The 288,358-nt window shown below is 40.3% G+C and overlaps 1 non-coding gene across 1 annotated transcript; it reads left to right on the forward strand.

Moving 5' to 3' along the window:
- The first annotated feature begins 146,135 nt into the window (after window positions 1-146,135).
- Window positions 146,136-146,259, forward strand: LOC121134630. The gene has a single exon (XR_005871722.1). It is a non-coding gene; the product is annotated as a small nucleolar RNA SNORA40 (small nucleolar RNA).
- Window positions 146,260-288,358: the final 142,099 nt, after the last annotated feature.

A 288,358-nucleotide genomic window follows, 5' to 3' on the forward strand; every position in this document is an offset into this window, starting at 1 on the left:
CGGCATGTGTTCACTGATGATCTGCAGCCCACTGGCAGGTTAGTGAACACGCAACATGGTCCTTGCCCTTCTGGACCCATATTGTGTTGGGGATACAGAGGAAAAGATGAAGCAGTGGAGTGAACAGTGCAGACATCCGGATGAGAGAAACAGCATGCCATGCCAGGCAGCTGTCGGCAATGGGGTCTCTGAAAGCCTCCGCACACTGTTTCTGTGTCCAACAGGAAGGGTCGTTTTCCCATTCCACACACAGTTATGGAGAACTCTCAGTGCCTCAGGCTTGGGGTGATCTTTTAGGTTAAGGGAGTTCTCGATCAAAACCACCAACAAAAGCTTCCTTCTTGGCTGTTTTCCCAGACCTGCTGGGTGCTTTGTTAAAACAGTGCTGCCACACTGCCTGGTATAATCCTTGAGGCCTGGAGTTTTCCATGTCTGTGTCCTTTGTCTTTTCTCCCCACGGAAGAAGCAGCGGAAGCGATGAAATGAGCAGCATTTGGCAGAGTCGGGGCTGCTGCTTTTACCTTCAGTCAGGTGCTGGCTGTGCAAGGTGGGGCAAAAGACATTTTCCTGGGCCAGATTCTCAGTTTTCCTGTCTGTGGATGACGTTGGAACAATGGCCATAATATGTCCAGATCCCGAAAACACTGCTTCAGAAATATTGCCTTTTGGTGGAATTTAAACAAAACTCCATATCTAGTTACTCATAAACTTCTATGTAAAATAACGTTTCCTTTAAAACAAAACAATTATATTGAGCCCCAGTCCAATCTTCATTAGGTCATGTGTGTGTGTGTGTGTGTGTGTGTGTGTGTGTGTGTGTGTGTGTATACATGTTGGGTGCGAGTGTAGCTGTGCAGCTACATAGCCAAGGTATGTATATGGCGATCAGAACGCAACTTCAAGAGTTGTCCCTTGCCTTCCCCAGTGTTTAAGATGAGGTCCTTGCTTCTGCTGTTCACGGCTGTGTGTGCCAGGCTAGCTGGCCTGTGGGCTTCTCCAGATTCCTGTGTCTCTACCTCTCAACCCACTGGAGGAATCACATACTATCATGGCTAGAATTTAGATGGGTTCTGTGGATTTGAACTCAGATCCTCATGCTTGCATGGCAAATGATTTATCCGTTGAGTCATCTTTCTAGCCTAGGGCATAATTTTGAAGGCAAAACTTGTATTCGATTTCCAACTCTACCACTTTCTGGCTGTGTGAGCTTCGCCATTCCTTCCTCACCCACTGTTACCTGCAGCTGCTGAGCATCTCCCGTTTGCTAGGCTGGAGCTCTCCTCCTGAGCTGCACCACCAGCCTCTGACTTTACAGGAGGAGACTCATTCCCTCCTAGGAAGTGTTATAGATCATTTGGGGGAACCCAAGAAAAATCTCTGGCTAGAACAGTCAGGTCCTGCATGTCTGGATTCTGATTGAATGGGGTCACTTCTTTCGGCATCTCTCTTTTGTTTTTGTACTTCGAGACCCTGAGGTGGCAGGGGAATAAGGTGACTTTCGTTAAACAGATGCTCCTCTGTGCTTGTGTTGTGTTGGAGGTCAGGGTGTTCCGTCAGAAGCAGAGGTAATGTATTTATTTGTCACTGCCTACATTTGGCGTCCCTGTGTCCCTGTTCCTTCAGTTTGTTCTGTCCAAGGCCGTTGAGGTCCGACAGAGATCAACAGTGTTTCTACAGAGATGAGGCAGCTCGTCAAAACCTGAATTAGATGTTAAATCTTTTTGAAGTGGGGAGGAGGTGAAGGGAGGGGCAGAATTATATTGTGTGAGGAATTTATCCTGTGTTGTTTCCTGTGAGATAATGTCCCCGGGAAGATTTGTTGCCAAGCAAGTTGCAAACTGCTGTTGCAGGCTGATAGGTGTTGCCAATTCATTTTGATGAATTTTGCCAGTTGAGAAAGTATTTTTTCTCTCCTTCCATGCACTGGGGCTGGTTAGAGGCGGACAATGGCTTCAAGGGACAAGACGGCATACCCTTGAATGCCTAGGGTATGTGTTATCAGGGATGCTCCAGGAAGCACTTGGTGCAACAGAGAAAGATTAGACAAACTAGCAGGCAAACAAATGGTTTACCATCAGCATATGTTCTCAGATGCCACTTTTCCTAATTATTTACTGTTCCCCCTGAGTTTATTCCTAGACCCTATCCCTGTCCCTGGCTTGGCTTTCTAACAGTCCTATTAGCTTGTCCCTTCAAGACAGGGGAAGGACACAATAAAGTAGATTAGTTAGGCAGGCACAGGACTCACTCCATACCATCTCTAAGTGACATGTCACAGTATCTCTGTGAGGACTCTTCCTGTGCAGTGTGAGGATGAACACAGCACAGGTACCGGAGCTCCACGGCTCACACACTCACAATCCAAACATAGAGAGTGAGCACTTCTGGATGCCTGAACAGTCCATATGCACACTCTGAAACTCAGGAACAAAAGGGGTGGGGAAGGGGTGAACTCAACATCTCCTGCTCTGCACACATGTGCACATTGGCTTGCATTTCCAAGCAATGTTCAGTGGTTTCTTAGGGGTGGAGTGAAATGAGTTAGTACCTGGCAAGCATTCACAGGGATGATGAAGACACTGAGGTGATCTTGAAGTGGAGAAAGTGTCATTTTGGCTCTTGGAAGTCTAACCTCTAGGCACCCACCTTGGCCAACCACGTTGCTCAACCACCTTGGCCACTGGTTTTACCAGCTCAGCTCCAACCTAGGGCTCTGGTCATTCTCAAGGCCTCTCTTGGAGCCATGGGCTTCCCTCCCCAGGCATGTTCAGATCATGCCTCACCTGACAGAGCACTATCTTCTGGCCCTCACTACATATTCTAAGGTCAGCAACACATCCTATCTTTGTTTTCACTCTCTCCCTTCTAGAGAAGCCTGCCTTTTCTGAGGCAGGTTGGACATCTTTTGCTGTCCCTTGACCAGACCATGTCCACCTGCATTCTTCCTACTGAGGACAAAAGTCCCATTTTTCCCAGACCTCTGGGGTAGTTACTCTGTCCCTTGTGCTGCTCACTCTCAGACAAGTCACTCATCTCCCTTCCCCTGGTTTTTACCATGAACATTGTTGTAACTCTGTTATTGGCATCTTTGATATTTCATGCTTATCCAAACCTCAGCCACAGTTACCTTGTAGAGATCCAGAAAAATAGTGCAGTCCTCAGTGGGGTTCTCATCTGGTTATGCTTATACTTGTATTCTTCCTCCTCTCTGAACAATTTCATGTCCTTCTTACTTGGGCCCAGCTACCGTTCAGCTTCAAATCAAGATATTCTAGTATTTTCCTTATTATACTCCAAGAAGCACTTCTCTGATTGTCCTTCTTGTTCCAAACATAAAGATGCCAGCCTTGGGACCATTCTATCTCATGTCCATTGCCAGTATATTATCATGATCACCTGTGCTGGTTAGTTTTAGCTCTCAGTTTGACACTCAACATTACCTGAGAAGAGATTCTTTTTTAAAAAACTTATTCTGTGTGCCTTTCACATCATGTATCTTGATCCCATTCATTCCCTGTCCCTTCACATCTGTCCTCTGCCCTTCTACTGCCCCAAAATAAAACAAAATTCAAGAGAAAAAAAGGAAGAAAATGAGAGCAATAAAAAAGGGAAGGAATTAAAAACCTCGTCATAGAAGCTGCAGTGTGACTCAACAAATCATGTCATATAACCCTTTGTCGACACATCTCTACTTGCAAGTGTTCATTGCAAAGAGTCACTCATCTGGTTCAAGGTCCTTGGTATCCACTACATGTTTGCTGCTGGGCCCCCACTAGGACTCTTCCTGGACATCCACCTGTTGCCCTGTGTTGTGGAGATCAGACAGCTTTGGGTCTGAGGGTCAGGTCCCTTCACATGCTCCAGCAGATCATAGATGGGGTGGATACTGAGGCAGGCCAAGTCATAATTCAGGTCTGCATCTGGGCAGCTGTAAGATGGGAAATAGGAACAGATCTCCCATAGTCACCATTTCAGGGCTGGATCATCTATGCTTGTGCTAACAGTGTTGGCTCTATTGTGGTGAATGTTGACTCTATTGTGCTGTCCTATTGGGGTATAGGGCCTGTTCTCCTGAGAGTAGTAGCTGGTGGGGATCAGGGATGGTTCCCCCACTCTTATGACCATAGAACCTGCTCTTCCAGCTGCCCCAGGTGTTGACAGGCAGCAGAGAGGAAGAGATTCTTTTTTTTTCCTAGACAGGGTTTCTCTGTATATCTTTGGAGTCTGTTCTGGAACTAGCTCTTCTAGACCAGGCTGGTCTCAAACTCACAGAGATCTGCCTGTATCTGCCTCCCCAGTGCTGGGATTAAAGGCATGCACCACCACTGCCCAGCAAGGAAGAAATTCTTAATGTAGAATTAATCTAGATCACTGTGGCATACATGTCTATGGCAGGAATTGTCTTACCTGTCAGTTGATATAGAAAGACCCATGACATTGTGGGAAGCAGCATTTCCTAGGCTTGGATCCCTGAATTATATAAGAATAAATAAAGCTAGCTATGAGGAAGCAAACTAACAAGCAAGAAAGGGATATATTTATTCTCTCTCAGATTTGACTATGAATGCAATATGATTAACTGGGTGAGTTCCTTCCTTGACATCTACAATATGCTGTGCTATAAATTGGAATTGCAATTCTGTTCAATCATTTCTTCTCCAACATTGCCTTTTGTTAGAATATTTTACTGCAATAAGAAAAGTGCAACTCAGGAGCCACCTACTGTGTCATATGTCAGAGGCAGTTCAGCATCTTGTTCCCAGGCATGTGACACTCATGTAGAAATATTCTGTAGGATAGATATACCCTTGGCATGCTGCTCCCACCACATCTAGTGGGAGGAGCATCCATGTGTGAAGGTCTGAAAGCACAGGTGGAAAGGGCCATGATCTCTGTGACATAGGATGCAGAACTCAGTGAACTTTCTCTTCTCTCTGGGCCTCATTTTACATCCCAGAAAAGGATGGTGAAAACCTTTCAACAGAACTTTACATTTTTCTTGGAGTGTCCCTCATTCTCTGAAATTCACTTTGCAGATCTTTTGGGGTAGGGTGGGAGGAAGGGTGCAGGAAGAGCCTCATGTTTAGTTGAGTATGGAGTGGATGAGGTTTGAAGAGAGACTTTCTTCTTTGAGTGATGACACTGCTAACCCACTTGGCAAAGGTTATGCAGGATGTGCATGCATACAGACTTTCTCATCAGACTTTCTTTGGGGCTGCCAGCCTCCAATTAATGACATGGAGACTTATTATTAATTATGAAAACTTGGCCTTAGATTAGGCTTTTTCCCAATTAGCTTTTATAACTCTAATTAACCTGATTCTATTAATCTACATTTTACCATATTTTTACCTCTCATCCATTCTGTATGTCTGACTTCCTCGGTTTCTTAGGTGTCCACTGCAAACATCAGATTCTTCTCCAGTCCCATCTTCTCTCTCCTGCTTAGCTATTGACCATTCAGCTCTTTATTAAATTGATCACAATGACACATCTTCACACAGTGTAAATAAATATCCTGCAACATGTATACACAGTCTCTAGGGTTACTTTTATACCTACATTACTCCAAATCTTGGAAGCCCTTTCCAAGGAGATGTTTCTGCTCAGCTAGGGAAGGTTCAGAATGGCCTTGACTTGGAATAAACATTTCTAGAAACCACAGTACAGCTCCCTGAGGGAAGAAAAGAGATGTTTGCCTATCTACACTTAGGAGCTGTGTTCACATATGAACCAGATTTCAGGGATGTGTGACTGTGACACTACTTGAGTAGGAGAGAGAGGTGTGTGTTCTCATGGGACCAAATTGAACATACCTCACAGAGTCAGAAAATCTCAAGGAATCCTGTTCCCCAAATTAGAATATCCAGCAATGTCAGATGTGGGACATTCACTGAGTAAAAGGATCAAAAGGAGTGATCTCTACATCAGGTTATCTTGGACAAGTCACTTTAAGGCATTATTTCCTGCTTACCCTTGATCTCCTTTATGAAAAGTGTGAATGACAATAATACCTAACTCATATGGTTAGTAGGGGTTATTTTCTGTGGATGAAGCACTTAGGAGAATGCTGCATAATAAGCATTTCTTAAATAAACTATATACGTCTCAGAACAGCAATATATATTTGAATAATAGCTATTTTAGAGTGCTAGGAAACACTATCTATGGTAGGCAGGGCTGAGGGCTCTGTTTGGGCAGAGCAATGAATGGAATCAATGGTTTACCTTAATGAGTCTTAGGCAGACTCCACCCCTGACTATATGTACTCCACCCATGCTTCTGAGTATATAGACCATGACTTCATGTCTCTGAGAAGACTACCCACTGTATTCTCATATACTTTTACCTCCTGGACCATTCAGAACTTCTAGACTCCTACTACATAGAGAAGAATAAGGTTATCTGAACACCAGGGTGAATGCTACATCCATCTAGAGTTTTCTGTCATAATAAATATGGATGGCCACATTCATGGTGTTGTAAGGGCAGTGTGCAAGGTCTTTTACAAATGACCCCAAAGTGAAGAATCATAATTAAAGGTCCTAGTGTACCCGTTATTGATTTGGATCCTGGTTTAGAGAAGAAAGGCTAGAGTCTATCTCTGATTGACCAGTGCTACACTCCTCCAAGGTCAAGGGAATGACTATATTCTTTTTCATCTATAACCTTCCAAAGAAGAATGGAGTAATTTCTCTATTATAAAGAAAACTATCTTCCCTCTTCTCAAGGGAGCATTCCTTACCTGTGGTGAAAAGAGCATGGAACTACACTTCAGACTGGTCTGTTTCCCATCTTGATTTTGTCACTCGCTAACTGTGTGGAATTAGGACTGTTATCATGGCTGTAGACAGAAATGACAGTAGTTTATGCCACATCATTGAAGTGATTGGAAGAGCTTTTTCCACTGTACTTTATTCAGGCTTGAACTTAAGACTTTGTTTTACAAGCTGGTGATTATGTTGGATGTTCATAGAACTTAAATCCTGACATCTAGGAACTCACTTAAATACTCATTCATAGAATATTTAGGTCAGAAATTGTCGACTCTTATTTCTTGAAATGTTAAAATTCAATAGGAAAGTGACCTATTCAAAGATGAACTCTATTTTATAAAGATGTTTTCAGTGGGCCTTGGGTAAAAAATATTTCATAAATCAGGGAAACCATTAAATCAGGGAGTAGAGGAAAAAATAGCCTTGTTACAGAAATACCATTTTGGTGTAGGAAGGTGATATATTCAACATTTTTTACTATATTTGGCTGCAAACTCAAGACAGTTGTTGCTTTGATCTATGGTAGAGATTCAGTGGCAGGGAACCATTTGAACTAACCCTCCTTGGGGCTTCTTGCTGCAACAAGGAGACCATAAATGATGATGATTGGGTGACTATTTTGAAAATGAGAAAGGAAGGCCCTTTCAACTGAAAACTTCTAATAGATTCATAGAGCTTTTGATTATGCTGATTGGGCCCCTGGGAAGATCATGATTGGAACATGGATCATGACTGGTTGAAAGCAAGGCTGTGACTAAAATATCTGCAGATAGGTTTCTTCAGGTTGTCTGTTGTCCTTCCTTGGGGCACAGACTTAGCCAGAGGTTTTGTAACCAGAATAAATGTTAGGAATGTCTGTAGGATCCACATCTCTGGGCAAGAGAGGAGTTAGGAGAGGACAGAGGGAAAAGTGCATCTACAGTAGAGCCCCAGAGACAACTTCTATTGACAGCTTGGGAAAATATGGAGCTGGGATCATCTTCAGACTTGTCTTCACTAGGCTGATATGGCTTGGCTCTTACACTATGGCATCAATGAATCATTCCATCCACGGTGCTCAATGGAAGGGTGTGATGGGTCAACAGTTCACTTAAGCAATTGTTGAAAAGGCTCATAGGAAGGGATGTTAGTTTGTGGCATTGCCAGTAGCTGCAGCAACAAGGCATTCATTAAAATGCTATTTAGTTGAATCACAGCGTCCCTAGAAATCTTTCTGGAAGACTGTTGATTTGGTGGAGTTTTGACCAGTGTTTATATGGAATATTTTTCATATAAGACCTGATTACTGATTGATTCTGTCATGTTAGAGATTTGGTGAGACTGTCAATTCCTTTCAACTACTCAAGACATCTATACAATCTTTTCCCTTCCTGAAAACAAGGGATTTTTTTGAATGGATATCATTGTGTTGAGCACAGATCTGGACTCAGTACCCTCCACATTTGGTTCAGCCACTTTCCAGCTGCTTGACCTAGAAGATATAATTTGACTTTTGTAATCCTCCATCTCTGTCCCTGTAAAATTGGAACAATAGATGTATTTACCTCAAAACGCTTTGCTAGTGCAGACTCCACATAATTAGCAGTCAGTAAAAGCTATCAATTTCTATGGAGGCACAAGAGGTCACTCTCTCATTTCTTTCCCCAAGTTATAATGTTAGTATGATAGCAATAGAAGTTCCAACTTGTACTCATGAACAGAACACTTTATTATGGTCACAAATATATTTCCAAAGGTTTTCTGTGGTCAGCTTCTCCTTAAAACATACCCAGTAAGCCTCCACATTTCCTTAGTGATTATGTTCTACTTGATATAACTGAGAAGCATCCTGGAATGCCAGGTCTATGTTGAGTCACAATTTATTCTCTTAAAGTGGATTCTTACCTCTACAAAATGATATGTGTTTATTCATTTATTAAATCACTAAATAATTTCATTTTTGGTTTTCACTGTAATGAAGGACTTTGCTAGTCAATCATCTAATTAGAATAAGAGACACAACAGAACACAGAAGACATGATCCCTTCATCATAGAACTCATTGGGAAATATAACAAATAAATTAAAAGCTGAATATTGTTGCAAATTTATGACAATCAAAATCAAATTTGAAGACTGACAGAGTGACCCAATCTAGAACAGGGAAGCTGGGACGGTATCTGAGAAGAAGGGATATCTCCTTAGATTACCCTTAAGACATGAGGAATTGATGTAAATTAACTTTTTGGTGCTCTCAGGTAAGCTTTATGCACATAGCTCATTTCACCATGAAAACAATCCTCTAACACCGGTGCATTATTCTTAATGGTTCGCAGGCAGAGAGGTTGAAGGCTCAGAAGTATAAATATCTTCTTTCTGACATCAGCCAGGTAACTTGAGACTAAAGGTTATGTCCTTGACCACAAGTCCTTGCCAACTAGCTAAAAGGAAGGAGAAGAACACTGTAGGCCTAGAAAGCAGCTCGCAGCCTAGTAAGTCATATTAGTCTGAGTGGCTGTGACAATCCAGGCATCATGTCAGATATGAAGGATGCAGAAGGAAAGAAGTGACTGAATGACAAATAACAGAGTAATAAATCCTGTTCTGTCTTCCTTTTCTAGATAATCTTCATGACCAGAGGTTCAGTCCCTCAAGGCATCACAATGCAGAGACCATGCACAGAGAACCATAGGGAGAATTTCCTGAAGGCCTTATCTGTTCCAGTTCTAGCTGGAGTCTTCCCAGAGTAGGAAGCAGGTATGTGTACCAAGAGGGCTTTGACTGAAAAAATCACATTGGCAAACTACCAGTAGGAGCCACCGAGCTGACACTCAGGACCCTCCTTGCCATATAAGTTGGTGATATGAATATACCACTATTTAAAGCCACTATATTTTTACTGATGCAACTGTAACCATAACAATACAAGTCATATGCATACACAATGATGTCTTCAAAGCTCAGTTTGAAATTCATGTTTATATTATGAAGTGCAATCACCAAAAGTGAGTGGCATAGTAGCAAAATGAGTCAGAATTTTATGGAGAAGAGATTTCCTGAGTACAGAGTATTACTTACATACACGTATGTATTTATAACACACATATACCACACACACACACACACACACGTATGTAAGTGCAAATGTATGTACAGAGGTACTATTTCATTATATGGGGAAGAAAAACAGGAAACTTGTTAATATGAGGGGATTTGTTATTAAATAACTTTGTCAAATTTTAATTAAAACAAAGTAATAAAACAAAGTGCATTCTTGCTTAACCCTCTGTCAAAATAATTATTCCATACCAACTAAATAACTTTATTTGAGAACAAGATGACTTCCTAGACTATATGATATCATCATTTAATTCACAAAATAAAAATATTCCAAAAATGTTATTCTATCAGAATATAGATCCAAAGGAGAAGCAGATTTAAAATGGCACAGCACTTTGGAGACGTAGTGGCAGAAAGAGAATTGCTACCCATGCTATAAAAGCAATTCATGCAAACAGAAAAGGGAAAGCATCCATAATTTAACAAATTAAATGTAGAAGTAATTTCAAAGGCATAGAGAGAACATAGAACTCAAAATGTAGAAAACAAAAATAGCTAATAAATGCTGACAGTATTTAATCTCAGATGTAATCAAATAAAAAACTTGGATAGAAAAAGCGATGTAATATAGTTCATCAAATAAACTAGCTAAGTTTGTCAAAGCAACAGTATTCGGGGAGTTTGTGATGATGTAAGTACTTTCATTCACAGTTGGTGGAGTTAGAAATCATCATAAATTAGGAGAGGCGACCTGGTAAAATATATCGAGACTCTAAAAATACATGTCCTCTGACCAAGGACTTGCTTTCCTGGAAGAAGTTTATAAGGGTGCTAAATTAGTTTCCTAGGTCCATTCCAACTCCCACAAAATAGTGATGTAGGGAACTTGAACAATAGGCTTCAATTGTCTCATAGTTATAGAGGATGCCAAGACACAGGTAGAGTTTTCCCCTGAGGTTAGTGAGAGGTGGTTTCTCTGGCAACCCTGAGTATCCCCTGGCTTATACTCATTCATTCCACATTCAACTTCATATGGCATTCTTATGTGTGTCAGTCTGTGTGGCATTCTCAAGTAGTTCCACTTATAAGGACAGCACCCGTCATATTGCATCAGCATAGCACCCACCCTAACTCCATCTTATATAGATCATGTTCACAGGTCCCTGGGATTAGGCAGTACTACAATCTAGTCTATAGTAGATAGAATTCAGAACTGAAAACATCACATTTAGCATAAAGGGATTCATAATAATTTTATTTATTGACCATATTAAAATGAAATAAATATGAAACAGAGTGACAGTTAAATTAATTATATCCCACAAAGTATCATAAAGTGATATATGTTTGTGTTATGAGAGCAATGTTATGAAATTTGTTTAAATTGATATTTTCAGGGATATTAATCAATGGTAGGGCATTTGCCTACATGTGAGAGGTTCTGAGTTTATCACTAGCACCACAAAATAATAATGACATGGGCAGAGTTTATTCTGCAATTTAAGATGTATAGACTCACATAAGTTTTATGCATGAGAAAATATAGTATTGATAAAGGAATAGATTAAATCACTTACATTGATCATGAACAGTGATAGAGGTCTGGAAGACTATTAATGTTAATTTTATTTTTATATTTTCCAAGTTACCACATGAAATCTGCATTTCTTTAATTAAAATTGGTTCCAAAATTTCCCAAAGTGGGCTGCAAATGGAAGCTGCTTAAAACTAAACGTGATGTGATCAGGAATTCCAGAAGTAGAGGAAGTTGCTGAATCATAGCATGTCCTAGAATTAGAAGTGGTCCTGTGTTGTGAAATACTACTTATACTATAAAAAGAGGTGGTTATGTTTGTTTATGTTGTGAAATATTACTTTATGTAAAGGTGTGCTGCATTTGTTTATGCTGCATTTGTTAAACTATGTAAAGATGTCTTCAACCCTGCCTGCCTAAGGCACCTGATTGGTCTTCAGTAGTCAGGCATTTATTCTCCAGCAACATTGAGGACAGGAAGGTACTCATTTTCCAGCCAAGCTGAGGATAGGAGCTACATTTCAGTCTCAGGTACAGGTAGGAGCTGGTGGCTTGGCTGCTTTGCTTCTCTGATCTTTAGCTTGTAGCTTGAACTCCAATATCTGACTCTGGGTTTTTATTTTTCCTGTTACACTTCTGCAACTTGCTTTGTGATCATAGCATTTTATCACAGCAACAGAAACCCTAACTAAGACAGAGAGTGAAACAATCCCAGGCAAAATAAGAGTTCAATTGTGAAAATAAGTGACTTCTTGATGGCAAAACAGGGTACTAAGGGCTAGGCTGAGCACCACAAAATATAATCTCCCATGAGCACAGAAGGGGCTTTGAACTTGGGAGCCGAGTAGAAGGCTTTTCTCCAAGACTCAAAGGACAGGTGGAAAGGTGTTAGACAGAGAAAGCAGTTCAGTCAGCAGAGCTGCACTGTCTTCATTTCAAAGGTGGCCATGGAAGACATGACGTGTCAGTGTTCATAACTGGGTATTGAATCAGTATGGGGGACTCTGATAAACAAAGCAGAGTTCCATTGTATGCTTGTATGCAGAATGTGCATCTGTGTGTGTGTCTCCCCCATACACACAGATAAAGAGAGATGGAGAGAGAAGAGAGAGGAGGAAACAAGGAAGAATACTTTCACCATTGACTGCAGTTGAGTTTCTTGCAGACCTTGGGCTCCAGACTGTATGTGTGTACTTCCAGTGGGAGGTGGAATATCATTGGTACTTCAAAAGGAAACCTGCTCTTCATTCCCCTCATCTGTGAGGGTCCTATTTTAAATGGCTGTCAACTTTGACTGCACACCCACTTCATGGGATTATGAGATGAATGGATAAGTGCTGGGAAGCAGCTTTCTCTTCAATGTATGTTGTAAATAATCATCTAGCTGAATCATAATCACACACGCTAGTCTGAGCTGAACAGAAAGGGCCCTACATCCCAGAAACCTCTGTGTTTTCCTGGCAACAATTGCATGAGAAATGTTTCCATCAGCTAGCACTTCAGAGTCCTTTTCTGAGACAAGCAGCATATGATGGCTGATGTTATTCGTATACAGGGTGTTTATTCAGATGTCCCTCAGGGGAGGAGTCTCTGCTCAAGCCTTGCATACTTTGTACTCACATTGGAAATTTGCAATATGTTTTCCATGAGCTGTGACAGGTCTTATGTGAAAGGGTGCTCTGAATTCTGTTTAAGCCAGAATTTCTCCAACTGGTTTAGAAATTCTTTTCTCTTTCCCATTCCTCCCTTTTTCCTTCCTTATCTCTTCCTCCCTTTTTCCTCCCCTTCCTCTCCCTCTCCTCCCCTCCCCTTCTCTTTTCTTCCCTCCCTTCCCTGCCTTCCCCTTCCGCTCCTCTTTCCCTCCCCACTCCTCCCCTACCTTCCCTTTCCTTTTTCATTTCATGAGTTCCTACATAAAACTGGTAGGTGCTCATTAGAACATATTTTGATGAACCCTAGAATGAAGTGTTTATGTGTGTCCATGCATATGTATGCATGTTTGTATTGCTTATTCATGCATATATGTACAGCACATGCATATGTGCATTTGTATGCATGCACATGTATGTATGTATGCACATGTATATGTGTATACATATATGCAAGTGTACACATGTACATGCATATCTATGTGCATGTGCATGTGGGCTATGTTGATTGTGTCATGGAACATGAAACAGGATTTTTTAGGGGGAGGTTGTGGTTTCCTTAACCTGTCCTGAAAGGCTATGTATAGCCCTCATAACTTTGTAATCACTCATTTAAGTCACTGCTTGTTTTATTTGTTGAGTATGAATCCTATATAATGTGTTTATTAGTTCTGTTCAATCATTACAAAGTCTATGATCACTTCAGACAAAATCAACTTCTTTCTCATGTAATCTTAAGAGATATTTTATTTAACACATTTATTTAAATTACATTATCTGATTGAAGCAACATTACTTGACATTGCATTGATTTACTATACTCGGTGTGGAATACAACATGGCTGTGCTTTCTCACAATATTATCAATCACAGAATCCTATTTGGCCCTGATGAAGATTGTCAGAACAAAATACTCCACAACTTGAATTCCTCACTGTCAGCAAGGTCATGTCTCAGGCAATTTCCTGAAGTCTTTTGAGTGTATGAACTCTGTCTAGTTTACACACTTGTTTTATTTTCTCACTTGCCCTTTGTTTCTCTCACTTTCCAAATATCTATTCACCTTTCATGATCCAACATCATGATGCTTGTAGATTATTTTTTGATGTTTGTAGAAAAAATCATTCATTGTATCCTCTGTGATATTATTATATTTAGCATTTATCCATACATTTTGCTTTTGATTCTAAGAAGAAAAGTGGATATTATTGCAAAGAAGTTGCCAAGAGAATCTTTGTGAATAAAAACTGTGTAGAACTCAATCTTCTATTTTTCCTAGTCTCATTTGATGAGCCTACACCACTATCATTGTCTATAATTGCCTTGTGCAGCACATTCCAAGAATGAGGTTACTTAAATTGTGTATATTTTCCCTTCAGCTCCTAGTGCAAAAGAAGACCTCATACTTACTTGGAAGGTGGTTCATCCAAAGTTGTCAAGATCTCAAACCTGTGTTGTTTCCTCCATATCACCATTGTTGGATAAATGTCCAACCATGTCCTACATCATTAAGCATCCTACATGCTTGACATTACTTTAATTTTGAATCAAGACTTTTAAAATTGTATTGGGTAGCATATTTATAATCAAGGGAGCCTATTCTAAGTTCTTCAAAGTCACATAGCAGGTGAGCATTAGGTTAAAACCCTCTGTTACTTCCAGTGAATGATACAGCCATGGGATCTGACTCCCTGGGTGACAGTAGTCTCTGGATTACAACGAACATCAGCGGTGTCTAATATATCTACAGTGATGACAGTAGATTCAGCAGTCATGCCCCTATGAAATGTTAAGCATTTTAGGGCAAGTGCAGGGAAGAATGGAGATGTGGCTTTAGTGGTGGAAAGCATGCTTTGCAAACATGAACTCCAGTATTCTCATTCTATATTCTGCCTCTGCATTTGCCTCTCTGTATATGCGTATTTCACAAAAATTTGGACAACAAAATCTAGACCATTTACCTCATTTCTCAATTAATAAATTGCACAGAAAATAGAGGGAGAAAAGGGGAGAATTGGAAGTAGAAAAATGGCTGTAGATAAAAATAAAATTAGCTGATTCATTAACAGTATTGTGTATGAGTTTTCTTATATATGGAATCTAAATTAGCTAAACTCAGAGAAGCAGATGATTGAATGGTGATTGTTGAGGACTAAAGGGGAGGCAAGATAAGATGATCGTCAAAGAGTTCAATGTCTCATTGATTCATGATTACCGCTAGCGATCTGCCCTCCAGCACAATGTCTTTAACTAATAATAATACTCTGCTATATAGTTAACATTTCTAAGTGACAGTTTGTTAGACAGTCTTAACACAAGTACAAACTGATAATATTAGTAATAAATGGTTCAGAAGAAAGTTTAGGAAGTAGTGAATGCAGTCTTGATCACAGCAATGTGTTCCTGATTGTATATTTGCAAACACATCAAGCTGTATACGTTAAATATTCATAACTGCTTGTACCTGTGTCACAAAAGGAGTTTTCCAAAAGGTTAAAATGTAGAAATAAATGAATGTATAAATAAATAGATTGTAATATATTATATTATTTTAGTTTTGACTGATTTAAAATGTGGATATCAGAGAATCTGGTGATTGTAGATTTGCTAAAGTTATGAATGATATGCCACGATTGTCATGTCTGAAAAGGGAAATCCTACATCTTATAGATATATAAACTAAACCACAAGCAGGCACAATGGCAGACACCTTGGATACATTCAAGAAATAATATGGGAAAGGTCACAACCTGAACAAAACTGGATTTCCCATCAATCTATAGCTACAGGACATAGTTGATTGGTATTTATTTTGTAGATTCATTTTATTATTCTAAGTTTAAAATGTCTCATGGTAAACTACTAAGAACCCATGCTTAGCAGAATATAGCCATTATACAGGCAAAAGCTTGATAAATCTTTTGGATATTTTCTTGTGAATAAATTGTCAAAACAGAAAATAGATCTAGTCAAAATCTTGTTTCCATACCCAGATTTCTTCCTTTACCGTTCCAGGAGTATTTTACAAGAAATACATTGGCAAAAGGAAAGAATGGCCAAAATATTTTTCTGTACTTTGTCACTTATCATAGCAACCTGTATTTTGGAAGCAGATTTGAATTTACCACTGATTTATTAAGATACATGAATTTTTGGCACAGGAAGACTTTTTCCAGATTTAAAAAAATCATGTGATCAGTGTGAAAGATTTCAAGAGAGAGCTGATGTTTGCCAGAGTTCCATCGGAGTTAGTAAAATTAAAAATCTGCAGGGCTGGGGTTGTAGCTTGGCATATAGTGCTTATCCAGCAAATATGAAGCCCTGGGTTTGAGACCCCTCCCTACAACTTCTTCACTCCCACACAAAATTCACAATTCGTTGCCAGGTGCGGTGGCACACACTTGCAACATCAGCACTTGGAAAGCTGAGACAGGAGGATTGAAAGTTGGAGGATTGTCCTGGGATTCTGTCCATAACACAACAAAACAAGAAATGAAAACAAAGCAAAACAGATTTCAAAACAAAACAGTTTTCACAGAAAACATTCTCTGATGATGATTACTGGATATGAAGCAAGGCTTGGTTTGCCCAGGAGGAAGATGGGACTGGATGGGACATGCATAGGGTCAGTACCAGAAAGGCCCAACTAGGCCTACTCCAGGAAGTGTGGTATCACTATCGTCGTTTCCCTAAGGAGTTAAGCCAAGTCAGGTCTTGCTCATGACTGAGCTTTATGGAATCTTGTTTGATGGTGGGAACCATGACAATAGGTTTTCATTTTGACAGACTTTCCTTTGTTTTGTCAATATCAGAATCATTTAACAAACAGCCTATTTGTGCTATTCTCAGGATGCTTAGCATTACAAGGCTTGTGGAGGGAGGGGCTGAACTACACAGAGGTGATTGATGACTTTCCTAGGATATCAAGGAGTCATACCAATAACTGGTCCAGGAAAACAATTGGGCAATTAGGTTTTAGGAAGTAAATGGGAATTTGGGGTGAAGGGGTCCGTATGGACACCTGGGTAGGACTTTTCTGCCACAGCCGTGTATGTAAACAACTCTATGTAAACTGATAACCTCCCTGTAAGTGGGAATGTATTGACATCTTTCATAACTGGGTGCTTATTGTCCTAGGACTTCATATGTCTGAGGATGCTGACGGCTGGCACCAACAATTTCCATTAGTACTAGGAAGAACTGGGCAAGCAGAGTTTTATATATATGTTCCTGAGGTAACACAGCCTACAACTGGAGATATGGCCTCTTTGCCAGGCTGGTTTAGAACTCACACCAACCACCACTGACCTTTATAACCAAGGCTTTCTTGATTTAGGGAGCCTAGATTCTGCCATCTCTACTCGACCCTCTTCACTGTTTACTTGTCTGATGGAGCTGTTCTCTTGGAAAGCTGTGTTATTCTTGTAATGCAAAGTGACAGAGAAAATAAAAACACCCAGCTGAGAAAAAGCCACAATGTTAATGTGAAACACAAACTTTCTGTTCATCTGAGTCTTAGTTTATTTTAAAACAGAACCATAACGGCTCAGATCCTGGAGATTGGGAGGGGCTGTTGCCACAGCTGCCCTGTTCTCAGATCCCTCCCCAGTGTGCCTTCTGGTCTTAATCCTTAGCACTTCTCCCAGGAGCCAAGGTGGTATGATGTGGGTTTGCCCTCCCTGAATATGGCTTAAAGACCAAGGGAAGAGCAAATTCTTCAATTTACAGTAGATCAGTGCGAAACGAATGTCACAGTGTCCTCCCCACCAGCCCCAAAGTCTCTCTGACTGCATAAAAGCTTGGCCAGCGTTCTCCAGGAGCTTTGTTCTAGATGAATATGGCTTTGTGTTTCATCTGTACCATGTTTGGGGTCTGATCCCAAACTCTCACAGCTGGCATGGAGCAACATCTGGTTGGCATCTTCTATATCCTGTGTTTCCTGGTGTTTGCCTGCATTTTTGGGAATTAGCTGGGCCTTCTTTTTTCTGAATGTTTTCTGAACAGTATTAGCCATATAAGAATCTTTGCCATATAAAGCCCCAGGGAGAGCCCTGCTATGTAGGCTGTTTCCTGTCCTCATTCCACCCCAAAACTGGGAAAACAAGAGCCCGTGGAGGAAAATGAAAAGCAACAGTCCAAATAATAGAAGCAAAGCAGGAACTCTCCCAGATGAGAGGGTTTAATGAATCATGGGAGGTAAACAACATCAAATTATACCTCTCTAAGAAGACAGTTTAAGAAAGTGTCTACCATGTTAAAAAAAATCAGTGACCTTAATTCAGTGGGGTGATGATGGTCAACTTGAAAGGTATGTGGGAGGGAATCAAAATTACTGACTTCTGAAAGTCTTTACTGTTGGTCAGCATTTTGCAACCAGGGTCCACAAATGAATCTCTCAGAGAACATTCACAAAGTAGCAGTTGGGATCCAAAGTCGGGGAGTTGACTGTGTCACCCCTGGGCATGTGAACCAAGAGAAAATCTTTTGCCAAGTGATAGTCTCATTTGAGGTTTCTTGTCCCAGAAGGCAAAGGCTGAGCCATCTGCTGAGAACCTTTTTTTGTTGTTGTTGAAAAGCTGACTTCTTGATACAGTCTTTGGATTGGTACAGAATGTAAGAAATATTAGGGGACGACTCCTTTCATCAGCTAAAGCATGAGCACAAATGCCTTGGTTGGTGATGGACAATAACAATGTATTCCAGCAGAAGAGTTCAGATGGATTAGAGAAAGTAGAGAAGGCTTATAGTAGGATGAACTGTACCCAACTAGTCACACAATTGAACTTTTCTAGGTGAACATGTGTCTCATTAGAACTACATGCTGCAGTTTTCTGTGGGTGTCTTGACCAGAGGAAGGTGAACGTCAAGATATTGATGAATTATCCTGCATCAATCTGAAGCTGTTATTCTAAGAAAGATGGATAAACACAGACTAGAACAAACCTGAAAACTGACACCCAGGCACACAGTGAGGACCCCAGTGAAAAGTCACAAGATGTTGCAGAAAGTCAAGCAGAAGTGGTCTAGGAGAAGGAAGAAAGCAGGCAGTGAGGAGAGATGGGTCAGACAGTGAGTGGGCCAGGTAACTCATGTGAATGCCAAGTCTCTTCTCTGAGTTTGTCACTTTGTTTTGGAGGAGATGCCCTGAGCCTTAGCTCAGATTAGAATATCTAGCATCAGATTTTATTATTGGTTCCACACTATCAAGTTCAGCAGACTGTTTAAATTTGTTTGTGTATAAAAACCATATGTCCAAGATTTAAAAAAAACAATGTAATGAGGAAGGATATCCTTTCATATCTATCTGTGAATCTTAATTCTCAAAAGTAAATGGTATTGGTGTTCTACTCTGTGTGTATATGTGCACGGGCATGAGCATAAAAGCGATATCAGTACACAATGAGGTGATAAATAAGAGAAGGAAAAGGTTCTATAATGGCCAACATAGCTACAACAGGAACTCTTTGGCAATCTTTGGGTTTTTGAATGATGAATGTAAGTGGTGGGGAAAATAGGCTGGATTGATGTGAGTGGTTTTGAGGAGTTGGGAATGATGATGAAGGACTGACAGTGAAGATAGCTACATCCTATAAAGATGAATTATCAAATTTTGTGATGATGTTTTTACTAGCTCTGAGGCATTTTTTGGTACTAGCTTGCAGAAGTAGCCGCTGTGAGCTCTTAGAATATCAAGCTTGACAAGAATCAGGGTACATTTACTAAAATAATTCAGAAATTAGGTTAGATCATTTTTTTCTCAAAAGGAGGTTTTAGGCTGGTGGTGTGAGAAGGAATAGACAAATGGTCCCTTAAACTAATCAATGACTTGAAACATGATAGTTTATATTTTGTGATCAACATGTTCTGGATAATGCTGAAGTTGGAAGAGTTTTAGCTAACAATAGTCAAAGAAAATTGTAATGTAATCATTGTCATTTGAAACTGAGAGCAGTGTATCTCAGTACCAGTCTTATTTTATATTTTATTTTCATTTCCTCCTGTGAAACACACACACACACACACACAGAGAGAGAGAGAGAGAGAGAGAGAGAGAGAGAGAGAGAGAGACAGAGAGAGAGATGAGTGACTGATCAAATAAAATGCATTAGTGAATGAACAAATGGATGATGATTTGAACCTGAGTGGGACCAATAGTACCTAGTAATACAAATAATACAGTGAAGGAACTATAACAGAGTCTTCTCTAGCAAGGGATGCAAGGGTTTCTGCTATTTCCAACAGGTCTCAGCTTCTAAAGCACAGAGCACTCTAAAGTGACTATTTCCTGAGATTCTCTGCTCACTGACCTTCTGCTGCTCTGCTATTTTAACGGTTTTCAGAGAAACTTCTAATTCCCCCGTATATGACCAGTTTGTTATTAAGACTTCATCAACTTCTTACCTAATCGTCTCTAATAAGAACACTCAGGCTGCTGTGACACCACATTTGAGGTTTGTAAGGCCCTTGACCTCTGGCTGCATTCTAATAAGCCATTGGATCTCTTAGTTCTCTTCTCAAATTCTTGTCAAACCATGTATGAGGTTCTCTCAATTCTTGTTGGAGGTTTTAAATAGAAGAATTAAGTGGTTGCATTTTCACAGTTTATTAAACTTTTTAGTAGAAGGTACCACAGATATTGTGATGATGTTTTTCTGGACTGAGTTCACCACCTATCCATCTGACCTTCACTTCTAAGAGGTAGAAAAGAATGTATCTCTCCACTTGCTACTTTCATACCAATTATTGAGTGTTTTAAGTTTATATTAAGAATAGATACTTTGCTTATGATGAGACAGCCCTGGTTGGCAGAAAGGAGCACTTCTGTCAGGGAGGCAAAATAGGAGATGACCCTGTATTGTCATCACTTCCTTGAGAACATAGTCCTTCCTTGGCTTACCCTCTATGCTTTATTTGTTAAATATGTCTGTGAACTTTTGGGTCAATACTTTAGAAAACTTACTAGGAGGGGGATGAAATAATATGTTACTTCCTAGTTTGAAGACTCTGGTTAAAATCAAATTGGGAATAGGTCTATTTGTGGAGTATGCCATTTTTGAATAATATATAGATGTTCTCAAGGGAGCTTATGATTTAATGTGGAACAAAAAACCCACAATTTTCAGTCACTCATATCTATAGAAATAGAACCAATAGAATTAGTAGATATTAAAAAAGAGTTATTATATTGGCTTACACCACACAGTTGTAGTGGCCCAACAATGGCAATCTCATACCAGAAAGGCCAAAAATCCAATAGCTGTTCAATCCAGAAAGCTAGGTGTTCAGAAGGCCTAGTCCTAGAAACAAGGGCATGTCTGAACCTAAAGAAGCTGGTTGCAGTTCCAGCTTCAGCACCAGCAGAAACAGGGAAGAGGAACTCACCAGAGAGAGCAAAGGCCAGGGAAATAAAAAGGCAAAACTCTCCTTCTTAGATGTTTGTTGTTATCTAGGCCACTGCCAGAATATTAGAGGGGGCCTTATCACATAAATTAAGGCAATCAAGATAATTACCCATAGAGGTGTCCATTGAGCCACACTGATTCAGACAATCCTTCATTAAGACACTCTTTCTAGGTTTTGTCAAGTTGATAATGTAACATGTACTGCTAATCCAAACAGCATGTCATCTACACTTCACATACACTATAAGAGGTTAGTACTCAGGGCACCATGGGATCTCACAGAAGGAAGTGTATTTTCTAGAGAATCAAATAGAACCAAAGAAGCCCCCTCAGAAGATGGCATGACCCAGGTGGTTCCTGAGGGATAGACTGCTAACTGCAGAGGTGATTCAGTATAAGACACTACTAGTACATGTCGCAGCCATAAAGAGGAAGGCACACTGGGACACTCAGGATACAAAGGGGTTAGAAGGGGGTAAGGGACATGAATCAGTGATATAGACATTTGTTACATCAGAAGATCCCTGAATGGCAGTCTAGATAGACTTAAAAGAATAACACATCCATTTAAGAAAAGGTTTTATGTTCATTTATTTTATGTGTATTAGTGTTTTTGCCTTCATGCATGTCTGTGCACTACATGTGTGCCTAGTGTCCATGAAAGCCAGAAGAGTGTGTTGAACCCCCAAGGGTTCAGATAATAGATAGTTATGAGTCATTGTGTAAGTGCTGGGAAGGAACCTAGGTGCTTTGGAAGACTAGGAAGTGTTCTTTACCTTAAAGTCATCTTTCCAGCCTGCCTCCTCAACTCCTCCTTAAAGGAAGTTTAGATAAAATTTTCTTCATAAAGGATGAAGGTAATTTTGAAAGTAATGTGGGTGATGCTTAGATAAGGATGGGAAAGTAAAGAATAGATGACAGTATCTAGTGAAGGCAGTTGGCAAAACTGGAGTGAGCAAACCCAGTGAATGATGGGCTTTCATCATCAAAACAAGACTCAGCTCTGAGATTGCTGGCACATGCCTTTACTCCTAACACTCCAGAGGCAGAGGCAGATGGATCACTGTGAGTTTGGGATTAGTATGGTCTACATAGTAGGGGAGGCACCAGCAGAACAAGCTTATGGTCAGTTCTTGGATTCTGAAGCTGGGTATCTTTTGCAAGGTTCATCTTGGCAGATGGGGCAAATGAAACAAAGGAGGCGGGTGGGGGTTAAGAAAGGAGATTTGTCATGTATTTTAAAGAGTTAACAAAATCCCCAAAGTATGTCATGGTAAATTCAACTATTTAAACTCCAACGAAATGTCCCTTTGACTCCCTTGGAGGGTGGGGATTTATATATGCTTCCATTTGGGTTTTCTACAAGCTCGTGTAACCAGGATCGAAAGTGTATTTCATTGTCCTCTGTTCCAGCACTCCAGAGCATCTTAGCAGGGATTCTGTGGTACTCAGTCTTCAGGACCCAAAATTGAAAGCAGATGATTCTGTGTGGATGCATCTGGCTTTGAGACATTTTTTTGACAGCATCTGAAACCTTAAATGAGGTTTGCAAAGACATTAATGAATGACTTCAGGAAAAAGAATCTTCACTCCATATATTGTCCCTGCTCCACATCCTTGAGCAAGCACATCACCTTTCTCTCCACAGTCTTAAGTTTCAAAACTCCTTCTCTATCTAACACTGCTATCTTGACCTTATATCGAGGGTCCATTTCTTTTTTGGTCATTGCAGAGTTGCATGGAAAGACAAAACTGAGTCAATTATCTTCTTTCCCACATTTCTGCTCCAACGTTATATGTGATAAAAGTTTCTTACTCCATTTTTAACCAATGCAACCAATTTGTTATTAGCCTTGATAATGTTGCCTCCGATTAGGAAACTTTTCCTTGTTTCTTCATTTTTCTTGGAGAACAATTTCAAGCTACATAGTGTAGGAGTCTGTTAAGAAGTGGTCCCATATGTATCTCCTGGCTTCATGACAAATAATTCTTCAATTAACATTGTGTGCTGTGCCCAGTCACATCCTTCTGCCTTTGAGAAAGTTTGTCCCTTGATCTGGGATGTGTTTTCTCCCACTGAATGCATGAAAATCATATACCTAAGAATGAATTGGATGAAATCTTTTACATATCTTCTTGTCTACCCAAGCTATTCCTTTCATCCATGTATATATAATGCACTTAGTGTAAGCATTAATCTACTGGGTTTCCTTAGTTTTTACTTGTGTGCTAACCTCTGAAACTTGGGCCTGCATTTCCCAAAGGAAGAGATTATGTTAAGATGTATCCATTATTGAATGTGAAGTGGTTTACACAAGAAGGTTGGGCGATCTATTGGTGTCAAAGTAAGTGTATGCTTAACATCTATTTAATCTCCATGTAGATCTCTATAGTTATCCTTTGAACTTGAAAAGGTAAATCTCTTGAACTGCACACCAATGGAAAGTGCCATGCATCTGAGTCAAACATTGGATAGAATATTTCATAAAAGGTTTCCTTTGATGTCTACCCTGATAATAAGGGCTATCCTTGATTCGCTGGCTAATTACTCTCCATCAGAACCTAGCAGCTCCTTGTCACACAGAGTAATTACTGAACTTACACAGGGTGCCAATACCCATGATATGCGTTTTAGGGACAGTGACAAACGTGTCAGTCATGGGCTCTGCCTGGTGAGCACACATCCTAGTTCTTATTTCTTTGAATCAGGTTACAGTTTCTTCCCAAAACAGACAGCCAGATTTGTATTGTGTTATGTTTGTATGTTGGTATAAGGCGAGGAAAGGAGAACCTCCTTTTAGTTATATCAATTAAAATTTGATGGGTCCTAAAGTATAATATCATGAAAAAGATGAGTGTCAAGACTCACTGCTGGTCACACTGACAGTGTACATGTTTCAATGTGTCAGAAACTGATCTGCATGTTCTGTACTTTCATCTTGGCAGATGACTGAAACAGGTACAGTTGTTAAGATTATGATGTATATTTTACAGACGAGAAATATGAAGAAGGAGGAGGAGAGGGAGAAAGAGAAGGAGAGTAAGAACTTAACTTGGTTAAAAACTAAGGCCAATGTAATTATGAGGCCAACATCCTTAGTATTTTTTCTATCTGAGAAGCTCAAAATAGAAAGAACACTTAGAATAAACATCATACCAACCATAACTGGCATTTAGATCCACTCTCAATAAAATACCAAGAAGAACATTTCACAGGTTTAGTTATTTCATATTTTTCCAGGGAGGCCTCAGAGGAGACAAGTCATGCTTCAGTACCTGCAGTGTTCTTACATAACACCTAAAAGTCTGTAGCAAGTGCTCATGAGAATTAATAAATTTCAAGGAATTTTCTAAAGCACACTGAGAAAGAAAAGATGGGTGACTCAGTGGACAAGTCCATTTCTTTTCTTTTTGGAAATACAGAGTTGAAGGGCTGCTGGATTCAACACAGTCCTCTGAAATGGGGATCTACCTCAAAACGTAGTTGCTTTTTATTCAACTCCTAGTTCTTGGGGAATTAAGTGCTCATTGATTTTATCCTCAACTGGAGAATTGGAATATAATTTATAAAAATAATTATATCAACATCTGAATGTTTATTGAATATTTGTAGTCTCAATGTGCTAAGCGCTTTGCATGTTTTCTCATCACAGTTTTCCAAGATCTTCATGAAATAAACATGACTATACACCTCTTTAAAAGGAATGTGAAACTCAGAGTACGTTATTTGCTTGAGGTAAGAAAGACAAAAAAATGCCATACTGGGATTTGACCTTGGTAGTCTGTGTATACCTATGCATGTAATCCTGATATTCACCTATTTCCTAATCCAGGTGCAGGATGGAGCATCACTAAAGATGGGGTTCATTTTTAGGAGGAAATACAGTCCATTGTAGAAGAAAGAATAACTCCCAAAATCAGCCTGTCTGGTGGGCATGAGGTAAGGGTAGGACATTCTCAATCATCTATAAGGCTTAATTTTATTCCAAAAAAGTTGGAAGGTTTAAAGGAAGTAATTTACAAAGAGCCTTCATGGGACATGATAAGTAAGCACTTAAATGATATCATCATCATCATCATCATCATCATCATTATCAGTATTATCTATTTGAATGTAGTTCCTTTTACTGTGAATCTGGATGTACCGAGGAATAATAATAGGAACAAAAAATAATAATTCATAGTCTTAGAATCATGAATAGCATTGCCCAGGCCAAAAAACAGTTTATGAAAATGGCCCTAACTTCAGAGTTCTCCTGTGCCTTCTATTCTTCTGCTATGTTAATGAGATGTAATAATGTTTTAAAAGAAAACCTTTTAACATATTTTCTGTTTATCTCAAATATTTCCTTCCTTTGTCCTCAAGGTTGGGCAGTAATTGGAAAAAAATTCTATTTTCCTTTCCTTCTCCGATCCCACTCAAGTTGAGCAGGCCCTGGCTCCTTGCCCACCCACCTTTATTCCAGATGTTACCCTGGCGAACCTCTCAGGCTGTAACCAGGCAACCACTGGGAAGAGGGCCTTCCTGGCTCTGGGCCTAGAAACAAAAGAAAAACAAATAGGAGGATGTCTTGAGTCTTCTACCTACTTTGGTTTTCCAATCTCACTTCCCTTGGACTCTTATTATTTTTGTAATGGAAACTAGAGCTTGGTATCTGGGGTTGTCTGTACACACACCAAATGTCCGGTCTTTCTGGAGCAGACCTCTGGCTGGATTGGATCCTATTGATCCTGATTTGGGAGTCTAACAGCCAAGATAAACATTCCTATGCCTCCTCTCTCCATGCCGAAAAGGAGAGTGCTAGCCATGTGGCCATGCAACCATTGGAGTCTCAGGCAACCAAGCAGTTTTGGTTGTGCAGGTCATACTCAGCATCTCACTGAAATTGCTCTGGCCAGTTATACATCCCGAAGCATCCCTTTGATCCACAACTCTATTGCCCTCTTCTCTTGCTTGGATTACCATGCTCTTTTCTGGGTTGCCCTTTATTAGCATGAGTTCAGATGCTAGTCTCTTTAATGAAACCAGAAAAGACATTTTAGACTTAGGAGTGACGCCATCATGGCTTCATCTCAAACGCTGCTGTCACTCTGCATGGTATCTCCAACCTTATATTTGAGAGGCATCACTCACTCATTCAACAGTTATTTCCCAAGTACTTATCACACACCAGCTTCTGCTATCATTCTGACAGTATTGTGACCATATCTTGTAGACAAAACTGAGAACAGTTAACATCTGTTGTCAGGTGAATACATTAATTAGTAAATAAAAATGTGATATGTAAGATGGCCATGAATGTTTAAAAACAAAAACAAAAACAATAAAGCAGGAATTCAAGACAGGAGATACAAGAGTAGGGTGGAGGAGGATTTGTGAATGTTCCCTGAGGTGATAGTTGGAAGAGATCAGTAATTGGTTAAGTCAGACCAACAGAGGATACTGAGAGTTTCATACTGGATTAAGGAAAGAAAATGTGTAACAGTCCCATGGTGTGAGAAATCTGATTTATTTAAACAAAACCCAATACCCACTATGACTTGAATGGAGAGACAGGCAGAGGATAACATGAGTGTATTCAGAGACCCAGCAAGCACATAGTCTGCACAGCCATGAAACAGTGTCTTCTTATTTCCAGTGAGGTTGGGATTCATGGAAAGGTTTCAGCAGCATAGTGCAATGTGATCACCTTCAGACAGTGTCTTAATTAGGGTTTCTCTTTCTTTGAAGAGACACCATAACCATAGAAGCTCTTACAATGGAAAACAATTAATCGAGGTGACTCACTTACAGTTCAGAGGTTCCGCCCATTATCATCATGCTGGGATACAGAGGCATGAAGACAAATGTGGTGCTGGAAAAGTAGCTGAGAGTCTTATATATTACAGGGAACAGGAAGTGGTCTCAGACACTGGGTGTGGCTTGGGCACATATGAGACTTTAAAGCCCACCCCTCACAGTGACATAATTCCCCCAACATGACCACACCTATTCCAACAAGACTGCACTTCCTATTAGTGCCACTTCCTTTGGGGGCCATTTTCTTTCAGGAGATTGTCCATGCTCCTGTAGAAAGACAAGGGTCAAACCAGGAAGTTACTCCATAGTCTGGCATAAAATAATGAGGACTTGGACTCAAATGAACAGGTTTTATTATTTTGTACAATTAACATACACTAATGGAGACTATCTTGGAAGCTATTGAGTTTTGCCAATGCCTCTTATTTGATGATTCTTTCCAAAATAGACATCTGTTTCCTCTAGTCACAGGGAACTGTCTCCCTACTGAGATGATTTGGGCACCTCTAAGGATAATCACCATTCCAGTTATTCCTTCTAAAGGAATGGACTCTGTAGGTTATCCTGCCTCATTTTAGTCTGACTCTTTGCTTCAATAAGTTCAATCTTATGTCCTTTGAGACCATGTCACTGTAGGCCTCCCCTTCTCACAGTATCTTCAGGCAAGGGCTCTCCATTTTGCATATCTTGGGAGGGCTTCTGAGTCAGAGTTATAGCATCTTCACCATGAGGGTGGAGGCTGCATGGAGGTCTTCATCTTTGCTTTCCTAACATCACCTGCCTCTGCTTATTTCCTTTTTCTTTCTTCCTATCAGAGGCATGAGAATGGTTAACTTCCAAACAGACTCACACTACTTTGCAGACAGCAGCAAACACCCAGTGTTATATTGTCCTGATAAAACATATCTTTCCATAATGTGGCCCAAAGCATAGAGGATATTTTTGCTCTAACAGTTCCTGCCATTAATGTTTTCCTTTTGCAATCTTCAGATAGTGTTACGAGTGGGATTTGTGTTATAAAAAGCTACATAAACACTCTCACCTTGCAATCTTCCATAATGGCTTTAGACAGATGTGGGCTGTTCTGTCTTCTCTTTCTTCCCTCCTAAGTGTAGCAACACTAAAGTGTTATACCTTTTAGGGCTGGATGAGATAATGTCTCTTAAGAGTGAGCAGTGAAAAGTAGAGACCATCCTCTGCATGAGGTGGCTTTGAGACTCTGACAGCAAATTGGGTGTACAAAGCTTGGCAAAATTCCCAACCCATTCAGTAGCTACCTAGTCATCATTCCTGCATTTCTGGAGGAATTATTTTATCAAAGTAAAAGTGCAGTCTAAATAATGGTAGAACTGATGGCTTTGAGGGGATTAAACTTGGAAAGCATCTCCTCCCGGTAAGTCATCACAGGGGAGTGAAGGTGTGACCTCGGCAAGGAGATATATTTCCTTCTGGCTTTTCTTTTTCTTTACTGGACACCCACGAAAATCATGGTGTAAGCTGAAAGGGGTAATGGCCTCTGTGGATTATAACTGGGGAGGAAGTAATGCACCCAGATGTTTACAGTGCTAGGAGATGCCCAGATAAGAGAGGGTACAAAGACAGAATGACTACTGCCCTGAAGATTATTTAGTAATTCAAGATTGTAAGTAGGAAACATGCCAGAGAAGCCTAGAAACACAGCGGTCTAATGTCTAGCACTAAAATGGCCCAACCCTGGAGCTCCAAACCTTTCTCATTGACTGAGACTTCTATGCTGTACTCAGAATTAGCCTGTCCCCCTACATTGATGGGGAGGAGGCTATGAGAGTGGAGCCAATTTTGTTTGGGTTCAAGAAGTTCACATTTTCCAAAATCCTTTGTATCTTGGATGGTCTTGCAACTGCTGTCTACTCATCACTAATCCAACAGGCCTTGTGAGGTTAGTTAATGAGTTGTCATGGTTGGGGTTGGAAGGAGGTTCTCAGCTGCTAAGGGCACTTGCTTCTTTTCCAGATCCAAGTTCAATCTCCAGTACTCACATGAAAGCTTACAACCATCTGTAACTCTAGTTCCAAGGGATACAGACTCTCCTCTGGCCTCCTGGATATCAGGCATATGCACAGTACTGTTAGATACATGAAGGTTAAACACTCATGCACATTAAATAAAAATAAATAAACCTTTAAAGAAAAAAATAGAGCTATCATGTGACAGAGAAGATGACTCAGTAGACAAAAAGCCAGTCATGCAAACATGAGGATCTGAGCTCAAATCCCGAGAACCAACATAAAAGCCAGGCATGTGTACATCCACAGTTCTAGCAATGTTGGAGAGATTTGTGTGGGTTTGGGGGCAAAGAAGAATAGATGCTGGCCAGCCAGTCCAGTCTAGCCAAATTAGAGAGGTAAAATTATTAAGTAAAAGATTCTTTCTAGACTATGGACACCCCCAGGAAGGGCCTCACCCTCCCTGGGGAAATGAGGGGATATTGGGGGGTTGGTGGGAGGGCACAGGAGGAGGTGAGGGAAATGGAGAGGGACTTGGAATTGACATGTGAAGCAACCTTGTTTCTAATTTAAATTAAAAATTATATATATACATATATATATATATATATATGATTCTGTCTAAAAATCTGAACAAGGGGGAGCTCTTAGACCCCAGACTGACACCTGGGAGGCCAGCATGGGACTGATCCTGACCCTGAGTGTGAGAGTCAGTGAGGAGGCCTGGGCAACCTATGGGACCCTGGGCAGTAGATCACTGTTTATCCCTGGCATACAAAGGGACTTTTTGTGTCCATAACACAAAGGGGGATGCTCTCTCAGCCTGGACTCTTAGGGGAGTGCCTGGACCCTGCCCTGAGCGAAATGACAGACTCTAGATATCCCCTATGGGGAAGGAAGTGGGGATAGGGTGGGAGGCTGGGGTCGCCATTTGGGGGGTTGCGGGAGGGGAGCCGGGAGAGGGAACTGGGATTGACATGTGAAGCAAGCTATTTAAAATTAAAGTAATAAAAACAGACAGAAAACAAAACCTAGAGATGCTTAGTTTCAACTTCTGATCTATGTATACACACGCATGGAGAGAGAGGGAGAGAGGGAGAGAGAGAGAGAGAGAGAGAGAGAGAGAGAGAGAGAGAGAGAGAGAGAGAGAGAGAGAGAGAAGCTGTCAGAACTGAGTAGAATCTTCCAGTTTCTTCCCTATTCTCTGGAATGAACATGGTGATAGCTAGGACCACAGCAGATATTTTTGAGACTAGTAGTTAGATGCCAAGAATAGTAGGACCTAGAGTCCATTATGAGTTCGTGGAGTCACTATACTATCATTGGGCTACTTACCTGATTGGAAAGAAATCTTCAGTGTTATATTAATTCTTTTTTCTGTCTTTGTTCCTGGAAGCATCCAAACTCCTAAATGATACTATAACCTGCTTCAGTATGCCTGGGGACAAGAGCCAGACATCTGATAAACACACTTTCTCTCTCATCTACCTCTGCCAACTAAAGAGAATTGTTGTGATATATTGTTTATGGTCTAATAAAGCTTGCCTGGAGATCAGAATGCAAAGCTAGCCAATACCATAGAAACTGGCCAGTGGTGGTATACATCTTTAATCCAAGGACTCAGGAGACAAAGGCAGATGGATCTCTGTGAGTTTAAGGCCACCCCGGGCTACATAAGAGTGAATCAGTCTAAAAGAGAAGCAGAGCTCACACTTTTAATCCCAGCACTAGAGAGAATATAAGGAGCTCAGTACAGTCTCATGAGCGGTCTGAGATTTGGTGAGGAGCAGTGCAGTCTAGAGATGCAATCTGCCGTTCAGGGGGTCCCACTCATTCAGTCTGAGCATTGGTAGAAGTCAGAACTCTCTGGTGGCTTAACTGCCTTCTCTGATCTTCAGCTTCAGCTCAAACATTGGTCTCTTGATTTTTATTATTTGTGTTACAGATAATTATTGATTTTAAAAGCAAATAAAACATTGGACAGTAATGTTTTTTATTTCTTTGCCTTTTTTTCTAAATTTTTTTGTTTCAAGTGAAAATTTTATAGAAATCCTAGATGAGTTTAAAGATGTGGCACATTTTGTTTGGGTCCTAATATCTGAAGTCATTTCAGTTCCCACTAAAGTCATATGGTAAAGCTTATAAGGGTCTAAATTAGTCCATTTTAAACTAACAAGTCACTGGACTGAAGAGATACTGTAGAGTACAGAAGAACAGAGGGACTTCCATGCTGGTAGTACCTGGTTTTGCAACAACAGAAAATAGATAAGGGTAGCAATGTTTTCCACAGATGATGGCCAGATTGTAGGGTATGGGGCCAAAGTATTGGGGATCAACAGAGTGAAGATGAGCATTTGGTATTGCTAGGAATTCAAGGCAGAGGCTACTTTTATTTGGTACTGTTTATATGAATGGGTTTTCTGAAAATTCTAGCAAGTCACATGAGAATGTAAATGCCAATAGATCACTGACCCTCAAAGACACAGTGAAAATCCATCTGATAAACATCCATTAGACATAATAATAGCTTGCAAGAGGTCTTCTCTCACTTTGAACTGTATAACTTTCTTGAGGCTAGCAAGTTTGAGCTAGCCTGAATACAAAATAAAACCAGCACTACCATAGCACAATAGCACTTTATGTCTCTGCCTTCAACACTTCACACTGATCTTCTTATTCACATCTCAAACTTTTGTAATAGTGTACCAGAAATTAAATCAAGTCAAGATGTATTTGAGGACAGTTTGCCATTCACAATGATAGAGGATTATGAACATTTTAAAATAACCAGCTATTTGTTTCTTCCTGCTTCCTTCATTCCTGCCCATAGCCAGATACTGCTCTAACACCAAATAAAAACAAGCAGCAACCAAAAAACAATGGCTTCTAGATTTTTCTCTTTGTATTCTGAGTCTTATATTTCTGTTTGCTCTATTGTTTTGTGCTTACAATTGGTGCAGACAAACAAACCACACTTATTTGTGCCAACTGGCCTCAGAAGAAACATGTGGTGATGAAACCAGATTAGTCTCTGAACATTGGAACAGGTAAGACCAAACATTTTGGCATATTTTCTTGCCTAGGCTGAACTCAATGTTACCTATATTATTTCATTTCAGTAACATATAACAGGTATCATTAACATGAATATAGTAAATATTGTAATAAAGTTTGCCTGTGTTGGGAAGTTTCAGAGATAAATAGAAATAACATAAAATTACTTAATCATTTTAATAACTAGACCAGAAGTTGTATGTTATGACAAATGTGCCAACAGATTGAGTAGACAGTTCTCAAGAAATACCAGTGGCCTATAGATACATTTTGACTTTTAGAAATATTTTATTATAAAGTACTTAAGAGAGACCAATAAAAATTTAAATCTCAAAAATCACTAGCTATCAGGAAATGTTAGCTAGAACTACTTTGGGATTCCATCTCACTCTACTCAAAATGACTATCTCCAGAAAACCCATGGTGACTAATACAGACAAGGATGCTGGGAGAGAGGAAGCTTTATTTCCTGTGGGTGAAAGTGTAAACTGGTGTGGTCACTATGGAAACCAGTGTAGAAGTTCCTCATAGAACTAAAGACAACCTTTGTAGGGCTCAGCTATAGCACCTTGAATGAGAATGACCCCCATAGACTCATATGCTTGAATATTTGGTTCCCAGTTAGTGAAACTCTTTGGAAAGGGTTAGAATGTGTGGCCTTGTTGGCAGAGGTGTGTCATTAGGGATAGGCTTTATGATTTCAAAAGCCCATGCTAGGATGTGTGTGTGTGTGTGTGTGTGTGTGTGTGTGTGTGCATTTGTGAGCCTGCAGCTTGTGAAATACACGACCAGCTACTGTTCCAGTGCCATGCCTGTCTGCCTCTGTGCTTCCTGCCACGGAATAATTCTCTGTGCTCATGGAATAACCTTCTGAAACACTAAGTAAGCCTCTAATTAAATGCTGTCTTTCATAAGCATCTTTGGTTTTGGTGTCTCTTCACATGAACAGAAGAGTAACTTAGACACACCACTAGGTGTGAACCCAAAGAACCTCCCATAGAGATACTTGTACATTCATGCTCATTGCTAAACAATTCACTAAAGCAAGGGAATGGAACTATTCTACATGTGCCTCAGTGAATGACTGGGTAAGGACACTGGCATATATACACACAATGCAATTTTATTCAGCCATAAGGAAAAATGCACTTTGAAACTTGAAGTGAAATTCATCAAAACAGAAATGTTATACTAAATGAGGTAGTGGGCTCAGAAAGACAAACACTGCGTTTTCTCTCATCTTAGCTTCTGATTTTTATGTGTGTATTTGCGGGGCAATGAGTACAGGCAGGAGCAGGGTACTACAAAGAGGCTCATATGAAGGAGACAAAAGGACTTAAAGGAAGGTGATGGGAGGGGGACACCAGTGACACAAAAATGGAAGGGACATCAGGGTAGAAGGCCCAAGAGGGGATGGAGAGCATAGAGACAGAAGAGAGAAGCAGATGTAGGGACATTCATCCAAATTAAGTATGTGTAAAAACGCCATAAGGAAACTGGTTGCATTGTATACTGATTAAAAAAAATAAGACATAAAGTGTATATTTATGAAACCTCTTCAAAAACTATCTCCTTGAGAGATGAATTATTTGGGGCTGCCATTGTTCAATAGCAAATGCTGGGGACTCCATTCTGGTAACCCTCTTCAGAGGCAGTGATGTGATAAGAAACTGAGACCAGCAGATGGAAGGGACACAGAATGTATTTATTTTCCAACTCCATGCTCATACATGCATGCTATCACTATCAGGGCCTCTTTCCTGGCATTATTTGCCTCAGTCTCCCCAGGGGAAGCCTGGACACTGACGTGGCTTTTGCTGAGCCTTCCGCAGCAAGAGGCCAGTGTAATAGAGTCAACTTTATAGGCTTCTCCCTCTGCCCCCAAATTGAGTAGCAGTCTGCCTGTTTTTGGACATGGGCCTTCATTCCTTCTACGTTCAGAGATGTTGCATGTCACACCTCTGAAAAGTAGGAGTGGTACAGACCCTTAAGAGACTGAGGAGCCAAGAGGGAACAGCTTATAAATTCCAATACTCTTTCTCTGATGGGCCTTTCCAAGGTGTGGTGGTTCTTTGTGGCATGTTCAGGGAAACACTGCATTTAACAGCAAACAGATGTATTTCCTTATTAAGTGGGGGCTAGTATGTTAAAATACCACCATGCATTTGCTTTCCTTCCTGCTTCATGTCCTGTTCCCTTCACACTCATTGTCCTGTGATCAAACTCTCCCACAAGGGAGAAGTACATGACCTTCCCATCATGCTGTTTTCTAGGAAACTGGAAGAGTACTCAGTTGTGTCATTTGTAAGACTCATTACACTCAGGGAGCAGCTTCTCACTGGCATTTGGGGGAGTCAAAACATCAACCACACACGGAGAAAAGAAACCATCTGTGTAGTTCTGCATGGGAAACAAACAGAAGTGAGTGAGATCCAACCATGGCAAAGACTGGGAATAAGTTTCCTTTTCCAAGTTACATGCTCAGATTCATTTGTTTAAAACAAAATATGCAGTCTTGCAACTTTTACACAAGAAGCCTTGCGCCCATTTCTTCCATTTACTCTGTTTTCCTTCAAGGCTTTTGTGGTTATTTAAGATTATATTATCCCCCCCCTCTTTATTTCTCAGTAGCTTTTATGAAAATCCACACAGGTGAGATTCATACCTGTTATGTTTACAGTGGAAATTCTAGTATTTGAATAGAAGGGATATAATCTTTGTAGTGCAGTGTCAGAGGAAATTTAAAATATTGAGCTTAAGCACTTACTTTCTCCTTGTTATTGATTTATGGGCTTAACAAACATTAATTGAATATTTATACATGTAGAACTATTTCTCCAAATTCTTTCCATAGCAACATTTCTAGAGTGTCTAGACATTTTAGGGTGTGTTATTTTTGATGGCTAAGAGCTCATTAACCCTAGTAGAACTGCATACTGGGTTCAAGCAGAGTTGATAGTCAGGTAATATGCCCTTACATAAAACTGGTTGGTAAGATTGCAAAATGCTTATAATTCAGTCAACATAATACTAACTGTAAAAAGCAACTATATGATTAATTTGTAATATAATTTCAAACATGCACTCATTAGTTCAGGTTGATTATCATGCAATGTGTCACAGTATCATAGTTGAGTAGGCTTTCTGTCACCAAGTGATATAATTGGTTGTAAAGATGATTCAATGAAGAGTAGCTCAGAGAACTTTCAAAGCTGTCACTAGTTCAACAGAGGTTGGAAATGCATCTGCATGTGAAACATTGTAATTCTGGAAAAGAAATATTTTCTATTTAGTGATCTTAAAGGGATCTAGACAGTGGTGACCCTAATCTTAGCACATCCCAAAGGCACTGTGTGCATGTCCTCTGGTACGCCCCTACAGCTGTGGAGTAGGCCATACCAGAGCAGCAGTGTAAGGGTGTATGACTCCTCCATTGCTCAAGTTTGACCCAGAGTTGACAGTGGAATTGTAAGGAGGGGTCAAAGGGTAAGCCTTGACAACCTGGGTTACATAGAAAGTGCTGACATCTTGTAGGGAATCTGCATGTGCTTTGGGGTCAGCACCCAACTGCCCTCTGGATTCAATGGGGGCTGCATGTCAATAACCCAGTGACTCCCAACTGTATGGGGGAATTAGTAAGCATACTGTGTACCATCTCTCTTGTCCAATCATGGCCCTGAGAAGGATGTCATTAATTTAAAGAACCATGTTCAGCAAGAGTCCCATCTAGATACTTTAACATCATCATATAATTTAAAAGCCGCCATATTTTTAGGAATGTTCCACAATGTCACTTCTGTGATAGACCATGATGCTTAATTATTAGGACATTTTAGAGTCTACCTGTGCTCCAGATGGTATGCAAGGTGAAACACAATCACTGTACTCCATGACTAATAAGTTGCAAATAGAGTAAAGAGTCCTATATATCCTTCATTTAGCTTCCCTCAATCATAATGCCACAGACTATCAGAGCAAAGTGTTTAAGTAGGAACTTACCAAGACTTCATTTGCTGAGTTAACTGCAGAATTTACCTAGATTACAAGATGGTGTGTGTGTGTGTGTGTGTGTGTGTATGTGTGTACATGAATGTACATATGCATATATGCATGTGTGCAAGCACATGCTGTGCTCATGTGTATATGTGCGGTTTATCTGTTTGTAAAGGGTGTCTTTCCTTGGATCTCTGTGCCAAGACCATGGAGTTTTAAGCCTCCACAGAGGTGGAGCTAGATGTGAAGCACACATTCCTTTCATTTAAGAATATTCATCCCATATGGAGGAGTGGACCACGTTTATTAATCACTCCAGAAAGCATGTAATTTCATTAGATCAAGCCTTGTCTCTAGGCATTGACTCACAGGAGGGAACAGCTTCCCAGCGACCCAGAGCCCCTGCGACATGCTCTGTGGAGACACACTCTGGAGCCAGCTGCTCCAGTGCACAGCTGGAATCCCAAGCAGCAATGGGTAACGGTATGCCAAGGGCCATAGAGCTGTCACAGCCCAAGCAGGGTTATTTGTGGCTTCCAAAAAGGGGCTGTAACCTTTTATGATATCCACAAATCTCAACCTTCAAGAGACAAGGAGAAAATGCAATCATGCTGTTTGACCTGGCCAGTTTTACCCTCCCACCACCATTCTATTCCCCAGTATCTGTACAGCTGTCCCAGAAAAGAAAAGAAAAGAAAAATAAATAAATACAAGATACCAGCTTAGAGCCAGCTGAAATGGCTGGGCATCTCTTCTGATCCAGTTAGAGGAAGTTTAAGAAAGCTGTTGACACATAAGGGCTTACAAGTGAGACTCTATACTCTTTAATGGAGACAAGGAAGTTTGACTTTTTTGCTGGAGTGTTCCAAATGGCTGCAGCAGCAAAGACACTGTCATGGAAGCAGCTGTCACCGTTGTCCTCCACCAGTGCTTAGCAGGACACTGGAAGAGGTGTTTCCTTTTGTCACACCGACGTCCTGACAGAGGGGACTTCTTTGATGGACTTGTTTGTTTACTCCCTTATTTCTTTTTTCATGGGAGCCACATGAGCAAAATGGTTACAAGAGTGGGCTCTGGAATTGGAGAGTTCCCAGAATACCTCTAGTACTTACTGGTTATGTAACCTTGATGTTAGGCTACTGTGATAAATTGATGGTGTCACTCAAATTCACACAGTGGAGTTCTAAGTCCCCGGTGCTTCATAATGTGACCTTATTTGGGTGGAGGGATTTTTACATGGGTAGTCAAGTTAAAATGAGGTCAGAGGGGCTGATCACTGATCCAAAATGGCTGAGTCCTTAGAAAAGGGGAAATTTTAGTGATGGACACACATAGGATATCATGTTTCAAGAGGGCAGGGGTGCCATGTTGCTTCTGCAAGTTGAAGAAGACTACAGCGGGCAAACCATTGGATGCAAATGAGGAACAGCCTTCAGGTGGGATTGAATCTCCTGATATCTGCATCTCATCTCTGTCATGGCCAGCATCATGTCTATCCTCCAGTCTCAGCTTAGTCAGCACATCCTGTGCTCTGCCACACAACACAGTGACTCCACCCTCTTAATCCTAGCCTGCTTGCCCTTATCCCAATCCTCAGTGAGTTCAGTTCCCACATTCAATGTCTGGCCAATCTAAGGAACACCACCTGGGTCTTCCTAACCTACAGGCTTCGGCCAGGACACAAATTCTCTATGTGAACCCAGTCTTTCATTTCCATATCAGACATATAACAAACCAAAAAGTCCACATTGCCAGCTCTCATTCCCCAAATATAGTATGACCCTTCCACAAATCCACATGTCCTTTGGAAATGGTTACAGTGAGAATTACCTAGATTAAACCCTAGGGCACAGACTTAAAATATTAATCATGAATGTCATCAAAGAATTCAAGATGTTTACAGAAGTAATAGACATCACAATGAGCTTAAAGAGAATGAAATCCCTGGTGATACCTAACAAAACACAAAGTTGAGGCTGTCTGAAATAACCTGGAAACTGTGAGAAAGTAAGTTACTGTTGTTTAATACTTTGGCTTGTTTGTACCCTGTTACATAAAATCTTAATAAATTAATACACTTAGCTTTTCAACTCCATGAATTTTTATTTTTTTATTTTTTGGTTTTATGAGACAGGGTTTCTCTGTATTGTTTTGGAGGCTGTCGGTCCAGCTGGGCCTCGAACTCACAGAGATCTGCCTGCCTCTGCCTCCCGAGTGCAGGGATTAAAGGCGTGTGCCACCACCGCCCGGCTTGATTTTTATATTCTAATTGTAGATGATGATTATTTTAACCATGGTTCTTGACTAGCAACAGCAGCAGCCATGCTTAGGACCTTGTCACAAATGTGAATTAGCCACAGACTGGATCAGAAACCCTGGATTTAGGGTTCAGAAACATGTGTGCTAATAAGCCCTCTGCACAATTCCATGCTAGCTCAATGTGATAATGCAGAGTACTACAGAATAAATTTCTACCAGATAGTATATATCAAGCTGTCAGCATGGAGCTTGATGTACAGTAGATACTTAACATATGTTAAACTATTGTGGTGGATTTTCAGATGTTTATAGAACACTTAAGATGTTCTAGTCCATGTCTGCCTTCTAAGCAAACATGAAGTTAATTTTTGCTATTGTGTACATAGGCAGAGTGGCAATGTGTATGGTATTGGAGCTTGTGTCACAATAGAAAACGGTCAGAGGTTCAAGAGACTGTTTCCTGGTTTGGTGTTGATCATCAGGTCAGATGGTAGTGCAGGTTCTAGCTTCAATCTTAATGCCTGAGGTCTGTGAAGGACAGACAGGGAGCTACCTGACCGTAATATCTGGTGTAGATGAACCCTGGAATGCAACAGCATGAACCCGAAGAGAAGTATTCATGTCTTCCATGTGCTGTTCATTTAAATTCATCAGACTTTATATAGGAGGGCTTCTGAGCTCTGACCTGCCTCCCACTCCTAGGGTAAGCAATGCTGTTTTCTATGGATTCAGTAAACAAGGTGTCAGATGTGGTAATGGGAGCTGCACTTGACAGGCCATCACCCTCCTCAAGCTGTGGCCATCACTATTCTGTGTCACTCTGTACCTTGTACTGTGTGTACAGGCGGGACTTGTTGAGGAGTGTGTACATATTGAGGCCTGTAGTTTTATCTTTTCTCCCCTGCTTCTCATTTTAACTATGAATAATTTTCCTAATGTTCTATATTGAGAACCTTTCATGTTCCCCATTTCAATGTATTTGATTTGCTAAGGGCACAACGGTCACTTACAGATGGCTTACTCTTCTTGTAGCATCTCCAGGACTGAGGTGAGGTACAAACCAATATTTCTTTGTGCTTTAAGAATGGACACACTTCTAGCCACAGAAGACCCAGAAGTGCCAAATGGGACCAGTTTTCCATTCAAGTCCCTTCCTACCCAACATGCATCTACTCACATGTGCACAGACATTGCACACCCTAACGGGACTATTGCCCGGGGACTCCTACAGTTGTTGCACTGACATGAGTCCCTAAGGCACAATGATGACTAACTTCTATCTCACAAATGTTGATGTTAAGGATTCCAAATCCCTTAAGGATCCCAAAAGACATTCTTTTTGATAAATTAGAACCACCTCCCTCAGCCCCTATGTCCATCTCTTCTGAGTTTCTGTTCTTGTTTTCCACTAACACATGGGGAGGTAGGAAGAAGATGAGAAAGAGTGAAAAAGTCAGATGAGAGAAAAGAATGCTAATTCCTCCTACATTTTCCATGTAACCCTAGGCAAAGGTAACATTGTATCTATTGGATAAATGCCTAGAGCAAGAATTGAGCTATGTAGGAACTTAGGTGTGATTGTATGGCATCCTAAGCTCTGAAGAAACAAGACCTACATTTGAGCACATAATTCTGATGTTTGCTGGTCACTGTAACAGACAGTCAATATACACAAGGTTTGTGATGTTGGGAATGTGGATTCTATGAGAACCGTAAATGTGGTCAACCTCCCACCATATGAGAGACATGAGAAAACAGAGGACCAGATAGAACTTTCATTGGCTATGCTAAAGAGGTATATATTATTGGTCCAAGTTTTACTGATAAGAGCTCAATCTCATGGAAGAATTTAACTGCTAGCAAGGTTAGGTGAATAGTTTTCTGTATGCCTAAGAAGAAAACAAACTATACTTGAAATATGCTTAAGAGCATGTAGCATAGACTTTGAAAAAATGAAAACTTAAAAAAATTATCAGGTACTTGATCATACATGTACAAATATCAAGACATAGAAATCCCACCCAGTTTTCACAACTTTTAACATAGTATCTGAAGCCAGAGTCCACAGACTAATAACCACTGACAACCTAATCCTCTAAGGGAATGAATAGGTAAGTTGTGGGTAAGAACCAAGAACATTTGGAAGTCTCCTTACTAACATGCAATACTTGAGTGAAAACATTGTGATCTTGTCTCCTGGAAGATGAGGCAGGCAATTGCTGTTGACATCAACTGTAAAAGGCTGTTACCTACTCAACTTCTCTTGGTTTGGCCTAGGGATTGCATTTTCCAGGAACACTTAGACTATTTCCTTTACAACCAATCACCAGAAAACCCAATGATGTACAGTAAGGAAACATCATAAAAAACGCACGATAGAATGAATTATATTTTCCCTATAGCATTTTTTTGGTCTTCTTGTTCCATTGCTCAGCTAGAGAGAGGAGTTGTTACTAAGGTGTCTAAGATTTCAACATGGAATCTCAGGCTAGCTGTTCTCTAGGATCCAACTCAAAAGCCCATCAAAGCTCTGCGTCTCATTTCTTCCCAGTGCTAGGTTAAGAGAAGCTGAGGAAATGGGACTTCAGGAAGATGGGCTGTTCCTATAATGACAGTATATGTTGAACTCCTGAAAGCAGAGCTGAAGTCTTATTAGCAAAGGAGAACATGGTTCTGTACACAGAGCATGAACTTTGGGGTGAGGGAAATTGAATTTGAATCCTTCCTCTGCCACTTCAACCTTCAGAATCTCTATTCAGTGTCTGTTAAAATGGGAGAAATGACATTTGCTCTTTGGAGTTGCTGTGAAAACAAAATCAAATTACTTTTCTAAGCTAAACAATGCAGCTGTCTTTGGAGAAAGGGGAAAGATGCCCAAAGCTATTCTGGTAGTAAGAACATACGAAAAATCACAGAAAAAAGACTTTATTAATAATCTATAGGAATCTTTGGGCAGAACTGGTCATGTAAAAATGAGGATGATTCAGATGTTTGACTTGGGTGTGTAACAACCCACAATTCCACGTAGCTTAAAAAGATCCAAAAAACAAGGCCAAACTGGCATTTGGGTTCACCATTCATCCTCTTAATCTGGTAGATAAAAGGCAGAGTCTGGAGACTGTGAATCTGTAACTCTCATCACTACCCATTGCTCTGGAACCTGTAAGCCTTTGGAGAGCAAGATGTGTGTGTGTGTGTGTGTGTGTGTGTGTGTGTGTGTGTGTGTGCATGCGTGCACATGCATGCACATGCATGTGTAATTCTTCAGATCCACGTTTCTTGCACGTTATAGACAAGTGCTCTATCACTGAACTACACACACCCGACTGTTCTTCTTCACTGGCATTGTATGACTACACATACCTAGACCTGCTTGCTCTCATCCAGGCTCAGTGCATTAGCAGGTGTTTGGGAGAGGATCACTCTCCACACAGAGTTGTCATCTGGAGTCCCATGAAAAATATGACCAGAATGGAGAGGAGATATTTCTTCTCAGTAGCCACGTGGAAGAGGTCTTAAGTAAGGAGTAAGAGGCAGGGACATACCCTGGAGGGTTTCAAGCTCCAGAGCAAAAGCTTAGAAGCAAATGATTTGTTTAGAAAGTGTTTCTTGCCATCACAGCATGGACAGGGAGAAAACAAGTCAGAGAGGGGAAAAGCCAGAAAATTTCCTGCCGAACACTCCCTAAAAATTATGTAGGATATATGCCAGAGTTATTCCACCAGATGACTGTCTCCCATCCTCCTCCAGGCTGAGGATATCCTTGTTCTTTAGCTTATCCCATTTATCCTCTAGTTCCTTAGTTTGATTATGGTATAGGAGACCCATGACCCAGAGAAATGGGTGAACAAGGAGACAAAAGCCATAGACAACTGATTTGTGAGCGTGGAAACACTGGTAGGCTGAGGACATGTAAGGACTGGACTTTGACAACAAAGTTGGATTGCAAAAGAGTCACATTCTTTGAATGTTCTCAGCAGAACTGACATCAGAACACGGGTCCCTGAAAACGCAAAGGGTTCAGAACTCAGAAGAAACAGGGCTTACAAATTTACTGTAAGTTAATTACGCCACTGTCTGAGTTACAAATGTGTGTTTCTACTCTTTCCTAAGAGAAAACTGAAGACATTATTTATGGTAAGCAAGAAGCAATTGAGAGAATGGGGAGTGGGGTAGAATGAAAATTGTGTGGAACAATTAAAATAAACACAGGGAACATTAACAAGTAGAACTGACAGTGTGGAAAATTAAGTTAGCTAAGCAGACGCTAAATTGAGAACACAGAGATTAATAACAGAGAAATAAAAGGAACACTAGAAAATTTGACATCGAGATTGGAGTGTCACTCAATGGAATCTCTTACTCATGCTATGGAAAAGCAGAGGATCAGGTAGGCAATAAACTATTGATAGGAAGGAATTTCCAGGTCTCCAAATGTGATGGCCATTTTCATAATGCATCTATTCCCTTATTGGTACTCAGATGATTGGAGATATTTTGTGGGATTTATGAAGCATAAAAGAGTTGTAAGGAAGACAGAAAGTCAAATATTACAGGAATAAATAAAAACACTATGGGACTGGAGGTGTGACAAGCACTTGCCACTCTTCCAGAAGACTGAGGTTTGATTCCTAGCACCCACATGGTAGCTCACAACTGTCTGCAACTCTGGCGCATAGACTTACATGCAGGCAAAACACCCACCAACACAAACAAAACAGAGCACTAATTGTGGACTACCAACAAGATGTTTCTTTTGTATAGCATGATATCACGCAGATAAGATGCATTACTTGTGTTTTGAATGCCATCTATTGCTAACTTTATAGTTTTATTCTCACAAGTCAGAAAGGTACAGAATTTCCAGGTATTTATCCATTTGAAGCTATCCCTACGTGCATATTATTTACCTCTTTCAGAATTTTGCAAGCTGAGTACCTGTGCTTTGGATGAGAAGATGGTTTACGGAACTCTATTACTGGTGAACACACTTTCAAAGTTGAGTGTCTATGCAACTTCTATCCTCTAACTCCCATTGTTAGTATAGCCTTGTAACCATACCACACTCAAAGTATAGAAAAAGTACAACACCCTGAAGCATTCCTTTTCACTTTGTAGAAAAGTCCTTAGCCCATTTCAGGCCCATGGCAGCTAAACATCTATTTTTCAGTCCCTTTAGTTTAGAAACTGTCAGATCATTTCTAGTAATTCTCTTTATATTCAATTTGTTTTTTCAATTTCATGCACATATACAATGCATATTGATTGCTTACACACCCTACACATCCTTCCCTCTCACCTCTGTCTTTTCTCTACAAATTCATGTCGAAGTTTTGTCTGTTTGGTGAGTGTGTAGCCAGGACTATCTGAGTGACCATGGGTTTAAAGCTAACCATTGGAGTTCGTTGTGCTCAAGAGTAGAACATAGTTGAAGACAATGATTTCCCCCCTCCTATAAACTATCAGCAGTCAATAGTTCAGCATTCAGGCTAAGGATCCATGAGCCCCTCCTACATCTATGATTGATTCCAAACATGCTTGTATAAACCCAGTGCAAGTATTCACAGTGAGTTTGCTCTGAGTTTGTGTTTGTAGTGGCTAAGTCATGCCTAGATGACGACAGTTTTGATTCTGGTTTCCTTTCTTTAATATGAGGCATTCAATGTTCATCTTGGTGACCTCATACATTGGTAGTTCATTCATATTACTAGTGAAAATTATCCTACTTTATATTGTATGTACTAAAGCTTGCTTATACCTTTGCCCATTGAAGGACCCGTGTGCTGTAGACAGTTTCAAGCACTTGTGAATAAAGTCCCTAAGCATTTTAAGTGTAGGGTTTTCACATTTTTCACAAACTTAGTTTTTAGTTCACTTTTGTAGTTACAATGGAGGTTGGTTGACTACAAGTTAAATATATTTTTGATTTTATAAAAAACTGTCCAATTTTTTTAAAAGCAGTTGCACCATTTTACAACTCTGTGATCAAAATTGAAGATTTAATAAATAAATGTTTCACTGGATAATAGTGTTCCCCACCATTGAGTCTCATTCTAATAGGTATAAAGTAGTATCTTACTATGGTTTTTCAAATTATCTATCATCTATTATGTGTCTATCATGTATCTTCATCTATCATGTATCTAGCTAATATCTATCATCTCTCTAACATCTATCAATCTGTCTATCTACCTATCTATTTATGTGTGTGTGTGTACACACATATTCAAGTGTATTCATTGTATCTTCATACACATATAGGCTAGAAGTTGAAGTTGGATTCTTTTAAACTGGGTTTAAAGGCATATGGGAGTTGCCCACAGGTGCTGAGGGTCCTCATTCCATCAACTCCCAAAGTTCTAAACCATTCTAAAGTTAACTTACAGTCCAAAATCTCATATGAAAATCACATGTTCAAAATTCCTCGGCCCTCACCATCTGAATCTTCTATATGAAATTAAGAATAAAATGCTTGTCATGGCTCATATGAAGCCAAAATTTCTCTCTGTCTTTGAAGTAGTGATCATAGAACAAATCATTGCATTCCAAATGTGATAGTAAGAGAGCAATAAAATAGATATTCTCACTTTAAAAAAGGGAAATTGAAAGGAATAGCAGGAACCAGGTTCCAAGTTAAGTTCAAAATTCGGCAGGAAGAATTCAATTTTATTATAAAGTCTCTTCTTTGGTTGTCCTGTCCCACAGACTTAGGGCTGATAATGCTTCCCTGTTAGCCAACTAGATAGTGACCCTATACTCTCAACTTTGAGTTCTGTGTACATCATTCCTTCACCTTGTGTAGCTCCTGGTGTCCCTGGTATACTTTCTTGACCCTCCCCTAAATGAAGGCAGCAACTTAAGTATTCTCATATAGTGTTATGGTAAAGACAGGACATTTTGTGAATTGAGGACAATGGTTTAGTGGCTGATTTGGTATGAAGGTTGCAATTTACTTGCCCTCCCCATTTTAGACTATTCATATTTTGATTACCTAATAATGTGTTATTTACATGGTCAGATGTATTTGTATCTCAGGAATTCTCTCGTTTCATGATTTAGACTCTCCAGCAGGCATTGTTCCTGGTGTCTTGATGCTTGTCAGCCTTGACTGGGAGATGGGCTATGTGTCCTCTGTTGTTCTTGTTCAGCCACCCGCATAGACAAACACAGGCTAGGTTTTCCCAGAAACTCTGTTGTCCCAAACAATTAGGTCGCCTCAACTTCAGGAATTCAGAACAACTTTTCTTTTGTTCCTGGTTTACTGGGATGGTTGATATTTCAGTCTCTTCTATACCCTGTGAAAGTCACTGTTTTTGTTGGTTTTCCCTGAGTGGCTTAAGTGTTTTGAAGCATTTTTGCCCTAAAGATCCCTTGCCCCATTCATATGTTGAATCCTAGGCCCTGGTATCTCAGATTGTCACTTTGTTTGGAGATAAGGTCTTTCTAGAATTAATTAATTTAAAATGAGGTTATTATGTTAGTCTCACAGATGAGTTCTCACAGATGGAGAGATGTTTGATACCGAGAAAAGATTCCATGAAAGTGAGATGTCCATCAACAAGCAAAAGAGATAAGAAGAAAAGCATGGAGCAGATGCCCCTCCCCACCCAAGAACAGATTCCCCTCCCACCCCAGGAGCAGATCCCCCTCCCAACCCCGGGAGCAGATTCCCCTCCCAACTCCAGTAGTAGATCCCACTCCCAACCCTAGGAGTAGATCCTTCCTTCCCCAACCTCAGGAGCAGATGCCCCTCCCTACCCCAGGAGCAGATCTCCCATTTAGGTACTCAGAAAGAACCAACTCCACCTTTACCTGGATCCAAGATTTGTGGTACCCAGAACTGTCAGGAACTGTTTTTGTGTGGTTGTCACCCAGTCTGTGGCCTTTGTTAGAGCAGCAAATGAATAGGAGGTAGAAGACCTGGGTGAGATTTCTTCTCTTCCTGGCTGCTTCTTCCTTCCCCAGGTTGATGGGGGCTGTAGGTTTGTTCTCTCATTTCCTCCCAATCCCCTTCTTTCTTGCTGACATCTAGGGAGTCCCATTTAAGTGTTCCTGTGAATGGATACCACCACCTTCAGTAAGCCACTTCCAGAGACACTGTTCCTAGAACCAGGTTTCCCCACTCTTATACTAGTGGTCCTCAGCCTTGAGCCATGGATTAGAGAGTTTAATTCTTAATTAAGCTGTCTCCCTTGACAGCTCTCTCTCTCTCTCTCTCTCTCTCTCTCTCTCTCTCTCTCTCTCTCTCTCTCTCTCTCTTACTTGGAGATACCAGAAATTTCAAACTTCTCTGGGGAACTAGATCCTTGATGGATTCAAGAAAAATCATGACTTTACAGTGTAGTCGGCCTTTGTGAATTATAAACAGAGAGTAGTACTGCTTTGTTTGTGTTTGGTTGGTTGGTTGTCATTCTCAGTAGAAGCCAGGAGCATCTTGAATTTCAAAACCCTAAATATGCTTTGCAATATTTCTTTTCTTGTAATCTGTGTCTTGGGAAAATCTCACGTATGTCGAAGTATCACACATCTCAGCACCCCTTTCATGAAACGTCCTCTTATCCCAGACTCAGTAGATAAAGCCGGTATATTCCTAGGGTATTCCATAGTAATGTCTGTTACTATGCATTTTGATACCAAAGTGTCTTATGCCTTCTGCCTCTACCAGACTGTGAGACTCTGTCTGTGTCTTTCTAGAGGTTACCTTGCCATCACCAAGTACAATGTCACTACAAACTGAGTGCCCATTAACTGCCTGGTTCAGTAAAAAGTCCCTTGAAAATGTGTTTAGAGACTGGCCTTCATTCCACTCGGCCAGCATACTATAGAATTGAAGATGGAAGAGGAGATACTTCCTGATTTCTTGCTTTGGACAAATATCCAGTTGATTCTTTGTTATAATGAATTCATACAGTATATAATTTCCAGGCATATTCAACATCCAAAAGAAAAAGACATTGATCCACAATAGACACAGGAACGTGTACCCCAAATGTGGGTTCTAAAATCACCTGGCCTTCTGCATTTACCAGCTGAGTGGTTTTTGATGACCAAACATCACAAAGCTGTTTCCCAGTCTGTGTCACAATATCTACCTGTGAAGAATCATTGTAAGAATTCAGTGTGACTCATAACATACAGTATCCAGATTACAGTAGTTGGTTGTATCTTATGGATGCTCATTTTTGTGGTATATGGCATTATCATTTTAATGTTTATTACTTATCATCCCTCTTGCAAAACTAGTGCCAAGTCATGAATCTTTGCATCTAGGCCAATGACACACTTTCTGTATGACATATGTTTAACCAAAAAGTCAGTGTTATAATCTTCAAATGTTACAGCCACGCAGTTCACTCACACAGGTCATGGAAAGCCACAGTCACTGTTGACATTTTGAGAGTACAAGCCCACTGAGTATTGCTGTGGCATCATGAGTAATGCTGTGTACTGGTTTGTGGCACAAACTATAATGTTAGATAGAGTTGGCAAGTTTGTACAACTGTTTCTTCCACTTGCAAATTATAAGTAGTATGCAGTCAAAAAACCCTTGGCTATTTATTTCACCTGCTTATTCTAAAAGGCAAGCACTCTGTTGCCCTGTAGTTATTTCTTCCAGGTCTCCGGTCCAGCCCTTTCTCCTTTTCCTATGCCAGATGGATCGTGTGTTCCTCTCTGGCTCGCATTTCACAGAGGAACTTTGGGAAGGAAGGGAGACTGAAGAATGAGCCAATTGCTGTTTTCATATTTTAGCAGCAGCCTGAGTCGGGCAGGACTTTGCAGCCACTGGATGTAGTGGGGTGTTCCTTCCTGCCTTTCCTGCCTTGTCCATTCATCTTATCATCCATCACAGCTCTTTGGTCTTATGGTCCTCAGATGTTGCCCCTTCTCTACTATGTTCTATGTGAGTGACTCAGCATTTACACGGAGCTCCCACAGCTCTAGGAAACAGAAGTGAGGCTGGGATCAGGGAAGCCAGCAGCTAACTTGGCACACCCAGGGATGCTGCTGCAAGTGCAGCTGTTGAGTGAGGTCCAGGGTCTGACAGGACAGATGAAGCCCTTTGTCCCTGCAAATGGGTCTTTCCTGGCAGTGATGGAGCTCGCCTGCAGTCCAGCCCCACTCCTTCTCCTCAGCTGCAGTCATTATCCTAAAGTGGTTTTATTGATCTGCTGACTCCCTGCCTCCTGCCTGCACTCCCTTTCCTCCTCCCTCCCCCTTTGCACCCCATCCTCCAGGGCTCCTAACTGCTCAGTGGCACATGGGAAGCTTTCTCTTTAGGGGTGAATGATGATTTTGAAGTTAGATTAGACGATTGCACATGTCTCTTGGAAAGGCAGGTATCCCCAGAGTGCAAACATTTTTAGGGAGGCAAAGTCTCCATTAGCTAACCATACCTTTCTTAGATGTTACAGGTTTTGTTACTTCAAATTTTTGTGTGATTTAGGTGAGATGGATGACTTGAAGCTTTGATTTCAAAGTTTGCAACTCAACTAGCTACAGTAAAAAGTGTGATATCCTGATAATATCCCACATTGAACTATTTTTAAAATATATTAATGCTAATATGGCTTCCATTTAATCACAATAATTTGACATCTTTTATCATTTTGTATAGGTTTCATTACAAGGCTCCTAAAAATATGTATCCTTATTTCATTCTTAGTAACTCAGTGAGGTAATTGTTTTAAACTCCAAGTGCAGGTGAAAAAAGAAATTGAGTAAGATCATACATCTAACAGACACCATAGACAGAACTCAATGCTCACCCAGTCTGCAACTAAATTTATTTTCCTCATTTGAGAAACTGTTTATAATGCTGCTTGAGATTTGAGGTGCATATCTGATGAAGGTGTGCTGTTATAGGTTGGTTCAGTTTGACATTCCATCTGAAACTCAAGCTGCCTTCATCTTTAAGAGTGTAGAGGAATACCTGGGTATTAATTCCCTTTGCCGTGGGCCACCTTACTCATGTAAGTACTTGGGAAGACTTTCGACTCAAACCTCCTGCTCAGTGCTATTCTGACTCTTACAGCTATTTCAAATTGTCTGAGTTAACTTCAACCTGTGTTCTTAGTGAAAACATGAAGCCTGAATGGTGATTTAATTGTCTGCTCAAAGTTCATAAAAAAGCTTGTTTACAATCCTTTTTAATAATTTTTTATTGGTATAACACAGGGCCAGAACACAGCCATGGAAACTCATGTGTTCTTATCCCTGGATGTTCCAGGCGCCTGGTGTCAGAGAAGGTCAGGAGGAACAATACAGAGTTATGAGGCACCAGAGACCAGGATGCTGCCATGACCTTTAATTAAACTTATGATCACCTTATGTGCCTGTGAGGAAGGCACATTTAGAGAAGATCTATGTACCTTCCAAGAGCCTAGAATGAATTACTGCCTTGTTAGAATAAAAGTAAGGGAGGTCTCTGGAAGAACCAGATTCTGATTATTAGTGAAGGGAGGAGAATGGAGCATCCGGGAGACAATCCCTGTACATAATTATTATTTATTACTATTGAACAATACTATTTGCTGTGCACCAATCCGGTCCACTGCTATATATAACATTGACATGCTCTTGGCCCTGCCAAATCAATACCTTCTATTGCAGACTATAGAGATGACTTTTGTCCTTTATCTGCCCCCAGCACACATTTTAAAAGTGGGAGACATTCAGAGTGAGATATTATGTTCACTTTCTCCATTTTAAAGATGAGTACCTACAGATGTTCTTTACAGCAAAGTCTAATTGCAGGTTTTTTTTGGACTTATAAAGTCTGCAATGTGTCTTCATTAGGAAAATAACAGTGTAGATTTAGTAGGAAATGATGAGGAGACATGAGTGAGGAGCAAATGGAAAGGCTTTAAAATGGACTGCAGGTGAACATGCTTTTGGTTTAGCCCTAAACCTCTCATTGCAAACGTAGGAGAATGGGCTCTGATCTTCCACTATTGGAACTACAGTCAGCCATTCAGCAAATTCTGGGCCTCAGTTTCCTCTTACATGCAATGCTGACTTTGGATAAATCTAGCATGCCAAGTATGTAAGTATATCACCGTGATTTCTATGCCCATAGCAGACATTAATAATCAAAAGCAGCTCTTTTCTAATCAAGTCAAAGTACAGTCTTAGCACACTCATAAATGACAGCTGTGCTCTGATTTGAATTTAAAAGCTTGCATCGTGTGCTTATATCCAGCATAGGCATCCTAAGGGCCTCAAATAGTGACTGTTCCCAAGTTAATGCCACCAATCTTTCTACATGTTGAATTGATCCTTCACAGATCTTCAATTCATTTCAAAGAGGAAAGACATAAATATATTTCCATAAGAAGGTTATTGCAATGCAACAGATATTCTTGTTAAAAGATACTATTCTTTACAGCAAATTTCAGCCAAATTACGCTCAGATGTGTTTAATTTTGGCTTTCTTTCTTGATCCATGCTTTGAGTGTTTTTTCCATTCACAGTCTCCATGTGACTTTTCTGAATTGAGTCTTTTTGTTTTGTTTCATTGTGGTAGTTCTACATTTTATTAGTAGATATTGAATATAGATATAATGGTTTTCAGTGTGATACTTTCATACATAGGTATAATGTGTGTTAGTCCTATTCATCCTTAGAATCAAATCTTAAAAATAATAATAATAATAATTATGGGGCCAGCATGGAGTTATCTCTGTGGGCTGGTTTCCTGTAAGTTTTGTATGGATAATCTCCATCATTTAGTCCTCATTCCTGATTAGTTTACTTGTGTATAGAACATTGTGGTTGTGTACATGTGGTATATGCATATGTGTGTGTTCAGGTGAGTTTGCCTTGTGAACGTGTCCAGAAATCAAAAAAGAATATCCAGTTCTCTGCTCTATAAAGAGAGTTGGTTTCTCACTGAACTAGGCTGAAAGCCAGCAAGCCCCACTGGTCCCTTTGTCTCCACCTTCCACCTGCCACGCACTGGAGTTCTAGGTATGTGCATTCATGCGGAACTTTGGTTTTGTTTTTCCAGACAGGGTTCCTCTGTGTATCATCCCTGGCTGTCCTGGAACTCTCTCTATAGGTCAGGCTGGCCTCAAACTCACAGAGATCCACTTGCCTCTGCCTCCTGAGTGCTAGAATTAAAGGCGTGCCCCACCATCACCCCCAGCTCATGCTGGACTTTTGACATGAATGCTAGGACTTGAATTTATCTCCTCATGCTCACTTAGAAAGCACAGTAAACACTCTTTTCTGCTAAGCCATCTCTCCAGCCCCTCATGGTAGACCTGTATCTTCTCGGTTATTGTTTCAAAAAGGTTCTTACTTAAGAACAGATGAATAAATAATTCTTTTACAATGCTGTCTTGGAAAGTCATGCTATAAAACCAGATAGTTATTTGGGATGGGGTCACATGAGTACCCAGCTGAAAGTTCTGTCAGTTAGCCTGCACTTTAAGGAGTGTCTGTATTTCACATTATAGCTCTTCAGTTACTACTGGTGTTTTCATCCTAGGCTGAGGTTCAACTGAAGGTTAGGTAAAGTGTCCAGTGCAAGTGTGAATTTGTTTTGTAGTATGGATGCACTACTCCATTCTTATAAGCTTCAAGTCTGATCTTATAAATTAAGGTAATTTCATGTCAGGTTACCCTTGCTACACATATCCCTTGAAAGACCTGTAGACCTAAGGGGAGAAGAGAGCCTTTGAGAGAAAGCAGACTTTTCCAATGGAAAAAATGAACTAATGAATGGACCCCTTGATTGTGACTGACAAGGAACAGTTCCCCATTACACAGAGCTCAAGACTTGTGTTGATGAAGGCTTGCATCACAACCCCAACCTAGTCATTTACCAGTGGCCTCAAAGGACTTCTCAGGCTCCTTAAAAGTCTTTAAAAATGATACAGGAAGTCAAATTGGTGGCTAGGATATACATGCAAGTAGAAACCCTATCGTTATCACCAGTGCTCTGACAGAGAAATCCGTGGCATCACAATTAGGTTTCATGCTCAAAATAGGAAGATGAGAAGGTGTGGAAACTGCCCAATATCCTTCAGCATTAGTTTTATTAATTGCCCATAATAAGAAATCTCCAAGGACACGTCTTAGAATTAAGAGTAGTTTTTCCCATGAGAGAAAACAAAACAAATCAATGGAAGGTGATTGGCATTTTAAGGCTCTACCCCTGAAGGATCATTGGGAATCTTAGGATCTGAGATAAATAGAGGCCCCAGCTTAAGCTTGCTTCTGTCTCTCCTCCAGGCTGGTGAGACTTGCAAGAGCCTGCACATGCTAGCTGATTCACTCACAAGTGTGGTCCCTGTCACCCTGATATCTTGCTCCAGCTGTCACCAAGAAGTAGAGCTAACAGACAGTGTGGGCTCCAACTGCTTCCTAACATGTCTGCATTCACTGCCCTTCATTGATTGAAACATATTAGAAGGGCACCCTAGAAAAAAAAGCAAGAAGTCTCTAATTTTGTCTCATGCTAGCTATGATGCTTTAAAAAATAATTTAGAAATCATAGAATCCAGAAGGTTTTCCATTCAATAACTAATTGTTGATGTTCATCTGCCCCATCCTTGGAGTTCGTCTTGAATCCCGTGGTAAAAGAGGATGCTTGGGGTACCATCGTTTGGGTGTCATCTTTTCCATTCTCAGCTGGAGGGTCTCAGTCTGAAGACTTTTTAACAACAGGGATTTGAATTACCTCTATGGCAGGAAGTCCTCTCTGATATATTTGTCTCTTCCTGTTGGACTCAGTAGATTTTGTTTTGATATTATTATTTAATTTACAGACAGGAAAATCATTGGGGTCTGGAGTCTTGATAACACTGCTGGTACCACTGCCAGGACTTCCCTGTGTGTATGCTCAAGCCCTGGGACACGAAAGGGCAATCATTTCAAAGCTCCAGATGTCTGTTTCAAGGGTGATCACATGACATCCCATAAGCACATTTATGAAAGAGCTAATTAAGAATACAGATGCTTCAGCTCACAATACCAGACAGCTGAAGTATGTATTAGGTCTCTTTTTAATGTTAAAACTTCATATCCTCACTTCTTTCCAACAGAAAAGCTAATAATAGAGTAACAAAGCACAGGCAGGCAGGGCCTTTGCTCTTTCTTCTCACACTAATTGACACACTTTGTTTATAGAGGAAACACCTAGCACAACTACAAATTGGTGTTTTACAACAATGCCTTTTAAAGGATTATTCTGTTTTCCCTTTTTAAAAATGGCTCAGACATAGCATTGTTTGTCTAGGACAGGGGAATTTTCAAAGGAGTTTTAAGTCTAATTCTTCTAAGGCAGAGCTGATGGCTGTACCAAAGATCATCCGAGTCCAAGACAGAGAGAGCCATTAAGATCACTCAGCCTTCAGAAGAGGCCTCCTCTTCTTGTCAGATTGTCTCTAACTCCTTGGAGGCAGGAAAAAAAGGAGCAATTATCATATTAAAAACCATCTTAGAGACATGTTGACCATGATGTATGTGGAACTCTTTGCAGACACTTTGGATTTTCTTATATGAACCCCGAATGAGTGTATCCCCCCCAACCCCAATTTAAAAAAAAACAAAAAAACCAAACAAACAAAAATGAATACTGCAGATTTTAAAGTATAGGCCAAAATGATGTCAAAATACCAAAATTATGATTGATCAAAATAATGCCTCGTTAAGGCAAAAAGACATCTTGACAATGCTGATGTGGTATTTTGTTAATTTCTTTTCTTTGTTTTCTATTCATTCACCTGCAGGAATACAACTGTTATTTTTGGAAGGTTTGCTAGTCACTGTATCAGGGACTGGGTTTGAGTGCCCAGGTATGAACACAATTGCAATAGACTAGTGACTAAAGGAAGGTACACACTCAAAAAATCACACTCTATGTCACTTTGGAGACTGTACTAGAAAAGAGTGTAGTTAGAGAAAAAAGGTTTGGAAGGTAATGCAGGTTTGGTATAGTCTTTTAATTCAGCTCAGGGAAAGAGGACTTAGCATCACTGAGCAAGGTAGCTGTCAGTCTATTAATGGCTCACTTTCTTGGAATGAAAGTGAGGAAAAGATGTCACTAATGTCTTGTATCACCTGCTATTTCCCTTTCTGGCTTTGCATGTCTGTGTTCTTCTCTCGGGAAAACTGTATTGCTTTCTGTCCATTATCCCCTTTCTCATTTTATTCATTAAAAAATAACTGAGCATACACTGAGAACCAAGTGCTTGTCTAAACACTGAGGATTCACCATTGGATGGGAGGACCTGATACCCATGTTCATGCTGTTCATATATCCTGAGAACCAAAATGTGCTTTCCAGACTCTTCACACCAATATCAATAGAGGGTTTCCCAAAAGGACTTTCTAATTCCCCTACTTCTTTGCTCCTACTTTCTCTTTAAAACTATTTTAGTTCCCTGCTTTTCTGGTATTAGATTGCCTTTAGCCTTTCTCATAGAACCCACTGGCTTCTGTGTGAACATCACATAAATCAGGTGTCCCCAAAAACATTCAATAACTACAAAGACATCAAGATTTCTGTCTGAGTGCCATTTATAGATTAGAGTATTGTTCTTCCTTCCCCAAAATACTGTTCTGCACTTTAGAAGTTGCTAGACTCTTGCTATCCAACATGGAAGTCACTTACCACATGCGGTCACTGGGCCCTTGAAATCTGGCTACTCTAAATTGAGAGGTGGTATAAGCACATAGTAGGTACTGGATTGCAAGGAATGCATGTTGAAATAATGAGAAATACTTCACTAAAATCTTTAAATTTTATTACTTTTTTGTCTTTTTTTTCTTTTTAGAGACAGGGTTTCTCTTCATTGTTTTGGAGACTGTCCTAGAATTCACTCTGTAGACCAGGCTGGCCTCGAACTCACAGAGATCCTCCTGCCTCTGCCTCCTGAGTGCTGGAATTAAAGGCATGAGCCACCAATGCCGGGCTAAATTTTATTACATTTTTATTAAGTGTATATGCATACAGGTTTATATGTGATTATGTGTATGTAGTCAAAGAAAAACCTGAGGAACTCAGTTCTTGCCTTCTACCATCTGGACTCCAGGGATAGAACTGAGGTCCTCAGGCTTGGCAGCAGATTTCTTTAGCTACTGAACCATCTTGTTGGCCCTCCTTAACATCTTTATTGACTACATATTGAACTTATATGTCAGCTGTATTGTGTTGTGTAGGTTATATTATTACTTCTATCTGTTTATTTTGAGGAAGAGTTATAAGAAAGACCCGAGCCTATACAGTAGATCTCATTGTCTTTCTAAGCCAAAAGAATACTTATTCCTTATTACTCCCAAGTTCATGAATGCTCAAGGAGTTTTTCCCCAGGGTTATGGATAATAATCATTCTGTTTTATCCCCATGGACAAATCTGGTACACACTCATTAACATTTACCAGATCCTGTGTATTGTGATAGGTGCTGAGACCACAATAGTGAAGGAAGATGAAAACAAAACAATGTAATCACATTCTTTCTCATCTCTGACTTGTTCTGTGGGCAACTCCAAGGATATTTTGGCGTCCACTGCTGAATGAGCACTTATCTTTGACAGTTCCTGGACAGTAGCATCTTAGAAAAAGTGTGGTCTGTTCAATGATGAGCCACGATTTCTGTAGCCTAACTGTAATATATAACCTGTGACATGTGGCCAAAATATCTTCAACAGAGTGTTTCACATAGTACAGTTTTCCAGAAAACTTGTTGCTTTGGAAATTAACAGCTGTCCTGAAAATAGCAATAACAGTGGCAAAAGCTCTTTATCTAGGGCCAAGGACACTCAGGAAACTGGGTCAAATGAAACACAACATGTCTCAAATGTGAAGAGACTGTCAAACTTTCCTTCTTCTAACACATGCTTACATGCTTCCAAAAGCCTCTTAAACATGGAGGTTTCCTAATCATGTTTGACCATGTATTCTGCATCGGGTGGGCTTTATTACTTGGGAATGAATTGTTCATACCTTGCTTTTGAGATCAAGTTCCATCTACTTACTCATTCTTTAGAACTTAGATGTGACCCTTGTGCCTCATCTTTCAAGAGTTCACACCTGCATTCTGTTGAAGGTTCTCCAGCTGTTCTATGGCTAGGCTTCATCTCTATCTTACCAGGAGGGGGCGCTAGAGGAAGACTGGAAGTTTTGAAGAGAAAGTGGTGCATGCTCCTTCTAGTTGCTTTCTTCCTGCTCTCCCAGCTTTGTCCCAAGAGATGCTTCTTCAACCCAATAACAACTGTTCTTTCTTAACTCTGCATTCACAGTATAGATAGTCAGATGGATAGATAGATAAATAGATAGATAGATAGGTAGATAGATAAGTATATGTGTTTGTGCGTGTGCGTGTGCGTGTGTGTGTGTGTGTGTGTGTGTGTGTGTCACTGGCCACCAGAACCTTTCATCAGTTTGCCTGAGGTGTCAGCCCCAGGCTGTTTCTCCATTAAGTGATCAAATTTCTCACTTGGGATCTCTTTCCTTTGTTCTTGCAGCCTTGGGGATGCTGGTGTTTCTTTGTAGATAGGACTTTTGGACCCATAAGATGCTCTCTTTGTGCCTCCATTTCTTTTACATTAAATTGTTCTACAGAAAAAGCTTAACTGGTTTCTGACTGCAGTCTGGACCTGTTCTGTAGACACTATTTATCTTTCCCATTCTGTGTAAGTGACTTTGGCCATCTCTTTCCAAATATTCTATTCAAAATCAAGAAAAAGCAAAGAAAAAATGAAAATGGAATCATACATCAACAAATACCAAGAAAGCAAATCTTGTCTCCTGCTTTCCCATGCACCACATCTCCAGTCTGTCTTTGTCTTATCTGTCCTCTTCCTTGAGCTCACCATGTATTTACCTACTCCTATCAACACAGTGTTTTATGGTGGTAGCATTGACGGAAATCCACATGGACTTGCTGGAAAGTCCACATACCTTACTCATCTTATGAACTATTACAGAATATATAATTTCAAGGATGTCTCCTCCTATTACACAGTCAGTGCCTTTTGAAATTCTCTAAACTGAAGTAATTCTTAACAAACAGAATGTGCGGCGGGGAGGTTACATATTTTTCATTAATGCATACTGTTAACTGAGTAGATTATGGATAGTTTAATTTAATTTAGACTTAATGGCAACATTTTTCCCTACTAATGGAATAGTTATTTGTTATTAGGAAAATATTTATTGAAGTGGAATTGTGTGATCTCTCACATCACGATTAGACATTTTTGAATCATTTTTAATTTCAATTTGGGCTTAATTAAGATTCATTAAGTATTTATTAAATCTAAATTGCATTCTAATAGAGATGAGGGTTTCTAAGGAAAGATGATTGTACCCTTTATTCACTTTCAATTCCCTCAAAGTGACATGGTTGGAAAAGGATCTGGGAGCAAGCGGGACTCCATATCACACACTGGTATGGCAAGGCTGGCTGTGCTTCTGACTCTAGAGATGACACTGTCTTATCATGAAACCTTGGGCATGTCATAATTTTTTTCATAATCAACTTACTGTTCTAGAGATCAGAATCACAAAATAATAATTGCACGAGTAGAAGGACAAGGATTCAATATCAAATTCATAATCCATATTCTTATCTTGGGTGTCTATAACTTATTACAAAACAGAATTAAAGAAATTCCTCAAAGAAGAACAAAGAAATTGGATTTGGCTTTTCACAGTTAAGCTATAACTTAAAAAAATGGCAGCACATATAAAGCTGTCAATTAGAAGCATGGGTTCCAGAGAAAATAGTAGTGGAGGGAAAATGGAGAAGAAAGTTTGAAGTTAATGAGTCTGGCCTAACAGAAGCAGGAATGAGGAAGCATGACTGGAGGAGAATCCAGGTCAAGGTGATGAGTCTTTGTCCTGTGGAAACTCATGAACCAGGCCTTGTGGAGTAGTTGGTTAGAGTGGGGCTGTGCTGCATGGATGATTTGCTTATGCTCCATGTCGGGAGAACTCAGAGTGAAGCTTTGCCCTGTGGAACACCACAAGCACAAACATCACATTCTGTCTTCTAATAGATTACCTCTGTTGATTAGCAAGCACAGATACTCACTCTTGGGGCCTCCATGCGGTAACAGTAGAGAGACATGTTGAGGACACATTGTAGCATACCCAGAGCTGTAATCAGAATATAGATACTATGTAATGTGACAATTGCTAGTCACTCATTTCACTTGACTGCTAACTTTTCATCATTTTAAGAGTCTTCTCTGAATTTTACTTTAGGTTCCTACTAGGCTTTTGATCTAACTCAACCTCCCCAGAAACAATGTTCAAAAATACTTTGTCTCTTGCCTCGGTGCCCTATTGGATGGTTATGACTCCATTTCCCCTGCTCAAAAAGAGAGGATGAAGTGTCCTTTTTCAGAGAGAAATACTCATCCTTGACTGGCTTCTACTTTTTCTGGAATATCTTTAGAATGAGAATGGATCTTTATTTTTTGATCTATCAATCTAGATCTATTACTATCTAGAAACCTGAAGAAAGTTCCCTAAGACCAAGCAGCCTGCTATGCCCTGGTAGTTTTTCATACTCTTCTAGCATTCATTCAGTAATGAGAACCAGAAGGAAATATACAAAATCTACACAGGCCAAACAGAAAGGGGTATCCTTGAATGTTTCCTCTGTCAAAAGGAATTAAAACCTCATCAGCTCACTGCCAGCCCAGGACAGTGTTTGGGGAGCCCAGATGAATATTTTTACATGCTAAATTATTTGAAAACTGCACATATGGCTGCTAGATAATTCTCATGAAGCCTTCAGGATCAGTCTGTATCCATCCCTCTCCTGTTCTTCAACTCAGGAGTTCATTCAGTGCCAACAAGAAGTCTCTTGACTTCTGGCTTCTGCATAAGGGATTCCAATGGGAAGTTCCATTAAGAAAGTTGAAAGCAAAACAAAGACGGGGTGTGTGTGTGTGTTTGCTCTTTCTTCTTGTACAGAATCATGGGTGACTATACTTCACCACTAAAAACACAGTTTCTGTAAACGGGCCTTTTGTCCAGGGGAATCTCCTTGGTCCCATCTCTTCAGGCCCTACATTGGTCACTGATCTTTACTGTTGCTATCTCCAGAACATTATACTGGTTCCATGGATATTCGATAGCCTGCCTATAACTTTGCAAATAATTGCCTTATTAAGCCGTATTAAAATACCCCCTTGAAATGCATTATCTATCTTTTTACTATGGTCCTGGCTAACAGACACACACAGAAACCCCAGGATTAAAAGCCCTGCTCTGTGCCTTCACAGAGACTAGGAATGCTGACTATCCCAGACAGCCAAGAGGTTTCTAGCTGTGTTTCTAATCAATCTGAGACATGATAAGATCACTGGACTGAATAAGATTGACTTCCCTGACATGTTTTTTTTCTGCTATTGGGAATAGGCCAGGCACTGCTAAGTTGTCATTTAGGGTTTTCTTTGTTTTCATCCCTGAAAGAGAAGACCAAATGCTCTAGATGAGAGAAACAGGAAAATAGGAGGACTATGAAAGGCACTCAAAGTCACGACTTAAAGAAAACAAGTGAAGGTTTAAAAACTAGGATAAGGAGAACAATTCTGAGAGAGAGAGAGAGAGAGAGAGAGAGAGAGAGAAAAGAAGACACTAACACAAGACACATAATGATTACTACAAGGAAAAGAAATGGGGGCGACAGAGGAGTAGCAAAATGAGGGAGGAGAAGAGAGGAGGGAAGGAGGGAAGAAAGGCTAAGTCTTGTAGAAAATGTATCATGAAAACAGAAATCCAGACAGAGTATCAGAGTCTTTGCCACCATGGAATGGGTTCATCTAAAGTTGAGAAAGGATGTGGGCAAGACCATGACCCTTTTTTACTGGTGTGAGTTGATAGCAACACACTCAAAGAATGTGACTGATGCTGACTTTGTGGAGTTCCCTCCCCCAGTTCAGCTTTGTGTTGTGTCTTAAGCTCACTGCCAGACCAGGATGGTGTTCTAGGAGCCCAGATTAATAACTCCAGTTATGACAATGAAAATTGTTCCACATCAAGCCAGTCTTGTTGGCACATGCATGTAAGCCCAGCACTCTGGAAGCAGAGAGAAAAGTATCAGAAATCCAAAGCTGCCTTTGAGTTCAATTTCAGCCTGGCACACCAAAGCCTGTTTCTCAAAGAAACAAAAACAAGCCAACAAAACCTGTCTAACATGGTTGTCTTATATTCCTTCATGAAGATGGTATACAACTCATGAGGTGGTTGTGAGGGTTTAAAAAAAAGGACAATATATAAAATATCGTATTGTTTGGTATAAAATTAGAATTAAAAGAATGCTTTCACTTTTCCATCTTTTCTCTTTTATTTTCTTCCCAGAGGCAGTGTTAAAGGTCCATGCAGACATACAATATTATTACCATTGTCAATGTATGGGAGGATGGTGATACAGTTTTTAAATTGGCCAGAATACTATTATCCATATTGTTGTTACACAATTTCCTACCTTCTGTTGTTTATAAAAACTGCTCTCTTGTTCTCAAAAGCAAAATACCCAATCCTCTTTCAAGGCTTACAGCCCTGCTTTAGGTTCTTTATATATGGGAGGGAAGACTGGGTGCTGTTACCCCTAAAGTGCCAGTCCTTACCAGGAGGATCCCAGGTATGAAGGATCCACTACAATGCCAGCCCTTACCAGAGGGATGCCAGAGATGAAGTGTGGTGACATAGTATTTATGATTTAATAAAGACTGTCTGAAGATCAGAGAAGCAAAGCAGCCAAGCCTGTAGATCTAACCTCTACCCAGCTGAAATAGCAATCTTGTCTCCAGGAATCCTCAGAGGCAAAAGTTCTTAATTCCTGTCTTCTCCTTATATTCCTTTCTCTGCTCAGCCACATCACTCCTGTCTCCACCTCCCAAGTGCTGGGATCAAAGGTGTGAGCTATGTTACTCTTCACTCTTGTTTAGGCCGTGGGGAGGGGGGGCTTGAACTCAGAGAGATCAATCTGCCTGTCTCCTGAGTCCTGGGATTAAAGGTTTATGCCACCACTGCCTAGCTTCTACAGCTAACTAGTGTGGCTGGCTTTGCTTTCTGATACTTCAGGCAATCTTTATTAAATCATAAGTAATATGTAACCACAATGAAAGATCCTCTCTTCTCTTCAGCCCTTCCCTTTGGTGTTCCACAGCACATGGTAAGGTTTTAATACAGTATTTGAAAACATAATTATTAGACGAAGAAGGAAAAAATAAAGTGAGTGTTTCCAAAAGTTGATAATGAATTAATTTTGTTTCTTGCTTATCAATACCCTGCAAGTCTTGAGCTGAGATTGGGTTTTATTGAAAATTTGCCTATTGAACATAAAACATCTTTTAGAACAACTGTGGTTGGGATAACACATTTCCCTGAAGCCATCATCTCAGACTCTTGCTCTGCCTCTGAAGAGGATTTCTTTTGCTTGCTTGGACACACTTTTTTCTTTTTCCAGATCAGCAAAGACTGCTCATGTCTCCACTCTGATGATAAGCCCCATTAACACCCGAACTTTCATCTGCCTGGGTGGCATCAGGGTCTGGGGGACATGTGGCCTCAGTCCTGGAGCTTGGGTGGCATGCTGCTGTGAGACTCTGAGGAAATACATCAGTTTATAAAATGGACACTGATGATGATAAAGATAACATTATGAAAACAAGGACAGTGCATCTACTCAGCAATGCTGTGGACTCTGGAGAGATGGCGCCTAATTCTCATAATTATGGTTGTCAGGGACCATTATCCCATTTATCAGATAAGGAAAGAGCCCCAGGAAAGTGGATACCTTACCTAGTGATTCATACATAGCACAGCTAGGAAGAAAAGAAGGGGCAGAAAAAGTGTCTCTCTCTGTCTCTTTTTCTCTCCCTTTCCCTCCTTTCCTTCCCTCCCCTCACCCCCGTCTCTCTCTGTTCTCTTTACTACAGATTAAACACTCATCAAGTCCTAATGATAAGGGGAAGAAACAACAAAAAAGCTAAGGGAGCAGAGTCCTTCTAGTCCTTGTTGGGACTGTCCACTGTTGAAGGAACAGAGGGAATGGGATGGTGATTATATTCTCCTCAGCCATCTAAGATTTTCAGCCACCCAGATGGCAGGTAAAGTTTTGAAATCAAGTCTGTGTTCCCTGTCCATATCCAGAATTTGCCCCAGAGGATACCTTTGTGTGGCATGCTTTTAAGTCCTTTTCAAATCACATCCTGTGTAAATCACATGCCTGGAATAAAGAGCAGTGACACAGGAGCTCTTAGCCTGTCTTACTGTTCCCATGGTTTCTGCTCCAAGAATTCGGATGTGTACATTTGTTAACCATCGTCACTGCTTTGTCCACTCTTTTAGCAATTTAAGTGGTAATGACCAGTTCTCCCCTGTGCTTTCTCCTTCCTCGGTTTACTCTAAAATCTTGGCCAGTGGCAAACAGTTTGACATCTTTCATTTCATTCTGAGTGTCTTTAGGATTGAATGTGTTTCATGTACTCATACAATTGACACAGTTGCTCAGGTCATATTCAGTGAAATAAAATGTTCCTTGATTCCTGAAAGAAGAGAGAGAGACAGACAGAGAGTAAAACAGAGACAGACAAGAGAAAGACACATAGAGACACAGACAGAGAGAGTGAGAGTAAGAGAAACAGAGACAGAGAGCTCATGCATGTAAATGCACACAAATCCAGTTCCAAGAAACTTAGGAAGAACAGATACAACCATAGATTTCAGATACTTGCAGAGACAAATCAATTCATTTATTTATTCATTTATTCATCATAGAACAAGTATTTATTGAGTATTTTTGATGGGCCAGAACCTGCATAACCTGTTTTTTTTGTTTTGACATGCAAAGCTTCAGATTAGGTCATCTATAAATGCAGCTACAGGGAAGACTCAACGAGACAACAAATTTTCTTTAGGGTGATTTTTTTTCATTTCTATCAAAGAAATGGAGAGGCTACCTTTTAAAAGATTCAAATGACCAGAGAATCCAGTGGAGGACACACTTCACAAAGGCGATCTTATTTCTAATAGCAAGAAGAAGACAGAGCTCTTGTGTGTGCTGGGGACCTTGACTTTTCTGGAATAGAGCAAATGAAAATGAATTCTAGAAGCCAAGGAACTTTCTGCTATCAGACCCACTGTGTCGCTTCTTTCATGTGTGTATCAGTTGCCAGGTAGAAAATGAGAAATGTTCATCTTGGCATCAGGATAAGCCAAGAGTGTATGGATTGGTCCTTGGTGAACACTGTCAAGAAGGGATACACAGGTGTGTGATACCCGTGTGGGTTAATATTTCTAAGATGGTCAGTATGTGTTCCAAGGCGAACAGGAGTTTTTACTGCAGCTGCTAACATGGAAACAGAATTTTTGGAGGAAGCTGACATGGTGAGGAGGTGCAGGAAATACTGAACCTTGGTCCTTTATGTGTTCTGGGAAAGTAGATATCCAAGAAGTGCCACTGGCAAATCAATTTTATTCAGAGATGTGTATGTCTACTTGCTTCATGGAAATCATGGAAAGGCTGAATGTGAGGACTACAAAAGGGAGAAATTTTCATCACAGTTATGAATGAAAAGGCAGAAGGAAGAAGAGAGAGATGCCATATAGTGGAGGAGGAAATGGTTTTGATGTACCAGCAATTGATCTGTGGAATGCTGTAACCGGGCTCCCATGTGGAAAGCTTGAATGCATTGATACTCTCTGCTGGCCTTTGTTGAGGGGAAACTGGCCAGCAACTGGTCAACAGTAAATTTACTGAGTGATATCGGTAGAGTTCTTAGAGAAAAGTCCATGAAAAAAAATGGAAACTGTCAGAAGGCTTCCCTGCTTAAAAAATTCTCACTTTATTTGGGGAATGTTCAGTGACATTGTGAAAATATGAGAGGAGAGAGAGACTGGGTTATGCACTATATATTTGGGTCATTTATTGAGTAGCAATCTCAGAGATATCAACCCTGGCAGTGATAGCTTGCTTTTGGAAAACACTCAAGGGCTCAGGAGCCATAGAAATCTCTAAGTAAAGGCACACAGGACTGGCAGGTTGCTATGGGGTTAAATATTACCTGAAGTAAAAGCAAAGAGAGACAGGCAACAGAGCAAAGAAGGAGTCTACCTGGAATTCCTAGAGTTGAGTTTCATAACATTTGACAAAGATGGATGGATTTAGTGTTCTTCACCTGGTCTCCAGCCTTGTCCTTTTCCTTGTCCAAACTGGAGCTCTGTAGAGCACTGACAATGCCTTCTCTTAATCAGGTAGCACATGTAGAAGTCTGAGATCTGGATGCTAAGATGAGAATGAGAGAGATATATAGAGAGAAAAAGACAGACAGAGAGAGACATCATACAGACAGAAAGACAGAGATAAAGGAAGAGGAGAAAGAAGAAAGAGGGGAAGGAAGGGGAGAGGAGAGGAATGTTCATGAGGTCATTTCAGGAAGCCTCCATACTGCTTACCCATTGAGTCTTTCTTTGTCTTGAGAGTTCCCTTTAAAGGTTACACCCTGCCGTATGTGATTTGTCCATCTATCTTGAGAACCAGCATTGGCTTCTAGGCTGTGTGACCTTAGCTGTGACTTCATCTATCAAGATCATGCACTGAGGAGCACCTATTGCTGGTGATACAGTTGGAGTCCTCGAAGCACAACTGAGAGGTTTTGATTTCCACATGGATGCTGACCTTGTTTAAGAGGAAAGAGGGAAAACAGCATAAGGTAAAGACAGTGAAGGACATGGCATGGTTTTGACTTATCTACATAATTCCCCCATGCCCCTCATTCTATACCCCCTCAAAACTATAATATTAGAATACGGAAAAGGGAGGGAGGAGAGGAGAAAGGATGAAGCTTGGCAAGAGTGAGTGTAGTGAACAAAAGTGAGGACAGTGTATAGTGGTTATGGGCAGGGGCCATCTCTTTTGCGTCTAAGGTCACCCACGGGCAGGGGCTGTCTCTTATAAGATCATCCAAGGAATGAACAGCCACTGTAGAGCATCCATGCCTCACACCTGTAAACATCATCATCTCACTTTCTATGGGAAATCTTCTCAAGAGCTCCAAGCATCAGTTGTGGAAATGTAAGTGTAAACCACAATCCCCCCTTACCTGCCTTGAACTCTACCAATTCCACAAGCTCAATCTGTATGTGACATGGTTTTGAAATATCTGCTATGATCTGGGGACTGATTCCAATGCCTACAGTAAAATGGGCAAATACTGCAAGTTCTCTGTGAGCTAGTATTCTGATTATAGAGACAGAAGATAACTCACAAAGTCATTAATTCAGTGGTTATACAACATCGGTCTGTAGTTTGCTCTATTATCTGTGAAATGCAGTCTTCCTACCTCATAAGACGTGGATGTCCTAGGATCAGACTGATAGGATAGCCCTTGGTGCATGTGTCATTGTTTCCCATATGTCTTCACCATGGAGAAGGCTGGATTCTCAATGAAGCCCTGGATTTCAATCGCTTGAGCCAAGTAGAGTTCTACCAGAGACTAGCACAGAATAGAATATCCTTCTCGTTCTCTGTACAGAAACCCAATCCTGGTGCATCAGGCTATCACTTCCTAACATGCATAGGAAACAATCATTCATTAATGATTTTCATTTGGGATAAGGCAAGAGAAACTTTGAACCTTAGCTTTGCCATTCATTTCCACCTTCTGGCTCGTCTCCTCCAAGAGTAATATCTTAAAGGTCTGGTGACACTGAGGTGCCCAGTAGTGACTGGATATGTCTCTAGAGGCAGATATTACTCTCCTTTCATTTTCTGGTTTTCATTTCCTTTTCTTGTCTGCTTGGCTTTTAAAACACATATTGTAGCCACTTGTTGCACTGTTTTCTAAGCTGCCTTGAACTACTGCCAGAGGCTGTTGCCAGAGGAGCTAATGACTAAGTCACTCTCCTTTTAGCCTCTGGCAGCAGAAGAAATTCACTTGGGGATGGGGTAGCAAAGGCTCAACCATCCTGAACCAATCAGGAAACCACAATAAAGTACATGGCAGGGACTCACACTCAAAGCCCAGCACTGAGCTCAGCTTGGAGGTGACAGCCAGGCCAGGGATGCTCTAGTTTGCGCCAGAGGAACCACATCAGAAGTGGAGACTCAGGCCAAAAGGCTGACCCTAAAAGAGGCTGGAGGGGTGTCCATGGTAAACATAGAACACAGACTCACTGTGTTTCTGAGCCAGGACCAGAGAAGGGCAAAGAAACACGAGGGAATGAAACAAAGCAAGCAAACCCATGATGATAATACATCAAAGCTAATACCCACTACTAAACATATATAAGGTACCTCATTTAGTCTTTCCAATGGCTCTGTTAGGGAGGCCCTATTCTTCTTTTTAAATGGTTTACATGTGTGTACACATGTGACTCTCTCTCTCTCTCTCTCTCTCTCTCTCTCTCTCTGAGTGTGTGTGTGTGTGTGTGTGTGTGTGTGTACAGGTGCACAAGTACCAACATGTGTGAATGTCATTGTGGAGGTCAGAAGACATCTTGAATGTCATCTTCAGGAGAGTTCACCAAGTAGGCTAGACTGCCTGGTCATGCATCAAGAATCTTCCTGTCCCTGCCTTCCCAGTATTGGGACCACAAATGTGTTCAACCACAACCTGCTTCTTACATAGGTGCTAGGGGGTTGAACTCAAGCCCTTATGATCAGGTCTAAATCAAGTGCTTTATCAACTAATGCATGTTTCAGTGTCTCTACTACTATTCCTGATTTTCAAAAGAGGAAAAGGAGGCTAGAGAGACCTACAGGGCAGAATTCTCATGTTTCCTGACTTATTTTCTTTTACCTGGGAAGCTGCAATTCCTTCATGAACCATCCTACTTGATAAATGTTTTGTGCTGATGGTTGGATCCATCATCCACAATGGGAGCTCAGGATAGAGCCAAATACAAAATAAGGTGGTATTGTGTGGTTCCCATGACCACAATATTTCTATCCACTTTGTAGATAAACTCTTTTTTTTCAACTCTGCTTTTCAATATTTATGGGGGTTGATAGTGAAGTAATCTAGTTCCTGTACTCTCTTCATCTTGCATACTGTATCTCCCTTGGATTTGCTGTCTCCCTAAATGTGTACCCACCCCCATATCTATCAAGGTTTTGCTTTTGATTATTGTCTGTCTTGAAGTACCCTGGATTGATTCAAAAGTCCTCTCTTTTTCTTAAGCTTCCCATTAGTACCTCAAACACAGCTCTCATCTTCTTCATTTGAACCAAGGGTTGAAGACCTAGTTTAGAAGCTACCTCAGACATTGTTGCATTGTTTACAACTGGAATGAACTGGCCATACATTAGACTTGCTTTGATCACCCCTACAGATTCTGCAGTGGTGGCTGACATAACTTTAGAGTAGTATTGGTTAGGATTACTGTTGCTGTGATGAAACATCATGACTAAACAGCAATTTGGGGAGGAAAGGGCTTAATTTGCTTAGGATTCCACAACAAAGTCTATCATTGAAGGAGGTCAAGACAGGAACTTAATCAGGGCAGAAACCTGAATTCAGTGACTGATTAAGAGGCCATAGATGATTGTTGCTTACTGGCTTGGTCCTTATTACTTACTTAACCTGCTTTATGGACAGAGAGAACATGGAGGAAAGTTCTCAACATAGCTCAGAGATTTCCACCCACTAGAATCTGTGTCTTTGCAATACTGTCCCTTTGAGTGTAATCAGAAGCCCTGACTTTGACCAATACAAGATAGTAACATCAGTGAGGGAATCACTTCCATATTAGGTTGTGTAAGATAGTGACTTTCATCTTAGGGGTTAATTTTCTGCTGACTAATGGTGGAGTCTGACATGGCAATGAAGTGAGCATAGCCTGCAATCAGTGAGGAACTCAGGTCTCAGCCCCACAGCCCTTGAGAACAGAATTTCCCCATCAATGATACAAGATTGGAAGCAGAGCCTTCTGTAGTCTAGTCTTCAGGTAGACCCAAACATTGGCTGAAACTTTTTATTGAATTTGCAACACATTGAACCTGAAGACCCACTCAATCTGTGTCCCAGTTCCTCAAATTTCCATCATTCTGAGGGAATAAGGATGTACTGTCCTAAACCATTGAGCTTGTGGTAATTCATAATGTAGTAATACAAAGTGGTAAGGCTCCAGAGACAAAATCTTACCGGAATAATTAGAATTGACTGAAAAGTAGAATTAAAGGAAGTAAAGGAGGAAGAGATGGCTTTCCAAGGCAGGGAAATGGGTGAACGGTGGCTTATGTATGGCTTCTAGAAGAGTTTCAGATAGCTGTGGAAAGGTAAACAAGGATTGACCAAGACAAAAATAACAGGAACAAAACAGCAGTCACATCAATAGAGAAGTCCACTCTTCGCACACTCCATCCTCCTCTCCATATATTCTATCATTCACTCCTACTTGCAGGGGAAACCAACCTCAATTTAAAAGAGATCACCCTTGTAAAGAAGCAAGGGAAGTAGTGGGATGGACAGGAATTACAAGAAACAGAAAGTGACTGTTCATATTCAGAAGGAACTGGAAGACACAGCATTCTTAAGAGAGGAGCCTTGGATCTGGTCACAAAAGTGGGTGATCTGCTGAAAATGAGATAGGAAGACGGCCTTTTGTTTGTTTTTATTTTTTCATAACTTACACTTAATGGTTATACACATTCACAGGTACAATGTGACATGTCAATAGGTGTTTATAGTACATCACGTTCCAATTATGACAACACACTGGATTCACCCCTTGTAAATGTTAAACCAAAACATAGTCAAAAATAGAAAAGGAGAAAGTCCAGTGACATGTATCAGAGGGCAAAAGCTCTTTCCACTAAACTTGATAACCCTGAGTATGAACCTTGAGACTCACATGATAGAAGGAGAAAACCAACTTCTGTAAGCTGACCTCTAGTTTCCATGAACATGCCATGGCATGTCTATATATATATATATATATATATATATATATATATATATATACACACACACACACACACACACACACACACACAAAAACTGATGATAAAGGTGGTACAGAAAGATATATTACTTGCAGCAGATTGGAAAAGCATAGGAGTTATTTCCAAAATAATGCTTTTGTAAAATTAAGGGAGCCTGAGGATTTTATTTGGTGACTCTAATATACTCAAATAGCAAAGTACTTTAAGGGTAGACACATCCCCAAACATGCTCAGTTAAGGAATGTATTCTCAAGCATGACCAATTTAAAGTTATAATTTAGGAAGAATGTATAGTAGGGATACACTTGGATATTCTAAATTCAGGATTACAGGGTGGACAAGCTTAGATTGTGTCGATGAGCATACCTCTGATGTGGGATGTCTTTCTGCATGCTGTGAATATGCTTTATTACAATTGGTTAATAAAGGAACTGATTCGGCCAGAATAGAACCAGGTGGGGGAATCTAAGCAGAGATACAGGGAGAAAGAAAGTGGAGTCAGGGGGATTCCAGTAGCCACCAGGGAAGCAAGATGTGAGGTAATAAGCCACAAGCCTTTGGTAAAATATAGACTAATAGAAATGGGTTAATTTGGTTGTAAGAGCTAGTCAATAATAAGCTAGAGCTAATAGATCAAATGATTTGTAATTAATACTAAGCCTATGAGTTGTTACTTGGGAACTGGTGGGTGGCAGGGGAAATGTCCCCAGTTACATATCTCTGGATGTGGTTAGCTTTCACCCTGAAGGTTTGGCTGAAAGAAATACAAAAAAAGATAACTTGAAGGAGTTTTAATAAAGCAACTTGACCTTAAAGATGCATTTCTCTCTTAGCTGCTGACAAGGCAGGGCCATTAGCTTATCTGTTACCTCAGATATATATAATTTATTTAAATTGGTACATTCAAACTCTGCTCTATTAGTTGTTTTTAAGTGTGTAATTGTTGCCAAGAATTCAAAAACACAGAGTTGTACACCATTCCAGTTAGAGGAAGGGGGCTTCTAAGCTAACACTACTGGTGAGAATAAGTTACCATGTCACATTTTACAGGATCCTTTCCAGTCACCAGCAGTTCATGAGCCCTTTCGATTCCACCCACACTGTCCTGTAAGAGACCAGCTCTTCAGGGGCATGTGCTTGCCTGTTGGCTGTCTTCCAGTTCAAAAGGAGCAGCATTTTTGAGAGAAAAAAGGTCTCTGTGTAATGGTTCTCTGAAAATGACCTGGAAAAGTTTTCAGCACACCTAGAGAAAAGGTGGGCTCTACCAGTATTGTTTCTCTGATTTGTACTGGGACGAATTTGGTAACTAATTTGTACAGGACATGGTAGGCCCAGCTGAGGAGACAGAAGAAGGCAGGAGAAACAAGTCTCTCCTCTTGAGAGGACAGGGAATGACCCAATGGGATAGAGGACACTCCCAGGGTGTGGAACACACCCTATGTAACAAGGTTGTAATTTCTGGAGAATAGGCACAAAGGAAATTGTGGGCTACCGGGAGAACCCAACAGGCGTGTGGAGGTGTGTGAAGAAAGAATGGCGATGAAGGGCTGTCTCCAATTACAAGTTCACTTCACTCCCACAAACATTCAAGTTACTGTTCATAGTTTGGCAGAGTGTTTTTCTCAGTGATTTATGAAAAATGTGTCTGCCAGCTTTGGAATAAGAGCTCCCATTTTGTGGCTTTTGTCTTTCTAAGGTAGGCAGCAGACAATGACTTTAGAGATAGAAATTAGGCTTTGTGTTTGTATGGTACTTACTTAGATCACTTCAACCAAAGAGCCATCCCAGGTCCAAGGATAGGGTAGCATAAGGGTTCAGGGACTGCAATGCAGGGATGTGAGAATTGTCAGGAGGGGTGCAAGAATTTTCCAGGTCTCCACCAAAAGAGATGGTGTGTCCACCTTGTTCATGGCAGCTGGGTAGGTGTGGCCAAATCCCTTGGTCTTCGGAACCAGGCCTCATGTAACAGTGTGAGAGCTACTAAGAGAGCAACAACCTCTCAGTGTTTAACTGATTCATAAAAGCATGCTGGATAAATGACCAAGTGTGGAGATGATTGCTCATGATCCTTGTCTGGATCTCTTTGCAGTCCATCTTAGATGAATGGCTATTTCCAAAGCCACCAGGGACAAGATAGTGTATCAGTGTCTCATAGACAGTCAGAGAAGTCCACTTTCCATACGCACTCCATCGTCTCACCCCATTCACTCATCACTTGCAGAAGAAACCGCCCCCCCTTTCATTCCCCTTCACAGAAGGGGAAGGCAGCTCTAACAGCCTTGGCTCCAGTTTTCTTGTATAATTAATGTGGGATTTTTCCTCCTCTAGTAAAAAATGGCCTTGTCAAACCAGAGACGACAAAATCTTGGTTACTGAGTGATTGTGGGCTCCCTGATGGCATGGCATCCCTGGCCCTGCAAAGAGAAATCCAATAAAATCGGTGTCAGGGGCTCCCTGGGTGCCAGGTCCCTTGCCGCCTGACCCCACGATCTCAATTTATTAGCAGAACCCAAGAAAGCAGACAACTCTTGCTGGCTCCAGACAGGAGACTTCCAAGAGGGATCTACTATGGGGGCTGGGGCCAGGTTTCAACAGAAATGACAAGGGAAATGACAGGAGGTGCCAGGCTGACCAGGGAGCCAGGGAATGTCCCATTCAGAACATCTTGCTGTTTGACAGGGCCTGTTTAAGTTGGTGAAGGAATGTGTAAGAATAGTTCATGGGGAAAGGAAGTGTGTTTTCTCTTTTCATTGCTATTAGCAGGACCGTGCACCGTGTGCCTTGTATTAGAGTTATTCCTAGGAGTCAGCAGGCATCAGTAGAAAATAGCCAAAGAATAATATTTGCTTGGGGAGTTTTCCTCCTGCAGACTGGGTGTTTCTTCCCTTGTGAGGAGTTTTGAAAGGACAGTCACCATGTACTCTTCTCTTCCACCAAATCTGCCCACAGTACCATAAGAGGAAGTACTGTTACACAGTGCTTTACCCATTGTTAGGTATCATAGTAGGGGAAAAGTAAGATCCACTCAGGGAGTTTACAGCATCTCTCTATGCTAGTGAAAGTCAATTAGGAAAATAAAAGGGGAGTGACTGCTTCAAGGAGCAGGAACCAGTTTAACAACTAAGTAACACCGTGGAAAAGATGTCCACATCTAGTAACAGATATAAATGGCCAATCTTCTGCCTTGAGGGTCAGAGCAAGTGTAGGGAGGTGATGTCATAATATATAAAGCTATCAGTTATCTTCAAGGTACACTTGGAATTCATATCAGGGATGATAAAAATTCCAGCCAGATAGTTTTAAGCATCTATGAAATACAAATATTTGTATACAAGAAAATTATATACTGAGGTCTGAAAGGTGGTTCAGTGGGTAAGGCATTTGCCACACAAGCCTCATGGCCTGAGTTGTACCCTTGGAAACCACAGGAAAGTGAAAGGAGAGAACAGAGATCACAGAGTCTTCAGCATCAACATGTGTAGTATGGCACATGCACACACACACACACACACACACACACACAATATATATATATATATATATATATATCACAGCTACTGAATCAAATTTTAAAAATGAAAAACTGTGTACTGGAATATAAGAGTTCACAATTAAATGAAGTTTGGAAATGAAGAGCTAAGAGGCAAGAGACATTGTACATGCCCAGCTGTATTTCAGAGGCAACAAAGTGGAGACAAAATAGCATATATTTTCTCAGTATTCGTGAACACAAGTACACTTGAGAAAAAAACACTCAGTAAAAGTGTACCAAAAGGACAATAAAAAGAGGTAAGTAAAATAATATTCATAATTTTTAACTGGTAGTGCTGAGAAACCTGGCATATATATTACAATGAAAGTCCTTTGACTATAAATAAAAAGATGGGCAGGTGTCATCATGACAAAAGCAGACAAGGTGGGTCTAAGGTTAATAAAAGAATGTATTTGGATTTTGAGCCAGTGATGTGGAGGGATTTTTCAAATGAAAATCAACATAAATCATGTCATCAAAATTAGGGTGCACAAACACCACAGACTGACAGGTGGAAAGAAATTATTTGTATGTAATTTGCAAGTGTAGCATGTCAGATGGCAACGTTTGGGGCATATAGGATGCTTGTAAAAGACAGTGAGAAAGAAAACAAGAGCAAAGGGCAGAAGTAAGCAGCATATAGAAGAACAATCTGGTGCTTAGGAAGTATCTGAGGTGGTTCTGACTCATCCGTAATGAGAGGAATGGGAGTGAAATCAGAGCTAGGCTGTCATGCTATCCCATGGAATGAGGACATTTTAGGTTGCATTGGAAGTGACGTGAGTTTTTATGATCTGTTAGGACTATTAGGGCTGCTTACTGTGCTTAAAATCTGGGTGTCCCTCTGAGACTGCCATCTCATGTTCTTTATACACATATCTGAGAGAATATCCAGCAAGAGCTCATAAGTACACAGATGGAAGATGCCTGTCAGTACAGATATAGGAACCATCACTTTGAGGCTCATTTGTTAAACTTGGCCACACCTATGCATTTGTTTGCAATCAGTAGCTGGTTTAATTTGGCAACTGAGGCAAATATTTGCAACAAAAACATGAAGACTCACAAATCCCAAGACATTCACTACACTACTCTTTATAGAAAAAGTTTGTGGTTTCTTGGCTTAGATATCCAGGACCTGCAGGCAACCTAAGGATCTGATGGTTTACTGAAAAGGTAAGGGAAATTCAATGGACACAATTATATAATGCTACTCTGGTGTTGTAACTCACAAACCATGTAAGTCATATAGTAACAGATGGGAAGACCTTACAAAAACAATACTGAATACAAGAAAGGAAGAGATAGAACCAAGTTAACAGTACTAAGACTTTTGAAATTGAAAGGCACACATTTATGATATTGAATCAAAGGCATGATTTCTAAAACAAGGAGAGTAGGCACATGATAAAACACACTGCCTGAGTCTAATAATGGGACTATATTATGAAGTGAGAATAACTCTTGGGTGAGGGAGAGATGCCTTCCCCTTTCCCCCTTCCCCTGCCCCTTGCCTCCTTGGCAAGTGAGATAGCTGGACCTAAGGTTATGAGAGTGAACAGGCTGGTACTTCCCATCACCAGCTGCAGCACTCAGGAGAGAAAGCCCTGCATTTTCCTCAGGCTACAAGGTAGAGCTGACCCTGTTGTTGTGGATACAGGAGAGCTGGCCCCGAGGGCATGAGAACAGGAGAACTGGCTCCTCTCCTTCTGCCTGCTGCAGTGGCTGAGCTAGCCAGGGCAGTGCTGGAGAGCTTGCCTGGGTGGTATCAATGAGGGAAAGCTGGCAGGCTGACAAACCTAGCTACCAGCCACGCCCAGAATCAGCGCTATGGGTTGGCCCACCCCAGATCCTCCTCATCTGTGGACTGCCTGAGCATGTGAAGGGGCTGGACCTGCAGATCCAAACCTGCATGATCTCCATGAAACAAGGCAACAACAGGATATCCAAGAGGAGTCCCAGTGAGGGCCCAGTATCAATAGTGTAGCAGAAGCCAGAGGCCCCAAACCAGACCAATGACTCATTGCATTGAACACTTGCAAGTAAAGACTAAATATATGGACTAAAGGGTATATGGTGTGACTCACTGTGCTACATTATTTCCACGCCAAGCCTTTTTCTTCAGTATGTTTGTTTTTGTTTTCCCTTTAAGTTTAACTTTTGGGGGGTTGTAAAGGCAGAGAGAAGATATTAAAGGGCATGGAAATTAATGGGATTGGGATGCATGATGGGAAATTCATAAATAATCAGTACAAATGTATATAAAAAGAATAAAAATAAGACAATTTTTAAAAAAGGATAATTCACTCATGCCTCTTAGCCTGAGATTCAAGAAAAGAAATATTGGGAGAAGTAAGTACAATGAATTCATTACTATTCTTATCATCCCTTTCCAATCAGCCATTTAGCAGCAAAACTCTAACCATGGGGCTAAAACCAACAAGTAAGAGCACACTAGACAAGCTTATTACATCAGTAAGTCCAGAGTAACTGACAAACAGTAACTGTCCCAAGAAGACCTCTAGAAGTTAAAGAGAATTTAACTTGTGGTTAAAAACCATTGATTGACAAGGGTGGGGAATTTACTGTAGTAATTTTGCTTGCCAAATATGCCTTGCTTTTTGCATCTCCTGGTTCCCATGATGGGTAGGCACCATTTGGCTATGGTTGAGGCGTATAAGTATAGTATAAGTCATTCATGCCACTAGTGGTCTATGTTTTCCATTGCTCTTTCCTTATGCTCCAGAATTTCTCTCCACTAACACAAGGATTAGCTTTATGCAAGGTCGAGTTTTTTCTAACATTCCCTGGTACTACAAAGACTAGAACCCTCTGTAGTCTCATAATGGTTGTATTGACAGCAATTAAAAATTTTAATGAATTTTATTATTCCTGTAAAGCAAGGCCTATATCCTGACTGATTTATCTTATAAAATTTTGAAGACCTGGGCACTTAGAATAAGAATGGCCTTTAGATGCCAATTAAAAGAATGCACAGATATCTACAAGTGGGAGGCCAAAGTGATGAAAACTCCAAGTCTCCCACAAAAACTCCTATCATCTTTATTCTTATTTTACCATTATTGAAATTTCTTTTTGGAACCACACTGTGTGCCCTTGATGTCCTCACCCATTATATTAGCTCTTCCCCATCCATCTTTCATACAAGAAACTCTTCTGAGATAATTTGCTGTTCTGTTAATTTGCTACCTTTCAAGGCCAGGCAGGGCTGCAGATGTCTTTGTGAGCAGATCTTGGATGGAATATTGGCCTACATTATTTAAATAGGCTTAATGTCGTATCAGGAGTCCTGGTAAGAGAGTCAGATTCAGAGAAGAGGACAGAATCACACAAGTGAGACTTGGATGACATTGCTATTGAGAGGAGCATCCTCCAGGAAATCCAGGCATCCTTGAAGACATAAAAGACAAGGAAAGGATTATCCTATGCAGCACTTCTAACATCACTCTTATTTTAGTTCCGGAAGACCCATTTCTGATTTCTAACTTCCTGAACTCTAAATATGTGTTATTTAATACACTGAGTTTTAACTTGAATGGAAAAATATGTGAGACTGGTTAGTAGATTGCTTAACATTTCTTGTTTCCAAATTAATTTCCATTTTCTATACTTGGGTTCAAGAAGTCTATATTAGCGTAACTCCTTGATATTTTCAAAACTATTTTCACTATCCAGTTTCTAAACACAGTAGGGGGATTTCTATAATTGTATCCTGTTGAGCTTGGCACCTACATAGACTTTCAATAAGTTTTTTTTTTCTGTGTGATAGTGTTGTCATTTAGTCCGATGTCTCAATTCTATAGTTGCTCACTTGGTTTTGGAGGAAAGGGGTTATTAAGTGTAGGTTTTACTAATTATGTTCAGAATGCCAAGTATGAATTAATTAGTCATTGAGCCAAGCTACTTCCTTTGTTATTTGATGCTTCAGCCCTTAGAGAAGGTCAAAATTTTAACAACATATCAAAGTGGAGAATCAGAGACTCCAAACATCCTTTTAGGGACCAGATCATATTATTATCCTTTATTTCTTTATTTACTGGTCAGTGCCAAAGAATCTAGTGGATATTACCTTGTCCAATGCTCACGCAGTCATGGTGAGTAGAATCACTTTGCTATTGTTTTAAAGGTGACAAAGTGGCATGGAGAGAAAATTAGGCATCTTGCCTGATTTCAGTCTTCATAGCTCATAAGGGAAAGGGCTACAATGAACCTGGCAGTTGGACTCTGAAACTGTACTTTAAAACTGTGCTTTGGTGTGACCCATAGAGTCATCTCTATGGTCTTCACAGGTCTTTGGCTTAGATTCATCTGGGTCCAGGTTCAGAGACAGCCTAGAGCACACGGACACTGTCCTTGGAAGTGAAAGGACTTGTCAGCTCATTTTTGATGGATCACATTTCCTAGAATAAGCACAGCATATTTTCCACTTGCTGAGTGATTTTTATCATGCCTCCCTGGACTGTGCTTTAGAGCGGGTGGGGAGGAAACAGGTTTCATGGTAAAGACTAAGAAATACCTCTCAAGCAGTCATGGGTAAGGGGTTAGTAATGGGTGACTTCGGCCCCTATTCATGCTCACCTGGCACAGGAAGCTGCAGTGGTTTGGCCCCAACCCTTCACAAACTCCTCCTGCCTCCCCCACCCCTACCCACCCCACAATTGATGGTCTGATTTTCTGAAGGAATTGACTCCAGGAAAAGCTCAGCTGTGTCTGACAGGAAAGGGAGAGGAGGGAGAAGGAGGGAAGAAGAGGGGGGAGGGAAGGAGGGGGATGAAGAGAGAACAGAGAGAGGAATAGAGAGAGAGAAAGAGAGAGGGGTGGCATAAATATCTGGTTTTATGCCACTTGCTGGAGAATATGGTCCCTCCAGCATGGAAGTATGGAAATGAGTCAATGGTGAGTCTCAAAGCTTTGGCTGAATGTAATAATAGCCCAGGGCAGACATGTGGGCCCCCTGAGGACAGAAGAGTCCCTTTGTGTAAAAACCCCTTGTAACCAATATTTTAAAACTTAGGTCAGCCGTTAAGCACATGGAAAAGAATATGCATCATTAGCCATTAGAAAAACTGAAGCCAAAGCCACAAAGAGAAACTAGTTCACACCCACTCAGATGGGGAGAATAAAAGAGTCAGATGATAACAAGTGCTGGTGAGAACACAGAGAAATCAGAGTTCTCAGATGCTACTGGTGGGAGTATAAAATGATACAGCTGTTTCAGAAAGAAATCTAGCAAGTCCACAAAACTTTAGACACCAACTAACTTGAACATCTCGGCATTTATACTTCTAGGTGCATATAACCATGGGAATTGAAAGAGACTGATTAAGAGCCTAGGATGACTCAGCCATTTTGAAGTCTCTATTTCTCCCTTCTCTTTATTGTATTTAAGACTTAGCTTACCTTCTGTTACTATGTGCTTGATGATGTGTAATTTAAGAAATGTTAGAAATTTATTTGATTTGTGGTTCAAAAGCCTGAGAAGTCCAAAGTCATGGTGGGGGCATTAGCATGGCATTGGATATGAGCCTTCTTACTGAATTATGGGATGACAGGGCACCAATGGTGAGATAGAATCAGCTCACATAATTCCTCCTCTCAATCTGACTGTCTCTTTGTGACATACTTCCAAATGGCATCTATATCTGGATTGAATTCCCAACACGTGAACCTTATAGAATACGACCAAACCACAGTGTTCCTCAGGGTGAAAGCTGGCCTGAGATACACTTCCAACTGCCCACCTCGATCTGCTTGCTACTCAGACTGCTGCACTCAATTGTTTTGTATTCCTTTACCTCCCGAAGGTGCTTCGGTTTGAGACCGACTCTTCCAGTGAGAAAGAAGCCTTTTGTGAATCATCTGTGACTAAAACAAATGCACTTGACTTTGGCAATTCTCCTTGACATGGTATTGACCTCAAGAGAGAAACATGAACAGCAGGTGAGGGGCAGACATCCAGTTTCCAAGGAGAAGAAAATTGGGAAAACATCAAAGAAAATACATGTTGGATGAATGTAAAGTGAAAGTCTATTCAAGACTGTCAGAAATTCTACATATTCATATTTCATATACAAATAAGCATTCACTGCACACAATCTCACAAAGCCAATCTCACAGTGGCCTAGATTGATCTTTTATCAATCATTTGCTTTACCAGAAATAATAAAAGTCATCTGACTCCTCACACTGAGTTATTCAGTTGATATGATCATTTTGGATCATTTTATCCTTTATTCCTTTAACTATTGGGATATCACAGGAAATTTATGTGTTTTGATTCTGTTTTTTTTTCTTTGTTTGGAAGTTGTATATTATCTATGTTTTAGAATTTACAATTGATACATTGACATGCATAATTTCATTGAGTTTAAAATTAGGCAAACCATCTATCTTCTGTTTTTATTTCTTTATTGTTTAAGAATCCTATGCTTTGCCAGGTGGTGGTGGCGCACGCCTTTAATCCCAGCACTCGGGAGGCAGAGGCAGGCGCATCTCTGTGAGTTCAAGGCCAGGCTGGACCGACAGCCTCCAAAACAATACAGAGAAACCTTGTCTCGTAAAACCCAAAAATAAAAATAAAAAAAAGAATCCCATGCTTTAATATAATGTGTAATAAATTTAATTTTTTTCATGCAACATATTGTGACCATAGTCTGTCCCATTCCCTAATTTCTTTCAAATCCTCCCCACATCCCTTCCCTTCCAAATTCATGTTTTCCTTTCTTTCCCTATCTTTCTCTCAAATAAAGAAAATGAAAACAAATTAAAAATAATAAGACAAAACAAAAATACACAAACACACACAATTATTAAGTCTATTCTGTGTTGGCCAAATTTGCTCTTGGGCATGGAGTCTGCCCTGGAGTGTAGTTGATGTATTCAATGATGTTTTATTGGAGAAAACTGATTTTTCCCTTTCTCAGTAAGCATTAATTGTAAATAGATTCCTGATTAGGGGTGGGACTTTGTGTCCACTCCCTCTTCTCAATGCTGGGATTTTGTCTGGTTTGAACCTGTGCAGGTCTTATAGTTCCTGTGAGTTCATATGGGCATTAGCTCTATTGTGTCTGGAAGACAGAGTTTCCTTAAAGTGCTTTATCACTGTGGTTCTCATAACCTTCCCACTTCCTCTTCTACATAGATTCCTAAGCCTTGAGAGGAGTGGTTTCATAAAGACAACTTTTTAGGCTTAGAGCTCCAAAATTTCTTTCTATGTAAACTATTCACTTGTGGGTCTCTGTTAATTAATATATGTTGGAAGAAAGAGCTTCTCTGATGAGAGTCAATTAATGCTTTTATCTATGAGTATAGAAATATGTTTTTAGTAGCTTGACAGTGGTGGAGCATGCCTTTAATTCCAGTACTCAGGAAGCAGAGGCAGGTAGATCTCTGTGGGTTCAAGGCCAGCCTGGACTGTAGAGTGAATCCCAAGACAGTCAAGGCTACACAGAGAAAGCCTACCTTGAAAAACAAAAGAGAGATATGCCATTAGGAGTCACTTTGTTGCTATTTTATTTTTAGCAGAATAATTATAGTAAGACCTATGACCTAGCTTATCCTAGGTTCTTGTCCAATTTAGCATTGTCAGGAATGGGTTCAGTATTATGTAGTGGGTTATAAATCCAAATTAAAAAGTGGTTGGTTACTTCCATAGTATTTCTGACACTATTGCTCTCACATATCTTGGAGGCAAGTCTCTGTTGTAGATCACAGGGTTTGTAACTAGATGATAGTCATGATTACCTTTCTCCTCTGGTAGCATTTGCAGTAGCTTCCAGTAACGTGACTGCTCGTCAATAGAGATAAAGTTTCTTGTTGAGCACTGGCTTGATTTCTCCATGTTTGATAACATAAGCAAGTTGTGTTTTCAGCAACAGGCCCTTACCATCAGGTTACAGAGTAACCAATAGCTTTTGCAATAGACTGATATTTTGTGTGATCCATGGGACCCCTTTGTTCAATTACACAAGATGTAGATCATTCTTGGCATTGGAGGTTTTGCTTAGTGGCATAAGATGTGTAATTGGAAGCATTGTCTCCACCATTATATGTTGACTCCATTTAAAACACACACACACACACACATACCACAGAGCCTTCTATGATACTAGTTTTCCACATGACTTTTTAAAAGGTCTTTAATGTTAGCTATTACTCCCTATACTCCCACCTTATCCTGTCATTACATATGATTATTTTGATCAAATCCATTCCATCACTCTTTAATTATTCCTCTGTTACCCTAGCTGTTTGCCCTCTCAACTTTATGTATACTTTTTAAAGCTCCACCGACGTCTACTTAGTGCTGTCTATGTATGCACAGGTGTAGAAAATTCTACTAGAGCAAGTGTAGTCTTCCAGAGGATGCATCTCTGAAAAAAATCGACTCCTCTTCCCCTGCATCTATCAATTTTCAATAGCTCCTCATCTAGGTTTCAGATTTCATGAGAAGCTCCCCATTCCATTCTAAGACTTGACAGCCTTAATCTTGTGCAAGTCTAGTGCCAGAAGTCACAACTGTTGTGGTTTATGTATGCAACTTCAAGTACTATCTTGTAGAAGATGTCCACCCCCTCTGGCTCTTACAATCTTCCCTCCACTGCTTTCTAAATGATTCCTAATCCTTAGGGGGAGGGGTATCCCATTTATAGCTGAGGAATACACAGTCTCTTACTTTTTGTATGTTGACAAGTTGTGGGGTTCTGTATTAATTGCCAACTACTGTAAAAAGAAGCTCCTTTGATGAGGGTTGAGAGATACACTATCTGAGGGTACACAGATAAAACCTTAGGGGCAGTTTATTACTATATCAGTTCAACAGAATAGTAGTATTGAGTTTTCCCATAGGGCCTGAGAGTTTTGTGTTCAGTCAATGGTGCAAGGCCTGAGTTCTGTCCTATAGGGCAGGCTTTGAATCCCATCAGAAGTGGCTGGTTATTCACATACCTTTCTTACCACTATTTCAACTATTTTTGTCAGGTCAATAGTTACTGTAGCAAGGTTTACACCAGCATAAGACATTGATTGCTTTTCTCCCCTGGTAGATATAATAGCACCTCTAAACACCATTAAAACTATCCATTAGGCACGTAGCTTCCTGGTCAGTTCAGTTCCAGCTTGATTATATACCAGAAAACATGGTAGGGAAGACATCAGAGAAACAATCCCATTGATAATATTCGCAATAAGCTTGGGTTATATCAAACCAAGGAAGTATAAAACTTTGTACAACGAAAAGTTTAAATCACCAAAGAAAGATTTTGAAGATGAAAGTACCTCCCACACTTATAGATTGGTAGGATTAATGTTGATAAACTGGTCATCCTACCAAAAGCAAAATATAGATACATAAAAATTCTCATGCAATTCTTCACCTAAATGGAAAAAAAGTCAAGATTCATATGGAAACACAAAAAAACCCACAGTAGTAAAACGATTCTGAACAATAAAAATATTGCTGTAGGTATCATCACCCTAATTTTAAGTTTCGCTACAGAGATACAATAATAAAAAACAGCATGATACTGGCAAAAAATACCACATTGATGAAGGAAATAGACTTGAGAATCCAGACATGAGTTCGTGCTCCTACACAACCACTTGCTTTTTGAAAAAGATGCAAAAAGTACACAGTGAAGAAAAGACAACATCTTCAACAAATGATGCTGGTCAAATTGGGTAGCTAGAAGCAGAAGGAACTCACAACTAGAATAAAATTCATAACTAGAAGGAAACTAGGACCTTATAAATCACCCTACACAAAACTTGACTTCAAATGAATCAAGGACCTTGATGTAAGAACTAATACCCTGAATCCAATAAAGGAAAAAGTGTGGAATATACGTAGGAAAGACTTCATCTATCTATCTATCTATCTATCTATCTATCTATCTATCTATCTATCTATCTTTAACAAGTCGCTGAGCATTAAAACAAATTAACAAAAAAGACCACACGAAAAACTTCTCTACACTGAGTGAGGAGGAACCTGGGGGTGGGGGAATCATTACCATCTGTATATCTTATAGAGCATTAGCGTCTAGATAAAAACAAAATCCTGAATGCCAAGTAAACAAGCAACCTAGTGAAAATGTCATAATTCAACAGAGAATTCTCAAAAGAAGAAATGGATGATATATATATATATATATTTTATTTTATTTTAAATTTTTTTTTTGGTTTTTACTAGACAGGGTTTCTCTGTATTGTTTTGGAGGCTATCATGATATATATTTTTAAACAGTCTCAACATACATATCCACCAGGGAAATAGAAATTAAAACTATTTTTATATTTCATTTTACCATTGATTAAGATTACAAAACAAATGACAACTTGGTGGGAAGATAGACCCACATTCACTAGTGGTAAGTGCAAACCAGTGCAGCCACTATGAAAATACGTGTGGAAGTTGCTCAAAAGGCTAAAGATCATTCTGTTACATGATCCAGTCACATCACTATTGGACAGTGACCAAAACCCCTACTTCTTTTTTAAATATATTTTTAATTTAAATTAGAAACATGCTTGTTTCACATGTTGATTCTAGCTCCCTCTCCATCCCCTCCTCCCTTGCCCTTCTACCAGTCCCCCCCAACCCCCACCCAAACCCCACACCATTCCCCAGGGAGGGTGAGGCCCTCCGTGGGGGATCTCCAGAGTCTGTCACTTCATCTGGGGCAGGGCCTAGGCCTTCCCCCATGTGTCCAGGCTGAGAGAGGATCCCTCCATAAGGAATGGGCTCCCAAAGTTCATCTGTACGCCATGGTAAACACTGCTCTACTACTCAAGGCCTCAGAGATTGCCAAGGCCTCCTCACTGACACCACATTCGGGGGGGTCTGGATAAGTCCTATGCTGGCCTCTCAGCCATCAGTCTGGAGTTCAAGAGCTCCCCCTTGTCAGGTCTGCTGTCTCTGTGTGTTTCACCAGCACAGTCTTAACCCCTTGGGTCATCACTCCTGGTTCTCTGTCACTGCAAAACCCCTATTTCTTGTGACATTGATACTTTTTCATCCATATTCATCACTCCTATATTCATAATAGCTAGATAATAGAAACAGCCTATACGTTCATCAGCTAAAGAATGGACAATGAATAACATTCAGGTATAACAAGTCAAATGATAAATACGCAGTTAAACTGATAGATCCTGAAATAATCAGTCTAGCAAAGATAACCCAAACAGAGAAAGACAAATACCCTTGCTCTCTCTCAAATGTGAGTGATAGCTTTGAATGTCTTTTAAATTGAAAATAGATTAATTTTATACAACATATTCTGATCACAGTTTTCCCTCCCCCAACTCCTCCAAGATCCTTTCAACTTCCTCATTCACACACGAGCATGGGTCCTACCCCATGTGTGTATTGTATACCCAGTAAGACCTATTGGAGAACACTAACTTTTTTCTTTTGAGTGGCTTGCATAAATCATCTTGTGTCTTGGTGCCTTTTTCATTAGTATCTTCCATCCCCTCTGACTCTTACCATCTTTCCACCTCCTCTTCTGCAGGGTTCCCTGAACCTTGACAGGGAGGGATCTGATGGAGACATCCTATTTAGGACTAAATATTTCAAGGTCTCTCATTTTCTGCATATTCTTCAGCTGGGGATCTCTGTATTTATTCATATCTAGTGCATGATGATGGCAGACCAAAACATGATCTATGAGTATAATAGAATGCCTCTAGGAATCAGTTTATTGCTATTCTCCTTCACAAGAACAGTAGTACTTTGTTTTCCCCTAGGTTTTGGCCTATCTGGTCTTAGGTTCTTGGCTACCCAGGAAGTTCTAGGCATGGGTTCTATCTCACGGAGTGGTTCTTGATTCCATTAAGATAGTGGTTGGTTACTCCCAAAGCTTTTGTGTCACTATTTCACCAGCATATCTTCCAGGTAAATATGTGTGATTGAATTTGAGTACCTGTAATTCAGAAAACTCGTAGGGAACTATGTGGGTGATTTGAAGGGAGGGGAAATGGAATGATGATTGTGTGAAAGGGAAAAGGGAATACTGGAGCAGGAAGCATGGTGTGACATAGGAGTAGGAAATGAGAGTGCAGGGTGTGGAGAGAGTATCAGGAGTGAAAAACAGTGAAGACTTTAAAAAAGCCATATGTAAACCCATTGTTGTAGACCCTTCCTCGAAATATACATATACAGTATCATATACATATACATAACATATAAGCACACACATACATATACATACAAAGGAGCTATCATTCTCACAGATGCCATAGACTATTACATAAAAAACTCAGTCCCAGGTAGTGGTTACCTCTTTTTGAGTTAGTGGTTTATGCAGTCCTCAGTATCACCCCACCCCAAACTTTGCAGAGAGCTGCCATTGTTTTGGGACATCCTCTTAAATTTGATGGCATAAACATACTGTTGAACACAACGCAATATTTAAGTCATAGTCTGGATCCTTTCTTGGTGACAAAAAAGTCTTTCAATCCTTTAACTTGACTTACTAATTTGCCATCATTAATCATTACTTTTGGGGGTATTTTGACAATTTCTGACTTAAGGCCTTAGCAATAAATATAATTTTTAAATTTCAGCCAAACTCAATGCTAAACAAGCAAAGCTCAAACAAATTCATAGTAATCTTTCAGCACAGAACCTTCAAGATAATTCTTTGACTGTGGCCAGTTTCAGTTCTCACAAGCACAGAACTCTCTTGCATAATTAAAGCTTGGTTGTTAAAACTGGGCCCTTTTTCTGGTAGCACATTGTTTTCAGATCAGTTCTTCTTAAAACAAAACTTGTATTCATTAGAATTGTGACAAAGTGCTGAAGATACCCACAGTAGCTCTCTGTAGGCCCATTATTCTTTTTGATTATATTGAAACTTTTGAAGCAAGTTGACACCCTCATTTTTGTGGGAAATCATAGGAGATTGTCAACTCCAGTCATTGCCAATCCTCAAGTGAGATCAAGCAGATATTTGATCTTCCTAAAACAGTGGTTCTCAACCTGTGGGTCGAAATCCATTTGGGGGTCTAAGGACATTATCTCAGGGATCACATATCAGATATCCTACATATCAGGTATTTACATTATGATTCATAACAGTAACAAAATTACATTCATGAAGTTGCAATGAAAATTATTTTATGCTTGAGAGGCTCACCATAACATAAGAGCTATATTAAAGGGTTACAGCATTAGAGAGGTTAAGGATCACTGCCCTAAACAAAAGGTCTTATAAGACTCAAGGGACTGACAGACTACCCACAGTTACTTAGATGGTATGAGAATACTGCAATCAGGATCTGCCATCATTGAGTTGCCAAGCCACATACTGATCTAATAGCACCCAGCTGAGCAATATGAGTTTCATGACTCCATCTTTCTATTTCTTTGTTTATTCAGCTCTATAAGGAAACTGTCAATCTACCAATGAATACTGTTGGGAGGCTCAATGCATATGAATGAAGATGTGACTGGGTGACTAATGTGATAATCAATATTGATTGTTACTTGATAAGATATACAGTCACCTAGGAGACAAATCGCTGGGCATTTTGTTGAGCAAGTTTCTGGACTGAGTTAACTGAGGAGAGAAAAGCCACCTATGTGGTACCTACCATCCCTTGGGAGAAAGCAAGCATAGAACCAGCATTCATCCATGGCTGCATTCTGAATGGAGATGCAATGCCACCAGTAGCCTTGAGGATCTGCTGCCATGATTTCTCTACCGTGTGAACTATATTCTCAAACTACGAGTGAAAATAAATTCTCACTCCTTTGAGTTACTTTTTTTTAAAAGATCTTTTTTGTTGAAATTATAAAACTAGCCCAACCAGTGAACCTTGGCTATCACCAGTTTAAAGACAGAATCTGTAACAAATGTTCTTGGGGAAAGTAGATATCAACTGGATCCTTCTATCTCATCTAGCACACAGATCAACTACCAGTGAATCAGAGATCTCAATAGCAGGCATGAAACTCTGAAACTTTCAGAATTGTAGGGAGCATACTTCAAGATTTAGACTAGGCTAAGGACTTTCTGAGTAGGACTTGTTGCCTAGGAAATAGTACCAACAATCAACAAGTGAGTGACACCTTATGAAATTAGAGAACTCTGTACTGAGAAGGAAATGGTTAATTGAATGAAGAAGCCACCTACAGAATGGAAAACAAAATCTTTTCCAGCTGTACATCTGACAGAGGATTGCTGTCTGGGATTTATAAATAACCAAGAAAACTGAACATTAAGAAAACAAACAACTCAATTAAAAGGTGAGCTATGGAACCAAGCAGAGTTCTCAGAAAATGACTAAGAAATATTTTTAAATGTATTCATCATCCTTAGCCATCAGGGAATGCAAATTAAAACTACTTTTAGATTTCATGTTACCTCAGTCAGAATGGTAAGGTAAAGAGAACAAAGGCTGACCTAGGTATGGAGAAAGGTCAGTCCTTGTGCACTGTTGGTGTGGCTGCAAAATGCTACCACCACTTTGGAATCTGTTTAGCTGTCCCTTAAAAAGACTGAAGTAGATGTAAATATGACTCAGCTATACCACTTGTAGGATACGTCCAAAGGAATTTATTTCCTACTACAGAGATACATGTTCAACCATGCTTATTGATGCTCTATTCATCATGGGTATGGACACAACCTAGGCATTTATAAACTGATGAACGTATACTGAAAATTTGGTACCTATATGCAAGGGAATTTTATCCAGCTGTAAATATAATGGTATTTGTGGAATTTGCATGTAAATAGGTCAAAGCAGAAAAAATTAATTTAAAGAATTAATAAAAATATTCTATTAATATAATAAAAGAAATTTTGAGTGGATGCAAGTTCACAGAATTGTGTTCTTGAATGAAAAATAGTTAATAGTTCATTGAAAGAAGACAAGTAATCTACTTCCAAGGCTCTCTTTCTTGTTTCTTTACTAAAAGTTTAATGCTCTAATCTGATGGTCCAGTGTGGATCATTATATTGGGCTGAGGAATGGCTTCTGTGACTATAGTTCCTGAAATTCAAATCCAAGTAGTCTACAATTTCAAACTGTATACAGTCAAAGTTCGTGAGAACTCTATGTGGCTGACAAACTTCTACTCTGTAAACCACAGAGGCCCTATAAAAATTGGCTCCATGTTCTGAAGTTTACAGTCTGGGCTTCTTTTTGTTTTCAGATGAACTTGACACATCTTGCCTTGAATTTAAGAGTTGGAAAATATGAACCTCAGACTCATAATAGCCAAGTCTTTGTGGAGATTCTAGAGAGAGCAAAGAATGCTTGTGCTAAGTGAACACATGTTCTCTTTGTAAACAGATGAACACTGGCAATAAAAACATCTCTAACACCAATGACTCACAAGCACAATGAGAACAGACAGAAGGGAAAAGAGACAGTCTCCCAGCGTCATGCCATCCAATATGGCAGCCACTAGACACATGTGTTTAGTGTTCGAAATATCACCAGTATGTGCTCAAATGTGCTGTTAGGGCAGAATTGGATTCCAAAGTCTTAGTATGAGAAAAGAAACAAATTTGTCATTAATAATTTCATATTATTTGTCTGTTGATACTACACTTTGCACATCTGTGGTCCTATCAACTTTTTAAAAAATATTACTTTAATCTACTCCTTTTCACTTAAATTGTGACTACATACAAGACTGGTATTTTAATTTTGTTTTTGTTTTATTGGGGGGAGGTTGAGACAGGATATCTCTATGTAGCTCTGGCTGTCCTAGGACTCCATATGAAGAAGATTAGGCAGCCCTTAAACTCAGAATTTCACCTTTCTCTACTTCCCAAGTGCTGGAATTAAAGGCAGCATGAATGTCCATTGCTTTCTTATAAGAATAATTTCTTACTCTGTTGACCTATGTGTTTAGCATCCAGGAAAAAGACACATGCCACCCACAAGTTCTTAGATACTGTGGGAATAGAACAGTAAGGGGGGCTCCTACCACTGACTGAGTTGCTAAGCCACATGTTGCTCTAATTGGTACCCTGTTAAACAATCCTGGCTTTGTGTCTCAGTCTTTCTAATTCTTGGTTTATGCATCACTAAGAAAACCATCACCTTACTGATGCATATGGTTGAGGAGGCTAAATACATACAAGTGAAGATATCAGTGAATAACTAATATGATGGTTAATAATGATTTTAACCTTAACAAAGATTAACAATAATAAAGGAGGTAAATCTCTGAGCATTGGAGTAAGCTCCTAGACTAAGTTAATTGAGGTGTGACAACTTACTATTACAAGTGACACCATTTTTTATTACCATCCATAGAGCAACAGGTAACAACTTCAATAGAATAAGAGCAACAAGAGTTTGTGTATTATTTATTCTAATAAGCATGCTAGATCATCAACTTCCTAAGACAATTTTCTTCCATCATTCCAAGATCCTATACTCACAGAACAGGAAATAGGGCCATCATATTGATAGCATGAGATGAAAAGAAATGGATGTGTCTCATAACATAAGTAAGATGAAGTTTAAGTTATGAAACCAATGAGTAATGTGGTGGTTCTCCTTGTTCAAGAAACAACATAGGAAATCAGATTGAAACAACTTAAGTGGATTTAGCCTAACCCTGGGATTTTGATTGAGGGCTATGTGTGGCTATTGGTAACATCTTGGCAATTGTAAACTATACACAATTGTTATGGTTTTTGCATTATAGATTAGGGTACTTTCCCATGAGCTGTTCACTAGGGAGAGACAAGATGAGCTCTCCATTCAAATATACAAAAGCAGAGACTGTAGGAGACATGTGCATCAGGTCAATCTTGATGTAGTTGCATCCCTTTGCACCTCTCTTCCTACATCATTGAGGATCTCTGCCAAATTCATACCAATGCATGGCTTCATGATCCTGCTCTGTAAAATATATTTATTCTCTAATGTCCTTCTTGGTTTTCATTGTCAACTTGATTAAACCTAAAGTCATATTAGAAAAGTGTCTCTATCAAGTCATTACCAGATCAGATTAACCTATGGGCATGTCTATGGGGTATTGTCTTCATTGTTAATTGGCTTAGGAGGACACAGTCCATTGTGTATAGTACCTTTCCTTGATTAGGTAGTTTTGGCTCTATAAAAAAGCTAACTAAACTCAGCCCTAAAAGGGCTATTTATCAGAACCTATCCCTGAAGGCTCTAGCATCTATGTAAAAGAGGAGTAAGAAAAGCTTTAAAGAGTCAGAGGTGGATAATGATTCCAAGGAAACTACATCTTCTAGACACAACAGGGCTAAACTTACCTAGATCACATATGCATATATGAACTTACAGAGACTGTGACAACATGCACGAGACATGCCCAGGTTCAAATTAGACAAAATTCTGGCATGGAGGATGGAAAGTAGATACAAATTCCCACCACTAACCAAAAAGCTATTTATGACTAATACCTGCAAAGAAAGGGAAGATCAGTTTTCTCTGTTGGAGTGATACGGAGTGTGCCAACCACACTACAGCACAGATCCTATATCTAGAAAAAAATTGGCCAACACAAAATGGACTCTGGGGTATTTTTTGAAGTTGGATGGGGGGTGAGATGGGGAGAGCCTGAGATGAGTTGCGGGAGGGGAATAAATATGATAGAAACATATTGTATGTAAAAGCATTTTAAATTTAAAATAAGGCTCTTAAGGATATAGAGGAAAAAACAAATCTTGGGTTTAAAATAAATAAGAATAAAAATGTAAAAAGAAAGCTGACTAATCATGACACAGTGAGTGTGCCAGGAAGCAATATTCCTTCATTGTTCCTGCCCAGCTTCTTTCAAGTTGGACTATGATCTAGACATGGAAGCCAAATAATCTCTTTCCTCCCCTAAATTGCTTTTGATCATGGTGTTTATCACAGAATAAAACCAAAATGTATATCTTATTGCAAAATGCAGTGACCAAGGAACCTGGCTCTGCAGTAATTGGGGAGGAAAGCACTTGGCTCAGGGACACCTACTGCCTACTGCCAAAGATTAAACTGTAGTACTGAGGGCCAAGCCTGAGGATACCTGTTACAGTAAAGCCTCTTAACAAGAGAAGACACGCCAAAGGCCCAGCTTGTCAGAAACAATTATCAGGGTTAAGACAATGGTGACAGTGAAGAGAAGTATTTCAGAATGCCAAAGGTGAGGTGTTACTGTATAGCCTTATTGCTAAATGCTTAGGATACCATACAATGTATATCAGGAAGTATAAATGTCTTATTCCTGGGAATCTGAGGCAGGGATTGAGAAAACAGTGCTTAAGTATGCAAAGAAGGGTGGTGGTGACAGACAAAAATGACACGAAAAACATGGCAAATGCTGGTTTACTGAGCTCACATTGTATTGGGTTAGATAATGTACTCTTTAAAACCATCTTGCTTTGTTCTTCTTATTTTGCGTGAGTGAGTACATTGCCTAGCATCACTCAGGCAGGATGGAAGTATGACTTGGAATATGAACAGAAACCTGTATGGCTCCAAATCCTCAAAAGTTTCCATGAGGCCAGAAGCCATGGCATGATCACATTAGATCTAACTCTATAAAATGAGACTCTTCTGAGTCCATGTCAGCCTAAGTCATGGGTTGTGGAAAGTGGGCTAGACTTTGTAATCCCACATTAGTTATTCTTAATTGTATCCCAGGGATGTTTGGTAATGCTGACGGAGAGTTTGATTGTCACCGTGGGTCATAGGGAATAACTGCCATTGTGGAAGTGGATCAGGAAAAATGAGAAACTTCAATGAATAGGACAGCCCAAACTCCAGTAGCTATTGTGTTAAAGCTGAGCTGTTCTGCAGGAAGCATGGTATTTCTCTGTCATTCTGCCCTACCATGTCCCATTTAGGCCACCCCCTCAACTTGGCAAGGCATCCTTTCATTCAATATAGATGTATTAGACACCAGTGAAGTGGTCAGTGTCAGATTAGGTTCGGTGGACACACAATATTAAAGTGGTTTGATGTGATTTAATCTATCAAAAGTGAGCCGGGTGGTGGTGGCGCACACCTTTAATCCCAGCACTCGGGAGGCAGAGGCAGGCGGATCTCTGTGCGTTCGAGGCCAGGCTGGACCGATAGCCTCCAAAACAATACAGAGAAACCCTGTCTTGTAAAAAACAAAACAAAACAAAACAAAAAACAAAAGTGAAGTTGAGTGATAAGTGTAAGAGGTGTGTATAGTAGAGAAAATTTCAGTGAAAGACACAGCAAATGTTTTGAGATTCATCATAATTTTAGGGACAGTACTCCTTAAGAAAAATAAGAAAGATGATAAAATAATACCAGCAAATAAATTTTTGTTTGAAGTTAAATCCTTAGTCTACATCTTGTCAGTGTAATCTTCTGTTATGTTAAGCAATATTTTATGAATCATGAAAGAATTTTGTGGTAACATTTATAAATTTGTTTTATATGTATCTGTAGAGAATATTGGCTAGCAAACTTCAAATTCTTTGTCAATTATTGAAAATTATATTTATTGGGGCGTGTGCTGTAGAGAATTAGATGTATTTGTGTATGTTGTAAACGATATTTGTCCTAAGGTGACATGTGCTCATCTACCTGTATTTATCAGCCCATGGGCTAAGGATTCCCTAAGCTTGCTGTCATTAACTAAATATGTCTGTGAGAGTAGAGGTTGGATGATCACCACACTTTTCAAATGTCATCCTGTTTGCATTGACTTATGCAAGCAAACCTCAAAGCACTTAAAGTTATAACTCAGAGATTCATCTTGTGAGATGTCTCAGGATCTTCCAGAACAGTAGGAACTCAGTAATTAGATAAAAGTCATACACAATACTTAACCATGGTAGCTAATTGTCTAACAGGGAAGAGAAAAACCAGAGGAATAATCACACAAAGAATGAAAACTACAGCTGCCACAGTTACAAGGAAAAAGAGGCAGAGCAGAAGGAACAAATAGAACAGGGAACATGACCTAGTTGGTGGAGTCAGGGAACACTTCTGTGGATGTGCCAGTGAAGCTGAGAGGTCACCCAGGTAGAAAAGCTATTCTAGATAGAGGGAAGAGCATAGGCTAAGTCTTGGTGGAGGAGACAGTGGAGGGGATGCTGTGCCTGTAGCTAACTGGGTGCACAGAGCACAGCATGTGATAGACTTGGAAGGACAAGCAGGGGCTGTGTATTATGGGGCATAGCAGGATATATCAGTGTGGAATAACTAAGATCTCAGAAGTCAAGAAGGGAAATGGAGATGTGACTGCTGTGAAGCTCTCTCCAGGTTCTGGATGGTAAATGAATCCTGAAAGAACAAATGAAAGGCAGCGAGACCAATAGCCAAGCCCCAACAAGCAACATAAGGTAATAATGAAGACAAAGGTAATGGATCACAACTTTTGTAAAAGATTTATTTACTTGCTTACTTCATGTGTCTGTGTGTTTGCCTGCTTTAATTTATAAATAATATCTTCATGAAAGAGACTGTGTATACCTGAAGAGGGTACTAGATGCCCGTTTTTGGAGTTACAGGTGCTTATCATACCACATGTGGGCACTGGTAACCAAACTTGAATTCTCTAAAATGGTAGTAAGTGCTCTTAACTTCTAAGCTATCACTTCAGCATTTAAACTTTATGATATTTATTTATGTGTATCTGTGTGAATGCCATGTGTACAGATGCTTGCAGAAGTCAGAAGACTACATTGGATTCCAGATGGCTTTGAGCTGCCTGACATAGTGCTGGCATATGAGCTGGGTCCATTGCAGAACCAGTATGTGAGCTTACTTGCTTAGCCATCTCTTTAACCCTTCAAGAATAATTTCAGAAGTAAATCCACCGGGCTCTCCAATCAGTGCTGACTGGCTGTAATGGGTACAGGTAAGGTAGATGCTAAGTGCATGACCCAGAATTTGGGGTTATGTGTTTGTGATAGCTATTAATGGCTGTCAACTTCAGTATATCTGGAATGAACTAAAACAAGAAATGGAGGGGTATACCAGTGAGACAGTTTTGCACAATTTGAAGTATGAAGACACAGCTTTAATCCAGATCTTTTGAGGTGGGAAGACCCACATCTTATCTGGACCATACCTTCTTCTAGAAGCCCATATAAGGACAAGGAAGACAGAAGCTCACTCTTTCTGCCTTCCTTCACTTTCTCAACAGCATTAGACCCTATTTTTCATAATTCTGGTGTATACTGAAGACCAGCTGAGGTATACAAACTCATGGACTGAACAACTGTTAGATTCTTGGAACTTCTGTTCATAAGCAGCCATTGTTGGACTACAGCCTGTAAGTCATTATGATAAATCTCTACATATTGTATGTGTGTATATGTATACACACATGTAGATATAGATAGATATGGTTAGACAGATATACATTCTGCAAGTTCTGTTACCGTAAAGAACCCCAACTCATAGAGTCTTATATATTAGAAATTGTAACCAATGAGTTTGACATTATAGAAAAGTTTTTATGAAGTCCCTATACTATCTGTTATGAGAAGCAAAAGGAGGAAATATTTTTGTCTCCCTGTGGCAGCAAACATCATTACCATCTGTCTAATACAGCCTTTTGTCCATGCTAAGCAACCACTAGCTCTGGAAAAGGATAAAAAAGGTTTAGACACCCACATATTTAATTCAGGGAATTCAAACTCTGCCAAAGCCCATTCACACTTCAAACCTTTCCACACCATTTCCTTCTGTGTCAATAATGACATCTGAAACAGGAAGGAGAAATTTACTAAAAAGAAGCTACAGTCTTCCCTCCCTAAGAGCACACTGTTCAATCCCACTGAGCTGTCTGTGTCAGTGTTAATTTACACATTAACGGCCTTTTGACTGATTCTGTGGTAGACGTACTGCCTAGACCTGCCACGTAAACTTTCTTGAATTTGTGCTTTCTGGCCATCATGAGTTCCAGGGCCAAGAAAGAAAGAATAGAAGGGTGCAGCAGAAATCGCATCTGGAAGGAGAGGACAAGATGTCCAAATGCCAAGAACACACGTGAGAATGGTTCAGAAGGAGGTGAGAAATGCGAGTCAAGTCTGAAGGAAGTGAATTCCCAGCTTGAGCTCAAGTGATAGACAGCCATGCTTCAGAGTGAAGAAGCCCAGTTCTCCAAGACGTTTCAGAGTCTGAGCCAGCTGCACAGTCACATTCACAGCCATCTCAGCAAGAAGCTTCAGGCAGGTTGCTATTTCTCAGACCTCTGTGTCTTTGTAGACATAGCAATGTTGCCACAAGTGTTGGGGAAATTTTGGCTTTGCCCCTGGTCTGTTCCACAAACTCCTGGTTTAGAGGAATGAAAAGCTCAAGAAGAGAGTTTTCTTCTAAGCTTCTCCTCATTTCCCTCTCCTTCCATTCTCCTGAACAAGACTATGGGCCTCACCATCCCACAAGACTGACTGGATTCAGGCTTGAGCCTATTTCATCAGTGTCTCCATTGATCAAAGACAGAGTGGCTGAGCTAGACATTTCGAAGAACTGTGTGTGTAGCATACTGCTTTTTCCACATCAGCTGGTGAGGTCATGGGGTGAGTCACATGCACACTGAGCTGATGGGGTGGATTTGAAATGACATCACTCCACATGTTATTTCATCTGTTAAAACTACATTTATTTTTGCCAGAAACTGCAGAGTGACAATACTCCTGGACTTGTTTCCAAAAGCTATAAAGATGGCTTCTCAAATTTAGAAAAATGCTGAAATGGTTGGAAAGTTTTATTAAGCTGTTTAGAATTTAAAACAGCAGCTCACAGCAAAGCAGTTAAGAAGCAAACAGTGTGTCGGGATGTTTCCAGGCCCTTCATGAAGCAATAGCTCAAAACCTTGTCACAGAAAAGGAGACAGATCGAGTGTCTAAACTTACCAAGGTCTTTAAAGAAAAGACTTCTGCCTTTGGAACAGTGAGTCCAAAGTTAAAGATCATGCTGCTGGGTGAGTTGTACTTAGCATCTTGGATCTGGAAAGCACCCCATAAGTCACCCCTCAGCTTTTCCTCCGAGTCAGTTAAACATGTTCTTCATGAGGGGATTGTTTTCCAAAGCTTCCTTTGAAATATTCTTGAGGCTAATTGCACTCATTGCAAACAACCGTAGTCTGTTATTTTCAACTTTTATTTCTGTCAGTAGATATCCAGACCCAGAATCACATAATTTGAAACCTTCTGTCCGGCTCCCTCTCAATGTCTGAGATTGCATATGAAGTCTGTATCTAGTCTTCCTCCCACTTCCTCAGAGATGGAGATGAGTTGACAACTCTAGGCTCAGAATCGTGGATTGTTCTTCAAGTGGCTCCCGCCATCAGGGGACCCTGAGGAGTCATTTCATCAAAACAGAAAGTGCTTCCAGACACCCAGGAAGCGCAAAGGATTTAGGATATGTGTATTTGTATTTCCTAGTTTGCGTTCTCTTGCTGTGAAAAACAAAACAGAAGAAAGGGGTTTATTTCAATTCCATAATAAAGGGAAGTCAAGGCAATAGCTGAAGGCAGAAGCCTGAAGTCCAGGGCTGAAGCAGGTCATGAATTGGGATTTCAATCCAGTTAGCCAATGATTTTGGGGGAAGTAAGCTTTAGGGTGTGGACTTTGTCTGCCTATGTGACAACATATAAGCTGATGGAGAGGGTCTATCTGTCTCTTGCCCGAGCACTCTCTTTGGTGGTTGGAGCAGAGCAGGCGGCTTCACCTGCTGTTGCTGCTCTTCACCCCTGGGCAAAACAACTGGACAAAGGCATCTGGATCACCTGGGGTGTGTGACCTCTTCTGTGTCAGTGAGTGCTTATCCCTGTTTTATACCTAAATCAACTCTTGAGAACCTTTACCGGACTTGAATGTATTCACACTACAGGGGTTCCCTTCTTTCCCCAGGGTCCACTGACCACTGAGCAATGTATGCCTGGTGGAAATAGCCTCCTGAGAGACTGCTTCAGTGTTGCAGCTCAGCTTTATTCCAGAGTGAGGGCAATTATAAAGACTGGGGACAGTGGCTGAGGCATCACTTAATTGGCATTAGGCAGCATGCTCCTATCATAAGGCTCCCAATGCAAGGCCCGATTATCATATGGTAGCAAGCTCCTAACATAACAGCCAAAGCACAAAGCCTAATTTCCCTGTGTGGTAGCAGGGGGGAAAGCTTCTACAGGGAACTGTGTCAAGGGTCACAGTAGAGATAAGCCTGGCCTAGAGACATTCTCCAAATAAGGTCAGGTAAAGAGAAGGGAGTGTTTGCTCTGGAAGAGGAAGTCCTCCATGTTGTGCCAAGCTTGGAGAGAGTTGCCAGGCCATGGTAGACTGCAACATCTGACCAGCAGAGCCTCCAAACACTCTATGACTTGCTCAATCTGCTTTATTTTACCACCAAGGACCACTTGTCCAGAGCTAGCATTGTCCACAGTGGGTTGGGGTCTCCCAGGTCAATCATTAGTCAAGAAAATTGCCCCACAGACTTGCCTATAAGCCAATCTGTTGGAGGCATTTTCTCAATTGAAACCCGTATGTTTCAAGATGACAAAAATTAATTAGTACACTATAAGTGAGGTTAAAGTTCACATTAAGTGCCACATGATATCTTCTAGGAACATGGGGCAAACACATATGCTGTAGATTGGTACTCTCCAGGCAAAACAGTCATCATTTTTTCATCCAATCAGCTGTATCTCCTTGCAAGAGACTATCCAGACTGGTTCTACCAACTGTTGACATCTACAAGAGAAGGAAGCTGTGGTAGAGTCGTTAAATCCTTGCTTGAGATTCCATCTTGTTATCTCAGTAACTTGTATGCAATCCTGTCTTAATAGCACATGACTTTAGGCTGTCTGGGGATGGCAGAGTATATGAGTTGGGGAAGGTTAATGGAAGGGGAACTTCATCTATACTGGTATGGATGAAAACCTTCCAGTGTGGATGCTTCAGGGACACTCATGCCCCAGTAAACAAATCCTACCCCTGCTCAGTAAGCAAGCTTAATAAACTCATTGGTTCTCCCAGGATGAACTTTGGTGGAATCATACTTTAGTTTGTTTGGGGGACCTTCTTAGTGGAGGATAAATGTTGTATATGCTTATGGAAAGAAATCTCATAGCAACCCTGTGTGTGTGTGTGTGTGTGTGTATTTCTTGTAATAATATCACAGTATGTTAATGGAAGAGAGTATATATGAATGTTCAGATGGAGTGACCTATGAGTAAAGACGTTCTTACATCAACATAGAACAGCTAATTTTACTTTGGAATCACAATCTCAAATGTTAACAATTCAATGACTTTTCTTACTTCGAATTCCACACCTTTTAAAATAGAAAACATCTAAATAGCAATTTTCTTTCATTTGAGAAACTTGTCTAATCCCCTGCGCTCTTAAATACTTTGCAGTTTACAGAACTGAATCTATGTATTATCTATCATCTATCTATCTATCATCTATTTATCTATAACACACACTCTATGTCAATACATTTCAAAAAAGATTGAACATGCCACATCTATCCTCATATTATTATTGTGGGAGTATATATATGTATGAGCATGTATGTGTGGGTGCTCATGAATATGTATGTCTGGGAGGAAGAAGGCAACAACCTTCAATACCATTCTTCAGGTGCTCTATTGGAACTTCCCAATTGGCCATCTTCCTGATCCAAGTATCTTGGTTAGACTATCATAGTCCAGTGATGAAGATGGCAGAACCCTCATCTGCTCTTCAGGCTTTATTCATAGCCCACTAGTTCTGACACTAACTCTAATGGCTAGGTCTGATATCTACCCAGGATCATGCATCTTAGCATGCTCCTCTAATCCACATCCCTTTGTTCTCCTCAGATATGGAGCAGTCCTCTTTCCTTCTTTGTTTTTTGTAATCTTGACACATTTGAGGAGTTAGAGACGAGCTATTTAGCAGAATGTTCCTTAATTTGGGTTTGTCTGGTTTTTTCTCATAATTAGGTTCAGACTAGGCACTCTTGGCAGGAAAACCACAAAAGGATGCTGTGTCCTGCTCAGTGGGTCGCATCATGAGGCACATGGTGCTGATTTGTCCCATCTCTCTCCTGTGATGTTAGCTTTAATTGCTGCATCCAATTGGTGTCTGCCAGGCTTCTGCACTATGAAGTAACTATTTTTCCTTTAGCAATTAATGTTAGGGAGATACTTTGAGACCATGCAAATGTCTTTTTTCTCTTTGTACTTTCACACCCCCTCCAGCATTTATTGATGATCCTTGCTTGAAACAATCTTCTTGTGGTTGCCAGTGGGTGATTTTTTTCATTCCATCTTTCACTCTATATTTATTAGCTGCAATTCTGATGTATATTTTCCACCAATGTCCTCATTGTCTAGGTCAGTTTAGTACAAAGAAAACATAATTTGGGGGTTAGTGTTTCACTTAGTTACTTACTTAGTGTGATCACTAAGACATTAGATGTGAGGACATTGTTCTAAAGAAGAAAACATACAGACATCCTAGAATGTGCTGTTCAATAAATAGCAAGTGGATGGCAATTTAAATAGGTCTTTAAAAATTAGCACAAGGAAAGGCGCTGTGCATAAGTCATCAGAATTCAGAAAGTGTTGCCCAAATCCCTTTCATAAATAGGGTAAAAGCTTTTGCATTAAGCCTTCCATACACCATACATACACATACCCATCTCAAGTGAAGAGGGTGTCAGCTCTTAGCAATAGAGGACTGACTTACAGCTGGCTCCACCCTTTGCTTCTGGGTCAGCAAATACCCCAGATAAAAGTTCACATCCTAATGGCATAGGTAAAGAAGGGTGGAAGATTTTCATGGACCCTTTTCACTCCCTCTGTTCCTTGACATCTTGTTGCTTTTACTTCTCTATAGCCTGTGTTCAGAGGAGGCAATCTTCGTGCTGATTTTCTTCCCTTTGCCTCTCATGATGTGATGTGCTATCAAATGTAGACATAAATGTTAGGATCACAAGAAGAGTTAGACAAAACCACTGTGTTGATGTACTCAGAATGTAGCAGGGGCCTTCAGACACCTCCTTCATCTTTCCACTCTGTTTCCCTGATCCTTGGGTAGCATTTCCTTGTCCTCAGCTTGACCCTAGCTGCTGATAACTTTTCCCTGTGACTCAGCCAAACACTGCCCAGGCTGTCTTTCACCTTCACTCTCTGGGGTTTTGCATCTGGGCAAGTGGCTCTCTTTTGGGCCAGTCTCTGACCCTTCTTCTTGGAACCCTCCACTGCCACATCTGTCAGCTTGAGGTCTCTGACCCCATCTGGCTTCTCTCCTAGGCCTCTGGCCCTCACCCAAGGACAGCCAGAACTCCCAAGTTAACGATCTAGGGTCACACTGCTTTCCTGTATATGCTGAATTAAGAGAGAAAAAAGAAAACTGTCTTTTCTGGGGTTCTCCAGTAGAAATTAGAGCCTCTATAAAGCAGTTCCCACTAAGAAGGGAAGAGCAAACAGACACCAAAAGGTTACAAAAAATGTTTTATGTTAAAGTTAATTTTGTGCATGCTTTGTTAGGTGATCCAAATAAGACTGCTAGGTTTCACAGGGCTGACTTTTGTATCACCCATCAACTCTATTAGGGAAATATTTGGCAGGGTGGTATCTATTTGGGAGTTTTTAATCCTTCCTGCTCCTATTTCATAGGTAAAAGACTATTGTATTATGACATAAGAATATTGTAGAAATACTAACTGAATGAGAACTGAGCCTATGCCTAGGGTGCTCACAGACAGCCTACTTAGAACCACATAATGTTTGGGATAAAGTAGGTAGTATAATAAGAATGTATTTGACTTTTGTAAGCAGACAATTCTACTTCATAACTTTGGTAACTCCCTGATTTTCTAGTAGTGAGGCACAAGAATGATAGCTTCCAAACTGACAAGTTAGATGGTAAAGCACATCCCAAAGGATGCCTCTCCACCAGCATTAGAGATTTATGTTTATTAAAGTAATTTGATAGGTTTGTGTCTATAGTCTGGTTGGTAGAACAGTTGCCTAGCATGTGCAAAGGCCCTGAGTTCAATTCCTAATGCTTCAGTGTAATGACAAATAAGCTGTACAGCCAAGGGTTCAGCAGATAGGAGATAGTCTCTATTTTGCTGGATTATAGGTTAGTGGGAGAACATTTATTTAGTATGCACTAGGCCCAAGATTCAACACCCAATAACACAAACAAACAAACAAACAAAACAAAACAAAGTCCCCACAGCTCTACACTTGTTAGGGCAAAGTTGGTAGTGTCTATCCAGCATGTTTCTTCTTACTTTGTTGGAAGGACTCAGGGTGCCTTATATATCATTGTACACAAAATAGTAAGGCTTAACATACTGAAAGGTTGAAGAAATACAAGATAGGAATAAGAGTAGTGGGAAGAGGACAGGCAAATCGTTGTGTGGGGTAAGTTTGCCAACAAGGTATCAATTTCCACAAAAGAATAAAACCTTTCATTACTGTCTAATTTCCATTTTGATGCATATTTTCTCTTACTTCCAAACAAATAGGATTTATGGATCAGAATTACTAACATTAAGATGGTGGGAATATGCTTCAATGGTTGTAGTTCTTGTCTAAGAGAGAAGGATGTTGTAATGTGAACTAATGGAACAGAAAAGATCACAGATGATACTTTGATGGGTTTGTTATTTCCTCCCTTTGTCTTCTTATCATAAAATGGACAGATTTTTAACAGTGGCACTAAGTTTCCATAGTAAAATGTCTATATGCCAAGAAATATTACTTCACAACCATGTTACCTATGTGGCATGTCATTATATAGTTATTTCCTCTAATCTGAAACATTCTCTACTGGAGTAAGACTCATTAAGACCAGGAATAAATGAAACTTACAAAGACAAGGAAGTAAATAAAACTCACAAGTTTCAGGAAAGCTCCAGAAAGTTACAAGATTCACTATACCTCACCCCTAACCTTGTAGTAACAATCGCACCAGAGAACTTTCTGACTAACTGAGTTGCTGCAGGTCATGTAAGGAAGCTTGAGGGATACAACTTTCTCTCATCATTGCCCATGGTGATGTGGGCCTTTTTGATTTGTTAGAGCCTTTGCAAAAGGGAATCGTAACTGTTGGACCAAATGGGAAGTGTTGCAACTTCCTTTGAATCATCTGTACTCCTGTAAATAACCTAAGCTAGACTTTGGTACATATTTCTTTGGCCAGTCATCAAGGTTCAGTCTTGGGTGAATAGATGTTTGTCCATGACTCCCCAGAGAAAATAACACAGCATATGTTTGGCTTTAAAATAGAAAGATTATCTGGGTCTGCTTAATCTAATTAAGTGAGATCCTTTAAAAAACAGACAATTATTTCCAGCTGGTATCAAAACAGTAATGAAGAAGGAAGAGAGAATTCATTTCTATACTCAGATATGTTAGTTTCTTGTTTTGTTTTGAGGAAGACTTTTACTAAAATTCCCAGGATAGCCTTGAACTCACTACATAGCTCAGTCAGGCCTTGAACTTGTCATTTTCCTACCTTAGCTTCTTGAGTAGCTGGGATTAGAGGCCTTTCCCCCAGGTTTGGCCTCATCATCAGGGTTTGATGGCAGCTCTGTAGCCATGATAAAAAAATGAGAAACTCTGTTGTCCTTGTCAGGCATTTGATGAGAACAGGAAATCTCTATTTTGTTGCCACAAAGAACTGATTCTCCCAGAGTCATGAATGAGCACTTGGAAGAAGATTCTTTCTCATATCTTCAAAATCTTATGCCAGCTTTGAGAGATGGGAAGTAGAGAAACCAGTGCAGCCCATATGGGCTTCCAAAGCTCTCAGGACTATGCAATAAGTAGGTCTTGTTGGAGGCCATTAAAGCCTGTTGTAATTTGTTCTGCAGGAATAGAAAACAAATAAACATTCTTGTCTTCCTTCTTTTCCATTAATAAATGTTTATTTTTGGCATAGTGTGTGCTGAGAATTGCCTCTGCCACTCTGTAAAAAGCAGACCACTTACTTAATTCCCAAAACATCACTAAGAAGTATGTTTTAATATGTCCTTTTCACAAGGCCAAACCTAAGGTTATAAAGTTTGGAAAGTCTCTGGAACCTAAAGTAAACCCTTCTCCAATACCAGTACCTCTCCATCCAACTCTTTTTCCTACAGGATTTGGATTTTCTTTCCACATAGCAATGAGAGGGCCATTTCTCCTGAAGCTACTGTGAAGTTTCATTGAGCGAAACCCTACAACACCGGCTAGGAATGCTCCTAAGAGACTTCTGAAGTTTGTGTCCTTTCTCAGTTTGCTCTGTACTCTTATCAGTTCCTCAGAACTGTGCTTGCCAGACTCAGCGAGAAGAGCACCAAAGAAGCGCTGATAACAGTAAAAGCAGTTAATATTTATTGTTGGTTGAGTTCTGGGCATGACTTATTCCTCTGGTCTCCATCTGCTTTGTTCAGGGTGCTGCCAGGCAAATCTTCTTGAAGTCTGAGGCAGAAGGGATAGCATGTGTTTTAACATTGATAGAAACAAATACATCAACAATACTTTCAAAATATAATTAATTTCTTAAATCAATTGCAATCATCAAGTTGACAACTTAAAATGTTAGCTAACTTCAATTGAAATGAATGGTCATCATTCTATTTTGATATAGAAGATATAAATCTTGAAATTATATCAACTTTGATTTACTTGTAGTTCAATTTAATATGGGCTCAACTACTTTAATATTCTATAAAAAAACCACTACCAAAAGCAAACATCAACAATAAAAGAAGCAACCATATTTTAGGGACTCATCTTTATCCATTTACCCAAGATTAAATATCTAGTAATTCACATCTCCTTAAAATTTTGTTATTTTCCTCCCTGTGGATTTTTACATTAATTTTGATTTCTGAAATGATATTGTCTGGCATTTTTACATCGATTATCTTTCTCTTGATATTTTCATATGTTTTATAGCTAAGCATCTCATTTCCCTTATCCTTTATTTGTGATGTTTGCCTTCAATGTAACCACACTAATGTCTAGGTTCAGCTGGAAGATCACTGGGGCCAATTTACCCACAGAAAACAAGATACTTTCTCTTGGGAAAAAGAGGAGTTTGGCAGGTCATTTTCCATAAAGTTGTTAATTACTTGGCCAAAAGTGTATCTATTGTTTTGACAATAGAGACAGCAGTGATACAAATAATATCCACAATGCAAATCACTATGCTTATTATCCCTTTTATTTCTCCAGATTTTCAGGGTTTTATGAGAAAAATATAAGATCCATTTTAGATTTCTTTTTGAATTTTATTTTTATTTGTGGGTATGTATTTGTATGTCTACATATCTTTGTGTGGATGCTGTGGATGTGTCTATGTGTGGATGCCTGTGGATACCAGAAGAGGATATAAAATCACATGGAGATGGGATTACAGATGTTTGTGAACATGGCTACTGGGAAATGAATACTGATCCTCTACAAAAGCAGCAAGTGCTCTTAACTCCTGAGTCATTTTCAGCCCCCAAAGTAATGAGAAATCATATTGAGTATGTGAATTGTCTATTCCAAATGAAGATCAAATAATGTCCTTGGTCCACTTGCCTGAAGAAAGCTTTCTCCACAGTTCAAAGGCCTCACAATGCAATGGAGGTGAGGATGAGAACTAAGTGGACTGAAGTGTCAGCTAGAAGAGACACTGTCACAGTGTAGACCACCAGTGTCATATTTAGACTTCAAATGACAGTCTAATTTCAGGAAGGCTAAACACAAGAAGCACTGAATTGATACTTAGAATAAGATGTTATAGCCATTGTTGCTTTATTCCGATTAACATTATAATGAGTTTTGTGCTGCTTTCATATACATGGTAGCACTCTTTTCTACATCAAAGTTATGAAAAAAATGTATAGCAGCAGTGGTTGTAGGTGTAATTGTTTTCTTTTTCTTACAGTTGTATATTTGTGAGTGTTTGTGTGTACATGTAAGCATGTGTGCACTTAGGGGAATTTGTTCTTCTACCATGTAGGTGCTGGAAACTTAGCTCATCAGGCTTGGTGGCAAGCACTTTTACCCACCAAGCTATCTCGCTGGTCCCACATGTAATTATTTGCCATCACAAAAACCACTATTTTATCCTATTTTCTAAATGACCTGTCCAAACCTTGTAGAGAATATTTGCACAACTGAAGGAATACAGTGCCTGATAGCCCTCATTTAGCATCTCATATCCACTCTAGAGATATTTGCAAGCCTTCAGCCTTATTGACACCCCTTACTGGTCCTGTACCCTCAGGCTTTACCTAATTTCAATCCAGTCTGCACAACTCTGGCGTCTGTTTATGAAGAGCTACAGCAAAATTCTAACCAATCTCGCTTCCTCCTTACACAAACAGCCTAATGAGATTGTTAGCAACTGTGAGAATCTGTGAGAGCTGTTACATCTTAGCAAGAAGGTGTGTATGTGGGGGTGGGCAAGCCCACGTGTGGACAAGGTGCCGAATTGTCACTGCTGTTATACTTCCAAATTGTGGGAGTTGTGAATTTTGGTGGGTAGGGTCTGGGCTTCCAGCCAGTCGCTAAGCTGTCCAGGTAGATGATACACTAATTAGGGGAATTGCAAACCAATTATCACTTGGGTTCTACAGGCTGAAGTGTCTTAGAGATTTTCTCCTTGAGTGTTTTGTTATAAGAACCATGCCAGTATAATCTCTGATACCGCTCAATGTTTAGATGAGGGAGTCTGATTTATTCTGGAAGGAGGGGCGCCAGTGCTAGGCACATTATCAACACCCCACGGGAGCTTTCCCTTCTTAATCTTGACCTTCCTTTATGAGGTGACAGTTGCCTCCTGTTCGGGGGCAGATGAACTTGACTGGTCTCTTCACAGTGAAGACATCCAAACCAAAGTAAAAATGCCTAGAACATGCCCATGTCTGTAGTTTCCCTTTGAGTATATCAATTCATGTGGGCCACTGTCACCTCAGCTATGGATTCTAGAACTAGGTTTGTGCTCCAGAACTCTCTGGAAATTCCCTTTCGTTCTGCCTTCTGCAGCTTCCTGATGTTTCTGACACTTCTCCACTTGTCATGGCAGGAGCTGCCTCCCACCAAGCCTGTCCCTTCAGCTTCCTTTGGTCCTATGGCTGAATGAAAGAAGCATAAATGGGGTCCAGAGAAGAAGAAAGAAACTCCATAGGTCTATATTTTATTATTCTGACTTATTTTAAGATGCTTTTTAAACTTCTGAAGACGTTTGCTTACACTGGAATGGGAACAAGTTGGAGAAGTGTTTCTCTCTTGTTTTTGGTCATACAGTAAAAAATATGCTATTTTCTCAGTATACTATACTCCCTGAACATCTATAAAATTTTGAGAAATGGGATACAGGAATTGTATTCTTGTGTTTTTAGAATTATCAGCATTTACACAAATGTATAACTATTATAATGTTAATTTCCTCTGGGTGCCTGATTCTAGCTGTTTCCCTACATATATGTATGAATGTATGTATAGAACATAGTACCACCACCTAATTTCCATCCTAACCCAAGCCTGGCCTCCCTAATACATAAGGAAAGGTGATATTTATTTATTTATTTATTTATTTATTTATTTATTTATTTATTTATAGTTTGTGTGAGTGTGAGGGTCAAAGATCAAACTTTGGTACTGTTAGTTAAGGGCTATCCAGATACCTTGCTCTCTCTCTTTCCCTTCACCCATTCTCTCTCTCTCTCTCTCTCTCTCTCTCTCTCTCTCTCTCTCTCTCTCTCTCTCTCTCTCTCTCTTTGTTATCACTATTAACTTAGAATGTGTCTCAGGTCCCTGGTACCTTAGAACTTTTTGCCCATTGAATTAGGCTGGTTCTGCAGAAAGCTGCAGAAACTTGTTTTTGCTTGCCCAGTGCTGGGATTACAGCACAAACCATCATATCAGACTTTGTACAATGATGCTGGGGTTTGGACCCAGGTTCTCATGTTGGGGCATGCTTGAAAAAGCTAACACCACAGCCTAGTGAAGGTGATTATAAGAGAGTTCTTTACAAATTTACTTATGGGAAGCTTAGGTGGGTATTTCCTTAGTTTTTGGTTTGTGTAGGAAGACTATACCAGTGAAGTCCCTCTTTTTCCAAAATAAGCAAATAAATCTATATTAACTCCCACATTCAAAGCATTGCACCCTCCTTGTAGTCGGAAAAGGTTATGGGTGGGGTTACTCCTATCTGCTGAGAACACAGGAACCTCTCAGCAGGGAATTGGCTCTAATCATCTTCTGTTGATTCGCTGTATCTGTGGAACATCACCCATAAGGAGGGATATAAGAACCTGTTTGATAAAACAATCATGCAGGCTAGAATTAGGGATCTTGTCATAAGGGCAAGAGAAAATCAACATGTAAAGACTGACTCTTACTTTTCATATTAAAAAATGGCTCTTATTCATCATTCTCTCCTGCATCTTCTACAGATGCTCAATGAGGCGGGACATATCCTTAAACTTTGACTCTAGAGTTGATGTCTTGATCTTATTCAGCCAGTTTATGTGGGTTGAAGTGATCGAGAGTTAATTCAGAGATGGGGCTTCAGAACACTCCCATTTCTACCCATATATCATGTCTCTGCCGTTTTCATGAGCTCCTCATTCCCTGGCTAATCCAGGGTCCCAGGATGAAGCTGGTCAGTTTGCCGAGGTCAGCTGGTCTCTAACCAGATAGGCAATGTGGGGTTGGAAGGTGGCTCTAGTTACACAACAGTGGTCAACCGTACAGTTCACAGATGGCAGCAGGATTCTGACTGCTGAAGAATGTTATTTCCCCAATTTATCACCAGGGGACACATGTCTCAGTTTGGGGATAAATGGACTGCAAGAAAACCCTGCCAATAAAATGGGAAAAGGCGTTTCATTAATAAATCACAATAAAGACTCAGAAACTGCTAATACATGGCAAAGCATGTTTTTAGCGTGTGTCAAAAATGTAATACTTATAGATTTGGGTGTGAAGGTGTGGTGGTTTTCAAATCTACCTGTAAATTCTTGATACTTTCACCATGAGAGGGAGTCTAATCCCCTTATCCTTGATAATATGGCTTCCTCTAAAATTAGAAGTGACACATTTGTAACAGACATCATGTATTTCAATGAGGGTAGGTTGTAAGAGGGAATGAAGCATTCTCTGTCTGTCATGCATAGACAGCCACCCTCTTGCCAGATAAGGGTGTTTTGTCTCAGTCTTAGCTAGGGCTCAGGCTACCAGACATCAACTGCTAGAGATACAAGTCAATGAGCTGCCTTGTGATTGTGGTCACCTGTTTTTGTGTACCTGAGATGTTCTTCCTATTGAATTTGAGTCATATTTTATCTATAGATTTACAGCAAGATCACTAAGGCAACACAGATGTAGGATGCTCTCTTATGAAGTGACAACCAGAGCAAAAGTATTCTTTTTGAGATATACTGTTTGTTTAGATGAAAGACACAGCCAAATACACTGGAAAGTTCTATAGCCCGGCAAGGTCACACCACTTAACAAGGGTTTGACTAGATGACGGCCTTGGCATCACCAGCATGAATGGAAGGTTCTAGCAATAACAGTGGAAAGAGAAGCAAAGGGCACTGAGGATGCTTTGGAGTGGCATGGACAACCGCAAAGACACCTTGGGACAGAAGTGTAAAATGCCTGCAGAGATGTGCATACAGGGTTGGACTTTCCATCATTCAGTTGGGCAAGCTGGTGATGTTTACATTTGACCTGCCTTACCTCGAGGGCTACTGTGGCCTGGAGAGCTGAGCTTGCACATTTGTTACTGCACTCTGGCTTCCACGGGCCTTCACATGCATCATCTGTTTCAGTGCTAACATTAACACCTTTGAGGGAGGTATTATTCCTCGCAGATCTCACAGCCCATAAATGGTAAGTCTGCCAGGAAATTCAGTCCTGCTTTTCCCCCTGTACTGCAGCTGCTCTAGCAAATTAAATCTTATTCTAAGTAGAGGTACAAAGGAAGGTCTGAAATGAATCCCTGAGTGATTTCTGAACCTCACGCTAAACCTCTACTGATTTATCTATTCTGTGAGTTCAGAGTTCTGCATAGTAAAACCTCATTAATTCAATCTCCACAAATGTAGAGTTTAAGGTAAGAACTAAATAGAACATCCTCTGCTTAATCGCACAGTCACATTTAGTTTGGCCTGTTGACCCACACATTTTATGTCAAGAATTTTCTTTACCATGGTCTCTCAGGCACCCACTTTATATTTAAAAAAGGCTATGCCCAGTGAGCCCAAGGCTTGCAGGTTTATCTACATTGATTGCATCCTTACCTGCAACTCTGCCCACAGATTCCTGGTCCTGAGGCTCATTTGTCAGTTTTGGATTTCAAGACTCTGATTTTCACTCAAGGGCTATTGTGACCTTAGACACTTGCTGCAAAGAAAGGCTGAAATCACATTGGATTCACAGTTTTCCTTCTAAAAGTTCAATCTTCACAGACACCATTCTATTAACTATATGTGCCTCATATATCTGTCAGCGACACAAAAATCATCTGGACCAACTCCTGTGTCCTTAGAGAGACTAGAGAGAAACAATGGATGTATATAACTAAGATTATTTACCAGATAACTGCTGTTCTGCAGATGAAGGTGGAGATTATGAACATAGACTTTTGGCCAGCTGTGAAGTACTCCCTGTGGTGGTTTGAATAAAAATGACCCCCATAGACTCACAGGGAATGGCACTATTCAGAGGTGTGGCCTTCTTAGAGGACACATGTTACTGGGAATGGGTTTTGAGGTATCAGATGCTCAAGGCAAGCAAGCTCAGTGTCACTCTATCTTCTTGCTGCCTGCTAACCCAGATATAGAACTCTCAGCTCCTTCTCCAGCACCATGTCTTCCTGCATGCTACCATGATACCTACCATGAAGATAATGGGCCAAACCTCTGAACTCTAAGCCAGTCCCAGATAAATGTTTCCCTTTTTAAGAGTTGCCATGGTCTTGGTGTCCCTTCATAGCAATAGAACCCTAACTAAGACAACCCCCCCTCAATCCTCCACATCCTCCTTTATTAAGCTGGAGTAGGGACATTGGAAATTGATCGTACAAAGTGCTGGGATGTGGAAACCCTCCCCTCTTAAGTTCTTTGTAGCAAGCAGTGCAGGGCACTTTAGCAAAGCTATCCCTTTGAAATGCACACTTTGTTCCATCAATTAAATGTTTAGAGAATTATGCTGAATCTGAGTGCAGCCACACATCCATGAAGAGGTATGTCACAGCTCACTTATGATGACAAAATAGCAGAAACTAATATTCTATTAATACAAGCCCAGGGAGTAGGTCCTGTGATGGTTTGCATGAGGAATGTCTTCCAGATAATCAGGTATTTGAATACTTGGTCTCCAGTTGGTGGCTCTGCCTGGAGAAGTTGTGGGGAGGTGCAGCTTTGGTGGAGGAAGCACATCATTGGAGATGGGCTTTCAGTATGGTCTGCTTCTTGCTTGTGGAAAAAGATGTACACTCTCAGCTTCCTGTTCCCCTACTGCCATGCCTGTTGCTTACTGCTGTGCTTTCTAGCCATGATGGACTCTCTTCCCTCTGCAACCATAAGCAAAACTAAACTCTTTTGTAAGTTGCCTTGATCATGTGTTTTACTACAGTGACAGAAAAAGTAATTAATGTAACTTATTTCATCAATATGTAAAAAAACCCCAAACTCTGTATAGATAAGAAAGCAAAGCTTCACAATTATCCAATTATTTTTATTCATGTGTATGTATCCATATGCCATATGTGCAGGTACATGCACAAGCCAAAGGAGGATGCTGGATCCCGTTCTCCTCTGTGCTCATGCAGAGGTCAGGGGGCTGTCACACCCCTCTATTGCATTCTGCGTTATTCCCTTAAACCAGGATCTTTCCCTGAAACTTGAACTCATTCTCAGCTAGGCTGATGGCTAGTAAATCCCAGTGATCCCATCTCCACCTTTTCCACAGTGTTGAGGCTAAAGGTGTGCATGGCCATGCCTGGATTTTTACATGAGTGTTGGGGACCTGAAATCAGGTCCTCATGTTTTCATAGCAGCTGTTTTTAGCCAGAGAGCCATTTCTCTGGGCCCTAATCATTCCATGTCTAACCATTTGATTTTCATATTGAGTACACTCAAGGGAATATTAGCATCTTTACTTTCCAGGTTGTCAGTGGATATTCACTCACACTTTTTACAATGTCAGTGAAGTCCATACAGACCGCTGTATAGACTGATATAAATGCCCACATAACCACTATTTCTGAGAGACTATAGAAGTTTCTAGCAACCCAGAGAGCTCCCATCTTTTGCTTTACAGTCAATATATTTCATATGAGGGACTCTGAGCTTTAACCTATAATTGCATTTCCTGTCTTGAAGCTCCCTGTTCAAGAACTCATTCAGTATCTTGTCTTTGCTTTGGACTCCTTTTGCTATTTTTGCCAGCTGGTTTTATGTCAACTTGACACAGCTATAGTCATCTGAGAGAAGGAGCCCTCAGACTGCAGGCAAACCGGTAGAGCATTTTTTAAATTAGTGACTGTTGGGGGAGGGCCCAGCCATTGGATGTGGTGCCAACCCTGGACATATGGTGCTGGGTTCTAAAAGAAAACAGGTCAAGCAAGCAATGAGGGAAAAGACAATAAGCTGCACTCCCGAATAGTTCCTGCCCCTGCTTCCTTCAATGATTGACTATGATATGCAAGTATAAGTCAAACAAACCCTCTCCTCCCCAACTTGCTGTTGGGCTGGTGCTCCATCTCAGCTATATCAACCCTAATTGTGACACTATTACATAATGCAACACTTAACCCATCCCACTGACAGACTTTCAAGTGTTTCTATTGCTTTGCCATTCATTTGACTCAAATAGTTAAGATGTAATAGGCATAGTTGAGTCACAATGCTGTTTTTGTTTAGTTGAGCATATACAACCCACTTGTAGCACATTAGACCATTCCTAGCCCAGAAGAACTGCTGTCCTTAAGCACTGTGGCTCGATTGTCAGGGTCACAGAGCAAAGCATTCTGAGTTGTCCAGGGGGTCACTGCATTCCCAGAAAAGGGATGTGAAAGAAATGTCTGTGCTGGAGTTGCACAGCCACTTAAAGATTCTCTTCTGGAGGGAAGAGAGAGGTTCAGAAGAGAGAGGCTCAAGTAACTCAGGAAGGCCCAGGCAGTTCCTGAAACTAACAAGATTTGCCAGGCCACTGTCCAAGGAGATGGGAGTAATAGCGGCAAGGGGGAAAAGACTCTCTTGCCTGTTGAGATGCTGGCACCTTGCAGAGAGATCCAGGTTGAAGAGTACTTTACTCATCACCCAGACTGGGTGGGCTCTTTAGTCATTTGCCTGCCTTGTGAATCATCCTGGCTCATGTAAGCAATGCTAACCAGCACATTGATATGCTAGGTTAGATTCTAGTAGAATTGCTAGTTTGGTCCATCCTTGGTTCCTTATCTAGATTGAGGTCACATCTCAGGAAAAGTTGAACAGACAGTGCACACATGCAGATTCAGGCTCCTAAGATTTCAGTCTCTAGGGAGGAAGGTTTTCTCCTGAAATCCAAGTCACTACCTTCAGGGATGCCTCTGGACATGGGTATACCTCTCCCTCCTGGCAAGGTCAAGTCCCACTTTACTGAGTTAGGCAGACAGAATCATTTGTGAACTTGTGACACAGAAAATATTCCTTAGACAGAATGGTCCTTGAGTACTGTAGCAAATGTGGAAGCTGGAAACTGCTTCTTCTTCTGAGCTTCCAGGCATCAGATATGTGACTCTCACGTTGTGCTTTAACCCTTGGTTGGCCTGTCCTTTAACTCAGGAGGTGCCTCACAAATGCTTGATGCATTAAAAGAAACTAATGATGTTCTCTTTTAAATGTCACCTCACTTTTGGTTGTAATCCACATGGGGCAGCTTGTTTTCTGTTTTATTTTGTCTTCTTTCCTCCTATGTAATTCCCAAACTTTCTTCCCCAATCTCCTAGTCTCTTTGCATTTTGTATTAGATGTGAGATATGGAATCAGAGTGTTGAAAATACAAATTCAGAAACCAGTAGCCAAAATTTGCCTATTCAATATTCATTCTGACATTTAATGGCTGTGTAGTGTTTATCCCATAAGTGCACAGTGCCTGTGCTTTCTTGTTCATGTGAACAGCAATGAAAATAAACTCCACATAGCTTGGAGCAATCTTATTTAAAAGCCTGCAGGGGACAAAATAAGTGGGGCTCTCTGTTTTTCCTGAATCCCTCCTCTACTGAGGAGGTCTACTCTGTGAAAACTACCTTTAACCACTTCTGAGACTGGCTTCAATCCTGAGGGCAGTTAGATGCTTCGCACTCAGACCATATATTGTTCTTTAAAAAAGGGAAAGAGTTACTTCAAACTTTGGCAGAACATGAATCTCTATCTGTCAAAGGGTTTCCATCCAATTCAATCCTCACCAATCCATACTTTCAGTGTTTCCTAGGATTGTATTAACACATGGCTAACCCTGAGTGTGTTCCATGCTCCTACAAAGCTTGACAGAACTGGCCTCATCCTCCAGTTCCTGACTTCTCCATCTTTGCTTTCTCATCTCTGCTTTTTGTCTCTTCCTTCCACATCTAACCATCACATTTAGTGTATTTCAGTTACTGGCTGAATAGCTTCAAAATTTAAGTGAAAATATTGTAGTTTCATTATGTACAATGTTCAACATTTAATTAAAAGAGAGCAAAAGATAAACAAGCATAGCAAGAAATGAGAAGAAAGCCTACAGTTTTACTAGTCTATTCTAACTACCATGGACTGGCATTTGCATACCCCAGCTTCAACTCTGTCGTCTTGAAAATATGTAGGATACACATGTGTATAAATTTCTACAGGTTAGGCATGGCAGCACACATAACATATTAAGGGAGTTTGATGTTTGGGAAGTTTTTTCCTCTCTTCCCACATCAATACATATCTATCTACGGATAAATTTTAATTGATGAAGTAATGCTGTCTGTAGTCTGTACAGCGATCCTTTACTTAATTTTGTCCGTTACTAAGAATTGTGCTATTTCTTCTTACATCAGTGCCTTCCTGTCACAAATGATGCCTATTAATATGGTTGTATGTACACTGAAGTTTATGTCTTTTGCTTTGTATTTTAGATCAAATCTACTTGCTTACATTGCAGGCCCATTTTGAAAACTTTTGATAGCTTCTGATGATACTGTCCTTTAAAAAGACTATCATGTTAGGATGGCATATCATATAATACACACTAAAATAACAAATATTGATTACTTTTCTCAATTAGACAGGAAAGGTACAGTGTAGTCTGTTTTCATCTTATTACAAACAAGATTAAGGACTTGCTTATGTTCATATTATTTATTATTTCTGTGCCTTCTGTCTGTTTACATTCCCTTATCTGGGTCACTTATAGGATCCTTTTAGTCTTGAAAATATTAAACATTTTCTTTTTATATATGTAGCTAATATCTTCTTCACTTAAAATTATGAGTCCTTTTTTAATTTTAAGAGTTTAAATGCTTTTACCACTGTTTTAACTATTATAAATTTTGGCTTTTATGTAACACTTTATAGCATTTTCCCTAAGCCAAGAGGTTCTTAAAAATATTTTCACATTTTTTAAATGTAAGCTGTGTTAATGTATATCTTTTTATGGTGAAAGATAAGTAGCTAAATTATTTTTTCCATGTCGCTATTTCTCTCTGAAGTGCAGTTAATAATCAACTTATAAAACATCAGGACTTCTTTGAACAGTGATGCATCTGGTTGTCATATGTGTTCCCCTCATCCCTCTTCCTTCTCCCACTTTCAACCTTCCGTCCTGAGCTCAGCCTTCTTGTGGACCTACCCTGCTGTTGGAGGGTTTTACTCCCTCTGCTGTTGTGATGTCCCTCTATTTACATCACCCATCCTTATGCCAGGAAAAGAAACAGCTTTTAAGATCCAAGAAAGTCCCAGGTCTACTGTGTATTCTTTACATCTCCATAGTAACCTCCTCTTTGAGGTCCTCCCATCAGACTTTACAGATACTAGAGTCTCATGCTGGTCTACAGTCAGTAGGTGTAGCTGTTCCCTCTGGATTAGACATGACCACTGCCATAATCGGAGCAGCTGCGATCACCAAGAAACCCTCATGAAATCAGGCCTGTTAACATCACCTCAAGGATAGGGAATCCCAGGAGGCTAGGCTCATGAATTCCCCACAAGACTCCTTCTTTCCCTAAGCCTATTTAAGACATAACTAATTGATTTGGGGTGGGATGCTACAGTGCTGTCACTTTTCCTGCGTCCTCCATGCTGGGGGTGGGACTTCCTGTGGTACAGATGCCAGAGCCATCCTTGCTTCTGTGAATAACTCAGGATTAGCATTGAACCCAGCCTGCACAGGGGTTGCAAGAAGAAGAAGTCAGATTCTTCACAGAATAAACGTAGTCTCCTGTACCTCAGGGCCCTCAACTGAATGTGAAGGAGAAGTTGCTATTAGTAAGCTTCATCAGACAGAGAGGAGAACTTAAAACAGTTATCTTCTGTGAATAAGAGGGAAGAACCAGTAGGTAAACCAGAGTCCTTGTAGTCACATTTAAACACTTGTCATACTTTCTGAGGTGGATAAACATCAGCTCTGGACTCTGGTGAAGTATTAAACTCCCCTTAATATATAGGCATACTTGAGTTTTCTTTTTATCTCCTTCCCTCCTTCCTATCTACCTCTCTCTCTCCCTTCTTCTTTCCCTTCCTTCCTTCTGTCCTGTCCTTCCTTTCTTTTTTCCTTTCTCCCAACCTCCCTTCATTCCAGGATAATGTTTTATTATGTACCAGGCTAGCCTTGAACTTCTGAAATCAAGTGCTCTTACTGCCTTGGCCTCCACAACAATTGGAAATACAATTTTGTGCCATTAAACCTGATTAGATTTAAAGGCTTTCGTCACTGTAATCCCAAGGGCACCACTGTCTACACTTAGATATGTTTATGTCATATGTACATGGAGGTCTCCATATTGATATCTGTCTATATGAGGACACTGGGTATATACAATTGCAGTGAGATGTGTAGGAAACACAGGAATGTCATAAAATACAGAGCAGAGAAAGAAGGACACAATAAACTGATGCTCTAAAGATGGCCATCACCAAATGTTCCCTGAAAAGGAACATTTCTAAATGGTTTTACAGGCACCAGAACATTGTTTAAGAAGTGACTCCTCATATATTTATTAGATGCTTTGGTATCTAAAGTTCCTCACTCAATTCACAAACAGCATACCCTTCAAATTAATAATCTCTATAATTCTTATCTCAGTCAACCTTCTTTGGTCATAGTAATCAACAACTAACCATAGGGCAATAAAATAACCACTTAAAAGCAAGAACTATTATCATAGATGAGAGAGAATTTACATATCTTAAGACGTCATTCTCCAGCAAAGGTCAAAAGTGAAACATACTATATTCTGTCTTCTTTTGGACGAGTATGAAGAGTCACACCTTGACAGATAAAGCATATCACAGAGGAAATGCACTCATGTGTCCCTCAACATTAGGCCCATCTAGTCGCAGACACTGGGGAGACAGTAGCAGCAAGTCACATACTGTACCTGGCCTTTTGGGCATACATACCAGAGAAACTTAAATCTAATATTTTACCTTGTAATATACTCTGTGTTTGGACTAGCGGGCCTCTCAGCACTGATAGCTTGTCTGTTGAGATATAAAGTATGTGCTAGCCAGACAGAGGTTTATGGACAAAGAACCCATGTACCTTAGCTAGCAATATACGGTGTCTTTCTTTCAGTGAAACAGGGAAAGGAAAAAATAAAGTGTCATGGGCATCCAAAGAAGGCAGATGCAGCAGTTTACAAGTTACAAGCTCGTCGGATGTGGTTATGGTCAGAGGCCTGCAAAGGATCAAAGGTGTAGGCCTGCACGGATGGGGGTATGGCTGATGCTGACGAATATCTTTCAACCTGGGCCAACAGCAACCACAGAAAGTAACCAGGCCACTGACCCTGGCATGACCCAGGCCTGGCAGATGCTGACATTCCTTTGCCATGGATTCCCACAGAGCTGGGCTTTTCATCAGGAGTGAGCATTATTAGTCACTAGGCTCTGAGAAAGGAGGAGACACATTTGAGGGGAGCAAGGAGAAAAACACAGGGTTGGGTGGACACAGCACGGTGCCAGGCACCAGGACAAAGCAAGGAGGCTCTCAGGCTGGGTGACAACAGGTCAACACGTGGACAAAGCACAGAAAACACTGTTGTGCTCCTGAAATGGAATTGTCCGATATATCGGGGCAGGCAGTTAGACCTGAGGTACTGTTCTTTGTAGGGACCCCACTTACTTTTTCTGAGAGGTACAGACTGTGTTCAAGAATTACCATCTTGGCCTGGGCAAGGTGATGTTCTTTAGTTCGTCATATGCCTTTTAATATGACTAATATTCCTCAAGAAAGTACTGTGTTCCAAACAGCTGGCAAGCCCCCTATACAGGGTGATCATAGGATGTAATTGATGCTGCGGTGTTTAAAAGTAACAAAGAGTGAGATTAATTCTAAACTCAGTGGGACTCTGAGACAACCTGCATGACCTGGGCATATGGGGATGAGCAGTAGATCTGTTTATACTCCCCTCCATTTAGGGAAGTACTCATTACCCACTTACTAATTACTGGTGAACACTAAGAATCATGGATACCCACCTTCTCCTTCCAGGGGTGAGTGAATGGGAGGAACAATCAGTACTTGAGGTGCCCAGGCCTGAAGAGATACAGAATTCTGCTTAGAGTGTGGGCTCAGGCTTGAACAGGCCTTGATGAAAGTTACACAATTGTTTGCCCTTAGCAGGATGTTTCATTTCTTATCCTCAGTTTGTTTACACGTATATCTACTTTGCTAAGTGTAAGTTTGAAATGAGATAATGTGTGAATGGGCTACTCTACAGCCTACTTAGGACAAGAAAATCTACAGAAAGACTATTAAGTATGTTCCCAAGAGAGCCACATTGTCCATTCCCTGGTAAACCTCCCATGGTTTGGCAGGTTTACAACACTCTTTTATATAGACAATTTACACACACACACACACACACACACACACACACACACACACACACACACACACACACACACACCCTCTCCTTAAATCAGATAGATCATGTTCTTCCCCCTCTTCCAGAGAAGGTTGTTTCTTTCCATTTTCTTCGTTAGCAGCCTGAGAGGAGAAAGCAAGCAGAGACCTCTCTGGTCACTGGCTCCAAAACACAAAGCCCCAATTCAGTCTTTCCAAGGAATCCCTCGGAATTTATTCGCCACAATGACAGATGGGAGCAGCTTGGCAATTTGGAAGCCTAGGGAAAGAACACATATTGCAAGATATTCCTAGGGCGGGTTTGGAATTTCTGAACATTGCTCTTTTCAGGGTTGAGAGGGTTGTGCCACGCTAAGCAGTTCTAGGCAGTTCGCGGGAAGTTGGAGATGAACTCCACACTGGAGACTGGATCTCACAAATTCTTGTCTCTCTTCAGACCTTGCTAAGGGTCAAGATGGGGCTTTTTGGCATTTCAGCCTTGTGCAACAGAGCTCATCCTGGGGAGATGTTCCACAAGTCTACTCACCCCGGATAGGGGCCTCATAAACAGCAGTACAGAAGTCACCAAAGTCCAACTTGGTGAGCCATGAGTTTTATTGGGGTTACTTTCGGGAGAATGGGTGAGGGGTTACTTATAGAAGCAGAATTGACCAAAAGACAGCTGCAACACCAAGGCCAACCTCAGCACAGGTGACAGCTCACATCATCTGGGAAACCTGGGAGCACACAGCCCAGCCTGCAGGCAGCTCAACAGGTTGGCACTTGTCCTTTGGAATGATCTAGTCCTCTGCCAAACAGCAAGACTGTTTTCTGCTTCTCCCAGGCAGCTGGTCTAGTCTCAGTCTTCCTTGAAGCTTGATTTATTGCTGACTCTAGCATGGAGGGGTTTAGTGAGTCTGGTAAGCTTCAGGGTCTTCCTGAAGCTATTTTGAGTTGTTTACCTGCCTGCTTAAGGAGCTTCCTGCAGGATGGAATATTACAGTCTCAGAGGAAAGTGTTATATAACAGTGCCTTCCAGACCTGTGTATCCCATCTCTGCCTTGCTTTCTGTCTTCCATACCTTAGCACAGCTAATATTTCAAGATACAGTCATAGACGGGAGGAAATGAGACCAGAGAAGCATGCAAGGAGCCCTATAGAGGGCAGAGTTCAATCTATCTATGCCCACATTGGAGGGGGGATGTTAAAGAGAGCTGAACAGAAGGCTGTGTCATGCACATCAAGTTTGGAACACGAATTTGAGGAATTTAAGGGAGGTTGTAAAGGATGGACTTGGAAACTAAGGCACAGAAAAGATGCAGGCAGAGACACACGTGGGAAACATCTGAGAACAGGCTTTACAAATCAGCTTAGTGACGTCTTGGTGACAGCCTGTGTTATCTTGGCTCTAAAATGCTCCTGGTAATCTGTTCCTTTAAGGTTTTCGTTGTTATTTGAGAATTCATAAGCATAGAGTAGGTTTTGATCTAATTCGTACCCATTTCCTTCCCTCTAATTACTCCCCTATATCCCCCCCCATGCTTTACCCTCCAAATTTTAGTTGCTCTTTTTCATAAACCCATTGAGGAGTTGATGGGGAGGAGGGTAGATGGAAGTCACAGGGAGGAAATGGGAGAAAAGTAGAGAGGGGAAACTGTGGTCAGTATGTAACATTAAAGAAAAATGCTAATTTACTAAAATAAAAATTGTTCTGATAAAAAATAAACCCATAACATTCACTCTGTACTGTCAATATATGTATGGACACAGGACTATCTACTGGAGTGTGGAAGCCTTTCAGAGACCCATGGAAAGGACATTATTATAGATTAAGTTATGTGTTGATACCCAAATCCCAGTACTTCTGAATATGAAATCATTTGGGAACACTGTCATTGCTGATGCCATTGGTTAAATGAGGCCATTAGATATGAAGATAAGAGCTATCTTCCAGTGTGACTGGGGTTACTGGGTGTGTGTGTGGTGTGGTGGTGGTGGTGGTGGTGGTGGTGGTGGTGTGTGCCTGTGTATGTGTTGTGTACAGTGTGTAAGTATGTGTATGGTATGGTGTATGTGGTGTATTTACATGTTGTGATGTGTGTTTGGTGTGTGTGGTTTGTATGTTTGTTGTGATGCATGTGAGGTATAGGGTATGTGTTGTGTGTAATATATATATTTATGTATATATATATGTGTGTGTGTCTGACAACTTTTAGGATCTAGCCTATAGTCAGTTGTGTGAGTCCTCAACTTGTGTCCCAGATCCCTTGGGAAGAAAATCCTTAAGGCAGGACATGGCACTACCTGGAGTGAAAAGGTTTCCTTCAGCAAAGGAGTTTGAATAACGCTTGGGCTCTTCTTTCCATGATGTTTGAGCTGTTGGACTCCTCATATATACTTTAGAAATTATGGATGGCCATATATTACTTTAAATGAAATTACACAGCATGCATCTGATGAGAAGCCAGTAAGGATGGCCAGAAGATGTAGAAAAACCAGCCACCAACCAGGACCCTGAACTTGCCTTGTCCTCAAACTCCATTTGGCTTTTCTATAAGAGTCTTTTCTTCAGGAATCACTATCTGTGAGTTGTGGTGGAAGCCAGACGGGGGCAGCCTTGCAGCAAAATGCCCAGAGGCTACATTAATGTCTTCCCCTGACAACCTGGATGGCAGCTTATTTATAGACCGCCTCCCATTAGTTTAGGGGAAAATATAGCCACCAATAAGGAAGAGAAGGCATCTATTTCTTTAGTTTAAACATGCCTGCTTCACTGGTGAGCAGTTGATCTCTAAGTCTGCTGTTTTCAGGCTATAAAAGCTGTTTATTTCACTCTATAAAAGAGCATTTGAACTTATATAGCTATTTAAGTTTAAATGTTTAGGGAGAAAGCAAAAAGCTAGGAAATTAGCAAAGAAAACATGAAACCAGATCTCTCCCTGCAGCAAGGGCTTGCATGGAAACTTCCCTTCCTGGAAATCCCCTGCCTGCCACCAACTCACCCACAACAGCTTAGGCACACAGGAAATATACTGAACTGTGCATGGTTCCAACATCAGCAGTCTTTTGGGTAAAAGACTTTGAGTAGTCAACCATTTCTCTTCAGGGTATGATCTTCATTCACTAGAGACTTCTTGCCTCTTAAGAAAGCTACAGCTGCCTAAAAGAGAAGACAAGCATGAGGAAATCTGTAAGGGCTCTGGGTAGATGCACCCCTCCCTCTTGATGCACCATAGGTCTGCTTTTCTGTTGGCTGTGAGACAGAAGAGCTATTTGCTCCTGAAGCCTCTTCAGCCCCCACCCCCCACCCCGACTCAGTACCCACCAGGACCCTGCCCCTGACATCTGCCTGGAAGCATTAACCATTCTCTGTGAAGACTGTCTGTGAATACACAGTTTGCACCTGCTTTGCTTAGGGTGTACTTTTAATGTGTTTCCTTTCAGAATGCCCTGGTTTAGACTCCATGTTATGTGATCCATCAATTCCTAGAAGTCTGTTCTTGTATTTTAGGCCACATGTGTGCTCAATATAGGTGAGAGATGAGAGTCTGGGGTAGAGACGGTTCAAGAGAGGAATTCTCCAAGTTTTTGTACCTTCTATTTCAATCAGTGTTTAATGATGCATGTGAGAGTTGCAGGGAACATGTGTAAGGAACATGTAGATGTGAGAAAAGGGGAAAACTAGCAGAGCAGGTGTGCAATCAAGTCCCAAGTTATCAGAGTTCATACTGGAGACCCTTGGCAGACCAAGTCTTGCCACAGAATTACTTCACATGGTGGGCAAAGCATGTTATGCCCATCACCTCTCTCTACTTGAAAGAGCACAGAGCACACGTCCATGGCTTTTCACAAATGCTGCAAAGCAAAGAATTACAGGCACTGGTGTGTACTCCGAGCAAACAGAAGGGAGACAATCTAAGAAATATGAGGAGGTGCTGATATGCGCTCCAGAAGGAAAGATGGAACAGAGAGCAAAACACAGTGTTACTTGGTCCCTAAATGCTTTTTGATTGTCTAGATTAGCTTCATTGACACAAACATTCCTACAGGAAGCTCATCCACATGATGGTGAAATTAAAGTCCAATTATTTAATGTGCTGTTCTCCTTCTGGCTCTGATGGCCCTGAGGGCAGGATTGCTCTGCTTTTTGTGAACTTGTCTGGACACAGTAAGAGAATAAAGAAATAAAGTCCATAAATGACTTGATAGTGTCAGCTGCTTTCCAATGCTTTCTCATGCTGGCATTTGCCCTCTCTTTATGAGAAAGATTAAGAACTTTAGCAGGCCCAGGTTTGGAAAGTGTGGTTCTGCTGGGCTTTGCTCTTCCCCTTCCCTCTACCTGTAAACCATAGATTACATCCCTAAAGCTAGCCAACTAGGCCTGTTCCCTTATTTGGGCACTTTGTTATAGCAGACTCACTCCTGAGACTCATCACCAATGCCCAGCAATCAAAAGGCCCCTTTGGTTTAGCTAATTAACACCCCCAATCAAAATATCTATCCCAGTGTACCCAGCCCAATCTAACACAGACCTCCCCTTTTCTCTTCTTAAAAGTTACACCTGCAAGGTCATTGGCTGCTGTTTTTCTGTCTCAGTCAGAAAGCAGCCACATTAACTTTTCTTCCCTATTTAATAAAGGACCTCTCTGTGAAAGCAGATGTTTGGGTGTGCTTTCTGCCTAACCTGGGGCCTGGGAGGGAGCCCCCCACTGTACATGGTCCCTTTCAATACACACAATTTTCCCAGGATCACATTGCTAAAATTCCCAATCTAGACTTAACTTTTGGGCTTTCCTCCTTCTGCTTATAGTTTTCTTTTAGAAGTGCAGTGTTTGTGAATGAAGCCCTCCTACTCACAGTGCCCTCTATGTCCCACCCTCAGATACCATCTACCTCTGCTTTTAACCCACACCCCCTGGCCCCTCCTCAATTTGCCTTCCTATTTCAAGGTAGCAGATTCACTCTACCTTAATGATTTAAAGGTTTCTCATAGAAAAGGATATTTTTGTTTAAGCAGAAAAGAAAATAACACAGTTGTTGAAGCCACATTCACCTTTCTCTTGAGTGACTCTACCTACCAAAGAAATAAAGGCACAGGAGGATATATAAAATCTTTACTTTCTCTTCATTGTTCAAAATTTGGTCAGAATTTAATGAGAGGGTAGTATACTCTAGTGTTATTCTGGTAAATATGCAATAAACCAGCACTCTAGAGAGAAACAAATAATTGTTGATTTTTAATTTATACCCATTTCCATGATATAAAAATTCCTGCCATAGCCAACTTCAATCTATTTGCATTAAGACACTAAATGTGGTTATGTGGACATTATGCCACACAATGTCTTACAGTGTTTTCATATTGTAGATATAGTAAGTATGTACAATCTCATAGGTATCAATAATATATAGAATAATAAGAAATAGAAGTTTTTAAGTATTTATGAACATTTACTGTGTTTTAAATGCGATTTCTCTAACTTAGAGTTTATTAATTTAATTTTTATTGACAATTTGTCTGACAAGGAATAAACAAAATTCCTGCGAACATACTGCTCAGCTGTCATGAGCTGGCAGTGCATGATCACAGCTCTCTGCTTTCTGGTCTACCTCTGGAACAGGTCCTTCATTTGGAGTCTGCTCAGGTTGTTTCCTTAGCTCTGAAAGGGCAGGGCCTTCGGGTACCACTACCAATAAGGTGTGGTTCAGCACTAGCCAATGAAGTGTGGTTTAGGATTCTGGCTGGATACCAAGAGAACAATTACTGTCTTGTTTTTTTTACATTTTCAATATTTTACTTTTGTTTGTAGTGTATCTTAATTGTACATAATAGTGGCTTTCATTATTTTAGTGTGTGTGTATAATCTATTCTGGTCATATTCACAACTTTACTCTGTCTTGTCCTCTCCTGATCCCCTTCACCTTCCCAACTCATTCCCCATCTAATTACCTGTCTTTCTTTTGTAAACCATTTTGCTTATTTAGAGTTCCTTATAGGCGAATCTGTGGAAGGTTACTTATAGGAGCATAGGCAACTCAGTAGTGGTTACACCACTGAAGAAAGTATTTAACCCCAGCAACCATTAGCTGCCTATAAATCTTCAGAGTGATGGAGCCTTGAGAGCCCCTTCTTCATCCATGAAAGACTCTTGACAGGTCCAATCTTGTACAATCTTGAATAATGGTCATACTGTTAAGAAATCAGGAGTACAACCGCCATGGAATGCCCTAAAGACTACAACAATTCAGCCCTGTCTCTTCCTCTAATAACACTGCCCACAACTGCCTTTTTGATTCCATCAAAAGTTGAGACCTTTCCTGTGCCTAATATGATCTGTCATTACCACCTCTACTCCTGATTATCTGTGCGGACTTCTTGTTGATTCTTTTCTTTTCTTTTTCTAGAGTGTGCCACTTAAAGCTGAGTCTAAGAAATTCATGGCTCAGGATCTCTTATTTCTGGCTAAGCTCAGACAAAGGGATATACTGGCACAAGGTATTAAGGCAGAGAAAGAGATGGCCATCTCCCATGATTATCATTGGACAGTCCCATCTCATTTCTCCAGCTCCCTATACGATTCCCCCTGGATGCCGTGACAGCTATCAGTCTGTAACTCCACAGATAGCAAGCTCATTAAATTCTTCCCAGATGAATGTTTTTTGAATATCTTCTATGACACAGGCAACCTCTATTATATATCAGGATCATATACCAGTGATAGATCCAACTACACAGTTCTAAGAAACCTAATAGCCTAATTGTTTATATAAGGGATCACATGTTTTCACCTTTATTAACAGCAGTGGGTGACAAAGAGATGTGCATATCTTTGGTTGATGTCATACCTGGGTTTACATGGCTGCTAGGAATCAACTTAGGTCCTTATGCTTCAATAACAAGTACTTTACAGACTGAGGCATCTCCACAGCCCTAAACACTAGGTTTATTTGTGCCTCTGGTTAAGAATATAATAATCCCTTTGCAAAGGTAAAATATTATATAGTAGATGCTATCTCTATCCCTCTTCTACAATCTACCACCAACCACTTGAACCAGTCATTTGTCCTTGTACTCAGATACATTTCTTTCTACCATCTACCGTGTTCCAGATTCCATCAACCAGCAAGTTCTGGCTATAAATGGGAAATGGAAAGAGTTGACGGAGAGATGAATGGAAAGGAAAAGCCAGAGGGTCATTTTCTTCATGTTCAGCTTGCACAGCAATGGTGCTAGCAAGGTTCTTGGAGCTCCTGGACCTTCTGGGGCTTCTGCAAAGTTGTGCACTTCTGTTCCTCTGACCCTAGATGTGGCAATCGTTTTCTACAATTGCTAAACTCCAGTTTCCTCATTTTTCCATCACTTTCGGTTCTTCTTAGACATTGAAGCTATGCTTGTACATTAAATTCCTTCTTGACCCTACCTACTGTTTCTTCTTCATGGAGATATCTTAACTGCCATCTTCTCTGCTTCTTGCCCTAGGAAAGGTACGGGAGACTGTGGTCAGCAGCCACACGGCTTTACCTTCAGACTCTCCAAACCTTTATCCTTATTTCAGAAGTGCTCCCGTGTACCTGCTTCCACTGGAGGCTGCTGCGGTGTCACTCCTCTACTTGGCAGGCTGTTGATCCTTCCCTCCATGGCACTGCGAGCCCTATTTCTCAATATTTATGATTCCTGGGTGGGCTAGTTTTCATTCCAGCCTTGATTATGGTCCCGTGAAATCAAATCTTACCATGTGTTGCATAGTAGCTGGTGCTGCTGAATTATGCTGGTGCAGACCTAAAAAAATGCTTCTCCCAAATTGTTAATGATTATAATTTCCCAAAGAGGATTTAAAAGTTCAAGCTTAGAGCCACTTGTTACATGGGACTTGAGATCTTCTTATTTTTATTAATGTGTTGTTATTATTATTATTACTAGTATATGTCCATGTGTGTGCTAGCATATGATATGTGTATGAACACCCATGTCATCAAGCATTCATGGAGGTCAGAGGACAACTTTAGGAAGTGGGTTCTTGCCTTCCACCTTCATGTGGGTTCTGGGGATTGAATTTATGTCATCCTTCAGGCCCAGTAAGCAATTTGTTCACTGAGTCATTTCCCCAGCCTAGGATCTTCATTTTAAATAGTGTCCCCATTGATAAAGCTCTTGTCTTGCAAGCATGAGGAGCACATATAAAATTCCCTGAACACATATAAAACTGCCAAGCATGATGGTTCACGCTTTTAATCCCAGTGCTGGGAAGGTGGTAATAGGCAGGTCCCCAGGCTCACCAGTCTGGTTTAGTCAACAAGCCTGGGCCAGTCAGAGACCTGGCCTCAAAAAAAAAAAAAAAAAAAAAAAAAAAAAGACGGACAGCTCCTGAACACGCAAAGTTGACCTGCGCCCCCCCCCAAAGGTATGCCCTCTTGAATACAACACACACACACATACACACACAGAGGGGGAGGGGAGAAAAAGAGAGAGAGGGGGAGAGAAACAGACATACAGCAAGAGAGAGAGAGAGAGAGAGAGAGAGAGAGAGAGAGAGACAGACAGAGGCAGAGACAGAGACAGAGCAGAGACAGAGAGAGATGAGTCATTCAGGCTTGAGGACAGCTGCTGCTACAACAGAAGTGACAAGGGAGAAATCACTGGGTACATGAGGAAAAAGAGAAAACAAATGCTAAACTAGCCAGAGTCTTACATGGATGCCAGGAATGGGGCTGTCTGGTTTTCAAACACTGTTCCTCTGGAGCGGAAGGGAGGACTGCCCGTGCCCTGCCTTGTTGACTGACCGTGTCCTAGAGACTGCTTCCTGCCCATCTTCCATCCTTGCCTTCTCAGCACTCTAATGGCAGTGTTCCTGAGGGTAACCAGGCAACTCTGGTCTCTGGCCCCAGCTCCTGCCTAAGGGTTGCCAGATAAAACAAGGAATGCCCAGAAAAAAACATTATAATTTCAGTTCAACCATGCATATGCATATGTTTATATTGAAAAAGTATTTGTAATTCAGCTTTCACTGGGAAGATGTATTTTGGATCACTATATTTGGAAACCTTACTCTGTACACTTGTCTAACACCAGGTGTGATGAAGAAATAGCCTATGCCATATTCCTTTTTAAGAGAACAGATTGAACTTCTGCTTCTGTGAGCCCCTCCTGGAGCCAGAGAGGATGAAGATGTCCTTAGTAAATCAGGTACTCTGCTTGGCTTGGCACTGACATACTCAATTGTATATGCATTTTCTTAGTACCCAAGGCTGGGGATCTGGGTCCCAAGCACATTCCCAAAATGACAATTGAAGATGTTCACAGATCTATGATGACTTTGAGAAGAAGAAGCTTCATCTGTTTCAAAAATCCCACTTCAACTTTGCTAACCTAATTTGATTGTCTTAGCTACAGGATATGTCTTTTTCTGTTTTGGTCAATAGAAAAATGTTCAACAAGTTTTTCTACCCCATTTTACATTTCTTATAAATATGTATCCAGTGTAGATCCTCCTGTGAGTGATGGGATTGTTTCCTGTCCTTGAGGAAGCATTTTTCATTTGTTTATTCATTCAACACATCTTTTTCTGAGATTATATTTTATGCCTCATGCTGTTCTAGGTGCTGGGATGTTGAAGGGAAACCAAGCCAAACAAAATACAACCTTGAGGTGTCTGTGCTAGGAAGAAAACAGGGGAAGGAGGGCACATGGGGGTGTACCCCAAGGAGGCAGTGGGCTAAAAGATGGAAATTACAGCTTAAGAGAACCTGTCCTGTAACAGTGACTTGTAAGGAGCCAGCCAGGTGAAGGACAGCTGCTTTTATTTGTAACTTTCTAAATTGTGAAACATAAAAGTGTTTCCTTTTTTTGTTTGTTTTGTTTCACAATTCTAGTTTCTCTGGCTGATTCTCATTTAGGATTTTAAGAAAGCTATAGCAAGTTTGCCTATCCTTATTTATTTTTAGATGTATACATTTTTGAAAAAGAAACCCCTTCATTTGTTTTATACTGAATTTATTATTTTTTTAATATGCAAAGTGGTAAGATGATGCTAAACATGATGCAATTAATGTACAGACCTAGTCTTCAAAATCAAACCAGTCAGGACTACACTCTGGTTGTTTCTCATAAATATTTTCTATGAACTACCTGCTTACATGATACTCTGGGGTATCGATACAGTGTTGAATCCCTGCCCCTACCACTTATAAGTGCCACTTTCACTATTTTGTGCCTTGGCTTACTAATATTCATGGAGAGCAAGTGTCGACTGAACTCAAATTTCCAATATTAGGATAAAATGTGATTTACCTCAGAGTATGGTTGTAAACATTAAACAAGGGAATATGCTATCATCTTCACAAAGTTCTTAATGGTATACATGATTAACTTACTCTCCAGAATTAAAAATAATCCTAGATAGATAATATTTGTCACTATCCATGTTATAAATAGTATTGTACCAGCCATTCACCAAGTGTGGAATTTAGGTGAGATATATAGTCAGTGCTAATGAGTTGGTTTAATATCTATAACAAACTATACAATATTTTTATATCAGACTGTCAATGATATTTATTTTTAGTAACATGAACTTCTGATGGAAGTATCCTCATATATTTACTGATGACTTTATAGACCTTTATTCAGCACCATTGTCACTCTAAGTACAAAGGTTTTCATTGTGATAAGGTGTCTAATACATTATAGAGTATCTACCGTAACTCTTGACCTCTACAGTCTGGGCACCAGGAACTTCTCTCATGTTCCAGCGTTGTGACAACTAACCCTGCCATAGGTGTATGAAATGTCAGGCTAAGAAAGGTCACTCTAGAGAAATACAGTCATAAGCTACCAAAATGGAGTTCTAGAGAAAGAAATCTAGAATAGTGTTTTTTAAAGAAACTAAAAGGAAACAGATTGCCTACATCAAATTGACTGAGCAAAGAATTAAGTTTTAGCAATCAATGGATAGCAGACTGATCATTGAATTCACACATGAACACTTAAACCCTATGGGATGTCACAGGTGAGACCAGCGAGGAAGAATGGCTGGAAGATGTGGGGTGGGCACTCACTTGTTGCACAAGTTTCAACAACCTGTTGCTATGAGACCACCCTGGGTTTCTACTTAAATCTGTCCCTTATTTGTCATGTGATTCTGGTCACATATTTTAAGCACCTTGAGCCTCAAAGGTTGCATTTAATAATACTTAATAAAAAATGAAGACTGACATATTTTTGTGAAAATAATGGTCAAATCTTATAAATATTCATTAGAGACAAAGAGTGCTTGTTAGGTTTGGGTTTAGAGAAACTGGTGGGCCTCAGGCAGTGACTCTGGAAGCCAAAAGGGTGGGCTGGGCTGGGGAAAGCAAAATGATAAAGTGCCTGCCTGGTCACACATGGCTGTGGGTCACTGCTTGGAAACGTGAGAACAGAATGGGACCCCAAGCTAATGACTTTCAGGTGTGCTGGCCCAGCTGCCTGGCCACTGGGGACTAATGCCGAGGCCAAGGCCAACGCTCTAGGGCTGCCAAGGCAAACATCCAAGACCACGGTAAACCAACCAGGGCCAGGGACCCAGGCCTCCCACCAGATTGCATAGCACCCTGTGGCTGTTTGTGCCTGCACCTACCCATTGTGAAATCAACAGGGTCTGATTCCCTGCCTCTCTCACCACTACCCAGATCCCCTCTACTCAGAAGTATCTGATCCATCCACTCACTCCTTACTTGGGACCTACTGTAAACCTGGTGGGTGGGGACTTTGGTTAAGTCTGACCTTCAGGCTTTTAGCAGAGAATCCCACCACCCTCCTTCCTGTGGGCATGTTGCCTGGCTCTATTTTTTGTGTGGTGTACCTTTTTCCCCTAAAGTTTCATCAGGTTTCTTCATTATCTCCCAACTGTTTTCATCTTCCATTTATAGAAGGGAATCTGACCAAGACACAATCCAGTTAAGCTCTGCTCCTACAGTCTGTAGGATATTTGAATATCACAGATGCAATGTTTGACTCCCAAGGTGTGATGGAAATGTGTACAGGTGAGCCTATTCAATGGCATGACTGCTGAGGCCCACACAAACCACCCTTTGAAGATACTTTATTCCCACCTTCCAGAAGGAGCCTTTGTTGTTTTGTAAGCAGGCCTGTGATGGTGGTATTCTTGTCTATGGCTTTACAATCATGTCAGAGTATAGACAACACTCCTTCTTTATTAGATGTCCAAACCCTGTTTAAACTTTCTCTGTGCCTCAGGTTACTCATCTGTCAAGCTGTAATGCCATCCCTTACATTTGGTTACATGGGAGATCTACAGAGATGCCATATTCTTTTATTTACAAGGCATCTGTAAAGCATCGATTAATTCCTAGGATAAGTAGTACCAGGGAGCTGGTATGGATATAGGATGGTCCCTCATCCTCAGGGACCTATAGTCTAGGGGGAAAGACAGATGAAAAGCTACAGAAAGATGGTCCATTATACCAAAGACGGGAATGAGAGATGAGAGTGATGTCTTCCTGGAATATGCCACCCATTCATAATCCCACTTCAGGGCTTTTCTGCTTGCTGTTGTACTCTCCTAAACCCATTCTCCAATCTCTGGAAACCTTCTCATTCTTTAACTTGCTCTGTATTCAATGTCATTTGTCACTGACACCTCTATGACTTCATGGTTATAAAATAATGGGGTCTAATTCCCCATGTCTTTCATTTTCTTATACACATATTGACATTCAACATGTTACTTCTTTCTTCCCCTCTCTCAAAATATGAGCTCCGTGGAGATTTCTCTGTTGTACACAGCATCTAAGACTATATCTGAAATGGAGATAAATGCTTCAGCAAATATTTGTTGATTACATGGGCAAACCAGTACATAAAAGAAAGAAAACCAGATACATTAGCCATCAATTGGCACGGGGGCCTGTGATTGTATGCAGGTAGGGATTGTGGGTGGCTGGAGACTAGGTCTTACCATGTTGACAGCTCCACAGGAAAGCTTCTCTAGCATGCCTAAGAGCTGAGTGACTGAGCATTCCAGACTTTAGAGGCCAGAGACTTATGGAGGCTTATCGCTGTGCATTTTAATCACAAGTGACACTGGCGCTTGGTGACTCCTGTATTTCTCATGTTCCAGCAGCAATGGGCTGTGGCAGCAGATAGCAGAGAACAGCCAGCAGCAGCAGGCAATGTTGCTGGTGTCACAGCTGCCATAATAGACACAGGCTCTCTTGATCCTCAGCTTTAACAACAGCCAGGGTCACTGCTCTCAGGGTCCTTGAAACTTGGCAACTCTCTGGACCCAGTGGCCAAGTCCGTCCATTCTTATCTCTGTCTCCTGTGCCCCCATACGTCGTTCTGTGACCCCTCCAGGTGCACTTTCTTCACAGCTTCATCTTCCACCATCACCGCTGTAGCTCTTGCCCCATTCCTAAACCCTGTGTTTACACTTTTACCACCCGCCATGTTTCCTATCGAAAGACCCCTGGAGGAAAGACTTTAAACAGGCAGACTACTGCAACACTGTGGGACGGTACAGGAAGTGTCTCTCATTGGGTTAGCAAAGTGAGCTGAGTGCCCTGCTTACCTAGCCACAAAAAGGTATGGGGGCAGGGATGGTCTTTTATTCTAGTTGTGGGAGATCTACATGCAAATGAACGGCTGTGTTTACTGTGTTTACACCAAATACAGGCTTTCTGTGATCTGATCCCCCCCCCCCCCGAAATAGCTGATGTTTTTGACTAGCTAGGGAGTGGCAGCTAGGTTTGGATGCACTGGCAAGAATGTATGCAGACAGTGGACTGACAAGAAAACTCATCTAATCCTTTTAAGAAGACTGGACTTGGCATGTGGCCTAGAACTTATTTTTTAAATAGCACAGTTTTGGTCCTGTAAAAGATGCTTGGTAATTTTGCTGCAGTGGCTGCCCCATATTGCTCTATAAAGAATGCATGCACATCTCAGAAGAAGAGGCAAGGGAATTCAGTAACTCCATCTGAGGACACAGGTAGGAATATATAGTGTCTGCTTCCCACTGGCCTAGAGTCTAGGGAGAAGGGTATGTGGGAAACAGTAGCAAGGTGGTATTTGATATAAGAGATGACAGTAGTTAATTCATTGTGCAAGGGGAAAATTGGGATGACTGGCACTCAGATTGAGTCCCTCCCCTGGCTGTAGTGGTCAGCCCTTCTGTAATTTTTATCTATTTATTTGTTTGTTGGTGTGTGTATGTATATATTTATGTATGTACGTATATATTTTAACTATGAGAGTCCAACTACAAACTTCTAGGCCCAATCAGGTCTTGTAGCCCATATTAAGTTCCCCATCTCCAGCGTGCTATTTTCTAAGGTGTTGATAAATTAGGGCTCAATTAGTTCAGCTTCAGTTCCACTCTGTGTTTGTTACAGTAATTAAAGCAGAGACTGTGTAAATGGATTTTGTACCACATGAGCCCTTGTGAAGCTCTGCACTACAAAGGGCAGACAATACCTCCTGGACCTTCCAACATACCTGGAGAAAAGAGTCGATCGAACTTCATCATGAACTTGTGTATGACCAGTCCGTTGTAGCTGTAGAGTCAGAAAACCTGCCCGTGTATGTTGGTGTGTATGTGTATGTGTGTGTGTGTAGAAAATTTAATCTTATAAACTTTTGGGGGTGGCATAATGAGTCATGTCACTTATAAATGTCACTGAGATTTACTATAATTTCATGTCTTATCATCTCTTGTATACAGCAGTTGTCCCTCAGCCCATGTCTATAACTTCAAGCTCACATAAAGACAATTCACTCTTCATAGCAATAATATAAACACACCATTTATTAAATAATACATATATTTAATATAAAATATCAAATGATGATAGTAGTTTACTCAACCTCTTTTAATATACAACACTATCATACAGAATAATGACCAAACTTCTTAATTTCACAATTGTAAGTCCCTTTCAAATAATATCTATCTACATGGCCTCCAGCATCCAGCATTTGAGCTGAAAGACATCAACATGAACCATTATAGCTTATTTCCCTTTGGAATACATCTGCTATTTTAAATACCAACTTTTTGAAAGGATGTTCAGTAGATATCTATCTTTCCATTGGAAAAAATACACGTAATACGAAAGATATACAGAGATAGAAACATCACTTTATATTCTTTCATTTTTCTTTTCCCATATCTGTAATGTTTTCAGGGAGAGCAACTTCTCTGATGGGATCCATGTGTTTAAACGTCAAGGTCAGAATAAGGACAAGCCAAGCATTATAATTCAGAACTGGCACCAATAGAGACATTGCTTCATGTCTTATAAAGCAAAATCTGTGTCCTCTGGGGTTGGGGGTTCCTGAAATGGCTACTCATGGGACTCAGGCAATGTGCATAGATAAAGACTGTGTTTGACATGGCTGAGGACACAGGGAGGAAGGTTAATCTTTACATGCAACAGAACCATATCTGGAGCTACCCTACTGAGCCCTAGTTGCTTCAGCTTCTGCGCATGAGACCCTCTTTGAGACAAAGCTTTAAATGGTACCCTGCTCTTGACAATGATGATGATTTTGTCCTGGTTCCCTAGAAATAGCCACCACAAGTAATCAACATTACAATATCCACTGCAGAGGAAACAGGTGCTGTTTCAGAGGGCCAGGAGATCAGAAGTAACTGTGATTTGTCTGCTGATATCAGAGGTCAGTTTCCTACCAGGAGGTGAGATGGACTTTCAATGTGGAGCCAGTATTTTGCAGAACAGGTTCTAATTAACTTGGTTTCTGGTATCCTGAGGTGCACTAATAACAAGGGTTCACTAGAAGATTCAAATAATAGATGATGATTCTGAGGAATCAACAAAGGAAGAGAGATCTTCAAATCTCAAGTCTAGATGAGCACACACTCTCTCTAACCCAAGAATTGGACCTGTCTCAAAATTCAGCTAAGCTTGGGAAGGCTGACTAAAATGAAGTGAGCATGGAAGAAAACTAGAACTTTAACTAATCACCAGCCAGAGCTACTCACTTGAAAATCAGGAGCAAGAAGACCCAGCCATGACCTGAATTCATGTCTTCTCAATGCAAATCAGTGTGTGTGTGTGTATGTGTGTGTGTGTGTGTGTGTGTGTGTGTGTGTGTGTGTGTGTGTGTGTGTGTGTACTGAACCCTAGCCCTTCTCTTAATTCCGCATTTCAGTGTTTAGTACCTGAAGCCATAGTAAAAGGAATCCTTCATTGCTCTAAATCTGGTTCTCTGAATCAAATCGTGAATCTGGAGCTTGTGTCTATGCCTTTGGTTGATTTTAATATGACAGGAGGGTCTAAAAGTCTCTCTTATTCATTTTATTTATTTATTTTAATGGCCCAAATTCAAGTCCACTAAGCAAATCAATTCAGCACTGAGGCTGAAATTTACAATATGCTCACCAATACTATGGCTCAACAGGGTGCATTAAGGGGCAAGTTAAACACCAAATGCTGTATAAATCTCAGCCTTATAGGTGTGCTGAAAACATAAATAGCTTCCAAAGAGCTGCAATCAATACCAAGATATATGTGAAGGCCCAGAGTGTACAAATAATTTAAATTTTAAATTAGCCCCTTCTTAGTAATCCCCCACCCTTTTAGCATCCTTGGTTCTACAGTTCCTGTTAATGGCACTAAGTTTCCAGTATCAATGCTTGAATTCCTGTTCAGATATCAAAACTAGAACTGAGGTAGCATCAAGGTCCATGTGTTGATTGAGATTGAGAGACTGAAATAAGAAGGAAAACCCTGAAGAAAAATGACAGGAGAAGTGATAAGGGGGGGATGTGGGGCATTTGATAATATATGAGGTGGGATAAAGGGTGGGTGTCAAGCTGGCATTGAGGAAATATGGAAGTAGAAGATGACAGATCATTTGGAGAATGTAGTATAATGAACAGTGCTATTGCCTTTTCATGGGCCAAGTATTGCTGCATCATTGGAGAGTTAGTCCATGAACCCCATCAGCTGATGCTTATGTCTGAAGGTATTCCATGAAACAGACTACCTGGATGTCTTGAGCCCAAATCCAAAGCCATCTAATCTGTGGAGCACAATCCACCAAGTCTCCTTGTTGTTCTTGGATCCACTCATGGCTAAGCAGACCTATAGAGAGTCAGAAATCTAGAAAGAATTTAATGGGGAAAAAGAACATCATTTTCAATTGGGCAATTTTCTGTAACTATTGTTTCTTGAGGTGACATGGATGATGTAACAGGAAAATAAAATTAATGGCCACAGCATGAGTTAGAAAACAGGGTACTCTAGAGACAGTATTTCTGAGAAGATACATTGACAGACTCTGGACTATTTCTGTCCATTACTGGCACACTTCAGCTCAAGCAGGTCTCACTGAAGGCTTGTTGTAATTGGAGAGAGCTTACCAGTATCTCTGTCCTCTGGAGATGGATGACTGCCCATCAGGATCATGATGGATCCCACTAAGTCTGGTTGTTTCTCCAAGAGGCTCCCACAGGAGTGACCCTTCCACGTATCTCATCTTCAGAACATTCTCTGGCATTTTTCCCTCTTTCTCCAGCACTCAGATGGAGACAAGGCCTAAGCTGCTGTAGAACAGGTTAGTGCACCAGCCCACAAACACCTCTCAGGCCAGGCAAGCACTTAGTCCCATTCCAATCTGATCCTGAAAAAGTGTTCTCCACTTCCTCTGCCCTGACATCTTTGAAGTTCTGGGGATCTCAGAAGAATGTACAACCAAACCCATGTGACTTATCTTTATTTTTGGTTGTGAGCCTAGCCTTAAACGGCTGAACCATCTCTCCAGCCTGTGACTTATCTTTAATGTCACCATTCCATTACCTGTCTAGCTGAACCCTCTGTGGCATGGGAGGATGTTATGCCAAGCACATACCTATATTTTTGAATATGTGCATTCAGTGTCATTTCCATAAAAACCTTTCAGTTCAACAGAAATTCTTGCCCTAAAACTTTTTGTGTGATTAGCAAGAAAGGAGGAGTGTTTGCCCTTCTGAGTACTTCAGATACTTTGTTAGTTCTCCCTCAGATTTTTCAAACTCTCCTCAAATGATCTGTGTTTATAGCACTTCTTATGCCACTGTATCTAATTTCAGGACATTGGCTATTTTTTGCCATGCACTATGCATTTGGTGCTGTTAATGGCAGCGTGTTCTGAGTAAACTCAGGCAAATGAGCGGAGGATACCAGAACACAGTGAGTTATTACTGCAGCCCCAAGTGCTCAAACATGTAAATAAGCCCCTTCTTAATCTTTTCTGTGAATAAAGTGTGTAACAGACATTAACTCACATACATTAATCCCACAATGGAGGGATTTTATTCCTGTTTTGCAGATGCCAAAGTAAGACTTTCATAAAAGTGGTTCAGCAAATTACTAAAGGTCTTGAAATTATTTATGAATTGTGAACAAGAATTGAAAGCCTACTCCACACAGCTTTAACACAGGCACCAATAGCCACTGTAGAAGTGCACTACGCCTCACAGAGTGAGAGCCTTTACCCCGTTAAGCTTCTAAATTATTAGGTCTGAGAATAGCATTTCAATGAGATAAGGAATTATGAAGAATTGATAGTATCAGTGGGTAGTATCTTCTTTGGGATGTTGCAGTCTAAATCACGGAATGAGGAGGCTTTCTGACTCACATAGAACCTTGGTTATAATTCTAAGTTATTTCCAACATCATCGTCTAAGTCGGTTCCTTTCTTTATTCATGTGCTAGGAAGCATTCTACCACTGTGACAGAACACCTGAGAACATGACATAAAGGGGAAGCATTTATTCATTGGTTTCTGCTCATGACTTGTCAACTCCGAAGCTTTGGCCCTGGAGTGAGGGTAAACACCATGGTGGTGGGAGGCTACTCACCTTATGTCAGCTAAGAACTAGAGTGAGAGAATGGAACCAGTAACAAAATATATCATTTAAAGTCAAATCCTTTGTGACATTCTTCCTTGAATTAGACCCACTACCCAATGGTCTGTCCAGTTATGAACTCATCAATGTATTTACCAGATCCCATCACAACTTGCTCACCTGTCAATAGCATATTCATCTCAGGACCACACCTTCACTATATGAGTCTTTATTATGTCAACTGTAAATAACCATATACAATCAAGACAGGGAGCAGGGTTAATTCTCAGTAATCATCATAGAACTCTACTGCTTTCCTAGCTTTTATTTGAAACAGTTATTTATGGTTAAAAGCAGTGAGTGGGAACAAAAGAGCAAATCAAGTGATATTATCAAAAATCTGAAGGCAGTTCACTTATTTCTGGGAAACACAAATAAAAGTCTTGTCATTTTCAACAAAACATCCCTGTCCCTTATGTGCATTCATTCAGTAGAGTGATAGCTATATATCAGATCCTGTTGTACATACTTAATGACAAAGAAAAAAAGCCTTTAATGTTGTCAGAGAGATGCAACTATAACCAAGTCTTACCTACTAAACTAAAATAACTCTGCATTCCAAGATTATTTACTAGGAGAGAAGGAGAAAACATGATGGGAATTTCCTAACTTTGGACAGTGGTACTGAGCATCTTCTTGGAAAGGCACTATTGAAGTGGAAACCTAAAGAAAAGGAAGCCAGGGTGATGGGAGCATAGAGTATACCTGACACCTGAGTTTGAGGATGCAGTTACAAAAGTGAGAAGCTGGATAAAATTGTCTTTGAGTTCATCCCATAGTCATCTTTATCAACTCCCTCTTTCTTGGGTTGATTGGAGCTATTCCTCCACTCTCCCCATGGTTTTTTGTTGGCTCTTCTCCCTCAATAGCTTAGGACAGCTGATATAATTATCTTCATGTATTATCTAAGGAGATCAAGTGAGACTCAGAGATGCACACTAAGGAACCATGGAAACAGAGTAATTAGTTTGTCTCCATTGCTCTAATCCATCTCCATCCTTCCCACACTTGTGTCACTGGACACATGTGTGGGTCCACAATCACTTTTGCTTCTGTCTCATGAATTCTAAACATGGGTAGGTACCACAGTCATTCAATGTTACAGATGAGCAAACCAAGGCTCCTCCATCTTTGCATGGCTAGAGTAACCAAACTCAAACCCAGGGGCACCAGAGCAACAGCACTACATTTTCTCCAGTGTCTATTATCTCTGCTTGTTAGATGATGATGAAGAGAAAGATGATTAATTAAATCATTGCTTTGGGTTAGCACAGAAGTGCAGGAGTTAATAGGTAAGTAAAACCCTTGGATAGTACACTCAGTCATGGCTGTCTTGAGTGTCTGTGCGCTATGCACCAGGAACCTTCTGAAGCCTTCAAGCTGTCAGCAAGGATTCCATCAGGGAATGAGCAACACCCTGAGCTTCCTCAGGCCCCTCTGAAACTAAGCCAAGGAGAAGTCATGGAGCAACATTCAGACAGCTCCTGGAGCCTCTGGCTCTGGGCATGGTGCCCTCATGTGTGAAGATGGAAACAGTGAGTCCTGTGTAACTGGAAGATGCCTCATTTTTCTTGACACTTTGTGCTTAAAACCCACCACCACTGTCACTTCACATTGGCCTGCTAGGCAGGACAATGTGAGGAGAGAGGAGAGAGAAAAAAGAGGAGGACCTTTCTCAGGACAGGAGGCTGGGAAGGAGGCTAAAGAGAATGATGCCTTGTGATATAGGTTACAATATGGGGACCCGTGTACCTCTTCTATAAGAGAACCCTAAATGGTAATGTCACTTTTCTCAGTTACCGCCCAAGTCATGAGATACTATGACATTAAAGTTTTCCTTCTATTTTTAATTCTTTCAACCCTTCAGATTATATCAAGTGAAATAATTTCAAGTAGTTTTATCATCTCTAACGCAGATGATTATGCTGCCTTCCCAACCAGGAGATAAATCTACTAGGCCAGGGTGCCCAGGTCAAGCCCAGTAAAGATGTCTAGTTTTCACTGTGCTTTTCCTTTTTAGAGTTACCTGTTTGTAGAGGGAAGTGTACTTCAATATTCCAAGGTTTTTACTTAAATTGATTCACAAAGTTTCTATAAACATTAAGGAAACACAAGACATGCTCTTGCAGACACTCCAAAACCCAGAGGAAAGACAGAGAGGGCTGTAAACAGGGAACCAGAGCCTTGGAAGATAAGCCTTGGCAGCCTTGCTCTGAGGACCTCAGGGGAATTCTGGAAGGTTCTAGAAGCCAATCCTGAGGTAGCTGCACAGAGACTTGGCTCCACAGCCTGCAAGGGGCCCCTTGAGCCCCTACATTCTCAGAGCAAACATCAGTCTCTCTGCTCTTTGTCCTTAATGACCACAGCCATGGGGGAGCAGCTTTTACTCCCAAGGAGGCTGTCTGTATCCAGTCCATGAGGAGAGACCTAAATTGGCATTCCACATAGTAATAAAAAAATTCCCAGCAATTATTAAAAGATTCTTATCTCTTGCTCCCTAGGTGGATAATGAGTTCCTTCTCTGCTGGACTGAGACAGGCTGTCTCTGCTCACACTTAATGAAACCGGACCAAGTTTGCAAATGAGCCTGCCCTGCCTCTCCCCTTAACCTCTGCTTGTCGAGCTGTACATCAAAACTCTGGCTTCTGTCTTTTCTTATTAACAGCCTGTAATCTTACCAGGGACCTTGCCTTGGCACTTCCTCTTTATGTGTGCAGATCTGGCTTTTGCTGGACATAACAACTAGGGTTTTAGCTTCTCGATCTATAGTGAGGACAGCTAGGTGACCCCGATTAGAGAACAGTGTGTGTGGGGGGGGCAGGCAAGTTTTACCATATTTTTCTGTTAAGTCATTAGTTCACTATCAGTTTTTTTCATAGGACCCAATGATCCCAGACATTGTTTAGCAATGGTCTTAACAGCTGTCCTCTCTATCTGGGATGTCATCATGGATTCACTCTTTTTGGACATTCAGGGACTTTCCCTTATTTTGATATTATCTCAATAAAAAATTGAAATAGGAATAGCTCTTTTCAAGTGCAGTGTTTAACAGCTTTTCCTGAAATACTCACCCATGCTCCCTGCCCTGGAAGACAAAGAAAGAGATGTAAGTGTGTGCTTGGCAGGAAGTTCAAGGGTATAGGTTGACATGCCTGGCATCTTGAGTGTATAGTCTATTACTTTTGCATCAAATGAGTACTGCTCTCAGAATATTCTGGATCTCTGAAATATTACTGCCATTGTAGGTTTCAGGTAGATTTTTGTTGGAAAATAACCGTCCACCTCAGAGGTGCTTGCTTCATTCAGACACTTCCACTGTTATAATGTTGTACAACAAAGCTTCCCCAGAACATGGCAGCTTAACAAACTATAGCGTGTGTGTGTGTGTGTGTGTGTGTGTATGTGCACACACACACATACACACTAACTTCCTGATTGTTATGGCTGGGAAATCAAACAGGATTCTTTTGTCCCAATATTTTGCCCCTCATGACACAGCTGGCATATGGGGGAAGGGCATTTATCTGGTGACAAGCTTAATCTGCATGTCCTAAGTGACTTTGCTGGCATGCCTAGAATTTTGGAGAGGATATGATATCTCGGAAGTCTCTCCTTGCCTGGGATCCTTCCTGTGTGTGTGTGTGTGTGTGTGTGTGTGTGTGTGTGTGTGTGTGTGTGTGTGTGTGTTCTCACTTGGGGTCTCCAGCAGGCCTGAACCTTGTCTGTGATTGCTCAGGTTCCCAGGGATATTTCTAGAAGCAGGAAGCAGAAGTTGCAGCCTCTTACAGATTTTGTGTCTGATGTGCATGGTGTCTCCTTCAATGCACTACCCCCAGTGACTTTCCAGTCCCACCTGGCTGACACACAGAAGAAGGCTCTTTCAGTCATTTTTAAACCTAAATGTGTGAAAAGTAACTGAGAAACTGGAAACAAAAGAAAATATCCTGGAATTTCCTATATCCTGATTTTAAAAGCACAGGCTTGGAAGACAGGAATCTGCGTGTCCTGACTCGTTCTTAGTGATTGCAGTGTGAGCTGAGTTTGATAACTACCAGCCTGTATCCTCCTACAGCCATTTTATTAACTTCCTGAAGTACTAGGTCCCTCTTTCAAAGGAATAGGCAATTAGCCCTCGCAGCTGGTAAAACCAGCTTGGTTATTGAGGAAGGAGAGCCCCAGGGTGTGTTTTCTATAGTTAGGGCCTGACCAGTGTGACCTTACTTAGCTGCCCTATGGATGCCATTGGTCACCAGGGCAACCCAGCCAGCGAAGGTTAGCTGAGAGGAAACATGCCTTAACTGTTGGGAGTCCGGGTTGAAGCAAAGCTAAGAGCAGGCTTTACTGAATGTGTCACCTCTGGATAATCTCATCATTCCTATTCTAAAAGTATATGGCTTTTGATGTCTCCTTGCATCTTCAAATAAAGTTGGAGGTCATTTGCTATCCCCAAAGTTTAAGCCACCACTGCTTTCATTCATCTAACACTAGTTAAGAGAGAAATTCTAGGTTTAAATACGTAAAATAGAGTCTTGGCCCTAGTAGTAGTACATGAGTTTATTGTGGTACAATGACTCTTTTACCACCTCAATTTCCTCACTATACAAAATTCTGATATACAGTCAGTATATATCTTATTTGGGGAATAAATATAAAGAGTACTTATAAAGTCTTCAGTACAGTTTCTGCTGCATGGAGAACTCAGGAATTAGTTCCGACTTTATTACCTTTTATTTGTTTTATTTTGGTAACGCCTAACTTGCAATCTATCCTCAACATATTTTGAGTGTGCCATACAATATTGTTGTCTATGGATAATGTATAACAGGTGCCCAGTATTTATTTATCTGCCACAATTGAAGCTCCATACCATCCACTTTCCTGGGCCATTGGTGATCACTATTCTATGCCCTGCTGCTCTGGGTACATTTGTTTTAGATATCTCACACTAAGTGGAAGCTTGAAATATCTGTTGTTCCCTGCCTGGCTTATTTCACTTTGCCTAATGTCCTCAAGGCATAATGTCCCAATGGCTCCTGGTGCAGGATTTCCCTTTTGAAAATGTTGGCTCAAATATCAAGCTGTAAACAGTTATGTGTCCTTACTGAGAAATGCACACTAACCTGATGCTTTCCTTGCATGAATGTCACAATATTAAGCACTATGCATAACCACATGTGTTGCACTGCTATCACACAGGAACACAGTGGGTTTATTTACATCAAAGCCTCCACCAATAATTGAGCAATGTGTTAGGCCATCAGAGCTACCATGGGTTAGCAATGCCAATGATAAAGCAGCATCTATTCTTATCTGAGTTTTCTTAGGTGTAGATTGGTCCTCTGCAGAGTGTGTAATGTCAGAGCTCTTATATTTTATGTCACAATCCCCAAAAGACACAAGCCTAACATTTTTAAATACCCAAATATTAAAATCCCTCTAAAAATCTTAAAATCTATTAAAAATCACAATCTTGATAGACTAAAATCCCAAATGTTGAAATTCTAATAGCCCAAATCACCCAAAGGGTAGATAGCCATCCCTTTACAAAGATTGTAAAGGAGGAAGCAAAAGCTAAATTCTGGGGAGCAGATCGGCCATGTGATATGAGCATAACAAAACTGCCAATAAAAACTTGTGATGTGACTTCACTGGCATTCTTTCCAGCTGATGGAATCCCCAGAACTTTAAATAAATTAAAGATGTATTTGCCACGGAAGATCCTGGTTAGTTTGGAAATAGCTGTATACATGGCCGGGTGGGAAGAGCCTTCTGCAGCACTGTTGCTTTGGATTCACAAGTATCTTTTCTCACAAACCTCTGATCTGCTCACGAACACATGTGGAATGCATCTCTGCACATCCAGGGCAACACAGAAACATGGCACATGTGTTGGGAAAACAACAGGGAATGGTCATTCCACATATATCAAATCATAGCAAATTTTCAGAAAGAACGATGTCACATAGGAAATAAACATGAGTGTATTCTCTAAGGAGAATCAATGGCCTGAAAGACAGAAAAATAAAATACAAAAAAGCAACTCTACATCAAAATAAAAACCTTCACAATATAGCACATGCTTGTGAGAGTTAGCTGGCTCCTACAGACTGCCTTGGCATTTTCCCATCATCTATCCCTGTAATGCACTTTTTATACACCAATTTTTCTTTTTTAGTTGTTTCTATTTGTTTTTCTATATTAGTTTTTGCTTGTATTATTTTAATCCAATGTGATGCATTTTTTCAATTCATTATGCTACATATTTCATCTTTGTAGAATTTCCAAAGAAATGTAGGTTGTGAAGAGACTTTCAGAGAGTTCTAATTCATTTTATGCATCCTTTTTCAAATCTGATTCCATGGAAGCCCATCATCACATAGGTGACTGTGTGTAAACATTAGGCTTATGCATACAGGACGTATGACATGGGGAGGGGTGAGAAGCCTGACTCTTGTTGGCCTTAGTTTTCCCTTCTTCTTAAGCCCTCCTCCTTGTTTCTAACATGTGGGCAAGAGGAAGACAGTATTAACATCTTCTGTGTCTGTTTCCTGATGAAGGCCATGGTGACGAGGATAGGACAATATCCAAGAACTACTCTGAAAAGTAAGTCAAATAGTTATAAAGTCATATTTACAGCACTCTCAGTGGTTAGCTTGCTCCATGAGATCAGCTGTAATCCCTTCCAATGACCTAATTCCCTCTGCTTCAATCTATTTCTTGAAGATTCTACTACCATTCATTTCTCTACTGAGGACCAACCTTCCAACTCATGAATCTTCTTGGAACTGACAATACTGATCTATGAAATGTTTTGCCATGATTTATATATCTCAAATAAGTTATTCTTTAAAAGTGTAGGTTCATAAATTGTAAGGAACTTTAGAGCTGGTGAGATACCTCAGTGAGTAGCCTGAGTTCCTCCAACTTCCACATATGTACCATGGTGCATGCACACACACACACAGAGAGAGAGAGAGAGAGAGAGAGAGAGAGAGAGAGAGAGAGAGAGAGAGAGAGAGAGAGAGAGAGAGAGAGAGAGAGGAGGAGGAGGAGGAGGAGGAGGAGGAGGAGAAGAAGAAGAAGAAGAAGAAGAAGAAGAAGAAGAAGAAGAAGAAGAGGAAGAGGAAGAGGAAGAAGATTAAAAATGGAAATTCTTTCCCTAGAATTGTATCCTTTTGGATTTTGTCCCTTCTGTATTAAAATGTTCACTGGGTGAAATCATACAGACTATAGGCCTTGCTGGAATTTCTCTTCCATGTTAACTGCTAACTTCATTCAGGTATACAGTTCATAATTCATCTGAATATATAACATACTGCCTTATGTTAACCTATATAGATTCTTGATGCTCTGAATAGAACCCTGAATGCCCTGTGAACAGCCCAAAGGGGCATGTATAAACCACATGAGATTCTCTGGAGATATAGTACCAATATAGATCTCATAGTGCCCAATAAAGAGCATGTGGGGACTGATGGAGGACTCATAGAGCATTTATATGCTTCATGGTGCTCTATATACAGTTCACAGTGCACTTTTCTAGACAATTTGTGGCCTCACAGAGTTCATTCTTCATTTTTAAGCACCATGTAGTACACTTTATAGAGGTAAGTGCCCGATATACCACATGTATTGCTTTGTATCGAAGGTATAATTGTGCAGCATTGATTTGATATTGCACACGTAGTACACTTTATAGAGGTGTCAGATTTACCACATGTATTGCTTTGTAGCGAAGGTATAACTGTGCAGCATTGATTTAATATTGCAATGTCTACACCCATGTTGCACTGTAGAGTGACTATTGTACATGTGTAAGAACACAGTGCATTTTGTAGAGGCCATGCTATCTTGAGTAGACATTATGCTTTACAAATATTGACCAGTGTTGACTTTAAATCATATAGTTTTCAAGGCCATGGTGTTTATAGTAGAATTCATAGAGCCCTGTATTGAGGTAATAATGCTGTGCATACTTCTCATATTGAACTCACATTGTTCCATACAGAGCTCTTTGTGCATTGTATAGAACTATACAGAACTCCCTATGTAGATCTCATGATTAACCATTGCAGAACTCATAATATCTTCTATAGATCTTACCGTACAGTGCTTAGAGGCCATAGTACCTTGTCCATAGCTCATAGTGTACTGTCATTGTGTCTCGTATTGAGCTCACAATACACCCGCCCATGTGCATTAGTGCATAATGCACTTTTACAAAATTCATAGTAGTCTGTGCTCAGCTTATATATTTCAGGAAGCCCTTGTAGCACTCACAATGCACAGTAGAGACTTAGTTAAATCCATTATATAGCTCTCAGTGCACTTTCATATGGCTTATAATGCCTCTATGCAGACTCATCACGATGAGCTGGATGAGTTCATCCAGCCTTTCACTGAACTCATTTTGCCCTTTTCAGAGTACACAGTGTCAGAGATAACCCATATATGTTCTGTAGTGCTTAGTATAGTCCTCACACTGTAATATAAGAGCTCCTACTATACATTTGTTGAGGTTATGGTCAATGGGTTACAGCTCATCATGAAATTTCTAGAAGCTATAGTAGCCAGTATAGAACTCTATGCTCTGTCAGAGGTTTCATTTCCTTCTACAGGCCTGATAATGTCTTAAGTTACCACACATTGACATGTAGAAAACACAACTCTTAGTGTAGTATTTAAATCTTGTAGGTAGATCTAGGTATGGTGGTGTCATATGCCTTTAGTCCCAGCACTTTGGAGGCAGAATCAGGTGGGTCTCTGTGAGTTTGAAGCTGTTCCAGTCTACACAGCAAGCTCCAGGACAGTCAAACTATATAGAGAGATTCTGACTCAAAATAAAAAAGAAACAAAACAAAACAGCTTCAAGGCCATACTTGTGGGTCATACTATGCTGTGTAGAAATCACAATTCCATGTGTGCAGGTTACATATTGCTTACAGAACGCATACTACACCAATCAGAGTTTATAATGCAGGTGTACAGTTCCAATTACTAATATAGAATTAAGAATACCCTATGTAGAGCTCAAGTGACCTGTAGAGATTGCATTGTGAATATATACTTATCATATATAGCCTCATGCATAGACTTCACAGTGCCGTAGATAGAGCTCACACTGTTTGTATAAAATACATTTCATATTTACCTCTATTGAAGTCATTGTGCTATGCATTGAATTCATATTTCACCTGTTTCTTAACTGAGACCATAGTGACAATAATGTAATTATATTCAAGAGTTACTCTAACAAGAAAGTTAAGACAAAATTATGGGAAGTGTAGCACTTCTGTGTGTTTGTTCAGCTGGTGGAGAAAGGCATAGAAAAGGGTGCAAAAGCAAACACGCCTTTGCAGCCAGAACTCATTGTCCAGCATGAGTTTTGATGCACACAAGAAAGGATATGACACACAAGACATTCACAAGGGTGGTGGTGTTGATATGATTGGGTCTAGGACTAGTTTATAACTAAAAAGCAGAGGTAATATGAAGACTAAGGCGTACCAAATCAGTGTTCCAAGTTTCATATGATAGAGGAGTATTTTCTTTTTAAAAGTCTTGTCCAACCATGAGGTTGAGCGTTCAAGATTCCTGTCCCACTGTAACTGGATGCTTGTTTCAGTGTAGGAAGTAATAAATTGTCCATTTAAATCTTTATTGTTTTCATTTTTAAGAATTGTTGATTTCCAAGTTGTGATACTAATTTTTAAAACAGCCTTAGGTTAAAAACAAACAAAACTTATAGTAAACACTAGGATAGTTAGAGAGCTATGCACATGCGTCCACATACATGCATACATGTGAAATCTCAAAATAAAGAAACAAGAGCAAGGAATTATAATTCTGAGACCACCAGACATTCAAATACCCTACAGCATACATGAGCAGTCCTGTCTTCTAGCCCAGTATTAGTCAGAAATACTTGATATTAATTTTGGAAAAGAGAAATTTGGAGACATGCGCATAGACAGAAAGGCAGAGATCTGCAAGATACAAACCCCAAAGATTGCCAGCAAATGTCACAGGTTAGCAGAGAGGAACAAGCCAGATTCTTATTACACTCTACAAAAGGGTCCAGTTGTGCTGAAACCTTAGCTTAGCCATCTGCCTCTGGTACTATTGTTTGTTTGTTTGTTTTAAAACACACATTTTGTGCCACCTTGTGATGAGAGTCCTCGTGAAGAAATAGACTTGCAATTATCCACTTAATAGCAGGGGTAGTGATAAAGTCAGCAAGCACTCCAGGCTCAACCATAACCAAAGCCATGTTAGGCCTCCCTCTGTGAATTATTTTATTTTGTGCTTCCAAGACTCCCGTGAGTTACTGGAAATTATTATTCCCACTTCATAGGTAGGGAAACTAAGGCTTAAAGATCATTTTCAGTGTCATCCATATGGGAAGAGGTTTGGTCAAATTTGGACCTGAGCCACCTTAATTACAAAGCCACTTTGCATCTCTGGAGGTTCTCAGGCAGAGAAAGTTTGTGGGAGTCACTCCAAGGGTCACTCACTTTCCATTAGCCTCTGGAAATGAGAAGTGGTGAGAGATTTGAAAAGTGTAATGTTGACAATGCACGGGTTAAGTGGGAGAGAACAGTCCCTGGGGCTGAGTCATCTGTTGGTTCTCCAATGTTCCATCTCAGCGCCCCTGAGTCCAGGCTGTTGCTCTGTCATCACTGGCCTATTTTCTTGTAAGGCATCTTAGTCATAAAGTCAGTAAGTCCTTTCTCCAGCAGGAACCCAGGCAAGTGAATGGAAAACACCCCAAACCAGTTTTGCAGCCTGGCTTCATCATGTTATAAGCCAGAAGATTGGAACAGGACTGAGTTCAGAGGTTAATTGAAGTCAGAAGTTTGGAAACTTTTGAATTGTTCATTTAATTATGTGCCATTCCTCCCTCACCCTCCCCTTTTCATCTGTACACCTGAGCAATGACAGTGAGAAAGCAGTTCCTTCACACAGATGTCTCTCTTATCGCCCCCCCCCAAAGGAAAAGAATCAACAGTGTCTGTCTGTCACTGTAGTTATCCCAGAAATACAAGTTCACATTGTCAGGGCAGGATCTGACTGTTATGAGAAGAGGGCTTCTGATGAAGCTCAGAGTCCTACTATGTGCTACAGTGAAATGAACAGAGAGGTATCAGGAGGCATCCATGGACTCTGTATTCCCAAAGTATACATAAGGGTCGAGTTGCAGGTCTAGCTAATGAATTTTCCTCCTTGGTCTCAAGGTGATTTGGGAAAAGTTTTGGGTCTTCCTTTAACAGACAGGCTAATGGCTATTATGCAAATTAAATGAAGCCCTGCCTCAAAAAAACCTACTACATTACTCGAGGGCATTGTCATTCTGGAAGAAAGTTTAGACCCTTGGGGGTTGTAGTCTGGTGACAACCCAAGGCTCTTACTCCATATCCTCTGTTGAGACAAAGGCAGAGAATGGCATTATGTCCTGACTGGTCCCTTCTGTTAATTTCCCTGTCTGCTCATACAGCTTCCCAGATGCTTCCAGCCTCAGTGTGAATTACTGACTTGGAATTCACTCTTCATAGAAAAATGGGTCCCATGTGAGACAGCTCCCAGCTTCCAGAATTCACTGTGGGGCCCTTTCTTTCTCATTTACTAGGTGGGCTCCCACTAGCCTGAGGGAGCTAATATGCTTCACAGTAGATTGCATCTGTCCAGATGTTCCTCTGTGTGGGCTCTTAAAGCAATGTGGGAGGGAAGGAACACCCCGGAGTACATGGGGTTTCAGCCAAGAGTACTGGTGTTACTCCATCCTGGTCTACACCACCCTCTGTCACTGTCACCGCTCTTAGGGAGCAAGATTGCATTCCAGACTGAAAGCTTAGAGGTAGAGGTCCACATGCCACTTTTTATTTTATTTCTTTTTATTAGGTACACTCAAAAGAGTATTCCTATTGATAACACAGACTACAGTGTCAGAGATGTCTTTCAAGAAAGTAGCCCAATTATAGGCTATTACTAAATGGTATAATAGCTACTCTGCCAGGTGACATGAAAGGAGTAACCAGTAATGGCTAGGGTACCACATATTTTGTTTGCCTAAGTCTATTCTTCCAGCATTCCACTCAAGTGTATGTAGTAGCCAATCAGAACTCTTCCCTTTACCTAGCTTAAATCTGAAGGCAATTAAGCATCTTTGTTATAGTTAAAAATCCAAAGCAGTGCCTCTAAAAGTTCAGTGGAGACACAACTTTTTCGCAGGGTCAAAGGGAGGTACTGTCATTCACAAATCAGAAGCAGGAAAGGGGGCAGCTATATCTACCATTAGAGTGTCAACCACTCAACTGAGTAAGAACAACTGAGACCTAGTGAAAAGAAAATAATCAAGATTTCATGATCAGTTATTCTTAGAAAATGCCAGGTCTACTGTGTCCTGCTCTTATTTGATTGAAGAATATGAGTCTTAAAACCCAACTCATAGTCTTTGATGGTGGCTAGAGATCAAGCTTGGAGGAAGACCTTATGAGGTCAAACCACTCTGATTGGATTTCAGGAACCAGTGTCTCATCAGAGGGGGGAATTTTGGGTATCATGGCTTCCCAGACCACACATCAATCTAGAGACACTTAAAGTAGACCGACTTCAAGGATAAAGAGAATTGTTGTGACACCACAACAGTGACATGCAGAGTAGGAACAGCTAGAAGGTCCCTGCCAACAGTATGCTTATTGCATCATCCTGGTGCTAGCCTCCCCACAGACCTTTCCATGGTAATCACCACACAGCTTCTGGAGTGAGAGCCTAGTGTGAGAGCTGAATCAATGGATGCTTAGAGAGAAGGTATGAGGTACTCAGAGTCACTTGGCCAAAAACTGGTCAAGCCAGTTACCACATCCAGATGTGCTAAAGTCTTAACCTCCCTGCCACCACATATTAAAGGTGTGTCTAGCCCAGGCCAGCTGAACTGAGTTTCTACTTCACATACCTGAGGTGCCAATCAAACTCATATCAATCTTCTTGACCATCACTGGATATGAATCCATTTGCTATTTTGTGAAAATACTATATAAGATATGGGGGAAAATTATCCCTACATAAAAGTCACAATAATTTTGTTGTAATCTTAAGTGAGGATCCATGTATTATGGATATCCACAGTGGTGGTAGCAGATAATAAAAGAAGGACAGGGTTTATTCAACTCTTACGCTGTACTACTTTCTATTATGAGCTTGTGATATGTCAGAAATCATTCATTCCTCATCAGAATTTTCAAGGCCAGGGCTTAGGATAGGTGTGTGAGTCTCTCTGGAGTATAACACAAAACTAATTTCCAAGATCTTTAAGAGTAAACACCTTGTTAAATTTGACACCATATGTTCCCAATTGATACGGTCTGGTCCTAGCCTTGCCTTAGGAGGATGTGGGAACATAGTATTCATGGTCACATGAACGTTTAACATAAAGCAAACTGGAGCTCTAAATGTGTTTTCAGGAACACAGAGAGCAAGTGGCAGAATTTGAATTCTAAGCCAAGCCTTTTTCTAGTATTCATATGAAGTTATATATTCCTCATTTTCTCTCAATTTGCAATCTCAGTTAGAGAATACTTCTAGGACCATTCACTTATTGGGATCCCAGTCTTGCATGGAAGAGTCTTGAGGAAGAAGAGGAGGCAAAGAAGAAATGCGTTGGTGGATGACTGTCAGGCTGGAGCTGTAACCAACAAGAATGGTCATGTGCACATTGTCCCTCCCTGTGTATTACGTAGAATATTTTGTCATTGTTGTTCTTGTTGCTTACATGGCAGAAATCCAAGCTGCTGCACAGGCAAAAGGTGCTATTTTAAAAACACGGCATGTGTTAAAATAGTGGTGAAAGCACAGATATGGGTGGCTTTAAGGATAATTTAAAATAGGAAACTTGGGCAAAAGAGATGGCTAAGTGATTAAAGGTACTTCTTATTCTTCCAGAAGATTTGGTTCCAGCAAGCATGTCTACCAGCTCACAACCATCTGTATCTCCAGGTTCAGAGGGATTTGACAGCTCTGGCCTCCAAAGCACCTGTACTTCTATATACATAAAAGCCACACAAGAACACACATAAACACACAACTTAAAATAATAAAATGAAAATTTTAAAATAATAAAAAGCGGCTTCTATCATCATTATCACTGTTGTCTCTAATTAGAATTACTTTGGTTCACTAGTTCTCAAATAATGACACAAAGACTTCTTATTAAGTATAAAAGCATGACTTTAGCCTAGGTTTGTTTCCCACTAGCTCTTATAACTTAAATTAATCAGTTTATATTAATCTGTGTCCTACCATATTCTGTCTCTGCTTAATATTGTGCATTCCACTTCCTCCATGTCTGACTGTCGAATCTCACCTCTCTTCTTCCCTGAGTTCCTATCTCTTCCTGGAAGTCCCACCTATCATCCCCTGCCTAGCTCTTAACCATTTAGCTCTTTATTAAACCAACCAGAATGTGCCTTGGCAGCAATACACCTTCACAAAAAGATTATCCCACAACAGTCATCATCATCATCATTATCACCCTTTCCATAGTGTTCATGGGGTTTTTAATTAAACTGAATCTCAGACAAACTCGGTAGAGATCTTCCACAGGAATTCTCACAGTGAGTACCTTGGGATAGAGCAGGGAATGCAGCACTTATTACCTGGATAGAGACAAACATATTAAAGAAAGAATGTGACAAGGGCACATTTATGTGCTGAAAGTGTTTCAAGTCTGGACAATTAACATCTAGCCATGAATCTGAAAAAATAGAAGATATATGGCAGAGTAGGATGGATCAGACTTTGACACATGGAAACATAAAAGTATGTCTTTGAAAGGGACAGAACAGTGATGCCTGGAACAAGATTATACCTGTGACTTGCTAGCCACTGCACCTATTGGATGTCAACTTATAAATCATGATATCAGGGGAGATGAGACAGAAGTAAGGAAGTGAAACATTGTGACCAAGGGTGTTGGTTGTATAGATGAAAAGTTGCATGCATTTAATGTCATTGATTCCATTCTCTCTCATATCTATCCATCAAACTTTTATTGGACACCTATTGGCTCCTGAGTAAGAATCTAGGTGGAGAAACCATCAGAGAACACAAGTGGGTCCCAGTTAACTGGATTGCTCACATGGTGTTACTCAGGGCCTCCTCTCTTCACTCTGGTGGTAGTCCTTGTGTGGGGTTTTATAAGATATTGCTATGCTGACACAAGACAGGCTCCTTATATGCTTCTGACTTCCAATGATGTGTAAGTCAGTTTTTCATTATTGTAGTAAATACCTATGAAAAATATCTCAAAGAAGGGAAATTTCATTTGGATCGCATTTTCAGAATTTTTAGTACATGGTTTTCAGGCTCCACTACATTTGGCTTACAATGAGACAAACTATCATGATGGTACAAGCATGTGGAGGGGAAGCTTCTGCTGACAACTTCTAAGAAGCTGAAAGAGACAGGACATAGTATAAACTTTAAAATAATACCCTTTGTGATCTGCTTTCTCAAATACCAATAATGCCATACAACTATGACTACGTTGATGGATTAATCCAATTTTTAGGTACAAGATCCATACCACAGTCAATTCTCAGTAGCTCAGCCAGGGAGACCAAGCCCTTCAACAAAAGGGCTTTTTGTGGGGTACTTGATAGTGAAGCTGTACATACAAACTGAAAGTTGCTGTGTAAAAAAAGCAGGATAACTTGGAAACCTGTGAATGAGGGAATAGTAAACTTGTACTAGTGGCCCTAGCAAGGCAAAAGTGGAAAGTAGATGGTTCTGGAATAGAAAAATAAACTGTGTGTCTCATGGGGGATATCCTTCTGTATATGTGTTTCTCTTATTGTTTGATAAATAAAACACTTTCTGACTAGTAGAGGCAGGAAGATAGTCTGGGGTAGAAGATAAGGAAAATTCTGGGAAAGATAGGCACAGAGAGACCATGAGGAGATGCCATGTAGCCAAGGAAGGAGTAACAGGTACAAGCATTCTTTGGTAAGACAAGACCACATGGAAATACATAGATGGAAAAAATTGGGTTAATAATTAAGACAGAGCTAGCCAATAAGAAGCCCTAATCATCAGCCAACAGCTTATAAATTAATAAGTATTTGTATATTTATTTCTGGCTGAATAGGTGGCGGACAAAAAAACCCTCCAATTACGTGTGTGTGTGTGTGTGTGTGTGTGTGTGTGTGTGTGTCTTTCTGTCTGTCTTTGTGTTGTAGCAGGAATTTGTGTTGGAGGAAATATCTGCATAGGTATAAAATATTAATTTGAGAATTAAAATGGAAGAAGGATGGAGGATGTATTTAGGTCATTTGACATCTCTTCAGTGTGTTAACCACTATAAAATCTAGGGGTTCTAGTTTCTGGATAGGTGGCAATGCTATTAAAGCCACATATCTACAATATAGAGCAATATAAGGTAATGAAACCAAAGTAGAATAATCCAGGATCCCTAGTGACTTCATTTAACATATAGCCATGAAGATGCACTCTCCACTGGCACAGGACATCGGAGAGCACTACTGTATAGAACCATTGGAATGTTAGAATTGTTTTATGGATCAGGTGACCTAATAGAACTAGTAGATATGGTATGACATGGAAGGTGAGATTTTTATCCTTAGGAAAGGAAAGAATTGCTTCTTTTCAGAAGCTGGGGCTGGGGGAGGTGGGGATAGTGTGCCATGGAAGATGAATTGAAGGAGCAAAAGAGAGAGTAGATAATCGTTAGGACAAGTCCCTGCAGCACAGAAGGAAGTGACCCAGAGCAAGACCTCAAGCTCTCCTGTGCTTTCCTGTTGGGAACAGAAGACTACTGCTCACTTTGTTTCAGTGATTTTCCTACTAATTATTAACTGGAGCAAAGTGATGGCGAAGGGAACAAGAGCAGCAAACACATGGAAGCAGACAAGGTCCAAGAGTCTTTTTGTGTTACAGCACACATGGGGATTTGCAAGAAAAAGGGACAGAGAAGTAAACAGGAACGGAAATGCAGGCTTTGCCATATCTTTTTTTGTGAAAGTGAAAGCAACTTCCTGAGATTTCTGGCTCATCTGGAAAATGAGCAACCAGTAATTGCTTCACGTAGATTAATTGCTTACAGGCACAAAGGCGATGTCATGTAAGATATGTAGCAAATATCTGTAACACCTAGCATATTGCAACAGTTGCTAATTTTTATTGAACATTTTTTTCTGTATCAGACATTGTTCAAAGCCAAATATAAGTATTAAATTATTATGCATTATGAATATCAACCAATGAGGATTTTTTTTTGAGACATGTCTTTCTACATAGCCCAGGCTGACATAAAACTTTATAAGCTCCTGCTTTAGTCCCCCAAGAATCAGATGATTCTTACCACCACATCAGATCTGAGGATATTCTCTTATCATCTCCATTTATAATGACCAATCTGAGAATATTCTTTTATGATCTCCATTTATAAATATGAAAACCTGTATAAAATAGTTTATAGTCATTCCTTTGGGTAGAGGGACTGTCTACTTGATATCACCATTAAACTTTATATTGGCCGGGTGGTGGTGGCGCACACCTCTAATCCCAGCACTCAGGAGGCAGAGGCCGGTGGATCTCTGTGAGTTCGAGGCTGGGCTGGACAGATAGCCTCCAAAACAATACAGAGAAACCCTGTCTCGTAAAAACCAAAAAAAACAAAAACAAAAACAAAAAAACTTTATATTGTACAAATTAGTCATTTTAAATTATTTTATTTATTCTTTGAAATTTGTGTGTCTGTTTACAATGTGCCCTAATCATATATACCCCTCATACTTCATCCAGCTCCTCCCAGTACCCCAAAGAGAACAAAATAAGTGTCATTTACTGCAATAAAATTGTTAGTACGTTTTTTCCCCTCTGTTTTGTTTCAGTACAATAGTTGTCAAATACCAACCCTATGGAGCCTTTTGAAAAGACTCTGTAGTTCTCCTCCAGAAGAGCTTTGTGACCCATAGACCTATAGGGAGAACCACTGGAGCCATAGCAGTAATTGCTGTTTGCTTCAGAATTTCTTGTGTGGTGGTCCCCAGGCCAGTCTGACTCACAACACAAGCAGTCTCATAGGTAGTTTTTGTTTTTCTTCCAATTGATGGCTTAATGATTTGGTTCATGCTGTTTAAATCCCCCCACCCAGCTTCACTTTAATGTAACCTGACTGCATTAGCTTAGTGTTGTCCCAAAAGCAAACTCTGAAGTTAGTGTTCTAATAGAATTAATTTTTTGTATCAAGGATGTGAGCCCTGGAAACACAGCAGGGATATGGAAAAATAAGACAGAGAAGAGAAAGATGGCAAATCAGGAATAAGTCTGCTATGTCTTTGGGGAAATGGACCTTAACTACAGTAGAGATTTCCTGAGCTTGTGTAGAATATTACCAGAATTTCCATGCTTTGGGGAAAAATTTGGGATGTATTTTTGCTCATTTCTCTTTCCAATTGTTAAGGGCTTGATACAGGCGGTGTTAACATCTTGGAGTTCTTGGCCCTCAGAGGGATGGGTTAATGTTCACTTATGGCTAGAAGAAATCCCATAGTCAATCAGCAGTCACTTCAAAAGCTCTGATAATTGTTGTCAGGTAACTTCTGGATTAGGCCAAGGAGACAAGGCTAGATACAAACAGTATCTGCTATAGTTGTTAAAAGACACTGAGACTGGGAAGATGGCTCAGAAGTTAAAATGTTTACTGTGCAAGCAATAAGAGAGGAGCTCAAATCCCCAGAACCTACATAATAGCTGGGTCAGTATGATGCCTCACCTGATTCAGATGGCAGAAATGGTAACCATGGAACAAACTGACCTGTAAGATTAGCTGAAGCATGAAGTCTGAGCTTGATCAAGAGGCTCTGCCCCAAACGATAAGGTGCAATTGCCATGAAGGAGTAATTCCAACTTCAACCTGGGGGATCAACACACGGGTAAAAACATGGACATTCGTCCACATACACCCACCTGCCCATACACATGCAAACTCCCGTAGTCACATTACACATGTGCACACATGAAAATAAGAAAAAGAAATACACAATAAATATGGTGATCCATTTAAGTAAACTTTTCTAACAGTGGGTGCTCAAAAGACAAGAGCTGCTGTAATGTAAGCAACAGTATTCTCATTATCACAACTAGTTTGGAATTCAGTCCAGAGCCTAAGTTCTGGGGATCCCAGACAAAGAGTACTTCAATCAACAAGGGAACCCTCAGATTTCTTACTGTATCCTTCCACATTATCATCCTTATGGCTGTCTGTGCTAGCCATTAATATTTTGTTCTTTGGGGTAAGAATAATAAAATGGGAATCATTTCACAGATTCAATTTCTCATCTCTGAATTTCTATGCCCTCCTTTAGAACACCTCCTACCCCTTGCCGAATGAACATTGGCCTTTATTGTTATTTTATTTTTTTAAGCCGTGACACTTATAGCTCTAGGGTCAGGAGATAGACATCTTGTTTTTATGAAGGCTCCCAAGGGGTGAGCTATAGTCAAACTACATTACTCTGGAAGACTTTAAGCCATTTGAGCTGCTCAGTGAGGAACACATCCCTGGACCCAGGCAGGTTTCCAAGACAACTGGGGGTTTGATGGTTCATTGAAGGATGGCCAAGGCAGCTGTGTGTTGGTGCTCTGGAAGTCTCAAACTATTCTGCAAGAGCTTTTGGTTCAGGAAATACAAAACATATTTGCTACAAACATTTCGCTCCTCAATTTTTAATCACATATATATTGCAAAGAAATGTACCCCATGTGTTTGGGTTTTACTCATTTATACTTACATTATCCAAATGAAAACTGATATTTATTTGATGCTCCACATTATTTTTTTCTATAATAAAATAACATATTTGGTGAGAAGGCAAGCATTTATGCTCCTCATTCTGCTAGTGACTGGATCACTGAGGTGGCCTCCAACTTGACAAGGCCAATTGGCCATGTGGTGGATTCCTCTGAAGACCGATTCCTCTCAGTGGCAGACACAATGGGCAGCAAAGGGCTTTCAGTTAATTCTATTAATCAGAGAAACTTGGCAAACAGAAGAGCAGGGTGAAAAGAGGTTAAAGGACCTCAGATATCCACAAGTCCATTCTTCCTTAATCTTGCTTCTGAGGAAACTGAGCCCCAGAGGGGAGAAATTCTTTGCCTAATGACACATGGTTAATTAAAGGCAGACTCAGGGCAAAACACTTGAGTCTCTGGACTGGATCAGTGTAGCAGAGCCTTCTTTTCTTTCTTCTGTAGATCATCAAAGCACAAATGAAAAGTCAGACTGCAGACCTAAGCTCACAGAGGTACCGGAGTAACATGGCTCCTCACATGTCACAACATGAGGTTCTGAGAGATTTAAAAAGCATAACCCCCTCCCTAAATAATACTAGATATGCTGGGGTTACGTTCTAGTTTAACTACCTTGCTGTTACTGCTGACCTCAGTGACTGACTTACCTGCTCTGAGCTTCTGTTTAATGAAGATATTTGACGTACTGTTTACCACAGAAACTATTATTTTTATAACTATTACCATTATTAGCATTCCTATTCTCACCATTGCTTAGTGGTCTTACTTTCTAAAATATAATTTTCTAATCTTCCCTAATGTTTTATGGAAACAATTTCTATGAGATGTGACTCATTCTTATTGAACATGGATAAGGGCAAGAAAAGCATCTGACATGCCTTGTGGGAAATATTAGAGTCTACCATTTTCTTGGAGACTGGTTGAGTCTCTGAGAAGGTATGTAGGAAATAGGACCATTGAAATTACTGGGTGCAATATTATCTAAGGCCATAGATAATACTTTTTAAGAACAGGCATTACTCTATGTTCTATAGCATATGAGTTTTTCACTTTGGGAAGGAAATAACAGTTTAGGGACTACATTATTTTTCTTGCTACTGGTAAGAAGTGATTTAAGTGAGAAAGTACATATTTTAATCTGGAATTTGAGGGGATGCAGCTATTGTGATGGGGAAGGCATGGTGACAAGAGTGTGAGGTAGCTGCTCACATTGTGATTGTAGTCTGGAAGCAGAGAGTAGACAGGGAGAGCTAGGCGTCCAGACCTCACAGCTTCCTACCCGTGACTCACTTCCTCTAATAAGCTTCCAAAGTGTTTCAACACATGAGCCTTCAGGAGACACGTCACATTCAAACCACAGTAGAAACTTAGTGGGTAGGTGGAAAGCTTTCGTGTCCAAAAAATAAGTTATATAACAAAAAAGTGTTCAAAGGCAATTGCTAAGAACAGTCATCTTCGAAAGTCTGGTTTGTTATTGCTTCACCGTGGAAGAAATGCTAAAGCAAAGTGAGCTTGGCTGGAGGTGGAAGAGATAAGCTTGGTGACCACAGAGGCAAGAAAAAGTGGAGGTATTGAAGAGCAATCCCAATTCAAATTTATGCCTTCCGCAGTGGGTAGCAGGGGAAGAAGTGGTGGCTACAGATTTGGGGACCTGCTTGTCTTCCTTTTCTTCTGCAGGAGCAAAAAGCATCTTGGACTTGGTCTTCCAGGTTTAACACCCAGGGCAGGTCCTGGCACTAAGTACTCAATAAATGTGCACTGAATTGAGACCAACTCTAAGTGGAAGTGAAAAGCCACGATAAGGAATCAGGATGCGATTTGGCAGGCAATGGGGAGCCGTTGATGCTTGTTGCTCAGAGGAGTGACATGTTCAGAAAAGTTCTTTAGAGATATTGGGTTGGCAGAATGCAGGGAATGATAACTGATGCCAGAAACCAGCGGGGAAAATCAACTCTGGGTCTCAGCACCATTTCTGACAAGCAGCTTGCAGGTAAGCAGCAGGCTCCAGGATCCCCATGACAAAGCCTTGATGTATCAAATTTCCTGCAGTGATTTTTAAGGTCAAAAGAGGTGGGCTAGGGAGAGAGCACTGGCCTTGAAGTGCCTGCCTTAAAATCACGAGGGCCTGAGTTTGATCGTCAGAACCCATGTAAAAATGCCTCACAAGGTGATATGCACTTATAATCCCAACACTGGAAAGGAGGAGCTGCGTGGATCACTGAGGTCGATTGGCTAGCCAGTCTAACTTGCTTGGAAATGTTCTGGGCCAGTGAAGATCCTATCTTAAATCAAGGTAAATGGTACCTATGTGAAACTATACCCAAGGTTGCCCTCTGGCCTCCATGTGCACCTCTCTATGTGTTTATATACTCTGCCCACCATGTGTACCCCCCATGCACAAAAGAAAAGGTCAAAAGAGGAACGTGAATATACATTCATAGGTGACTTCTTGTTATACAAACAGAAGAGGTAGGTATTGAAACTCCAAAGCATGACTTCCTAGATACAGAGAAGTGATAATGTTACAGGCATTCAAAGAACAGGTGGACAGTTTGAGTTACAAAGAAAGATGAGCCCATTTTTGGCTCTGAGTCAAAGGTGAGCTGCTGATGGGATATTAAGGAGCACTGAACCATGGTGTGCAAAGAGAAACCAGGTAGGTAAGACTGGAGAGGAATGGGGTCCATCTGTGTGAACTGGAGATCCCAACACCACGAGTACATGTAAATGTGAGTTTGAAGGTTAGGTGGAAAGGAATGGTTTGGACACCAGCTTGTTTGTGTAGCTATTTCCTCTGAATAGAAACATACGGGTCTGGAGGGAAGAGGATGGCTGTGAGACTCATCAAGTAAACAAAAACTCAGAGGCTCTGAAAGCTTCTGAAACATAAATTGTCAATGTTACACAGGAAATCATAAGGCAGTAACAATTGCTGGGCAGAGAGTGAGGGAGAGGGGACAGAGATGGAGAGAGAAAGAGAGAGGCAGAGAGAGGCAGAGACAGACGCACAGAGAAACACAGACACACACACATATATACAGAGAGAGAGAGAGGGGGAGAGAGAGAGGCAGAGCCAGACACACACACATATACAGAGAGAGAGAGAGAGACACAGAGAGAAACACACACAGAGAGAGAAAGAGAGAGGCATAGACAGACACACAGAGAGAAACACACACACACACACACACACACACACACACAGAAAGAGGGGGGGGGAGACTGCCTAACTTGAAAGTCATGCTGAGCTCCAAGGATGCAGCCTTCATGGCATAGTGGTCCATCTGGTGAATCAAGTGCCTTTGAGTGAGCCATGTTCCTGTGCGTAACCTGTCACTTACACACCAGTAAGTGACCCGAAGAAACTCATTGCTTCTCCAAGATAGACTTTGGTGCAACTGCGTTTTTTGATCTTCTGTCAGTTCAGTTGGTCTCCTGGAGTGAACAGAAGTTTGCTCACGTCTCCACAGGAAGTGTCATGCAATGCTCCTCATCTGTAGACTAACACAAATGTTTCATGATCTCTCAGACAGAAAGGGGCAACTGGAAGTCACATCTTGGTGTGGCTGATAATGCTCCCCTTAGGGACTGGATCTGGACAGAGTCATGGCTGAGAGGAGTCTCAAACACTCACAGGTTCATTAAAAGAAATGTTTTCCCTGACCCTCTTAGCTCAAGCTCAAAATCAGAGTTTTATTTTGGAGGGGGTAATTTCCAAGCCAAAGGCATATGTAGGAGGATGAAAACAGGCATGAGGCTTCTGTGTGTGTCACAAATGAATGCTGCTTTTAAGACAACAGAGGCCCCTATTTTTGCTTCTGGTGTGTTTTCTTTGGTTTTGTGATATGTTTCCAAATTCTTTTCAGCAATGAAGTATACAAAAGGGCTGGGACTTCTGAATCAAACTGACAACTACAGGTGACTGTGTAAGTTTCTTCCTTTTGTCACTTAACACTGTGACTAGTGTAAAGTATATGTTTGGGGGATTTATTGAATGAACGAATGGCAGGGTGAAGGGACCTTCCTGATTTCACTTTTTTTTCTGTCAATGGCACTGCATTAACACAAAAGACAAGGAAAACACAGAGGAAATGCTACTCTGGTGTGTTTCTGTAGGCTCCAGTTATGATGGACCTGATATCCAGATTGCCAGTTCTGGAAAAGAGGCCCTCTGGTGCAAAGACGGCTCAGGGTCATGACCAGGAAGGATGACATAAAGACCCCAGTCTTCAGCTCAGACATGGCAATGTCTTTGTATCCACCTTCCTTCTTATTCATAAGCTCAGGTTTTGAACGTACCTGCCCACAAAGTCCTATCCAATGGAGACAGTCTACACTGGGTCAAACACAGCACAGTTGGGACATCCACATGTATTTTACTCCAGCATTCCAGTATTTTTAGTTAGAATTTTTTTATTCTCTAAAGACCATTTGAAGATATATGAAAGGATCACTAATCTGGTAATATCAATAGCAAATCACTTTTGATCAATTATTTGCATGGAATATACTAAAAAAGCCTTGACATCCATTATCTCAATATTCTTCCTAATCATTCAGGAGAGAAGGATAACATCCCCTCTCATCATTTAACACGTAAATAATAAAATATGGTCCAGGGAAATGAACTCACTTCCCTAATGTCACATAGCAAATTAGTCCTTCAGGCTTTGGAAATGCATTCTTAGACATTGCAATAAATATTAGACACATGTTTATAGGCAAATTCAGTACTGTATGACTTATTTATTTTATATTGTTGTCTTAGGGTTGATATTGCCATGATAAACACCATGACTAAAAGCAAGTTGGGGAGGAAAGGGTTTATTTGTCTCACACTTCCATATCACTGTTCATCCTCAAAGGAAGTCAGGACAGAAACTCAAACAGGGCAAGAGCCTGGAGGCAGGAGCAGGGGTGCTGCTTCCTAGATTGCTCCCATGGCTTGCTCAGCCTTCTTTCTTATGCAGCCTGGGATTCCCAGCCCAGGAGTGACACCACCCACAATAGGATGGGTCTTCCCACATCAATCACTAAAAAAATTCCCTCACAGCCTTGCCTATAGACCATCTTTTTTTTGTTGTTTTTGTTTTTGTTTTTTGAGACAGAGTTTCTCTGTGCAACAGCCTTGATTGTCTTGGAATTCACTCTGTAGTCCAGGATGGCTTCGATCCCCTGCCTCTGTCTCCCAAGTGCTGGGATCAAAGGTGTGTGCCACCACTGTCCAGCACCTGCAGCCCATCTTACTGAGGCATTTTTTTCAATTTCAGTCCCCTCCTTTCTTTTGACTCTTGCTTGTGTCAAGTCTGTATATAATTAGCCAAGCAGCTATTAAATGTACTAGACTCAAGTTTTCTTTTTATTTTAAAATGAGTTAAGATGTGGGACTGGAGATCTGACTCAGTGGTTAAGAGTGCTTTTTGTTCTTGCAAAGGTCCTGAGTTTGGTTCCCCAGCACCCACATGGTAGCTCACAACCACCTTCAACTCCAGTTCAAGGGGATTTAATGCCTTCTTTTGACCTCTGAAGGTTCTGGGGCCATGTATGATGCTCATATGCATATGTAGGCAAAAAATTCATATGCATGAAAATAAAATAAATCTGTAATCCTTTAAAAATATATTAACTGCCCATATGAATAGGGCTCAGTGTCACATTTGCATATATGCACAGAGCATACACTGATCAAATCCAGTTTTTTATTAATAAATTAAAAAAAACATAACCCATGAGTCCTGAAAAAAAGAGGACCTACACAGAGCACCAGCAAGGCACACAAAGGCTTTTATTGTTGTTGTTTTGTTTGTTTTTCTCCCATCATGTTGGTCTTTGGGAGAAACTCATTAGGGATGCTCTTGTGCCAAGTTTGGTCCAGTCAATCACCCTTTCCCCTGATTTGTTGTTGATCTACATAATGGCTTTTTCGTGTCAAGAGGAGGGGGCAGTTGGGATGAGGAAGGGACATCTTCAAGGTGTGCCATGTCCATGCTCGCTCATAAAACAAACATTTATAGCAAGAATTGGGTGGTGGCAGCGGCCACAGCAGTAGGGACTTGGCTGCTGGTTTATTAGGAGCTGAAGTGAAGCCCCCCCTGGAGGCCAGCAGGGAGTGGGGCTGGAGGGGGGCAGTGCAAAGGCCAGCTGGCTCTCCAGCAACAAAGTCAACACTGCCCCAGATGTCTGCCCTGGGGTTGAGGCCATTAGCTACAGTTTACCTGCTCACTTCATTTTTCAAAATTAGCCAGAAAAGCCTCCTGCGGAAACACAATAGGCAGAATTTCTCAGCAGGGGTAGAAGGAAAACAAAGCATATCTTTCCATGCACTTGTTTGGAGTTTTTAAGTGTCCCCTAGAGCTCTGCAGGCTTGGCAGACAGGATTCTGATTGCTCCCACATGGGAATCTGTGTGAGCCCATCTTTCTTTTCCCTCCCAGATGCACCCCAGTAAAGGCCAGACTGATGTCCCATCCTTGTCCCCAGTCTTGCAGGAACAGCCCTGAATCCAAAGAGACACTAGCTGCTTCTCCTCTCTGCCTCTCCCTTCTCCCGGGAGTATATTAGAATTTAAATTCCTGGGCTGACTGTGAGAGTTGCTCTGGAGACTGGAAGATGGTATTAACTTTCTGCCACCTGATTTAATCTCTTCTCTCACTCCAGCCTTCCTGTGCCGATGTTCAGACAAGACAGAGGGCAAAGGGGAAAGGTGAGAAGGTGAAACACTTGTCTGCAGAGGCATCTTTTCCTTGGCTGTGCTGAGAGCTTGTCCAGACAGGAGACGTCACAGAGTTGGTAGAATGGTGAAAGATGTTCTGTCTGTCTGTCTGTCTCTTGGTATTTGTATTGTGCAGTTTGAGCTCAAGTGGGAGAAACGGGGACAGAAGAAGGAAGGAGGGAATGCCACATTGAAAAGGAAGTAAGACCCAAGTTATTAGCGGGATATAAGGCTGTACAGTTGAAACTACTAGGCACCATGTATATATTTTATCCTACCAAAGCTCTTTCTATATTATAAATCAATCAGAAACTTAAGCATACTTGCAGGAAAAGAGCATCTACTTCAAGCACAGTCTTGCTGGAGACCAGGTTTGTGAATTTCATCTTTGTGGAGTCTAGAAAATAAAACTGAGAGGTGCCAGGAGTCTGGAAACTGTTTAGTTTCTATGTTATATTCGCATGATTTGGTTGTTAGTCACACATACACAGGGGTTTTTGCCTGCATCTTCTCCAGGGAAGTTCTTCGTCTCAGACAACTCCATCTCCTTCCTGGTAGACTCGAAGTAGTTCTTGTTGCTGGAGGAGCTAAAAAGACAGAGAGGTGAGTCTGCAGCTGCCCGGGAGAAGGTGTTTCCAAGGCCATTTGTGGACGGCCTATCTCCAAGGCCTCCACTCCACCTCTGAACTTGTCTTCCCACAGTGAGCATGTTGGCATTTGTAAAACCCACTGTTCCCATCCTAACAGAGAACATGGGTAAAAGAGGTTATGATCTTTTTCTTTCAGCTCTCTCCCATGGTCTTTGATATTCCAAGAGCTTCCTATATGAGTCACTGTTGGCTCTGGAGGTCTTTTCAGACTATTTTGGACAGTGTGTTAGGCTGGATAATGGACCTGTAAAGACACGGGTTCCTAATTCTTAAGACCTAAAAGTGTTCCCTTTTCAGGAGTACCTTTGCCTATGTGAATAAGTTAGGATATTGACTTGTTAAGATTGCCTTATTATTTAAGTGGACCTTAAATTTGTAAAAGAGAAGCAAAATATAATTTACTAAACACAGAATGCTATATAAAGATGGAGGCAGAAATCTGAGTAAACAGCCTCCAACCAAGGGAGGCCAGAGGCCACGAGAAGCTGGCTAAAGGCCAGGACCAAGTTCTGTATAAGATGGCACCTTGACTAGAGTAGGTGACATTATATTAAGCTTCTTCCTCAGTCCAGAAGGAAATCCACTTCTGTTGTTCAAAAATGCCCAGTTTGTGGGATGTTTTATAATAACCAGATTCAACTTATATAGGTAGCAATGTTTAGTGCTTGGTGCAGAACCTGGGACTTGGTCAGGCCAGAAGAGAGGCCGAGGTCTGTGAATAAAATAGCACCAGAAGTTCTAAGAGGTAAATTGTGGCTGGATGGACAAGATAGTAAAAGTGCTTGTTGCCAAGTTGGATGACCTGAGTTCAGTTCCTGAAATACATGTGACAGAGTGAGAGAACCAACTCCTGAAGTTGTCCTCTGACTTCCACAAGTGAGTTGTGCCATGTGTGCCTATGCCCCCAGTAAATAATCTAGTATAGAGTAGATAACTATGGAATAATAATGTAACACAGGAGACATTTACATCTTGCTGTCCTGAAGTGTGACTGGCAGCAAGGTCAGAGTTTCTGTGATATAAGAAGGACTCTACTAGTGGAGGTCAGTCTTCATTAGTACAGGATTGCCCAGGTTGCCTTGGGCATCTATTTCTACCTGCTGGGATGTGGGTGAAAGAACAGAAATTGAAATGGGGTACTCAGCAAACCCAATCTATCATGTCTCCAATGTGCTATTGGTAGGTTTACCTCAGGGTAAAGTGTCTGGTATTCTAGTTTCTGAATGGGTAGCTACATCCCATCGATTTATATGTATATGTGGCACTTTTTAATAAATATAGCATTTGTACATATTAGTTGGGTATAGTATAATGTTCTGATCCGTGTATATGTTGTGTAATGTAGCAGTTTTCTATCATAGAGAGGGTGCATGAACTTTTAGTGGACAGTTGATCAGAGCCTTAACGAAAGGAGAAAAATAGCTACAAGGGCAAAGTAACTTAAGTAAGAATGCATAATATGTACATAATATGTATATATAATACATAATATGATTCAATCTGAATCAATACAATTTTTACTTAAGAGCTGGTGTAAGATAATGGGAAGTATAGTACTAAATACATATGAAGTTTTAATATAGAGAATAGAAAGTAAGTGTGCCTTTATCGTTCAGTGAGAGGAACCCTGGCATGCAGCCAACTTGAACTGCTGGAAAAATAAACCCTAACCCTGGAAACAACAAGCACAGGGTACAAGTCTAGCTTCTTGACTTACTTGGGAATCTAGAACATATTTCACTGTATCTGAGACTCTTTTGCTTATTTTTGGAAACAGAAGAATTTGTATAGATTTTTCAAACCCTGAGATACAATACAATATATAAAGAGCACATACACACACAACACAGCATACACCCTCACATACATACCAAACAACCACACACATACAACACACAGTTGCACAACCAAGCATACCTACTATACAACCACACACAACACACAGCTACACAGCTACATGCACACAAAACACAGTTACACAACCACACATACATATCAAACAACCACACACACACGTATACGATAACCACACACATACACATATCACAAATATTTCCCACATGTATAACACACACACACACACACACACACACAATTAATAATGTAATGTAAAAAGCTGGAAATGTTGGTAAATGAAGTCATGTTCAATGTTATGTAAATCTGATATAGGAGGAACATATTATCAAATGGGCACATTTTAAAAGGGACAAGTGGTACTTACAGAGAAGAACAGATAAATCCAACCTTTTAAAAATCACCTCAATGAACATATTCAACACAAGAACTGATATGGCTGAAGATAGGCTCCATGAAATGGAAAATCTTTGAAAATAAGTTGACTGTGGCCTGACGTCACACTCAGATTCCAGCAAAGGACCAGTGCCAGTGAAAACCAACCCTCTAAGGAGCCAGAGAGAAGTATTCAGTAAAATGTAAGGCCAAGTCTAGGACCAGATGCCCAGGAACAGGGCTAGGGCTGTATCTGAGAGCAGCAACCTTATGGATTGCTCCTGACTCCTAGTGTACCATTACTCTCGTGGATCCTTACTCTCTTGTGGCATCCATTTTTCTTTTCTACCACAAGGTCTCTCATACAATTGCTTTGATTTCACTAGATGCTACTGAAATATGATTAAAAACAACTGTTCATAAGCAGCACACTATTTAAGTTTTGTTAAATATACATCTGTAGCTTGTCTTAAAACAAATTAGTACTACTAATAAATGTATGTTTACATCCCTTTCCCCAGGATGAGTTGTAGTGATAGGGTTAAGATAAACTCTTTAAAAACTGTGTAGTAACTGAGTGAAAATCAGGATGGTGATTACACTCAGAGCTCATAAATTCTTCCCTTTCTCACCCACTCCTGCAGCTGGAAAAGGCTCTCAGGAGGTTACAGGTGGGTAGGGAAATTATTTGAATCAATCAAGTAAGTGTATCTCTAGGAACAATCCCCAAGAGGAAGAGGCAAAAATTCTGTCCCATTCACCTCGGGGTGGGCCTATTTTCTCCACATGAAAAGGTCAATTCTTGAAAAACAAGGCCTTGTCTTCTGAATATGCAAACACACTTGGTCAGAAAACCCAAAAGTCCTTCTCCCCACCGCATCCTATCAGGACTGACATCCCCAACCCCCACTGTGCTTTATTTGCCTTCATGCCTCAGAAAGCAGAGAAATCATAGCCAAAGCTTGAGCTGACAAATGATCATAAAACCAAAGAACTCCCAGGCAGGATTTGAGCTTGACCTTAGAGCTGTTGGTCAAGTCAAAGATATATTTTTAATGTAAATATTCCTGGTAACATGAGCTTGGGGTTTATGCTGGCAAAGCTTCCTAGGGGTCTTTTCCCACCCTGTGTTCTCGGCATACATTTCTCCTTTGTAGGCGCTCTTTTTTCTCTGTTTAGCTACAAACTATTTTATGTTCCCTAAAACAGTTGCCAACCTGAGGGCTTTTTCAAACCCAATTTAAAAGACCATAGAGCAGGTTTGAGAGACTGAGTTAAAGATCTCAGGAATGGTCTATAGTGGATATGTTTGTAAGTTTGATTCCAAACTATGTGAAACAAGCAATAGATAATATCTGGTTATTTGTACACAGTGCATTCTCTATTGAACTTTTTATACAGCATAGAAGGAGGAATATTAGGAATATATGCATAGTAAATATATAATATATATACTACTAATCTTGAACGATTGTGAATACCAAGTTTAAGAGTATCATAGTTATTATATTGAGTAATGTATTTTTTTAGATCCAAACACCATGTAATTATTATATTTGCACTGTAAAAACCTGCATTTGTTTCTTTTTCTTTTTTTCTTTAAATTAGAAACAAGCTTGTTGTACATGTCAATCCCAGTTCCCTCTCTGTCCCCTTCTCCCCTTCCCCCCATTGACTAACCCTTTCTGCTCCCCAGGGAAGGTGAGGCATTCCATGGGGTATCTTCAAAGTCTGTCATATCATTTGGAGCAGGGCCTAGACCCTCCTCTGTGTGTTTAGACTGAGAGAGCATCCCTCTATGTGGTGTGGGTTCCCAAAGTCCATTCCTGTACTAGGGATAAATATTGATCCACTACAAGAGGCTCTATATATTGCCCAGACCTCCAAACTGACATCCAAGTTCAGGGGATCTGAAACAGTCCTATGCTGGTTTCTCAGCTATTAGTTTAGAGAGGCTACCTTAAATGCCCTCTCCAATAATGAGATTGATGACTACCTTATATGCCATCCTAGAGCCTTCATTCAGTAGCTGATGGAAGCAGAAACAGACACCCACAGCTAAACACTGAGCTGAACTCCTGATGAGCAAAGGGGTCAAGACCAGGCTGGAGAGTCCCAAGAAAGAGCTGACCTGAGTAATGTATTTGAACTTCCTGGTAACCATGTTTAAAAGGAAGAAATATATTAAAATGGAAGAAATATACTGAGTCTTATGAAGAAATAATTGTTACCATTTGGTTTTATATATTTTCCACAGCTTCAGTTGAAAACATATATGTTCCTCAAACCCCTCTAAAGGGTCATTGATAGGTGATATGGAAAGTGTCATCCAGAGCATCATCGCCAGCAAGAGAAGACTGAATGTGATGGCTATTTGATAAGACAGTTTTAATACTAGATAAAGAACTTGGGTGTGTGTCAGTCATTCAATATATGTTAATTGAACTATTGAAAAGAGTGAGGAAAGAGTTGAAAATGTCCGTTTTATTTACAGTCACGATAGCCCCCCACAGTAGAGCCAAGAATAGAACTCCTGGAAAGACTATGGGGAAAGCCAAATTTGGCATGTTTGGAGAAGGGAGCATGGCCTTAGAAACTGATACATTTGTGCTAACAGGTTTTGACAAATGTTAATGTAAAGAGAGGAAGCACAGAAAAGGAATTAGGAACATAGATGCCTTTGGGAAGGAGAGATGTACACAGATGCCATTCTGGAAGCATCTGCTAATAAAACAGAGATGATGGTGCCTAGATGAAGGAAAATAAATGTCATGGGGAGAATTGGGGATGTTCTTGACAGTGGCCTTCATCTGGGGTTGGTAGCATCCCTATGACTGTGTGTAGCTGTGTGTTGACAAGTATATGATCTGTTGTATGAATTGTTGTGAGCTCTATCTTGAGATGCTATGGGGACAATAGCTGGAAAACCATTTCTGTTGCTTCCCACCTCCGTTCAAAGCTTTCCTCTGTAAGAGTCCAGTGATTTAGACATAGCAATGTTTCACTCATTCAGAAAACTACATTATAAAGCATATTATCAGGAAAAATACACTCAAAACAGTAGGTTCCTTGGGCATTGGTTTGTATGCTCACTCTTGTCAGCAACTTCAGAGTCTGAGAATAGTATTAATTTCTGTTCAAAGATAGTACTACTGGCATTGGATAATCCAAATATCATTATTTGTATTAAAGGTGTGACCTGATGAAGAGGAAAAACCTTTTGTTACCCTGAGTGTGAGGAAAGGATAAGCAATCTCTCCTTTCTCACTTATGGGGAAGCTGTCTGTTCTCATCACTGCTGCCGACCCTGTAAACTAGGTTTTAAAATTACAGCCTTCAGACAGGCATGGTGGTGCACATCTTGAGAGGCAGAAGCAGGCAGGTCTCTGTGAATTAAAGGCCAGTTGAGTTCTAGTCCAGCCGAGACTACACAGGAGAACCCTGTCTCAAAATACACTAAAATTCTTTACATGTGACAATGAGTGGAGTGTGATTGCAGATGGATGACGGTTTAAGAAAAGGCAGCATTTATCTATCTCATGTTTTCTTCCTCTGTTTGTAATGGGCAATGCACAGTTTCCTGGGTCAGTTTTTTGAAAATACACATTTCTTGGAATGTCTTAAACATCAGTGTTGTATCAGAGCATGGCACTTAGTAGGTGCTCAGCAGGGGGCACTGTGACACAATGGTTAAAAAACATAGACACCATGCTGTCGCTAAGCCTTCCCCTTCCTCTGCAACATGAGATTGATCAGTCACTTATATAAATCCTGGATGAATTGAATTACATAATACACACTTATCTTATGCACAAAAGTTTCCACTGAATAATAACTTTTAAAATTACAATTATAAAATATCTCTCTCCAACCTAGAGAGCTCTCATCCCAGCTTCAGACAAGGCTGTCTTTGTCTAGGAGGTCAGAAAAGGACTCTAACTAGAAGATCTAACTCTTGAACCTAACTTGTAGCTATTTGGAGATCTTCATCTAGTATCTACCCAGCATGTCTTGCAGTAATCCAGAATTCAATTCCAGAGCATTTTCTTGGTTATTTGACATTTTCCTCTTTCCACCCCTGTCCACCAAGGTAATCAGAGTTCTTCCCATAAAGCCACCTAAATGGGTCCTGAAGCTTCCCATTTTTCCTAAATACACTTCCCCTCTACAAGTGATCTGTGTGTTCCATCCTTGTTGACACCCATGTCTGTTTCCACATCACTAAATACCACTCTTGCAAGACAAAACTTCTGGTCCAGCTGCTCATTGCTTGAAACCAATCACCATGCCCCAATATCCTTGGAATGGACGTCAGATTGTTCTCAGCTTAGTCCCGCTCCACCCACCCCACCCCCTTATCTGGACTCCACTCATTGCAGACCTGTTTCAGTTCCTTAAAAGGCTACTGATTCTCTGGGTCACAGAGCTTCAGCACCAGCTGGGCTCCCTTCCCTCTCACACCCAGCTTGGCCTAGTTACTCCACCCATCCTTCAAATGTGCTTCTTCCTCGGGAACCTTTTCTGAATGAACTCCTCATAGTGTCTGTACCCATCTTTTTGTGGATGCTATCGCTATAGGAGATGTTATATGTCATATTTCAATAGGGGCAAACCTACCTTGCCTCTCCTTTGCATTCACATTGTTGGGCACATCATCTCCCTCTCTCCCTCCCTTGCCCCCCCCAGATGTGTGTTAAACGTGTGCGTGTGGAAGGGGAAGCAGTCATGTCTTATATCTCAATACCTACCCCATAATTTTCACTTATTACTTCACTCCTTCCTTTCTACGGACATTTGATCCCCAGAGAAACTGAATATTTCATTATGCCTTTGATGATTTAAGCCCACTGATAATTGGGGCATGCTTTCCATTGCTGTGACTGCTGTTGAGAAAACACCAGTCCGGGATTCAGGCTTAACATTCCTTAACCCCTTGAAAATCTCCAGAATCGAGAGAGAGAAAGAGAGAGAATATGAAGGGATGAGAATATTAACTCATTAGGAAAGCTATATGAGGCAGCAGATTTTTCTTATGTGACTCAAGCTGGGCCCTGGTCAGAAGCTATCCACTAAGACAAAAACTATTAGGTGCTATGTTCCAGCAAGGGGTAGGAATCAGGTAGAAACATTAGATCAGACAAAGTCTCAAACAAATTATGTATAATATACAGGCTATCCAGTGGCTTAGGAAGGGCACTGACAGTGACAAGTTGATATTTTGGATGCCTGGATTCACTGGGATGTTATCGAGCACCATGTAAGCATCATCCGTACTGGCAGACTGTCAGGTTGAATGTCATTTCTATCCACATATACATGAACTTTGCTATGACTTCAACGTAGATTGTGACGAAAGTTTTCCACATTCAGTGTACAAATAGATCCCCTGGGGATCTGGTGAACACCTGGTCCATAGAGTGTCTTTCCTGATCCTGGAGCAGGTGTTCCAGTGACTTGTCCAGGTCAGATGATCCAATTATGATCTGAAACACAACCCAGGTGGACAAGTTTGTTTTAGTTTCTCTCCATTGCTCTGCGTCTGGAGAGAAATGTGTGTATCCCCTTCATGTTCTATAAAGGGACATCAATCTTGTGTGGCAGGAAAGCAAACTGAATCACCATCCACCTTAAATGTGCTTGGGCTAAATAAGAGGCTCTGGAGACCTGCTGGTGTCCAGAAACAAGAACTGCTCCTGTATGTGAGGGTATGCACAGCACTCATTGATACCTACTCACAAGCTGAATCAAAGTTGAGTTTGGGAGAGAGTAAACATGGAAGGTGCCAGTTGGAGCAAAATATCCAGAAGACCCCATGACTGCTCTCTCACCCACAGATACAGTCACTTAACAGAAAATACATTTTCCATTTCTATCTCCTGTCATATTTGCAAAAACCAAGACCTGAAGAGATCTAGAAATGGAGCTGAAGATGAGCAGCTGGTGAGGATGATTGGAAGGAACCCAGATTTAAAATCACGTGGACCCCTCTAAATCTTCAGTACTTAACCTGGCTGCACTGCAAAGGAAATTCTATGAAAACCACCATTTCTCTGATCCCCACTTCAGTTTTACTTTTTTTTAATGAAGGAAAATAGAATTCTTAAAGTGCATTCAGATTGGAGTACTGTTTTCTAGTTTTGGCTCTCAGTTAATAGAATTTATATCCACCTCTAAAAAGTAAGTAAAATATTCAAACCAAGGCCTCGGAATGCTTTGAGGATAAGGCTGCATTTTAGGGCAACACAGAACACAAGATAACACTATCAGTATTCTTTGCACTGGGATTCTGTGTAACAAGAACTATGTAAGTGTTTGCCATGAGCCAGGAAACGTTGCTATAACACTTTAAAAACACTACCTCCGGCGATCTTTTAAGAATGTCCCCAAAGTAGAAAGAAATAGCATGCTCTGTTGTATAAATGAGTAAACTAGATTCTGAGTTCTTAGATAACTTGCCTAGGGCTTAGCTCTCACTCAGGCATTATGTCACTATACAGGTCACATCTATGTGAGTCTTTTCCACACTGCAAGGATTGGGTATAGCAGAGGAAGAAAAAGTTTGTAGTCCAATTAGACACTGGGCCTCAGTGAATGAGATTTGGGGAAATACAACTCAGTACTAAAAGTCATGAATGGATTTTCATATGGCAAAAAATGTTTAGCAAAATGAAAGATTGTGCAGGCAAGGAAGAGCCCCTCCATTGCTGGTGCTCCAGGTGCATCTTGGGAATGTGCAGGTCAGAGACTTGGGAGGCCTGGAACACAAAGCTGGGATAGAGGCTGTCATTTATGAGTATCTATGATCCTGAGATCAAACTCCAGTCCTCCAGCTCTCAATCAGCAAGTGAGGGATTGATCATTTACAGTTACACAGTGAGGAATTTCCAGGAATGATTTCCCTGTAGCATTTTAACAAGCAATCTATAAATAATAATTTATCGAAGTTGCCCACCATGTTAAAAAAGAAAGAATATATTAAAGAAGCCTGGCTAATTGAAGCTTGCAGTTAAGTTCCCTGAATCGAAACCAATCAGTTTATGTACACGACTTTAAGGAGTTGGGATGAAAATTGCTCATTATGTTCCAAATCCTGATATCCAAAGATCCAGATGTTTCACAAAATACTGACAAGGCCTTCCAGGAAACCTACGTGCAACACTGAGTTTAAAATGTTCTGATCCAATTAAAAATAAATTGGATCAGAAAGAATCATACTTCTCTTTCCTTGGGAGCTGAAGAACTTTGAAAAATTGACAGTTGTGTGGCCCACGTCAGCAGGATTGCTGGTTCTAAGTCAGATGGACACACAGCTTGAGTTGGCAGTGACTGTACTCATCCCCTCCTTACACATTGGACAATCAATCATCTAGGCACCATAGTGATCAGACCTACAGGGCTTCACACAGTAGAACAGCCATGAAGAAGGGTGGCCTTCTGGTGGTAAGAGGGAACAGGGTCCAGAAGGCAGAATGGTGGCCTGAAGATTTTTTTCACCACTCCCCTGGGCACCCCTTACCCTTTGTGGTTGAGTACTTTCTCCCAGCTTGTTTTGCCCTGAGCTTGACTTTTGTAATGTGCATGGGCATGTAAGAGTTAAAATCCTCTGGTCATTGTTTTCCTACTTAAGTCTCCCCCAACTTGCCAAACTTCACTACTTCAAGGTAGTTGAGGACGAAGCCTCCAAAGTGAAACATCTGATGTATGAAGTCCTCTGAAGGCTTTTGCCTCAGTGGACTTGACAGTACAGAAGAGCATCTAATCCTTCCTTGGGATTTTATAACAACTAACATTCTGGGACCTTTGATGAGTAAATCATAAGCATTGTTTTTAATATTCACGGGAGTTCTGTGAGGTCATTATTACAATGTTTAACTGTTCACAGTTAAACAAAATGATAACATTAAGCAATTTGCTCAAGATGCCACACAGGGAACATGCAGTGTCAAGATTGTTCAGCCATAGGGTCCTGACCAGTATTTTAAGGCAGAGCACTGGGTGCAGTTCACCAGAAAATTTCTGTTGGGTTGAGTCGGAGGAGAGAAGAGGAGGTAGGAGATGGGTCTCATGGGTCAGTTTCCATGCTTGCCATGCAACAAGCCCAAGCAGCATGGATCAAAGGATGTGGAAGTGGTCTGAGAGGTTTAAAGATAATGGGACCACTCATAGAGATTTCTGAGGAAAGGAGTTGGTTTTGAGTTATGATTCTTGGAAAGGCAGGAATTGGGAAAGAACTATCTGACAGAGCTAGGAACTTCAAGAATAGCTCTGACCTGGGGGATGAACAGCAAGGTTTAGTTCCCAGGTGAGGCTTCAACATGGACTACCAGGAAGTTCACATGCTTTGAGGGACGTCTGTGTGTTGCCCACCTCGGCTGCCTGCTCATTACTTCCCACTAATGCTCCTCTTTTTTTTCCTGTGTTCTATTCTCCACTATGGCATTGTCAGAGCCTGATGTTCTTCTGCAATGGTTCAACCCATGATTTTCTATCATATTTTATCTTAGTTTTATCTTGTTTCTGTGATTAAATACTCTGCCAAAAGCAACTTAAGAATGAGAGAGTTTACTTAAGCTAACAGTTTTAGGTTACAGACTGCCGTGGCAGTGGAGCCAAGACAACAAGGGCCAGAAGCAACTAGTCTCAGAAGATGAGAGCAATGGATTCACGATGCTAGTGTCCCACTCTTTTCCTCACATATTCTCCCAAAGTCCCACTCACAACTAAGATAGTTCTTCCTGCATCAATGTAATCAATGCAATCTCCCATGACATGCCCAGAGGCCCATCTCCCAAGTGATTTTAGACTTTGCCAAGATGACAATTAATACTGTCACATATTGAAATAACTTTGATGCTTTCTTCATCTGTTTCCATTGTTTAGCTCAAATAGCTTGGGAGCCTTCTCTCCTACCCTTGGGAGGGTTATTCCTCTCCACCTCAGAGTTTAACAACATCCACACACATATTCCTACTGGTCTACACATTCCTTAGCCCAGGAGGGGCTTCACAAAATAAAACATCAGGAAAGTCCTATCTAGTTTAGCATAATTGATGCAGCAGTGAGGGTTAAAGACTATGCACGCTGGTCCTAGTAAAGTCTTCTGTGTATCAATGAGGACAGCTTGAAGGATCTCAGGAGGAAGGGCCATTTAGCTACAGTGACTGTCCTGATATGTCTATCACAGCATCCCTTCCACAACCCACAAAGACTTGAAATCTCAGACTTAAAACAATGGGAAAGGCTTGGAGGGATTTTTTTATTATTGTTTTGTTTTGTTGTTAATCTTTCCTTGCAAGCTTCTAACATTTATGTATTGGGGGGGATTGGGACAGGGTTTCTCTGTGGCTTTGAAGGATGTCCTGGAATTAGTTCTTGTAGACCAGGCTGGTCTTGAACTCACAGAGATCTGCCTTCCTCTGCCTCTGCCTCCCGAGTGCTGGGATTAAAGGCGTGCACCACCACCACCGCCCGGCTACATTTTTGTTTCTTCCTGAAGATATTTTTTCCAATCTCTGGAAATCAATGGAAAGAATTCCATTCATACTGTACTAGGAGTTTCATCCATCGAATAAGCATGTACAATGTCGGTAAAATAAGACTGTTTGGCTCCCTGGAAGGTTGAGAGAAAGAGCTGATGCTCAAAAGACGTGCTATCTTCCATGTAGAAGCGTCTACCATGTCTTTCCTCTGACTTGTCTATGCGGTCTTCTGATATGAGGTAATTATTTTGCATTTGTTGAATTAGTTGAGGACACTGATAGTCTCAGGAAGATCTATTAAATGTCAACTTGTTCTTTTCTGATGCACTTAACTAGCAGATGCTGTCCTTAGATGTGCGTGTGATGGTGGAGGCCATGGAAGGGGTTTGCAATAAACAGATGCAAGGAGAAATTTGTTACGAACATACAGAACCGCTCATGTTTCTCAATTATAAGTTAAAAGGCACAGCCTTGGGAGCTGGCTTTTCTTCACTTTGGGGAAAGTGTGACGTAATAATCCCTTATTCTTAAAAAATGAAGAGAAATGAGTGGTTTGCATAGTTCTTGATATGTGAAAAAAGCCAACTTTAAAGTAACATTTTTATTAGAACCATAAGTTTTGTTTAAGAAATTTTAAAATCCAGAGTTTATTTTTCCTTTGGTGTTGCTAAGAGAGTCAATAGAAATTGAGATTTTTCTTGTATTTTTGCTCCCTTAGTAAACACACTTAAGTCAGATTCCTTACGTAGGTTCAAAATGGGCTGGAAGGGGAAAAGGTACAGTTTGGTCCATTGACCTGTCTCTCCCCTCAGGACTCTCTCAAACAGCTGTGAGGAAAACGAGGAGGGGGTTAAGGATAATTCTGCAGCTCATAGCCAGATGTTCATTTCAAACACACCCTGAACAACTTTTGCATGGTTTATTACATTTTCTGAAACCATTTTTCACAAGCCTGTTTTCTCAGCTGGGAAACTTTTGGTGTAGTCTTTTCAAAAAAATATTACATTTGGCATTACAAGAAAAAAAAAAGCTCTTTTGAGGCATTCAAAGGACAATCTGTTTGCATTGGTCTTCAGAAGCCAGCTATAGGAATTTACGAATCCCGTGCCACCAGATTTTAACTTCCACTCTGCATTCTGTTTGCAAAGGAACTCCAAAACTCCACCTACTTGGTTATTTGAACCGTCTGCCATCTTAGGTTGGCATAAAGTGCCTGAGACAGGAAACCTGGTTGGAAAGAAAGAGGACCAGCAGAAGAATCCACCAGAACTCAAGCCAAATCAGAACTCTCCATATTGCCCTATAAATACAGAAGTCTGTTTTTGCAGACCTCATAACCTTCCAGTTGCACCCACCTTCTGAGATGAAAATGAGAAGAGCTGTTTTGACCTATAGAATTCCCTCTGCACTGGTGAACCATCCACCCTAAATTTCAGTCCCTCACACCAAAGGGAGCCAGGACTACAAGGCAGCTTCCAGCTCCTCCTCAGGGTAGAGCAGGTCTCCTAGCCACTTGTAGGAGTTGAGAACACAGCTCTTCAGTGTATCCTTCACGAAGAATCAAGCCTGGGAATGATCTCAGGAAAGAATGGACAGTACAGGAGGGGAAGTCTGAGTCTGAATGGAAATTAAGTTTTGTTTCTGGAATGAATCAAATCATATAGTTAAAATGAATCAGAAGAAATGATAAAGCAGTTTCGATCTGGATGAAACAGAAAGATAAAGATCAAGCCTTAGGTAAGAGTCTTTATCTTTCCAAAGATCATTTCCTTTACTTTTTAATTAATGTAATTTTTAGCATACAAGACAAGGGATTTCATTATGATGTAGTCTCACCTCACTTGCTTTTAGAATTGGGCAGCTACCCTTCCCAAATTCTACTCATGATTCACAAATGTATGCATGGGCTGAAACATCACACTGCACTCTGTAATCCATGCTGTTATTATGTATCAATTACAAAGTCTTCAAAATTCCTGCTCAGGTTTAAGAAATGTGGAAGAGAGGGTAGAAAGAGTGTAAAACTAGCAGATGAGAAGAGGCCTAAAAATATATATATATCTACTGGGAAAGACACAGCCATCACAATCAAGAACTCACAGAAGCTGTGGTTTACCTGCACTGGGTCTGCATAAGAATTGGCTCATTAGCATCACACAGGGATGGACAAGAGGCTCTTAGATGCAGGACAAGGGAAAACTGTTGCCTTCAGCTGTGAACCCACAGGATCCAAAGATAGTTCTACTCCCATGGTCACACAGATGGCCCTGGTTAAACTAACTGAGTCATAAAACATAATCAAGAGTCATGAATCTCAGAAATGGACTGGTATGAATGGGGAGAGATTGATAGATTGCGAGAGTAGGGAGTAAGAGATGATGGGGGAAGAGGGCAATATGCATGCTTAATATGCATTTGTGAAATGATCAAATACCAAATTAACCAGTAAAAACTAAAGCAATAACAAACAATGGGGTTGAGAGATATGATGTGTGAAAATGCCTCTAGAATTGTCAAATATACATTGGTGCACATCATATGTTACCTGTCTACGCCATGTTTCTGCAACATCCGAGACAGTAAAATAATGGCCCAGATCTGCAAGAAAATCCCAGAGACACCGAGGAAGATAGCCAACAAACACCTTGCTGTGTTAATCTTGCTGTTAGTAGGAGAACGTGGGCTGAAGCCAGAGATTCAGGGGTCACAAGTTCAGTGGTATTGAACACACATAAGAGCCCCCAAGACACAATAAGAGAGCAGAGGTAAAGATTGGACCCAAAGTAACCACATTGGAAGAGATATCTATATAGAGAAAACCCTACAAATTAAATAGAACAAAACTAAGTGAAAGGATTAAAGAACAAGATCAAGAAATAAATAGGGGGTGTGAAAAGTAACTCTGATAAACACAACACAAAAATAAAGTTTAGTGAGAAACAAACATTTCATAACACTGCATGTTACCCTATGAAATGCTAGGAAATACGGGGGAAAAATAAAATGTGCTGAACCTCTTAAGAAAAATAAGACAGAGTCAAAATCCATTGTCTCTCTGTGACCTTAGTAATTAGAGGAATATCAGATCAAGTATGTTATTTTTGCAAATTTCAGAAAAATAAGAAACAGGGTAATTCCTCCAAAATTACTGCAAGAGATTTAAGAAATCAAAGCAGAGTTCATGTAGCAAAAGGCAGGAAATAGAGGAAACAATGGGAAAACACACAATGCAGAAAATACAAAGTAAGAACCTAGCAGGAATTACTCACCACTGCCCCTGACTGTTAAGAGAATGTCAGCCCAGGTGCAATGCACAAGTACATTTCTTAGAAGATTCAATTTTAAAAACTGTCTCAGAGAGTTTCAAGGGAATTATCTGGATAATGTACATCAGAAACATGCAAATCAGAGCAACAGATGTGTCAGTCTAAATATTCGAATGGAACCCCAAGTAGGCAAATGGTAGAAACAAGACAGGTATTAATTTATTTGGAGTTACATTCTATTATGGATACATAATTGTGGTATACTCCACTATTCTCAGTAATAGAGAATTAAATAGATATGTAAATGCATCTGTTGGTAATTCAAAGAGAAATTATGTTTGTGATGTTTCTATACACATTAGCTTCAACTGGACATAGCCAGTAGACAAAAATAAATGAGGATAGGTAAGGTTATTATTATTCTGACAGGACCACATCAAATATGTATCTATAGTAATAAATGCTCAGTTAGCTAGCTATGCTTCAGACTTTTACTTCTAAATACAGCGAAGTTTTTTGACAACTTCATTTGCTTCTGGGTATGGTTTCCATACAGATATGAATTTATTATACTTTCCTATACTACACATTGTTATGCTTCTCTGACAATGTTCTGGAAGTGGTGCTGTAGAAGTACCTTCACATACCAGTATTTAGCTTTGTTCCAGAAGAATCTTTCGGGTTATTGAGTTACTGGGAGACTCCTTGAGACACTGTAGGGGCTCATTTTTCCAGTACTCACGACACTCCCACTTGATTAACAGAGATTTTCTGGCAAACCTTGTACCATTCTCACCTCCTCGTGACACTGCCTTCATCATCATCATGTCTCCTATAATTGCTACTTATCAGCAGCCATGCACACCCTAGATCGCAAATTTTGTCTTAAAAACTATCCATGGTGGACTCTATTAACATTTCTGTTTTTCTTATGAATAATTGAAGGGAGCTCATGTCCAACAGCACACAGTGAATGCATCATTTTTGAAACTTCCCACCATAGAGAAGTTTATCCCCCTTTTCCTCCAGGTAGCTTCTGTCTGGAATCGAGTTCATCTCCAGTGAGTGAAGTTCTGGGGACTTTTCTGCATCGCTTTCAGGATGTTTTGGCTTTTCCTGCTTGTTCATCATGGTCTTTGCATTGTCACACAGCAAGTGAGAAGACTCACTCCCAGCTCTCTTGGATTGGGAAAACAGACTTAAAGCAGGCTGCCTTCTTGTGGTTCTGGGGAACAAAGGTATAGTGTCATGCATGCAGGACAGGTGCTTTGTCACGGATGTTACTGAGCCGCAACCCTAATCCCAAAGCTGGCCACGATCACAGAGATCTATGATTTATTTTCATGGGGATTTTTTTTTGTATATGTCCTCAACAGCTGTGGTGGCCAAACTACTATTTAAATAACTCAACATGCTTGCTTAATTTGAAACGGTCTCTTCTTTACCAAGTAATTGGCTTTCTGTCTGCATTGCAGTGAACTTTTCCCTAGAACAGACTCATTTGCACAAGGACATGCTTTCCTTACATATATGAAAATTTTCTTTGTTATCATATGGCTATTATTTTCTGGATGACACTCTGGACTCAGTACCCAGTCTTTTGCAGAAAGATCTTAGAGCCTTTGGGCATATCAGCTTTCAGTCCATTCTCTCCATTCATTGTCTCATTCATTCATTCCTTCTGTATGAATTCTATGTATCAGGACTTTTGCTGGGTGGTGAGTGGACACCACTTTACTATTCTAATTAGTATCTATACTAACAAAGTAGACATTCCTGAAGACCTTGGCAAATCTAGTATTTAGTACAGAAACCAACAGGCAAGTTAAAACCTGCATCACCAACAGGGCCAGAGGGCAAGAAAGTCATCAGCTGAACAGGCACCCCACCCAGGCAGCTTCTTGGCCTGTACCTGCCTGGCTGGCTGACCCTCCAGGCATTCCCGGATACGTCTGGATATTCAGGATGTACACACTCTTGGCTCTTACTCTAGGACCTCTGAAGACTTGGAGCATTTCCAGGTTGGTACTGTGATCTAAAGAGGATGGCAAATGGGGGAAGTTCAAGGTGGGACCACAGAGACCTGTCCTTCATTAATCCCCTTTCCCTGCTTCGTATCTTGACTCCTAGGTAAGTGAAAGTTACTGGGAGAAAATGGTATAACCCTGTTAGGACAAGAATACAGGAAAATAGCAGCAGATCACAGGTGGCTTTGTTAGCCTTACAAGAAAGGTGTGTTTGAGGTTTCTAAGCAGAATCCATTTTTTTGTTACCTCCATTTAATTTCTGAAAGAGTTCAGTGTTTTGAAATCTTTGTCTGGACTCCACCCTTCACAATTTGATGTGATTCCCAAGGGTTGAAAATGGTAGTGACTTCCAGACTGTATGTAGCCTGTGTCCTAAAAAAATGACAGTATGGGGAAAATGTCATCAGCATTTTTATTTTATTGTGTTAAAGACAGATTAAAAATACAAAGTCTCTTACCCATAATCCACTGCATGATATGAAATGAGAATTTGATGTCAAGCAGTTGGCATTCAAAGTTTAATACAGTATTCCTGAGTGAGCAGTGCTCTGTATTTAATTTTATTTTTAGATTTCTGGTAGTAAATAGCACCTCACCTATGTATATGTTAACATGTTTGTTAAACTGATGTGTAGACAAAGGGGCCTTAAACCTCCAGAAGTATTGTGGAAGATACATTTCATTTTTAAAAGGCTTTGCTTGACAAAAAATCTTTGTATCTAAAAGTCAAAAAGTTAAACCACAAACTGGTGTGTCTGTGTAAGTGATAGGATTTATTTGTGTATTTAGGATGAAGGTCCACAAAGTGATTATAATTCATTTCTTGACACATCAGTTCTTCCATAAATCACAGCAAAGAGCTACAATGTGCATTCTGTGTCATACAGTGACATGAAAGGTGGGAGGCAACAGAGGAGAGTGGTTTAAAGGATATAGTTGAGCGGTGGACTGGATCGACATGATCTTGGTACCACCACCCACTCACTGAGTGACTGGGAAATGGGAAGGATGCAGATGGGCTCAGACTGGGAAGCTAAGGAGACCATTGTTGGAGGTAACCCAGTGAGAAAGATTGAATTATGAAGAAAACCTTCAGGGCACGTGGAGGGTTTCAGACTTCCTGTTGTGGGTGACGGGCACCCAAGAAAAATGCTTCAAGCACAGTAAGTCATATTTGGTTAGTCTCAGCTTCTTTTTCATTTGTTTGTTTCTTGACCTTTGGTGTTTTTGATGAAGAAATGCTTTTTAAGTTCCTCCCACTGAGTAAAAATATTGTGTAATATTGTAAACATATCAATCTGCAAAAGAAGCGTAATACCTGAAATTATATAAACATCTGCAAAGTAGAGAAAACACTGAAATTCTGCTGAACATCTCCCTGAGAATACATGCACGCCATTTCAGTGAGATGATTAATAATATTTTATAAAATGTTTCTTTGGATCAATAGTATGTTAAGGCAGCCTTTCCATATCAATAAAGGCATATGTTAGCATTTTAATGAGTGCAGATATCTCTATTTTATGGGGGTAATGCAATTTACTTATCTCTGCTTTATTGATAAAAAATCTTTCTCTAATTTCTGTGCAATGTAAACAGTGCTTCAATGAACAATTCAGAGCCCAATGCAATTAACCCATAAAATAATAGATAGAGTACAAACCATGGCAAATACAGCCCTGACAACTAAGGCAAACCAGACTTACTACTTTACCCTGTTATAGTAGAAGGAGACAGGGAGATTATGCCCTGCCACAGGTCTGTTCCACACAATACCCCTAATAATGGGTGCAGTGCTGAAAAAAGTCAGGCAAAATGAAATTCCACAGCTTATATTCTTGGGAAATGTCGTTACTCATTATTCAAATTGTAAACAGTATATGGCCCAGTGTAATAATTTAATGCCAGTATGCAGTTTGCACTGATCCAAATAGGGATGCCATGTTCTATTCGGAGAGAAATGATAAGCTATGGGAAATATCAGATAATCATGAGTGAGCATTCTGCAAAGAATCAGCTCAAGTTGCAGGTCAGAATCATAGATGCCTTTACGGAGATCATCTGGAAAAGCTCTTCTAAGGCTCCCTCTTTAAGACCGAGAATAAAGGACCAAAGGTTTCCATCAAGGGAGGAGCAAGAAGAGTGGATTCAAACATGCAACAGCAGCAAGTACTAAGCAGAAGCTGAGCCAGGTGAGACTAAGGCATTGGGAGAGCAGGGATCACATCACAGCACTGCTGCCAATGCTGCTTGCAGATATAGTCACAGGGGAGAGAGTGTGAGGTGGGAAGCATGGGCAAGGAGAGGGGTGGATTCAGTTGCCATTCTCACTTGCAAAGACGAGCCATTGGATGGGTTCCACAAGAACAGAGTTTGATTTAGGACTTGAAATAATGCTAAGCTTCCCTAAACTGTAAGCATGTTAAGGGCACATTGTCATTCCCAGCTTGATACTCACACGATCCAGTGAAATGCGTTCTCAGTCTCTGTGCTACATTAGCTTTATGAGGACTCAACATTCAATAGATAGACTGTTGGGAGATGTCATTCTGTAAAAATGTGTCTGATTGCTTTGAATAAAGCACTGTTGGCCAATAGGGAAGGAAGATATGTGGGACTATGAGTCGAAGAGGATTCTGGGAAAGAAAGACACAGGGAGACACAATGTAGCTGCCATAGGAGTAAGAGGTCCTGACCCTTTCTCCGGTAAGAGAAATACTTAGATTAACAATTATGGGTTAAATACTTAAGTCAGTGCTATCCAGTAAGAAACCAAGCAAAAGGCCAACACCTTCATAATTAATATAGTGTCCTGTGTGTTATTTGGGGGTTCAGACAACACGACAAGGCCCAGGTGTCTGGCAAGGAAAAAAATATACTCTACATATGGTTGTAAGGAGTGAGATTGAATTTCCATGTAGAATGACAAGAGTATAAAAGGAATTTTAGAAACAAAGGAATGGAGAGAAGCACAGCTTCTTGGTAGCAACATTTTTCTCAGGTGGGCTCTGTTTTGCTAGAGACAAGCAGAGACTCACGTGGCTTACTTAAGGGAGTCTTCCTGACTCAGCATAAGCAAACAAAAACAAAAACAAAAAAACCCCCAAAAAACCCAAAACAAATCCAACTTATGTATTTCAAAAATGCTTTGACCTCTAACTTTAAATATAAGAACCAATTACTTGGGAAAATAATTTTTGTTTATGTTTCCACAGAAAATGGAAAGCTGTGGATTCCTTCCAGGCTTCTGTGGTTTGATGAACCAAGACCCCCGAAAGCAGTGGGACAGGGGTTCCAACAATTAAGACAGCTAAGATGATGCAGCCTTACAGACCCCGAAAATAAGGACTTATACAGGTTTCTGTGTTTTGTCATGATCCCCATAGTATGAACAGCGCCTCCATCCAGCAGGAAGAGTTTGGAATTAACGATGTCCAAATTCCCATATTGTTTATACATCTTTGTTTTCATTTAAATGGGATTGCTTATAATTGGTTAATGATCATAACCAATCTCTGTTTAATGGTAAAGGGGGTATTATGGTATGGAAATGAATACTTTGTATTGGTATGGTTTTTCATTTATTTATACAAATTCAAGGTCAATTTTGTGATGTGCATATATCTCCTCTTGATTAAGTATTGTGCTTATACTGATCTTTTAGAACCTAATGCATAATTTAATACAGATTATATATAGTTACTTATAACAGTCAGAACTTATAGTTAGGTAAGTTAGGTTTTATAGATATACAGAAATACATTTGAGATAAATAGTCTTAAAACCTTTCAAAGACCTTCAGAAAATGGCATTTAAAATGGTTTAGGGTTTTTCTTGACAACGAGAAATGTCTGCTCATGGTAGCACCAATCACGTCTGAGAGGAAGATGGGCATTGAAGAAACTCTTGCCTGGACTTCTTGACTGTTGCTGTATAAACTGGACATGCAGGACCTACAGGAAAGTGACTGCTGAACTCAAGCGGTACTTCAGGGTTCCTGCTTCATGGAAGAATCTACAAGACTTTCTACAGTACACAGAAAAATGAATGACAGACTGCCGATGCAGATGGACAGTTTGAAAATTCCTGCTTTGCTGAGAAGTCTTCTGGACACATTGTTGGGATACCCCAACAATACAGAGGAACTTGGGGTGACTGTCCAAGCGGTGAGATGTCTCTGTCAATTCTAGTGTTTACATATTATCCTTCTGTGGTCTTTGATAGAGTTGAAGACAGATAGTTATAATTATAGTTTTCCTTAGTTTTGATAAAAGATAAGCTACATATAAGATTTTAGACTCACACAGATAGGATAGATAATAAAATACTTTCTTTAAATCTTACTAAATGTTAATGGGCTAAATATTGTAACTATAATTCTTGCTTGATAACTGTTCTGTTATATATAATTTGACTATGTTGAAGTTAAAACTTTTATTTTAGACAGAAAAGAGGAAATGTTAGGACATGTCATTCTATAAAAATGCGTCTGATTGGTTTGAATAAAGCACTGTTGATCAATAGGGAAGCAAGATAGGTGGGACTAGGAGTCGAAGAGGATTCTGGGAAATAGAGACACAGAGAGACACAATGTAGCCGTCATAGGAGTAAGCGGTCCAGACCCTTTCTCCGGTAAGAGAAATACTTAGATTAACAATTATGGGTTAAATACTTAAGTCAGAGCTATCCAGTAAGAAACCAAGCAAAAGGCCAACACCTTCATAATTAATATAGTGTCCTGTGTGCTATTTGGGGGTTCAGACAACATGACAAGGCCCAGGTGACTGGCAAGGAAAAAATACACTCTGCAGTAGACCACCAACTGCCATGTAGAATAGAGAATGGAAGAAGAGGGTCATCTCTAGTTCCAACAATAAGAACTAAGCATTTAAGGGAATTGAACCAAGTCCTGAGCTGACAATGAGACTCCTCAAGTGATTTCAATTCTAATTGTTGAGAAGAATATGAAATGAATTAATACGTGAATGAGCACATTGGTTCAGTGTTAAGTAAGAGGCTTGCCTTCCATTAGAAGGAATGTGGCTTTTTGTGATATGCAACATACCACCTATTTGTTGTTAAATTTTGGTGAGAGCATAGGTGTTGGCCTCTGCCTTGATTCTTAAGATAAAAGGGAAGTGTTCTGATTTGAATAAGAAGTCTAGGGAGAGGATGAGGGGGAGGGAAATCAAAGGTAAATTTAAGAACTCTGTCTGTGCTGGGTATAGCAATATATAGCAGAAATATCAGCATATGAGAAAGACACTATATAAAAATTAAAATCAAGGGATAGAGAGATTACTCTCTGTGGATAAAGTGTTCTACACACAAGCATGATGTGCTGAGTTTAGATCAGATAATCATCATCCATGTAAAAAAAAAAACCAAAAGTGGCCACATATGGTTCCATGTATCTATAACTCTAGGACAGGAGTGAAATTAAATGGCTTTCTGGAACTCATTGTCCAGACAACTAGTGAGCTCCAGTTTCAGTGAGAGAGCCTGTATCTAAAAATGAGGTCAAAAACAACAGAAGATGACACAACGACTCATCTACTTTCTTCTACATGAATGCACATACACATGTACATACCTTCACATGCAAATGCATGTAAACAAACATAATGCTTATGCCATGTATATACATAAGACACAACAAAAAAACCAGATAAATATCATTCTAGACTGTGATAGGTTGGTTTCTTGGTGTATTTAGCCCTTTAAAAATAAGCAAAGGAAGTAGGATTTACAACATGAGGTATGCAAAATAAAGCAGGAGGTAGGATCCAGGACATGTAGAATCAAATGATAAAGAAAAAAATATAGAGTATAAAATGTGTCATCATTGTCCTTCTATGTCTCAGATAGGCTTGTTTTCCTTATGGGTCCTTCAGGTAAGTACAGTAGTGCTGAAAGTGCACCTGCCAATTTGAACATGACAGAACATCATTGGCTGGTAGGATCCCAGAGAGCAAGCTACCTACCCTATTACATACCTGTCTTATCCACAGTAAATGTGCTTAACAACATCATTGATTTCATGTAGCTGATCACATTCTCTCACATATTCTCATATTTAGGACCAAGAAGAGCTTAGCAGGTATCTTATGTCCTTAATGAAGTTGATTAAAAACTTGCACACATACTAGAGCTTTAAGTCCTATAAAATTATTGTACATACATAATATGTAATTGATCACTGCACATGCACATAAATACATGCATATATATGTATATCTATATATCATACAAATAGCTATATAGCTATATCTATCCTGCTGAATCTGTTTTTGTTGTTTGTATGAATATGGTTTCAAAGCCAAAAACTCTGCATTCGACAACCTGTAAAGGGGTTCATCCTTGGGAGATGCTAATTCTCTGTCTTCTTGCAATTATCATTTGCCTATAGTTCTTTGCCTAGAAGTGGGACTCTACAAAAATTTCCCTCTTCCACATTAATGTCTGTTGACGTTGCCATTGTTCCAGTCTTATTTATGCAGCCACATCTAGATGAGGCTGTTTTACAGTAGACTTCCTGAAACTCTGGCACTTAAACTCTTTCCACATATCCCCTTTCATGACATTCCCCAAACCACAGATGTGGGAGCTGTGACATAAATGTATTTATTGGGCTGGGCTCTCCTTTATCTGTTGATCTCTGTAGCGTGTCCTCTTGTTTTTATATGATGGTATCCATTTGCTGTAAAGAGTGACTTCTTTGAGGAGGAATGGTAGACACACTTTTCTAGAAAAGGTGGCTTGTGCATCAAAATGAAGGCTTTGTATTTTTAAGGCAGCTTTATTGAGGTATAGTTGACTTAGAAAAAGGTCTATGCATATTTATTATACACAACGTGATGAAGTTAGAGGTCAGTGTACACCTGTGGTACCATGACCGGAATCCATGGTATAGATTTATCCATCACAGGCCAAGGCCTTTTGATGTGCCTGCTTAACCGAATCTCTGGGAGGCCTTTCATTGTTGAGGATGAAGTCTATGAGAAAGGCCAAGGGGCACGGCCTGGATTCCCCATCTTGTTCATCTATTTCAGGACCTGATATGCCCTTTTAATGAAAACACTGATGTTGTAGGTCAGTGGATATGTATGAACAGAGGCCAGCTGTGAATCCAGGTGTCAACAGACTTCCCTGTGAAGAGTTACCACAGAGGAGAGAAGGACTCATACACCACTTGGGACCAGCTGCTTCCAGGACTGTGTGCTCCTCAGCTCCCACCCTGGTTTGCATCACATTGGTGAGAGGGTGGGAGAAGGCAGCCAGCCTGGAGCCACCTCCCCCTCCACTTCTCCTGGAATAGACCAGAGAATTCTAAAAACAGAGGAAATCAAGAGAGAAAAAAAAACATAGTTGAATACTTGCTGATGGTAATTTTTCTGGGGGGGTCACAACATAGACTGACCTTGAGATCCTGGAATTGGTGTTTGTCTTCATGGGACAAAGCACTTTAGTTTAGAGAAGACACGGGAAGTCAGGACCTGACAACAGTTCTCTGTGGTCTGCTGAGTTGGCAAGTAGTCTCTTCTCCTAGGCTAAACATCTTGGTGTCTTCAGTGCCCACTCTGTATTGATGAAGTGGCTCAAGGGGGTCCTGTGTCCTGTTGCCCCTAGAAAATGGGTCTTTTGTTCTGGAGGATTGTGGAAATAATTATTTTATGCCTTTTCTCTCCTATCCTAACTGAGTTTCCTCCTTAGCAAGCTGGTATACACTGGGGTCATCGGGAAAACTAGAAACAAACCCAGACTCTCTTGAATAGTTCATACTCACATGTGTTCTTGCTCTACGTTTGTGTTGAACACCTTGTCAAACTTGCACTTCTATAAAAGACTTGTAAAAAGAAAGCTAGGACTATGGGTGCCTTCAGTATGTTGCCACATTGCTTTCTGAGAGTTATGTGTAAGAGGCAGGCACAACTAGCAGTTAATTGTCAGAACTTGCCCTGAAACCTGTCATGCAGTTCCAGGAGACCCTTTCACCAAGACAGCTCCAAGTCTCTGCTCTCTCATGAGAAAGGGAGATGGGGGCCCACGAGAGCATTTTGTCCTTGGCAGCACACTGGGTCAGGCCAGCATCACCAGCAAGTATTTCCATGGGAAGGCCTTCCATTTGGAGCTTGGCAGACAAGGGGAATTTCCTCTGAAGTTCTGCCACACTTTCCCCTCAGCTTGCTATAAGGTGCAACCCCAGGGCCTGCTCTAATTTTTAAAATGGTGCTGGTAAATTTCATGGAACTAGAAGATGTAAATAGGACATTTGATTTTCTTCTACAAGGCACTGGTAAAAAGAATGCTGTTTATTTGGCCACTACTTCCCATCTCTGTGTGCAACAGGTCACAAGATGTGACAAGTTCACGCACTAATTCCTTCCCTTTCAGTTAATAGAATAACACAGATGGGCACAGCCTGGGATCCAACATAAATTGGAGCATGAGTAGAAGGAAAATAGGGTGGCTTGGTTCGTTCTCAGCACTTAACTAAACAGAAATTATTTTCTGCATCCTTGTTACTTTCCACTGAGTAACCTTGAGAAGCTACCCTCTGGCAGGAGAAGTTCTCTGCCCTGGCCCATGCGCTGGCCCCTACACAGCTTCAGCCCTGGGAAATGCTCACAGTGTGTTCCAGCATCAGTTGCACCAGACAGAGACTTCACTGCTTCCCAGCAGTCCATAGATAACAGTGCCCTGACAGAGGTTCCAAAACAACCACATATGTGACCTCGACATTGGAAAACAATTACTAGAAAATCAGCTTAGACCCTTGGACACACACTGCCTGGGCAACCTGTTTAGCCCCATGTACTGCGAAAGTTCATGTAAAGCTGATTTCAAATGTCCTACAGGTCACCCGACTATGACCTTTTGTTCAAAGGTGACACTGCACAAGACTGGACTTACTGACATCCTGCCAAGGAGTCAGGTGGGGACCATGGTGCTCTTCCTATAGTAGTTAATGGCTGTTAATTTTCTTCAGTGATGCAGCCATTAGCAAATTTCTTATGTTTCTGTAAACAACCCCTCAACCAATATCCTGTGACAGAGGATTTCCTTCTGTATATATGTTTCTCTTATTGCTTAATAAATAAAACACTGTTGACCAGTAAGGCAGGAAGATAGACAGGACTAGGAGATGAGGAGAATTCTAGGAAAGGTAAGCAGATGGAGCCTACCACAGGGTCACCATACAAAGCCTGGGAGGGTAGGATCTGCCAGGCATTCTCCAGTAAGATAAGGCCATGTATAAATGCATAGATGAATAGAAATGTGTTAATAATTAAGACAGAGCTAGCCAATAAGAAGCCCAAGCCACTGGCCAGCAGTTTTATAATTAATATAAGTCTCAGTGTGTTCATTTGGAGCTCAAGCAGTTATGGGACCAGGCTGGTGGGGCAGAAACTTTCATTCTACAATCCTGTAAAAACCCAGAATGAAACTTAAAGTCTTTCAAAAACAAAACAATAAAAACCCATGAAAGCATAAAAGGTCTTAGTTAGAAAGGAAAGTGGATCAGTAGGAGTGAGAGGGAACACTAGAGAGATGGCAATGGTTGTGGGGACGAATAGGACAGACTATATTATGTACCCATATATAAATGTCACAATGATACCCTTTTTATGAGTCATTAACATATGCTAATACAAATAAGTAAAAAAATATCCAGCCACACTGAACCTCTTAGAAGAGAAAGTGGGTGGTACCCTTGAACGAATTGGTACAGGAGACAGCTTCCTGAACATAACACCAGTAGCACAGACAGTGAGATCAACAATTAATAAATGGGACCTACTGAAACTGAGAAGCTTCTGTAAGGCAAAGGACACAGTCAGCAAGACAAAAAGGCAGCCCACAGAATGGGAAAAAATATTCACTAATCTCACATCTGACAGAGGGTTGATCTCCAAAATTTACAAAGAACTCAAGAAGCAAGTCTCCAAAACACCAAAGGACCCTATTAAAAAGTGGGCTGCAGAACTAAATAGAGAGTTTTCAATAGAGGAGTCTAAAATGGCTGAGAGGCACTTGAGAAAGTGCTCAACATCCTTAGCCATCCTGGAAATGCAAATCAAAACAACTCTCAGATACCATCTCACTCCTGTCAGAATGGCTAAAATCAAAAACACCAATGACAATTTATGCTGGAGAGGATGTGGTGAAAGGGGGACACTCTTCCATTGCTGGTGGGAATGCCAACTGGTTCAGCCACTTTGGAAATCAGTATGGAGATTCCTCAGAAAAATGGGAATAAACCTACCACAAGACCCAGCAACTCCACTCTTAGGCATATGTCCAAAAGATGCCCATTCATACAACAAAGATGTCTGTTCCACTATGTTCATAGCAGTTTTATTTGTAATAGCCAGAACTTGGAAGCAACCTAGATGTCCCTCACCCGAAGAGTGGATAGAGAAAATGTGGTACATCTACACCATGGAGTACTATTCAGCAGAAAAAAATAATGGAATCATGAGATTCGCAGGCAAATGGATGACACTAGAAGAAACCATCCTGAGTGAGGTAACCCAGTCACAAAAAGAGAAACATGGCATGTACTCTCTCATATATGGATTTTAGACATAGATCTGGGGAGTGCCAGCCTACAATCCTATGGCCAGAGAGTCTGGTAAACAGAAACTTCATTTAGTGGCTGATTGAAGAAGAGGCAGACTCCCTTGGTTAAGTACTGAGCTGAACTCAAGAAAACCAGTAACAGAGAGGGAGGACTGATGATCAAAGGGATTAAGACTGGGCAGGTTTAACCCCCAGAAACAGCTGACCAGACAAAGGTTAACTCTTGAATCCCAGGCATCAGCCTGGGAATCCAGCATGGGACTGATCAAGACCCCCTGAATCTGGGTGTCAGTGAGGAGGCCTAGGGAATCTATTGAGCCTTGGGCAGCAGATCAGTACCCATCCCGAATATACACACGGACTTTGGACTCCCATAGAACAATGTGAGGTACACTCTCACCCTGAACTCTGGGGGAAGGGTCTAGGCCCTGCCCTATATGAAATGACAGACTATGGACACCCCCATGGAGGGCCTCACCCTCCCTGGGGGAATGAGGGGATAATGGGGGGGATGGGGGGATGGCACGGGAGGAGGGGAGGGAATGGGAGAGGGACCTGGAACTGACTTGTGAAGCAACCTCGTTTCTTATCTAAATTTAAACTGGAAAGTAAAATATAAAAAAAAATAAAACTTTAAAGTGGTTTTGAATTTGGGGTGGTAATATGGTTGAAGTCTAAAGATATCTTCAAATTTTAGGTTACTGATGAGCTGTGAGTCTCTGATTAAATATTCAACTCAGCCTTAGTATCTAACTTCCCCATTTATGTAAAAAAACTGAGGTATGTTCCACTCATTTAGTTGAAGATCAAGCTAAATTTAGACAGAAATGAATGGAACATAAAAAGCAAAGGGTATACCATATTGAGGTATTTAGACTGTGCCAAGCACTGAGGTCCCAACCCTTTACTGAATCTATGCATGTTCCTTCCTGACTATAGTTCTGAGACAAATGCTATTAGTTCCTTACCACCGTGGTGAAGAAAGAGAAGGAGGAAGTTGAGAGATAGGCCCTATAAATGCTGAGAATTAAGTCTTGCTTTGAATTCAATTTTTTTATGAAACCCATGGGGACAAGTTCATAACCCCATGACAAGTGACCTGGGATCTGTTATTTTCCTCATGGTCACCACCAACACCATCCCAGCATGAGACACCCCATTGCCTGATGAACAACTTGTGTGCCAGTATTATAGCATTGGTTATAGAAAGACAATGTTAGAAAATGGAGATTCCAGAGAATTCCTGACTTGGAACTGTCTTGGAATTCAAAGAGAAAAATGACAAGGTGTCTTACAATTGGAGTGAGATTGGGTTGACATGTCTTTTGGCTGTCTATCAGTAAGTTTCTGCTTTGAACCTTCCTCTCTCCTTGTACGATACCAAACATCCATCATTAGAAGTGACCATTCCCTTTCCCTATGATGCCAATGAGGATAGCAAGTCTCATGTCAGACTACCAGAATGAACAGTCATTCATGGACATTGTCCATAGAGATGAACCATGAATCAAATGGCCCTTTGAGAGTTTTATGGAAGCTACTGTGTGCTGATATTGGAAGGATAAAGGGGACTACCTTATGTTGGCATGGCATACGTGGCCTAATGTGACATGAGTGGTGTTACATAATGGCTTTAGGTAGCTATTTCCACTTCTTTTTTTTCCAACTTAAGAGTATATATTGATATAGAAGCTACAGATAATAGTGGCAGAGGAAAAGGTATCCAGAGAGATAAGGTAGGAAGAAGAAAAGGGAGAGGGAAATAAAGAAAGGAAGGAAAAGAGGAGAGCATCAATTTTACCTCAGCATCATTTCATATTTAAGGTATGTTCTGTTCCTAAATTTGCATGTTGATTTCCCATCATCTTACACAGAAAACTACGTGTGTGATGACTAGGCATTAACTGTCAGCTTGACAAACCTTTAAGTCACCTGGGATATGGGCCTCTGGGAAAAATCTCTTATGTTAATTTCTGTGTGGAGACCCATCTTAATTATGGGTAGGGGCATTCCTGAGATGAGGTTCCTAGCCTGTAAAGACGGAGGAAGCAAGCCGAACAATAAGTGCTCCTGGCCCTCTGCTATTTGGCTGTGGATGCTTCAAGCTCTTGCCATCTTGACTTCCCCATCCTGACCAAATACACCTTGAACTATGCACTGACATAAACCCTTTCTCCGTCTCTCTGCAGCACAGTACTGTGCAGGGTGTTCACTTCTCTGCAATGCGGTGCTCTATGGCATGCCCATCTCTCTGCAGCACAGTACTCTACAGAGTGTCCATCTCTCTACAGCATGGTTCTCTACAGCGTGTCCATCTCTCTGCAACATGGTGCTCTACAGCATGCCCATCTCTTCTTCCTCTCAACTCTTCCCTCATGTCTTTATGTCCTAGTTCCAACCAATGGAAGCAAGAATGTATGAGATACAACCTCTGGCCTCAAAGAGCTCAGAGTCTCTTTGAGGGCGCACTCTGAGAACCGTTTATGATCCTGTTTCTTTAGCTGTCAGCCAAGGAGGTGGAGTTGAGATGCCTGCCAGGGCTTCGTGCTGACTTCTCAGCCTGGGAGAGAGGTGACATTAAAGAGTGTTTGTGCTTCACATGGTACCCAGATGCCTTCCTTTGTCCCCTGTGAGCCAGTGAAGAGACAGCTATCTTCCTATAAAAGCAGACAGGCTTAATTCCTGGCAGGCCCTGGATGTAAATTTCAAACGATGTGATTTAAGTAAAACTTATTTAAAGTGAAAGTTGTGGTCACACTAAAGACACAGCCAGTCTTTGTTTCTCGCCTTACATAAATGTATGTGAAATTCCTTTCTCTGCTCATGGTGCCCATTGGGTATAGGTACATATCCCTTCTGGCTGATTCAGAACATTCATAGAGAAAATCAGAACCAGGACTTCATCTCTTTTCCTGAAAATGTTTTTTTCCCTTTCAAATAAACCTGCTGGTAAAATGTTTACAGCGATGATATTTCACACGAGAAAGAGACAAGCCTATTAAATGCAAGGAAGGAAGGATCTGCCACCTCATTCAACCCCCCTTTCTACCACATTGGAGAATCCAAATTCCATGGGTCCAGAGGAGGGATGGACTGAGTAGATGTAAGGATCCAAGGAAAATTCTAGAGAGGAAGTTCTTGGATAAACTTTCCATCCCAGTCTTTCATGGTGTTAAGGTTTGTTTAAAAATTTGCTTTGTTTTTGTTTGTTGATCTAAACATATTGTTTCCCTTCCAATCCATCTAAGAAAATAAATCGATGTTTCCTTACTATTATGTTATATAAGAAATGGGAGAAGCATGGATATTGTTTATTTATAGTATCCATGTGAGTCTCTCTGGTCCCTTTGGTAAATTTGTCATTAGGCTCTATCTCTGTGAAGGGGTTTTCCTTACTAAGCATTTCCCTGGTCTTTTTCATTCTCTGTTTTCTTAATTTCCTAATTTTACAAATTGTCCACAAGGGACAGGAATGAGAAGACAAAACCAGCAGAGTGAGGCCATACAGAATTTGGTTGCCAAGACTCAAGAGGGTCCTGCTGTTGCTGGAGCCTCAAGTTCAACAGCCGCCTTAGTAACAAAACATAAACAGTTCCCTCGACACTCATTTGAAGGAATATGGTAGGGGGGGCAGAGCAACTGGCTCGTGCTCCAATAGTACTAAAAGCAAAATCCGAGTGAAGACAATTAAATTCACAAAGAAAGTAATTCTCCCAGGACTTTCCCAGAAAAGAACAGCAGCCACACAGAAGACCAATTAGAGAAAACCGGAAGCACCTTGAACCACCCTTACCAGCCCTCAGGGGTAGAGGGAAGGGGGAATCTTGGGTTGAGAAGATACTAATTTCTATTCAGCACAATGTTTAGTCCTTGTGAATGTGGGGACTATGGAAACACCTGTCTTTAACTGCAGGTGAACTTGTCCTGAAGTCTCAAAGTGATGCTACGGTTGAGGCTATATTGTGTTCTGGGACACAAGAGAAAATGGATAAATCAGAAGCTTGGGCCCAAGTGGATTCCACTTATATGCCACTGCAGAGGTTGGAGTAAGAAAAAAGAATAAATGTGTAGTTCATTCAGTGGCTATGGGTTCTTATCTAAGCTTGGCCGTGGACCAGAAGCCAAGATGAGCAGAAGGAGAAAGTTCTATTTACATGAATGAGCTATTCTTATGTCCACAAGGAAATTGAGAGAAGTCAACAGTCATGTCAGTGGCTACCAGGGTAAACATCCGATGAACTGAGGCACAGAGAGCAGGAAAAATTGGCCAAAGCATCTAAAGGAAGGCCACAGAATCAGATACTGTATAGAATACCTTGGTTAAGTTGTAGATGTTTATTGATAACTTCTGAGTTCCAGGCACATAATGCTGTGAAAGGGTCAAAAATGGGACAAGATATTGTAAGCCACAGCTCCAAATAACATAATAAGTAAACAGAAAGAGAATGATAGCAGACACTAAAAGCATATATAACTAGTCTATCAGTGGGTAAGGCAGCCTAACTACCACACTTACTCCACTCTGACTTAGGGCAACGTCAAGTGCCATAGCAGTTCTGCACTTATCTTTGCACATCTGCTCATTCACCCTGTCATCACACCTGGCCGTATCACATGAAACTGACTCCTTGTCGTCACATCTGGCCATGTCATTCCCAGTGACAGTGGAGGACAACCTAAACTCATTTAATGTTAGCCTGCTACAGTTAGGGTGTGGTAGAAGTCTTTACTATGACTTTTTTGTTTGCTTGTTTGTTTGACATGTTCTTTTCTTAAAATTACTTTCGCTACTTTGTCAAAATAAGAACATGTTCATGTTAAGACACAGGTAGGATGTCTGGGCAAAGAGACAGGAAAGAACTAATTATATACAAAGGAAACAAGATGAGCATAGAAAACAAAATCTTTCTGGAGTGTGTGGTGAAGCAATTCTAAAGTTCTTCCATCACCTGAGATCTATAGTCCTTAGTTTATGTAGATCTACCTCAAGTAATTAGATTACACATGAATTATGGGGAATTTTTAAAATGTACTCAAAGTCTCAAATCAAATGACAAAGAAATTATGTGAGTAAACCTGGTCTTATGGTAGGTCCTTTTCAAGCAGGGCATTTTCTTTAGCCTCACAGATAATAGTTGTAAAGATCTTCAAGAAGAACTGGAGGCATGGAGGCTGACCTTGAGATGGAGGGGTGGTGGAGCCAAGTAGTGGCCACCATAAGCAATAGAGTGAAGCTAACCGACAGTCAAACACAGAAATAGGGATTTAAGCCCAACAGCCACAAGGAAGGTAAGTCTTCCAGCAACTATGTAGCTTGGACTAGAAACCCAGGCCTCAAATGAAAGTCCCAGCCCCACCAGGTGAAATCCAGAATCTACTCATGCTATGCTTATACTTCCAACCCATTAGAACAGTGAGGTAAGTTCCTGTGTCATTGGTGTGTGTGTGTGTGTGTGTGTGTTTGTGTGTGTGCGCAGTGTACATGCATGTGGTACAGGCACATGTGTTGATGTATATGCTCATGCATGAGGAAGCCAGAGGAGGATGACAATTGCCTTCCTCTTTTGCTGTCTACCTTGAGACAGAATGTGCCCCCAATCTGAACTGTAAGCTCACCTTTTCTGCTATGCTGACTGGACAAGGATCTCCTTGGATCTGTCTGCCTCTGTCCCTTCCGCCTCTGTGTTGGCATTAGAGACATGCACAGCTTGTAGGTGTTGGAGATTTGAACTTAGGTGTTCATGTTTGCACTACAAGTGCTCTTACCATTAAGCCAGCTTCCCAGCCTCCATTGTGTTCTTTTAAAAGAATGTTAAATTATGGTTACATGGGAATAGAAGACTTATACTTGAAAAGAAAGTGCAGGTTTTCCAAAATCTCAGGCTTAATGAGCATTAAGTAAGACCCCTCTTCATCAACAGTGGCCCATTATGTGGCTTTTGATCCAGACAGATGGCTGTAGTATGAAGGGGATACATTCCTGCCATTAGAAACAGAGCTAGCTTGTATTCTATTCTTGACTGCAGCCTGGGGTTGTCTTTCTGATTTTATAAAATATTGATGCATGACTTATTTTTTTCAAATAGAAAGAACTGAAGATGTTGAGATCACCTTTTGATCAGTTAGGGCTGGCTAAAGACAAGATCAAGGTGGAAGCTTGTATGACTCACTTGGAGAATAAATGAACAACTTCCTTGACAAGCATACAAATATCCTCTATGTTTGCTCCAAAATCAACAGGTCTCCAACTCAATGAACAAAACTTGAAAGTTTTAAATTTCACCAAGTTCAAAGTACTCACAGAGCATGGGTGAATGCTAGAGGGACTTTAACAACAATCTCTCGATCAATAACACAAATGGAAGACCCACATTATCTTGTAGAGGAGAATTATGCAAATGTTAACATTTGACCTGTGGCATTGTCCTCCAAATATACATAGCCAGAGTCAAGAAAACTCTTTGCCAAATGAGACTTGCTGGCCCCTTTGCCTACTGGGTCTTGCTTGTTGTAGAAAAAAATTTATTACCATAAAAAGGAACAAATTGTAAAGCTCACACTTTAGTGTTGAAAATTTAATTCAGCCTCTGGCTCTCTCTGCACACATCTTTGGAGAACTTCCATATATTCTTTGCCAGTTCAGTGCTCAGGGGTTAAATGTGTGTACTCAGGAGGTTAACATTTTGTTAGAACCTTTGCAACAGTAAGACTATTAGAACTTTCCAGAGTATATGTCTAGAGATAACTGTACATGGCCTCATTGGTTGCTTGTGACGGCTTCCTATTTGTGGCAACACTGAGAATTGGAGAATTGTTCATATGCCAGGAAGGATAATGTACAACAGACAAATCGGGGGATTTTGATGATAGATAGAGGTGGGAATTAGCTCAAAGGGTCCACAATTCAGCAAGAAAACCAGTAATGAGTTTACTGAGTAATAGGAAGAAAGATCTAATGCTAGAGATGCCAGAAGAAGTCAGTCTAAGGCAGAGAATCGGACTTCACCACCTTAAAGGATCTGGGCATTAGGCTCTAAAGTGTTTTTCCAAGGACATGACATGATCACTTTCAGTGTTGAATGATATTGGTGAGAATGGTAGTTCACAGAATAAATAGGAAAGAGCAAGATAAAACCTCATTTTCTGGCTTGTCAATGCCAGATACTTAGATAAAAAAGGACAAAGTTTGGGGGAAGGAATATATTTTAGCTTTTGGACATGTTATATTGTGGTTGAATGCTATATGTGTGTATGGACATGTACTGCCTCTATCACTCAGAACCTAGAAGATGAGTTTCAGGAGTTTCAGACTGGATATATGTTATATTTGGAGAGCCATATCCATGACTTTACCAGGGAAGAGAGTAATAGAATTATTCCCTCTATAAATCTGGAAGTTCCTTTAGTATGTTGCATTATCAGCTAATCTTTTGCTTTAAATGAAGCCTGTCATACTTTCAGTCACTAAGCATTCAAAGTTTAATGAGAGTCTGCTGTGACAGGCATTATTCAGACACAAAGGGTGACAGGGCACAAGCTGGACAAAATTCTTACCCTGTTAACTTTAATAAACAAAGATTTAAAGACAACTAACAAATCACTGAGCAAACAAATATTAGAAAAATTGAACATAGGAAAGTAGTAGATGCTATACAGAAAAACAGAAGGGTTAAAGGCATCAGTCATTGCCAAGGTGATAGTTGCTCCTTGCCTGATAGTCTTGTCTGTGTACTAGTTATTGTCTGTCACTGCAACAAAATACTTGATGAAATGACCTATTTTCTGACACGGTTTCAGTTAGTTGTCTCTGTTATGTCAGAGAAGGTACAACAATAGGTGATGGCCCAGGAAATAGGAAGCTAGCAAGAGAAAACCATCGGCAATATGTCTTGACCCCAGTGGCCTACTTGCACCATGACCCGTGTCACCCCAAAAAGAACACAGTTAAGGAGTAAACAATAAGCCTGTGAGCCTGCAGGGAACATTTGGGGTCCAAACTATAATTTCAGAGAAAGATTACTGAGCTGATGATATTTGAGTAAAGCTCTGTAGACGCAAAGACTGAGACAAGTAGAGGTCACAAGGAAGAGGAAACAATGTGAAGACTCTGCCTAAAAGGGGACGATCATGAAAACAGGTCAAGGACAGGCAGGGATAGATGACTATGGGGCCATGAGAATCAAACGGGTGTGTCATTATATGGGGGGTGATGTAGGTGATATTCATTTAAAGCAGTCTTTTTTATTATTATTTATTTTTAAGTTTAAATTTAGATTAGAAACAAGGTTGCTTCACAAGTCAGTTCCAGGTCCCTCTCCCTTTCCCTCCCCTCCTCCCTCCTCCAGTGCCCTCCTGCCAGCACCCTGTTATCCCCTCATTTTCCCAGGGATGGTGAGGCCCTCCATGGGGTGTCCATAGTCTGTCATTTCATGCAGGGCAGGGCCTAGACCCTCCCCCAAGAGTTCAGGGTGAGAGTGCATCTCACATTGTTGGATGGGAGTCCAAAGTCCGTGTGTATACTCGGGATGAGTACTGATCTACTGCCCAAAGCTCAATAAATTACCTAGGCCTCCTCACTGACACCCCCATTTAAAGCAGTCTTACAACTATCTATGGTTAGTGATAAATGCTTTTGTATTTATTATTATTGTTTTATTGTATTATTATTGTTATTATTATTATATTCACGAGTGCTTACCTGTATGTTATAGAACATTGTGATAAGGTGTTGGGATCACAGACATCACTAGTACAAAGCTTCTTCCTTCAGTAGTTTGCAGGATTTGAAGTACCTTGTGAGGCTGGTAAAATGACTCATTGGTGAACACACTTGCCATGCAGGCCTGATGGACATGAAACCATGCAGGAAGAGAAGGCCCAATGCACCAGCTCACACCTATAATCTCTACACTCCTGCACTGAGGTATGGAGGGATGAGACAAAAGCATTGCATAGAAGATTGCAGTATAGCTAGCCCAGGGTGCACAGAATGACAGAAGGATTACAGAGACCCTGCCCTAACAGCTGGAAGGGGGGTGGACTGACTCCACAAGTATTGTCCTCTGTCTTCACCCTCTCATGTATATATACACACAACAAATAAAATTATGCTTCCCTATTCCATATTTTATTTCATATACAAGCATTAGAATAAATTAAATATCATGAATATTGACATATTTTTCTCATCTCAGCCAGACCTCTATTAGATCAGCATTTTTTGTTTGATTTTATTTCCATATCCCATTCTATTCCTTTCCCTAGTATTTCTATGAATGTATTTCTGTTTTTATATATTCTTTTAAAAATGCTTCTTCCAATTTTGTAGTAGCTATAATCATTCTTCCAAAATATACATTCCAAGCCCACAGGAGAGAGTATAATTCATTAATTTTGTATGGAGGCCAAAAATCTGTTCTTAAGGTGACTACATCCTCGTGGTTGCTGCTTCCTCATGTGGAAACTTTTCACAGTGGGAGATGTTAGTGCCCAGTCATAGCACACAGACTGACTCATGTGAGGGAGAGTTCCCAGTTTGTAGCATTTATCAGTTTCTCTGGGGTGAGCATTCCCAGGATCTATTTCAAGTTCATTAAGTCTCTGTACCAGGTTGCAAAAATCACAAATATTTAATGATTAGTTGGAGCTAGTTCAAGCACTCTACAGTTTGGCTATTCAGTTTTACTAGATTAAGTACAAGAAAGAAGAATGAAGTCAGGACATGCCAGTTCAGAGTGTAATTCTTGGGTAACAAGAACTCTGAATGTCCTTACACAAAGACGACAATAGAGAAGTGTTCTAGAAACCTCAATATACTAATATTGTGGTGGGTGATTTATTTTTGCTGTTATTGTGTGTTTGTTTTAATTTCTAAAACTGTTTAAGATTTTTGTTATTTGGTTAATTGGGAACCTTTTATGGAATACACTGTGTACCATCATTCTAAGATGGGGTTCTGATCTTTATTACGACTTTCTAACCAAAATAGAGGATGACATGTAGTCATTTTAAATACTGTCTCAGAACTGTTTAAAGCTCTTGGGTTACAGTGCTGACTGCAGCAGATGTAGCTGCTGATTATCAAAGGGCAGAGTTTGGAGGACAGTGGACCCGAGTCTGTAAGAGATGCTTGTGTTTAGTGGGCCTTAAAGAGAGACGCTGGACCAATAGGGAAGATGCTGCAACAGTGTTTTCTTCCAGTGTAATATGGACCTCTGATATCTTACAGATGCAGATATCCTGGGCTGGGGAGCGGGCTCAGTGAATGTAAGTGCTTGCTGTTCAGATCCCTTGAATCCACATAAAAGCTGAACACATTCTCAGTGTGTGCTTCTGTAAGCCCCGTATTCCTACAATGAGATGGGAAGTAGAGATGGGCAGATCCCAAGCAGCTTGTAAGCTAGAACGGTCAGTGTGTGTGTGTGTGTGTGTGTGTGTGTGTGTGTGTGTTTGAGAGAGAGACAGAGACAGAGAGAGAGACAGAGAGACAGAGAGACAGAGGCAGAGGCAGAGGCAGAGGCTTAGAGAAAGAGAAGACCCTGGTTTGAACAAGGTAGAAGGTGAAGACTGACACACAAAATTGGTCTCTGACTTCCATTTGTACACTGTGACATGTTTTTTCTCTCACTTCTGTCTGTCTGTCTGTCTGTTTCTCTCTCTCTGTCTCTCTCCATCTCTCTCTCTGTCTCTCTCTCACACACACACACATACACACATACACACAGAAAGAAAAATAAAAAATCTATACATATATTTCCATTTATTTTAAGTTGATTTATTTTATTAATTTATTTATTTGTTCATGTGTATACGTATGTGCGTGTTTGTGTTTGTGTGTGTATACATGTGCCAGTGTGGGGGGTAGAGGGTGACATTGGCCCCCTACATGGCTCTGTGCACCTTAATTTTTGACACAGAATCTCTGAAAACGCATAGTTCCTTGGATTTGCTAGCCTTCACGCCAGGGGTCCTCCTGCCTCTCCTAGGATTGCAGGCAGAGATCACAATGCCTGGCTTTTCGTGTGGCTTCTGGTACCCTGAATCCAGGTTCTCATGTTGGTACTTGCAGATGTGAAATTACTGACTTCAGTCATCTCTTCAGTGACTCTTGTAATCTCCCTTGAACATTTTTCATGTGACCAAACTTTTCTTGAATTCTTGAAATAACTTGAGCTGCTGTTCACATTTTCCTCATTTCACAAATAAGAAAATCAGATTCAGATATAGAGAACATTAATAACTTATCCAAGCCTGTGTGAAATGCGGCAGAACATCAGCTCAGACCTCTTGTACCCAGAGACCATGGCACCCTGCTTCCCAGGGCTCCCCACATTAGCTGTTGCAACAATACTCAAATATGCTTGTTCAGTGAGCTAAAGAAAATGAGTTGTGGTTAACCCTCCAAGAGGAGAAGTTGATTGAGGAACACAGAGGTTTTTAGAGCTTTTAATGTTGAGGAACAAAAAACTGTACATGAAAAGTTGTGAAGCCACATTCTAATTTTTCTACTATCTTGAAAGTTTAATTCTTTCTTGGAAAGCTACAAAGAGAAAAAAAAGTGCATGAGCCTAAGGTAATTGTCCCTTTATACTGTTACACTTGTCATGATGCCAACATCCACAATTTTCCCCTTGGGATGAAATTAAAATGCCAGACTTCATGATTATGAGATGATTACAGAATAAAGACAGAAAATTCATAATCAGGAAGGAGCCTGCATACCTTCACACCTAGTGAAGACAGCCAGGGTACTTCCAGGTTTGTTTCTGTTTGTGTTTTTACTATGTAAGTACCTTTCAGTTCTCAACTGCCTCGACTCTTTATCTCCTGGTAATTGGACAGTCTGTTTTGGGAGTTCTGGTGGAAAGGAATTCTTGTGAATGCACTGGTATCATTCAAGAGTCAGTTTATGCCGGCTGGACTGAAAAAACAGAAAAGCTGTGAGACTGTCCTGTGAAAGGCCGGCTGCTTCCGTTGTGCTGTGCTTTGGATAAAGATTCTCGCTGCTACTGAGTATCCTTGCTGATTAATATACTCTGCGGGAAAACTTTAGCATATGGAACGGTAACACTTCCATAATACACACTAACACATGCTTTTCCTACAGCCCTGGATTACTTATTTGTTCATGGGAGGTAAATGAGAAAGCAACAATGTGACTAAAGCAGGTTTTGATTTCATCAATTTAATCTAGAGAAGTTGTTTCTAATTGCCAAGAAACGCTGGAGATAAAAGAATCACAGACACAGGCTCCATCACCAGGCCACTTACTTTCCTGTGAGATGCAGACAGATCTGTGCAGAATTTTGCAAAAAGTCAGCCTGAGATCCAGGACCCCCTCCTGGGGACGTCTGCGATTAGAGGCTGACTGACCACAGTTCAAGCTGATGAAAATGTTGAGTGTGTTTCAATAGAGTTCTACTCTGGTTTCCCTCTGGGGCTGGTGGGAGGGGACAAGCCCATTTGTCCTGTCTTAGAAGCGCAACATCTTTCCCCTTTAAAGGGAAGAGCTTGCCACATGCCATATGCCCTACTATTTGTCAAGCTGTGGAAAGAACTCAATACAGACTAAGAAGTACAATGCCCAAAGGGACACCATCAATCCTGTGTTACCACAGAGTCCTCGCTCTCCAGTTGTTTATATTGATTTATCTTTTGCGCAGGTAGACTGACTTAGAGTAATTTTCTCAGCAAGAGACCGTGGATTGCCTGTGTTCTGAGCCCTGTCTGCCTGAGATGCTATTCCTCTGCCTCATACAGAATCACCAGGGAAAGAATTGGAAAGCCATCCTCCTTTTCCCTCAAGCTCTGTAGTTTCAGATTTTTCAGAAGCTTGAACTAATGTCAGTATATGAATATTCCATGGCTTGGAATCTATCAGTCAATCTACCCTTCTTTCTGACTTCTATTGATGGCTTGTGCTTTAGATTTGGATCTCAACATATTGCCTAGAGAAATTTTGGACTTTACCTGATTTATTCATCTTCTCCAGGATGGATGAGCTCTTTTAGTTAGCAGATTAAGTTTTTTTGCTTTATCCAGAAATGTTTCCTTCCATTATGTTTTATGTATTATGTCAGATCTGTCTTTCAGATTCTCAAATGTCTCATACATATGTATGTATAGGGACACACATATATACATATATGTGCACGTTCTATGATTCTTTAGATTTCTTTTTATTTGTTTCTATATTTTAGAGTTATTTTCCCTTTTCTGTCAAATATATATATATATATATATATATATATATATATATACATACATCGTTTTGGTCATTTAATGTTTGCCTGTTTGGCTTGCACATACACATATGTACATGAGAGAATATTACTCTTAAATATACTAAGCTGTTTTGGAGTTTTTCCTCTGATTCCTGAGGAGTGGCAAAGCCTTGAGGCCCCTTGAAGAGCCCATCAGAAATGCTGTTTTCTTTCATTGCATGGGGTGTTGTCTTGAGAAACTATGGAAAATGGTGTCTCCCCTCCCCTTGTCTTCATCTGTGCCATATTGCTTGCTCCCTGTAGTCTTTTTAATGCTTGTACAATCCATGAGCTTTAAATTTTTTTGAATAACCAATAAAATGTTTTCGGACAGGATGTACCAAAGTTTAAACTATTTCACCATCCACCACCACCACCAAGAATTTTAAGCTATTATACTTTTATTAAGTTTGTATAGTTTACTATGTACATACAATGTGTTTTGATCATACTCAACCTCAATCCTCTAATTCCCCCCAGACTTACCTCAACCTCTGATTCTTGTTCTTTCTTGTGATGTTTGATTTCCTATTTCATCATCACTGTTGCCTCCTTTTGGTTAGCCTTCTACTTAGAAATGTGACCTTGAAATCACTTCAAAAGGTCTTAGTCTGCAGAAACCCTGTTCCAGGTTATAAACTCTAGAAACAACCTCCCAGGAATGTCTCCCATGATCAAACACTCCAGAGTAGCAGAACACTGAAGATGTCAGTTCTGCCTCCCCGCAGGTATGGGCACCAACTCTGCCTCAACACATAATAAAAGTCTCTTTCCTAGAGACACCATCCACCAGTCCACATCAACATGGATGTCTCTGAGCAGTGACCAGCATTTGCTGATATGTCTGTCTGATGTTGATTGACGTGCCATATAATCCTGTCTTCTTTAGACAGAGTAGGCAGCTAGAATTTACCTTTGTGAACGGTCTGAAGTGGAGTGGTATGTGCTTCTTGTTTTTTACGTAACTAATTACACACAGATGTTACATCTCCTTGTCTGTGAACATTCGGGATACTTATTCTCAGTAGCTTTCATCCTGGAGTCTGATTGCCTACTTGTGCCATTCTTCTTCTCATTCCCACCCCATAGGTAATAAATATTAATCTCATACTCAAAACCTTCTATTTTTTTTACTTTAAATCAATTTTCACAATCCTTGACATATGTTTTTTTTCTTTTCTTGAGGACACTTTTCAGGAAAATGTGGATAATTGAGTCTTCTCACACCCAAGCAAGAATGTTTTTAATCCATAATTCTTATCAATGATTTAAGGATGTTTTTTCCAAGAACGAAAAATGCCATAATGCTTTACTTCCTTGGGAAGACAAGACACCGTTCAGTCACCTATCTTTCATTGACTCAAACTTCTTTATATAAATTTTAAAGGGTTCACTTGAATACCTATCTGAATGCTTTGTGTCCTAGAGAAAAGTCTGCATTCTCCTGTGTGTATCTCCTTGATGGTACATTCATGGTCAGCATAGATCTGGATGCTGCCCAAAGCAACTATTCTGACTTCAAAATAGAGGATAAACTCAACTTTCAATGTCCCATCCAACAATGATGGGACCATGGCTGACGGGAATTATCTCATATCTGTCAGGAATCAACACACTCTTACTAATGATCCGTTTCCTTCCTCTCCATGTGTTCCTGCAGAGGATGAAAGCAGGAGAGAGCAAGACCCTTGGCTCAGTTTAGCCCTTTCCTCCTCTTTCCTTTCCCAAATAGCCTGCCCTCTTACATGGGTTTCATTCATGATTCTTGAATTCCAATCAAGTTTTATGGGAAGGGGAAATACAATTTCTTGCAGATTTTGTTGGTGAAGAAACTGATGCTATCTCCCATTGTTCTCCCCATCATCCGGTTTGGACTCTATTGAGGACAGGGATAAAAGTATGTATCCAATTGTATTCTGTATCCTAAGAACCATTTTAGAAACTGACTTAGTTTATAACAATATGGATAGCAAAGATACTGCCTGAATGCAAGAATTCAGAGCTACCAAAAACAACAGCAACAATAAAAATAAGTAATAACAAATGTTCAATGTGGGGAAAAATGAAGTCCTCAATATATTGATTATACTTGTAGATGCCTGTAAAAATGGGGGAAAATGAAATCAGTGAAAAAAGGACACAAATCCCTCAGCAGTGACAATGTCTGTGCCTATCATATTAATAATGAACAGAGGTCAGCCATACACATTGGTTATACAATTGGTGCTCAATAAATACTTGTGAGACAGTTGGCTTCCTATTCCCAAGGTCCCTGCATTTCTAAGAAACTAGATAGGGAAGTAATGAAAATATATCTACATAAAGCTGAGACAAGGTGAGTTTTACTCTGGATTACAAGAAGGCCTTTTTCTATATTAACTTTGTATTCTGGAATTTTCATACATCTGCAAAATAATTAGCAAAGAAATGACAGGCAGCTGGCATATGGAGCTCACTTAGCTCATTTTCCTTCAATATTACTGTAAATTAACACTATTTGTCCAAAGTAAGAAATCAATGTCAGCATTTTATATAAGTAAAATTTTATTTGGGAGTTACTGATTTTTTTTTTTGCTGACAGTGTTTTGTTTTTGAGGTATCAAGTTCAGGAAATCACAGCCTGCTTCTGTCACACTGTCACTATGGTCTCTAGCCAAAGGGACATTCTCAGTCTTTGATTCTTTTATGACTCTGACCCTTTGGAGGGACACTCAGAAGATATACCCACAAAATCTTAGTGGTAAAACATTCCCAGTCTGGGTTCTGATTTTTCCTCCTGGATTGACATGGGTCACTGATGTATAGCTAGACCATTTATCTACATGGAGTCTGAATGTCATTACTGTTAATACTGTTATAATAGTGCCTGTCAGGATTCTATAGTAACTCAAGTGGATGATAAACTTACCGTTTTATTTATCTTTGTTACTATTTAATTTCATAGCACTTTGTGAATTACACTGGGAAATAATTCTTTATTGGGAAATAATAAGTGGCACATGACTTCTGATGTTACCAGCTAACTCAAAGCCTTGAGGAATATGAGGACTTTACTATGACAGTGTAGAGCCTGATCAATTCAACTTCTCCCTAAGCTCTTTCCATGGGAACATGACCAGCAAACCATCTCTCAAGGTTGTTTTTCAACAGCAAAATACCCTCATCTGTCCGTCTTCCATTTCTTTGTCTTGGTGCCTCAAATGAACCTTCCTAATTCACCCCTCCATTACTGCTGTGCTTTATCATGCTTTAGCCTCTAGTTACATTTTGACCCAATCTATATCCTAAATCAAATAAAGGTAGAAGAGAGGGGTTTACATAGAGGATGAGAGTAGAAAGGAAAGAGCCCTCCTGGTGTCTGGATGAAGTATTCACTACAGCACCAGACCCTTCCCAATACATAAATTACAGCTACTGCTAGCATATCTCCTAGATGTAATGATGCTAAGAGACTTGCCACTTTACCCAGCTCAGTTACTGTACAACACATTCATGTTGATTACCACAGCACTGTTAAGTCTATCTTCCAGGAATTGAATGCAGAGACTGAGGAGTTAAAATGAATTTCTGTTATCCATTTAAAATATCCCTTGGTTTAATAGTATCATCTTAAGTGTATATTGGATTTTTTAAACATCTAGAAGCAGGGGCCCAAGTGTCAGAATGTTGCTGGCTCTGTATTTCCCACATCTGGATCTATCTTTCTCCTGTGGAAGTGACATCATTTAGACTCTTCTTGTGCGGGAGACAGTTTTCATCATAGGTTTGGGGAACGTAGATCTTAATTTAGAGGGAACTTAAAATTTCTGCTCATTTAGGCAAAAGATCATTTAAAAGCTAATGATTTTGCCATTTTAAAATCAATATATAAATTATAAACTAGGATAAATTTGTGAAGATTTGAATTGATGGTTTGAACAATGAAGCTGCTGAAAGGTGTCATAAAACAACACAGAAACACAAAGATCAGTTCAGAAGAGCAGTAAGGCTTTGGAGGAATAAGCCAAAAGACATAATCAGAGTTATTGGATTAATAGAAAGGAAAGAGGAAGGTACAAAAAAGGAATAATTTGAAAGGAAACATTCCATAATGTCTCTGAACTATAGGAAGATAAATTTAGTTTTTGTTTTCTTGCTAAGTCTAAGAATAAAATACTAGAAAAATACTAAATTTTTTAAAATTCCTGAATCCTAAGCCACATAAAACCCTTCAAAATTTCCACAAGAAAGCTGATTAGTTATGGGACAAGAGGGACTGATCAGCAGTTTAAGGTGCTTATTGCTTTTGCAAAAGACCAGAGTTCAATCCCATCATCCCTTTCCTGCAGCTCATAACCTACCTGCAGTTTCAACTCCAGAAGATTTGACGTCCTCTTCTGGCCTCTACAGACATCTACACATACTTGAACATGTTAAGAGGAACACACACACACACACACACACACACACACACACACACACGAGAGAGAGAGAGAGAGAGAGAGAGAGACCACATTACTAATTAAAATAAAAGAAACAATTGATTATTTACATAGCTGGCTAAAATGATGAAATATCAGATTTCTCTGTAATATTAGGACACTCTTTAGCCAACCCTAGAGTCTTGAGGGGAAAGCATTGGCAGCCCAGTAGTGTACATATGACATATGCACAATACATTCAGTACTACTGGTGAAATAATGAGTCTATAAAGATGTAAGAGAAAATTTATGACCATCATCACCTAAGTATCTTCTAAATTTCAATACAATAACAGCAGAAACCTCACTATATGGAAAATAAAATAAGCGAAAAATAATGACTAAATAATGGATATATATATGCAAAGATAAATGGGTATTATGTGTATATAGAAACATATACCATGTATATATAAGTATATCTAATTAAACTCTGCTATTATGAGTTACAACTGATGTTAAGTAAGTCTTTTTGGATGAGAATTCACACAGAATAAGGGATGACTTTTGAATAGACCGAGCCCCCAAAACAACCAAAAAACCCTCAAAATCACACTCAACAAAAAACAGTGATGAGATGAGAATAACAGAGTGAATGGTCTAAAGCAGGAAACAAAATATGACAATTGTCTATGGTAATAGTACACAAATGATTTGCAAAAAATTGTGACTGTTGTAAAATGCAGGCTCATGCAGTGATTAAGCTAATGAAATGTAATATTTCACATCTGTACTGAAACTATACTGTGACTGCTGTAAGAAGCTTCTCTGACCAAGGCTGTGAACAGCACAAATCCATGAATAAAAATGGAAATATTTAGAAGGTTGCTTGACCACATGGTCATTTAAAGATATCAACAGGTTCTCTCCTAGAGCCAATAATGACTCTCTCAGCTTTAGTTTTGACCATGTTTTCAGTACCAAATATGAATTCCCTCCTGTGGGGCAGGTCTCAAATTCAATCAAGACATCAGTTGGCCATACCCATAAACATCCATGCCATTATTGCATCAGTGGATGCATCTTGCCTAATTGGTTGGTATTGCCGTATGCATGATCCAGTGCTGGGTAAGACCACTGATGCCTTTTTTTCCTCCTAGAGTCTACATAGCACTGTCCAGTGCTCGAAAGCCAACAGGAAGAAAGTTTCATGATCAGCTGAAGATCAATTTCTTTATATTCTGCAACCAAATCATGTAGGGTTTTTTTGTTTGTTTTTCAGCAATAGGAGTCATAGCATAACTATTTCAGTAACCAAAAGCAATAGCAATACCCTGTATTATTTTGGATGCCTCTGGACTCTCCTTGATTAATAACTCATCAAAAGATAAGCTTTGCTGGACACTAAGGTTTTTAGATAGTAATCCAGGTATTCTGGGAGCAGCATTGTTCACCCACAAAGGATAGAGTTGTCCAAGCTCCAAATAATGTACACATGCAGAAGCTACATTGGAAACTGGAATTATGCAGCCCAACTTTAAAAAAATGTAACAAGAGGGCATAGTAGAACACACATGAGATGAAAGAACATGTGAACTACAAATATAGAGAGGATGAGGAAAAGGAAAGAGAAATGGGGTATTAGCTAAAGCTAAAGATGCATGTAAAAGTCAAATTATATGTATATAATTATGTATATGCATGTATGTATTAGAACCGAAAATACTTTATAGTTCTTTAGAGTTAGATATTCTCCATTTGTAGGGGAGGTCAGGAGACAATTGTCCTTAGTCTCCTAGCTTTACAGTAAATTTTGTCGCTTTCCAGCTGTGACCCAGAGTGTTAGCGTTCACATCCTTAAGACAGAGAAATAAGTTTATTCTTACAGTTCATATAAAGGTCAAGTGGAATATTTAATGAAAATACAATGCTGAACAGAGTGACCTGACCCATAGCTTGACCCTGATAAACATCAGGCAGTAGTAATGATGTCTTTTATATGGTGCCCATACACAAGAGAACGAAAAGCTTTAAATTTTTGAGCTAACTATAAAAATCACATCACACCTTTCTTCTGAGTCTTCTGCTGTTTCTGACTTGTTAATGTAGATCCTCATTCCTGGGACCAACTGGGGTGCATCTTCAGGGGCCTGGGGAGATACTTGCTCCTGTCCACACACAAACAGCTCAAGCTGCTCATGGCTGCAACCTCTGAAGCTGGATCTGTTGCCGTATTCTTCTTTCTGAAAGAGTGAAGTCCCCTATCTTCTGGCATCCTGATGCTTCCTAGCCTTGAATTGATGCACTGATATTTTCTCCTTGCAATGGAAAGTCTGCAACCAGAGAGTAACTTATAACCAATAGACTGGGCTAGGTCTGAACACTGTGGAGCAGCTCCCCATCCTGGTCCCTGCCCAGGTCCTATGATGACAGTGATTTCTCTACTGAGGAAGGTATCTGGAACCTATGCATCACAACCCCCACCTATGCAGAGCGCCTCTGAGCTGGCAGTCAGCCAAAGAGAAACATGGTGATATATTCTTGTGGAAGAAGTGTGCAATTCTCCAATGGCTTCCACTCACTGAAGCTGGGACGTGCCGGAAGCAACACAGATCCTAAATTTACCAATACTGTTCTATTTCTCATGGAGTGCTGTGGCTCACTGGCATGGCCTGGTCTGCGGAACAAGCATTGTCATGGACTGCAGAAAAAAATGGCATCAGTCTCCATTCACCTCCCATCTGCCTCAGTCAAGCCTGAACTCGGATCATTGCTTCTCACATTTTTTCAGAAAACAATATCAGCTCTCTACTCAACAAAGTCCACTCAGGTATCTTACTTCTCCTCTTTGGTAGAGTAATTAAACTTATACACGAAGTTATATGCACTTATTTTACACACATGTAGATTTACTCTGAGAAGGAATGGGAGTCCTCCATCAGCCGTTATGGCAAACAACCAAGCTGCCATATGAGCCCAGCTGTCTCACTACCGGGTATATATCCAAAGGAAATAAAGTCAACATGTTTGAGAAACAGCTGCACCCTCATGTTTACTGCAGTAAGATTCACAGTAGCTAAGATATGCAATCAGTAAATGTCCATGCACATATGAAGAGGGCTTAACATGTGGCATATATGTGAGACATGGACTACTATTCACCCGTTGAAAGGATTGAAATCCTGTAATTTACCACATGAAAGGGTCCCAAAGACATCCCTTTATGGAGAGTAAATCAAGCACAAGATGATGGATATTCTTCCCTCCCTCTCTGAAGGATTATTTTTTCACTATCTTTCCTTCCACATCTTACAACATAACATAGTCTCTGTGATTAATCTGTTTTCTTATGGTTTCTGAAATGTTCTTTCTCCATATATGTTTTCACATTCCCCTTTTATTTCACTATTTTAAGTATCTACCATTGAATTCTACATACATGTGTGTATATGTAAGCATGTTTGTTTTATTTTAATTAAAATGTAATTGTAAAATTTCCCCCACCTTTGTTTTTTTCTATCGCTCTCATGTCCCCCAACTATCTCTCAAGTTAATGGCTTCTTTTCCTTTGTTTATTATTGCTTAATATATATATATTATAGGTAATATAATATATATTATATTATGAGTAATATATATGAATAATACATAACATATTATATGTGCATAAATGAATAACTATAGTTCACCTAGTCCATTTAGTATAGCTTGTTTGTATATGCTTTCAGGGCTGATAGTTTTGTATTGGATAACCAATAAGGGGCCTCATCCCAGGAAGACGCTAATTCTTCAACTCTCAGTAGTCATTAGTTGCCTCTGGTTCCATTCCTAGGTATAGTGCCACTGAGAGTTTCCTCTTCCTCATTAGCATGTCTATTGGTGTTGTCATTGATCAGGTATTTTTTAGGAAGCCACATCGTTGAGGTATCATGATTATGGCTTTCCTGTCATTTATAGGAGATATAATATCACAGCAGATTTCCTGGTTACAGTCAGTCCTCTGGCTCTGACTATTTTCTGTTCCTTCTTTTAGGATGTTCCCTGAGCCTTAGATGAGAGACTTGTATTGTAGGTGCAGTTGTGGTCAAAATGTGTATACACAGCCCCAACATAATTCTATTTCTTTTTAGATTATTATTATTTTTTAATTTATTCCCTCACCCCACCTCCCATCTAAACCATCCCTAACCCACCTACTCCTCCTCCATCTCCATTCAGAAAGGGGAAGGCCTCCTATGGAAGTCAACAAAACATGAGGCAGGACTAAGCTCCTCCACATTCATCAAGGCTGGATGAAGCAACCCAGCATCCAGCATGGCAGATAGGTTCCCAAAAGCCAACTCAAGCACCAGGGACAGATCCTGATCCCAGTGCTAGGAGTCTCACAAACAAACCTGATGGAAGATACCATTCTGTAAATCTGTCTCTTATTGGTTGTTGAGTAAAGCACTGCTGTCCAATAGGGAAGCAAGATAGGTAGGACTAGGAGTCGAGGAGGATTCTGGGAAAGAGAAGCACAGAGTCACATTGTAGTCTGCCAGAGAAGTAAGATGTCCTGACTCCTTTCTCTGATAAGAGAAATACTTAGATTAACAATTATGGAGTAAACACTTAAGTTAGAGATAGCCAGTAAGAAACCAAGCAAACTGCCAACAGCTTCATAATTAATACAGCGTCTTGTGTGTTATTTGGGGACTACAACGCGGCAGAGCCCAGGCGACTGGTGGACAAAAACCAAAGCAGCTGGCAAGGAAAAATCTTCACTCAACACAACTACACAACTGTCACACATATGCAGAGGGCCTAGGTCAGTCCAGTGTAGGCTCTGTAGCTGTTGGTGTACATCTTAATGTCCCTGGATATATCCATTCTTCTCCATGCCTCATGCCTATCTGGCTCTCAAATTCCAATTCTGATGGCCTCTGGAAGCCTATGTACTTTCTGAAGATTTTCTCAATTGTCATAAAAGATTATAATTTTATCTTATTTGGAACATCAGGAGAGCACTCAGAGCCACCACAAATTTGTCTGCTTGCATAATAAAATGTTCCTAAGGGCAGACACAGAACGGTGATTATTTTTGCATCTTTAGCACTATAAATAGTAGAGAAAGTATGTACTGGCTGATTTATATCACAGAGATATATATTTTATATTTTCTCATAAGTATGACTAGCACATGAAAAACACAGATCATGCATTTATTAGAAAAATACTAATGACAATGAGATGCTCACCAGAACAGCAGAACTGAGAAACCAGCACTGTCTAGTAGTTGCAAAAAAACTCTTAATTTCCTGAGCCCCTAGTGGAAATATAAAATAGCACAACCTGGAAAACACATTTTAATGAAGAAAGTACGTTCAACAAATAACACAGAACTTCTTTCCAAAGTATTTGCCCAAAATAAGTGAAAACACATGTTTACTGAAACTACAAAGTAATCCAGTCATTGTGCCGTGCACCTGTGACCCCAGTACAGGGAAGGAAGCAAAAGAGTATAAGGTGGTTAAGGCAGCCTTGGCTGCATAGAAAACAAGCAACAACCACAAAAACCATGCAAAATAAAAACAGTGGATGCTACAGTAGCTTCATTAATGATTGCCCCAAACTGGAAACAATCCAAATGTCTTTCAACAGCAGGGTAGGTGCTCTGTGGCATATGTGCATTCACAGAAATTCTATTTACCAGGGAAGGCAAAATAACTAATACAAATAAGAACATGATGCCCAGTCAAAGATATACACTCAAAAGGGTTCTTTATATGTTCTCATTTACTAACATAATATTCTGGGAAAGACAAAAACTGAAGAGAGAGAAACAGACTAGAATTTTTCAAGAATTGAACATGTGGTTAGAGTTTGAGGAGTTGCTAATAGTACGGAGTGGTTTGAGAAATGGCAGGACGTCTCTGCATTTGCTAACAGTCTTGGAACTGCACAGGATATAGTTTTTCGGTATATAACACTCCACTTCATTTAGTAAGAATAGTATGTAAGAAAGGGCAATTCCTTCCTCATCACCCACCAGGAATCCAAGCAGAATCACCTGGTTGGTTCCACACCTTCTGTCTTCTTTTCTGAAGTATCTGAGGGTGAGGCCAATCACCACTCACAGCCTCCTCAGAGGTTCAGTGTGGGAAGCTGAAGACCTAAAAGGTTTCACAGATGTGAGAGTAATTGGAGTGAGTAGCCCAGAGTCATGGAACAATTTAGTCTTGAGCATGCATCTGATCATTTGACTGACATAATTTTTATTGGGCATTTTAATACTAATCTGACCCAGTAGACTGATGACTAGGTTTCAATAAAAGTAATGTCTGTCAGAAGCATGACAGTATTTAATTTTAAAACAGAATTAATCAGTCTTCCTTTGGACTCTTCCTTCCCCCATGTATATTCCTTCATTACAGTATTTAATAAAACGTGTTTTAATTATTTGTTTCTATCTATGTCTTCTCCACGAGGACTTCGGGTTCCTGAGGTCAGAGTCTTCTGCTCACTTAAGTTTCACTCCAAGTGCAAAAACGGTGCGTGCTTGGTAGATCTTGCTGAATGATGGATGGATGAACACAGTGGTGCTGCCACCTCTGTACAGGTCTCACACCTCCCTCCCTCCCTTCCTCCTTCTGTGCACCACTTCTCCACCTAACTCTTTACCGCTTAAATCCTCTAGACGGTCCTTTGGCAACACTGCCTCTCTCATGGCTACAGCTCTGCCCTCCTCACTGCCTGCAGCTCGCCTGTGCGACAGACACACTGGCCTCTGTGAAGCACCCATTTCAACATCACTGCCAGATGAATGCCTGCCCATGGTTTCCAGTCAGACTCCTTGCTTGCACTTTTCAAACATTACGGTCTCTGGCCTTTCTACCTTACCGATCTCATGTCTCACACTCAGTGCTGGGCCAGGTCACTGCTGAGCCCTGGCTTTCTCTCAGTGTATTATACATGTTTAGCTGGGTCTAGCTTAGAATGCTCTTCAATGGGATCTTCTCCCCACTATTTTCAGGGGAATCTTTGCTGCCATGGTCCTTCCTGGGAGATGCCTTTCTTCCCTGACAGCCTCACTCTACACTTCATCACCCCTGATTGTCATCTCTGTAGGGCACTCATCTGAATGAGTGGTTGGCATTGTCCTGGGTACAGTAAATAACAGTTCTGTCCCTTCTCCTGTGGCATGTACTGTTGGCTTTACGGACGCTGTAACGATACGCGACACACAATTACGGAAAGTGAAGCTAAGTATTTAATGTAGAAAATTACTCACAAGATACCAAACCCCGAGAAGCCCAGCAGATATCAGCTAGCGACTGGACCGGAAGCCGAACTCCAGGAAAAGAGAGCGAGACTTCCTGTGCGCTGTCTTTTATGCCTTTCCCCGTAACGCCCCTAGCCATGCCCAAAAGTGGGCTTGGCTAGTGACGTAGTTCCGCCTACGTATGTATACGTCTTTACGTCCAGCCGTATACGTCTTTAGTCCTGCCTAAAGTGGGTGTGGTTAGCGGTGTGGTAAACCGCCCTTTTATTACCTCATCTGTATGCACCTCTAGTAAGTCACATGTTTAATGGCGGCATAGACTTAGTAAGTCACATGTTTAATGGCGGCATCAGACTTCCTCCTACAATTCCCCTTTTAGTCTAAAAAAGGACAACTAACTTGTGTCCATGAACAAAATGTATCAAACATCTATTCTATCTAAACCTAAACTTATCTTAAAGAAACACCCAAATATGAACACCTCCTTCCAATCCCAACTCTAAAATAATTGAAAACTAACACTAACAGGTGTAAACTTATAATATCAATAGTAGGGAGAGGGGGCGTGGAATTCTCAAAACTACTTCCTGCTGAGATGGGATGATGATAATCTCATGGGGACCTGTGAAAAGAAAATGTTAGTATAACAAAATCTCAGTAGATCAGACAGTCTCAGTATGGCAGGAGATGCTTGATTGAAGTTCCTGACTAGGGTTCTAGTGTTGATTGAAGCTCTTATCTTGAAGCTCTGGTCAGATTGTAGAATATGTGCTGTTTCAGTTTCTTGGTCCGGAGATGTGTAGAGTGATGTAGTTTCAAGCCAGTTTCAGGATAGTGCTTGCCAGGTGGAGTCAATGATGTGGGGCAGTTCAGATGCCTCCAGTCGAATCAGGTGAAGTCAAGGAAGTGGATCCTCATTCTCTTTCAGAAGCAGTTCAAGATTGCTGTCAGGAAATCCCTTGTTCTCTGGAAAACTCAAACATTAATGTTAACAAAGAAATATTTTAACTTTCATATGTATGCATACAGAAGAGGTGACAATAGGGAAGATGGAAAACCTGGAGGAAATTAGACTGTTCAGAAAAAGAAATCCATAGATAACAGTCCCTCATTTTATTTCTTCTGTCTTATATCAATGGCTCTTTGATATAATACAGAAATTCTGAATTGTATTTAAATAATATGCTTGGGTTTAGAGTAGGAGAGCCAATCCAACTCCAAAGCCAGCTTCAGTTAGATGAATGGGAACTGAGGTATGTGAAGAAATAAAGATAAAAGGGTACTATGAAAAACAATATAGAGAGATTTAGACTTTGATACCACACAGTGAGATACTGTTTGTTTGATGGTCCCCAGGGTAGCTATTCATTCTTCTACAGGAATCCATATGTCCAGTATTCCTTGCTGAGTTTACCTGTGAAGACAAAAACAAAGCACTTCTCTTTCCTTTTAGGAGGTCACTTTACCCATTGTGGACTATGAATTTGTAGATGGGCTGTTATCTTCCTCCTCCTGAGATGTTTTCTGTTCTGATCGAATTTTAATTAATTTTGATGGAACCCAAACCTTTTCTTCTCCTGTGGAAACAAAAGCATAACCCCTTCCCCAACGTAACACATATCCTGGTTTCCAGACTGAGGTCATAACATCCTTAAAATACACCGGTTGGTTCAGTTCAGAAGTCTTCTCTGTAGTCCAGTGTCTTTCTGCTGCAGTTTGTCCTTTTTCATCAGCATTAAGAAAATTCAACGTTAGTAAAGCATTGTGTAACCTGTGTTTAGGTGTCTTTGTTTTCCCTGGCTGTTTATGAAGCATCTCTTTTAAGGTTCGGTTAGACCTTTCAATTATTGCTTGTCCTGTGGGATTGTAAGGTATACCAGTTACATGTTTTATATTATAATATTTGAAGAATTGTTCCAATTTACTGGAGACATATGCTGGACCATTGTCAGTTTTTATTGTTTTAGGTATACCCATAACAGCCATCACCTCTAAGAGGTGTGTAATAACAGAATCAGCTTTTTCAGAGCTGAGGGCAGTAGCCCATTGGAAGCCTGAGAACGTGTCTATAGTATGGTGTACATATTTCAAACTGCCAAATTCTGGGAAGTGAAATACATCCATTTGCAAAAGTTCATTTCTGTGAACACCTTTAGGATTACAACCTGCTGGTAATGGAGTTTGAGTGTACAATGAGCAACTGGGACAATTTCTTACTATTTCTTTGGCTTGTTGCCAGGTGATAGAAAAATCCTTCTTTAAACCTTTGCTGTTAACATGGTGTTTCTTATGAAATTCTGAAGCTTCCAACACATTACCTACTAATAAACGATCAATTTCATCATTGCCTTGTGCCAGAGGACCTGGCAGACCTGTATGGGATCTGATGTGTGTTATATATATAGGATGAGTCCTGTTTCTGATGATTTCCTGCAATTGTAAAAACAATGAGGTTAATTCTGTATTATCAGGAACAAATTCTGCAGTCTCAATGTGCAGGACAACTCTTTCTGCATACTGAGAATCCGTGACTATATTGAGAGGCTCTGTAAAGTCTTTAAGTACCATCAGAATGGCATATAACTCTGCCTTTTGTACGGAGTTGTAAGGGCTTTGAACTACTTTACTTATTTTTCCTGATTTATACCCTGCTTTACCTGATTTGTTTGCATCCGTGTAGAAGGTAAGAACTCCAGAAATAGGTGTTTGCCTCACGATACGTGGAAGAATCCAAATTGTTTTCTTTATGAATTTGATTCTCTCTGTTTTGGGATAGTTATTACTAATACTTCCCAAAAAGTCACTGCAAGCTATTTGCCAATACTCATTATCCTTCCATAAGGAGGAAATTTCCTCATTCGTTAACGGTACAATAATTTCAGCTGGGTCTTTCCCAGTCAGTTGACGAAGCCTTAATTTACCTTTTAATATCAAATCAGATATCTTTTCTATATATGTTTTCAATTTTTTATTTTGTTTATGTGGCAGAAATACCCATTCTAGAATGATGTCGTCCCTCTGCATTAATATTCCTGAGGGGTATTCTCTAGATGGTAAAATAACCAGAATACAGTCCAGATTTGGATCCACACGGTCCACATGTGCTTCTAATATTCTCTTTTCTACCCATTCTAATTCTTTTTCAGCCTCAGCTGATAGTACTCGTGGGCTGTTTAGGTCTTTATCTCCTTTTAAAGCCATTTTCAGGTGTTTTAAATCATGCCCTTCTACACCAATAATCGTCTGTAATTGAGAGATTTCTCCTAATAGTTTTTGAAGATCATTAAGAGTCCGGTAACGATCTCTTCTGATCTGTACTTTCTGTGGTCTAATTTTCTGAGCATCTATTTTATAACCTAAATAGTTAATAGAATCTCCTCTTTGTATTTTTTCTGGGGCAATTTGTAATCCCCAGCGAGGCAAAATTTCCTTTACTGCCTCAAACATCTTTTCCAAAGTATCCTTATTTGAATCAGACAATAATATGTCATCCATATAATGATATATTAACGAATGTGGAAATTTTTTACGAATTATTTCTAGAGGTTTATTCACAAAATATTGACACAAAGTTGGACTGTTTAACATACCTTGAGGTAGTACCTTCCACTGGAATCTCTGTACCGGACGGGAATTATTATAGGTAGGTACTGTGAAGGCAAACTTTTCTCTGTCGTTTTCTTGTAACGGTATGGTGAAGAAACAATCTTTTAAGTCTATAACTATAATTGGCCAATCCTTAGGAATTAGAGAAGGTAACGGCATCCCAGGTTGTAGAGACCCCATAGGCTGAATTACCTTGTTGATGGCTCTAAGATCAGTAACCATTCTCCACTTACCAGACTTCTTCTTGACAACAAAAACAGGCGAATTCCATGCACTAGTTGATTCCTCAATATGTCCAGCATCTAGCTGTTCCTGAACTAACTTCTCCAAAGCCTCTAACTTCTCAGATGTCATAGGCCATTGACCCACCCAGACGGGTTCATCTGTCAGCCATTTTAATGGTAGAGCTTTTGGTTGCTCTGTAGGTTTGGCACTAGCATCTTGCTTCTGTACAGCCTGTACATTTGGCATCTGTTTTCTGTACTGTCTTACTATATTCTTACTACCACTAAGAGCTTGTCTATAATTCCTAGCTGATACAGGAGGAATTTTAATCTGCGTATTCCATTGCTGGAGTAGATCACGACCCCAGAGGTTTATAGCAATATCTGCAACGTATGGCTTTAACCTTCCTCTCTGTCCTTCTGGCCCAATAAAGTCAATCCATCTAACGCTCTGTTTAACTTCAGATAGGGTTCCAATCCCTAAGAATTGAACATTAACCTCTTTTAAAGCCCAGTTTTGTGGCCAGGACTGCTGATTAAGGATAGTGACGTCACTTCCGGTGTCCAGTAATCCGTAAATCACCCTATTATTTACCTTAACCGGAAGTTTGGGTCTATGATATTGTATAGAAGTTTGCCAAAATATATGTTTTGTATCTCCTCCTGATGTAATTGATTCATCCTCTGGAGCTAATGTATTATCCAGTGCCGTATTATTTACAATGGGCAGTGGATCTTCTAATTGTCCTGGGAGAGGCTGTCCTCCACTGTCACTGGGAATGACTGGATAATCTTCCTTTTCTAATTGTCCTGGGAGAGGCTGTCCTCCATTGTCACTGGGAATGACCGGATAATCTTCCTTTTCGGGGCTCCATTGAGCCCCGGAAGCCCGTTTCCCTGCTGTAAAGATCTACCTTGTCTGTCTATTGTGGAATAGCATTCATCAGTCCAATGGCGCCCCTTCCCACACCTCCTGCATAGACCAGGAGGCTTAGGCCTTCTGTTTGATGCATTCCTGGTAAAAGCATTATTTCTAGGAATGCGTTGTCTACAGTTCCTACTAAGATGTCCTATTCTACCACAGTTAAAGCATGTTGGATCTTTACGCCTATTTAAATTCTTTGAGATTGCCTTCCCTACCCATGCCTCTATATCATCACAGGTAGGGTATTTGGCATCCTGGTGCCTCCTCAAGCCTGTAGAAATAGCTTCACCTACCCAAGCTCCTGTATCCTGACTTTTACATTCCAGGTTCGCTGTATGCAGGACCCATTCCTCCAATGGCGCTGATCTTATTTTTAATGGCCAAATTACCTGCCTGCATTGAGGATTCGCGTTCTCATATGCCAAAGATTCTATAAGAAAACGCCTGGATTCTGGGTTCGCTACCTGTACCTCTACTGCTCTGGATAATCTCTCTAAAAATTCAGTGAACCTTTCCCTTGGGCCCTGTAATACCTTGGTGTAGGGTTGCATTATCTCTCCTGTTTCACAAACCTTATCCAAGGCATTTAACGCAGCTGTACGGCACAAAGACAACATGTGCTCGTCATATGCAGATTGAACCTGCGTGTCAGCGTAAGGACCCTCCCCAAGAATCTTGTCTTGGGGTACTTCCTGACCATTCTGTAATTCCTGAATTTCTATTGCTTTTGCTTCTTGCCTCCATAAAGCTCTCCATTGAATTTGGCAAGAATTTTCGAGTACTGCAGAGGCTAATTGGGCCCAGTCTTTTGGGGTTACTTTATTTACAGTAGCCCATGAGGTTAGGAGCTCTCTGACAAAGGGAGAATGAAGACCATACATGACAATGGCCTCCTTAATATTTTTTAGATCCTTCATCTGTATAGGCTCCCAGTGATAAGCAATGGGACCATTTGATTGTTTTTTCGTTGCTGGTTTTTCTGATACAGATACTGGAAAAACCATAGGGGAACGCATAGCAACCTTAGGGAAATCATTCCGGCATTTGAGAAGCTTTGGGAAACTCCTGTCCTGACCTGTTGCCTGTATTTCTGATTCTGAAGTATCAGATTGAGCGTCTTCTAAATCCTGCAGTCTATTCATCATTGTTTCTCTGAGCTCTTGAAGTTCTTGGGACAAATGATTTTCTAAGGATGTCATGGAATCTTTCATTTTTTTACATTCATCATTTACATGTGATTCCAAATTTCTAATATTCTCATCCTTAGCAAGTACCTCAATAGCATGTAAACTGCCTTCTACAAATGATATTCTATCAGTTAGTTTACCATTGCTCTCAGACATGGAACAATTCTTTTCTGCTAGCATTTCAATTTTATGTTCCAGTCTTTGTAATTTGCTAGTGAAATCATCAAACATGGAACCGTGTTTGTCGTTAAATGTTTCCACATTATGTTCCAATTTTTCAATTCTATCTATGGAACACATTTTTCCTGAAAATAATTCAATTTTGTGTTCCGTCTCTTTAAACCTGTTCGTCAGACCTACATTATCATTTTTAATATCCTGAATATTTTCTACCAACCCTTTCTTACTCTCCTGCAATGAATTGTGCATTTCCTGAATCCTTTGTATTAAGATTTCAAAACTATCCTGCGATGACTGTATGACCTGTATACGTTTATTCCTATTTTTGAGCCATTTCATTAACAAAATTATATTGATCATGAAGCTAATAATCACCATCATGGGTAGGAAGCACCTTTCAGGTAGGTCCTCAACCCTTTCTAAAATCCCATCCATACAAAAAACAAGAAAATTCTTAACATCCTGCATCATAGTGTTAGCTGTTGACATTGTATAAAGCAGTTACGCTTGTTACCAATGGAGTAATTCAGGCCGAAATCAACAGGCTGCCAGCGAAAGAGCACGTGGCCGGAGTCAGCTGGCCGCCAGTAAAACAGCACGTGGCCGCGAGAGAAACCTTGGAATTCCGCCTAACCTTACCGGCAGGTAGAAGGTGCTGGTTCCTGGCGGCAGGAATCGTGCCTTGCCGAGCGAAGTGGTGAGGAACTTAGCGAAAGGAGAGTCCACGTGTGCCTGGTCAGGCCGAGAGAAGCGCCTGGGTCCCGATTCCAATCCCGCTCCGTCACCAAATTGTTGGCTTTACGGACGCTGTAACGATACGCGACACACAATTACGGAAAGTGAAGCTAAGTATTTAATGTAGAAAATTACTCACAAGATACCAAACCCCGAGAAGCCCAGCAGATATCAGCTAGCGACTGGACCGGAAGCCGAACTCCAGGAAAAGAGAGCGAGACTTCCTGTGCGCTGTCTTTTATGCCTTCCCCCGTAACGCCCCTAGCCATGCCCAAAAGTGGGCTTGGCTAGTGACGTAGTTCCGCCTACGTCTGTATACGTCTTTACGTCCAGCCGTATACGTCTTTAGTCCTGCCTAAAGTGGGTGTGGTTAGCGGTGTGGTAAACCGCCCTTTTATTACCTCATCTGTATGCACCTCTAGTAAGTCACATGTTTAATGGCGGCATAGACTTAGTAAGTCACATGTTTAATGGCGGCATCAGACTTCCTCCTACAATGTACTGTGAAGGGGGAGGAATGCTACCTGTCCCGAGTTTCCCTGTAATCACACACTATCAATGGGCAGTTATTTGGGATGGGGAGGTTTATGAATGAATCCTGAATGACAGATGTCTTTTCCTGAAGCATGAGGACAGTCATTGTTTTCTCACAGAAAGTCCAGTCATCCTTATCCATGGGAATTCTGATCACTCTTTATTGTTTTGGGATATGTGATAGAGGCATGTTTTTAACTTCTGGGTGTGATTTGATCAAGATCATTGGAAAGGGATCAGAAAATCCAACACAGTATTCAGCAGAGTAAGGTGGGACAAATAGAGGTTGTGACATACTTTATAATTCTTGGTGCTCTGCCTGATGGGGTACATCCTCCAGTTCCCAGTAGAGAATAAATAGACCCTGATCTTAGAAGCTAAGCAGAGACAGTCCTGGTTAGTACTTGGATGGGAGACCACCTGGGAATACCAGGAGCTGTAGCTTAAAAAAAAAGAAAAAAGAAAAACATAGAGGTAACTGGGTTTTTGGGGGGTGTTTTGTTTTGATTTACAAGCTGGTCCAGGCACAGTATCATTATCACATTTTCTAAAGGTCCTTGCCACCTTTAGAAAAGGCTATGCAGACTTTTGCTTCATTGCTCCTGTCCTGAATCCTTAGTTACAATAGACTCAGCAGCAAACTGAGTAGACAGTGTCTTCTGGTTTTAACTGGCAACCTGCCTTTAGGGGGCCTCTGTCTCATATAAAGGTAGTGATAATTTCATTAAATATTAAGAATCACAACAGATCTTAAAAAGTTAAACTCAACAACTAAACAAGAACTGCAGGCACATTTAACATAAACTAGTTATATGTTGGTTAATTTGAAAATGTATAATCTCTCTAAAGTCAAAACTACACTGAGCAGGTGATCAGATACTAGAGGTTTCCAAAACAGTCTATGCAGATGGACAGGTCAGTTAATCTCTATATCTCTTTGAGGATCTGTATATACTGCCAGAGTTGCTGTTTATGACAGTTTTGGTGAGGTTTTTTTTCCCAGCAAATGAATACAAAGCACTTTGCATGGTGAGTTCACATACTGGGGTAACCCCTAAAGATAATTTGTTAATTGTAAGTAAGGGAGTGAATAGATGCTTTTTTCTTATTTTGTTTTTTCATCCAGAAAGCAACACCATTCCTACCCAACATTTTGAGGAATCAGTCCCTGAGAATTACAACAAATGATCTCTGCTCCATATCACATCTACCCTGGTCTTCCCCAGACTCTGAAGATTGGATGGGAGCTTCTTTTTACCACATCTTCCAACAGCTGGAATTCTAGCAGCCATTGCAGCTTTACAGTTGGAAGGCATCCCTGGCAGGGTCCTTCAGGAAGTAAACAAATGCCACCCACTCTGACTTCCCTCTGGTATCCATGTGGGGACTCACAGTCACACCCACACCCCAGCCCATCCTCTTCCAACCCTGTGCCAATGTCCAGAGAGGAACTGCTAAGAAGTAGGGTGTTTGTGGCAGACAATGACTGAGGTCAACTTTGAAACTTTCAACGGTGGCTTAAGAAACACGGCTCTGAAGAGCTCTTGGAAGAAGTCAGTCTTTCTCAAGAGAAGGATGAATGTACCATTTCCACTCATACCCACTGTGAACTTCTGAAACTGTTGGAATCTGTTCTGAATTACAAGCACTGTCTACAGGCATCTCTATTTTCATAAAGCAAGGTAGTCTAGTCAATTTGACCCCAGCCCTTCCACTCATCTTGATGATAAAGATGTTTACAGTAGTCTGCCTATTAAAGAGCTCATCAAGTCCTATCAGATCCAGCTGTGTCAATGATGGAGCACATCTCTGAAGTTCCTTGTCACCACTTACACACACACATAATTGCAGTGGAAGAGAGTTCAGTGATATGAGCAAGCTCAGAAGATCTGCATCTGGAGGATCACAATCCCGACTTCACCTCTGTTCATTTTTCCTCTCAAACTTCTTCAGCTGATGCTCCTCAGTTCAAACCTAGGCAACCCCTGCTTTTAGATTAAGTCAAGAGAAACCCTTGGCCATATGACCCACTGAGCTTTCATGTGCCCCATTTGCCTAGTGACTGTGCAAACTCAACAGGTTTTACCTAAGATATTTGGCATGTCCTCGTGGGCTCTCTCTTTGCTGCAGAATCCTGAGCTCAGCCTGATGTCCCCACACAGTCCATGACCTCTTCAATGGACCCTGACTTCATGCTTTTATTGAGGAAGTAGGTTCCACTCTTCTACAATCCTCTGTCTAATGACACAAGAGAATTGGACTGTGGAATGAGGAAGGATCATAGGTTCACACACACACACACACACACACACACACACACACACACACCAGGTTAAAGTTGCAGCAGATACCCAAATATATATCTTAGTATAAGCATAATTGCAGTTTTTTCATCACATATGACAGTCCAGGTAATCTGTTTCTGAATGTGCATTAGCAGCTCCAACTCAGAAAGGCTTGCAGGTTTTTTTTATTCTTTTGACCTTTTCCTCATAGTTGTAAGATGACTGCTAAAGTTACAATCTTGTACCTCATTTCAAAGTAAGACAAAAGTGAAATATGTGAATATTATCAAAATGTATGGACATTTCAAAGAATAAATAAAATATTATATTTTACAAAATAAGATACTTTCAGTTATGTTTGTTCTCATAACAGAAAGGCAAACATTTTACCAACTTTAATATCTCTATCATCACATGACTTCAATTTAAATATTGCTGCTCACAGCTGGTTATCATGGATACTTCTTCTTGGAAAAGAAACTGTCAAAAATTGAAAAGGAATATTGTTACAGTCATTGGCTGCTGTTTCCCAACCTCAGCAACATTATCATTTGAGACTGGAAAATTCTTTGGTACAGATAGTTTTCCTGTGGATTATATGGTTTTTAGGAACATCCCTAGGCTTTAGTAAGATGTTCATAATATTCAACATCCAATTTGACAACCAAAGATGTCACCCAATATTGTTAAATGATCCTTGCTGGAATGAAATTACTCCTGAATGAGAACAAGAAATGAAAACAATATGACCCATTGATGGGAGATGTCATTCCAAATCTGTCTCTGATTGGTTGTTGAATAAAGCACTGTTGGCCAATAGGGAAGCAAGATAGGTAGGACTAGGAGTCAAGGAGGATTCTGGGAAAGAGAAACACAGGAAGTCATGATGTAGCCGCCATAGGGGTAAGAAGTCCAGACCCTTTCTCCGGGAAGAGAAATACTTAGATTAACAATTATGAAGTGAATACTTAAGTCAGAGATAGCCAGTAAGAAACCAAGCAAACTGCCAGCAGTTTCATAAGTAATATAGCCTCCTGTGTGTTTATTTGGGACTGATGCAGCTCTGGAACCAGGCTGGTGGGAAGACTTCTCTCTATAACCCATTGCTTGGTACTGGACACATGGCTGCCTAAAGAAAGTAAGGAATTCAAATGAGGAAAAACAAGGGGATCCAAGTAGCTTCATGTGTGCCATATCTATGCAGTAAGCACACAAATTCATGGCCATATGTGATAGGCATTCAGGTAAGTGACATGAGAGATTGAGCACTTGCCCCCACAGGCTGATTCTCTCTTTATGAGTGAAATGTAAGTTGCTTTAGCTGAATTCAGTTTCCATCAATTAAGCATGTACAGATCCATTTCCACATACCAAAAAGTTGGACTGGGACAAACTAAACTGCTGAAAACTTAGAGCAAAGAGACAAACTTGTGCTGTAGGACAAGTCTTCAAACTACGAGAAGTGTAAGCTGGAGTGAAGTTGTGTGAAGAATCCACAAAGATCAAGAATACCAAGAAGTGTAAGAACTAGAAAGAGATAAAAGAGTGAGTGCTGGTGTAAGACGGCCACTTACAAACTTTTTAAGGCCGATAATAGCACAAACACAGACTCTTCAAGGCCAAGGTCCCATCCAAACAATAATCAGGATAATCAATAATAACAATCAATGTGATGATTTTTGTGGGTGAGGAGGGAAGAGTTGATGCTTTACCTTACTTTGAAATCTATGGTTGAACATTAAGTGGTATCTTGCTTGTGGAATTAAGGGTCACAAGAAAAGAGAAGCTATGCCTTATATCCTTTGTCACATGCTGTTAGTGGCTTGGAGGAGAGGGTTCAGCATTGTTTAGGCATGTACAAGGTAAGTAGGGAAACACTGTTTTAGGAGTTTGTGAGTTCTTTGCTCTATACTGAGGACAGATTCCTGCAGTGGAGAAGTCAGACACATGTGCTCACAGTTTCCTCTGTAAATCAGAGCACATCTTCTTGGATGCTCCTTCACTGGAAGACCTTTTAGCTTCTGAACTTGACAACAGTGGTTCTGAAAAAGGATCAAGTGAAAGAATAAAGAGAAATGTGGCCCAACTGAGTCCTCCCAGATTGGCCCAACTTTAGGAGTTCCTACCTTGGATGCTGTCTGAAGCCAGGCATCCAATACCCTTTTTCTTCAGACATCTCTGAAACACCCTTGTGTGAACAACTATCTGAATGATGATGTACCCATAACAAAGCAACAATTCTCAGGAATCATAGTTAGGGCTTTCTCATTCTGTACTGTAAACGAAGGCTGAGGGTGTTAAATGTTTCTAGAACCCCACTACTTTTCCTCTCCATTAGACTAATGAGAAGGTCAGGTTCCCTCTATTACAATTCTGGTGTCCTTTCCATATTATCCCTGGCACATCTTGTGCTCTGTAACAACATGAAACATCCCCGAAAGACCTCAGGTTATGTTTATTTGACTTCCCTTAAAAAATAAGAAGAATGAAGCCAGAAAAGGAGCAAGTCTGAAAACAGGATTATTTTCCAGACCGAGTTGAAGGAGGCAGTCTGTGGTGAAGCCAGAGATGGACAGGGCCAGCTTCCAGCTGGAACACATAGGCGATAGCTTCTCTCTGTGACTATAGGAACATAGACTGATTGGTCTGGTGTTGGGTTTGGAGCTTCTCCTCTTCCTTTCACAGAAAATTCAGGGGTTTTCTGGGACTTTGAGAACTCCCAGAGTAGTGTGGGTTTGGTGATTTTCCTGGCTTGTTTGAATGTACATTCTCCAGGGACTTTCTGAAGCCAGAGAGAAAGACTGAAGTAAAAGTTGGTTTAATTTTAAGAGAAAACATTAGATTTCAGTGACCTTTAAAGAATCTTTCTATGTAGTTCAGGTTGACCTCAAGTTTGTGGTGATCCCTGCCTCACCTTCTGAGTGCCAAATCTCCATGATGAGCCATCCCACCTGGCTTAGATAGCAATGGCTTTTAGATCTCAGGGAATGAAGGCAGAATGAGGAGACAGATCTTATTTTCCTTGTTGTTGATGCCTGTCTACAGGGAAAACTTGCTTGTCACACTAAGCAAAAACTCAGCTTTCTTGTGGGTCACAGAATAGATAATTTCACCATTGGAACAAGTCTAAGAGGCTCACAAAAGAGATGAAATGTTTTGAAGTCTATCAAGCTTTAGGCTTTTAGCCTCTTTAATATAATTCAATACAAGGGAGTTTCATATGGAAGTAAAGAAAAAATATTGAGGTGGGGAGTGATGTGAGCAATGAGCAGAAGAAAAATTCAAGACACACAGGCCACAGACAAAACCTTCATGCTGAGCAGTGCCAGTGATGAGTTATAGGCTCTGAACACCAAATTCAGTCAAATGATAAGATGGAATCAGAATCCACCAGTTCTGAGAGAGGAAGCATTGTTAGCTAGTGACAGAGATTTTGAATCTGAGGCTAAAACCATATGAGGATTGCATGAAGCCAAACCATGTAAACACGAGCTCAACTTACCAAAAGTACTAAGTACCAAATTTATGCCTGCAGACCTCTGATGGTAGAACTAAAGACACCTCAGCGCATTCTGAACTCTGATTGGAATTTCACCCCATCCTCATTCTCAATGTGGTAATGGAATCTGTGGGGAAATGGATCACAGGAGTTGGTTGACATATGTGCCCAGCAGTCCATCCTCAAGCCACTATGTAGACATGTCTCTCTGGCTAGGAGGTTCTTCTGGCTTGGCTGAGAATAATTGGTCTAGATGGCCTCCTCATGCATCTAGTGGTCAATGCAAAGTCATCTGAAGAAGTTGGAATGACTAAGCTAGCTATGTGACTTTCATTGTCACATAGGCTAACCACCAACATATAATGTTGTTCCCTAAGTTCTTTTGGGTGGCCAGAGAGGGCCATCTCAGTGTGTATTCACTTTCTGGTTATCAACTTGGGTCTCATTGGTTAAAGCAAGCCATAAGGACAATGCAGAGATAATGCAGGAAGGAAAGGAGCTGCCATAGGCCATGGGTAAAGGAAAGAAAATGGAATGAATCTTTCCAGAAAATCACCAAGGTCTTTCTAACAAATCGCCTTTTCTCCTGGCTGTTTGCTCCTTATGAAAACCTTTGCACCCATCCATAATGACTATGTGGAAAACACTCCTTAGAGAGGATTGTCCTCTTCATTTACGTTAGACACTCAGATATTTTGTGTCTCGAATCAATGAGGCTGTCTCAGATGTGTGGGATTTAACTAACTTAAACAGGCTGGCATGTTCTACACAGGCAGTAATGTACTAACTCTACATCAAAGTTACAAGCACAACACTCAATTTACTTTCCGCAGCTAACTGCTGAAGCCACTACTTTTCCAAGGAGACTTTTTTTCTGGAGTCTTTTGTTCTTTTGATTGAAACTTAATCAGCTTCTTGTTTGACAAAAATGACAAGCTGCGTGAAAGGGGAAACAAGAGTTTGGGTTCTGCTAATCCTAATTCCTATCAAACATCAGAAGAAAATAAGCACTTTCTACACAATGTTCTCCACTTTGTGTTTTAGACTCAAATTTATCACTTAAAGAGAGAGAGAGAGGGAAAACACCCTGTTTAGTCTTTGGGAAAAGAAAAAGGGATAGGGAGGCAGTTAACTCCTTCTCTTTGGGGATTTTTGCATTAAGTATTTTTTTAAAGCAAGACAATCTTAGGTTTGCCAGTCTGTCAGGACAGAAACACAAAAGAGTAAAAGTTGAGCAGATAACTTCCAGTTGAGGAGTTCTGACATTTGTCTGCCTGTGGCAGTGAGAGTTTGCTTTGGAATTGAAGTTCCCTGGCTCCATGTCTCACCCAGACTTTGAATATACCTCTCTGACTAAATACCATGAAGACAGCTAGCAGCTCTTATTCTCTTACCAGCAGAGTATTCATTCTGGAGGAAGAAATCCATCATCTCAACTGTGTGCACACACACACAGAGAACTTGGGCAGATGACATCATTCTGTTCATCCTGTCCCTTCATCTCCTTTCTTCTCTGTTCCATGAGAAATTGGAAGACCTCAACTAGAGCATGGGTATCACTGCCATAGCAGGAACCCAGTACTTAGTGAGGACTCAGCTACCATTATGTCATGTTATCTTTTTTTCTGTCTTTCATCCATTTCCATAGTGGTTCAACTTTTCCCTCAGGCTAGTCTACCTCCCTTGGATAACAAAAAGTCATATTGTGTGTCTGTGTAATTAACATATGACAGATACTCAAGAGATAAGCCACTTTAAATCAGTTCCATGACTTTGGTGGTTATTTGTCATGTGAAAGGTTATCATGTGATAGAGGTCCAGCTCAATTCCATCCAGTGAGACAGATGAAAAATCCTATCTTTTCGTGATGCTACAGCTAGTAGCAGTGCCTGAGTTTGAGCTCTAGCACCATGGATTTCAGAACCCAGATTCTTTCCCACTAATCTTTGCTAATATAAACTTATTTATTAATTCACTCATTTGCATTGTAAAACTATTTCTTGATGGTCTATGAATGTGAAGCAAAATGGTGAAAGTAGAATTAAAGATAGTAAGAATCACAGATTTTAAAGAAATTATTAATTTTTTCAAACATTGTATTTTGATTATGTTTTCCCCTTCAACAACTCTTCCCATATCCTCCTTACAACTTTCCCCATCTAACTTCATGTTCTTTTTCTCTTCGTGGCAATACAAGTCAAAACAAAACAAAACAAAAACCCAAATGAAAATCAAAACAACAACAAGAAAAACATATTTTAAAAAGTACCAGAACAAAAACTGTACATAAATAAATCATGGAGTTTTTGGACAGGTACTCCTGGGCTTAGAACCTACTCTGGAATGTGGTCGATAGAACCAAGTAGAAAACCATTGGATAAAACTGATTTTTCTCTTTGCCAATGGGTATTGATTGCAAATAGCTTCTAGGTTATGGGTAAGACCCTATGTGCACTTCCTCCTCTAAGTGCAAGTATCCAGTCTGGTTTGAACGTGTATAGCCCTTGGGCATCCTGACACAGTCTCTGTGAGTTCATAATTCATATGTGTGTCAGTTCTGTTGTATCTTGAAGAGAATGTTTCTTGGAATCATCCACCACCTCTGGCTCTTATAATCTTACCTCCTTGTCTTCTGCATATCATGCACTTGAAGGAAAATCTACTACTATTAAATTACTCTGATAAAAGAACATAGCAATGAAATGACTCGTACCCATGGACCAGCATATCAACCAATCCTCATCAACAAAGTTTGTTCTTGTAGTAGATGTGGATTAGCATAGAAACCCATAAATGGACAATGTACAGAGATTGAGAGACTTTGAAACACTTTCATTAAGAGTCAGGATCACTGATATTTTTTAATGCAAAGAGCTGGATTCAAGTCTCAGACTTGGCATTCTTTACATTACTTATACTCTATGGGTTGTGGTTTCCACTTTGATTAATATAATATTGAGTATATATCTATAAACCCAACATTAACATAGGAGAAGTTGGGCCTCAATGAATGTTTCTGGAGATATCTGAAAAAAAGGAAAATCTCCATGCTGGGACATGTTTTCAGAGCATTTTAAAGGGAACAAATATGAGACTGAGTAGAGGAGGTAAAGGGGAAACAAGTAATCCAAGTAAGAGGCTTTCAGAAAGCACTTGGATACAGGAGACAGTTGAGACAATGGCAAGCAATCAAGGTAGAACATTTGTGTTTGAGGAACTTCGCACTTAATCCTGACCTTGAAAAAATGTGATTAGGAGGCCATGGCCAAGAGGTTGCTCAAATTATTTATCTGCCTCACAGAAGTGAGAATGTTTCTTTTCAAGGCAATAGGAATGTCCATCTAAACCATGTATTTGAATACCACATTTTTGCTGCTGCACAGTATTATGCAAGCTCAGTAAATTCTGGTTAGTATGTTAACTGATAGAAAATGGTGGAGAAAATTGGTCATACTTTGTGAAGTTCTGGAATTTCCATCATAGCCCATTGTTCAGGTTGTTCAGTTGCCTCCACCAAGGTTGTTAACCCCATATTACTGTAGGCCTTGAGTCTGTCTTTAATTTCAAGGCATCTATTCACTGCTGGAGTGCTCTTCAAACAGTCTTTTTTTCTCATCCATGCAAGACTGTTCCAGTATAATACAAGGTCTCATCTCACAAAACTCCAGCATAGCTTGAACACATACAGCTATCAAGGCTATGGTAGTTCAATGCCTTGAAAACTTCAAAATGGCTTGTCTCTCTTTGAAAGTACTAGTTACAGAGCTTGACTTAAATCAGATCATTTGTTGAACCAGGGCTGACTTGGTATTCCCAAGCACAGTCAAACGTAATTGTCTCCACAGTATGAGACAGTGTTATGGATCTCCCAGACACTCTAGTAAAAAAAGAGGCTTTGTCCCAGCCAGTGAAACAGATGGAGAAGCCCACCTGACACCCTGAGGATACAAACCTTTTACAGCATATGGACTCATTTTTCCAGATAGACTTATATCTTCAAAGACAGTTCATTTTACTATACCTTTGAATTCTAGGATTTGTCAGAATCAACCTTCTGTACCTTCTATAAAAAATGGTTAGATGATGTAGTGAATAAAAGCAAAGATCCCTACAGATCTGCTTTTGAGAGAATCTGGATGTTTGCAGGGGCAACCCTATGAGATAGGTCCCTAAGAAGAAAAGAGAACACTGCCATACAAGTAGACAACACCCAAAATCTCCCAAAAGATATATGGGCAAGTCATACTACTTCAATCCAACACCAAGGGGAAGGAATATGGGTCTTTCCAAAGAGCAGTGCCTCCCAGATTCATCAGCATCTATGTTCTCAGACTCCTCTGCCTTACCCACGAAGCATAGAGAAACCAAGACAGAAATGCTGGGAGAACATAAAATAGGTGACATGACATCAGAAGGCCCAGGGAATATTTTTCTGTAACTTGGTTGATCCTCATAAAGAATGAGGCTACAAGATGGAGGATATAGTATCAGGTTAGATTATGACATAAATTAGCCCAAGAATCTTGGAGAATTGATGTCAAGTCCTTCCTTCCTTCCTTCCTTCCTTCCTTCCTTCCTTCCTTTCTTTCTTTCTTTCTTTCTTCCTTTCTGTCTGTCTGTCTGTCTTCCTTCCTTCCTTTCTTTTCTTTTCTTTTCTTTTTTGTTTTGTTTTTCATGACAGGGTTTCTCCGTATTGCTTTGGAGCCTGTACTGGAACTTGCTCTCTATCAGGTTTCAAACTCACTGAGATCCATCTGCCTCTGCCCCCAAAGTTCTGGGATTAAAGGAGTGCACCACCAATGCCCAGCTTGATGCCAAATTCTTTTTCTTTTTAACATTTATTTTATTACTTTTTGAGACTCTCATACCTATGTATTTTATTTATGTCATTTCTTTTTTTCTTCATATTTTTTATTTAACTTTTTACACGTCACCCTCAGTTCCCTCTCCCTCCCCTCCTCCCCCAACCCCCAATCCTCCTAACCCCTCACCCCCACTCCATCCCCCTCTGCTCCCCAGGGAGGGCAAGGGCTTCCATGAGGTATTTTCAGAGTCTGTCACATCATCCCAGGCAGAGCCTAGGTTCTTCCCCATGTGTCCAGGCACATGGTGTGGGTTCCCAGAGTCCCTCTGAATGCCAGGAATAAATACTGCTCTACTCTCCAAGGTCCCACAAATTGCCAAGGCCTCCTCTCTGTCTTCCAGGTTCTGTGAGAGGGGTGTCTGGATCAGGCCCATGCTGGCCCCTCAGTCATCAGTCTGGGGTCCATGTTTACCCCTTGTTTAGGTAAGCTGCCTCTGTGGGTTTCACCAGCCTGCTCTTGATTCCTTTGGTCATCACTCTCCTTTGCAACTGGTTTCCAGGAGTTCAATTCAGTTCACAGCTGTGGGTGTCTGCCTCTACCTCCTCAGCCACTGGATGAGAGGTCTAGGATGGCATATAAGGTAGTCATCATTTTCATTATCATTGGAGGGCATTTAAGGTAGCCTTAATGCCAGTTGGTGTCATTCTTGTAGATCTGTGAAGATCTCACTAGTGCCATATCTCTCCTCCAACTTATACTGGCTCCATCTTTTATGGTATCTCCCATACTTTTCTCCTCTATTTTTACCCTGGCTCAACCTTCCTGCTCTCCCATGTCCTTCTCTGCCCTCCTCTTTTCTCCCTCTCTTTTCCTCATCTCCTTCTGCCCTCCTCTTCTCCTCCCCAAGTGGAGTTGGTTCCCTCTCTAACAAGAGATCTCAGTTCCATAGGTGAAATGTGAATCCTTCATATTTCTTTCCCCTTATAGGATAAAAGCACAAAGATAAGAAAGAAAAGAAAGGGGGAAAGAGGGAAAGGAGTGAGTGAATGAGAGAGAGAGAGAGAGAGAGAGAGAGAGAGAGAGAGAGAGAGAGAGAGAGAGAATTCCTCAAATAAAGAAAAAAGAAAGAAACCTCCCAAGAAACCAGGCAGCTAAATCACTTTCTTTCCCTTTTAATCTTGCTTTTGATGTTCTGGTAAAATCATTACAAAGGCCGTTTATTTTTAAAATTGAAAGATTGGTAAGAGTCATAATGAGATATTATGTGTAAAAGTTGCACATAAATTTCCTCTTGTCATATTTTGGGCTTCGCTAACGCATCCCCTTGGCAGGACAGAGCAAAGTTGATCACTTTAGTATAGATTGTGCGCGCCTCAGAAATATTGCCCTAGGAGAGAGTTCCTGGGTGGCTGACTTGGCTCCATGCTGATTGAGAAATTAGCTGGGCTTTTATTGGCCACACTAAATTGTTCTCAGGAAAAAAATACATTTTTATTACAGAACAAGGGGCAGATGATTGAAACAAGCCTGTCTTCTCCTCTGTCTGGAGCTGCATTTTAGACCAGTTAAGTATACCCTTTTCTCGGGGTTTCTTGCTGTTGTTTAATGGGGGCGTGCACTATCCACCAATAAAGAAATTACCTCATTTTTCTCGGCATCCCCCGGGATTCCCTGATCCTGCAATAACGTTCTGTTAACTTCTCCTGTGTGTGTGATTGGACAGTGAAAGGAGAGTGGAGACTTCACTTAATATTTTTATTCCAAGGGTCAGGAGACCAGGGATGGGCACTGGAAACTGTCCTTTAAGAAGGGGTTAGTGAAACTGTGATTCTAGTCATTGCCCTAGGAGTCCAGATCTGAAGTCCATGTTCATGCCATACATACATGTTACCATAATGTCCAACCAAAGTCAGTCCATGACAAAGAGCAAGCAATGGCTATGCATGGGAAGCTGAGAAGGTCACATGTGACAATGAGACAAACGAAATCACTGTTTCTAGTCAGTGAACAAATTCACCTCTGTTTGGCTTCCTTGTCTTGATGGCAGCTTGATTTCTTTATCTGAATTCTGCCTGTGTTTTGTCATGGAATTTCAGATGCTTCTTTAGTTCTGAAAAGCTCCTTGTCCTTGTCTACCAATGACTACTCAAGCCACTCTTCTTGAGCCAGGCAGGCTCTTTCTCAGAACTTTTTCCATACTCATGCCATGTTGCATGAGAAATTCTATGTCCATATGGATGGTATGGTAGTTTGAATGTAACTGGCCCCCATAATCTCATGGGGGAGTGGCACTGTAGCTTTGTTGGAATGGGCATGACTTTGTTGGAGAAAGTGTGTCACTATGGGAGCTGACTTTGAGGTTTCCTATGCCCAGGAAACATCCAGTGTCTCAGTCAACTTCCTGTTGCCTTCTCATCAAGATTCAGCCAGCACCATGTCTGTCTGCATGCCACCATGTCATACCATGATTATAATGGACTAAACCTCTCTGAAACTGTAAGCAAGCCACCCCGATTAAATGTTTTCCTACATAAGAGTGTCTGTGATCATGGTGTCTCTTCACAGTAATAGAAATCCTAACTAAGACAGATAGGGACAACTGGCTAATTTTTCAGACTAATATAAAGATTACATGCACCTATTAAATGCTAAAATCCAAGCATACAGTCATATGCAAGGTAAATTAATTGGGCTATACAGAACAATTGAGGAGTAAAGAAATGGATGTACAGCCAATTGAACCATTTCATTAACTTCTTCAATGTGATCCTTGAATTCTCCTAAAGACTTCTAAAATATATAACTTTATCTCCTTACATGTACATGCAACAGGATAGAGAAGTTAGTATATCAAATTTGAGATTAAGTTAAACCAGCTCATGTTGTGTATCTGCCGCATCCCAGGTCTGAGTCCTTAAGAAAACCATATGAGTTTTCTGATTCTATTTCCTCTACTATAAAACTGAAGACAACCCCACACTAATGATGAGGATTTTGCATATGGTATATTTAAATGTTATATATGAATCGAGTAAAATATATTTAAATTAAACATTATGTTTATACCTCTATTAATGTAGTAAAATATGCACAGTATATATTAAAGTATTCTTAATGTAAATAAATCATTACCAAGCCTGGTGTACAATATAAACTCATTAAATGTTAGAGATTGCTATTGCCAACTATCAGCACTCCTTGGCTGAAAGATAGTCTTATTTCCCCCTAAGACAGAGCCAAGTCTCACAAGAAGTTAGTGGTTAAGCTAAGACAGAAAACATAACCTTTGATTACTTATCCTTCTCCACTAAATTTCAGACCACACTGCCTCCTATTAAAATTAATTTCTGTTCTCTTCGAGTCGAGATTTAAATTTGTCATGCCTCCCTAAGCCACTGGACCCCAAGCCCCATCACTGATTGTTCCTTTGGGAAGCCAACAGTACTTGAGGTAATTAATCCACTGTAGGCTCCCCTACCAAGACTGGGAATGAAACACCAATTGATTTCTTTCTAATTAGGAACAGAGAGTGGGAGAGGAGAGGAGAGAGAGAGAGAGAGAGAGAGAGAGAGAGAGAGAGAGAGAGAGAGAGAGAGAGAGAGAGAGAGAGAGAGAGAGAGAGAAACAGGGGCGGGAAGGGATTGAGCTAAGTGGGGTGTGGTTCACATGTGTTCCCAATCATGACCACACATGACCACACAATGAAAATGTTTTCTTACTGCAGCAATCAGGCGAAATCTTGGAAAGATGAACTTTTCCCCCCTTGTATGTACAATAATAACAATATCCTAAATTTGAGGCTTTTTTTTCAGTTTTGACACATTTTGGCTTTGAATAGATTGGAAAAGGTCCATATTCTGATGTCCTGTTCATGACCCTTTTCTCCAAGTTCTCAGATGCTTATTCCATAGCAATAACTAAATACATATCTGATGCAAATTGTGTGTCAATGTCTATCCTAAAGGTTTGGCACATATTGTCTCAAGTTCAGCACCTTTCAGCAATGCTACCATTTGGCACTACTGACTCTTTCAGATGTATATGAAGACTGAGGCACAGAGAGCCAAAGAAACTCCTACACAATCAATGGGTATGAAACAGTGATAGAATCCACACACTCAGACTAGCTGTATCCTGATTCTGGACCTGATCAAAGACCCAAAGAATGAGAAATATACATCTAAGAAGTAGACTTTCAGGGAAAGGGTAGTGTCAGCAGAGCAGACACTTCTCTGTCTCTTGTACCAGGTCTCTGCCTTTCTACTCTGGTACTTTCCCAGCTCATGAACCAAACAACTATCATCCCCGCCCCTGTTCACTCTGCTGTCACCCCTCACACCTATGCTCTTCCCTTTAATTGACATCCAGACTTTCATTCTCTTACACTCTTGACCCTGAATTATATTTCTAGCCTACACTTCCCTCAGGCCTTGACCTCCACATTTCTAGTTCTGGCCAACTACCCTCATCCGGACTCCTAATTGCTCCCATTGCTTAACTAGCTATTCTTACAGTTCAGATCCTGAACTGGCCCTTGGTTCTGATTAACTGCAGCTTAGAGCTCAGAAACAGAGATCTGAGTCCCTTTCCTGTCACTAGAGCAGCCAGGATAGACCTCATAGACGAAAGAAAGTGGAGCATACCATACTCACCTGTTGCATACAAAGCTTGGTGTAAAACTTACTTCACGAACTGTTTCATATGTCACAGAAATGGAACTGCCAGGAGAAGATCCTCAAGGGCCAGACCATCTGCTCATAGAGCAAGCAGGGATGGATGGATAGATAGATGCATGGATGGTCTCTGACCTCTGATTCTTCCAGGGTTCCAGTGATTTTCAGAGGCTTAGGGAAACCATCATTCCAGGAACAGCTGGCAGAGCTGGCACTCCTGAAGCAATTTATGGCCTTCAGGGGGCAGAGATTAAGTTTAGGCCAGTAAGATAGGCAGAGGTCTGGACACAGAGCAGTGTTTCAAAGATAATGTGTCTAAGCTGACTAAGAAGGAAAGCACTGCATATTCTATGAAGGGCAGTGATGATGAAGACATTGTAACACACACTTCCCAATCAGTGTGCAGAGTTCATCTCAGAGGCAGTCTTTCCTGGAAGAGCAGAGGACACTGGGAGACACATTAATATCTCAGAGGATCAGAAGGCAGGGTCCTTTTTCTCTGAATTCTCAGGGCACACACTTAGATATACATATTAGATTTGATAAGAAGAGAGCTCAGAGGAAGAGTGGGCATACTTCTTATACCTGCTAGCTGCCTACTGTTTTTGATTAGATGCTTTTGATGGATTGGTTGGCCTCTTTTATGGAGTTTCTAGAAATCATATGCACATATTACCTTTGTCTATATTCTAATTCATCTATAAAATCAAATCACTTGCTTTTTACAGCTCCCCTGTAGAGGTGGGGCTTTGCAATTTTCATGGTTCAGTTGTACAAGGGAAGAAACTGAAGCCACACTGCTAGTCAGAGGTGTGGAACAGTGTGCTACACTATTATCAGGGTACCTATGACAGTTACCTTCCACATAGTTTGGTACCTATCTCCAAGTAGCTTAGTGGAACAAGCCTATAATGTAGGCAGAGTGCTCAAAGGGAATGATAGTGGGCAACTGGTCTAATACGTTCAAGCACATGCACTTTGCTGGAAATTCAGAGTTGATTTACAGGGAAAGCGAACAATAGAGGATATGAGGTAGAGATATGGTGAGAATGGCAAAAATTGATATCCAGGTCAGACACAGCCCTATGTGGTCACAGCTTTGGGGACAAAGGAAGCAATGAGCCTTCCCAGAAGGGAGAAGAGTCAGGCACATATCTGGGGTAGAGCTGAGGCCAAGGAAATGACAGCCTTACTTTCTTATTTACAGACTCAAAGCTCGGTGTTGATATTAAACTGCTTTCTATCCTTTGTGCTCATGTGTCTTGTTGATCAAGTCAATAATCAATATTATTTCTTTTTCCTTTAGTTGAACTAATCCGTGACTAATTAAGAGATAAGCTACTTAAAAATAGATATGATCCTTAATATAAGCTTAAAATAAAAAAATAAAAACAGTAAGTATTAATAATAACAGTAATAAACTTTTGAATATTTAGTACACAGTAACTAAATAGTAACATATTATTTATTATCACAGTTAATTCTCATGATAAGTCTCTTAACTAAGTGTATTACTATTTTAAAGAAAAGGAAATTGGGCATTCAAGGATAGGGAATTCATTTGTTTCTTAGCATCTGCTTTGTATCAACAAATTCCCTGGAACTTAAAATATTTTCTTTAGAAAAGCAGAGATTGTTTGTTGGTCTAGTAGGAAACAAATAACAGCCATATAAAATGGTTGCCTATATGGGGTGTTAGATGGTGAGAAATGCCATTGAAAAGTATTGAGAAAAATGGAATGAAAACTACATGGAGGTTTGCCTTAGTTAGGTTTTCTATTGCTGTGGTAAAACACCATGATTAAAAGCAACTTGTGGGGGTTCCTGCAAATGCTATGACCAGGAAAGGAACAATCTGTGTGATGCAAGAAGGAAATACACTTCAGCATAACTTAGTAAGCCTGTGTTGGTTCAAACTTCTAGAGTCTGGTTCTGAGCAGTTTATTTTTGACATATGTATACATAGTACAACTTTGAAAAAAGTTTCTTTATGACTATCATTATCATAATAAACCTTCTGGCTAGACTATATAGAAAGTCTCCTGAAAAGTACTCTTCCATAATAATGTATTCTATCCATTGAGAAATGATGCTCAGGATAAGGGTCTAGGGAGGAAGGTTATGGGATAAGCATAAGAGTACACATTTTTTGCAAAGTACATGGACCTTTTTCATAAGAAGTTGATGGGGAATGCTCTTCTCTGTATATGTTTGTCTTATTTGTTAATGAATATAGCACTGTTGGCCAATAGGAAAGCAAGATAGGTGGGACTAGGGGTTGAGGAGGATTCTGGGAAATGTAGTAAAGAAAAGTCATAATGTGATCCAGGCAGGAAGTGACACAGCAGGGCAGAATCAGTATACAAGCAGGAAATTGCTCTCTCTGTGCTCTTCTCTTCTCTTTTCATCTCTTCTCTGCAGGGACACAGAAGAGACATGATGCAGACCCCAACGGAGTGGAGTAAGAGGCCAGGACTCTTTCTCTGGTAAAATAAGACCATGTGGAAATATTAGATTAGTAGTCATGGTTTAATATTTAAGTCAGAGATAGCCTATAAGCAACCTTAGCCAATGGCCTACAGCTTTATAACTGATATAGAGTCTGTGTGTTTCTTTGGGGCAGAGAGAAGGGCAGCTGGACCTAGGCAGGCCAGAAACATTCACTTTACAAGAAGTGATTCTATTGCCTAAGAAGTGATGCTCAGGACGCTGGGATAAACATGATAGTCCTGGGGATTCAGGTAGGCCTGGCTCTAGAGATAGCAAAGATCACCAGATTATTAACAACATCCACTTCTAGTCTTCTGGGATAGAAACATCCCTTCTGTTGAGAAAATCCTGTGAGTTTAGCAATTTGGTTTCCCTAGTGCTGTGAGCAGGAGGACTGTAAATCCTGAAATTTGACAGAGAAAAACCAATTACACTACTTTAGCTGAAATTAAGCAAGATTTTTATTAAAATATTAAATACTGACCAACATGGAATTTGGTCAGGACCAATACCAGAAAATTTCCAACAGAGTATCCCAGAGATACTTGTTGGAGGGGCTTGTGTGAACAAAACCTGTAGGCCACCATAGATTCACATGAGTTTTTATTGTTATTTTAAATAATAACTACAACTCCCAGAATTCCAGGAAGTTACTTGATTTTGGGCAAGTGGAGTTTACAGGTTAACTTAGGGTCTAACAGGACGTCATGACCTATGCACCAAATCAGGAAGGAAAGGGTTTATTTTAATCTACTTCTAAGAGACAGTCCATAAGTGAGGAAGTCAAGGCAGAAACTAAAGCTGGAAAGGAATCTAGAGGCAGGGGCTGAAGCAGAAGGCATGGAGGATTTCTGCTTATTGGCTTGTTCCTTATGGTTGACTCAGTCTACTTTCTTCTATCTCCTAGGACTACCTGCCCAGAAATGGCAGCATCCACAGTGGGCTAGGTCCTTCCACAATCAATCATTAATCAAGAAAATGTACCAACTGGTTTGTCCACAGACCAATCTGGTTGGGATAATATTCTCAAATGAGGTTCCCTCTTTCTAAATGACTCCAGCTGTGTCAAATTGACAATAAAATAAAATAAAATTCTAGCCTGCATAAATAGACATAGATAATGGGTTGCAAGTTTTTCTCAAAAAACTATTTTTGCATGTGCCTCTGTGTTTGATGTATGTTTGTGTATGCCTGTTCTTATGTGGGCTCATGAGTGTAGGTGCATGTAAATATGTGTATATATGCACCAGGAGACTTGAGACTGATGCTAGGGTCTTTATTGATTGATTGCCACATAATTCATTGAAGTAGATTCTGTCATTTGAACCTAGAGCCTGCCATTATCGGATAATTGACCTAGCCACCTCACTTCAATGGTCCCATCTCTGCCTTCAGAGCATTGGCATTATAGGAAGTTTGTCACTTTTACCTGATATGTATGTGTGTGCTAAGGAGACAAACCCCAGTCCCTGTGCTTGTTAGGAAAGCTTCTCACCTAATGGGCCATCTCCCCGCCAGGTAGAATTCAAGTCTTAACTGAAAGGTTAACGTGTACCGCCTTGAGAAGTTAAGAAAGGAACCATGATGCTATCTTGGAATGATAGCCATGCAGAGGGAACAGCATATGCAAATAACCCAAGACAGAATCAATTGTCCCAGCCAAATGGGACTGGACAGAAGAGCTGGTGAGAAGAGCAATAACTGAAGAGGTCTGAGGAGTAGCTACATCATATGAAAAGGACTTGAACAGAAGAATTCTGACTTGTTACTCTCAGAGAGATGGAAGGGAGACTATCAGAGCATCCTCACCACAGATACACTTCTTTGTTACATCTCAGAGGATTTCTTTGGCTCCTGGTACAAGGTGACAAGCCAAGGCTCTACTCTGTTAGGCCATACAAGTAAGTGGCAGAGCCAGCATTTAACCCAATTTTCTTCCTTCCTTACCCTCTACTTCATGTGTAATTGCATGGGCCCCAAAGCCTATTATAGGTTGTTTCACCCTTAGTATGGTCTAATATTCTTGTCTTTGCACTGATATGACAAACCTCCACAGAGTTCTTATCCTATTGAACTGTTTCCAGCACAAGGAAGACAACGGTGAATGTTAATTAATATCTGTGAACTGCAAAGCTTGTCATTTTCCCAACACTACACTAAGACTGTAAGCACACTGTCTCCTTTGATCCATGGACAATGAGGCAGAGGTGTGATATTGGTTGTTTTGGGAAGATAAGGATCTGGGACTTGGAGTTTTCTCACTCAACTTGGCTCTCAGGAATCTGGGTCCCTTCATAATTGTTTTGGAATAGTAATGACTTCTCAAGAAGGTCCTCAGTATGAAATCTTCCAGCTTCTTCAAAGACCAAAAGTCAAGTCATGTTTCTCTATATTAGGCTTCCGGGATGCATGGGAAAGTGCTAAAATTGCTTGTCACGGATGATTAATCTGTATCAACAACTTTTAGCCTAGTTAAGTAGATCTGAGAAGCACCAAGTTTTTCCTTAGCTGTAACTCCAGCATGTGTCACAAAAGAGCATTCAGTGTGTAACTCTTGAATATTAGGAGTTAATGAGATTTAAGTGCTTGAGGAATATACCTTTGCTGACCATTGGCACATACTTGGTGGCTTTCAATCACCATGGTGCCTCATCGTCTAAAATTGCATACTCAAACTCAAACCAGGCTTCATTTTGATCACTTGTAAGTAGAAACACCATGGAGTTTGCTGTAATCAGGAGTGACCTAATGAAGGGCCAGTATTTATGCAGTGACTGTTCCATCATTGGTGTGATATAAGTTTGGAACTCTTTCCTACAGAGCAGCCTTGGCAGATTTGAGCCCAGCAGAGGCAAAAATCCCCTAGGAGGCAGATAACCCTCTGCTTCCTAGGCCTTCTGACATACTCCACATGGTTACAGCAGTATGGTGGTTAAAACTCAGAAACTGTGATTAGTATAACAGCAATTAATTTTAAAACACCTGTGAATTTAAAAGAGAGCAAGAAGGAGTTAAATGTGAGGATTTGACAAGAGAAAGGGAAGGGGCAAATGATGCAACCATATTATAATCTGAAAAAAACAGCAAAAGAAATAATTTTCAAAACTTATGACAGCATCTGCATTCTGTCAGTTCTTCTTGTGTAAAAACTTCCACCATGACAAGTCCAAGTGAGTAGAGCGATGTTTCTGAATGTGGAGTTTTCTGGACATACATACACAGCCTCTTCAACCCCATTCCAGGTGTTCTACTAGTGAACTATAGGCATCCTGTGGTGGCTTTTTCTTGCCCAGTTCAGAGTGTCCCATCAATTTAAGAACCCTGGACTGGGCTTCTTTGCTACACTGTGACATGTATCCTCCCTATGTGGGTGAGACAGATTTGTCTTCTGCTAACTAGCAACTATACAGATCTACAGATCTGTTACATTATACATATTTACTCATTAAATCAGTAGTCCTCTTTTTTTTCTTTTTGGTTTTACAGCACAGGATTTCTCTGTATTGTTTTGGAGGCTGTTGGTCCAGCCCGGCCTCGAACTTACAGATATCCGCCTGCCTCTGCCTCCCACCACCGCCTGGCCAGTAGTCCTCTTTTAAGAAAGGCGTGACTTTTACTCTCATTTCCTGGATGAGAAAACTGAGAGTCAAATAGGTCAAGTAATTTCTAGGGTCACACTGCAGAGATAAAATTAAAATGATGTGCCTGGCTCTGAGTCCATTTTCTCCTCTTATTTTTTGGCCAGACACAGCAGAGCAGAGCCAAGTCATTACCCTGAAAGAAGGCTGAGAGTAGTGTCAGCCACTCTCAAACCCCTTTGCTGAGTTAGGGCCAGCCCAGAGACTTTTGAGCTAAATGTTTCCTGCTTCTGTAACCACATTCCTCTCTGAGTTTATTATATACATCATCAACATTTAAAGGACTCTAGAATGCTCCTTGTTTCTCCTTTTTGCATCTCTGTACCAGCACAGGACCTGTGTTCTGTGACCAAATGTGACCAGGTTGACTGGGACTAAGGCACTTTCAACCAGTAGTGCCTTTGCATCTCTCATGGAAGGTGCAATTACCAAATCTTCCTTAGCTTGCCTCTTACAGGCTCAACAGAAAGCTCTGATCTGGGTGTGGGGTTGGGGGTGGGTTTCCCAAGGTTGTTCTGGCAGCAAGAGCATAACAGCTGCTCAGCAATGTGATGCTCCAGCAGCCCCAGAGGGGCAGGGGTGCAGAGAAGTTTGATGCCCTGTGCCAAGCCCAGCACCCACCAGCTGCTCCTCCCCTTCCCAGTGGAGCAGGGACACTGTTAACCCCATCAGTACCAGGAGATGAAGATGCACAGAGAGAACCTTTCCCAGTGGCTTCATTAGTCATTATCTTTGAACTGGTAAGCTAGATTCACCTTCATCCCTCTCATCCACTTTATCAGTCTTTATTTAAAAAGTCATCTGGCTGCAACTTCTTTTCTCATCTTATTTCTACATTGTTCCTAGTTGCATTTTAGCTAGCACCCTATGAGTAATAGACACTTCCATTATAGTCTAAGAAGGAAATTATAGAGTATGTGCATTGCAGAAAAAGTCAGTCTTCAGTTCTTAGAAATCCCCTTATGACATCACTCCTCTATCTTTGCATAGTTATTATTCTTCTCAGCCACCTCGAGCATGAACAAAATGTGCTTTCTTTTCACTCTTTGACGGGCAGCAAGGGGGATATCTCCTCTGAGATTCTGATCCATACTCAAAGGAAGGAGTGCAGAGCTCCACAGACCTCCTCGAGGACCCAGTGCAGCCTAAGCCATGTCTGTAGGATGGAGCCTGGAGCCTCAGGAATAAAAAGCATTAGGCCAAGTAGAAAACAAACAAAACAAAAAGACAGCACAGACACAGATGCAGACATGAATAAATAAGGCAGGCAAGCCCGCATATGGGAAGGCTCTCCTTCCTGTTCCCCCAGGAGGCAGGCTCCCCAAGGCATTGCAGATGTCCCTGCAGGATGGGCTTGTATGTTCCAAGCTGTGCAAATGTGTGCCCCTGATTACCCTGAGAAATGGAGTTGAGGGAAAGAAATAACTTTGATTTGAAAGAGAGGGGACTCTTCTTGCTGCATGCAGAGCAACATGAGTGTACTTTCCTTATAGTTTCATTGAGATTAGCTGCATATGGGCCTTTTAAAATTTTTTCCTCTAACTAGTGTCTGGGTAGGGCATTTGCACAATTTCAATGGAGGTGGCACAGGGTTGGCCTGGTCTCTGATTCCAAAAGAGATAGGATATAGGACTAAATTCCCTGGTGGGTATATGGGAAGTAGAAGGAAAGACAGGCAGAGTCAAACAGAATCAGGGAGAGCCAGAATACCCCCACAGACCTGGGATGTGGCTTGTCATGAAAGCTGTGCTCACACAGACTTGGTGAGCATGCTTGTATTCACACTAATCAGTTATTAACTGAAAAATAGTCAGTGTTACATCCCTAAAATGCATTACAAAGTGTAAAGTCCAAAACAAGGGTTATTCAGTGTTAAGGGGAATTTTTAAAAGCGAAAATAACATCATGCTGGCACAATAATGACTATGGATTTCCACTTTCTAGTCAGGTTGCTTGTATGTGAAAGATATTATTTTTAATAATTGTGAATACAATTGATGTTTAATTTTCTATTTGCATTTTCTTTCATCTAACTTCAGATTTTGTATGTAGACAATTCAGCATCAATAAAAGAATACAGTTTAAAAGAAGCAAAACAAAATGGATGACTATTTCTCAAAAGGAGACATAAAGTATATAGTAATTATAGCAAAAGACTAGCATGGGCAATCATAGTGGATTAATTATTATGACCCCAACACCTCAGCTCAGTGTAACTGCTGTCAAAATTATAACCAGTACTAAGGAATAGGAGGAGGAAAGGTAGCTCTTGCAAACTGTTGGGGATGAATGTCATATACAGCCATTAGGGAAAGAGTATGGACGTTCCCTAAAATACTTAAAACAAGCTATTAAATGAATCATTATTCCCTCAGGTATATATGTTAAAAAATGAAACGAATTTCCCAAGGCTCTGTGTGCATGCCCACATTTGCTGTAGTATTGCTCACAGTGCCCAAGCTTCCATCAGCAGAAAGGTAGAGAAGAACAAGTGCTTTATCTATATATACCACGGGGCAGACACTCTCACCCAAGTGTGCAAGGAAATATTTCTAGTGCAGCCACATAAGCCGATATTGTTGTCATAGATCAGTGTTGGAGCACCTACTTAACAAATGTTCTTTGAGCCACTAGGCCAAAGCACATGAGAAAACATCGTATGATCCAGGAAATTTTAAAAACATCCAATGGGCTAAGGGAGAACTAAAGGAAGAGAACCTAACTTGTATTAGTCATAAGATAAGAAAACTGTGTAAGTTAAGAAAACTGTCAACCGTGTAAAAGTCAACATATCTTCAGTTTTGTTCATCTTTCAAACAGAGGAAAATTCAGAGAATTGTGACATCAGAGCACAGATTCAAAGAACTTGTGGGAGACACTGCCATCTGCTTTTCTATCATGTCTTTCAGTTTAATGTATGGGGAAATTACATGATGCTTGAGAAAGAGGGAGAGAGAATTGATGAGGAAGAGGGGAAAACATAGGAAGACAGGAATGGAGAGAATGGAAGGGAAGGGAATGGTAGAGGAGTGAAAGGAAGGGGAGAGGAAAGTAGGTAATTTATTTTCTGTTACTGCTTTTTTCAACTTGGGTCAGAGCGTCATCCATGGTTGAGTAGCTGGTAAACTGCCAATTCCCAGTCCTTCTCCACGTCTACTGAAAAAGAGATATCTGTATGAGGTTTGGAACTACAGACTCTGAGTTACCCTTAGTTATTATTACCACATACTCTGCCCTCACATTGCTGGTGTCAGATAGTCTCATGGGCTGAAACAAGGAAAGTGCTTGAACCTACTGACGGTGAATGAGAAACTTAGAGGCATTCATGTGTCTGAAGCTTCCACTAATTAAATGTTTCTGTGAATGATCCCATACACCCTTTCTGGTGTTCTTTTGGGATGAAAATCACTGAGGTCCTGGAAGTTTGGAGAAAGTGCTAGGCAAATTTGGAAATGAAAGTCACTGCAAATCCCAGGAGTTATGCTCCCACATAGAGAAGTTGAGTTAAACTTTAAATAAATAAAAGTTTTATGTGTCACCTTTGATCCACAATGTCCTACAACAATGCCACCCACCACCTCTCCATAATACATAGGTCCATTGGTTCACTCTTACCATTTATTTATTTGGAAATTATCCCTAAATAGCTCTAAGAGATTCTTAACCTAATTAATTTGTTTATCTTCTGTTTAGCTGGCACACAATGCAGGACAATCACTGAAATTCTGATTCCTGAGCAAGGGAAATGCTGCCTAACTTCTAAGCACCTGGTCCCCAATCCAGTCAGAAAGATTCTTAACACCAAGTTCATTCGCACCTATCATTTCTTACTCACTCATATTTGTATTCATTCGCCAAAATATGATCGAGTCCCTAGCATTGGAAGAATGATACTTTCCCAATTGTTGAAAAAAAGAATGTTGAGCTAACAAATACATCCTTGGTCTACATAAAGCTTTTGGTTTAGCAGCTGTGTTTATACATAAACAAGCAATGTCAATGTCAATGAGTGCTAGGACAATATGGTGCCTGGAGAATGAGAATGGAGCCACAGAAGGGCCTCTGAGGGCTCTTTGGCAAATGCCCAGGTGAGTGTGGTACCAGAGAATGTGAAGAATCATTGATCTTCTTTGATACTTTCTGCTCATTTTTCTTTCTAAGTATTGGAGATTGGGGATATAGCCTAATCACTCACTGCTGCTAATGGGTTCTAACCCATTAGTCAATGGACACAAGGCCAAATGTGAACTGAAATATATTATGGTCTAGTAAAGCTGCGTCGCCTTTCACAGCAGCTTGAACTGACCGGCTGAGCTGTGACACAAACTGTAGAAAGTAGAAAGGTTCTTCTGAAGTGGAGTCCCATGCAGACTCATGAGGCGAGGCAGTATTACAACCCCACATTTTCATGAAGCCTGCGTTGGTGATCTTTGGTTGTGTTCTCTCCGAGGACTCTAGGCTTTGTCTTCTATTCTTCATAGCCCCATAGGATGTGGGTGCCTCAGTCAGGGTTTCCATTGCTGTGAAAAAATACTATGACTAAAACAATTTGGGACAGAAAAGGTTTATGTCATCTTACACTTCTAGGTAACTGTCCCTCCCTGAGGAAAACTGGGTGAAAACCTTGAGCAGATGCACAGCCATGATGGAGTGACATTTAACTGCCTTGCTCCTCAAGGCTTGTTCAGTCTGTTTTGTTATAGAAAGCAGGACAGCCAGACCAGGGGTGGCACCACCCACAATGGACTGGGTCCTCTCAAATCAATCGCTAATTTAGAAAATATCCCATAGAGTTGCCTTCTGACAATCTTGTGGAGGCTTTTTTTTTCCTCAATTAAGCGTCCCTCTTCCCAGGTATGTCTAGGTTTGTATCAAATTAACAAAAACCAATGAGCACAGTGTAGAATGTGCTGTGCCAGTGCTGAAACAGACTTCAAATTCTTTCCACACAGCTCCTACTTTGTGAAGGATTCTAGGTCATGCTGATAGAGAATAGTCATGAGAAGAATCCACATGTTTGCCATAATCATTCTGAATAAACATGAACGTATGAAGCAGACCAGCAGGAAAGCCTAAGCCACAGATCATCACTGATCTACCAGTGAGACCAGAACCTCTTGTTTGATCTATAGATTAATGAAAACAACATGCAATTTTGTTGGGCCACACACAAAGATTATTACAGAGAAGTACTGAACAATGGACTCTGTAGGGTCTAAGAGATCAAGGAAAGTGACACTAGGAAAGAAAACTGCAGCCACTGTCACCTTCATGGTCACAATTTTGTGACTCACTTTGATGCCTTCATTCATATCAGCTTGTCTCTGGTGTAGTCAAATGTCAAATGTAAAAACATTTGGATCAAAGAAGCCACACATTTCCTCTGATGCTTCTCGAATCCAGATCAGAGACAAACCTTACTTGAAGGAAGAAATTCTTTCTTCTGGGTACCACTTCTCAGCAAACCTGGATTCTTACATTTACTTTTCTGACAAATCACTCTGGAAAATATGATCAGATCTTTTAAGTGCACTGGGTAAAACTTTAAAAATTGGCAATGAATACAACAATTAAAAAGCCTACAGAGAAAAGGTAACTAATGGATTCTCATGCTATTTCTTTATGTTTCCCTAAAATAGTATTCATGCTTGAATGTAACAGAATATATAGAAAAACAAGCTGTCAGGCTTCGGCCACAGTTGATGTCTAGAGGCAAATATTTCTGCTAACTCTGTGATGGAGCCCTGGGGAGAGCAGGAGAGGTCCAAAGCTGAGAGGGATTGGCAGCTGGGCTAAGAAAGCAACCTGATGCTCCCTTCCCTTTTCACAAAGAAGGTTTTGTTTGGATTGTGGAGCATGGTGAGTGACTCCTCAGAACCATGGGGATATGCTGTGTTCTGGGTGAACATCTGGACTGCCAGTTCAGCCAGGCTGAAACCCTATCCTGGCCAGAGCTGCTGCAGGGAACCAGGTGTAGGTGTATTTTTCCAGGTTCACAACCACAACTTACACTAAGAAGCAGCTTTGCCTGTAGAAGCTGCACTCTGAAGGGCAAGAGACCTCCTAGATTCCCATGAAGGCATGTTTACTGAGGCCACATGCCCAAAGAATCCAATCCAAAGGCTGAAAGCATGACCTCCACACATCCTTCTTCAAAGTGTGTTGAGAGCCCTCACCAGCCAACTCTCCCCTCTCATCAGCACTCACTCTATGTCACTCCCAAATTGTATTTACAACATTTCAAGAGATTTATCCGATATGTGAGCTAGTGGATTGAATAAAAACAAATCCTTCTTTCTTCTTCCAGGAATATTTCCCATAATGCTCTCTTGTTCTTCACATCTTAAATTGCTTGATATTGTGTGATTACTAACAATGATACTTGCATTTGTTTTATTTGCCATCTGATCCAGGGACAGGTAGGTTACCATATGACAAATCACAATGTTTGTACATAAAAACGCCACAATATTGAAAGTCATTTTACATAGATTACTTTAACTTGATTCTATTGACACAAAAGGAAGGAGTCAAAAGATTTTTTTATATCATATGGCATCCTAATGAGCTTGGCAAAGAAAGTGTTATTATTTCCAGTGCACATGAGGTAAAGGTTGGGGATAGGGTCTTGATGTCCATTGGATCATTGGTATATTGTAATGGGTGGTCAAGAGGACAGGGACAACAGTGACTCTAGCAGTACTTCGATAACAAGCAGGGTGGGAAAGTGCATGTAAAACACATTCCCTAAGTCACCAACAAGTAGCTGCACTCAGATCTTGGAGTAGCATAACAAATGCTGACCAATCACAAGGACAGGCCTTATGGTTTTCTTGCAGATAGTAATAACTGGTGTAAAACTTGGTTAGTAGCAAATGGGATACTCTTTGTAAAACACAAGAAAATAGGTCAGTTTTGAAAGTTTATGGTTCTAGTGATTCTAATTACCAACGAAATTGGAAGTTCCTACATGTATAGATGGCTGAGGATCTCAATTAATGTGCTATTTGTCTTGTAATCTATTCATCAGTCAACTGAAATTTTCTTTCCTGATAGTTAGATCTCCGGTTACACATAATGTCCTAATACTCTAAGGGAATTAGCATCTTTGTCATTTTCCGTGCCTTCATTAAATAATGTGAAACCATAGCCTCCACTGTAGATGTGGTCATAGTAGATAAGTTGGTCATACTAGCTTTTGTTCCTCTTTGTTTTTATACTACATGATCACACCTGAGCTCACTCAAATTAGCATGGATTCATTTGACATGCAGAGTGCTCCTGTACCTAGTGAGGCCTACGTTTTTTACTCAGGCTTTGAAGCCAGCAGAATCTAAACTGGCATCCCAAATAGGTTACTTACTAACTTAAGAAAGTTCCATGAAATTCCTAATCTTCTATTTCCTTATCTCTTGTGGTGATATGATTGAAAAATGTCCCCAGAGTTTTGGGCACTTGAGCACTTAGTCCCCAGTTGAGGGCACTATTTGGGGAGGTTTAGGTAATGCGGCCTTGCTGGAGGAAGTATGGGCCCGAGGGGGTGGGGCTTTAAAAGCCTGCTCCACGTTTAGTTTGTTCTCTAGGTTTTGTGCCTACAGTTGAAGATGTGAGCTCTCAGTTTCTTGTTCCCCCAGGCATGCTGGCATGCTCGGTCTCCATTGTGGATTCTTCTCTTTCTGGAATGGAAAGCCCAAATAAATATGTCCTTCTATAAGTATAAGTTGCTTTTACTTATGGTGTTTTATTACAGTGACAGAAAAGTAACTAACACATTTCTATACTAGAGATATAATGACTAAATTTTAGTTGTTAGACAAAGATATTTCCTTAAACTTTATAAAATGTAACTTGGTACATAGTGGGACCTCCGTGGAAATTGAACGATCGAACGTATGAATCAATGAATTAATGATCGAAAGGAGACAAGACAGAAAAAGGATGGGCTTAGTTGATTTATTTGTTGAAATGTTAAAGCCATTTGCCCAGTGAAAAGGCATTCTGTACATTATAAGCTGTATCATAGGCAAGGGAACATGGCTAGATGTCTCCAAATTCATGCTACACAATTACGGGTGACTCAGATTGTCTTAGAAACACTGTACTTGAAAGTTATCACAGAATATGATTAAATTGTGTGTCATGCATTTTTTCATAATAATTAATCTTTTAGAGTCTAATGTTTTTTGTTGTTTGCTTGGTTCTTTTTGTTTGTTTGTTTGGTTTTTTGGTTTTTCGAGACAGGGTTTCTCTGTATTGTTTTGGAGCCTGTCCTGGCATTTGCTCTGTAGATCAGGCTGGTTTCAAAGTCACAGAGATCCGCCTGCCTCTGCCTTCCAAGTGGTGGGATTAAAGGCATGTGCCACCACCGCCAAGGCTTTTTAAACTTAATGTGTTCACATGTAATTTACATATTTAGATATACTTCCTAAATGATCAGAATCTGACTTACTGCACCAATTTTTAGCTAGATAGTTTAGAGCCAAATTATTTCTTCCAAGTTTGGTATTTTTTTTACTATGGAGGGATTAATTTGCTTACATTCTCTTTATGTTTTAGGTCAACATGGATGTACCCATACAGCGCATGTTTGTACATATGTATTTAATATATTATATATATAGGAGACAAGGTCTCTATATGCAGTACTTCTGTCATGGAACTTGCTGTTTAAACCAGGCTGACCTCAATCTCACAGAGATCCATTCACCTGTGACTCCTGAGTGCTGAGATTAAAGGCCTTGCACTACCAAACATTTTTTGATAGTTTCTAGCAAGTATATCCTTATCCTTATTTATTTTATAGTATATCATATATTCTTATTCTGTCTCCTAAAACTCAGTCATGCTTTATAAAATACTATATACATATAGATGGAGAAATTTTTAGCAAGTGACCTTGATATTTCCAATTAACATTTTAATGACTACAACTGTTTTAAACATACCTTTATGAATGTGCACTATTCCAATTACCCTGTAGAACTTTTCTTGATACTATTATGCCTCTCTTCAAATCCACAGGCCAGTTTTTGTGTTTCTTTAGGACCTATGTGAAGCACTTTGCTCCGTGGCCCAAGGAATATTTGATTCTCAAAGTCTTTTCTGTTGCTGCTCTTTGCTTTTATTTTTGAAACAGTATCTTCCTCATAGCTCAGGGTAGCCAGAAACTCAGTGGTAGGTCAGGCTCTCCTCAAATTGATGATCCTGCTGCCTCTGGCTCCTGTGTGCCTGCATTACATGGGTGCAACACCAAGTCTGGTGCTGTAGTTTTTCACACTTTCACCAGTCTGTCTCTCCCTCAGGAGATAATACAGTTCTCTGGGACTCAAAGGAGCTAGGTCTCAGGTCTCAGTCTCTCTTTGTCTAGTACCAGGACATAAGAAACCCAGCAAAATGACCTTTCTTTGCAATTGTCCTTCTCAAAGGAAGTTGAGTCATTTTTCTCTAATGTGATGGAAAATAATGTTTTTATATAATAGGAGTTAGAACCTTGAGTTCTTCCATGGAGGAAGTTGTCCTTGTGAAATTACCCTCAAGAGCCTGCATGGTGTGGATGATGGTAGAACAAATTAAATGCAAAAATAGCACTTAACTGCCCCCACCCTCTGCATCCGCTTCCTTTGTAATGTGACATTGCAGCTCCTCTTGTCAGGATGCAGAGTACTTCTCTGTACTCTTAAGTCAAAGGGCTTGGGGGTTTGCTTTAGTAATAGAATGAGACACACATAATATTTTACCCTCCCAAGGCTTTACACATCTGTCTTCTCTCTCTTGAAATTCTAGTTTGCCATGTCACTCAGTCCAGGGCAATATACAAGATGATATGTAACACATGGTCCAAGCACACACATACCCAGAGTCATCATTTAGCCATCTGTTCCTTGGAGACCTCTCTAGATCAGGTGACCACCAGATGACCTAGCAGGTGACAGCAAATATATTGAAAAGGCAACAGAAATCAGCAGAACCCACCCTCAATCTGCTATCACTCAGCTATAGCTAACAGATGCACGCACAGGCAGAAGTTGATCAACTCACAAGATTATTACAGGTATAGGAAGCTTATCTAGTAGGTGGAAGCACTGAAAACTGTGCTTTTCACAGCTCCAAGAGTCAATAGTGTTAAAAAAAGAGAAGGATTCTTCAAATTCTAAGAAGTGAGCAGCACCCAATCTATCCTCCTACCTAGCAAGATCGCAATAATGTGAATATGTGTGCACATATGAAGTTATGTGCAAGTCATTGATGCAGTGTTTGGGTAGACAGAGTCCTTGTTTGCAGAAACTAAAGGTAGAGATGATGTTTCCTTTTGGGGGGAGTGAAGTGAAGACAACATGCTTGGAAGTCAGAACCTCTCACAATGAGCCAGCAGTGGAATTTGACTCTTCATCTCTATCCTCTCACGTCTGTTCTCACACAAAAAAAATGAAAACATGATAGGATGCTAGGACTTCTATGTACTATTGACTTTGTTGGCTTGGCAGGGAGGAGGGTGAGGCAAGTTTAGCTTCATTTCTGATGCAACAGAATTATGCAGTTGCTGACTAGAGAGCAATCTTCTCATGTACAAGTCAGTGAAGGAGGGATCAGCCCTCTTGGGACACCTAAGCCTTGTCTCTTACACATCTCACAACCACACAAAACAGCCACCGATTACCTGTGTTCTACCTACAAGTGCACCAAGTTTAAGAGACATTAAAGAATGTACAGAACTTCACACAGATGTTAAGTGATAAATGGTATTTTAATTTCAAAATTGCTTAACCACAGCCCAATGACTACCCAATCCCATCACAACCATCAAAAACACTCGTTGGACACATCAGGTATTTCCACCACCTGTTTTGTTTGTGGCTGTTAAAACTTAAGTATAACACCTCCCTTAGCAACTGCAAAGGTCCTTGGTTACCTGTGATGTTTGACAGCTACTCACTGCATGAGCAACTATGGAATGCTTCATCCTGCACCATCCCAGGTTCGTGATCACTTTTATCTGAGGCGATGCAACAGGAAAATGCCTGGGCACTGACTTGGTGGCTCACTGACATGGACCAGTCAGACACAGGCTCTTGGGAAATATAAGGAACATAAATTTGCAGATGCTTGACAAATGTCTTTCACTGCATTGGTTCACTAGGAATATTTCATAGTTAGTTTATAGCTTTATAAACTTAGGCACCATAGTGTACTTGCCTCATAATATTTTTCATTATGTGCATTCTGCATTCTTACATACATACATACATACATACACACACACACACACACACACACACACACACACACACACACAAATGTCTTTGTGGAACTAATATGCTAGACTCTCAGAACACAATCCAAAGCAGCTTAATTTCTCCACACATTCACCTGTCACCTGCCCAGGGCATTCCACAGACACTAGGTTAACTCTTAGAAAGATCACAGCGTTTGCCAGTGTTCTTTAGGATAACCAAAAGCTGCATGTATGTCCTAGGACAATGATTATAACCTTGAAGCTCTCTGACCCTACAACAGATTGGAAAATCACCAAAGGGGAAGAAAAACTTTGTCTTCTTGACCAACTCCATCCATCCTCTCCTGTGTCCTGTGGTGACTTCTTAATCTCTTGGTTGTACAGGAAAGAAATGACAGCTAAAAAAGCTTGCAAATACTTTATCTGGCTGGCACTTGAGTATATTTGGTTTCCTTTATCTCAGACAGAAGCTTATATAATTCTGCCTCTGCTGGGTTATTATTATGGGGGGTTCCAGCTGAGCCCCTTTATATAGAAGGTCTATTTCACAAAGGGTCGTATGAAGGAAAATCCTTACCTTTGGCTTCTTTTGATTTGAGTAATTTATTTATTTATTTTAACCATCCTCTAATCTAAACTTTGCATGTCTGTCACTTTTAAATGTGCTGATTTTAATGGTAAGTATACAACTTTATTAATGGTTGGGTCTCTGATACCAGTGTAATCATATGTGTTATATGCTATTGTAACTGTAATTGCACTTATTAGCTAGGAATTTTGAAATATTTTGATAGCTTACTTAATTGGAATTATTTATTTTGTCATCCTATGAATTGAATTTATGTGCTAAAATCAGCCATCTGAGAAGTGGTGATCATCATATTTGTTGAGCTTGCATTTTACCTTAAACCATCTTTGTTATTGTCCTATGTTTCTCCTACGCACCTTCTTGATCAAAATCCCCTTTAGGAATGAAGGTCAGTTCTTTTTCTCCTGCTTATATGGGAGGCATGTACCATTACCAGGGCTTGGAAAGCAGGCAAGAATTCCCTGGCCACAGTCCCTAGCAGTTTGTTGTTCAGGTTTGCTAGCCTGCTGGTGTGTGATAGCAGGGCCTACTCTCTGGACATGTGGTAAGGTACTCTCAAAATAACTGGTAAGTAACATGGTTGGAGCTTTCCCTAAGTTCTCCGCCATGCCTTTGCCTTTCAGCCTCCTGCCAGGGCTCTGGACCTCCCACTATTCAGGAACCTAAGAGTAAAGACTTGGCAAAGCAGAAGATTGCAGGAGCTGACTCCAGTTACATAGTTGATTTCAGTTCTCATTTGTCAGTGCTTAGACTCACTGGTTGTTGGAAGCCTTTGGAATCTCCACCCTGTTCACAGAATCCAAAGGAAGTGGTGTGTAGCTCCTCAATGGATCTTTCCAACCTGTCACTAGCCATGGAGCAAAAGCATGTATGACCTACTCCTTCTTGAAGAGCAGAAATATCCTGGCATATTTCCCCAAGTAAATCACACTTTAATCAACTGCTTCAATCTTCTTACGTTTTTTCAGGTAGCCTTTGGTAAACATATATATGGTTCATACTAAATGTTTATTCACTGAGTTATGTCAGGCAACTGATTAGAAGTTATTTAGTTAATTTAGCTTTAGTGCTGGCCTTTGTAAAACAATGAAACTGGAAATCAGGGAAACCTAACATCCATAGGCCTCCAATCTAAAGATAGGCTCCATTAATCCCAGGCTGAGGCACTTCTCTGCTTGGGAGGTGTCCTCCCACTTCTCAGAGTAGAGATTTTTTGCTACCTACATGTCCACCCACCCAGCTCCAGAATAACCCTCAGACCCTCAGGCCTCATCTGATCTGAGTTACCAAAGAGACAAAAATAATGAGACTTGAGTGTTGCATGCTAATTTCCTGGGTGGCCAGTCTGTGTCTTCCATGCCTCAGTGTCACTTTGAGTGGGGAAGAAAAAAAGCCAAAACCAAACCAAAACATGGACTAAACAGGAGGAAAGTCTGCTTCATTTGTGGCGAATGTTCCATCATTCTGCCTTGTGGATTTGCCTCTTTGAGGGCAGGCCTTTGTCTCCCAGCCATAATTCTCCTTACTCTGGCATTTAACAAGGTCTGCCTGCAGTGACTCAGCCAGGGTTTCTTTAGACAGTAAACAGCCACTTACTGCCTTTTACACCACCAAGAAAACTAGATTACCCCGAGAGGAGCCAGCAGCTCTGGGCTGCTGTCGAAAGGGCACTTTGACTGTTTGTTTGGCTGAACGGCACCACACAGCCCGGCTTGTTTAAAATTAGCTTCCCTCATAAATCACTTGCACAATGAAGTGAAGTGCCTGCCTCTGCCCTCTGACATATTTGTGTCTCTGTTTATTTTTAATGATGACATGGCTCTTTCTGTCTCCAGTTGGCTCTTTATCTCCCACGTTCCCAAACACTAAATTGGTGCCAAATGAGCAAAATCTAAGACACGGCAGGGAAAGAGGATTTCCTTTGCTTCCAGCACAGAAAATGATGGGGAACCTGAGTAAGCCCCCTTTTGCCTTGACCAGATTATAATGTCCTAAAAATGTTCCTTTGTGTAAAGCAAAGGTATTTTGACAATAGCCACATCCTGCGAGAATTCTGAGTAAGTTCAACAGGTGGATGGGTTTGTAAAAATCAGTGAGTGTACACTTGCCTACAATTCATTTATTTCATTGCAAGTAAATTTTTACATAAAAACGCAAATGATGGGGCTAGAGAGAGAGCTCTGTGGTTAAGAGCACTGACTGGTCCTAGGCTCAGTTCCTACGTGGTAGCTCATAACTATCTACATCTCCATCCCTAGGAGATATGACACTCTCTCAGGCTCCCATGGCTAACAGGCGTGGACATTGTGCACAGTCATACATGTAGGCAGAGCAGTCCATATAGAATAAAATAATAATTTTTAGAAAGAAAAATAAATGCAAACAAATATAAAGTCTAGTAATATATATCTAGAAGCATCGGGTAGAAGCACACTAGTTTCTGGAATTTATTTTGTAATGCCTTCATCTGATTGGTGAACAGACGGACAGATGCATGATCCTCTGAGTAGCATGAGATGCTGATAGAGGAACACATTTAATAAATATGATGCAATTCCCTGGCAAAATTCTTCAATTTTGATACATATATGGAATTATTTTCTTTTACAATTAGTGTGCTTAGAGTTTCTGCCTAAAACATTGGGAGGACTAGAGCTTGCTATTTCTAAATGAGTACATAGTCTTGTGGCTGTATTCAATCCAAATTTGATTTTTAAAATCTATTTTTGTAGAGTTAACCTCAATAATTTATAGTAATGGGAAAACACAATATTTGACCACATGAGAAGTACAAAATATAGAATATTCTTAGAGACTGGGCATGTTTTATTAGACATGTCGGCACCTTCTTCAACTTAAAACTGTGTGCTAGGAAAATCTCCAAGCATGCCTTTGCCACCCATCTTACAGAACACAAATATAGAGCAGTGAAGTCGATGTCATGAGTAAAACTCCTGCAGGAGGAACCCAGAGCTGAGAGTCAGGTGCAACCTTGGTGGACCCATAGTTTCTTATTAAAAATGAGTAATTTACTCAAAAAGACTGAATGGAGTTAAAAAAGTGTGTGTTCTCCCTGTGAGTCTGTTTCTGTTTGTGAGGCAAAAATGATTTTATTTTCTTATCACAATGTTTGGTATTTGCATCTTCTAGAAAGCTAATGTGGAATGAGGAGAAGTATTAGTTGATTCTGCTACAATCCACAGCAAGTCTGCAGTGTGTGGCAAGGGTGTAGACGGAAACACACAGCAGCAGTGCACTGAAGGGATGGTACCTTGTGTGTTTGCCTCAGGGGAGCGTCGACTGAATCCACCATCCCTTCACATCCGTGGTCTGTTTCAGGAAAGTTGATGAGAGCTTGGACCCTGCTGTAAAGCCTGCAGTGTTAATTGTCTTCTGAGGAAAGAAAGAAAACTCCCGTGAAGGGGAGGGGTGAAATAATAAGCAAATGAACCCTAATAGCCAGATTTAAGTGTTTTTCACAAGTAAAGATTATTTGGTGTACTTATTTGTTGACAAACAAAGCCTTCAGTAAACTTCATTTATCATGCATACACGATACTAAAAAAATTGTTTTTAAGAATTGAGCATAAAAACCTGTATATGAAGTAGTTTATAAGTGAATGGCTAAAATAACATAAGAAAAGGTAAAAGGATGGGATATGAAAAAGATTTCAGGGTAGTCAGAGACTGTCTGAAGGCCACAAGGCAGAGAGCAATGTGGGACGGTTCCCAGCATCCTCCTCTGCCCCTGCTCATGTGTGCGCAGGTGTGGGCGCTCGCACACTCAAATGCAGGCAACACACACACATGAATAAAAAGTAAAATACAAAGAATATGGACATAAAGTCTGTGTTTGAGGTGAGAAATCAAGCCCAAGTGTTTGAACTTATTGTACAGACAAGGGGCACAGTCTGAGAAAGTCCCTAAAAATATGGATGTAACTGCAGAGGAAGGTACACAAATGAAGGTAAATTTGAAGCAATACCAGAACTGTTGGAAAAGACAAAACAAAAATAACAAATAAATAAATAAATTCGGAAAAAAAAGAACTGATAGTACATTGCCAAGGAGTTTGTAACATTTCAGGGAAGTCAGTGGGAGGGAGCCAAGTGTGGTTGTGTGGAGAACCGTGTACAATAGGCTCAAAGGTTAAGAAAATGAAAACTGGAAAGTTCTGATAATTTGACCAAAGCCAGGAATTAGAAAGGATGGGCAGAAACTTCATTATATGAATTATAAATTAGACTCAGCAAGTTGCTGGTGTTGCCTGCGTAAATACAATGGGCTTCAGCAAATTCAAAGACCTTCCATCCTTCATAGGCAAAGACTAAATAAATATCTTCTTCACTCCCTTTTTCTTTCTAATAAATTTTAATAGTGTGACACTCTACCGGACACTTTAATGTAGCCCCTCAACCCAGACTGTATAAAGTCCAGTAGTATGCATAAAGAATTTCCATAGCACATGTGACATATGCTGCTAAGTCATGCTGGGAGACACCGTTAGAAACTGTTGTTTGTGTTTCCTTATATTTTTCACAGTGTATTTATCATTTTTGTTCCTATTTCTCCTGGCATTTTGTACTAACCATCTGGGATCATTTTGTAATTTCTATTGGTAGCATCTGCTTGTGCTAAACCGTCTCAATTGTTCTTGGCGCTAAAATGCCTTCATTTTACCTAACCACTTAAAAAGATATGCTTTTTCTTGGTGTACAGTTATAAGATAGGAGTTTGGTTGTGTTCTTATTTTTCTTATTTTTTTCAGGAAATGGTAAACTTTCTTTTTTCCTGATCTCTGTTGTAGCTGTTGAAAAGTCAGCAATACTATGCATATGAAGGAAACTTGTCTATTTCTCTACCTCTTTATGATTTTTTGTCTCCTTTCAGTCATTGTAGTATACCCAGAAGATTCTTTAAAATATGTATTTAATTTTATCTTATGTCGATTGGTGTTTTGCCTAAGTGTATGTCTGTGTACTATACGCATATGGTGCCCACTGACATTAGAAGAAAGCAATTAATCCTCTGAAACCATAGTTACATACAGTTGTGAGGCTCCATGTGGGTGCTGGGAACTGGACCCAGGACCTGGAAAAGAGAAGCCTGTGCTCTTAATCAATGAGCCACCCCTTTTGTCTCATTCCTAGATGACTTTTAATTCTCACTTGAAATTTATTTTTGTTTTTGTAATGTGACAATCAGTGTCCTTCAATAATTCTAAAGATATTTGAGCCCTTAATTCTTCTGACTATGTATCCATTTTATTCTATGTCTCCTTTACTTCTAGTATTCCTATTACCTACACGTTAGATTTTCTATATGAATCTTCTAAATATACACTGCTTAAAGCATTAGGCCTAGACATATATATTTGTATAAAATTAACCTTAACTAGTTGAAATAAAATCAAATTTTGAGATTTCAAGAGTCACACAATTTCTATTGTATAAGAGATTTTGTGATTTGTTTCTTTTTTCTGTATCTTCCTTGGTCAGTTACACTGTTACTATGTTGCTTTGTTGCATTAATTTGGTTGTTTGTTTTTATGTCTCAACCTCAGCAGTTTCTTCTCATCCTCTCCTTCCAGTCCCTTCCCCCACCTCCCTTCCACCCCCTTCTCTCCTCCTTCTCTTCCTCTTCCTCCTTCTTGATTTCTCTAGAGAAAAGTTCAGGTCTCCCAAGGATATTAACCAGCCAAGGTGTATCAAGTTACAGGGAGACTAGGCTCCTCCTCTTCTATTAAGGCTGAATGAGGCAACCCAGGAGGAAGAAAGGGTTCCCAAAGCAGGCAACAGAGTTGGAGGCAGTCCCTGCTTCCGCTGTTAGGAGTCCCATAAGACTGAGCTATACAACTGTAATCATATGCAGAGGGTCTAGGCCAGCCCTATGCAGGCTTCTTTGTTGCTCATTAGTCTCTGAGTTCTTATGACCCCAGGTTATTTGATTCTTCTTTCACTTCATTCTTTATTTTCCAAAGGCTTATGATCTCTCTCCCTAAGGAACCTCTATCAATTCTTTCTGTTTCTTTTAGAGTGTGTCTTCTTGTGTTTATCCTCTCATTTCTGGCCAAGTATTGCTTTTGGAAACTGGCTTTTACTAACAATTTGAGACTTGATCAAAGTTATCTTCCTCTCATTGAATATGTTCACCTGCTTTGCCCAGAATGTTGGCATTTCTGAACATTTTGGATTAGTATAATGTTTTAGAAAATTTTTTGTTAGTAAAATAATTGTTCAAAACTGTAATGCTTGTTACCAAGTGACTACCCTTATCCTTCAGCTCAAGTGACTGGAATCTTATATTGAAACTATGAAAGCAATCTTCTGTCCACTTTGAAAACCAACTGAATGGTTAGTATATGCTCTACATCTCTTCAGGACAAAGGGGAAAGCAGCTTTGGGTTCTAGACAGCAAGCCTGGATACCTAAACTCTTATAGCTCACTACCAAGTATTCGTGGGAGAGGTTGGAGTGAGGAAAGGGAAGGAGGAAACGATGTAATAATGTTTTAAGTAAAATAAGAATACCTTTAAAAAATGAATCTTTAATTTAAAAAATATAAACCTTCATTTAGAAACTTTACTTCTATTTTCCTAAAACTCTTTCCCTGCTGGTTAATATGCTTACTGGAATTTCTCTATACACGTTAATGTGTGTACTGGTTATTTAGGGACATTTTATAATTATATATGGTATGCCCTTTTATTGTAAGGCACTGGGTTTCCTTAAAATTCATCCTTTTTAGCAACTTAAGGAACTTCTGAGAATTCCAAGTTTTGCTCTCAATGCATGTATCAGTCAATATCAAACAGAAAAATTATTGTAAATGCGCTTAAACAATGATAGGTTTCTTTTTCACATTTGTCAAAGTTACATAGATTTCTAGTTCCTTTGCATGCAATTGAAATAATTGAAGCACTAAAAATTAACTCCTGTTCTTTGTGAACACAAGTAGTGCGCTCATTTTAGCAAGTGAATTAACAATAAAAAATCTAGCAAAATAGAAAACATACCTTTGTTACAAATCTATGAATTATTAGACTTTACTTTGTAAGGTTACTACACATGGAAAGCATACAGTATGTATGTTTTCTTATATTTCCTCCAAGACTCAGAGTTTCTAGACTGCAAAGATTGCATAATTTTCACCATATCCTTAATGCTGACCACTGGGATATGGCACAGTAATTGGACTGATTGGGCATGTGTATCTTAAGTTGCTCTCTTTATACACGTTCGCCCAGTAGACTTTAAATACTTTCATATTTAAAGTGGATGAGTGGAAAGGCCTGATAGCCTGGTAGTAGAAACTTCAGGTCTTAGGACTTGACTCTGACAATCAGTTCCATGTGTGACCTGGTTTATGGTTTCAGGGAAGGTGATTACTTTTTTGTAAGCAGCCAGCACGTTTATATGTGTTTAGAGGTTCTTGGAAGAGGGTTGATTACACAGATGCCAATTACATTAGTATTGACTTCTCAGAGAATACAGAAAAGAGAAACCAAGAAAAATTGACTATTTATTGTTCCTTCTGTTCTTTGCTATTCTAAGAGTTTCTGAAGAGGGAAAAATTTCAAAGCTGCTTCAGAGTCATAGTGTATGAAGCACTCTTAGGCCTTAAGGAGGAGAAATGGGTTTTGGCCAGCTCACCCGCAGGATGAACTCCATAAATATTATATAGTTAACACACAATCCAGATTCTTTAGCTTCACAGAGTTCAGGAAAGAACAACTTTTGTTTATGGTGAGTTTTCGTATGTGTGGAATATAAAGTACCAATTAAGGCATAATCGGAATAGCTGCTTGAATTTTTGGCAGCATATCAGAAGGAGTTACAGAAAGTAGGGCCTTTCCAGTGATAGATAGGAGTTTTGCAGTGGTCATGTTATGGCCTGAACAGGGGCGCCTGGCTTGGTTTCAAACCAGAAATATAAACATAAATTCTGTTCCAAGGCTCCAATCGAATTGCCTTAGACATGGTTTTTCTAAGGTAACTCTCAGTTTTAGAATACTTTGCCTGGAACACAGTCTCTACAGATGAAGAAGGTTCACTAATGTTTAGAATGCCTTCAGTGCTTAGGTATTTTATTTTATTGTTACCTCTATCCAGCTCTATGTAGATTTTTAAAAAGTCTTTGTGTGTGTGTGTGTGTGTGTGTGTGTGTGTGTGTGTGTGTGTGTGTGTTTGTGTGTGTACATGTCATGGTACATATTTAGAGACAATATGACTGTTTTGGGCATCAGTCCATGCCTTCCACTTTGGGACAAAGTCTCTTGCTCACTATTGCACCTGCCAGAATAGCTGGCCTTTGAGCTCCTGAGATCATCTTGTTTCCACCTCTCATCTCACCTTTGGAGAACCAGGAATATAAACCAACACTAGTGGGCAAGTGCTTTACTCACTGAGCCTTCTATGAGATTTATTTTTATTTGCAAATGGACTAAATATATGGAAACCTATTTCTCTCTTGGTTTTTCATTCAATTATTTTCTTTGAGATTTTATTACTATATTCATGTATTTATTTTGGGAGGTTGCCTGCCAAGGTCAAAGGACAACTTGTAAGGAGCTGGTTTTCCACCATGTGGGGGCAGGTGGATTGAACTCAGGTCACCAGACTTTGTGGTGGGTATGTTTACCCAGTGAGTCATCTCACTGGTCCCCAATTTCTTTACAAAAAGTTTTCACAGAATTCAGTTCCTGGTCTTCAGACTGTTTCTGCTCATTTGTAATTATGTATCAAAGGAATGCCTAATGGGTTCAGAGCTGATGATAGGGAGGGACTCGGAGCAGCATTCAATTTAAAGACTGCAAATGGTGAATACACAGAAAAGGGACGAAAACTCCAAAGAGGCAAACAGACTTGAGTGACAGACCCAGAACAGGCACTATGGCAGGAACTTCTTGGGTGGAGTTGTTGAATTCAGCTAATAGTCACTTTGAGGCCTCAATTTCAAACAAAAGAGCGAAACTTGACTCAGGCTAAGAGTATATTTAGCCTGACGACTAGCTCAAGTTATAACAGCTTTCAAAGACCAAAAACATGTGCTTGACCTTGCAACTAGTATTGCATATGGCACCCAGCCAAAGCCCACCAGCCCTCTCCAGGGCAAGAGTGACAGCTTTGCTGCCCTGCAGCTGAGACCGGTTGGAGCACATACTAACGTGTGCCAAGGAGGGTCTGCCACTAAGCTGAACACCTGTAATTCACCCATCTGTATTCCTCAAGTCCTCACCCCAAGGTAAATTGACTCTGAGCTCTAACAGCTGTCTGGGAGACTCTGATGGGCTGTTCACCACAGGAAAGTCTCTGGGACACAACAGAAGCTGTGGGTGTGTTTCCAAGGTCAGAACCCAAAGAGGGAAGTTTAATTGATTCTTTCATGTATGGAGATGACAAAGTAGCACAGGCAGGAATCTATAATCTTTTGTCAGTTGTATAACTACTAGAACCTAGTTGTCTCATCATCTGATTTAAAAATAAAGATAACCATAGTAAATGAATGAAGAATATAGGCAACAAAGTCTGTTTTACCTAGAAGTAACAAACAAAGAGGAGGAGGGACAGGAAACCTAACTTGTGAAATAAAAGACACTTGCAATGTCTCTATGAAGGTAAAGCATATTAAAAATAGTCACTACAGACTACCTATTCATAATGACGTTAGGAAAATAGATATGGACCTGTGTGGAGTGATAAATTCCAGAACATTTCGAGGACAGGAAAGGAAAACACACGGACTTCTCACCTGTTATGTGTGTGCAGTCATAAATGCACCGTACTTACAATAGAGCACTCTTGCTAACATCAGCACCCTCAACATAAATAGATTATTATAGTGAGACATTTGTATTCTATGAAGGCGATATCTTAAAGAAAACAGAATCTTAAAGGCAGACAGGCTGAAATTCCCTTGTGGCTTCAGTCACAATTAGATTCTTTTGTTTTTTGCAAGATTACAGATTTTTATTCATTTCTTTGTTTTTTGTTTTTCTTCAATACTTTGAGTAAAAGACTTTACTTTTCAGCTGTTGCTTTATTTGCTATGACTATGCTAAGGGAATGTCATTCACTCATTTCCCATTCCCAAGTTATATATTTAACCTGGTTAAGATAGTTGTTGTCCAGATATTAAGAATATTATAGTGGTAAATAAGAGAAAGGCTTCTTATTTCAGGTTGGTACTCAATGAATGGAGACTCGCTGTGCCCTTTCTGACTTTAGGTTCACATAAACACTGAAAGTACTAAGCAAGGCATTGTCAAAAGCCAGAGAAAGTTGGCTTTCAATTGAATGTACATCTGCGAGTAGACATTTCACTGGGTTCAGCTCATTATCATCATCATGGTTAGTTATTAATTTAACTAGCTATGCCTGGCCTTTGATGAGCAGTAATGAAATTGAGATTCATTTATAGGGTCTCATTCCAAATGAGATCAGCCTGGGGAGAGCTCTGCAGTCCTGTCTGCTTGAGCTATCAATTCTGGGTTCAACTGTTGACAACTGAGTCAAAGAGCTTGTATTTTTGAGCTCTGAGACGTTATTAGAAACTGTGGCTAACACTGGGGATCGTGGGTGCTTGTAGTAACTCTCCATTCATTCTTCCAAGTCAGAATATTAAACAAATGCTAGTTTTATGTTAGATGATTGTTTTGGGTGTGGAAAGAAATTTAAACAATGTAAACAAGATAGACATTGAGTTTTCCTTACAGAAGCAGATGAAGAGGAGACACAAGACAAGGAACTAGATATATATGAAATTCAGACACTTGTGTAGATTTATGTTTCTAAAACTATGACGACAAAGAATTTTAAGAGACCCTCTTGGTGTCAGTGAGAATCCTTTCATGGTACACATCTTGGGGATGGTGTGAGTGACACAAAAATTAGGAAAGCCTAGAGAAGGCAGGTGTGATGGTTCAGTGGGGGAAAGGCTCTTTCTTTCAAACCTGATGACGGGAGATTGAGCCCAAGGATCCACGTTGTGGAAGGAGAGAACTGACACCTGCAAGTCTTCTTCTGTCTTCTGAATGAGTGCCATGACACATGCCACACAAACACATATAGACACACAAAGGCATGCACACACACATACACACACACACATTCTAAATGAATAAATGCAGTAATAAATACTTCCACGTTCTCCTCCTGCCCAAGCCCACTGCCTACAAGGATATAAAACAACTGAAATTAATTAGGAGCAAAGCAATAAACAAATAAGAGCTAGACTTCAAATAATGTGGAAAAGGAGTAGAAAGAGCTTGAGGGTGGGATACTAATATAGGGGTTACTCAAATCCCAGTGCTGGGATTTCTGGTTTACCAGCATTGTCATGTAAAGGACAAGGGGACAGTGATCCTGCAGCAAGAACAGTAAGGGGTCAGTCTGGGCAGAGAGAGCAACAGTGAGCCCAAGTGACCTCAGATTGACTCAGGCTCTTGCAACAATCTTTCCTGGAAACATGTTAAGGAGAGGAGAAACTGAAGGGGTGAGGGAAGGCAATATAGGTATAGAGGCAAATATGCTCAAAGGACATTACATTATATACATATATACAATAAAAATAAAAAATACATTTTAAGGGATAAAATCATAACATCCTAGCATCTGTGATTTAAAGCATGTGTGCACCCAATTTCTATAGAATTCATAAGTGTTATAATCAGATTAAGAACCATACCTACTATTCATTTATGTTCTGTATGAGAAATACTTAAGTAGATTTACATTTTATGTAAAACCTAGACAAGGTAGTCAATATCCACAGGGTGACCATATTGTAGGGTAAATGTAAACATATTTCAAAGTGTAGGATTATGAAGATACACTATTCAATTCTAACAAGTACCTACAAATATAACCTGTTTATAATAATCCATAACAAGAACCAAGTAAGTGAGTTTTAAAACATTACTCTGCATGTGTGTTTGTGAGTGGTAGGCAGCAGTTGTGTGGACTCTATGTGTGTGTGTGTGTGTGTGTGTGTGTGTGTGTGTGTGTGTAAACTAGGATCAGAGGTACACAAGGTCATTAGGAAGGAAAGGTACTTGTTTCTCTTCTAACTACTTTTCTTTCCTTCTCATTGCTGTGGAGAATTACCTAGCAGAAATGACTTATTATAGATCAGTTTCATGGTGGAGAAGACATAGTCCAGGCTAAAGAGTCTGTATTCATGGCAACAGCAGCTTTGATCATAAGGTTTTCTTCCATCTTAGCAGACAGGATTCAGAGAGATTGGATCAGAAGTAAGGTGGAAAAATGACCCTCTAAGAACTTTATTTAATGACCAGCCATGTCTACTGAATAAGTTCACAACTTCCGAGAAAGCATCATCTGGTTGGGTCTGCTGTTGAAACTCACGAGCCTGCAGGGGACATTTCAAACTTAAATCATAACATCTGATGGACTGAGATTTACCAGATATGTTTTACACATCTGTATCATGCTCTGTGCCAGTAACCTACTGGTACTTGGAGATATAGTGCAATTTCCCCGAGTGAAACCTTTCATGTGTTCAACCTTTCCTTCAAGTCTTTGACAGATGTGTCACTCTTTGCCCTACGCAGAGTAGAAGAAAAAGTTGGTCCTTCAGTGTTTGTGCAGAAACTCGGAAGTTGATTTGGTGATATAGCTCAGTGATTAAGAGCACTTTCAAGGGGCCAGGATTAATTTCCCAGAACCTACATATACCACTTTATAACCACTGGTAAGGGCAGTTCCAGGAGATCCAATGTCCTCTTTTGGTCTCCACAAGCAGCAAGAATGCATGTAGTACACATACATAGACAAAAGCAAAACATTAATAAACATAAAATAATATAAAATAAATGTTTAAAGAGGACTACGAAGGGTTGTTATGGGTTCTGTACTAGAGAATGAAGACCATCTTTGTCCTTTATATATCCCTGAAGCCACATGTCAGTCCTTCTAATATCTTCTAGTACTGACCTTAAGCTGTTAAATTAGGGTACCAGTCAAGGTGAGGCTATCCAAGCCAAACTAATAAAAGCCAATATTCCAGTAATAGTGTTAGTTGCTACATTTAAAATTTCCCATTATTTTCTGCTTTTCCCAATCAGATCTGAGGTGTGATCAAGTAATAATGGGATTACAATCTTATCCTTCATTCTTTCTTTCCTTCATTATTTTTATGCTTCTCTCATACAATGCATTGTGACCACAACCTCCCCTTCTTCCATTTCTCTTCAGAAAAAAATGGGACTCTCAGGAATGTCAACCAAACACAGCACAGAAATAAGACTAGGCACAAACCCTATGTATCAAGCCTGCATAACCCAGCCCAGTAAGAAGAAAAGGGTCCTGAGAGCATGTAAAAGAGACACCTCTACTCCCACACTTAGTTGTCCTACAAAACTTATAAACTAAACAACCACAATGCATATGAAGAGGAACTAGTGCAGACCATTGAAGGCTCCATGATTGTTGCTTCAGTCTCTGTGAGCTTTAGTCTGTCTATGCTCTGCTTAGCTGATTCTGAGGTCTATGTTCTCAGGGTGTCCTTGACTCCACCAGCACTTACAATCCTTCCTCCTCTTCCAAGGGATTCCCAGAGCTCTGCCTATTGTTTAGTTATGGGTGTCTGCATTTGCTCTCATCAGCTTCTGGAGGAAGTCTCCTCACTGATGACAACTAGGCTAGACATTGATCTATGAATAGAGCAGAATATGATTAGGAAACATTTCGCTTTCTTTTCTTTTCCAGTCATGCTTAATTCAACCTTTGGTCCCTGGGTCATCAAGTTTCTGGTTCTGGTCATTCAGACAATGTCAGACATAGGCTCCTTCTCTTGATGTGGGCCTCAATCTTGCTTCTAAAAATGTGAAGACTGGACGAATGAAGCTGAACTCACTAGGAGGTTGTTTAAAATGAGAACATCGGGGCCCACTTGAAAACTACTATTACATTAAAATCCTTGTTTTAAGAAAGTCTCAAGTCATTCACATACACATTAAAGTTAGAGAACACTAAAATTTGGGTTTCTGCTGATGCTAAATATGATGACATAAAAGCATGTCCTAGGCATCTGTACAGTGCTGTCCCATGATGTTGGACTGGAGAAGTGTAGATGAGGCTTGTGTCATCTCTCCATCTCAGTTTCCATTCTATCAGTGGAGAGTGTCTATGTCCTCCTGATAGGCTTACTCTAAGATAATGTTCATAAAACAGCCAAGACAATCAGTGCTGTGCTGTCAATTCTCATAGTATGCAGTCTTTTCAAGTGGTCAATAAATAATGACTTTATTTTGCATGAAATAAATAAGAAAAAGTCAGTGCCTCAAAGCCAATCCACACCTCTGACATTTCCTCACGTTAGGGATCAGGGTCGTTTGCATTGCATTTCTTTCTGAGTGGGTTTATATTTTTGTGGGGGTGGGGTTCTTGGCCTAGTGACTTTAGTCATTGGGGAGGGGGGAAGGAAGCAGCAGGACCAGGAAAAGCCATTGGCTTTAGATGGTGGCCTCCCTCCCCATCCATGTCCCCAACAGCCTACTTAATAACGTGAGCAATAACGGGCCTCATTACGCATGCAGCTCATGATCATTGCTGAGGAGAAAATTAGTTCAATGCCCTGAGCGACAGTTGAACTCTAGCAAGCACCTAAATAAAATAAAACATAAGGAAAATATATACATCTACCCACATATAATAAAGAGTGGGATAAAAAAATCATAAAGAGGCAGGCTACAAATGTCTTTCACAAGCAGTTTCCTGACACTTTAGAATAGTACCCAGCCACTAAGAAGTGACTTCTTTACCAAGAGTGGCATTGGGACCAGCATTTCTTTGAATGATTGGAGAAGTCTGAGAGGTTCAAGTGTGTACAGACAGCTAAGTACCTTTCTACGATGTCACATTTACAGAATAATTACAAACACAATACCATTCTCTACTATAATCTTTCCTTAGCTCTGACTATGTTAACATCTTTCATCACGTGGTGCCTGTATCAAAGCTAAGCACCTATATGTACTATAACTGAGCTACAGTCTCTCTTTTGATTCTTTTCTCTCACTGCTCCTGGATCCATTCCAGCATACCATATTGCATTGAGTCAGGATGTCTCCATAGTCTCCACCAACCCATGAGTGTTTCTTTGCCTTTTCTGACCTTGGTACTTTTAATTGCCGTTCCTGACCTTGATAGTTTTAAAGAGTGCTAATCTAATAATTTGTATAATTTCCCATAATTTGGGTTCATCTGCTGGGTTTCAGGAGTTTTGGTGAGGTTAGTTATTTGGGAAAATGCAGTAAAAATGAGGGGTCTTGTTTACAAGGAACCACACTAAGATAGCACACAACTCTTGTTGTGGGTGATGCTGACATTGATTTCTTTATTAATAGGTTTTTCAACATCTTTCTAAGATATTTCTCTTTATATACATAATCCTCAGGCAGAAGTCACTAAGTTCATTGCACATTCAACTCTTGATGGGAATAGACAAGAAAAGTCAAACTTTGTACATGTTCATTCCAAAACACATGTAAAGATGACATTCTTAAATAATGAAAATATAAATGTGGAATAAAATATATTTTCAATATGGTTGGTAAAATCTGTGGGATAAAATCAGATTCACAAGGACTCTCACTTTTTTCCAACATGTATCCTACTTTAATAACATTTTATAATATCTTAGATTTTACAAAATGATAATTTAACCTTTCTTATCCCATTTGTTACTTTAGAAAAATAGTCATTTACAGGAATCCTCCTGACACAAAGTATTCATTTACTTTATTTTTCTGTCCACACATGGGATCTTAAAGCTTTAAGATTAAACTTTAAAAACAGATTTGTGCTATCCCATCATAATTACAATGTCATATATTCTTCTCCAGAAATGGGAAGTTATATTTAGTATTTTAGTCAAGTGGTACAGATTTTAAAAATCTCATTATGGTACTCTGTTGTGAGTTTTTCACTTTTCACCTGAAATTTTACACACATTTTCTAGATTTGTTAAATTGCACTTTTGCTCACATTTGGCTTCCTGCTGAAGAGATAACAATGAGTCATGAAATTTTGTGTATTTTGCATTTTACAAAGAATGTATTTTTCTTTTGAGTGGAAAACAACTTAGCAGCATACCAAAACCCCCACAAAATACTTCTTAATAAAACACAAAAGGGCTGTTTTCATCAGTGCTCTTAGGACATAATGATATATTTTCTGATAGAATTTCATGTTTGAAATTAAAAATGTCAAAATAGGTATTGTTCTTAATAAAGCGCTGACATAGTTATGTTTGCAAGTTTTAATTTTCCTTGTAAATTTTAATTATTTTAATGAAGATGATTTTAGCCTTTAAAAAATCTTTCAAGGTTTGAAAAGAACTAAGGGGTTAAAAATGCATCTCAGTGCATGCACACACACACACACACACACACACACACACACACACACACACGAGAGAGAGAGACAAATAAAAAAGGAGGGAGGGAGAAAAGAAAGAAGGAAAGAAAAAACAAAAACTTGTGCAATACCTTCACATTCACTGTGTTGGCTCGTTTAATTCTATGAATTCTGTGACCTAGCTCTCAGCAAGACAGAGTTCATGTGTATTTCATAGATCTTTCTTTTATTATCAATGCAATATTTACCTTTTTATTTTCTTTTTTAAGATTAATTTTGATTGTTGTGTGTGGAGAGAGGGAGGGAGGAAGAGGGCACAGGGGAGGGAGGGGGAGGGAGAATGAAAATGTATAGCACATACAAGCTGGTAGTCAATGAGGCCAGAAGAGAATATCACATACCCTTTGAGAGGTGAAATGGTTTTAAAACTTTCTGCTGAAGGGAGATATTGGACACTTGTAAGTTTTTCTCTAAAATTTTGTTTTGTGTCCTTGTAAATATTCTAAGGGAAAACTAATAATTCAGTTAAAATAGAATCCTTATCATCTATTACTGGAATTTCTTCTTCAACAATTTTCTTATGCTTCTATTGAGACATTCATAATTTTGTAGTTGACTGACCAAATTCCTCATTTATCAAGAATGTTTTTCATTTTTTTCTCTGACTTTTGTTTATCATGAATTAGTATTTTGAAGTTTTATAGACTGAAATCCATTAATCTCTTCAGCTTTCCCTAGAAAATCAGTCAAGTACTGTTAGTAGGAATGATATTGAAGTCCTGGACTAAGACAGCAGTTGTGGGATGGAGTGGAGGCCTGCACCACAGTGAAGGACAGTAAAGGTTTAATTCAACTGCACGTGGATCTGATCAGACTTGGAACACTGACAGTAGAGAAGTTAAGCGATTTCTCTGGTTTCTGTCTTGATTGCATAGACAGACAGTCTATGATCTACAAAACAACCAACATAATTTTAGAAACCTAAAAAAAAGAAAGAAACATATTTCTTGCAATGAAGTCTGAAAACAAAGATGAGAGACATAGGAAGTTTGGGATATTCACATGCAGACAAACCAAAATAATCATAACAAAACTCCAAAATGGCAAAACAACAACAGAAGATAGTGAAGGGAAGAATTTCAGAATGTGGTGGTGAATGGTCACTAGTGTTTGAGTGGGAAAAATAAAATGGGTCCAGATATTGCAGGAATTAGAACAAGGATGTGGCCCAGAGACCAAATAGAAGTATAAGATGTTGGAACATTATTTAAGGGTCAGACTTCAACAAGTTATGTTTGTGACGCACTTAACAAATAACAGCAACAGTAAAGTTGTCATCTTCAGTTTTGCAACCCAGTTTGGAATGCTGGTTCTGTTTTTCAGAGCCATACAGTCAGTAAATGGTGTAGCAGCTACTTTACACAGATCTCTTTGAAACTAGCATTGATGCTCTTGTCACTGCTAAAATATTCACATATCCATATAAGGTGAATTTGAACACAAGCAGCCTCAATGTGTGCCACCCATTCTCTCTGCAGGAGAAGTTGGCGCCACACTATTGACAAGAAGCCTGTTATCTTAAGGTTAAAGTGGATATGTTATCATTACCCTATACAGAGGAATCTGATCATTTCCTTGAGGACAATTTTGTTATCTTGCTTTGCATATGTGATCATTACCCCAAGGCCAAAGATGCAATCATTGTCCTATAGGAATACCTATCATTATGGCTTGGAAGTGGAAAAGCAATAATTAATTTGCACAAATAGATGGGATCATTGTATTATAGGTAGAACTGTTATTGCATTTGCCTCAGAAATGCAATCTTTAGTGTGCAAAAGACAATGTGTTAATTACATTTATGGTGGCGATATGCTCATTATATAGCCTATAATGATGATATCAATTGCAGTTCAGGTAGAAATTGGGATCATTGTACTGCTGATAAACCTCTTATAATTACATTGCTGGGAGAGGTACAATCATTCAGTTGCATATGGTGCATATGGAGATGGGATCATTATAGGACAGGAGGAGATGCAATCATTATACTCTCTGAACATGGATTTTTAATGGCAAGGCTAGCATCTGAAGATAAGACCCTTTCTTAGCCAGAAGACCTATGAACAGTTCAGTTGCAAAAGATATGATCATTTCCCTACACAAGAATTTAGGGTGTCCAATATGGGGCAAGTGTGTTGCACATAGAGAATGAGAATGTTACTCTAAGAATGTAGTTAAAGTGGCATGCCTCATGAGGAAATCTGGTCCAGATTCCTTAATTGTGAGAGGTCACTTGGCAGTCAAACTTGCAGGAAGAAATACCAGCAAAGGTGAAAAAAAACCTCAGACAACTCTTTGCTATTCCAATCATCCCAGCTGAGGTGCCACACTTTTGAATGAAAACACCTTGTATCTCAGAAGCCTAGCAGTTTCAAGCAGGTTGCAAATGCATGGACTGATCCTGCTTGCATAACATGGGGCAAAGGCAAGCAGTTCAGTTGAACTCAGTCCAGACAATAGAATTGGGAGTCAACAGAGCTGCTTTTATTTTAAGTCACTAAGTTTTGGGATTATTTGTCACATTGTAATAAATAACAGAAATAATTATGCACACTTTAATGATATATAATCAACATATAGTGTTATGATAGCCTTTTCAACAGAATGGAAATGATAACTTCTCCATTTAAAATGCAAAGCAATTTAGTGATAATAGCTACAACTGTCTTGAAATGATCTAGGACCTCATGAAGTTGATTTAAGATACAGCTATTCAAAGTGTCTAATCATATGTCCACTTGATGAATAGTGATTGCATATCCATGAACAATATAAAAGTAAACATTCTTATCTTCTCTCTGTCTCACTGGCCCTCTCCGTCTTCCTCTCTGAAGTTGAATGTTCACATTGACATGGTGAGAAGCTGAATTTGCTTTGCTTGGACTGAATCAAATTTTGTTGAAGTGTCTGCTTTATTGTATGCTACCCAAATGACCTCTGTTGGGTCACTTAAACTCTAAACCTTTTGCGTAAATTTAATAAAACAGTTCCAAGCTATGGCTTTAGTGGGGTGATTGAATAAAATAACAATATTCAGTGTATTTACCATCATTTTCTGCACACATAATAGCATCTAAATTGTCACTCTCATCAAGTTTCTGATATAATTGACAATGATATTATTCCAGGACTGAGCTCATGGATTTTTGTTAGACACAAAGATCAGGATTAAACCTTAAGAAAACTCTAATGATAAGTCTGGAGAGATGGCTCAGAAACCAAGACACTGGCTACTCTTTCAGAGGACCAGTGTCCAATCCCCAGGATATTCATGGTGGTCCACAACCATCTGTAACTCCAGTTCCAGGGAAGTACACTGCCCTCTTCTGACTTTTATAGGTACAGCACAGACATGGTACACAGATGCACATATAGGAAAAATATATAAAATAAATACGATCGAGAGAAAAAATGATGATCGTGTGGTGTGACTCAGTTGCAAGTTGACAGAGTATATTTTTGGTTTGTTTTCAAAGGCTGAATCTATTCAGTTAGTCACATTATTTCCTAGGTACAGACAAACAACATAATATCTCTTCTTAATTTGCTATTCTGTGGTTGAAAAGATGAATGAAATAACCTTGAATTAAAAATATAGTTGTTTCTGCAAAAGGGAAAGATAACCATAAAGAGAACCAGAGGGAAAAAGACATTTGTCAAGAAAAAATCATGAGAGCTCTTCTAGCTTTGAAGAATGCCTATGTTAAGCTGAAATTTTACAACCTAGGCCTTGGTATTGGTGAGGCATGAGGAAATTTTAGTGCTCATAAGTTGATAAGTGTGTTTACATTGGCTTAGACACTTTGAGACACAGTTTGATAACAGACAATCCTACTCCTAGGTCATCTGCCCCTGAAATTTCAGACCTACATATATTCAGAAAAAGGATATTAAATATCCTCTAGATATATACATATTGCACATACATGTGCATTTATGTATGTGTACATACATATATATGATTATTCATAATTTCTAAAACTTGAAATGCATCAAACATCCACTATCTGTGGAATGTACATAAACAACAAATTGCTATTGAACAGTCATGCTATGGATCTGAGTTCAGATTCTCAGCACTGACACTAAAAAATAAACAACACCCAGCACTCGGGATGCAAAGGTAGGTGGATCTCTGTGAGTTCGAGGCCATTCTGGTCTATAGAAAGAGTTCCAGGACAGCCTCCAAAACAATACAGAGAAACCGTGTCTCGAAAAACCAAAAATAAATAAATAAACAACAAATTGCTATTGAACAGTAAGAATGAGTAAGTCATCAATCCATGTCATGCTATGGATCTGAGTTCAGATTCTCAGCACTGTCATTAAAAACTTTGGCCATGGTAGTTTGTGCCTGTTACCCCAGTGCAGGGAAGAAAAGGACATATAGATTATATGAGCAATCTGACAAGGGACTCTAGCAGAAATAATGAACCAAATGTGAGGTGCCCTGTATCAAGCATGAGAGGAAGAAGTGGTTGAGGGAATATACCTCAGTGTCAGCCTCTTGACTTCTCACTGGCACTCATATTGATTCACTTACAAGTAAGAATTGTCCTTCAAAGTCTCATGTTTTCATCACAGCCTCTAGCTGGTACTCCTGTTTTTGGAGGCCCTGGAACCTTAGGAGGTAGGTATTAGTTTGTAAGTCACAAGGGAAGCCATTGAAGATTCCTGTCATGGTCCCTAGATTTTCTTGCTCTCTGTGATGTGACTATTAGCCATCTCATAATCCTGCCACTGTGAATAGAGAAACTTCACCAAACTTTCCCTGCCAGGGAAGACTAAAAGCCCCTGAAACCATGAGCCAAAATAAGCGTTTTTCTCTCTTGAGTTGTCAGGGTTGGGAATTTTGTTATCTCGATGTAAGAACAACTGATATAGGGAGTATACTGACTATGTACGTGTACAAAGAAACCTTGTAGACTGATGAGACCCTTTCAGATCTCCATCAGGGTGAATACTAAGAGACATCACTACCTTCAATTTCACCAACCATACACTTAAACTTGTGTCCTTTATGAGTTTTACCCAGCCCTATTTAGAAATTAAACATATCATTTTGGAGATTTGATATGGAGAGGGTAGGTGAAAGCAGTTTTAGCTAGACTAGAGATGTGGTGAAGGTGACATCCCCTAACAAGTGCTAGGAGATTGGAGGCACTTTCGTTTGTCTTTTTTTTTTTTTTTGCTGGTCAACAGGACAGAGCCCTTCTCTGATGCCTAGTGTCAATTGTCAGGCTGACAGAATCTAGAATCACCTGGAGATGGGTCTATGAGCATGCCTGTGGGGAATTATCTTGATGCCAGCATTGAGGTGGGAAGACTGTCCACTATGGGTGACACCATTCTGTGACTGGGATCCTGGACCATAAATGTGTAGAAAGGAGGCGAGCAGCAAGCTTATGCTCAGCTCTCTCTCTCTTCTGGATGTGATGTGGCTGATTCCCATTGCTTTGACTTCTCTGCTGTTACGGTCTGTGTGGTGAACTGAGCTAAATCAATGCCTTCTCTCCTACATTGCTTTCATCAAAGCATTTTATCACAACCACAGGAAAATAAGTCACCTTCATTAATAACCCTCTGTGAAGCTAATACCCCAGTATCCTTTCCAAGAGCAGAGCTCACTGTGACCTCCCAGATCTGGCCAGTCTGGTTTGTTTTGTAGTCAGGCCTACAAGGTTTTCAAGACAGAATATCCACTTAAGCCAAATGATGGGAAGCAAAGTCGGCTGTTAACTGTGTGCATTCTGGGGAGGGCTATGCTACTGAACTGCTGCTGTACTTTCCCACTGGGGTCCTCTGACACAGTCTGGAGGCAAGCCGTAGTGGTTTGGATTTGCAATTTGGCTTTTACTGGAGCTCAGTGTTGTCTGGACAGGACACAAGGGCACCCTGAGCCAGAGGCCTCTGATCTCTAGGCCAGAAGTGTCACCACACTGACGGTTTTATGAGCTTTACACAAAAGCACTGACATGCTTGTGGCCATCTTTCTGACCCTTCCTGCCCATATGACTATATTTTTGGCAGGATCCTTCCTTCCTTAGATGGCTGTTGCCTCCTGGTAAATTAGCAATTAAAACAAACAGGCACATTCATGAGCCCAGTGTTTACTCATTCTGAACTCCTAGTGGCTGCAAGCCTACAGACTCCTCCCAACAAGAACTTAGTAGCCCTAAAGCACAAAGGCCTTCTGTTGAAAGGGGATAAAATCTCCTCTCCAGAGGACTTACTTCTAGTAATGACATGCTGAAAAGTGAGAACTTTTGTTTTTGGTGAAGGTGGTTGTGTTTGAAGGAAGCATGTAGTTTCTCATACTCAGATGAGTTCATTTTAGTTCCTTTATTCACCATTCCCGTGTTTTCTAGATCTGCTCAAGCAATATTCTTGAGTCTCACTGTCATAACGAAATGATACAATGTTAATAAGGTCTATGTTATGTGAAGTTCCAATGAAGAGAAGAACGTGTTGCAAAAGGACTATCCTTATCATTGAGAATTTTTACATTTTCAAACAAGTAGTCAGGATTTAGGAGATTGTTCAGTTGGTAGCCTGCTTATTGTTCAACTATGAAGACCCGACTTCAGTTTCCTATAACCCACGTCAAAAACCAGGCAGGGTGTCATGTGCCTGTAATCCAAGCACTGGGCAGACAGAGACAAGAATAGCCCTAAAGCCCATTGGTCAGCCAGTTATCCAATCAGCAATCTCCAGTCTCTAGGACCAATGAGAAGCCTTGTCTCAAACACAAACTTGGAGAGCAATGAAAAAGGACACCTGATGGAGACCTCTGGTCTCCATACATGTGTATACATATGTGAACATATCCTACACACATAAATATTGCACACATATATGCAATCATAGGTGTGTCATTTATATAACTGATCTTTCACACTCTAGATCACATCATTCTCTATTCCCATGTAATTGCCAAATCTGTCTAATCAACTTCTCTAGAACCTTTGCATTCCTTGAGGTGTCTTTTAATTCTCATTCCTGTCACAACCATAACTACACAGAGATGATCAAGTCTTATTTGCCCATCTGTAGCCAGTCTCCCCGCCTCTCTAGTCACCGTAACCACATGGTCATCTTTATCATCCCTCAAGAGACTTTGATGTACATCATGACATCTTCTATGCTGAATGCCATACATTACTTTACCTTCTTAAACTCAGCTTTCAGAACATAACATTTTTAATCCACAGAGGAGATTTTCAGTAGCATTTCACTTCTTTCCAGCCCTCCCTGACAATTTTTAAATATTTTTTTTTCTTGGAATGGCCTCTGCTCTGCTTAGTTCTTAACAACATAGGTCAGGAGCATCTGGAAAGGGGTAGTTGAAAATAAATGACTCCATCAGATTGACCCATAGGCAAGTCAGCAGAGCATTTTTAAAATTAATGATTGATGTAGGAGGGTCCAGACCCCTGTGGGTAGGTAGTTCTAGATTGTATAAGGAAGATGGAAATGAGAGGAAATTTACTAAAAGTCACTCTACCATGGCCTTTGATTTGGTTCCTGCCTAGATCTCCTGCTGTGGTTGTCTTTTGTGGTGAACTACAACAGTAAATGGAAATAAACACTTTCTTCTCTACATTACTTTAGGCTACAGTGTTTTATTACAGCAATAGAAACTGAACTAAGACATCCTCTCATTTCTTTTCTAAGCCTACTAGCCATCTTCCACTGACAAGATTGTCATGAGCATTTTCATACCTTATTGGTTCATGAATGGGAACCTGATAAATGGTAAGCCAATCAAAACATTTCCTTGAGAATGCAAAAATACAATGAATGAAGCGGAATATGTTTGGAATTTAGAAAACATAGGCCTGTGGGAAACAGCCATTATTCTGTATTGTTGACTTGGAGACATGGAAAGTTTATATAGAATGAAAGAATTATATAACTAAAATCCAACTGGAAGAGGTACAGATAGTGAGCTAGCTCACAGGAAGAACAAGTGACCCATCTCATTATTCCGTTTTTAAGCCCAAATTTTTTTCTTTTTTCTTTCTTTCTTTCTTTCTTTTTTTTTTTTTTTGGTCAGTCTGCCTAAGATAAGTCCATCCCCACCCCCATTATCTTAGTAATTCAATTATTTTACAGTAATTTTTTAGCCAACAAATCTTTTCTAGTCCATAGCTGAGGTTCTAATTATTATTATTGACCAGAATGATATTTAACCTCACAACTTTTTCAGCTAATTGTAAAATGAAGCGATACATTTAAAGGAGTGTGGCTAATATTCTGATTCTTGGAATACTCATGACAATACAGTTGAAACTTTCTGGATATGTTGACTTGGAACTTTCTTACATCTCTGACTTACAGCCCAAAGGCTTTTCCTTTCTTTCCTTTCTCTGGCCCTCCTTTATGGACACAAGTGACTTCTGAAAGAGTTCTCTTGCCCTCATGTATATCTACCTAATGCCAGCTCATGATAACTGCCTTCCAAGACCATTTCATCTGCCTCTCTGCTGACTGTTATGTCCTAAGTACTTTGGCTGCTCCATTCTCACACCCATGACCTTGCTAAACATCTTCACATAGATTCCTTTCCTGTGCTTCAATCTTAAAATACCAGAAAGCAATGTTGTTCATCCAGGAGTGATTTTGTTGCAGAAAGTCATTTGACAATATCTGGAGAAACTTTTGAGTTTCACAGATATGGTGGGACTGCTGCTGGCATTCATGAGTAGAGGCTAAAGGTTTTAACACAGAGAACATCCCCTTGAAAGAAGAATTATCTGGATAACACTGCTGAGTTTGAGAAACCCTGCCTAAATAAATTAGATCATGCCCTCCTTGATTATCCCACACGCCCTAATTCTGATAATTGCCACATATCTGTTCAGCTGTTACTAACATCTCCAAACTCTAAATCACCTAAGCCATAAATCTCAATAGATCTAGGTCAACTATATGCTGTGGAGGATTCATAATTTATGCCTGTAATTGGAAATAAATAAAATGTATTGTCTCTAGGGTATTTCACATATATATACATATGAACTTTTTATTTTTTTTGCTTTTAAATTATCTCTTATTTTCGGAGACTATAAATTTTTGAGACTATAATATAATTACCTCATTTTCCCTTTCCTCTTTCTCCCTCTATAAGGGAAAAAGTACAAGAATGTTTTATACTCTTGGTTTATTAAAAGTGAATTTTGTAAAATTAGGCATTGATACATTCAAATACATAGATTCATACAAAATTTAATTTCATTATTTTTATTTATTAACTGTTTACTAAATATATCCTGGTTAGATCAGTTCCTGAAACAAACATACACAGTCAGAAGGACTTGCAGTCTACTGATTGCTAGAGTTGACATGGAAAAACAATTGAAATATCCTTCAGCCAACTTCTGGTGAAGATGCTGAGTCTGCCCAGTATTGCCCATATACGAATCAACTCAGTTTATCCAAATAAAATCAATATCCATTTTTTGTCAGATAAAGTAATTCTCTAGAGCTGATTTTCTGCCTAACATTTATTTCCCTCTGATATCTGTTCATTTTTTTCATTTGGATATTCACCAGTTCCTTTTCTGGTGTTTCCCAGTATAGCACAATGTCCATGATATCAAGAGTCTTATCTGGTTTTGTCAACCATTGAATCTGGAGGCTTGACATCATGCTTTGCATTAGCTATGCCTTCTGTTCAATGACTCAATGGACACAGGGAGGCATATGTAGATAGGTAAGTATGTGAACTATAAAGAATCCTGTGAAGGTTCATGCAACAAGGAAACCTGCTTTTATTTCTAATCTATCACTAGTGAGAAAGACACTGGATTTACTTCAACGATCCATCCAAAGTGGTTATACATTTTAATTAGACATTTCAAAATTCCAACTTCAGATTTTTATTGTTAGCTTGTTATTTTCATAGAATTATTTACTTTCATTTATTTATATAATAGTCATTGGTAGTGATCCTAATTTATGTGGAAGCTGAGGTAAGCTTTTCAAAATTAGCAGACCTAGTCAACAAGTGTCTTCTCCTACATACTGTCTGACTAATTAAGATACAGGAACTAAATGCCTTCAGGAAGGAGTGTGCTTCTTTGGGGGTAAAATAGCAAAACAATACATGATTAAATATCAGGGGAGCTACTTATAGCTGGCGAGGTTCCCTTGTCTCTGCTTTCTAATCTACAACATAAAAGAGCTCACTATTGGTGTTCTGGTAAGGATAAAGTATAAATTAGCAAGCAATCTGTATCTAGTGTTGGCTATGGGAAAGCTAGTCCAGCAGCATTGGCTCTAACTATTCCTATTCCCTATGAGTACCAGAAAAGCTTCAAGGACTAGGACCGGGGCTGCAAAGTGCACAGAAACTTTTTCAACTCTCCCACCCACATACACCCGGCAACCAGAGCAGACAGGATGGGGGAGGGGAGGAATTTATCCTACTGATGGCTCCATCAGTCCTAGGAGCTGCAAGCTTGCTCTCAACTCTGCAACACTATTTAGCTACTCTTTCTAAAACTGCTTAGATAATCTTCCTATCTTCCCTGGTATGTTCGCGATTTAGTGTAATTGGTCCTTCTAGTGCCTTCCTGGTGTTTCACTGTCACATCTTCTCTACTTGGCAATGTCATCAGTGAGCCCTCCTTTAGTAGAGGAGCCTCTCTGGGCTCATTCACCGAGATTGAATGAGACAAACTCTGTGGGGAAATGCTCTGGTACCATCACCCCTTTACCACTAAATATTATGATTTGCTCATCTGCAGATATCATATAACTACCATTGTCACATATGAGGGCAGACATCAAGCAACCACCACCATTGCAATCTACCCTCTATAGAATGCCCAAGAAAGCAAAGGAATCAAAAGAAACATAGAAACAGCTAATAAAACAATTCTTTGTTTTGAATTTATTTGATGACCTATACTGGGTTAGCTGAGCAAGGGAAATGTTTGAAAAAATATATAGATGTGATCACCATCATGTGAAGCCAGAATGATCTGACCTTGATGTCTTAGTATGGAAATATACAAGGAGATGTGGCAAAATCATTTTTGTAGGAAACAGAAATATGGGTAGTCATGATGCTATGAATTCTTAAGACCACAGTTCATCTTCCTTTCTTGTGAAATAAAGATTTATGAAGATACATATGTGTAGGGAGAGATCTTATGTACCTGTATCACTGACCACACCCATCCCTACACATAAGGAAGAAGCAAATGTGATGTGTCAACCCTATGCCAAAATCTTTACCTCAGTCTTCTCAGATCCCAATACTAATTGTCCTTCAAGACAGGCAAATTCTGCATCTACATTTAGGTATGCAGAAATTGGGTGTTCATAGTTTAATGACTCTTCCAAAGTTACAGGTCCATAAATACATAGACTTCAGATGCCATTCTGTTTTAATCAGGGCTTCTTTTGCTGCAACAAAACACCATGCACAAAAATACAAGTTGGGGAGTAAAGGGTTTATTTGACTTGTACTTCTATATCACTGTTCATCATCAAAGGAAGTCAGGACAGGAACTCAAACAGGGCAGGATCCTGAAGGCAGGAGCTGAGGCCATGGAGGAGTGTGGCTTACTGTCATGCTTCCCCTAGCTTGTTCAGCCTGCCTTTTTATAGAACCCAGGACCACCAACCCATAGGTGGTATTACCTACCATGGCCTGAGCCCTCCCACATTGATCACTATTTGAGAAATTGCCTTAGAGCTGGATCTCATGGAGGCATTTCCTCATCTGAGGCTCCTTCCCCTGATGACTCTAGCTTGTGTCAAGTTGACACACAAACCAGTCAGTATACATTCCTTCTAATCTTGTACCAATCCTAGTTTATATGTTAATGAGTTATCCTGACCTTAGAGAGCTATTATGAAAATTAAATGGAATACTCAATGTTTGCTTCAAAGGGAAAAACTACAAGCTCTCCCTGTTCTTCATGGATGCTGTCTCTGTCACTACCATAACCATTATTAGGCAATTGTGGGATTATTCTTATTTAGATCAGGGTATGAAGGACTAAAAAATTAAAGATCGATATCTTTAAGTAACTGAATGGAGGTTCTATTTGTCAGCAAGCATGGGGGAAGTTTCAAACAGTGGCTGAACAAGTTCCCACTTCTCCAGTGGGCTTGGGCCTACAATTTTCTAATCCTGAGTTATTAGGCAAAGCAAACGAACGCCAGCATACACAAGTGTATTCTAGTATTCCCTTTTAGAAAATACCTAGAAGCCGGGCGTTGGTGGCGCACGCCTTTAATCCCAGCACTTGGGAGGCAGAGGCAGGTGGATCTCCGTGAGTTCGAGGCCAGCCTGGTCTACAAAGCGAGTTCCAGGACAGCCTCCAAAACAATACAGAGAAACCCTGTCTCGAAAAACCAAAAAAAAAAAAAAAAAGAAAAGAAAAAAAAAGAAAAAAAGAAAAGAAAATACCTAGAAACGGTGAGTCTAGAGAAAGCAAATCAATGGGAGATGGGAGTTGGAGGTTGGAAGCTGGATTGACAGCAAACAAACATGGTGGAGGTTTTAGATGATGGGTCTGTTGAAAAGCTAATTGGTGCTGGGTGCAGAAATACAAAAATGAAATAAACTTACAGGGTTGTTGCTTTTATGCTATGTAAATTATACTTCAACAATGCAGTTTAAACAAAAGTAAAACCTAAATATGAACCAGATTTTCAGTCAGGATTTGGTTAACATGGTCAGAAATGGAGTTCTTTTCTTCCACAACAAATTCAAAAGCAGTGCTGCTGATTGCCATTAAGCAGTGCATGTGGATTGCTAGTCAGCCTCCTGGTTGCCTTGTTATTTTCTTTCCCTCTGTACACTCTGCTTGTACTTTTGACTTAATATCTTCATTGTATCCTCTTAATTAAGTTCTTTCTGTTTCTTTGAGACTATGTGTTTGATTGGTAATGTCCGGTTTAAATTTCATACTTTACTCCGTGTGCGTGTGTGTGTGTGTGTTACATATACAAGCATGTATGCAAAGGTGCAGAGATCAAAAGAGGACCTGTGGAAAAGGGACTCCAAAGAGCCAGTTCATGCACTAGTATGATAAATACTGGTTCCAGTGCCAGTGACCCCATAGACTGCCCAAGTCCCCCAACTGACAACCATGTTCAGAGGGCTCTGTTAGGTCTTATGCAGCTTTCCCAGCTGTCAGTCTAGACAGAGTCAGTGAACTCCCACTGAGCCCATTCCCTATGGAGGATACTCTCTCAGTCTATATACAGGGAGGAGGACCTCAGTTCTGCCCCAAATGATGTGACAGACTTTGATGATCCCCCATGGGAAGCCTCACACTCTCTGATGAGTGGATGAGGGTTGGATGGGGAGATGGTGGGGAGAATAGGAGGGTAGGAGGGAGAGGGAACTGGGATTGGTATATAAAATAAGATTGATTTTAATGTAAATAAAAAATTAATTTAAAAAGAGGACATGTGGTATGCTGTTCTGTCACTTTCCATCTTATTGTCTCTCACTGACCCTGGATATAGGCTGGCAGCCAACAAGCCCTAGTGATCCTATTTTGTCACCTCACAGCTTTGAGATTATAGGTAGGGACAGCCTCATCTTGTTTTTTATGTGGGCACTGGGATTCAAGCTCAGGTCCTTATGCTGTTCAACAAGCCCCCTTAGTCACTAGCCCACCTTCCTAACTCCCTAAACCGAAAAGTTTATGGACCTACCACACTTGCATTATCTTATAGTCTATGTCTACAAAATAAAGGGCCAATTCTTGGCTTTCTTTTCCAAATTCATTGCTGAACAGAGGGAACCCACAACTAGTTCTAACAGACATCACAGTTTCCCTAGTCCCCCCTCTATTTTTATTAGATTTTTTAAAAATTAGAAACAAGCTTGCTTCACATGTCAATTCCAGCTCCCTCTCCTTCCCCTTCTCCTGCACCCCCCACCAGCTCTCCTCAATCCCCCACCCCTATCCCCATTCCAGAGTCTGTCATTTCATGCAGGGCAGGGCCTAGGCCCTCCCCCAAGAGTCCAGGCTGAAAGAACATCCCTCATTATGGTATGGACACCCAAAGTTAATTTGTATGCCAGGGATAAATACTGATCTACTGCCCAGGGCCCCATAGATTGTCCAGGCCTCCTCATTGATACCCACATCCATGGGGTCTGGATCAGTCCTATGCTGGTTTCCCAGCTCTCAGTCTGGGGTCCAAGAGCTCCCCCTTGTTCAGGCCAATTGTTTCGGTGGGTTTCACTAGCCCAGTCTTAACCCTTTGCTCATCACTCCTCCCTCTCTGTCACTGTGTTCTAGGGGTTCAGTTTAATGTTTAGCTGTGGGTGTCTGCCTCTTATAATGAGCCCCTACACAAGGGAATCAAGCCTTGTTAAATCTTGTAAGTTCAAACAGAAGTGTGCAGTACTGTTATCACTAAGCTAATACCATTAAAGGCCAAGGTTTATTGACACTTCAGGTGACTGGATGAGGCCTCTCGAGGCTGAGCTAATGAGGAGATCCTCTCCATTACCTCTTATTGAAATTAGCAGCACCCTCAGGCACCCAGTGAAGGTAGAAATTATTGGGCAAGCATTGACATGGGCCAGATGCTGGCTCTTAGTCATAATGCACACACTTGTGGACACAATCACAGACTTCAAAGTCCAGCTTCTAAACGGGTTGGTTTTCTCTGTTTAAAAAAACCAATACTCTCAAACATTGTGCTGTGTTTCACAGATTGGTGCAGAACTCTTATTCTCATGGATCTGTCTCTATCATTTGCTACAGTCACATACACAAACACA

This window comes from Mesocricetus auratus, unplaced genomic scaffold (assembly GCF_017639785.1).
Source record: "Mesocricetus auratus isolate SY011 unplaced genomic scaffold, BCM_Maur_2.0 Super-Scaffold_100028, whole genome shotgun sequence".
NCBI classification, from domain to species: Eukaryota; Metazoa; Chordata; class Mammalia; order Rodentia; family Cricetidae; genus Mesocricetus; species Mesocricetus auratus.